Source organism: Ceratotherium simum, chromosome 9, assembly GCF_057802395.1.
Source record: "Ceratotherium simum simum isolate JZ-2026a chromosome 9, ASM5780239v1, whole genome shotgun sequence".
Classification (NCBI taxonomy): Eukaryota; Metazoa; Chordata; class Mammalia; order Perissodactyla; family Rhinocerotidae; genus Ceratotherium; species Ceratotherium simum.
Window position 1 is genome coordinate 71,994,122 of NC_141908.1, and position 243,793 is coordinate 72,237,914.

General features: G+C 37.7%; 2 long non-coding RNA genes across 2 annotated transcripts; both read right to left on the minus strand.

The window, feature by feature from the left end:
• Positions 1 to 110,222: 110,222 nt before the first annotated feature.
• LOC147916337 (uncharacterized) lies at positions 110,223 to 118,571 on the minus strand. Its single transcript, XR_015553245.1, has 2 exons — positions 112,215 to 118,571; positions 110,223 to 112,037 (listed from the first exon to the last, which is right to left on the minus strand). It is a non-coding gene; the product is annotated as an uncharacterized LOC147916337 (long non-coding RNA).
• An 11,141-nt stretch (positions 118,572 to 129,712) lies between these two features.
• LOC147916338 (uncharacterized) lies at positions 129,713 to 240,544 on the minus strand. The gene is made up of 2 exons (XR_015553124.1): positions 240,343 to 240,544; positions 129,713 to 130,414 (listed from the first exon to the last, which is right to left on the minus strand). It is a non-coding gene; the product is annotated as an uncharacterized LOC147916338 (long non-coding RNA).
• Between the last annotated feature and the right edge of the window lie 3,249 nt (positions 240,545 to 243,793).

Genomic DNA, 243,793 nt, shown 5'->3' on the forward strand with positions numbered 1-243,793 from the left:
ATGTGGGTTATTATGGTTCACTGCTAAAGAAGGGCTTGCCAATTTCTAATCACCTTTAAAGGAAAAATAAATGGTTTACTTTGAAGCATTCAGTTTGTAGAAATTTTGAGCCCCATAGGACAAAATGCTAGAGGATTGTAAACACACTTATTTACAATAAATAGCATAGTATACACTAATACAGTCAATATATATCCACCATGCTGTGGATAACGTGTACTCTCACATAATAGGGTATCTGACCTAGGTTAATGATATAGAGGGCTAAAATCCTCAGCACATGAACCACAAATCAAAATAATTCAGTTTATAAGACATAGAAATTGGCAAAGGTCACAATAACCTCGTGGTGTCAATTCAATTCTGCCAGAAAAGCACAAAGCCAAATAATCAGGAGACGTGATCCTAATGTCAGTAAGTCCTTTTTTCTGTCAAATTGAATCACCTCTCAATCTTAAATCCTAGCCAGGTTAGAAGGCATTGTCCAAAATTTATTTCTAAGAAGCTACAAATCCTTATGATAGATAATCATGCAAAGGAAACAGAGTTTTACCTGAATTATGCAGCTCCACATCCACAGGAAACCCTTTTCTGATTAAACTTCTGTTACCCTCGGACTCTTCCAACAGAAACAACAACAATTTATATATAAAAATTACTGCTCCTGACCCTTTCAATTATTTTTTTCTTCTTTCATGAATTTTAGTCACTTAGCTCAAATCTTTTGAGAAATAATGAAACATGAAGAGATGAGTGGATGAACAGATGCTGAAAATAGATGGATAAGATAGATAGGTAGATACATACATACACACACAGATACATACATATGTACATAGACAAGTGACTCAGCACTATTTATCGAAAAATCTGTCTTTCCTCACTTATCTCCCAAGCTACTTCCGTCATATATCAAGGGTCCATACTTGCGAGGTTTATTCTGGGGTCTCTATGGTGCTCCTTTGGTCTGCTTATCTATCTCTGCCTTAATTACTGCAATTTATTATAAATATTGACATCTGATGGAGCAAGTGTTTTCACTATTTACATCTTCTCCATTCTTGGCCTTGTGTAGTTATATATAAACTTTAGAATCATCTTCCAAGTTCTACTGAAAACAAAAGAAAACCCTATTGAGATTTTCATTGGAATTAAATTATTATTGTTTTCTGATCCATGTTCGTGGTATATCTCTCTATATATGTCTTTCTAATTTCTCTCAGTAATGTTTTATAGTTTCTACATTGCTGGCCCTGCATATCTTTCAATAAATTGGTTCTTATATGATAGTTTTCATACTACTTGAATGATATCTTTTTAAATTTCATTTTCTATTACTTGCTAGTGTATAGAAAGCAAATTGATTTTTTAATAGTTCATTTTAAATCCAAAAATTTGCTAAATTCTTATTAATTATAATAATTTGTGGAGCCTAGGATTTTTTATTTAAATAATCTTATCAACTACAAATGTCAGTTTTGTTTCTTCTTTTCCAATCTTTTTTTTCTTGCTCTACTGAACTGGCTACCACTTCTAAAACAACGTTGTCTAAATGTAGTGAAAGATGAACCAACCTTAAAGGAAAGAGTTTAACATTTTCAACATTAAGTATATTATTTATTGTAAGTTCATTGCAGGTACCAAATATCTGCTCTAATTTGCTTACTACTTCTTTTAAAAAGGATATAAAATTTTATCAAATGCATTTTCTGTATCTATTGATAGGACTATAATCCAATAATGTTGGGAATTTCATTAATTGATTGTCTAAATTTAAACTAAGACTGAAATCCTGGAAGAGATCCAACTTTGTCTTGATATCCATTCTCCAAAGATTCTGTTTGCTAATAATTTCTAATATTTTCTTTAGAAATATTTCGTCTATCTTCGTGGATGAGATTGGCCTACAATTTACCTTTGTTGTACTGTTCTTCCAAGTTTTGGTATCATTATACTACTTTGTTATAAAAGTTAAGGAGTATTCCCAATTTTTCTATCATCTTGAATGGTAGAACTCACTAGTAGAGCCAATTAGGCCTAGAACTCACTAGTAAGGCCAATCTTCTGAGAAATTTTGATTATTGATTCTATTTCTTTAATGGCTTAGAACTGTCCAGATTTCTCTTTCTTCCTGAATAATTCTTGTTAAATTATATTTTTCTAAGAATTTTTTATTTCATATAGATTTTCAAATTTATTGATATAAATCACTAATAATATCTAGTCATTATCTGCTTGATTTCTGCAATACCTCTAATGTACTTTTCTCACAGCTGCTGTTGACAATTTGTTACTTGTCTTTTTCCTCTGCTTATTCTTACCGCAAGTTTGTCAATTTTATTGGTCTTAAAAAATAAAAAGACTTTCGGCATTGCTCATTCTCTCTGTAACTTCTGCCTTATATTAATATGTTCTCCCTTCCGCTATTTGAGAACCTGGATTGCCTACATCTAGAGTTATCATTATATCATTTTTTTTTTATCTAAATTAGTTTAAGGTAGGTTTCTCTACTTGTTACTAATAAGTCTTGATACAATAAGTAAATATGATGCCACTCATAATGGTAAATTTAAAAGTAGCATTAAAAAGTAGCATTGACATGGTGCTTTACAGTTTACAAAAATGCTTCAATATACACTTAATTTCAAGCAATCCTTACACAAACTTAGTAATTTTTATAACTCATTTTAGCACTGCAATAATCAAGGTCTGAGAATTTTCCAAGGCCTCATTACTACTAAATTATAGAGCAGAAACTTGAACTCCTCACCTCAAAAGACATGCTATTTCCAAAATAATATAGGCCTGTAGACTATTAAGCATATTTTAACTTTACATTTTATTGAATTACGTGTTGTTACTATTGTTTCTCATAATATGATTATTAACTCTCTTCCATTAACTATTGTGAGCTTGTTTTGGCAAAAATTCTTCAGCAATACAGAGCCTAGTACTTTGTAATTCTAACTGATCTGACTATTTCCATAACCCCTATTCACATAGTCTCCTTCCATGGCCTGTAACATTCATTTTATTGCAATCAAATTGCTATAATATTCCTTTAGGAACCTCACAAATATTAGTTCTGAATCCTAATATCTTTGCAAGCAGTGGAACCCTTTCAGTATGACTAGATTTTAGTCTCTGGGGCACACAGTTTTACTTGTTTGCTGTAGAGCTGTCATTAAAATATTTTTGAATATGTGGTTAATTTCTGAATCCACATTACCATTATTTCTAGCACCCTATCTTTCCTTGTCAATGCACGTAATGGTGTGTGTTGTCTGAGAAATTATCATCATCATCATCATTTATCTAAAAAGAAAAACTAAAGACCCTTCTTTTTAGATGTGCGCAATTTCAAAGCCTTAAATGGATGACGGATGTTGAATACTTCCCTGCAGAGCGAATGTAGCTTAATAACACCAAGGATCTCATGAGAAAGTCAACTCTTGCTTTTACCCAGCAGGTTGTTCTCACTTCCCTTTATGAAAACAGGGGTAACGTTACTTTCAAGTTTACCAACACATTAGAAATGCTTTTCTCAATTACCTCTTTTGTTTATTTCACTGGCTTTCTGCTTATCCTTGCTAAACAAAATTGTTTGGATCTCAGCAGAGAAGCCCTTTGAGACCCACTTAACCATGCCTCTGATGTTAAGGAAAGGACCCCAAAAGAGTAAACTGCTTGGCATCCACATGAGAGGCAAGCTGTCGATTGGCATCATTGAGAAGTTTTAGGGATTAATTGAGCAGAGGATCAGAATGCGAAACTAGTATTCCGGCCTGCCTTTGTCTGGTCTTCACAGTGTGGCTTCATTATTCCAAAAGGAAAGTATAAATGTTGTTCTTATTAAAAATAAATAAAGTAGATCACCGGAGTGTTCTATATAGGGAGAAAGAGATGGTGAAGTGTGACAAAGGAGTTGTGTTGAGAGTTCAGGCCTTCTGTGTCAGAAGAACATACCTTGGAGCATCGCTGGGATGTAGTCTACAACGGTAAGCACGAAACCAAGGAAACAACACCAGATGGGCAAATAAGAGGAGACCTAGGAGAGACAGTACAATGCTCAGGAGAGTTACAGATTGGCTGCAAGCAACCTGTGCCCTTGCTACCATCAAACCCTTGCCATCACCAAGACATGCACCCCCAAAACCTACACATGCACTTTCCAGATTTAGTTAACCAAGAATACTGAAATCTATGGGACTTGCAATAAACATATCTCAATGCTGTTTTCCTTACCCTCTTCAAGTGCACTGCTACCAAAATTGAGAAAACAGACACATTTTTGTCTATGTTACTTGTTTTTACACCCCCTTCCAGAAGGAAACTATATATGTAATCATTGTACTTCTGTTTAAAGGAATATTTTTCAACATCACGCTCTCCTGGATCTTCAAACAAATTCAGCATCAAGAAGGCTATATTATAATGGTGTGGAGAAAGTTGAGTCAGTGCTCGGTGGTACCTGATCATTATTTCTGTCTCCAACTCTGCAGGAATACAGAAAATACTTTCCTCCAGCAAATGGAGTCCTGTCAGTCAGAGGAGGGCAGTTTCAAAAGAGAGAGAAGACCAAACGGTATCAAATGGATCAGAGAGGATGAGTACTGAAAAGAGGTCACTGAGTTTGCAGCTAAGCAGATAAAGGTGACTACTGGTGCAATTAAATGATTGAAGGTGAGCATCAAGTATGTGAATGCAGCGGTAGAGGCATGGACCGTAACAAATTTCCTGCTTCTAGTCTTTGCCCAAATCCAATCCATTATCCAACCATCATAAGAATAATCTTTCTAAATCTGACCACTTTATTTTCCAACCAAAATTCTTTCAGTGGCTTCCTATTTACTACACAGCATAATGTACCTGTTCATAGTGTATCTATTCATCCTTCACTCCAACTGACCCGTAAAGTACCAATTTTTATTTAAAACTTTTCCTGAACTAGCAAGTAGAATTGAAAACCCTCTTCTCTGTGCTCCACTATACCCAGGACACACTTCTCTCATATCATTGACAACATTCAATCCCATTTACATGTTTTCGTGATTATCTTCCTTAATAGACTTTAAGCTCCTTGAGGGCAAACACAGGATCTAGCACATTGTAGAAACCTAATACTTAATTGTTGAATGAATTAAGAGAGAAAGAGAGTGAGGAATAGAGAATAATGATGAGTGGGTTAACTTTGGCAAAAAAAAATACTTTCACCTCCAAACAGGAGGGAAGAAGAGGAAGATACGTAATGATGTAATAGGAAACCAATGAAATGAAAAAAAGAATCAAATATCAACTCCATGGAAAACTAAAATTTGTACAGGAAAAAAATATTGTACACAGAAAGGATGAACTGGGAGCTCGTCTGAGCAACTTAGCTCTGTGCTTGTCTTGAGGGATGCTTAGAACAATAATATTGACTGTTGGCCCGGATTAGAATAAAATGTACGGCCCAGGGATTTCTAATGTGCACTTTTAATCCTGAAACCTGCCTAGTAGCATCCAATAGCAAGTTGTCTACATTGTTTATTGAAAATGTAGAGTGATGGTTTGCATCTGTTTTAACCAGTTACATAGCCTTATGTTAGCTATTGACTGCTAGTTTATAAAAGATTCCTCAGGAAACTTGTGCTTGGCTTCCCTGAGACAAAGGTATCTCACACACATCTTGGTGAGTCGTAATCCAAAGACAAAGCACATCCTGTAAAATTGAGAAAGGACCTTGGGGCTCATGCCCAGAAATCTCAGACCTATCTGATGTTTACTTGTGCTGTCTTTCTCCTGCTGTACTATAGCCTTTACTTTTATCAAAGCCACATATGAATATACCCCGTGGAGTCCTTTCAGTTCTCCAGCCTTGTGTAATTGATGCAAGCAGCACATTGAGTAGAGTATGGCTAAGACTTTGGGGAAACGAAAGATGAAGAAAGGGAGATGCGGACCTTTGATGATAGGCTGACTCCTGGGCCACTTCTGGTTTGAGATCATGCAAATGCTCTCTCAAAACCACTGATGGGAGGAAAAGCATAACAGTAGAATTGGAGGTGGTAAATACTGAACCATGGAAAATAGTTACATGGGTCAAAAAAGAAATTCAGGTAGAGGGGAAGTCAGCCAAGAATTTTGTAATTTTGGCTACTTGGAAAAAATGAAAGTAGCAGAAAGAATTGAGGCTGCCATGTCCACCAAATTATGATTGGTGATCCTAAAGAGAAGGGACAATATGCCAAGAAAGAATCGAGCAGATATTTCTTTTGATCAGAATGTGACCCAGTCTAAATCAGAATCACTAAAAAAGACTATACAGGTTGCAAGGGGAGGAAATCAAAGACAAAGAAAATAGAGCAAGTTGCTCGTGGAGCGATATAAACAGCTTCCCGGGAAGCCTCTGCTAAAATGGATTTTATGCATTCAGATCCAAGGAGCTATTTCCCTTGTAATAGGTACTGCTGAATGGAAGAGTGTGTTCGGTCTTGCTCAGGATCCTCAATTAGCTGCAACTTTTACAGAAATGTGGTTAGAAGGTCAAACTCCCAGTCTGTAAAGCTGGATAAATGCAAAGTACATAAAACATACCTGCAGAGGGGAAATTAGATACTAACTGAAATAATTCTTCTGAAACTTCCAAAATGTTGAATATACCAGCAACTTTGGATTGGCTATATGACGATACTAAAGTATCCCCTAATTTTACGCCTTTGACTCAAGTGATTACTGATGTTACGATTGAAGAGTTTCCATATACTTGGGCTCCTATGTTGCTCTACTGACAGATGAGCAGGGTTACGTAAGAGAAGCTGCCATTGACGTCTTGGCTCATTTCCCATAAGTAGGAATGATGGAAAAGATTAGGATTATTCAGAAGACAGGGAAAAAATAAGAATAAAATGGATGAAAAAAAACTCAAGACATTTAAGCTGAGTGAAAGTGTTCATATGGTTAATTTAAAAGGGTACGGAAAAGAAGGAGATAGATGCAGGAGCTACTAAAATTTTAATGGATCACTATCAGAGATTATGTGATCCGGCTACTTTACCAACTCCTCCATTTATCCTAGCCTTGAAGAATTTTAAAAATCTAATGATGACATAAAAGCAGAATCTATAAGCTCTTCCAAAGCACTGCTGTTTAAAACAGTGAGAGTTTACAAAGATTATTCTGAATAACAAGATGGTCAGAGACTGTTGATGCAATGTCCCAGCGAGAAAATTAAGGCCATTTGCATTGGTAACCAAGAAAACCATCCAGGGTGGTACAGAAATTTTGTTGACATTTCTAGACACTGATACACATACCCAAGTACACCTAAACCTGCTAATGGAAGGTTAAGGGCAATATAATTAAGTTAGTGGGACAAGGTAAAATATTCAAAAATAAAAATATAGTTCAAAGTGGGAATTTATGAACAAAAGTTACTTAAGACTGTTGCATCACTCCTACCAGAATGTAGTAAAGAATGGATATGATGTATAAATGAGGAATTCTTGCCTTATCCAAGCCATTGGGAACAAAGATGTTATACATATCTGCTCTTCGTTCTCTTTTAATTGGGCATGTTAGAGGGGGGATTTAGAACCACCTAAACCCACTCAAGTGCTTAATATAAAACAATATATGATACCTGGGAAGGGGTGGGAGAGAGAAAGGAGCATCAAAAAATTACAGTTTTGATTAAAGATATCGCAGATGCAGGTGAATTAGTACCACAAATTCCTTGCTTAATAGACCAGCATAGCACGTGAGAAAAGATGTAGGATCCTGGAGGATACCTCTAGAGGACTGAATACAGAGGATCCTTCAATAGCATCAACCATTCCTGATATGGTGTTAACAATTCAAGTTGTGCAACAAGCTAAGAGAGATTGGTATTCTGTGATCAATTTGGCTAATCCTTCCTTTTAGATTCCTATTTTAAAAGAAAGTCAAAATCAAATTTGCATTCATGAGAAACAGACTCCAATACACATTTACCACTTTTACTGTGCTCCTATGGGGATATTAAATTATCCTACTTATTACCACAACCTGGTGAGAAGAGATGGTGATTTAATTCAATCAAAAAGTATTGTTTCTCACTACATCGATAATATAATGTTGATATCTAAATCTAAAAATCAAGCAAGCTAAGCATGAATTCCAAATGTTGGTTAATTATATAACCACCAGGCAGTAGCCAATTAACCCAGCTAAAATATAGTGTCCAGCATAAATGATAAAATTCCGAGTAATTGCATGGGCCAGAACTACTGGCAGCTTTCCTCAACAAACCACAATGAGTTATTGTCTCTCTAGCTCTAAGATAGAAAAAAGAAGCATGAAGATTGCTTGGTTTCTGAAGAAATCACTTACCACATCTAAAAATTTTATTGGTTCCTATTTGTATAATAACAAGGGAAAAAGCTGAATTTGAATAATTCTTTGAACAGCACCAGGGTCTCTTTTTTTTTTTTTTTGAGGAAGATTGGCCCTGAGCTAACATCTGTTGCTAATCTTCCTCCTTTTTTTTCATTTTTTCTCCCCAAAGCCCCAGTAGATATTTGTATGTCACAGTTGTACACGCTTCTAGTTGCTCTATGTGGGACACCGCCTCAGCATGGCTTGATGAGCAGTGTGTAGATCTGTGCCCAGGGACTGTACTGGCAAACCCTGGGCTGCCAAAGTGGAGAGCACGATCTTACCTGCTATGCCACCGGGCCAGCCCCAGCACCAGGCTCTCTTGAAGCTTCAAATGGCCATTGACCCATACAACCCCACTCTAACTAGATGCTCAAATGATATGAGAAATACAAGCAGCTAGAAAACTCAAGCTGGCTAAAGCCTTTGGCAAAAGCCCATACTGCCACACAGCAGCCGTGGAATTTGGACTACAACATTACCTAAGGCTCCCTCATAAGCAGCATGGTTCACAAATTGTAGCTCAAGGGTAGAGAGCCCAAATACAATCTGGAATGCATTACAACTAGTTGATCATTTCATTTTGACTGAAAAAGAAAAATACAGCTTCACTCAATGGGCAGAATTAAAATGGGTATTCCTCGGAGAGCTAAGTAATAAAAGTAACACAGTATGGACTTATACTAATATTTAGGCAGTAGCCAATAAATTGGCAATACAGTCCAGGAAGTGGGCCTTAGATGACTAAAAGATAAGGGAAACTCCAGTGTGGGAGACCACATTATGAAAAACTTCATGGACTTCTCGAGAAGACAAATGAAAGTGGAGTAAGATGATACCCACTTGAAAAACAAACAAAAAACCTTCTGAATTCAGAAGGATAGTGGAACTAACAAGTAAATACCCTGTTTGCTCTTTGAAAGTAGTTTCTTGGATGATGATGGATGTTAAGTAGACTTTTATGGTGATCATTTCACAATATATACAGATACCAAATCATTATGTCCTATACCTGACTAATTTAATGCTATATGTCAATTATACCTCAATAAAAAAAAAGGAAAAGGAAATAGTTCCTTGGGTATACAAAACGAGTTGTCATGGAGACATTCAGTCAATCAACAAAAAAATAGATGTATCCCACTTTGTGCTCAGAAATTCAAAAAGTGATTAACAATTGTTCTGCTTTTTAACAATAACATCGGAGACTAAAAGCAACTATGGGCTGCCTGTTGAGAGGATCCAGGACAGCCACAGCTGGCAAATGGATTGCATTAACTCATTACTGGTGACTCCAAGTATATACTGATGGGTCTTGGCCAGGATAGATATTCATTCTAGATTTGGATATACACACCAGGTAACTGAAGCAAATGTCTCTACCACTACTAGAGGTCTAGAGAAAAAAAATATGATTTCAGCTTGGCCCCCTACTTATACATCACAGATGAAGAAACAAATTTACTGCAGGTGTAGTACAATAATGGGCTAAGATGCATCACATACAATGGACTTATCATATAGTTTACCATCTACAAATTAGTGAACTAAATAGAAATCAGAATGTACCATTAAAACATGTGCTTAATAGAGGGATAACATCATCAAGACAGCAGAATAGGAAGCCTTAGGCTCTCCTTCCCTCCAGGGACACACTGATTCAACAATACATGGACCAATGTTCTTTGTTAGAAATTCAAAGACCAGTTGAGAGATTCCTGCACCCCACGCAATCACAAAACCAATCACAATGAAGCCGACAGGTAAATTTGTGGAACCCTCTTGCCATAATCCCTCTCACCTGGAATAGCACCATATGATCAGGAGGAACCCCAGCTCCTAGTTTCTCCCTGGAGAAGGAAGAAAAAGACTGGACCATACATCCAACATTCTGATTTTTCTGGTGGCTTCCCAAGAGACTGGCTTCTGTCTTGCCTGAATGTGGGTGCTAACAGGAAAGGGCCCCAGGCTGGGAACCTCTGAGAATAAAGGTGATGGTGTGGACTAGTGCACATTCATTGGTCACAGCCCCTCCCACTGGCTCAATGCAGAATAAGCAAATAAAAATGCTTGAATCTCAATTTCTCTCTGGGGATGGAAAGAGCTGGAGTATCCATCCAACATTCCAGCTATTCAGGGGGCTGCCTGAGTGACTAGCCTCTTTATCAGCTGTCTTGGAACACTGGTTGGACCCAGTCTACTCTAGATGCCTGGGGGCCACTGAGAGCAAAAGTGACAATTTGGACTAGTATGCACTCACTGCCAGAACCTGTCCCCCTGGCTCAGCAAGACACAATTGGGAAAACTCACAAGACCTAGCTTCTCTTTGTGGAAGGAAAGAGAAGACTGAAACATACATACAACATTCAGACCTTTTGGGGGCTGCCCAAGGGACTGATTTTAGTCTCACCTGTCTCAGAGTATTGGTTGGCCCCTGTATATTCTAGATGTATGGGGGCTGCTGATAAGAATAACAACAAAAAAGGAGTTGAATGGTGTGCTGCTGCTCCAGCAGACCCATGGTACAACAGACAGACACCAGAGGTAGCAAGAGATTACAAACTCCAGAAAAAAGAAACTGGCAATCCCTCTGATTAGGGATTTATACACACAAGTCCAGAGAAGACACATATACAGAAAATGTTTGAGAAGCCCCCAGAGTCTCTAGCCAGGCTGATTGGCAAAGGTCTTCCCCTATACTATTCCAATCCATAAAGTTAGGAGAGTTGCCTTATATTTCAAATATGCAGATACCAACACAAAGTGTCAAGGAGCATGAAAAAACAAGAAAATATAGCCCAAAGAAACAAAACAAAGCTCCAAATACCAACCCCAAAGAAACAGAGGTATATGAATTATCTGACAAAGAATTAAAAATAACCATCATAAAAATGTCAACAAGCTCAGGAAAATGATACATGAACAAAATGAGTATTCCAACAATGAGAAAATATAAAAAATAAAATAAAACCCAGAAATGTTGCAGCTGAAGAATACAATAATTGAACCAAAAATTCAATAGAGGGATTCAACAGCAGACTTGACCAAACAGAAGAAAGACTCAGCAAAGTCAAAGACAGATCATTTGAAATTACTCAGACTAGCAAAAATAAAAAAGAATGAAGAAAACTTAAGGGTTTTCTTAACTACCAACAAATGGATAAATATACACATTAAAAGAGCCCCAGAAGGAGAAGAGAGGAAGGGGTGGAAAGCTTATTTAAAGGAAAAATGGCTGAAAACTTCCCAAATCTGGGGAGAAAATGGACATACAGATTCAAGAAAACCAAGAGTTTCCAAATATAACGAATCAAAGAAGTCCACACCAAAACATATTATAATCAAAGCGTCAAAATTCAAAGACAGAGAGAATTTTAAAAGCAGCAAGAGAAAAGAAACTTGTCACATACAATGGGACCCCCATTAGACCATCAGAAGATTTCTCAGCAGAAACCTTGCAGGCCAGAAGAGAGTGGGATGGTAATATTCAAAATGAAAGATAGGTAAGATTCAAAAGAAAAAACCCGCCAACCAAGAATACTGTATCGAGCAAAACCATCTTACAAAAATGAAGGAGAAACAATGACGTTCACAGATAAACAAAAGCTGAGGGAATACATCACCACTAGACCTACGTGACAAGAAATGTTAACGTGACCTTTCAAATTGAAATGAAAGGACACTAAGCAGCAAATGAAAGCATACAAAGGTAAAAAGCTCATTAGTAAAGGTAAATATATAGACAAATACAGGATACTGTAATAAAGTAACAGTAATGCATAAGTTACTTTTAATTCTGGTATAGAACTTAAATATCCATCAACAGATCAATGGATGGGATGGTTAACTATATGTGTCAACATGACCGGGCTAAGGGATGCCCAGACATCTGGTTAAATATTATATCTGGATGTGTCTGTGAGGTTTTTTCCTGGAGAGATTAGCATTTGAGTTAGTGGACTAAGTAAAGTAGATCGTCCTTGCCACTGTGAATGAGCATCATCCAACCCATTGAGAGACTAAATAGAACAAAAAGGCAGAGGGATGTTGAATTCTTTCTCTGCTTGACTGCTTGAGCTAAGACATCAGTCTTCTCCTGCCCTTGTACTGGAACTTACACTATCAGAGCTCCTGGTTCTCAGACTTTCAAACTCAAACTGGAATTATACCACCGGCTGTGCTGGGTCTCCAGCTTGCATACAGCAGATTGTGGGACTTCTCAGCCTCCATAATTGCATGAGTCAATTCCTTACAATAAGTTTCTTTATATCTATGCTATTGGATCTGTTTCTCTGGAGAACCGTGACTAACACAATGGATAAAGAAAATGTCATAGATACATAAAATGGAATATTATTTAGCCATGAAAAAGGAAATCTGATCATACGCAACATGGATGAACCTTAGGAACATTATGCTAAGTGAAATAAGCCAGTCACAGAAATAAATACTGCATGATTCTATTTATATGAGGTCTCTAGAGTAATCAAACTCATAGAAACAGAAAGTAGAATCGTGGTTGCCAGGGGCTGTGGGGAGGGGAAAATGAGAAGTTGCTGGTCAATGAGTATAAAGTTTCAGATATAGGATGAAAAGTTCTAGAAATCTCCTGTACAACATTGTGATTACAGTCGACAATGCTGTACTGTACACTTAAAAATTCGTTAAAAGAATAGAGCTCCTGCTACGTGTGTTGTGTTGTGTTTTTTTTACTACAATAAAAAAAGTATGTGCTTACTAAATTGGGGAACATAAGACACTAAAGAAATGACTTTCAAGATCAAATGAATGTTTGTTATATTTAATACAAATTAAAGTGGAATCACTATTGGATAGATTGTTGAAATAATATCACTAGGTGATAGAAAGGAAAGAGGAAATAGGGAAGACATTGGAACTTATTTAAACATCTTACCTGTTTCTAAATATTTTTCTTTTTCTTTGCTTGATCTTCTAGTGCCAGGACCTAAATTACATCTCTAAGTTCCAAAGCAAGGATTATTGCTAGTCACCACACAATTACAGTATCTCTAAAATATTACTGTCTGAATTTCTAAAGAAATGATGGTATAAGCTGTTCTTTCTCCTCTCATGTCTGAACTGGAATTAACAATTACTGTCTCTTTCCTACCTAATGGACAAGACAGTCCTATAAGTTTTTACTTATCCAACACTACACCACATGACTGGGAATGGGTAATGGGGAAAACATTGGCGAGACTCATATTACCGGCCAGCTATATAAGTCAGTCTTCTTGCTGAACCTGATAATCCTACCCCAGGAGGGAGATCTGGTTGAAAATTGGTGATAAATGGAAATAAGAAGAAATGATTGCTGAAGGAAAGTAAGCCTATAAATGGATAATAGAAAAAGGAAAAGCTAAATTTACTTTGGTACCTTGTGAGTGGGGGAAAATAAAAGAATAATATTATCTTTCAACTATATTAACAGATTCTTACAAGAGTGAAGCTATATTCCTGCAGAAACCTCCTCCTTTGTTTGAAGCTAAAGGTCCATGATGGGATTTAAGGTCCCAGTGGATTTAAGAAGCAAGCAATCTGAAATCGTCTATGTGGTGCATTTCCATAATGCACATGACACCTTGTAGATGAACACTTGAAATTATCATTTAACAGAACCCATCTATTAAAGAGAACAGACCCCTTTTGTGAGACAATATGCTAGAACTTTTGCCTCCTGAATGTCATCACTGCAGACTTTCAAACAAAAGCTACTGATATGCAAAATTTATTCTGGTGATGGGAGCAATAGAGACAGTAGCTAGATCCAGTTTTCAGAGACAATATTGCTATCTTGAGGGATATGTCAGTTGCAGTGTCTTCATGAGGTCAGTTCAGCAGACTGTGAATTACACTGTTCTGAGATTCTGTGAGCTACATGGTATTCTTTAGCAAACTCCCTATTTGCTTAAATTAGCAGAGTTGTTTTTATCACTTGCAATTAAAAACTTTGAGTATTACCAAAGTACATATTTAAAAGTAGGGGGCTGTTAAATAATAGGCTGTAAAATGTGGAATTGAATGAATACACCATATGGGGCAGATGGTAGCACCTTACCATCCAGTCAAGAACACTGGTACATCTTACTATGCAACAATGATACAGTTGATTCAATTATTTCCTGTACCTTAAGATACAGGACTAAGGTTCAAACAATCCCAATGGAGGCTATAAAATAGGGAAAGTGGTAGGAAAAACTCAGGACGTTAGGGTGCATTTGTTATTTCATACAGTTTTCAGTGAGGTCAGTATGGCACAAGAAAGGGACAGTCCGAAGGTTACTACTTTAGAATTAGAAAGACAAAGACATACAGGTTTTGTAAGAGAGAAAATGTCTGCCTGTGGTCTGCAAACTGAATTGAGCGAGAGACCCATCATTTAGAGAACGGCAGAGCTGAATAATTGGAGCAGAAGTAAAGAAGAAGATACTTAGCAGAAGAAAAAACTTAGAGGACTCTTAGACAGTGTCCTCTGGACAAGGAGACAGAGGAAAGCTGACATCAGATTCAGAGTGGGGCCTCTCCAACCAAAGAAAGTGACTCAATATCATAGGAAATGACTATTGTATATGCACCAATGAAGGCAAGATCTAGGCCATTTACTACTTAACATGCCATGAAAAAAATCCAAAGTAATGATGAAATTTCTTAACTCAAAAACACTTCCATTTTACTACTCGACTTCTTTAAGAATCCAACTTATTTGCTCTTTGCCCAGGGTTTCAAAAAGTCTAATGTTGGGTAAGTCTAAGAAGAAGGTCAGGTAACCACCGAAATTAAAAGCTGAAATAGGTACACAGCACAGTCATTAGGAGCTCAGTCTAGGAGCCAGACCCGGATTTCAAGCAACGTATGACCCAGGGCAGTTACTTCTCTCCTCTCTCTAAGCTTCAGTTTCCTATTCTTTACATTGGTGCCTACCTCTTGGAGTTTATATGAGAATTAAATAAAATAAAGCATATAAACTTCAAAGCATATTCCCAGGCATATAGCAAGTACCAGATAACTATTACTATGGGTTCTTATTACAAAACATTTATGTGGAACATGAATCCTAAATTAAGGCTAATGGATATGATCAAAACTGTCATTTGGAATTTTTAAAGATATTTTCTTAATTAAAAGACTATATAGTCATAACTCTTTTCAGCTATGGCTAATAACAGAAGGTTCACAGTAACACTATGATAATTTAATATTAATGTTTTCATTATACAAATTCCAAAAATATGGACTTTAGATATATAAGAAGCAACAAAGATAATCGGGAATTTGTCACATAATAGGAAATACTCAAGGGAAAAATATCCTACTAAACATGGCAAAATAAAACTGGATTGAGAATCTCCTTCTCTCAAAATTTAACAGTTTATTGTTTATTTTAAAAAGGAGAAACATAACAAATATAAGGCACCAGCAGCAACAAAAAACAGGGCAAACCTCATGACGTAGACTTGGATCCTGATATAACTTAGTCTACTCCTAGCGCTGTTCCCACCACATCAACCCAAAATTGGTACTAGGAAAAGAAAGAAGGTGAATGAACAAAATCCGAAGAATCCTCATTAACGCAATCTCCATGTCCCTTCGTTATCTCCACTGGAAAAAAGCAGATTAAAGAGGAGGTTTCACTCTGGAGAAAAGTTAAGAAAAGCCGTGAAATGTGGAAGTTCCTCCCTGTCACCACATGTTCACAGTGGAACAAGATAAACGGTTAGAGATCCTCACGTGGGTATCTCCAGGCTAGGAGAAAAGCAAATGAGGAGGAAAAATGCCCATAATCACACAGGCACCAATAAACTTTGATTTAGGAAAACTGAATGGAATAGAGAAAACAAACAGGAAGCTAACGGATAAATAGTGATTCAATGGAATTCTACAAAATAATGAAAAGAGAGATGCTCCAGCTGCATCCAACAACACAGGAATCTCATTAATATAATAACGAGCTAAAGAAGAAAATTTGTTAGGAATACGTACAGTTTAATTCCATATTTTTTAGGAGTGCAGAAATAGTTTATCATATACACACATCAACAATTTTTACTTGAGAGAATAAAAATGTACACTTGCCTATATTTTGATGTAGGGTCATGGATTTTTTTTCAGTACAGTCACGTGCTGCCTAACGAGAGACCACATATACAACGGTGGTCCCATAAGATTGTAGTAGAGCTGAAAAATTTCCAACACCTAGCGCTGTCATAGCCTTCATAACGTCACAGCGCAATGCGTTCTTCACGTGTTTGTGGTGGTGCTGGTGTAAACAAACTTACTGCACTGCCAGTTGTGTAAAGGTCTATCACATACAATTATGTACAGAACATAATACTTTATAATAAACGACTATGTTACTAGTTTATGTATTTACTCTACTATACTTTTTATCATTATTTTAGAATGTACTCTTTCTACGTATAAAAAAAAGTTTACTGTGAAACAATATGTCATGTTACTGGCAACAGTAACATACTGCTCATATGTCTCATGTTTAGCACATCTCTTGATTGCATCATTTTCCCTTGTGCTTGATTTAATCTTGTATTGTTTTGTTCATCTGGGCCCCTAAGCATGCAAAATCCACTGCTAATGTTGACATAAGAAGCTACGTGGAGTGATTGACCAGGAAATGAAATTATAAATAATTAAGGACTACAAAAATGGCAAATCAATGATGGTTATTGCTCGCCAGTCAAGCATGTCTCCTTCCACCGTAGCCACAATCTTGAAGAACAAGAACAAAGTGATGGAAGCTGTTAAGGGCTGTGCTTCACTGCAGGCAACATGCCTCATAAAAATTTGAGAAGGGCCTATATTAGACGTGGAGAAACTTCTAATGACCTGGATTGAAGACCAGACACAGAAGCGTACCCCTCTCAGCACCATGACAATCACCACCAAAGCAAAAAGTTTGTTCGTGATGTTGAAAGAAAAGCGTGGACCTGACTACAATGTTGAATTTACCACTAGCTCTGGGTGGTTTGAACCAGTAAAAGAATCATTATTCATTACATAATGTGAAAGTGAGTGGTGAGTCTCTGAGTGCTGATGTGAAGGCAGCTGAAGAATTTTTGAAAACTCTAGATAAAGCTGATTGTGAAGGAAAATTACTTGCCAGAGCAACTATTCGCTATGGATGAAACCTCCCTATTCTGGAAATGGATGCCTGCAAGGACTTGCATCCATAAGCAGGCCATGTCAATGCCAGGTTTCAAGCCTTTTAAGGACAGGACAACAGTCTTGCTCAGGGGCAATGTTGCAGGCTACAAGTTGAAACCCCTTGTGATCTGACACAGCCAGAACCCCACGCCTTCGGGAACGACAGTAAGCACCCACCAGAAGTCAGCTCAGTGAGGAAGTGAGTGGAGGTGGAACTAGACCTTGGAGAGGCTGAGAGGATTTCTGGAGGAAAAGGGCAAAGGAAGTGGGGACTAGAGGGCTGTGAACAGACGGTTGGGCAAAAGCCAAAAGCAGGGCATCTCAGGGGGTTGGGGGCAGCATCCCAAGGCAGGCTCTCTGGGAGCAGGGACCAGGCGGGTCAGGTCAGACTCAGTCCTGGGGTCAGGACGGTGCTGAGAACCTGACGGAAGCGCAGGTCCGGGCGGCGCTGGAAGGCCTCAGAGGACGTGGCAGCTGATGGGGGCCTGGAATTGGAGGTTGTTCAGGAAGACGGTGCAGCGCCAGGGGGAGGCCTGGATGTCCTGGGGCCGAGGCCTTCCTCTACCGGCTGCCACCGCAGCGGGACAACCAGAGCCTGCCATGGCCCGGGTCTCCTCTGTCCCAGGCCCGGCCACGCGGGGCTTGGTCAGGGGAGCAGCACCCGCGCGACGCTCGGCAGGTCACGTGACCCGAGGCGGCGCCTCGCCCGCAGCCGGGAGGGAGGACGCCCCACTCTCCTGCCGCCCGCCGCCCACGGTGCTGATCGTCGGCCCGGCTCTGCAGCCCGCGGCTCGGGCCGGGGGGCGGAGGCTAACGTCCCAGCGCAGGTGCCAGGCCTGCCCTCAGGGAACTGCCAGTGCCCCAGATGCAGAAGCGCCAGGAGCGGCGAGCAGGAAAGGGAAGTGGCCCAGACAGGGGACTTCTAGGCTGAATCTAGAGCGAGGACTACGAGTTCGCCAGGCCTGCTGGGAGGGAAAGGACGGCCCAGGCCCAGGGCACTTCAGAAGCAGAAAAATGGAGGACTAAAACCACAGGACATTGTGACGTGAAAGGCTGACGGAGGAAAGGGGCTGGCGTTAGGTAGTGGCTCTGTTAGAGAGGGGATGACAAGATCACATTTTCGTGATCTTGTGACTGGAAGAAAAATGTGTACTTTCAGAGCGAGCTTGAGGCGTCCATTTCCTGCCTATGGTGTGGGCTCTTCCCTTGATGGTTGATAATAAATCTCCTAGTAACTGCCCCCAAATACCCTCCCCTCACACGGAAGACAAACTGGAGTATGTACTTACTGCAAGCAGTAAGATATTGCTTGGACTTTGGAAGCAGATGGAGAAGGCCCAGGGATAAGACAGAGGCCTGGTCCTGCAGGGGCTTAGAAAAGAAGTCCACGAGTCAGGACTTTATCCTGTGGACAATTGAAAATCACCCCAAATATTTTCATTTTAGAAATCTCATGTTGAATAGTGGGATGGATAAGAAACCAGCTAGGAGGCCCTTTTTTATTGGAGGTGGAAGGTGATGAGACCTTGACCTACAGCAGTGGGGAAGGAAGAGAGCTGTAGAGGCAGGAAACAGTAGGTATCCAGAAGCAGGGGGCTTCATACAGGACAGGCTTGAGGGCTGATCCATGAGAACTCCACAGATGCTTATTGAATCAGGGAGCCTGTCTTCTTTCTTCACCCCTGTACCAGCAGAGCATCATTGAATCCCTGACTGCAAAAGGAGATAAGAATAATGCTCTTGTGTGGCATTATTTGGCTAGTAGGTAATCTTGTTTGTCATGTAATTGCATTTTAGTATTAGTATTGTAATTGCCTGTCCATTTGTCTGTCTTCTCCACTAAAGTAAAAGCTCCTTAAAGACAGATTCTTTGTCCACCGTGGTATTTGTAGCCCCTGGCTTAGTGTCTAGCACATAGTAGATGCTTAATAAAGACTTACTAAATGAATGAATAAATAAATAAATACATAAATAAAATAAATAAATAAGTACACACTGCCAGTGTACTTCAGGAGCAATGAGAAGTCATGGGTGACCCAGCTCCTCTTCCAAGACACCCTCCTGAATTGCTATGCCAGCAAAATGGAGAAGTGATGTTTGGAGATTAACATATCTTTCAAGATTTTGTTTATTTTTAATAATGCTCCCAGACATCCTCCTTTTATTGGTGATCTTCATCCCAATATCAAAGTAGGTTTCTCCCTCCAAATACCACCTCTTTGATACAACCAGTGGATGAAGGAGTTATAGCAGCTTTTAAGGCCTCCTACCTGAAGAGAACCTTTGCCCAGGCTATTGCTGCAACTGAGAAGACTTCACTATGCAATTCTAGAAGGATTACCACATCTATGACTGCATCAAGAACCTTGCTTGTGCTCAGGGTGATGTTACCAAGGAGTGTATGAATGGCATCTGGAAGACACTCAAGAGTTTCGTCCATGACTTCAAAGCATTTGTCAAGGATGAGAAGGTTGCAAAAATCAGCAAGGCTGTAGTTGAGATGGCAAACAACTTTAATCTGGGTGTGGATGAAGATGACATCAAGGAGCTGCTAGACCTGGTACCTGAAGTATTAACTAAAGAGGAGTTGTTAGAACTGGAACAGGAATGCATAGCTGAAGAAGAGGCAAGAGAAAAGGAAATTGTAGGAGGAAAAAAAAGAAGCACCCCTAAGAATATTTACATTATGGGGTTTAGCAGAAGCTTTTGCAAACCTCAACAAACTCCTTTAAAAGTTTGAAAATATGAACCCCAACACCAAAACGTTTTCATTAATAGAGAGGAATGTTCTTGGTGTATTATCTGCTTACAAGTAACTCTATGATGAAAAAAAGAAACAAATCAAGCAAACCACCATGGACATGTTTCTGAAAAGCGTGACACCTCCTCAAGAAGAGCCTCAGGCATGTCCTTCAGGAGGTATTCCAGAAGAAGACATAGTAATCATAGGAGGTGACAACTCCATGCGTGTTATTGCCCCTGAAGACCTTACAGTGGGACAAGATATGGAGGTGGAAAATAGTGATATTGATGATCCTGACCCTGTCTAGGCCTAGGCTAATGTGTGTGTTTGTGTCCTAGTTTTTAACAAAAAAAGTTTAAAAGTAAAAAAAAATTAAAAATTTTAAAAATAGTAAAAAGCTTGTAGAAAAAGGATACAAAGAAAAAAATATTTTTGTATGGCTATACAATGTGTTCCTGTTTAAAGCTATGTGTTATTATAGAGTTAAAAAGTTTTAAAAATTTTTAAAGTTTATAAAAAAGTAAAAAAGTTACAGTGTAAAAAAGTTACAGTAAGCTAATTTATTATTGAAAAAAATATTTTTTATAAATTTAATGTAGCCTAAAGGTACAGTGTTTATAAAGTCTACAGCAGTGTACAGGAATGTCCCAGGCCTCCACATTCACCCACCTGTCACTCACTGACTCAACCAGAGCAACTTCCAGCCCTACAAGCTCCATTCATGATAAGTGCCCTGTTCAGGTGGGCCATTTTTTATCTTTTATATGGGATTTTGATTGTACCTTTTCTATGTTTAGATATAAATACTTACTGTTGTGTTACAATTGCCTACAGTATTCAGCACAGTAACACGCGGTACAGGTTTGTAGCCTAGGAGCAATAGACTACACCATATAGCCTAGGTGTATAGTAGGCTGTACTATTTAGATTTGTGTAAGGACACTCTGTGACGTTCACACAACAACAAAATTGCCTAATGATGCATTTCTCAGAACATTCCGCATCATTAAGTGACACATGACTATATGGGTCTACAGATTAGTTCCTCTTCAATTTTTTCATCCTTGATAATTTCCAATGATGAACAAAAACTTCAAAACAACTGTGAAGCAAACTGAGTGCAGAATCCTTCAAGATATTTATCGATTTGTTTTCATTCTTGTACTACTGTCTCAGTCACACCAGATTTGATAGCATTTTTTTTTTCAGGAATTTTCCTGTATCAAATTTTGAAAAGGCATTCAAATTACTTTTTTCAAATTACTTAAAAGAAACAGCTCTTTTCCTTATCACATGATACAAAATGAAGTTTTTAAACGGTTAATCAAATAATGTAATTATGACTTCCACAACTGGCAAAAACATGTTTGGGAACAGCCACGACTTAATCTTGACAAGCACACAAGCCAGTGAGTGAGAGCAGAAATATATGGGTGTGCTAGAGAGAAGCTGACTAGCCACAGGTCATGGGCATCACTTAGTATGTTTTACAGGTGATATACGGAGTATCAGTTAATCAGGCAGGTTATTTGAGTGGGAGTCTACTAAGTAAGTGACATAGAGTAAAATTTAGATTATCGAATGACAGTACAAGCAGAGGAAAATGACAGAAAGATAAATGCAATTAGAAGAATGATCATGGAGGGAGGGTGAGGAACAGATGGTGATGATTCGATAAAAGATATTAAGCCTTTCTGAAGTATGGAACTCAAGTGAGGCAGGAAAAGTATTTAAATACATAATAAAAGAAAATTTTCATTAAGTAAAGGAAAACCTGAATCTGCAAATAGAAAGGCACAGCATATTCCAGGAAAAAATAATATAGAATAATCAGCAGTGATCTTTTTTAAAAAAAAATCCTAGGGGCCAGCCCAGTGGCATAGTGGTCAAGTTCGGCGTGCTCCACTTTGGAGGCCTTGGTTCATGGGTTCAGATCCCGGGTGTGGATATACACCACTGGTCAAGCCAAGCTGTGTTGGTGACCCACATATCAAATAGAGGAACACTGGCACAGATGTTAGCTCAGGGCCAATCTTCCTCACCAAAAAATAAAAATAAAAAATTCTAAATTATACTGAGTTTCCAAGACAAAAAATATTCCTTGAGACATTGAGGTAGGGGGAAAAAATGAGTCACCTAAAAGCGTAAAAAATTAAACTGGCCTCAGAATACTCCAAACAATGTGCAATGCCAAAAAATAGTATAGCAAGAGTGTTTACAAATTTCTGAGGTAAATAAAATGGAAACCAAGAATTTTAGACCTAGCTAAGTTGTCCTCCTAGAATACAGACATTTCCAAACATGAAAGAATTCAAGAAATATAGCACTAAATGTATATGACTATAGAACTGACACTAAACAAGTGATTGTATTACATTTCAAAAGTGTATAAATGATATAAAACTTGACAATACAATAATACAATTTTAATGTGTCTCATAATTTTTTTTAATTTAAAAGAGGTCTTTTAGGAATTAGTAATCCTTGTGAGGAAGAACAAGCTTAGCTATTCCTTTAGTTTACCAGTTTCATTTTCTTCTATCAATTCAAGTAAAATTAAAATTAATGCATTTTATTGTTAAACTGCATGTATCCCATTATTGATTTTTATAAAACTATGATTTCTAGCTAGCCCTCTTTCCTTACAATGCACAGAAAGAAATAAGAAATTATAGTTACTTAACGTTAACTCAATTGTTATTTCTGGGCGGTGAAATTGGGATTTGTTTTCTGTACAGTTTGAACTTATGGTAATGCATTTTAATACCTTCATAATGTATTTTATAAATACAGTTACATCCTTATTCTAAAAGAAATAAAAGTTAGAATACACAAGAAATTTTAGGTTCAATAAAGATAAAATTTGCCTAATCATCTTGACCTCTGCTCCTTCATTTTCATTATTACTCAACTGATGAAAATCCTACATCTGACTGCATAGCAAAACCACCATTAATTTTTTTTTAAATTAATGAAAAAGCAGAATGCCAAGCTAGCATCGAATCCTGCAGAAGAATTTTAGAGAGAAATTTCCCTCATTAATTCCTTGTCCGGCAAAAGTACTAATTGCCTCTGGAAGAAAAAATGGTGGAGGAAGAAAGGAAATGATTTAAAAGGACTCAAGGCTTTGCCCTCTCACAAATCATGTAAATGATTATTATTCTGTATGTTACAGACTGAATGACTATAATGTGCTCTGTTTAGGATGCTGTTGTATTTCTCAGGTGGGTGCAGGTTTTTCTAGCATATCCGAGGTTGTGAGGCACACTGGGCACCTTCTGGTTCCAAAACATTATGTGGATGTAATTTATTAACAACCGCTCTTGTATTTGAAATGTTAAAAATAAAATTTGTTCTAAAAAATTAAATGGTGCCTTTTATAAGTAAAAAGTAAAAGAAAACCATTTTGTTAGGAAAAAAACTTCAAAATGTCAACACTGTCAAAACAAAATTTACAGTAGTTTCAAGGTTGAGAAAAGAAGAGAGCTTTTTTATGAAGGCCAATTATTTCTTGCCTTCCCCAAATGCAGAAGAAAGCTTTCCTTTTAATGATCTGTTTATTCTAACATTGAGCTATATTTAAATTTAAATTGTTTTATTTGTGAATATAGGTGAACAATAGTAAATCCTTGAAATTAGTTTAGTGCAGTGGGTGACCTCCAAGAAAAAAAAAAAATCATTCAAAGGAAAAACACCTGTCCGGATCTGCGGTCTTTACAGGCACTTGTAAATCCAGTTAACACTCTCATTAACATTCTAACTATGACTTTAAATCCAGTCAAATATCCAAATCTATGATAATACATAATACTGTTTTCTAGAAGATCCATGTAAAGTTATTTAAATGCATGGAAAACAAAGACTTTAAATAATATGATTTAATAACAGTTTTCTTATTTTTAAATCCTCTCTTTTTTAAAATGAAATATGCAGCATAATATGCCTCTATTGTCCTTCTTTTCAAATGGGATCATCTCTTCTCTTTTTTGTGTCCATCAGCATATAAACTTGTTATTCCTCTTGAAAAGGTCAGATAAAATGGGAAGGGCAAATCATTGTTGTTGTTACTACAAAGTGTGTCAATATTGCTCTAATTCAAAGTTGCCAGGACTGTGTACCAACAAACAGCACCACTAAAATCCACTAGTTAGCATCCACCAACAACTGAAAGTGACTAACCTGAATACATTGGTATTTTGGATTCCCATATCTCCTTATTATCTTAATATTTGTTATCTATTTGGATAAGCAAGTTTAAAAAATGATTTTGACTTAGTTCTTTCACTTCAAAGAATCAGTTATTTGTATTTGTGAACATTTAAAGATTTATTTATTTATTTTTTTCCCCCCAAAGCCCCAGTAGATAGTTGTATGTCACAGCTGCACATCCTTCTAGTTGCTGTATGTGGGACGCGGCCTCAGCATAGCCGGAGAAGTGGTGTGTCGGTGTGCGCCCGGGATCCGAACCCGGGCCGCCAGCAGCGGAGCGCGAGCACTTAACCGCTAAGCCACGGGGCCGGCCCTTTGTGAACATTTAGATTGTTTTAATTTTTACTAATGTAAGCAACAATTATTTCCTTAAAATACATTACTAAGATTTAAAATGCTCATTGCTAAGTGTGCACATTTTTCAGACTTATGATATAGATAACCAAACTGTCCTGCAAAAAATAATACAGAGGGGGAGAAGTCAAGATGGCGGCAAAAGCAGACTCTGAACTCACCTCCTCCCACGGACACAGCCAACTTACAACTACTCGTGGAAAAATTGCCCATGAGACAGAACTGAAAACTGGATAAGAGGAACTCCTGCAACAACGGACAATCCTAATTGAGGTGGAAGAGGCAGAAACTCCCTTCTGGAGAGAAAAAACGCTGCCTTCACAAGCCGCCAGCTTCTTGGCTACCTGGGAGCAGCGCACAGATACGCAGCCTCCCTGGACGCGCGGGGCCCTGAGCCAGGGAGCGCCCCCGCTGTGGGCATTTTGTGGACCCAGCACAGTCGAGACGAGCGGGATAATATCTGACTTTGCCTGCTACTAAAACACTGGGAAGTACCCCCAGAAAACCTGGTTCACAAAGAAATTAAAACCAGCTCTTAAAAGGCCCACGCGCAAACTCACCCGTTTCAGAAAGTATCCTAAAATCACCAGAAAGAAAGGTGCACCGTGCTTTGGTGAAAAGAGACTCACCTGATAGGCCCTGAGTGCATCTCGGTGAGAGGTGAGACCTCTCCAGGGACTGGGACATTGGCGGCGGCCATTGTTGTGGCCCGGTGGGGGTTGTGCTGACACAGACGCCATTGGAGTTCTCCCTGAGGTCTGCTAGCCAGGGTCTGCCCCACCTTCCAGGTCAAAGACCTTCCAGGTCTGCAGCCAGTTGCTCTCCTCTCTTCTGTCCTTCATGACCCAGGTTACTTTCATCTTGTCTCTCTGACATCCCCTGGGGTGTCGTCCTCATCCGCATTGTCAAAGCTGGGCTTCAGGTACGTTCATGTTCAGCTCACAAGAAGGCAAATGTGGTTGTGTACCTCCAATGCTTTAAGGCCTAGGCCCAGGAGTAACACAGGTTACTTCCGGCCTTCCTTCAGTAACACAGGTTACTTCTGGTCCCATTCCATTGGCAAGAACATGGTCACATAAGCACATTTATGTAGGAAGGGGAGCTGACAAGTATAGTCCTCAGCTGGTGGGCACACCTAGCTGTAACTTTATTTCCTACAAAAGAAAGGAGAGCAGATTTTTGGTGCACATTTAGCAGTTTCCCCCATAAAGCTGCCTTGTAGTGAATTTAATTATGCCTAAAATATTTCCATATCACCAGATTTTTTACTTTTAAAAAAAAAATTGCCACTCACTGGCAATTTGTCACTTGTTTTTGTCACTTAAAATATTCATTCTTTCTATCAACATTTTTTGAGCAACTACTATATATTTGTACAGTAATAGGAACGTAGGATATAGACAATTATACGTCAGCATCCTAGACTTCCAGAAGTTTGCCATCCAGTTGAAATTAATATATACCAACTGCTGTGGCAGATGATTTAAACAAGTTCGTCATTAACAGTAGCAAAAACTCTCATGACAAGTCTATGCCCTCTTTATAAACGCCAGGAAAACTTGAGGTTGTAAAAGTTAAGCAACATAAATCTAAATGCCAGAATCCATGGACCTATCTTTTCCAAAGCCAGTATTATTTGCTATTTATAGTGGAGCTGATCTAACAAAAAAAATCAAACAGACACAAATTAGAACCCTTCCACGGTATCAAATCTTACTGAATTTCAAAAATCCAAGCAGTAAAGAAACTCGTACACAACAGATTATAACACATAGTTACATGGTTTACATGAAAATTTTCAGGGAGCCATCCGTAAATTAGTAGGTTTGTTTACTATAAACAATCTTAGACAATTAGGTATATCCTGGTAAAACATTCCACAGATAAGGACTTCTAGCTGGCAAATACCATGAGTTCCTTTGCCAGAAGATCTCTCATTAGCATGTTTACAAGATGATTAGTCCAGATCACCTGCCTTGTTTGTTGTAAGAGTGACACAGACACACATCCCAACCCAACCCAGCAAGAGAATGGATTACAGATTTGCTGTGTTAACAATTCAATTCCCAAGATTTCTAGTTTCTTCCCTCCAAATTTCCTGTCTCTCTGGTTGTATTCATGGTTAAATAAACTTGGCCAGAGAGCTATAAATTTCTACACAAATATGAATGTTTCCACAAATTGTTTTACTAAACAAAAATTATAAGCTTGCACAGGCATGTTATAAGCTAATTATCCACCTCACCATTTTTTAAATTATTTCTCAATTTAGGGACATATCGAAAGGAAGGAGAGAAAGCCATTACGTGATATTCTTCTCAGAGCAGAGCCAGAAGCTTGAAAACAAAACTCAAGGTCTCTCAAAATTCCACTATAGCAATGAGTCCAAGCAAAGCTATTCACAGCTGGGATTTGAAGAGACCCAGGATAAGAAGGTAAAGAAAAGATTCATGAGAGAATGAAAATGGAAAAAGAGAAAGATATAGAAAATTTTAAACCACTTTCTTTTAGTACATCTAGATTCAATCAGATGGGGTCTCCAGAGTCTCATACAAATCACTTTTCCTCATTGGCCTTCATGGAGAGTTTAAGAACCTACAAGGAATTAAGGTGCTCTGAACTGAGACTGCATGAAGTCTACAGCTTCATTACATCCAACCTTGAGAGTCACTGCTGCTATATTCCAGAAAATTAATTTTCCACCTAGTGATTTTCTTTGATTTTCCCATAATGGAACACTTAAAAATCTACAGAACCAAGAATTTAAAGAGCTGTAGGCAGTGTTCAGTCAACTAGTTCTAACACAGCCCAAGATACCCTGAAATTAAGGGCAGAGGAATGGAGGTTACTTGAAGCTGTGAGGATGACGGAACCCTTTTAAGAAGAATGTATAGAGAAGATCAGTGGGCTGAGAACTAATTCTTGATTAATGCTCACATTTAACAGATGAGAAGAGTAAGGAAGTCTAATATATATTCACCTTTTTGAATATATGTGTGTGTATGTGTGTGTGTGTGTGTGTTCAGAAGGGTGAGTGTAGAGCTGGGATAGTGGAGCTAAGGAAGATTAGCATGTTCAGTAGTGTCATGTTTCAGACAAGTCAAGACAGATGCGAACTGAAGGGAAAAATTAAATGTGATGATTAGCTCATTGGTGACAACAGAAAGACTTCATTAGAGTAACTGGAGAGGAAAACAAAACTTCCAGAAGATAAGGAGCAAATGGATGGTCAGCAATTATGGCAAAACATGTCAATTGATCTTTTGAAGAATATTGCAATGAAATGGCAGAACTATTTTGAATTTAGCCTACTAATATTTTCATTTCCTTTAACATCTACCAAACGCTGTATCTAACTTGCTAAATCATATTTTCCCCTTTTTAACTATTTATTGAAAAACTAATTCTTCTAAAACATCTGTGGAATTAAGAATGGCAATTTTCCAACAATCGAGAACTGGTCCCTTTACTCTTGTTCTATTAAACTATGCTGGGCGTATTTTTAGTCTAATGAAGTAATTTATTTATTTAGAGCACAGAGGGATTTCACAGATCCTTTAACTTAACCTCACTGTAGTCAAGCTTTGATTAAGAGATTCAAGATCCTTTTCCCCTTGAGAATTATTTTTTTTTTAATTGCAATTGATACTGAATCTCTTAATCTCAATTTCATGTGCCCAATGAACAATGAACCAATCACTGAGGCACTGTGCTGGGAGATGGAGAAAGGTTTATTTGAATTGGCCAAAATGAGAAAGTGGGAGGATAGATTCTCTAAAATTTGCTTTAATGAAGGAAGAAAGCAGGGGGTCTTTATAGAGCTAGGGAGCTTAGGAGGAAGAGTTTCAGAGAAACAAAGAGGAAAGCCATGTTTCTTTCATTGCAGATAAGCCCTTGGGCAATCAGACTTCTGGGTGTCAACGGGGGCAGCTGGGGGCTGGTTATCTGGTGATCATAACTTCCTTAAAGCCATTCTTTTTCTTCTGAAAAACAAGCTCATAAATCCTTGTAACCCTTGAGTCACCCCTCAGGTTAAACAAGAAAATAGCAAATTAAGAAGATTAACTTCTTTTCATCTGTGTCTGTGTTTGGAACAAGGTCAAAGGTAATCATGTTCTTATTGAGTGTTTACAGTGACCCTCAGGTACCCGGCTTCACAAGGGAAAGGAATGTATTTACTTTAGCTAATAATTTAAAACTCAAATTAACTTGCGCCTAATTCTTATTTTAATCTTATTCAGAAACCATTTATTTTATCCTGAATGACACAAAATCTAGACAAGGGAAGTGACAGATATTAGGGTGTCTTGATTTAAACATGAGAACTGTGAAAATCAAAGCAATGGACTGAGAAGATAGTTTGGAGGCAGTGGAAAGGAGAATTGGAAAGCTATGGATTGCTGGAGGAGATTGTCATTGCCCAAGCCGGAGAGGAGCGTAGTCTCAGTTAACATTATAACAGTAGGAAAAAGAAATAATGAGGCAGTGCTGATAGTCATTATGAAAGAAAAGCAGCAGGGTTCAGCAATAGATTGGATACAGAGGCAAAAGAACAGAGATAGGATTGTAGGATATACCTTAGGGTATTTTCACATAATTTGGGTACCTATGTGAAGAACCAGCTTTACAACCAATCATAGTACTTCAATCTGGTGCTTTAAATAAATGTCATTTGAAAATCAATAATCAGTGAAGGAAATGAAACATTCTAGTTCTACACCAATTCTACTCTTAGAGCATTTTTATGCTCCCACATTTGATGTCCCAGAATGTTGGGTCTCTTGTACATTACTGTATGTATATGTATATACATATATATAATATAAACACAAAAATAAATATATATTTTCATATATATACACATATATATTTTATGTATACATACATACATACATATGTACAAAATATATACATATATATTTTTAGAACTGCAAGCATACTATATATGTTTAATAGTAGTTTATAATACATCTCTTTCACTAATGACACTTCTTGTGCCATGTGAGCATAAAAATCTTAATGTTTTTCTTGAGTTTCGAACTCCATTAACTGATCACAAATAAAGAATTACACTAGTTGAAGAAGTCTACATGATGTCTATACAAGCAATATGATAGACCAAATATCTTCCCAGATACATACCTTTAGAAGCCATGTATTGAGATGATGGTGTGATATGACAGAAGGAACCTGGATCCCTAAGTCATCAAGTAAAGAAGAACGCCCACGCCAAGCCACATTGGACTTGGCATGAGCAATAAATAAATATTTGTTGTACTAAGTCACTGAGATTTCAGGGTTTGTTACCACAATAAAGTCTAGTTTAATCTAACTAAATAAAAGTGGACAGGGCTCTGGATAAGCAAAAAGGAAACATCTACTCTGAAAATTCTCAACCATAGGACTGTCCTCATAAGGGCTTGGGGCTCAAATTTATGTTGCCAGCATTGTTCAGAAAACTGCTAGCTGAGAAATTAACTTAAAGTTGTTCCTAGCTGATAGCACTCCATGGGTACATCATCAAAATAGGACTAACAAGGTAAGGACTGATAAAATACCCCAAATATGTGCCCCCAAGTCAAAATTATACCACTACAATGTATGAGGAAATCAGCCACTATGAACAAAAGCCATGAGATAATAAATTTAGCCCAATGACTTCAGACACTGGAATTAGAAGACCTAGAATAAAAAATAAACATGTTTTGAATTTTTGAAAGATTGAATCCCAAAATTCAGAAAATAATATACTGTCTGAAATAAGCAGACAGATTTTAAAATGAAACAAATAATATAAAAATTGAAATAAAATATACCATGAATATGTAGAAATAGCAAGTTAAAGACATCTGAAAAGATTATTCATAAGCAAGCAAAGAGACGTAAGTAAATTACTCAGGAAGACAGATGAAGAAAAAGAAAGAAGAGAGAGATTAAGAGACATGAAGGATAGATTAAGGTGAACATATTTTAATTGGAGTTGCAAAGGATAATGAACAAATGGGAAAAAAGCAAATTTGAAATAAATGATGGCTTAAAATTCTCTTGAATTGATGAAAAGCATAAATCCTCAAATTCAAGAAACTTGATATCTCCCAAACGGGATAAATAAAAGAAAACCACACTTGAACAAATCGTAGTGAAAATACACAGTATAAAAAACAAAAAGAAGGGGCTGACCTGGTGGCATAGTGGTTAACTTCGCATGCTCCACTTAGGTGGCCCAGGGTTCGCAGGTTCAAATCCCGGGTATGGACTGACACACCACTCATCAAGCCATGCTGTGGTGGCAACCCACATACAAAATAGAGGAAGATGGGCACAGATGTTAGCTCAGAGCCAATCTTCCTCAGCAAAAAGAGGAAGATTGGCAACAGATGTTAGCTCAGGGCCAGTCTTCCTCACCAAGAAAAAAAAGAAGAAGAAGATTTTAAAGCAACCAGAGAGAAGAGTTAGGTTTTCTGCAAAGGAGTGACAATTAGGCTGACTTTATTCAGTTAAGTATAGATGATAATATTTTGTGCATAACCACTGATAAACGTAGATGAAATGCAAGAATGGTTTGACACTCGAAAATTTATTAACTCAATTCACTACATGAACAGATTGAAAAAAATTAGTGAGTCATTTTATAAGAGCATGTTAAAATGGAATACTTTTCTATTTTGCTGAAACCACAAAGGACAGGAATAAACAGTAAGTCCCATATAACTGCACATTCTAAAGCAAGTATCTAGTCCAACCATGCAGAATTTGCAGAAGAAATGGTAGAAAACTAGTTTAGTGACGCTTGGCTCATCACCTAATATGAAGATATATAAGGGGTAGTGAAAGCGTTGATCAACTGGTTGAACAGATTGGTCGAGAATATTCCTTTGCAGAGAGTTGTTGGAGTGCTGTGCAATTCTTCCTGACAATTGCCAAGTGGGGAGAGAGAGATTATCTACCTGGAAAAAATGAAATGAAATAAAATGAAACAAAATAAAATAAAATTGAATGTCTATGCAAAATTTCAGGAAGATTAAAGGCTGAAAGATGAAAAGCAAATATTTTAAATGTTTAGAAGAAAGTGTAGGTGAATAACTTTATGATCTCGAGGGATTTTTAACAAGACACCAAAAAGCATAAATAATAAATATTGATTCATAAATTTGAGTACTTTCAAAATTAAAATGTTTGTTCATCAAAAGATACCATCAGAAATGAAAAGAGACACCATAGACTGAGAGAAAATACTTGAAAAGCATTTAAAAATGGCATAAGATTAGAGTCTATAATATATAAAGAATATTACCAAATCAATAAAAGATCAACATCCCATGAGAAGAATGGACAAAATATGTAAACAAATAATTCAAGAAAGAAATCCAAATGGCCAATAAACGTAGGGAAAAAGTGCTCAACTATAGGGAAATACAAGTTAAAGTCACAATAAAATACCATTTCATATTAAGAATTAAGAAACCTTACAACGTCTAGTGGAACCATGAAACTTTTACGCACTACTTTTTGGGAGTGTAAACTGATGCAAGTACATTGGAAAGGAATTTAGAAATATTTTGTAAAGTTAAAAATGCACAAATTCTATGGATCAACAAATCCACTGCTTGGTAACTTCTCTGAGAATCTCTAGCATATACATAAAATATCCAGACTAGTATTTGCACTCAATCATCACAAAAACATTTAGAGCAGCATCTTTTTAAACAACCCATTCCAAGAGGAATAAATAAATAAATCATGACATGTCTACATGAAGGAATACTCTACGACAGTGAAAACTATTTCACTAGACCTAAACATACACCATAGATGAAACTCAGACACAAAATTCTAACGGAAAACTGCACCTTTAAGAATATTACCTACATAATGATTCCACTTGAATTAGTCAAAATTAGGAGACAGAATTTAACAAAATGATTTATTCACAGCAACAACCTTATATCTAGTTAACTAAGTAATTAGAAACAAAGTGACTCTTGGAATCACAGAGTAGCAAATGCAGGAGGCAGCTACATCCCCTAGGGCCATGGGAACAAAACGGAAACTTACACCTCAGAGAAGGGGGCCTAATTAACTGGTGGTGGTGTTTGCAAACCAGGAAGGACCTAGTCACGTGGTGATCCAGACCCCTAAAGAGAGGGGCATCCGTGGCTGCTGCCTAGTCTCTGAGGAGGCAGCCATACGCTGGTTCTGGGAGTGTAAGAACTGTAAACTGGATTCAGCTGGTACCAATGGAATGAATTTCTGCTGCTGGATGAAGACTTGCCAAGCTAAGGGCCACAGGAACAGGGAGCAACCAAGAAGTAAATCCCTTCTTTCTCTCACCTTCCACTCTCCATCTAGTGCCTCTATTGGCAGAGCCCAACAGGGCACCAGCTGGCAAAGCAGAAATGTGGTCTGCAGAGTCCCTGCCACAGCATCATACAGCTGTGTAGAAGATGGGCATGAGGCTGAGAGACAATTGTTGAATAACCAGTACATTATTTATTTAAAGTTTGAAACCTGCCAAACAATACTTTATATTTAATACATATGTAGTTCAAGAATAAAGAAATGCAAGGGAACAGAAAACACAAAATTCAAAATAGAGACTACCTGTGACGGATAGAGACAAACGTGATTGGAAAGGGGCACGCAGAGCTTTTCGTTCCTTTTCAAGTTTTATTTGCAAACTGGATGGTGCATTCCTCAGTATTGGTTAGATTATTCTCTAGACTTTTTGGATGTCTGAAATATTTCATTAAAAAACCAGCCAAGGGATGCAGTCCTTTTATGGAAGGGAAGAAAACAGAAGTATACAGATTTAAATCCAAAATAGTATGAGACCACTATCTGGTCTCAGAGTGGGGCTTTTGTTTACATGGTTAGTTGAAGATAAAAGTTCCTGCATTGTGATAATCACTGGAATGTAGATCCAGATCAAGTGAGTGTTTTGGCCTGGTACCAAATGGCAGGTTTTCAAATCTCCTCCAGATTGACACTTGCTCCTGGGAAGAAGGGCAAATCGTCCATGAAGTCCCCATCTGCCTGTCTGAGGAACAGCTGCAGTGATGGGGACTCTCCTAATTTAGGTGGCTGTATTGCACCTACGAGTGAAATCGTCCCTCCTTAGTAATAATATCTACTGGCAAGAGAAAGCTGTGAAAAGACATTTATTTCAAACTGGAACCTTAAAACATACATTGAAATTTTCTATTCAATGTCTGTAACTTTTATCCGACATTATACAAATTTATTTTGACAACCTATTTAGTTGTTGACAAGCCAGTTTTGCTTTCTTTTAAATGTATTTTCAAGGTTTATGTTGAAGATATTTTGTATAAATTTCATAATGATTCAAAAACAAACATCAGGAAAACTGAATGCATCTTTGAAATGTGTTTACCTTTGAAAGGCTGCTTGGAACATGTGCACTAATAAAATTTTTTAGAGTGCTTTTATTAGAAATCGATTCATACTTGTGGAACAAAAATTGCTTGAGCAACTATATTCAAAATATTCAATTCACTAACCAAACTTTGGCAGAGACATACCTCCTGACATCCACCAATTACCCAGAAAGGGTAATTATATCTCTCAGATATCTCAACTCCACCCACTTCTCTCCATTCTCACTGCCAATAACTTAATAAAATCTCACCATCTTCTCCATCTTCAGCTGCGGCCTCAGCCTCACCACTGACCATGTCTGCTACACAATCGATTCTTTACAATGTTAGCTCGAATAAATGAATGAAGGAATTTTGAATGTCTCAAAGTTGTTAATGCCAAAAGTGTTGAGGTACAGGATCAAGACTAAGTGGGTAGAGGCGGACTGGAGGAGCAGGAAAGGGAGCAGGAGGCACACGAAGCGGTGGTGGAAATGTTCTCATGATACATTGCTTTCTGCAGGTCTTTAGTATGTTCATACTATAGAATCAGGAATAGGTTTTTAAAAATATACCCCAGGGCCGGCCCCGTGGCTTAGCGGTTAAGTGCGCGCGCTCCGCTGCTGGCAGCCTGGGTCCGGATCCCTGGCGCGCACCGAGGCACCACTTCTCCAGCCATGCTGAGGGCGCGTCCCACATACAGCAACTAGAAGGATGTGCAGCTATGACATACAACTATCTACTGGGGCTTTGGGGAAAAAAATAAATAAGTAAAATTATAAAAAAACACTTTATAAAAATATACCCCAAAGATAAGCTTCTACAACTATTTTCAAATTATAAAAGTGACTGAGATGTCTTAAATCATAAGTGGAATTTTGTAGGAAATTTGTAAAAAAATATAAATAAGCCCTTCATGATTCATGAAATCAAGTTACCAAAGTTCTTAAAGGAAACTGACATTTTATTCTGGTTTATTTTATTCATTTATTTTTAGCTTTCCATTTATATAATATCATGTCAGTCACATAGCAGATATTTAATAAATTTTGCTGATTCAAATGTCATTTGCTAACATTTACACAGACACTGACTCAGATGTTTTTATTCAAAAAATTATTTTGTTACCTTTATCCATAATAACGACTTAAATATTTTGATGGAAAAATTAACTTTTTATATTTATGGTTGTACTCTTCCTTCGACTAAACAGTATTTGATTCAGCAATCATGCTTTTGTTCTAAGTATTTAGTGGAATCCAATGACTTGAGAACCTGGTAATTGGTACAAGTAATGATTGTTCATCACTAGCAAATTTGCATGTAAAAAATCTTTTCTGGTGCCATTGGATCGTGGCTTTATATCTATTACTTCATCTCTAAATAAGACTAGAGATTATCGAATCATCATAAAATTTAGAGTGAGATTAACACTTATTCAATTATTTTCTTAAAATTATTTAGCTAAGGGAAACCTAGTGGATTTTTGTTAGCTTAAGACAGTATTTTGGTACACAACCAAATTAGCAACTATACATTATCAATTTTCTAAATAGTTCCAGGACATATTTTTAGACTTGTAGATGTAGAATACACTTAGCAAAAATGTATTGTCGTCCTTCGTTTGACTCTCCCATATCTTGAAAGTACTGATGTTAGTGGATCTTTCAGCAGTGGAGGAGAGAACAGTAAAATCACAATCTCCAATATGAAATTACTACTGGGTCCACTATCAGACACTTGAATCCTAGATCTGCCACTTAGTAACTATGAAAACCTGAGTAAAGCACTTAACTTCCCAGGGCTTCAGTTTCCTTTTTCCCATGAGAATAACCATATCTGGTCTACTTATCTCAGGGGAATAGGTAAGATGATATACATGAAGTCTAGGTAAAATGCAAAGCACTGTTTGAGTTTAATTAACATTTAATATCTTATGGAAAGATCAAAAAAAGAAGGGATTAAACCAACAAAGGAGAAAGATACTTTGTACTGGACATCATTAGTAGGTCCAAAATGGACCTCCCCTGCTCCTAGCCCAATACTCAGCATATGTTCAATGAACATGTTTGTAATTAATTAGTTAATTAACTAAACATAAGAAACAAAAGTGATTACATACTAGGAACAAGGAAAAACCTAAGACTGGAGCAACATTGAGAGAGAAGAAGGCACCCTTTGTGGAGTATGCTTAGATTCCAGGATTCCCTACTCTAACTCTTAATTCCCTTCCCTACTCTAACCACATCATTGATCATATAAGATAGCAAAGCATGGGAAATGGGAAAACATCTATTGTGAGGTGTGTGCTGCTACTCTGGGTGAGGATTTCAGGGTTGATGCATTTCAGGCTCTTTAACAAGGGCAGAGGGACCTGAGAGAGTGTAGCAGGCACTCCTAGGCTGCCTGCCTGACTCACTATTATTTCCCCCTTCTCAGGAAAGTACACCTGACTGATAGGGGTGGGTCTCTAACACATCTACTAAGAGACCCCATGTGTAGCCACAGAAAATTGACCAGGGGTGACTACCAGACCCCAAGCTAACCAGTCAGGAATTCGTAGTTTTTACCAACAGTCACAGAAACTAGGTGTCAATGGAGCAAGACCATATTAATACCAGTGTATATAGGGAAGATCCACAAATTCTGCTTCAGAGAACCTCAGTTTCTCCCTGGTTGTTCAAATCTTCTTAGGATTCTGTGAGATCTGTCAGTGCCCTCCTAATAAATTTCCCTTATGCCTAAGCTAAGGGACTTTCCAAGAAAAGAAAAAAGATTTTTAAAATACAATAGTAGGTACAATATTGTCTGACTGAGTTGTGTCATGCAATCTGCTGCCTACACTGAGCCAAGTTCAGTTGAGAGGTACAATTGCTGCCAAAATGGTGTCCTGGGAAGAACCACAACTCCACGGACACAGAGTCCGGGAAGGGAGAGAGGAAGACTTTTGTTTGGACCACGGATAACTTTGAAGACAAAGAGGAATTAAAACCTAGGATAGAGGACAAGAGAAATAACAGGCTTCAATGTCATTACACGGAATAGAAAAGGAACTTTTGTACTTTTAGTGGAAATTTCTCATCTTTAATGAAGAAAGTAAGCTTACATTTAAAGAGGGGAAAAATGTAAATAAGGATTTAACGATGTGTTTCCTTAGCCTGGAGACATCCAGTCCATAAATATTCCTCGGATATCCTGAGGTGTGGGCAAGGAAGTAGACTACTGAAACTTCAAATTTCTTCACAATTTATGCTTATAAAATTATATAAATTTTTTCTCTCATGAGACTTTTAAACATGGAGGATAGTCTACACCCAGAAGTGTTCTAATAGTAGTTCAGAACAATGCCAACCCCTTGCTATAATTATTTACAGGCCTTATAATCACGAGATTATACACTAAAGACCACAGAGAGACACACGTGGCACACACACATTTATTTATCACCAAATAATTTATATGGATTAAATCCATAAGTCAGGAAATTGAAAATGTTAGCTAAACTTAAACACAATCCTCCAGAGGCATGCATTGTTACAGGGAGAAATAACATTTTTAAACAGTTTCTGAAAACAGAGTTAGTAGCTAATATCATTAATATTCTAAAGCAATCCTCTGAGACTCAGCATTGATTTTTTCATTTATCTTTCTTGGGACTTCTGTAGTCACTTCAAGGTGTCTTCATGTAATCCACTCATACTAGAGAATGTTTTCAAGGAGATTTTAAATAATTAACCTTCTCACATTGGAGTTCAAGTGTCTCTCTGTGATAAAGCACTTGAACACCTCAAAAGCGTAATTATGAGCATACCCTTGAGAGCTGGGCTATATCAAGTTCTCAAAATGAGGGTAGATACTAAAACTGATATAGCAGCAATTAGTTATTATGAATTTTCTCCATTCCTCAGCCTATTTGATTGTGTTGGTGAGTATAATTCTGCTAAAAGAAGTCCATATAATTTCTGATTGCCACTCTCAATCCTCAGTCTTGAATTTATTGTAGTATTTCAAAGGCAAAGCCATCAAAACTGATTTGACTTCTCTTTTTCTTTTCTCCCACTGTTCAATCAGTTATGTGTTAACATAAGGTCACATCTAAAGTGGACTTCTTTCTTATGGATAAATAGGAAATGATTTTTGGAGAGAAAATAATGCATTAATTAAAAATAATAAAAAGGAATCCTTGCAGAATAAGGAATCATTTGACTAGGCAACTTATAAATGTATATAGGTTTAATAAGTCTTAAAAAATGTGGTTTTAAATGAAATAAGCAATTTTAAGTATTTGACATTACACCAAATAGCAAACAGGTCTATAAAGACGCCCTTCATAAAAAGCCCCCTGACTTCCGTCTAACATGTACTTTCATCACTGATATCTTAATATGTAGCTTCTAAAATGCAAAAGGAAATTTTCGTATTCTTCTTATCAATAAACAAATTCATTTAGTAATTGGAATATTTTTCTAAAATCTCATCCCACTACAGTCATTAAAAAGATCATTCCTGGGGCCAGCCCCGTGGCATAGTGGTTAACTCCAGTGTGCTCCACTTTCACAGCCCAGGTTCACAGGTTCAGATCCCGGGTGTGGACCTACACCACACATCAAGCCATTCTGTCGTGGCTACCCTTCATACGAAATAGAGGAAGATGGGAACAGATGTTAACTCAGGGCCACTCTTCCTTGAGCAAAAAGAGGAAGATTGGCAACAGGTGTTAGCTCAGGGCCAATCTTCCTCACCAAAAATAAAAAAAAAAATCATTCCAATAAAGTCAAGACTATCCTACGAGAATGATAATTTTAATATCCTCTACCTCTAGCACCAGCATATGATACACTGTGACAGATCAGTTTTTTAAATGATATATTTAGTCCAAAGATTTTAGGAAGAGAGATCCTTAATAAATAATACACTCTATTTGGAGTTTTTTTAACTTATATTTAAAATTTTTGATTCTAGCAAATTGATTGTCATACTCCCACTTATGATGAAAATGTGTGTGTGTGTGTGTGTGTGTGTGTGTGTGTGTGTGGTTCTTAGATATAGATCATTTAGTATTATAGAATGTGAACATTGTCCTCAAAACCTTTCAATGGCTTCTCATACACTGCTAAATTATACCCAAAGGCTTTACCATGCCTACAAAATCCTACATGGTCTAGGCCTCCACCATTACTGTGACCTCATCTCCTACCTCATGGCACCAATTATCCTGGTGCTGCTCCTCTCCTCGAGTTCTGGCTTCCTTACTGTACTCCAGAGACTTTGCTCACTCTTGCCCCTCTCTTCTTGGCATTTTTTGACCAAGATAGTCATATGGCTTACTCTCTTACTTCCTTCAAATCCCTGTTCCAATGTCATCATTTTCTCTAAAAAATACCATTAAACACACATACATGTGCACTCCTCTGGTCTATTTTCCTTATCCTACCTTTGTTTGTTGTTTATTTGTTTGTTTTTATAGCACTTATCACCCCTGACATGTTTGTATGCCTATTTTATGTCTTGTATCCATAGACCGTATATTTTATTAGGGAGAAATTTTATTTTATTTTATCAATTGTTGTTTACCCAATGTCTAATACAGTGCCTGGCACTAAGCAGTTGTTAAATAATTATTTTTTGGATGAATAAATGAATGAAATCAATTTTTTAAAATCAAATAAAAATACTGTTTTTCATACTTGATATTATGGCATTAAAATTTTGCTTTATTTTGTCTTAAAACACTTCAACTCATCTCTTATTATTTCTTTTTTTACCATACTTTTTTTTCTTATAACTCTAATAAGGTAATAAATAAAAACCAAAGTCTAGAAAACACCATGACCATGGCCATCCATAGTAAACTAATTTAAATATCAACACATAGATCAAAACAACAAGAAAAAAGAACATTGGAAAACATTTCATAGACTATGGTTTTTCTGCCTAGTGACTCCTCCCCTCCAAAATCATAACAGAGAAGGAGGAAGGAAGGAAAGAAGGAACCAAAGGAAGGAAGGAAGGAAATTACGTGAACTTTTAAACTAGGCAGGTAGTTTTAAGGTTAACATTTTTCTAATCCCTAGCTGTGTCTATTGTCTCTAGTTTGCATCACTCAGTGTTAGATTCTTTGTGCAGAAGCATTCAAAAGGCAATTCAATGAATATGCAGTCCTTCAGCATGTGATCATTATAAATGAAGGCAGTAATGACTAGTTATGGAAATCCACCCACTCTGCAATGACTGAACACAATAATTGATTCCTTTCCACGAATGTAGTCTAATAGATGAAACATTACTCTTCAACATGCACAAAATATAGTTTAATTTCTAATAGTTTTCTTAGTCATTCAATCCTTACTCATTTGTTCCACTACCTCCAAAGGAGACCATATGTCACTCACATGTGTGATAAGACAAAATCTAATTGAGACTCATTCTCTAATCACATCCCTTGCAAACTGTACTTTACTTATGGTCTATTAAATAACAAAACTTTAGCACCTTATGGTATATTATATAGTAAAACTTCAGCCCCTTAGTTTAAGTTTGTATTCTAATGGACATCTGGGAGTCTGTATTGGTTAATGGAAAAGGGAGGGATTGGTGTAAGATGGTATCACCAAAACTGATGATCAAAAAATAGACCTACTTGTGTGCTATTTAGACAGCTGATGAGGCAAGACTGTGCATTAAGAGGACAACTTTGCCTGTAGTTAGATCTAAGTTACCAAATATCCCAATATGGTTTATTATTTCCAGAAAATAAGGCCCATGATTTAATAGAGTAGTAAGTAAATAATTATTAGTTGTGACAAGGGCTATGAAAAGGGGGGAAAAACAAGTTGCTGAGAAAATAAGCAGAGTGAGAATGGAAACAGGACCAGTTTCAGATACAGTGGTCAGGGATGGCCTCTCCGAAAAGGTAACATGTAGACTGACTCCAGAAAGATTCAATAGTCAGTCATGACAGATGCAGGAGGAAGAGTGATCTGGGCAGAGAAAAATATGACAAAGACCCAGAGCCTGGGAAGAACTTGGCATACATGAAGAAGGAAACGCAGCCCAGAACGTCAGGAGTGCAGTGAGCAAGAGGCAGAGGGGGCCAGGCAGGCAGGGATTTGTTATGCAGTTCTCTTTCGTCTATGGCAAGCCATTTGGGCATGATTCTGAGTCCAGCAGAACACCACAAATGTTGGAAGCAGCACTCTGGCTGCTGTGTGGAGAGTGGGTTGGAGGGGACCACGAGTAGATGCAGGGAACCTGCTGCACTAGTCCCAGGGAGAGAGGGTTTTGGCCTGGAGGAAGGGATGTTACTACAGTTTAGAAAGATGGCCAGGTTGCAGACATATCTGGGAGGAAGAATTAATAGGCTGAATTGATAGACTGGATGTGAGGTACGAGGGAAAGGGAGAAATCAAGGATAGCACTTATATCTCTGGCTTGCTCAAATGAGAGGATGATGAGAGTACATTACTAAAAGAAAGAAAACCATTGGGGCAGGGGGTGCAAGAAGGGTGAGAATATAGTTAGTGGAAAAAATCAAGAGTCTTCAATCATGTTATATTTGAGAATTGGTGAAACCTTCAAACATGGCTGCTGGTAGACAGGTTGGTATGCCAATCTGTAGTTCAGAGGAGAGGCTGGGCTGGTAGTGAAAATCTGTTTGGTTCTATCTCCAGACACACATTGGACACATTTGTGAGAGAGTAGGGAGGCTGTGTATGAAAAGTGTAACATTTGTGGGTGACACTTTCTGCAACTGAAGTGATATGCTGGCTATTCTAGACACTTCCTTCTGCCTCTCTCTATTCAACAGAACGAAGCAGTAAGGTGAAGCCCCCTTGCATCGGCAGAGACCTGAAACCATTCCAACCTCTCTCTCTTTCTCTCTCCCTCCCCATTTCTCTCACCCTCCTCTCCATCCATTTGATTTCTCTCTATATATAGTTCAGTAGTACAGTCTGAAAATTGGTTGTGGGGAATTTGTAAGTGAGTAGACTTTACCCACCTACAGCCTTTTTCAATATGAATCTATGAAACCTAACGTTGAGACAAAAACATGGCCACAGATCAGCTTACTAGAGTTCTCTATACTGTGGTTGAGGACCCAAGCCCAGCCAACAATAATGTGACACTTTCCTCCTATATGTCGTTTTTCCTTGTGAATATACCCCCAAGGGAAGGATGAGTGCAGTCTAGGGTAAATTTTAGATATCCTGGATGCCCCATTGTCATCATTATTTCTGATAAAGCTCGGTTTCTTCATTTAGTCTCACACTGTACCTGTCATATGGTTGCCTACTTTGCTAACTGACTTGCAGAATTTAATAAATAAGAGACTCACTATATATCATTTACTGTCCTTTTAGACTGTACCCTTAGTGAATATGAATACTCCGCTGATTCCATTTAACTTGGAACAGATCCGGGCACTTGCTGCTGGGCTGCAGTACATCTCAGCTGTGGAGTTTTTTAAATGCTTTAGCAATTGAAGTGCATCTTTACTATTGAATGGCATCCCTCATCTGTAAAGCCATTTACAAACTTTACTGATCAAGCTGTACATTTCTGAGTTGGAATTTAATCTACAGAGCCTTCTGCAAAATGAGCTGAGTCCTTTACTAATCATGGGCAATGGTAGAATTTATTTGGTTTGCAGTGATTTGCATTATTTGCTTATTATACCCCTTGGTTCCTGCTGCAGACTGCTGTGCGGCGTTGCTGGAGCTGGGAAATCACTCTGCACATCCTCCTCCTCCCGAGGGGAGAGCATTTTGGTTGCAGATGCAATGCCTCCTTAATGTAAGAATCTCACCATTCACGCATGCATGTCTCCTCCCTCTATGTCCACATGACGCCGCACAGTGAGTGCTGCCTGGACATCTCCTCACAAACCTCTGTGAAGTTAGGGTGTTCCAAAACATTACACCAAAAGCAAAGTTACTCCATTTGGCCACAGACTCTGCGTGACTCCCCTCAACCTAACGTAGCAAACATTGTTTGTGTTCCAAGTAAACTCCTAATGCTATTAAAATTGTTCCTGTGCTATATCCCACCAGGCTTACTCCAGAAACAGTGGGGTAGGTTAAACAATATAATAATGTAGAATTCATTTAATCAATCCTAGATGCCATTTTATGATTCATACTCCAATAAAAAGATTTTATTCCAACTAAAGTATAGAGAATCAATGACTCAAAATTCCATAAATTAAAGATATTCAAGCACAAACTTTTATTCCTGGTGAGCAAACCTAGATAAACTGCAACAGATAACTACAATAAAATTGGAGCACTGTTTTAGGAAATAAACTGCATCTCCATAATACTCTGGCAAATTCCTTGTTTCATAGGGAGAAAGAATAAAGCCTTCTAGAAAAGGATTGTATTCCTATCCATTAGTATCTGAACCAAAATCTAGACTTGTCAGGTAAGATCAATATATTGGCTTCATGTTTCCATCACAGAATCGCAAGAGGGCTATTTGACTGGATAAGATAATATCTCCTAGTGTATCAGAAGATAAAGCACTCAATTGTCCAAGAGATTATAAATTTATGCTTTCAGACCTTGTAGACATTAACCACGTAGACATTAGGCCAGATAAGAGAATATGTACAATCTTGAAAACAAAAATATAAAACTGAGTCGCTCATTTATGCTTGTTGAAGATTTTTCTCAAGAAAGCACATAAAAATGATGAAGGTTGTCTACAGTACGCAGACAAGAAAATATATAGCCCAGTAATAAAGTCAGGAAATATGTTCTATATTAACAGCTTCACTCTTCAAACCATAAATTGTATGCAAGAAAGATTAAATAATTCCAACATGACAGAATTTGTTAAAAATAAAGTATAGAAATCCTCACCTTTTTTTCAACTAATCTCCACATTTGCTCACGGAAGATCGGAACCACCAATAGTTGTCCCATTGATGGCTCTTTTGTATTCAGGTTCTCAATTTGTCTACTGAGAAATAAATGTTCTAGAAATCAAGTGAAATTATAAAAACTATAGAATATCACGCTTGCACCCTTTAATAGTTTGAGGTCTGTAGCATCTAACAGACTACAGGCAAATCTACTTCAAAAAATAGCTATTGAAGGTTTTGCTAAATATATAGTTTTTTTGCCTTAACGCCATTTCAGTTCTGGGCAGATTTCTCGTGTTCAGGACACCCCACTGATTTCGAAAGCTGCTTCTCAGGGATCTTTGTTAGGAGTATTCCAAGAATCTACTAGATGTCAAGAAGAAAGGTTTAACTTCAAGAATGTGACTCAAACTATTTATTTTTAATCCCTTTTATAAAATAATTCATATATTGTGGGGAATGAGATATTTCAGAGAAATTCAAACAATATTACAAAAGCTGTAGCAGTGTCTTTTATTGTTTAGTTATTTTCTAGATAATTTGTACAGTGTACACCCCAGTGGAGACACGCTCCCAAAATCTCCTGTCCTACTATTAGATTTTTGCCAAGTACAGTAGAGCAGGAAGACAGCTCAAATGGAACTGGGCAGGCGGAGCAGTGAAAGCTGCAGCAAAGCTATTCCAAGTTGAAAGATGTATGAACTTACAACTGAACTCTTGCTGGGGAGTAACTGGCTTGTTTACCCTGAAGTAACTACAGCTCTTCTTGAAACATGAATAAGGTGCCTGTCTCTGGTCAATTTGAGGGTCTTACGTGGAACAAGCTGTGAGTGTTACTCTCATTTTTGCCTAGAATGATCCCTAGATTTTTTTTTCCTGAGGAAAACTGGCCCTGAGCTAACATCTGTGCCAGTCTTCCTCTATTTTGTACATGAGTCACCGCCACAGCATGGCTGACAAATGGTGTAGGTCCGTGCCCAGGATCTGAACCTGAGAACCTGGGCCACCGAAGCAGAGCATGCCAAACTTAACCACTATGCCACAAGGCCAGCCTCCCTGGATTTTTTAATGTAAGCACTTACCCATAATTCCTTGGGGACCACCCAAGATGGTAGATAGCATTGAACTCAGGGCCTCCTCCTTGATTTCTATCCTATCCACAAACAAGAAAGAAGAAAATGAGGGTAGCCTGTGACAGTGCATGAGTTATACAGACAAACTTACATTGCTAAGGTTGTAATAGGTAATTCTTTATTAATTCAAATTGGGGGAGGGTTGTAAAATGGAGTCCTGTGTGGGAAAAATAGAGTGCTTGTTTAGGATGCTTTTGTGTAAGAAGGTTATCCCATTACCAAAAAAAAGCTGATCTGCAGCTTTGTGTGAAGACAATGTCCCCAGGAGACCAGGCAATAGCCAATGGAATCAGCAAAGAAACTTGCACATCCATGCCGGAAAATAACCCAGCAGATGAGAAACAACCAAAACTCTCGTGTGACGACGTACTAACAGTCACGTCAGCATTAGGTGAAGTCCTAATCTTAATGTCAACTGAGCCCCACAGCATGGCTCAGAAAAAGTGTTGAGAATGCAATAGCCCTTCTGTTGGAAAATACCTGACAAAGGTGAGGAAAGCAAGGACAGACACTGTTTAAGTATTTCACAGGGTAGAGAAAATGATAAAAATATTCAAGATATGTATGTGATAGATGATCAAGCCAAAGTTAAACTCTCAACTCTAAACTCTTATCCCTAGCCTTGACATATTTCATGGGAGATTGGAAGGGGGCTTGTAAGAAAGGAAGGCAGGGAGGCTGCCCCTCAAACAAAATACTGTCTATATAATTTGAATTTGAGATGCATGCGTATCAAATAGGGCCTCCAAATGCCAACTTGTCCACAAGTTCCAAGTAGTGTAAAGCCAACTATCTATTGTCTTTTGGATCCTATTCCTTGACTTGAAACCAATAATCTCAAAAGTTCTGTCCTGTGATGCAATGGGCAGTGGTTAGGTCTGCCCCAGGCATTCCCTCTGAGCCTGCTTCCCGACAAAAAGAGTCATGCCACAGGTCTCTATTAAGGAGGTTCAGGGCCTCTGAAAACAGGTTACTAAAGTTAGTGAACTGTAGTTATCCAGGTAGAATGAGCCATCTCAACTTTTTTGACACTCTCCCTCTAGCAAAAGTGGACAAAAGCCCAGCGCAACCAAAGTGTGTTCTAGAAAGTACCACTTCAACCATCCCAAGAGGAAGATGCCTGGTCCATAAGATTACCTTTCCCTGGACTAGAGGTGAGAGAAAGAAGGTAAGAGAGAGTTGATGCCATACCCTTTGTCATCCACTGCACTTTTCCCTTCTTTAAAGCATCTAGTGTTAAGAGTGCTTGATTTGATCAAATCATCTGGCACAGTTAAGGAGTTTGTTTAAAGGCTGTGTCTAATCCTTTGGCTGTCTCAGAGTTCATTTACAACATGAATATGAAGGAAAGAGCAGGTTTTGAAGGATGAAGTGAAAAGAGAGCGTACCAGACCCAGTTTATGTACCTCCCCAGATTTCCTCAGCCCTGGTTCCTGCCTGATGCCACTAAGACCCTCCAGGAGAACCACTGGACCCAACCACATTTAGGTAAGCCCAGAAGGGAGCTTCCAATTTTCATAGGATAAAGGCTCATTGGACACCATCTCTGCCATTATGACCATGGCAAGATAGATCGTTGTGTGTTCCACCTGCTTGGCCACTTGATTCACTATAGCAACTGCTTCCTGGTCTCCCAAATTCCCTGTGGCACAACCTGAGGGCACCCCACCTCATGCCTCATAATACGTGTCCCCTGCCTCCTGTCCTGGGGATTCCTTTCCACCACTGGGCTCAAATGGGAACCAAACTACTGCCCACACATGTGCACAGGTCCATCCACCTGAGCCCGTGAGGCTACAAGCTGCAGGAAGATGGGAGCACCCTGGGTGTGTCCTGCATGCCGTGGTTCGTGCCATGAGGGCTGCTGCTGCTGTCAAGGAGTCTGGCTTCTCCACTGGCTGCTTGGAGAGGGTGGGTAACACAACCTAGAGAGGCTGGTGAGTTAAGAGCCCATTGTGTAAACTGACCAATGAGAGACAGGAGATGAGAAGATCTAGAGGATAAAAGGATAAATTCTTCTTTTCTCCTCCCCCCAGTAGACAATTCTAAGATGCAATGGTTTCATACTGCCTCCTGGAAGATGTCTTGTGAAACCGAGCAACCAAAACTCGTTGTGAACCTGAGATCAGCGTGGTAACATCTCCACTTGCATATGCTCTCTCTCTTTCCCTGACTTGCTTTCCCGTTCTTCTGACTCTGGCTTCCCTGGGATTCCACCCCACAGAAGAATGCTACATGTAACTTGCACCTTGGGCTCTCTTTTCTAGGGAACATGAGTGAGTATTGGAAAGTAAAATACGAGATTAGTACAGGTGGACTGAGGCTCCTCTAGGACATCCAAGTGAAAACGTCCAGCAAGTAAATAGATATAGGAATCAAAGGGGATATCTAGACTGGAGAGAATGCATTTTACAGTGGGAAGTATTGTAGTATGCATGACTTGATTCCTTTGACCCATTATTTTAAACTTGAAACTGATAAATGTGTTATCCTTTCATCAAGTATCTACTATTTGCTAGCCATGGATCCTGCAATTAATGGAGCTATAATATGGAGCCATTTAAAAAATCATATTGTATGGAGATTATTCCTCTGGGTCCATGTACTTGCATGAAAAGAGAAAAACTGACATCATTATTTTCACTAACCCCTAACTGATATTTCAATTATGAATGGAGAAAACAAACCACAGTAATATTAGCAGTACTTGTTATATCGTCAGCAATAGAAATCACAGATATTTTCATATCACATTATTGTTGTCACAGATAACTCATACAATTCTCACTACTTTTAAAGTATGGCAATTATTAGACCTACTGGGAGATCATGGTTAATATATATGTTAACTGTTATAATATCACAAAATGTTTCTAATATTTTAATAACTATTTTTCAACATAGTTTCTTTGTTACTTTTTATAAGTTTATAAGTTTAAAAACATTATTCTGAAAAGGGGTTATAAGCATATTAGATTGCCAGGGCTGCCAGAAAAAGTGCTGGTTTAAGCAACAGAAATTTATTGCCTCACAGTTCTGGAGGCTAGAAATCCAAGACCAAGGTGGCAGCCAATTGGTTTCATCTGAGAGCTGTGAAGAAAAATTTGTGCCGTGCCTCTCCCTAGCTTCCTGTGACTGCGGGAATCTTTGGCATGCCTCCGCTTGTAGGAGCATCACTCCATTCTCTGCCTTCATCTTCACGTGGCATTCTCCCTGTGTGTATCTGTTCCCAAATTTCCCCTTTTTATAAGGACATCAGTCATATTGGATTATGGTCCACCCTAATGACATCATTTTAACTTGATTATCTCTGGAAAAAACCCATCTCCAAAAGAGGTCACATTCTGAGGTACAGGGGGTTAGGACTTCCATATATCTTTTTGTGGAGGACACAGATCAGTCCATAATAATAGGCTTCAATAGACTGCCAGAGCAGCCCCAGTTATAAGAGAGGTTAAGAATGCTATTATGGAAGAATATTCAACAAGAGAAAATATTTTAATATATTCAAATGAGAAAAAATAAGATTAAAACACTACAGTTATTTTATAATATTCTTTTTCTTATGCATATATTTTGTTCATATATATACATTTATATGCATAAGAAAAAGGCTGGAAGTCCATACATAAACAATATATCAACGCTTTTCTTTCCGTGTTGAATTTGAGGGCATATAGGTAAGGTTTACTTTCTCCTTTGTGCTCTTCTGAAACTCCCAAATGTTCTTTATCTTGGCATTTCAAGTGGTCTGTATCTCTAAAAAAAAGTGTGACATGATAAAAATATCTTTAAAGGTTATAAAGGTAAAAGTATCTCGACTCTTTCGAGCCTTAATTATACCCTAAAATTCTACATTTAATAATCCCAACTCTAAAGGCACTCTACCCTAAGTATTAGGTAAATCTATAACTTTTCTCCTGATAGTATCCAAGATGTAGTTTTCATTAAATATTTAGAGAAATTACTACCATTGTGGCTATAGTTACCAATGAGCCCTCTAATAAATAAAAGAAGACTTATATATGATTTTCAGTAAGATTGACTATGTAAGTATTTATTTTATATACTTGTATTCAGAAATAAATCTCAAATAAAGTCAGTGAAGGAATCACATGCAGCAAAAACAGTGTGAAAGAGATGAGAGAACAGTGGTGGATGAGGCGAGTGCCTTCTGGACCCTTGAAGAACAGCACAAGGAGAGCAACAGGCTGGGTTGTGTGAACAGGTAACCAAGTCACCAATTCATTTTTTTTTCCTTCAGAAACCTAACGACTGCATAAAAGGGGTAAAAGTCAAAAACCAGTTCGGTTCAACCAGAAATAAGCAAAACATAAAATTTTAACAATTTACTTGAATAATAGATCTAATCCTCCTTGAAATTTTCCCCTTGAAAAACTTCAGAGGGTTGCCACAATTCCCTACTTCTCTTTGGCTATGGTTATCCAATATCAATGCATAAAGAAGCATAGAAAATGTTATACCATGATAGAAAATGTTTTATTTATTTTTTTGCCTTTTGATACCCAAAACTTTATTTTGCCCAAGTAATCAGAATAACAAATACAAATAGAAAATAATTGTTTCAGATGGAAGGATATCAGAACTTAAAACAGAAAAGAATGAAAATGTGGAGATTATACAGAGCAGTATGACAGAATCTAAAGAGTAACACCAACATGGGCTGTTTCCCTGATACAGTCATTTGGCAAAGTCCTGGTCTTGGCACCTGGGCTGGAATTAACCTTTAAGATGTTTGAAATGGTCAGACATTCTGCTCTGCTCCCAGTCCTTCAGGCACAGAGGCAGTCAAGTGCAAAGCTGATCTCTCCAGCTTTGTAATCAGACTTTCTGGGATTAAAACCAAGCTCTGATCTGAAGTACTTGCTTGACATTGGTTAAGTTTTTAATCCTCCCTGTGCCTCAGTTTCCTCCTCTGTAAAACTGGCACAATACTAGCTACCACTTGGAATTGTTATGCAGGTTAAATTAGGAAACACATGCAAAACAGTTTTTTAAATCTCAGGAAAACAATAAACCCCTAAACAATATTAACTATGAATGTTATTACCATTGATTCTTTAACTCCCATCACTTCTATGTAGAAATTATTTTCACAATGGTTTTCAGAATGGTTCAGGGAGCTTACACCCATCAAGAAACCACTGGGAAATCAAAATGATAATGTCATATGCCTACCACCACTCATGGATTTAAAATCAATTCTTTGGCCCCTCTACACTTGTCAGTATGAAGGTGCTTATTAACCTTCCGCAGCACGTTGGTACTGTGTACTGACCCCTGTCTGTCTTTTGCTGACTCAGACTCCTCTCTTGTCTTTTCTTGCCCTTTGCTCTCTCTCTCTCTCAAAAATATCAAGAAAAAAAGAAATCTAGTTTCTGGTTCAAGCTTCGGCTTCTGAAGTCTTGATTTGTGGTAGGAACAGAAGCAGCGTGTTTTAACCTCCAATGACACTTCATTTCAGACAGCTGCTTGAAAGGATCTCCAGGGATCAATATCAGAAGTGGGTGCAGCTATTGTTATGTTACTGGTCAGACAATAGGAGTTACCTACTTGAAGCAAGAAAGCTGAAACAACAATAAGCTGGTTAAAATCATAGATCACAAGAGTGAACTCTATGAAATGGAATTTAAACAGGAATATTCTATAGTTTATCAAATCTGTATTTTGGCTTATCGATTTTTAAGGCATTATAATACAGAAAGAAAATGTGAAATACCATCTGCACAGCCACGATTTTGGGAAACTCAATAATGCACTGTAAAAAAAATTGACACAGTGTCACATAAGCAAAAGTAAATCAATCCAGATTTAAATAAGCAAAATAATGAGCCAAATTCGAGATTCAAATCCATTTAAAATATATATTTTTTTATTTTCCAAAAAGAGAAAAAAACAAACATGAAATATACACTTCTAGTGTCACTGGAATAAGATTACTTATAAGACATAGAATATCCTAAGTTTTGCTCTTGTCATTCCACTGTTTTTCCTGTCTACTCAGTCCCAGGCACAATGGTGCCTTTAAGACCTTGGCATGAGATCACAACTCTCATTGACTTTAATGGAACTTCTAAGGCGACAATAAAAAGTCAGCAAGATCACTGTGTGTGAAACCACTTTATGAAGATGAAATTAATAAAATCACAATATCGACATATGTTCAATGTACAGGTGGAGTTTGTTAATTGCGTTGTGTATGCATTCTGACTGGGATAGGCTTATTCTAAAAATCCTGGGGAAAATTACATCTACAAATGCAGAAGATAATAAAGTTACCCTATGAGCTGTCGACAATAAGGGCTCTCATGACTCTTTGAGCTTAAACATCCTCTGGCCTTGCCTGCTACAGATATTATTCGGTCTCTTGCTGTTCTTTTTGTCTCGCAAGCTAAGGGGTAAAATTCTCCATTTTTGTACACTTATGAGCTGCTTTTTTTAGGACCTCATAAAAGTTCAACTTGAACAGTAGCTATCTAATTTTGTATCTTCCTGTGTACCGATTATTACTAGAACTGGCAATGAAATTTTGCTGAGAGCAGTGTTATGCATCATGTTCTAAGCTGGCTTGCTGGCAGAGTATCACATGTAATATTGTAAAACAGTTTGTTCTAGTCAACCTCAACCAGAGCCACTGTGACAACATTTCACAGATGATGAGACTTAATTGCACAGAAATGTCATTTTTCAAATACTCCAGAAACAAAGGACAAAATCTGGACTCAAAAAGAAATCTCATGTTAACAAGGGCACCAGGAATCAGCCTTGGATCAGGAGATCAGATGAACTCTGAAACATCCTGTATTTGATCTGAAGAAATTACAGTAGAACTTTAAATTCTTAAATGAAAAAAAAAAAAGATGAAGCAGACAATTCTCGTAACTGGTTACTCAAATTTTCTAAATAAGCTATTTTATTTTAAAAACGCAGATGAAATGTTTACTAAAACAATAAAAATCTGACTGTAGATATGCAGAAATTACATAAGGTTTTAATAAAGTACACAGGAATTTTTGCAGCATGTTGACTCACAAAAAGAAATGACTGCATAAGCCTGCAAGAGTGAAATATATTTTTAGTGGTCCAGCTTCCAATACGTAAGATGTAACCTATTATACAGTGACATGCTGGTTATGCTTCATCAAACTGATTATAGACCATTTCATGAGGATGTAATCCGCTGGGACTTAAGCAGTCCAGTGTAATCAGTTATAATAAGATGGATCATTACAGGTTGTAAAAATATCAAATCGTCCAAGCAATAGATCAAGATAAAGTTCTGTGTGTTGAAGATCCCTGGGTCTTGGCAGGTAGCCTGTTATTACAGGGATTTTATGGTTTGGCTGCAGCCAATTTTTCTATAAAGAAATCAGCACAATAAATATTTTCTTTAAACCCAATCCATGAAACAGTCATTATCTTGAATAAAAAAGCAATCAAATGTTTTCATTTTACAGAACTCTTCTCACTTGCTAAATCACTAGTCGATGATTTCTCTATTTTTCTGGCCCAGTATAAGTCTCCCAATTTTTCTGAAAACCAAATAGCATACACCCTGCTCTACACACACACACACACAAAACACACACACAAAAACAAAAATTAGAATGGAAAAGTGATGGGATGGGACTAGGACTAGAGAGGGAAAATGTTGTATACATGAAACTTCTCCCCACAGTCTTTAACCCATCTTTGACCAGCAGAGACGGGAAATGAAAGAACATCGTGCCTTCCTTCTTCATTCCCCTGCACTACAAAGCCAGTAGTTCAAGAGTGAAGAAGAGGAGCTAAGCTCAGGACTGGAGAGAGACAGCTACTGCCCACATTCTCACTCTTTTCCCCTCCCCTTTTCCATTGTAGCTGAACACAAACCACAAGAAAATGCCACCTTGGAAAAAAGATGTAGATAGAGAAAACTGTTTTAAAACAGTTCACAATAAACTAATTTTGAAAATAGAAAGTAATGAAAACTCATAGCCTCTCTCCCCATCTCATATTTGCCTGCAGCGTGCATCCCCCTCTCTCTGCACCCAAAGCACGAGCGCTCTCTCTCGCTCCCTCTTCCTTCCTCTCTCCTCCCCCTCTCCTCCTTCTTTTCTTCCCTACTTCTTCCTCCTAGCCCTCCTCTCCTCTCTTCTCTTTTCTTTTCCTCTCCTCCCCTCGTTTTCCCCATTTCTTCTCTCTCTTCCTCACACCTTTCCTCCCTCTGTCTCCTTTTCTCCTATCATCCTTTCTCTTCCTCTTTCTAGTATAGCCTTGACTTTCCGCCCCCTTTTTCTGTCGTTAACGTAATCTGTACCAATTAAAAGACGAAATAAGAGAATGTGGAGGAAATTCATGCTTCTAGAGACTAATAATAACTAGCATTTATTGAGTGTTTCATATGGCTAAGCGTTAGCGAGGCACCTTGCATTCTCTGCATTACTTATTTTAATCCTCAAAATAATCTACAATGGTAGATTCTATTATTTTCCCTACTTTTTAGATTAGGAAACCAAGGATAAGAAGAAATATGCGAGAAGTCACAATCTATGTAAATGAAAAGCAGTATTTCAGTATTTTTGCCCACCATGTGAAAATAGCTCAGAGAAATTTCACCAGATTTTGAGAAAATTATTAGGAGAGTCAGATTATAAACGTAGGCACTGGATCATATATAAAAGTCACTTTGGAGGATCTCAGGGAGACTCTTTGAAACAGCAGGCTGAAATCTTCCAGAGAAATTCTACCTGAGCCTTAAAATGCTGGCATAATTGCCATCCAGAAGGAATAGGTAAACGGTAATTGAAAATAGGACCTGCAAATCTGAAGACACACATACTGGCACGCACACAATATATGGACTTACAGGCATGGATTCATGATGAAGCTGCTTCTTATAGGGGCAACTCCATAAAATGTGCTCTGGTAGAAGGAAATTATGTATTTAATGATGGTCAATAAGTCTCCAGAGGGCAGCCTGGGATATATAATATAAAAAGAACCTGCCCAATTATTCTATCAATGATATGGGCTGCAGAATTTTGACTATAGGGTATTCCACAAACTCAAAGATTACCCTCTGGTCATCTCTTGCCATGACCAGAGGTTTGACAGCCCACTGAGCAATGCCAAAATTGTTCACTAGCAAGAACTTGTCATAATCAATCACCCCAACTAAATCATGGGAGGATAGAATGCTTTGTGGGTGACTAAGAGTTTACTCTATAGTTGGGAAGAAAATCCAAAAGTCATAGAGGTAATCAGATGTAGACTACAGCCTCCACAGTCTGTTCAATACCAACCACGGCAGAAATACGGTTGCTCAACTATTACATAGTGTGTTGGAAAGAATGTAGTCTTTCCAATTAGGCAGATGTCAGTTCAGATATCAGCCCTGCCCTGCTTAGCCTCCCCCCACCTCCTACCAGCCTTAGTTTTTACTTTATTTTAACTTTTTAACAATAATAGCATTTTATATGTTTTTGTAAGGATTGGATAATCATGTATATAAATGGTCTAGCTGAGATATTAGACTTTTGATAAGTAACAACTGCTATTATTATTATCTTTTTAAATTGACTAACACCTGCTTGCGTGTTGAAGGAAATGTTTTCATATCAACACAGCATCATTGATTTATACTCAAATTGGTGTTCCCTGAAACCCATCCCAACCCACCCCCGAAGTATCCATCCAGTTCATTCCCATATTGTGTCTACTGCACGTGTTTTTGGCATGAGATTGTACCACTTTACTGAAACAACTTCTTGAACTGGGACTAGAAGCAAAATGCAAAATCTATAAATTCATTATTCTTTGTAGTCAAATGACCCTCTTTTACCTTTGTTTTTATAGCTCCAATTCTACATTCCATCCAACAATTTCTTCATAGGTTATATCCTTGAGGAAAGGTTCACAAGAGTGATTTATGAGTGGAAGAAGTTATGTAAAAGAGTTGCATTCTATAGCATTGAAAGATATGACTGGTGTCTGAATTCATTAAAAAGAAATAAAATTATGTTCCCATTATGTGGGAAAACATTGCCTTTTTTATTTTTCTGTAGTATGTCAGTGTACAGATTAATTCATTCACATAATTATCTTTGCAGCTCTTTTACTTTTACTCACAGCTGTAACTTTCTTTATAGGAAAGAATACTTTGGAAGTCAGTGTGAAACATCTTTTGAGCTGTATGGTGGAAGGTCAGAGATAATATGTGGGCCTATGGACATTGGGAACAATTTGAATTTAACCAGGATGAAAAAGTGGATGCCTGAACAATTTTACATTATAAACACCAGGAAGATTTCTAGACAATAGATCCTTGATTGCCAAGCTGCTGAAAATGGTTATTTCATCTCTAGAACATAATTGGTCTGCTGGCATTACACCCACATTACTTGAAGGAAGGAAAATAAAATTATAAACTGCTGTGTAAAGCCTGAAATGGCCACCTTTAAGTTTAATCTTCCCCTTAATGTTGTTGAATTCATAAAATATGCATTAATTCCAGTTTTTAATAGCTTTTATCAACCCATCTTTCTTCTTCAAATGGTAGACAATGCCTAATAGAAGAGATTTCTCACACTGCACTTCCATACCATGATATATCTTGTAATTTTGCTGTTCTTTATTTCCAGTTTCTTAAGCAACATTTATTATATAAAGCACACAAAGCAATAAACAGCTTCTCCACTGTTGAAACTATCAGAAAAACTAGGATCGTTTTGAGAAGCCAGTTCATTCATTATAAGCAGATTAGACTTTCACTGACAAAATATTACTATTGTAATATTTTTGAAAGGTTATACTTATGAAAATTTTAGTTTTTGAAACAATTGCTTCTAATTTTCCTGTGCCTTCACATCATATTTCTTTGATTCAAGGAAAAACAATCTTATTTTTAAAGTCTACATTTAAAAATAAACACACCCAGAAACATTGATGAGGATAGTTACTGCATTTGTCAAACTTCCCATTTACCACCACCTGTCAAGATCCTGAATTTTTAGCAGCAATTAAAGAATAACAAAAAATAAATAAATAGGGAGCTGGCCTGGTGGTGTAGTGGTTAAATTCGCTCTCTCCACTTCAGCGGCCTACAGTTCACAGGTTCAGATCCCGGGCATGGACCTACACACGGCTCATCAAGCCATGCTGTGGCAGCGTCCCACATACAAAATGGAGGAAGATTGGCACAGATGTTAGCTCAGCGACAATCTTCCTCAAGCAAAAGGAGGAAGATTGGCACCAGATGCTAGCTCAGGGCCAATCTTCCTCACCAAAAATAAATAAATAAATAAACAAACTCAATAGACCCAGCTATAACCTCCTAAAAGTTGGAAACAGCCTAAATGTCCCCAAAATAGATGATAGGTTAAATAAACTATGGTGTATTCAGAAAAGAAACAAAATTCAATAATTAAAATCATAGCCCAGTAGAATAATTAATAACAGAGCTAATGTTTTCAGTATATTATTAAGTGAAATAGTAGAGTACAAAGAGTATAATAGTAAGATTTTAATTTTATTAAAAGTATACATAAGTTTATGCATAAAATGTCTAGAAAGAAATAGAACAAAATGATTACATTCTTTTCTCTCTATGATGGAATTCTGAGTGACTTGTATTTTCTTCTAAATAATTTTCAATATTTTTCAAAATTTTCCATTGAATTTATAATACACATATGAATCAGAAAAAAGTTAAAAATTTTTTAGTTAATGAAGAAAACTTTATTAGGCACTTAGAAGTTGGTAATAGTGTCATTGTGCAATCTGTATTCACTACTAATGATGATAACAAATTATTGATTAATTAATTAGTTCTAAACCAAATATCAAAGTGAAATCTTTTTTCTATTTAACAAAAAGAAATAAAATTGTCTGATAAGTATATATTGAACAACTATATTGAACACAGCTGTTACGTAACGTGCCATCACACGTGAGAGAAGTAGAACTGATGATGAGGTAAGTCAGTAGGTAGGCCATCTAGAATACAGGGGCCAGATTTCAGTACCGTCAAGGAAAACATTAGATAAATGTACCAAGGAAGGAAAAGTGATGGAGGAACTATCGTGGTAGATTTGGGAGCACAAACTTGATGTTAGACATCAATGCAGGGCTGCTTTATCCATTAGGCACAGTCAGCCTCATTTCTTTTGAAATTCAAAGAAGAAACTAACTTTGAGGTCAAGGAACTAGCTTTATGCCAACGCAAACGTAACATACAATTTTATTTTATTTTATTTTATTTTGGTGAGGAAGATTAGCCCTGAGCTAACATCTATTGCCAATCCTTCTCTTTTTGCTGAGGAATATTGGCCTTGGGCTAACATCCATGCCCATCTTCCTCTACTTTATATGTGGGATGCCTGCCACAGCATGGCTTGATGAGCAGTGCGTAGGTCTGCGCCCGGGATCCAAACCTGCGAACCCTGGGCCACCATAGTGGAGCACACGAACTTAACCACTACTCCACCGGGCTGGCCCCTTAAATATTTTTTCTATGGAGGAAGGAGCCCCCAAAAGCAAAAATGCCTAAGTTCCATAGACATCATACTGTGGCCTTGGTTCAATGACTTGCTAAAGAGTAGTATTTTTAAGAAAACAATTCCAACAATTCTAGAGAACATAGGTGAGAAAGTGCCTAAGCCCAGCAAGACCGTATATGAATATCTTACAGCAAACTATGAATAAATGAGGAACCAGAGACAGAGAACCGCTCCAAATGATGAGAACGGTAAAAGGAGCAGAGTGTCTTGGCATAGACAAGGGATTTGACAAGTCTTGTAATGGTAGATGTGGGTCTGATGACAACGCGGTTATGTGGGTTCGTGGTTGATCAAGCTACAGCGTGAGTTCTCTGCGGCTGTGCCACAGGCGCTGTCTTTCAAGCTCCTGTGTTCCACCTGGATGAAGAGACACTTCTTGAATTGCCACATTGCACAAAGCTGGGACAAATTACTATGCTGATTGATAGAATTAAGTTAAAATTTTTTCAAAGAGTAAAAGGCTGAAAACAGTGAAATTAAACAATTATGAATGTGACATTCAATACATTAACTGCGAAACTACACAATGTGGAAATGTGGATTCAAAAGTTTATATGAAGGAGAGGAAGAGTGGGTGGTTGACTCTAAGATCAAAATGAGTGTGTCACTGCTACCAAAAAAAGCAAACAAAACAGTACAATCTCAGACTGAGACTTGGAAATAAGGTCTCCAGATCAAGGAAAATCACTGTGTTCAATTCACATATATTATGAGAGAGGGGCTGATATACTACGATAAAGGCACAAGACATAGCCAGGTTGACAAATGGTCTGTAAACCACTAAGTCACATGAAGAATTTGGGGATGTTTGGCCTAAAGAAGGGAAATGTGTGTATCTATGTGTGTGTTGGGGGAAAGGGGGGCAAATGTAAATGCTTGACGATGAATTACATGTAAAACAAGGATTTTACTTATTTTGAATAATTTATAAAAATAATTAAGACCATGGGGCCGGCCTGTTAAGTTTGGCGCGCTCCACTTTGGCAGCATTGGTGTAGGCTCCCAGGCACGGACCTATACCACTTGTTGGCAGCCATGTCATCCTCTGGATGACAATCCAGAGGAAGATTGTCACAAATGTTAGCTCAGGGCGAATCTTCCTCAGCAAAAATTAAATTAAATTAAATTAAGACAAAAGGTGAAACATTAGAGAGGAAAAGATTTTCACCATAAATATGAGTGAAAGAATTTCTAACAATTAGAGTTGTCCAATAATAAAATAAAATTCCTGGCAAAGTAGTAAGTTATTTGGTACTAGAAATAATCAAGTACAAATTGGAAGATCATCTATCAACAATGCTGTAAAAGTGATTCTTGTAATGGATATGTGGTTGAACGAGATGAGCTCTAATATTCTTTCAGAGTAAAATATTTTATTGACGAGAGACAAATGTAAAAGACCCAGCGAAGAAAAAAATGGCAAGGCCGCGTGAGTGACTAGATGTGGGAAGGCAACGGAGAGAAACGAGGATCATAGCATGTATGCTGTGTGCCACATATCACAGACTAAACAGAAGGAATTCCAACTTTCCCCAAAACACATCGCGTCTGTGCTTATCCTTTGCAATCCACCCAGCTCAGCCCTTCTCAGAGCTAAGCCCAATGCAGCCACTCCAAGGAGTCAACACAGGCCTCTGTTAGTGAGTTCACGCCTCTGCCTTTACCTCACTTCACCCATTTCTTTCAGAGACTGTCAGAAGTACCAAAGCACAGCCAGAGTACCATCAACAGATACACTTAAACAATCAACTCTTCAAAGTCAAATTCTCTCAGTTCAAGACAAGGAGAAATAGAATATACTAAAAGAAATCTGTGAGAAGTATTACTGTGTACTATGGTGAATATTATTAAGCAATTCCCCTTATGATCGTCAGAGTAAATGTATATTGTCCAGAAAAAAATTATTTCCTGATATAGAAACAACTGGAGAAAACTAGGGTTTTTATTGATATCTCATTTAGAGAAATGTCAGTTAAGTATAAATGATTATAGAAAGTAGTCAAAAGACAAGAAAACAAAATGAAAAGCAGCTTGAGACTTTTCAACCGTGAGGTGTAAGCCTGAATGATCAAGTTTTATTCATTCCTGTGCTGTTCATATTAGCATTTTATTATGCAAAGCTGTAAATTTGATTTTACAGTGAAAATAAAATTGGTTTCTTTAAACTTGTTTCCTTTTCTGTAAAATAAGGGGTTTGAGCAACGCGATCTCTATAGCCCATTTCAGTTCTAAAATTCAACAATTAATAGATGATATTTACTATTTATTATAGCCTCAAAAGTGGCTATATTTTTGAGAGATCTTGTTCACATTACTCTCAAATCACTTTTAGACACTCATTAGCAAGCAAGAGCTGAAATAACGGAAGCTATTTCCCTCCTACCATGAGTATGCAAGCCTTAAAGAAAAATGATGGAAGCAAATAGTCTCAATTATTAGAAGCATGGTTTTCATATCAATAAGTTGTGGGTACAGAATAGAGTGTTGTTGAATCTAGAAATGCTCTCTCATCCTCTCGCATCACACAGTGGTCCTCACGGAATTAATTTCTGGTAGGAATCAAAAGGGAGCTTTTAAGTCTGACTTGCATGATTTCCTGGCTGCCTTTCTGGGGAACCAGGAGCATTATTATGGACCCTAATGGTGATTAAGAAGTTGAAGTGATAATTTTTCTTCTTAAATTTCATATTGTAGTAGCATATCCTCCCAGAAATATAGGATTAAGAAATAAGACTTAAAACTGGATTCTGTTATTCACAATTATGTGTCCCTTTTGACTATTTTGGCATATTTAGCACGAAAAGCATGCCTCTTCAGTTACATAAACTTTCTATACCAGCTGACGAAATGTTATGATGGAAATCCTAAAGGCGACGTACATGATTGAACTTTTTGGTTCAGGGCCATATTTTGTTGTTGTGAGCTCGCAGAATGAAATATAAGAGCAGAGCCTGTGAGAGCATCTGAAAATACCCCACACGACAGAAGATCTTCAACATAGAACAAGACACAGTTAAAGAAGCTGCAGAGACTCCCAACAGTCTTCCCAGGGCACCTTAATAATGATAATTCACATGTCCCCACGAGAACCTCACCAACAGTGAGCAAATCACCCCGTCTCTACCCTTCCCAGGCTTAGATGACGACGCACGCACACCATTTCAGGTAACAAATGAATAGGAGGCTGACGAGGACAACTTTGGCTTAATTGGAATATTACAGCATAAAGAGTTGTGTTGCAGAGTAGCTGGTTGACAAATGTTAGTTCCCCAGGAAAGTACCATATCTAAGCATTATCCTTGGGTATTTATTTAGAAGACAAGTAATATTTGTGAAAATAGTATACTTCTGATAAACCAAAAATTCAAGCGGAATACCCCTCTATAGTTTTAAGTTCCAAGAGGGTCTGGCTCTGTGATATACTCTAAGTTTCTAAAGCTCAATGCTGGCTTCCAAAGAACCATAGAGAGTGATTGAAAGTAAAAACCCTCTGACTGCTAAGATGAACAGTAGCAAAAGCATATACTGCAGAAAACAGAAATTATATTTGATGTTTAAATCATCACGGGACTTGTCCCTCACCAAACAGTGGTGCTCAAACTTTAGTAAACATGAGAACCGCTAAGAAAGCTTGTTAAAAATAGTGAGCCCATGCTAATCCCAATTCCTTCTGTAGGGCCTGGAAATGTGAATTTTAGCCATCATCTGGGATGTGGAAGCACATTCATTCTCAGGCTGTCCTTGGAGAAACAACGTCCCAAAATACGTGGCTGCTTTTCAGCGAGCTTCATCTACTAAAATGGGGAATGTGGTATCTTAGTGCCAATGAGCTTGACTAAAAGGATTTTGAATGCAATGGCATACGAGTTCTGCATTGGATAAATTTGCATAACTGAGTGGCTTAGGTGGGGACCTGATATAACTATTCTGAATGTGATGGATACCACAGGTGATAAAGCTGAACTGTACTCACTAATGCGCTACGCTCTGGGAGGTTCTTTATCCTGGAGGCTGGGACTGTTGCCCAGACTGTGATTGTAATGAAGATAGGCATGGGTCTCAAATGTTTTCCATTCCCTACCCCAAACGCTGAAAAATGGTTAGCATTGAGTGTTTTTATACATAGCAAGAACAAGACAGAGTCAGAAATTTCCATTCCCATGTATCCTAATGACAATATTCTAACGTAATTTCTTTTCTATTGTTCTATTAAAATGATTGATGTCAAATTAAACCTTTGGAATGGTGGCTAATCACGTGAAAGAATGACAGTTGACCAGATGCCATTATTAACAGTCTGCATTCTGACTGACTTAACAACACCCCCTTCCATTCAGTGTTATGTGTGTACATTTACCCCAATTTGCATACCTAACAAAATGCTCTTTAATGAATAAACTGGCTCATGACAGCTGTTGCTTGATTACCTTTTACTAAATCTTATTCGTAAATAAGTCTCAGCTATCCAGTAACCAAAAGGTTGTCATACGTTACTTTGACATACTTGCTGAATTTTTACTGATCCAAGTTACTTCTTCCTAAAAGGAGAAACTTCCTTTGGAAAGTTATTCATTGTGTTTATTTACTGTCCATGTACCGGTCAAGCTTTTAAAATCATGTCCTCCAGAATGGAGATAAAGGAAAATCAAAGAGGTAAATCAAATATGCTAAATTTTGCAGAATAAAAACATCATTATATGCAAACCTGATGCATTTCATACCCTGAGTGGCGTTCCTTAGACCTACCAGTACACTGGCAAGCTCGGAAACCAACCGATCCAGGCTATCAGAATACCAAAACACCTGAATGCTGTGTCTAAAATTAGACTATTGAAATTCTCCCTGGATGTCACTTTCCTTTATTACAAACACATTTTTTTCTCGTCATCAAAGCTGCTTTAAATGAGTAAAGAGAGCCACCAAGTGGCAGCATATCATATTCCTAAATCACTTCTGTTTTCCTTTTTTTAAAAAAATTATGTACTTTACCTTTGTTAATTGTGCTCACACCCTTAAGAGAGACAGGCTTATTTGCATGATTTAAAACATGTGCTTCAAGTGTCCAAGTCATATTTCAATAGAAAAGCATATTTTTCTGGGTTGATAGCAAATCTGCTATGATAAATTTCTTAAATGTGAAAATTCTATCTGTAGTTATTGGTATTTGTAATAAGAAGTATTAATAAGAATCTAATTTCCAAGTCTTATTGGCTATATAGTGACTATTAGTATGGAGATATGCATCTTTTACAGAGTAAAATTTTCTTATTATACAAAATGTTATCATTTCTGTCCAGAAACTTCAAGTATATCAGATCGAGAACAAAGGGGCAAGATATTTTTTCAGTAGCGTGTATCCTAGCAATGTTGACCTTCAACCTTAGAACCACATTGAGGGGAAGTGAGCTACTCCCATTTCTTCATCTTCCTTTTCAAAGGATTATGCAATTTTAGAAGAATAAAATCTATGGATCGTCCCCTAATTCTACTTTAGTTACTTATTCTGCCTAAGTTCATTTAGTCCCTCATTAAACAAACATGGCCTGAACATCTACTGCGCCAAGAACAGGGCCAAGAAGAAAATGAGTGGGACAGCCTGTCCTGATGATGTTCGTAACAAGCTGGGTCTCCTGGTTCTGACTGGCTCTGTTGGAAACTTCAAGCTCTCTAAGTTGAGACAATTGTATTTACAATAATGCATTATACAATACTGTGTTGCATATTTGAAAGTAGCTAGGAGAGTGGATCTTGAAAGTTCTCATCACAAGAAAGAAAAATTTTTTTGTAGCTGTGTATGATGGAGAGATGTTAACTGGACTTATTGTGGTGATCATTTTGCAAGACATGCAAATATCAAATCATTACATTGTACCACTGAAACTAATATAATGTTATGTCAATTATACCTCAATAAAAAAAATTTTTAATGCATTATATTTGTAAGCATTTTCTAAAGCTTTTAGAGTGATTTTGCATTTATAATTTCACTTAGAGTCACAATGACTTTGACCATGTACAACAGCTGTGATAACTGTTAATTATTATTCTTATGTATGGCTCAGGACGAGGTTTAGTGATTTACCCAAGATGTCATAGGAAGGTTGTGGCAGGATTAAAATTAAAATCTCCTGACTTCCTAACCTGTGCCCTTTAGAGGAGGCCACCACTCTTTATGATGAATACATTAAAATTAGCATGATATTTCAAGGAGGTCATCATCATAGGAGGTTCTACAATAATTATAGTGATACTGACACTGCTTAAAATGTTTCTGGAACTCTGGTTTCAAATTTCCCTTACAGGCAACAGAAAAAAATCAGTCTCATTACACATTCGATTCAACATAGATTTATTCAGTATGTATTGCTTGCATGGCACTCCACTGGATGATATAGAGGTATAAATATGGTACAGTTGGCAAGAAGTTTACAGTTTAGCAGGCTCAATGAGAAATGTGGAGAATTTTCTCATTGTTCTCTAACAATGAGAAATTAAGAAAAACTGCTTTTTTTTCTTAATACTAATAGGCTTTGTGGCCATTGTATAGACATAACACATACTGTACTTTATTGAATCTAAGATGTTGTTAAACACACTATTCTACATCCAATAATAAAGAAAAACACCGCACTGACAATTAAAGTGTAACAAGTTACTCTCCCATCATTCAAAATTTTTATTTTACATTTAGAGAAAGAGCTCTTTTAGTCTTATTTTGACATTGACTTTCTTTACCGTATCACTCTATTGCATGCATAAAAAGGAAAATAGAAGCAAAATAAATTGGTTAAGGCAATGACAACTATGTCACAACTGCTACCTGGTGGTTAGTAATTGTAAAACCTAGTGATTATTATACACCCCATTTAAGAGATGTTAAAATGTGTGTGGGGGGCGTGCATTTCAGAGTCCCTGAAATCACTGAAGTGCACATTTCCTGCTCAAATTCTAAACAGTCATTCATAAAGAAGCTAGGACGAATCGTGGGGAAAAGATGGAACAATGGTTTAACTCATTTTCTTTTGTCTGGGTGCTGTCAGTAATCACCACAGTTAAAAGAATGTGCTGTAGAGTCAGAGCCCTGAGATCAGTGATTGGCTCTGCTTCTTACAAGCTCTGTGACCTTTGAGCAAGTTAGTAAATCTTTCTGTGTTTCAGAACCCCCATCCATAAAGATGGTAACAATAATAACTACTGCTTAGGTATTAAATGAAATAATGTACACTTAGCACATAGTCAACAGTACTGTTATATTTGAATGTGGCTAAGCTCTGGGAAGTCTTCTAAACAAAATAATGATACTATACAATTAAGCCCAGGAATAGCTAAAACCCTGTTTCCTCCCCTCTCCAGTGATGGAACATGCAGCATCACCCTTTTAGCTGACCCTATTAAAGGCCTCAGATCCCAACTTGACCAAGGTAAGAAAAGAGTTCAGGCTCTGGCTTAAAGGCATTCTAGAGTAGCTACCAGTTTGTCAAGAAGAAAAAATAAAACTGAAAGAGAAATTCAGTTTCTGAATTCATCTCTTATCTTCACATATTCAAACATTAAGAAGACTATACAAAAGGAAGTTTATTCCTAATATAGTCATACAACCATAAACACTATTTCAAAATAGGCTGAACTTAAACACTGTCAAATATACCAACTACCCCAGCCAGGAGGGGTACAAGCTGGAAAAAAAATAAAACAAAAAGATTTGAAAGCCTGCCTTTTCAGACACTGTGGTCACCAGAATCATGTTTCTTTATAATAGTGAACACAGCTCTGAAACACCATTAAGGAAAAGGATTCCAGACCGGCTGGTTGCAGTGAGCCTTTGGGTGACTGATGGCTTAGCTGCAGCCTTGGCTTCCCCAGGACACCTCTGTGACAGGTGGAACCAAGCCAAGCCCATAAATCAGATGCAGCCTCCAGGCTGGGCCTTGTTCATAGAACATAAAGACAAACCTCAGAGACAACTTGTATCTCTTGACCCTCCCTGAGGCTGATGAGTCCAGATAGCCTAGTTTCTGGGTCACTTTCTGACTACGAAAGGAAGCTGTAATTTGGGACTATCCCCCTTCTTCAGTTGCCTGACCATCATCATTAACCCTTACTATATATTATTCATTTTTTATTAAAATATACACATAATTGCAAACAGCCAATAATGTTTACTAATGGAATAAAAATCTTAGCATTTCTGAAAATATATTTCTCAACTGGAACCACTTTCTAGTCATTTCCATTTAAAAAGAGAGGAGGGGAAAAAAGTTAATCCTGTGTGCAAGAGTGAATAAAATGGACAAATAAACAAATATTTGGAAAGGTGTACGATACTTATTTCCATTTCACCAGAGGGAGCAGATTTGTCTGTTTCATTATTCATAAGTCACAATTTTAGTTTAGTTTTCTTGCTTGTTGAATATCAAGAATGATCTAAGCCCCTAGGCAACAGACTTCGGTAAATGATGGCTGAATTTCATTCACTGCATTATGGAAAAATAAAAATTTTAAATCATAAAACGTGAATAACAGTTTCCTTTTTTTGTGGAGCATTATAAATACAATTCCTTTGACGTCAGGAACTCATCAGCCTATGTGTATTACGAATGCCTATGGGGCAAACTAATACAAAATGAATTTTATGTTAATAAAAGCTGTTTCATTTATGCCTATGTTCCCAAAGGTGAGAATCTTTTAATCGTTGCTCTAGTGTGAACCTAGATTTTGTAATTAAGGTTAAAAATGATAATAAAGCAATTTTCAAGTTACTAGTGCTTGCAACATTAAAATCACAGTTTTTTATAATTTTATTTATTTATTTTTTCCCCCAGAGCCCCAGTGGATAGTTGTATGTCATAGCTGCACATCTTCTAGTTGCTGCATGTGGGACGCGGCCTCGGCATGGCGGGAGAAGCGGTGCGTCCGTGCGCGCCCAGGAACGAACCCCGGCCGCCAGCATAGGGGCGCGCGCGCTTAACCGCTCGCTAAGCCACGGGGCCGGCGGAAATCATAGTTGTTTAAAACATAAAATTCAAAATCAGGTAATAATTGTTTCTTAGTCTCTTCCTCAAGTAGTATATTTTAAACGCCCTCTTAAACTCAGCCATAATAAGGAACGCTATATGGAAACGTTAAGCAGATTAAGTTCCTGACCTATTCACGTTCTTAAATAGAAAACTTCCATCTAAAATTACAAGTGAAGAACTAAAAGGTGTTTTATTAAGACTACCATCAATCTATGGCATACTGATCTGGTCTAATGGCAAACAAAACCTCCGTACGTGGAACAGCACATTTCGCATTCTAGCCCTGAAGAGGCTGCGGCCGCTGTGGCTGTCACAGCGCAAGCAGATTCACGACAGGAGAGAAACGCCCCCGGCAACGCCGCCGGAACGTCCCGATCATGTCATACAGAAAGGTTTGAAGCCTCCCAGGCGATGAGAGGGGAAAAGCAGTGATACTAAACATATGGAGGTCCATGAGGGTCAAGCCCTTCAGGGACATCTTGGGCTGTTCCCAGGGCGTTTTTCCATCTCCGTTGTTCACTTGAAGATGGATATGATCTAATTAGCTCTAATAGGAGGAGTCTTATCCAAAGATATCTGTCTCGCTGGCTGTGACAGAGGACTGGAATTCACAACACCTAACCCCTTTAGGTCAAAACATAAATATAAACGATTTTACATCAGCCTTTAGTATTTAGTTTAAATTTGTAGATAGATTTACCAGTAACTTGATAAGACTATAAGATATTAGGATAGAGGTGAGGAAAACTTTGATGACAAAAGGAAAAGAAAGTCTGGAAAGATATGAAGAACTTTCAGAAATATTGTTGAAGAAGAACACCACTGTCTGTGGAAGGGTGGGAGCTGGGCGTGGCCTTTGAGAAGACTGAAGACTGTGCTGAGTACATAAAAGAAAGACTAAGAGAAGAAGGGCTAGTCAAAATCAAAACTGGGTGGAGAGGCACCAAAGACCAATTATACCTACTTCCCAAAGTTTCCTAAGGTTGGCCTTAACCATTAGCAGAATAGATGCCAACCAATTTTGATGACTCTATCTCTTGAAAACAAAAATCACTGTATATTAGGGGTATCGGTAGATAGTATGTATTAGAATACTAGTTAAGGGAGTATATTTAGTTCCTCCCTAAGTTTTTACACTTAAAATTTGTTTATTGTTTGTTTTAGTATTAAAAGCTGGTTAAAGAATCAAGAAGGATAAGATTCCAAACCACAAAATAACCACCAGTGGAACTCTGATTGATTCAAGTAGACAAGGTAACCGCACAAATAACTGACCACTGTCAATCATCTAGTGAAGACCAGAAAATGAGTTATTTGTGACCATTTCTTCAGTTTCCCCTCTCAGCCCGCCTTCAGGAGGCAGCAGAACTGCCACCGAAAGGAATTTCCAAGCCAATATGGAGGACTGAATAAAAAACTCTTTACACTCAGAATTTGGAAAAGGTTGGGTTAAGATGTGGACAACAGGGAGGAAAAACGTGAGTTCTTGGTGATTTACGTGGGGAAACAAGGACAAAAACTCCTGTGTGAGGAAATGGTTTTTAATTGCTTCCTAATGGCTGGACATTCATCTTCTGTGATCTGTGCTAAAGCCAGGTGGAGAATAAAACCCACCTACGTTAATTCTATCACCTTCTTTAATCCCTAATTGCCATCTAACCATAGGAAGACATAACAACCAAAAGAAGGGAACAGAGAAAGCAGAAGATATGTGGTTTTATTGTTTTACATTTTATGTAATGTGTGCTAAAATACACAGCTAGGCCAGAAATGGAAAAAAAAGGAAAGCTAAATCTAGCATGTGCAATATTAGACTGAGCAAAGATTGACTATAAGTAATTTTAATTTTTTTATTCAAATACAGGTTCTTAGGACCAAAATTGAGCTCCTTTCTAGTATGAAGCACTCTCCTTGGTTTCCGAGGGGTGCTGTGTTCCATGGAGGAGCTGGGACTTCCACACAACTCTACGTATAGTCTTTTGGCATGAGGCTAGTTTTCAGAAGAGAATACTGTAGTAAAATGGATCTATTAGAGTTTCTTAAGTTCTACCCCCACTAAACAATTTTTTTAGTATAGAGCTGCAAGACTTCATTTGACTTATATAAATAATTTATCAATTCCAATTTACTCCTCAGTGAATTTGTAGCACTTGACCACTCTTCATCCACAATCTGAAATTTCAGGGAATGGAGTAAAAATAACTCAACTGATAGCCCTAGATGGGGCTCATACAATGACCTTCCGCACAGTTCTCACTGCCCTGAGCAGTCCACAAAACAAATTTGTGTGGAGGAGAAGCGGTGTAATTGTTAGTGTTCAATACTGGGATCACGATGTGAGGAAATCATTATGATATGTGGGTAACACAGTAAGGTATGACCTTTTCTCTAAAAACATCATCCTAATTCTTCATTAGAGATTTTTTAAAAAGACTTTTTTCTCTCTCTCTTTCTGTGAATAAATAACTTCTAAGCAGAAAAATAGCAATCTATTTTTGTGCTGGTCATTTTTATCTTCTTTGAATCCTGGAAATAAAATGAGAGATCGATTAAGCCAAGAAACATATAAAGTTGTAGAAAGTTATGACATTCATCCAATTTTTTATTTAAAAAAAAAAGCTATATCAAAACTCCTAATCTTCCTTCTACTTTTTTTCTAAGAAAGTCATAAGCAAATTGTGGAAGAATATTCACTGGTCCTTCACATCCTTATTCCTTCAAAGGCAACCTCGTAAAAAATAATTCGCTGTAGTTATCTCCATCTTGAGTGCACAGAGCTGTCAGGCCCATTTTTTTCTCCCCTCCTCAGCCCAGCTACTCTCACCACTGCCCTCCATTTCTCTCTTCAACTTTATGAATGTTTTGGGAAAAATTTTTTCAGATTTTCCCGGATCTTTCCTGAGAAAACCACTCCAGAAAAAATGTTGAACCTTTCACCTTATTTCCAATTACATTTACTCTGGTGTTTATGAATTTGTTTTCTTTCATTCACTTGTAATAATCCCACCCTGTCCCTCCTCAGGCAGCTCAAGGTTAGCAGCTTTATTCTATTAATCTCTGGAAAATTGGCTCACAGATGTACAGTCTTCACGTAGAGTAAAAATAGAAGTTTGTACACCATTCAATCTTTATGTCTTTCATTTCACTTCTGGGTTGACTATTTTATGCTCTACAACTTGTCCTCTAGAAATGTGCTGGAAATATGCCCACAAGTGTGATATTCTCTCATATAGCTGAAACATTAAGCCACCTTGTTTATTTCAAATTGCAGGAAAGTTTGAAATACTTCTTTTCAGACACTTTGAATAGAAAATACAATTTTATAATAGTTTACCTCTCTTTTGTATCCACTTTGAAATAATTAGTAAGGTCAACATTCCTAAACCTGTGCTTAAGAATTTTAAGCCATCAACAGTTTTTGGGGTGATGGAGCACCCTATAACAAAAGTTACTGCTGTTTGAAAACTCCCCAAAGAAAAAAGTCAAGTTTGTTGTTGGCAAACAGCTCTTGTCTTAAGTAAAGAATAGGACCTGTAGCTCCTTGTTTCTGAGATTTTTTGTATATTATAAAATGAGAAAAAACTAATGGGACAATTTTTTAAGGAAATAGAATTAACCAAGTTACCTAATTGCTTCATTTCACAGCATTCAACACTGGGAAGAGAGGTCCCTTAAAAATTCCGCTTGTTCCCTTCTTCAATAGCTATTATAGAAGAGGAGACTTGAAGCTTTAACTTTAATTTGCCCTACTCTCCCCTTACTCTATGCATATGAAAGTGGAATTACTTCTAGTATTTTGTCGAAAGAGATGAAAAAGATGGATTTTTAACCCCCTTCAGAGTGAGATTGGTCCAATGAAACCCTTTCAAGTCTCGAGACTCTACATCCTGCTTCACCATGGCATCATTTTGCATTCAGTGGAATTTGGTGTGAGGATCATCTCGCATCCTTTCCTTTGTCAAATAACAAAGGAACATGAGAAGACAATTCTTCCACAAGGCCTTTCTACATCTCTGTTCTCAGGAGTAGATTTCTAGAAAGCTCCGATGCAATATCAATTTTTAAAATTTTTACCCTATGGAAAATGTTATTAATTTTCATCTTCAAATTTTTAAAAAGCATGAGTGCTTAAGGCAGAAGGGAACAAGGAAAATCTCTCTAAATAGCAGACCTTGTGCAGTAGACTTTGTGTCCCATCAAACACCTGCCCCTTCTTGTGGTAACAGTCACTTATTCTTGCTTTGAGGGAATCATCCCTGTACCCACTATTAATCCATGTGGTGTGTTTGTGTTTGTGTGTACGTATATGTGTGCATATATATATGTATATTATATTTATGAATATATATATAATAATTTTAATTTTGCTATGGTAGCTTTGAGTTGAGGTTCCTGGTAGATTCATAGCTGAGGAAAAAAAGTCATTAGAAGTGGGGACTTTTCAACAATTTTATAACATTACAGCTGTTTAGACAATAACAAAGATGTATTAGAAAGAATGAAACCTGTGACATTACCTTGGAAAGTAGTCTAACTGGAAATATTTTTACAAGCTCTCAATCCAACCAATAAATGGCATATGCCTATTCCCAGTCTCAATCTATAGATATAAAACCTAACTATAACCTCACATCCATTAGGATGGCTACTATCAAAAAGACAGAAAATAACAAATGTTGGCGAGGATGTGGAGAAATTGAAACCCTTGTGCACTGTTGATGGGAATGTAAAACAGGTCAGCCACTATGGAAAACAGTATGGTAGTTCCTCAAAAAATTAAGAATAGAATTATCGTATGATCTAGCAATCCCACTTCTAGATATTTATCCAAAAGAATTGAAAGGGGTCACAAAAAGATATTTATACACTCATGTTCACAGCAGTATTATTCACAATAGCCAAAAGGTGGAAGCAACCCAAGTGTCCATTGATGGATGAATGTATGAACTAAAGGTAGTATATACACACAATGGAATATTACTCAGCCTTAAAATGGAAGGAAATTCTGGCACATACTACAACATGGATAAGTGTTGAGAGCATTATGTTAAGCAAAATAAGCCAGTCACAAAAAAACAAATATTGTATGATTTCACTTATATGAGGTACAAGAGTAATCAAATTTATAGAGCCAAAAAGTAGAATGGTGGTTGCCAGGGGCTGGGGAGTAGTTGGGAATGGGGAGTCATTTAATGGGTATTTAGTTTTACAAGACAAAAAGAGTTCTGGAGATTGGTTGCACAACAATGTGAATGTACTTAACACTACTGAGCTGTATACTTTTGAAAGATTAAGATAATAAATTTCATGTTATGTATATATTACCACAATTAAAAAAAATTTAAGGAGAAAAAAAAAAAAAAACCAGGGAGTTATATAAACACTAAAAAATTGACTCAATGTGCATGAGGATGAATCAGAAATCACAGATGTATGTGTAGAAAAAGAGTTTTTCACTCTTTTTGAGGAAAAAGGCATATATATATATACATATATACACACATATACACATATATATACATACATATATACACACATATACACATATATACATACATATACATACATATATAGGCATATATACATATATAAAGATATATATAAAGACATATGTAGGCATCTATATATATATTCAATGTATAGCTATTGTTTTCATTGTACAAAAATATACACAGTACAACAACACACACATACATACGTGATTCTCTAACTCAACTACGAAAGTGGTAATTCTCCACAACACCTAAAGGAGTTGTGATTCGTATGAAGACAATATTAAAATAGGCAGAAAAATTAATTTTAAAATTTTTTTTGAGAAATAAAAACTTGACTATATGTCTCTTCTTTTGTCATTTGCAGCCAAAATATTTTTACATTAGTTTTATTAATCTTTTTAAAGAATCAACTTATGTTTGGTCCCTGTTTTATTAATTTCTGCTTTTATCTTTATTATTTTCTTTCTTCTACTTTTTTTATTTTTTGTTTTTTGTTTTTTTGTGTGAGGAAGATCAGCCCTGAGTTAACATCCAATGCCAATCCTCCTCTTTTTTTGCTAAGGAAGATTGTCCTTGGGCTAACATTTGTGCCCATCTTCCTGTACTTTATATGGGACGCCGCCACAGCATGGCTTGACAAGCAGTGCGTCGGGGTGCTCCCGGAATCCAAACCTGTGAACCCCGGGCCACCAAAGCGGAGCATGTGCACTTAACCGCTGCGCCACTGGGCCGGCCCCTTTATTTTTTCTGTTCTTTTTTGAATTTCTTGAGATGTGTGCTTGGCTCATAGATTTTCAGACTATATTCTTTTTATCACATTTATTCATGGCTATAAATTTCCCTCTAACACTACTTTACCAGAATCCTACATATTTGGTAAGTACTATGCATAAATTGTTTGATTCAAAATACTTTCTAATTTCTTTATGAAAGCTTCTTTAATCTGTGGGTGATATATAAATATATTTGTTAACTTCCAAACACTTGTGGATTCTCTAGTTGTCTTTTTGATATAAATTTCTATCCTAATTGCATCATTGTCCAAAAACACAAACTGCATGATCCTTGTCGTTTGAAATGTGTTGAAATTTGTCCTGAGGGTGTCATTCTTTAGGTCCCAGTTAGGGTATGTGCATGTAGAGGGAGAAACAATCAGAAACTCTAATTGGGAATGGTCCTCAAATTTGATTTTTTTCCCCCTCAACTCATGAGGCTGAAACTTAAGCTAACCCTTAATTAAGCCCAGTTTCAAAAATGCTTCTAAAACTACAGCAAATATCCTTTGAGCAAAGGCAATTTCGAGTGCTGCTCTTGTATCTCTGAATCCTCACTTTTTCTGAGATTTTGTTTCAGAAATCTCTCCCTAATTTATTAGCTCTTTGATGTTCTTAAGGATAATTTTTAAATATTTTATTCAGCATTTTCATTTTCTTGAGAGGCAAGGTTGGTCAAAATTACCAATCCTACCATTACTGGAAATAGGTGTCCAAGAACATCAACTTTTCCACCAAACATTTGAAAAACATTCGACCTCATTTCTTGAGTGATTATAAAAGAGATGTTGGACATTAAGATACCTACTCTTCCTCAATTTCATAATTCTAGAGGGCTGTCAATTGTGATACTTGATTCTTCTTAGCCACAGGGCTGGTAACATGAACCAGGCTAGTTATTAAAAGTATTACATCCGCCATAAACACAGTTGAGAACTGGGAATTCGAGCCAGCTGGAGCCAATCACAGTCCCTCCATGAGATCTGATGCATCAGCTCTGAAAGAGAAAGGGGCCCTATTCCCGTGGAATCACATGCCATAAATATGCATATTTTGTCAAGACTGTCAGCAGCCACATTTCCTCACATACAGAAAAAACCTGCCTCAGAATGAAGTCAATACACAGAACAAAGTAAAGAGAAGAAATCAGAAAGGAGCAATGTCTAGACCCATGATGCCTTGGACATTGATCCTTGGACCTCCCAGTGATGTAAGCAAAGAAATTACCTTTTAGTTAAACCTAAGTAACAATTTAATTGTCTAGTTGGATTTTTCTCATTTCAAAATGAAAGAATTTTGACTAATCCAATACCAATGGCTGATAGAACCTGCTGCTCAACTGTTTGTTGTTCCACAGCATGTGAGGACCAAGATATACAACCAGCTTCCTGAAGATACTATTTCTCCTGCCAGCCTCCATGAGCCATGAGGGGACATGGGCTACCTAGAATAGACTAATTTCAATGCTATTCTCTAGAAGTCTTTGTTTTTGTTTGTTTGGTTGGTTTTTCCCAAGCACTCTGTAATTTAAGTAAGCTTCTTCTATGGTAATAAGGAAACAAGACCCTAAGTCAGGTTTTCATTATAAAATAATTGTGGTTACATAAGTTTAGCTATCTAGAACATAAATTGCATGCTTTCCTTTCAATTTCCATTCAATAATAATAATGTCTTAATAAAAATAAAGCAGTTTCAGGCTGATCATAAATAACTTCCTAGCATTCAGATAACATTATACTTAAAAGAAGCATGCACAAATGGTGTTTTAATTAGGTTACCAACAGGAAACAGGGGGAACACTCAAGTTAAGATAATTCAGGGCAAGTTTAATTACAAAGTGACTATTCATAAAGGTGTGTTGACAGGGTGAGGAGAACCACAAAGGATGGTTCTGTAACCCAGGTCTGTTAACTTCAGAGGGACAGGAGAGGAAGCAGTTACTGTAAAAGAGGAGAGAAGCTTGTTGGGGAGGCTGCCCTGAAAGAAGCAGTTACCTTCAGTTAGAGTAAAGAAAACAGCCCAAGGCACCCACACATGGAGAGAGCTGGGGAAGTAAACACCTTGACCTCATTCACCTACCTCTCATGGTTTGCCAAGACTCCCTATTGGTCAAACCCAACAAGAAACCAGAGGGCATGAAAGTCTGTTTCTATAATCCATACAGGCTGGTCTCCTGGGGGCAGTGAACATGGAGAAAGGGGTAAAGAGATAAAAACATAAACATGTGCATAACTTAAAGCCTTTCTTATTAATCCTCACCTTATTATCAAAACTATTTAACATCTCAGCTTAATATTTTTTCTTGGTTTGAAGTGTGTGTCCATAACGTTATCATAAGTTAAATAACAAATAAGCTTCTGTATTAAAGACACTCTGAAATACAAAGGGTTAAAAAAATAGGCATTTACTTCTTTCTCGTACACTTTCCAGTTGAGTGGCCAGCTTGGCAGGGCGGTTCCATTCCATTCAGTTATCGAGGGACCATGTTCCTTTTATCTTGTTGCTCTGCCATGTCCTAGGGCTTAGTCCTCATCCCGTGGTCAAGCTGGGTCTCAGGCACGTCCATGTTCCAGCTCACAGGACATGAAAAGGGGGTACGCCCAGAGAAAGTAAGTGAGGGCTAAGTTGCACACATCACTTCCCCTCACATTCCCTGGCAAGGAACTTTGTCATACGGCATTTGCAGCAAAGGAGATTGGGTAATATAATCTCTAGTTGTGTGACCATGTGCTCAGGAGGAAGAGAAAAACAGATTTTGTAAGATGGACAACTAGCAGTATGCCAGAAAGTATTAAAATCCTCACAGCTTTTCCTAGTTTTAAGAGTTTACATAACCACGGATCTTGTCACTAATAGATTCGTTCTCAAAACTCTTCCTTACCTCATCTTTTTTAAGCTAAAATCTCCCTTTGTTAGCATATTTAAATATGACCTAATAAGACTATTTTTCGATGATAGAGTATGGTTTCTCAGTGTGAATCTCTCATCCAAATCATTTATTTTTCAAACACATGAGGTAGAACCCCCTACAATTTTATCTCTAAAATTTTCTAATCTCATACAAATCCAGAGCTTCCCATTCCAAAGTACGTGCCAGATCCTCTCAGTCTGCTACTTGTACTGGAAGAAAAATGACAAGAGTTATGGTGAGAATATGTAATCTACCCAAGATATTGAAGAAAGCTGTATCACACTGAGTAAAGTAAAACGTGGGCTAGATATAACCATATTGGGACCCGAGGAATGATAGAGAGGCACACTCAGTAAACACACAGAAGACAGTCAGAAAAGGAAAACAAAAGTAGTGTAATTCCCATAGCGACACGAACTTCCGTCACATATGAGTTGTGACATTTACCTGCACCGCACCAATGCTGCCTGGAATCGTGAAACACTTAAAGGTTTTTTTTTTTTTTTTTTTTACGTTTATATAGTACCTAAGAGAGGTCTCAAACTTTAATTTCTGTTGTTTAGGAAGATATTAGGGCCCGGCCCCGTCGCTTAGCGGTTAAGTGCGTGCACTCCACTACTGGCGACCCGGGTTCGGATCCTGGGCACGCACCGTCGTACTGCTTCTCCGGCCATGCTGAGGCCGCGTCCCACATAGAGCAACTAGAAGGATGTGCAACTATGACATACAACTATCTACTGGGGCTTTGGGGAAAAAAAAGGAGAAGGATTGGCAATAGATGTTAGCTCAGAGCCTGTCTCCCTCAGCAAAAAGAGGAGGATTAGCACAGATGTTAGCTCAGGGCTGATCTTCCTCACAAAAAAAAAAAAAAAAAAACACACACACACACTAGGAAGATATTAGTTTATTCTACATGCCCTGACTGACTGATTCCTGAATTGCTTTCCTTTTTACAACAAAGCTAGGAAGAAGAGGAAACATCAGCCCAGTAAAGTCCCTAACAATGTAACCTGTTCTAGATATGTCTAAAGAGTCTTTTGCATTGGTTTGTATATTTAAGAAAGAACAGTCTAGTCTGAAGATTAATTCACATTGTCTAAATTATTATAAAAATAACAGCATTTGATATAGTCTCTTTAGCATAATTTTAGTATTCTTTCAAAATTTGTTAATTAAATGATTAAAACGTTGTTGGTATAAATTAAATTATTCTTTTTCTGTTTGTACAAATCAGATTTCAAATAGAATAAAGACAGTCAATATAAGCAGTCATCTTCTAACCTGAAAGGCACACAGATTTCCCAGTGCAGGGTAGCGTGGTTCTCAGTGTGTCACCTGCTATCATAAAGTCTTTTCTTTAGTTATTGGTCTTTCACATTTAACATTTTCTATCAAGATTCAAAAGTTCACATTTTTAACATTTTGCACCTATTTTTGAGAGAGTAGTTTTCACGCAGGTGCCGTATGTGAGTATGGCAGAATTTCGATACTTTGATATTCATGTAGATGTCCAAAGTAACACTGAGGGCAGTTTGAATATCATCTTCCTTCCGTATCTATTGTGCTTTATCTCTACGTCAGTTATTCTCTACCTATATCATGTATTTCAGGTAACCCATATTATATAATTCACTCACTGGGTTGTTTGTATTTCTGTTACCATTACCCGTCATTGAACTAGTTGAGCAACTCTAATGACTTGCTAGGTCTCTAAAGCTTTTCTTTCCACTCATGGGCAAAGATGATAGGCGTTAAGTTTGCTTCTATTAATATTGTCTAATCCAAATGCTTTCACATGAAAAAACATTCAGTCCAAATTCAAACTCAATTTTAGGAATATAAAACATAACTGAATAAATAACAACTTCATCTAGGACAAACCCAGAAATATATTTTAGGAAATCATGTTCAATCTTTTCAAAACTCAAAGATCTGCCCTCCTACACTCTAGAAGTGGCTGAACATTCATTTTTGAAGTTATTTTTAAATGTACTCCCCCAATAAATTAAAAATTCATATTATCCTAAGTTAAAAAATATTAAGAAAGCATGAAGTCATTGTAGTCCTTTTTTTTTTTTTTTCAGAAAGTTAATCATCGATTCTTAGGAATAAGACTCTTTGAGAGGTCATTTAACCTGCATATACACCCACCTCTGCCACCTTCGGAGACAACTGCATCAAACATACCCCAACCAGATGGAAATCTAAATCTCCTAAGAAACAAATTCCATAATCCACTACTCACTGTCAGGAAATTCTCCTTCATGGTTAAACCACACAGCTCAGACTACAGATTAAGCCTATTTCCTCTAGTTCTATTCCTGGTGGAGGAGAAAAACAGATGGACACAATTCATCATGTAGTTGAAAACAATAATTAGGTCACTTCTCTTTCTCCAGCCTAAAAAAAGAAAAAAAATGTTTTGGTGTTTTGCATGTATTTTATTTCTTAATCATATCTGAAGGCGTACATATACAAACTATTTCAGTAATAATATAAGTAGGGGCCTTCTGTGCAAAACCAAGTTGGGGGCACAGTTGGCTTTTAGGTGTCTTATCTTCCAGCTATCAGTGACCTCATGTTCCCTCCCCCTCTGTCCCTTTCTGTAATACCTTGGGATCATTGTAAAAGAATAAGAGATAGGGCAGACAACGAGAGGAATGAGGCCTTGGTCAGACGCAACAGAGCCCAGAGCTGAAGGCATCTTCATTTTGGCCTGGGACTTTACAGCATCTACAGTGAAGCTACAGACAAGCAGCACACTGAGACACCAAGTGAAGAAAATGTGTGTCCCTATTAAGGAATCGAAGCAACAAAGTATGTAAATGAGGAATAATGGAAACTGAAGGCAGGCTTTCAGCATCTGGGACTCCTGCCTCAGGCTAGGTGTTTTTCATTTCAGAAAAGCTATCAGGCTAGACTGGTCGTTGGAAGACAAACCTGCACTGGGACTAGAATGAAGAGCCAGCCTTAGACCTGGGGCCCATGGAGAAAGTGTTAGGAAACTTGGAGAACATAAGAGAAGAACCTGTCCCCTACATCCTGGGTCAGAGTAGTAGGAAGGGTGACAGAGGACACAAGAGGTGAGGGCAGAGGGCAGAAGCAGAGAGCTCACATTTATTTCGTGCACAGACATTCACTGCCTTGACGGGGCTGAACTGATCAAAATTTGCTCTGCAGGACCTCAGCCACATTTATGCAAAACTCGACAGACCTATAAGCCTTAAAGATTTTATTCGTTTATTTATAATTTTTTGAGACTCTACTATAAGCATCTACTAGTGTTCTAAGTGCTAGGAAATAGAAAAAAAAAAAATCCTGCCCTATCGAGCTTACATTCTAGTGGAATAGAAAACAAAGAAGATAATAAGTAAAGCATATAGTATGATGATAAGTGCTACGGTGAAAAACACAAAAGGTTAGCATTTTTAACAGTATACAAACTCCTATGTGACTTTGAATTGATCGTGGCAGTGGATTGAATGAGGAGGCATTTGAGGAGGAGAAGCAGTCTTTCCAAAGCTCCTAAAATCCCAGCACAAAGCAGCCACTTCCTGCTCCCCTTTGCCTGTTGCCCTTGAATCTAGTTTCTCTGTCTACCTGGCTAGGTAGTCACGACGACTGCAGTAGATCACAATAATGCGTTATATGATAAATATAGGGTTTGAAACTATGAAACATTATACAAACCAAGCCTGCATTATTTTTTATTGCTTGACCATTATTCATTTAGATGGAGCATCATTAACTAAAATGTCTCTGGTAGCATGCTACAAAATTATAATCTTTGCCCCTTTCCTATTTGATGTTTTTATCAACAGCCTGGATGAAGACATGGAAAGGATGGTTATCAAATTTCCAAATAACACTAAGTTGAGAGGCAGAGCTAATGGGTTGGATGACAGAATTAAGATTCAAAACGGTTTTGACAAGGCAGAACACTGAGATGAAACATAAAATGAAATTGACAGACATGGTATGAATGAAAAAACAAACTAATGAACACACAAACACTCTGCATGTGTACAAGACGACGAGAGAGACTAAGCTTGATAGCATTTTTATTAAGGAGGAAAAAAAACCCAGAAGCCTTAGTCGATCTCTAGTTGAACATTAGCCAACATTTTGATATAGCTGCAAAAAATATCTTAGGCTGTGTAATAGAGTAATATCTAAGCCAGGATAGGCAATATCTACCTGGAGAAGAGTACTATCACCTGGGTGTCACACTTTAGAGCAGTGTTAAAAGTTTTTCTAGTATTCATGGAAAGATGACAAACAGGAAATGCACTCCTCATATTATATAAGCTATAACTGAGGAATTCCTTGCTGTAGGAAAGAGAGAGCTTACAGAAAACCAATACATATTTTCAAATATTGTAAAGGGCTATTACTGATAAGAACACTTCATCATTTTTAAACATCTTAACTGTATGACCTCAGACCAGATCTTTGGCCTTCTGTGTCTCTTTTTTAATCTCTAAAATAGAGTTCAGCATATCAATTCTGTAGGGTTATTATAAAGATTAACAATGATACATGTAAGGTGTGACATTACCTGCAGCACTGTCTGCTCTCCATAAAGGGTGGGAATTTTTATTCTCTAGTGCTCTAAAAGGTAGACTAGCGTGAATGGATGGAGTCGGCAGAGCCATGACACAAAAGAAAGACTCCTAAAAGAGTTAGCTCCTTTCCATGAATTTTCTAGGCAGATGTTAAATGATTATCAGGGAATTTGAGAAGGGATTCCTCTATTGGGTGAAAGTTGGATTAGACAGTTTCTACATTCCCTTTACCGGATAATTTTTAAGTTCCCCTCCAATGCTAAGACTTTGTAGTTCTCTCTGATTTCTCTCTATGCGTCTAATGGATGCATTTCTGACACTGATAAAACTAAAAATACATAGAAATAGTTATAACAACTAAAATTTGTTATGTTTTACTCTGTGTCCTGCACTAAGAGGTGCTACATTTATTACCCCTTTTCACAAATGAGCAATTGAGGCAGAGTACAATTATGTAGCTTGACCAAGTTCACACAGATCATCAGGAGCAGAATAATGATTTGAACCCAAGCTATCTGAATTCAGAGTCAATTAGGCTAATTTTAATTCATCAGCCAGACTTTCTTTCTATAGCCATTGCATCACGTGGACCCCAATAGTTTTCGTGATGCCCTAGGATTTCTTTAGTTATCTCCAAACTGTTGTATAAACAATTTTTTATTAAACATTGTTTATTAAACAATTAAAAATTAATTAAAAATTGTTTATTAAAACAATTTTAACAGTAAAGTAAATTTAAAATCACAAAGTAATGCTGATGGGTCAACTGAAAACTGTTCTGCATTATTAGGAAATGACGTGCTCCACAAAAATATATTTTGTAAACTAATGAAGCCCGTTTCTTAAGTGTTCAAACTTTTTCTATTTCATCTATTTTGGAGGGAACTCTTCCAGCGATAAACTGCCCACTCTCTGTTCTAGTTTATTCTGATTTGCAGAACACACATTAACTTGTACTTAACACTCAAGATCCTCGCCTCATGAATATTAGTTATTGTTTTATGACATCAGTCATTAATGTTCTCAGGATATATTGATAAATGGACTATGTCTAAGTAAGTAGACTTTGAGCGAGGGCCTGAGGCACTCTCCAAAGAGTAAATTCTTTGAGTTGTAGAGTCCGGTATTTGTGACAGCATTTCTGGCTGCTCAGAAACATCATTTGTTTTCTTCCTTGTTCTAGGTTGTTTCAAATGCAGTTGCAAGATGAAAGGCTTCTAATTATGTAAGATGGCGCTACTTACTCAAAGCAAATTTCAGTGCCTATCAGATAATAAAAAGACAGTGTGGGACTTGGTGCATGGTGAGAGGACAGGAAAAACTAACTAAACTATGTGGTTTCTGAAGCCACAGGATATTTTGTCTACTGAAGGGGCGGACTGCCGAGAGGAAGTATAGGAGATTGGTAGGAAAAGGTGAGAACGTTTAAAAGTAAATTAAGTCAAGGAAGTAAAATTCTATAATGCCTTAAAACTTAAATCATATTTTCTGTTTATTTGGGTAAATTTTGCTTCCTGATTATTGTAATTGGTTTAAGTTTCTAGTTTCTACATCTGTGTGCATTTAGGCTTTCAATATAGGTGTGTTTAAGCTTTCGAATGTTTATAGCATTTCCTAGCGTCCTCTTTCCTGAAATTTAAGTAGCTTCATATTCAGTTTTATAAATACTTTTTTTTTTAATTTAAAAGAAATCCATAACTTAGGACTTACTTGGAAATTTACTTTTGAAACATGGGATAATGATCTACAAATATTTCCCTGGGAAAGACTTTTCACCCAAGTAAATAGATTTCATGTGCTGAAGCTCAAATTTGATTGAAATTTGATGAGTATTTGTTCTGTTGGTTAACCTTTCTGCTTACATTACCAAATATTTGGATAGAAGCCTAACTACTGAACCATACCTAAAAAATACAAATAATAACTTCATAGACTAATAGGGTAGACTTTATAACCGCCTAATTTATCAATGTGCAAGAGCCCCCCAAATAGTTATTAATTCAGTAAGCACTTATGGACATCGATTACAGCTAAGCCTCTGCTCAGTGCTGAGCATACAAAGGAATTTGGTGGGGAGCGAGCTTATATCATACAATGTAGTAAGTGTCCAGGTGATAGGAACCCAAAGGAGAAAGAGCTAATCCAGACGGAGAGTAAAGGAAGGCTTAGCAATAGAAATGAACCACAAAAATGGGGTGGAATTAGGATAGGAAGAAAGACAAGGCAGACAAGGAAGATAGTGAGCTAAGGTGGAAGTAAGAAAGTGTGGAGTATGTGGAAAAACCCAAGTGCGGTCTAAATGCACTCTCTCTGATTGTTCTCTCTTTCTCTTTCGAATCCTTTCTAAACAGACTCCCATTCCCATTTCCCTGAAACAGCTTTTATCAATAGCACCAATGACCTCCATATTGCTAAATCCAATTGTAATAGTTTTCTATTGCTGCAGTAATAAATTAGTACAAACTTAGTGGCTTAAAATGACACAAATTTGTTATCTCATAGACCTGTAGGTTAGAAGTCTGACACGGGTCTCACTGGGCTAAAATCATAATGCTGTTAGGTTCTTGAGAATTTTATACCAGCAGAAATACTGCAAGTCTGGACTAAAAGAGATAGGGAATACACAATGCAAGAAGGCTGTCAGAGTCCCAGAATTCTCCAAGCAAGAAACAGACCCATACACTCAGCAGCAGACATGCACCGCCTTTTATGAAAAAGGAAGCATGACTCCAAGGGTGAAGTGTTAAACCCGGAGGGTAGGACAGAGGGCCACAAGGGATTTTGAAATTGCTTGGGACTTGTGTGTTTTGTATTCTTTTATAAGATGGCCAGTTAGGGGTGTCCACAAGAGGAGACAGAGGAGAGGCTCAGGAAAAAACAGTCTATTATACTCTCAGGTCCCAGAGAGGGAGTCACTGCACTCCAAGAGGGGGTGACATGGGAGGGAACACCAGGGGAGCGAGCTCATCCACGCAGTTGGGGAGCCGAGAAAGAGCAAGGGTGTGTGGGCAAGCGCCTTTATTAGGGGTCAGGGTGGGGTATGCAAGAAAAGGCTGACAGGATTTCATGGGTGCATTTGAATGTCACTAGGTCACCGTCAGAAGACGACAGGAAGGGAAACTTGAGGCAGAGGGCAGCCTTAACATGCTGGTGGCCTGGGCACCCAGACAGGTGCTCACAGCCTGTTTGTGGGCATGTCGAAGAGCAGGAAAATATGAATTTTTAAAGGTTACAATACACAATGACTCCTTCCTTTTCTCCTATTTTCTCCTCTTTCGAACCAAACATCTATAACTGGTATCTTACGCCTGTCTCACCATTGTATTTTGGAAACGAATAACTTGTTTCTTGAGTTTCATATTTACAGATAGAAATTGCACCCCAGATGGCTTATGTACCGAGCTTATCACACCTGATTTAGAAAATGAGACTTGGGACTTTTGAGCTGATGAGATTGAGTGAGACTTTGGACTTGATGCTTTGAGGACCCTGGAATCGGGGGAATATATTTCGCATGTGGAACAGACATGAATCTTTGAGAGCCAGAGGGTAGGCTCTAGTAGGCAGAATAATGTCCATCAAATATGTCCACATCCTAATCTCCAGAACCTGTAAATAAATTATGTTACAAAGAAATGAGCAACTAAGTTTACAGATAAAATTAAGATTGCCAGTGAGCTGATTTTAAAATAAAGAGATTATCCTGGATTATCATGGTGATCCCAAGATAATCACAAGGACCTTTAAATGAGAAAAAGAGAGGCAGAACCAGAGAGATGGCATTGTGAGAAAGACTTGACCAGACGTTGCTGGCTTTGAAGATGAAAGGGAACCACAAACCAAGCAATGAGAGCAGCTTCTGGAAGCTGGAAAGGACAAGAAAGTGAATTCTTCCCTAGACCCTCTAGAAATGAATGCAGCCCTGTGGACACCTTGATTTTAGCCCAGTGAATCTAATTTTCTGACTTCTGACCTCCAGAACTATAAGATAAATTTGCATTGTTTTAAGCCACTAAGTGGTTATTTGTTGCAGCAGCAATAGGAAACTAATACACAAGGAAAGACTGAGAATCTGTCACAGACCAGAGGAGACTAAACACAATCTGATGTCCAGGACTGAATCGTGGAATCAAAAAAGAACACTAGTGGAAAATCTGTTGAAATAGAGTTTAGTTAACAGCGTCATACAATTGTTGATTGGTTTTGACAAATGTATCACGGTTATGTAAGATGTTGACATTAGGAGAGGTTGAGTGAAGAGCATTTGGAACTCTCTCTACAATCTTTACAACTTTTCTCTAAATCTAAATTTATTCTAAAATAATGTATTAGAAAAAGTTTAGCTAAGAAGGAAATGAGTGAGTTTGGGTAGTTAACTCAAGCAGATGCTAGACAAGAATGATTTTTGTATAATTGCATGTTAATTTCAAAATGCTTAATTTTAAAAAGTTTTCCCAAGCAATTTATTTGACATTTTTCTTGAGAATTTTTAAAGAAATCATAGATGGATATCAAGCAAAATGTTTATTCTGCACACTGCTGTCAGTAAAATTATGAATTAGGAAGCTTGTGTGACAGGTCTCGCTTCTTGCCTTTCTACCTTCTTTTCCCACTCCCTCCTTACCTTTATTTTATTCATGTCTTTCCCCAAGTGGTTTCGTGCAATCCTTTCCAGTTGAAGAAAGAAATAGGACTGATAAAAATAATTTGCGCCAAGATGCCAGTGAATTAAAGTATTCAACACTCTTCTTTGAAAATTTGCACTTCAAAAGAAGCAGGCACTAAGGAATATTGAAACTCCTAATAGCATAATTCTATAAATATATGAATAAATTTCTCCCAGAATTTGTTTCTTCCATCTCTGTTTTCATCGGTAATAGCTAAATTCTGTACTGTAATTTATCCTTTCTTGTAACTTGGATAGGATGGATAGTTTGGGACAAACTTTCTAAGAACCAAGTCATCAGTTATTTCTTCAAATTTATTAGTCTATCAAACTACTGACAACTCTTAGTCTCAATCAAATTATTTTCTGGTAAAATCTGAGATGCTAAAATTTATTAATAATAACAATAACTTTCCAGTACAAGAACCTTTACTGTGTGGCACCTCACCAAAGTAATCTCATCTTCACAGCAACGGCATATAGCGGGTATGTTCATTATCCCATTTCATAGGTAAGATACTGAGGGGTTTTTTTTTTAATTTTTTTTGTGTGTGTGAGGAGATCAGCCCTGTGCTAACATCTGCCAATCCTCCTCTTTTTTTGCCGAGGAAGACTGGCCCTGGGCTAACATCTGTGCCCATCTTCCTCTACTTTATGTGGGACGCCACTACAGCATGGCTTGCCAAGCAGTGCATCGGTGTGCCGGGGATCCGAACCAGCAAACCCCGGGCCGCCACAGCAGAGCGCGCGCACTTAACCGCTTGCACCACCAGGCCGGCCCCCGAGACTGAGGTTTAGACAGTTTAAGTAGTTTGTCCAAGGTCAAGCCAGTAGTTCAGGACAGAGATGGTTTTGAAGTGAAAGAGTCCAACTCTGGAGCGCAATCCAGGCTCTGCTCCCTCACTATAGCTCTGTTCTTCCCCTCCCCACCCACCCTACACATGTTTGATCTGGGTTATTCAGTAGAATTCATTATCTTCCCTCTTCATCCACTATCATACTAACACACTAAGACAAATAAATACAAACTGCACATAGTATACAATAGTTATATTGAAACATGCTTTTCTTTTTTAAAAAATAAATTTCATGGTATCTCTACTTTTCTAAAACAGCCTGGGAGAAATGGCTTTTCTTTTTGAATATATATGCATAATGTCCTTTCATTCTGCTCACGGGCAAACTATTGACATTATCATATGGTTTATGCCCAGTAAAGTACATGCTATATAGTAAAGGACACATTTACTACAGGCAAAAGAAAAGTTCTGTCTCTCTTTAACTTTGGGTCCTAAAACAGATAGCAGCTTTTCCAGAACAAGGATTTCCCATCTTAGTTCAGTGATGCCTGTAAGCATTCAATAAGGAAAGATATATAAGGTATCATTTCTCTCATGAGAATGAAAGGCATTGTGCGCAGGTACTCGTTTAGAATCTCATTTACCCTCCTAAAATGTAACTTCCACTATATTACTACAGAATTTGGATAGAGAATCTTGAGTAATTCTGTTCCAGTTGTGTCAAAAATCTTATTTACTTGATAAACAAAAGATGTGAAGGACAAGTTTCAAGGATATGATTAGGCAGAACAGAGTTGCTTAGAAATACAGAGGAGGAGCAGGAGCCTGGCATCCTGGAAAAGCAGCAGAGTCCTGAGCTGTGGCTCAGAATCCCGACTCCGCCTGAGATACTCTGGCAATGTCACAGTCAGCCTAAGACAGGATAGAGAAGATTTCTTTAAACTGAAATTATTCACACATTGCCTTAGAGTAAACTGATGGAAATCGGTAACTCCTGTATTTTTAGGGGCTTCGAGAAAACTTAAGGTACTGCCATGATGAAGAGCCTATTCCTATAAGAATCTGAAAAAGAGAATAAAAAAATCCCACCCCTCAAGCCAACTCAAGCTCCAGTTTTCCTCCCAAAGAGCCAGAATGAAAGAGAGGGGTGAGGGAGGGAGGAATCTAACATTAACTTGAACCAATTTGGAGCACATTGTAGTAGGCACCTTATGCTATTTTATTTAATCCTCATAACCATATTGTGTGATGCAGGCTTTAGAAGCCATACATTCTAGATGAAAAAACAGAGACTCTAAAAGGATAATTTAGCCAAGACGACACAGTGAAGTATGAGCCAGCTCTTCTCTTACTGGGTCTAGTACTTTCTCCAATGCAACAAAGTAGCAACCAATGTGGTGTGCTCTGGGGTACACAAGGAAACCACCCCCAAAATCATCACCTGCAAAAAGTGGTATGGTTTCCCAAAAATCACTTTATTAGTCCTTAAGTCTTTCTAATTAGCTTTCTCTAAATAAGTTCATATTTAAAATGCAAATAGTTGAGTATTATGCCCACCATACACTATTGAGTGAAAAAAAATTAAGTTCCCCAGAAATAAATATAGAACAGACCTAAGGAAGTTATACTGAAAAAAATGAAACAATCTAAACGTCACCAAATATAAGGATGATTAAATAAATTGTAGAGAAATCCAGTCATTAGAATAAAAACTTCTGCTAACAAAAGACTGGGTTAAGCTATAAGGTGAAACAAAGACAGTAAGATAGAAAGTACTATGTAGAGTGATTACAACTATGTCAAAATGCAAAAAAAAAAAGGCTACCCAAGAAGTATAAAAGTGATTCATCAGGATGATAGACTTATGAGTAATTATTCTCTTGTTTTGCTGTTGTTCATATTTTCTCTAACATACTTCAATTCATTTTTACAATTTCTTAATGAGAAATCAGTGAGCTTTTTGAAGCAATAAGTTCAAGAATTTTAAACTCAGGCCACACAATAGCCACCTCCTTGAGGGCCAGAAATATTTTTTTTCCATTTTATTTCCCACAGCGCACAGTTCCTCATACAAGTAGATGCTCAATATTTTTTTATTAAATGCATTTTTTTAAAAGAGTAGACAAGAGCAAAGAACATCCCCTTCTGCTTAGAAAGTATTTCCTACATAGGTTCACTAATTTGAGATTTACTAGTGTTAATGAGTTCCTCTTTTAAAATGCAAATGCATCAAGTAGCTAAATGAGCAAAAAACAGGAACAGAGAACACACAAGAGGAAACACAAATGGATAATAGACATTAAATGAAAAGTTCAACCTCATTCATAATCAAAGAAATGGAAATTAAATGATATCAGTTTTTCTTATGAAACTTACAAAAATTTTCATGGTAATTCTCAATGCCAAGCGGAGTATAAATAAGAATATATATATATGCCCCTCATAAATTGCTTCTAGGACTGAAAAACTGGTACCATCTTTCTTGAAAACAGCTTAGCAAAATACTCCTAACTTTTGATGCAAGAATTCCATTTCTAGAATCAAGTTTAAAGAAAAAATTGTAGATATATGGTAAAAAGTTTTATTCGTGGATGTTCAATGCAGTTATCATAAGCCCAAAACAATTGAAACAATCTAAGTATCCATGATAAGGGAAAAGAAAACCAAATTGTTGTAAACCAATTCAGTAAAATACTAGTGTTTATAATCAAATTTTCAAAAAATATTTGAATATAGAAAAACTCTCATGATATAATATTAATTGGGGAGAAGTAGTACACAAATATTATACATCATGATCTCACTTTTAAAATATTTAAGCACAGGCGAAATATTGGAAGAAGGTAGTAATGCCTTTCTCTGGCTGATGCTATTTAACATGATTTTAGTTGTCTTCTTAATTTTCTTTCACACTCATATTTCCTAAGAGGACATTTGTTATATATATTCAGCATTTTAAAAATGTATTCTAGGGGCTGGCCTGGTGGCGTGGTGGTTAAGCTCCCACGCTCTGCTTCTGCAACCCAGGATCCCAGGCCCAGTCCCGGGCATGGACCTACACTGCTTATCAAGCCAAGCTATGGCAGGCATCCCACATATAAAATGGAGGAAGATGGGCACAGATGTTAGCTCAGGGCCAATCTTCCTCAGCATAAATAGGAAGATTGGCAACAAATGTTAGCTCCGGGCTAACTTTCCTCACCAAAAAAAAAAAAGGTATTCTATCTATTCTGGTTGAAATTTCTAGAAATCCATCCTGAGAAATAATGCCAAATAAAGTAAAAGTTTCTAGGCAAAGATGTTCATACACAGCTTTATTTAAAACAGTAAATTTGGGGGAATAGAGAACTAGTAAAGATAGTATGGTCTATAAAATAGAACACATTGTCTTTTACTATCATATTTAATTCCTTTTACTTTATGCAAAACATCTTTTTAGTGCACTGGCATGGAAGATACTAGAACAGATAGGAAAGGACACACACACACCCTCTCCATCTTCTCCCTGAAGAGCTGACTTCAGGATTGGAGTGGGGGATCAAGGTTCCTGTTCTTTGAGTACTGGCAGCAAATGGAACAAGATTACCCTTCTCTTCTGTGAGTTGAGGCTTTATTTCCTAACCTCCTCAAAACATAAACACACATAACTAATAGAGAGAGATTTTTTTAATAATATAGGAAAATATTGTTGACACTATAGTTAAATTTTAAACTACAGTTAAGCAAAGCAAAATCGTGAAATCGACAGCATAACCTCGGCTTTCTATGTGCAAGTAAGACTGGCCTATTGAACAGCCCTTGCGCCCAGTAGGATACAAAGATGACGTGGTTTTATATTTTTAGGTTCAAGGCCTTCAAATATGCTCTGTTGGATTTCCTTTTCCTATCCTTGAACGACATCTTGGACGGATCCTATAGTTTCCCAGTCTCTTTCAAATGTTGAGAATTCTAGTCTAGTCTAGTGGAGGTTTACAATCCCAATCTTGTACTCAGTTCTGTGTTCACTTGGCCTTTCCCCAGCGGGAGGGAACTCTTCTTCACTCTTCCCGCTCCTTTGCTCTTTTGCTTCCAGAACTTCCGGGAACAGGTAGGAAAAGAGGTTACAGAAATAGACCGAAAGTGTCCTATGAACTGCCACCGCTGTAGCCCCTCACAGCTGTAAACGCTCCCAAGGGCTTCTGGTACAGGTTCTCAGCAGGCCCTGAGGGAGACCCCTCACGAAATAGTCTGCTGACTTGGGGAGTTCACTCCCATTTAGCTGCTTCCTAACCCCACTGCCACCCCACTTCTAGCCCTAGCATTCACCCACAACCCTTCCTACTGGTGCCCACTTCCCAAAGCCCAATTCTCTCCAGTAGGGCATGGACCAGCCTACTGAAGCTCAGAGGCCTTCCTTCATGTTCCCTTGACCCTCTAGAAAAGGACATGTCTTTGTCTCAGAAAAAATGAGAGTGAAAGACAGCTTTATTTCTCTCTCTCTCTCCCCCAATCACCCTCAATTTTTCTTCCCCACCCCCTCTCCAGAAAGGCAGAGAAGACAGGTCATTAAGTCTGATGGATAAGCATCCAACTGAGGAATAAGATATCTATCTCCCCTTTCCTGGTTGCACCCTCCCCCCGCACTGTTTACAAGGCATTCTATTGGAACTCTGCTACACATGTCATTCTCCTGCTGAGACCAACAGCTCACATCTCTAAACGTTCACAAGATCCCTTGAATAAAGTACCCATATAGACTAGGGAGGGGGAAGACAGGAGGGCCAGTTCTGACGCCTTAGTAATCTTATGGAAATATGACTGACACTTCCTTAGAAACGGTCTGCAGGTGTGGATGTACCCGCTACCTTTTGGTGTCGTCATCTGTTTGTTGTTAATTTGGATGTTTGGTTGGTTGGTTTTGGGACTTTAGAAACAATTCCAAGATAACAATGATAAAAATATTCCTTCAATATTGTTACACATAGAAAAACGGCTAGAAGGAAAGACAGATACTAATATACGATAGTGTTACAGTGCTTGTTACTAGATGGCAATACTATAGGTATACTATATGGGTGTAATACACTTATTATTACTATAGGTATATTACTTCCTTTTTACCTTCTGAACTTTTCTAAGTTTTAAAGAGAAAACACTTTTAAAATTAAGGGGAATATTTTAAATGATATTCAAATGTAATGCATACATTTTCATATTAAAGTGATGCGGGAGTTATTTCCTATTTTTATTTTTTTAGCTCTATTGAGGTATAATTGACAAATAAGGCTGTACATATTTTAAGTGTGCAATGTGATGATTTGACTTACATATACTTTGTGAAATAATTACCACAATCAGGTTAATTAACACATCTATCACCTCACATACTTACCTTATTTTTGTGTGTAAGGAGAACATTTAATATCTACTCTCTCAGCAAATTTCAAGTCCACAACACAATATTATTAACTATGCTCACCACACTGTACTGTTGATCCCCAGAGCTTATTCATCTTATAACTGAAGGCTTGTACCCTTGACCAACATCTCCCTATCTCTCCCATCCCCAGCCCCTGCTAACCACTGTTCTACTCTCTGTTTCTACGAATTTGCCTTTTTCAGATTCCACATATAAGTGGTATGATACAGTATTTGCCTTTGTCTGGGTACTTTCACTTCTTAGCATAATATCATCTAGATTCATCCATGTTGTTGCAAATGGTAAGATTTCCTTCTTTCTTATGGCTGAATAACATTCCACTGTATGTATCTACTACATTTTCTTTATCTGTTCATCTGTCGATGGACACTTAGGTTGTTTATACCTTGGCTGTTGTAAATAATGAAGCAATGAACATTGGAGTGCAGATATCTCTTCAAGATACTGATTTCAATTCTTTTAGATAAATACCCAGAAGTGGTATTGCTGGATCATAAGGTAGTTCTATTTTTAATTTTTTGAGAAACCTCCATACTGTTTTCCATAGTGGCTGCACCAATTTACATCCCCAGCAGCAATTCACAAGGGTTCTCTTTTCTCCACATTCTTGCCAGCACTTGTCATCTGTTGTCTTTCTGATAAAAGCCATCCTAACAGGTGTGAGGTGATACATCATAGTGGTTTGATTTGCATTTACCTGATGATTCATGATGTTGAGCATCTTTTCCTGTGCCTGTTGGCCATCTGTGTGTCTTCTTTGGAAAAATGTCTATTCTCGTCCTTTGCCCATTTTTTAATCAGAGTATTTGTTTTTTTGCTATTGAGTTATATGAGTTTCTTATCATATGAAAGTGATTGAACAGGCATGCCCATCTACTGTCGTAAAAGAGATTATTTAATTGTTGATATACAGAAAGTGTCCAGGCACTGGCAGATTCTTCACTGTTCAGACAAATCAAGAAATTATTTTTTGGTGGGGAGGAAAATGGGTTTAACTTACATAGCTAACAAACACATGCACGCACACACACACACAATGACTCACATATATAGAGTCCTCATTATTCAATTTTCACTAGGTCAAGGGAAAAAACATTTAAGTAAGCCTCCTTAAAACCAGGGCAAAATTTTATATATGCAGTAAAAAATGTATGAATGAGACTTTACTTTGAAATATAAAATTTAAAAATATAAAAATAAGTTTATTTTCTTTTAATGAAATAGAGGATATAGTTACAACCATATGCTAATTCTTAGAATTTACCAAAAAATGAATCCATTGTAACTGTTTTTTAAAATTTTTTAAATTATTCACATAAAATTGTATAATATGTTTTCACCTCAAGCTTGACAGCAGGATCATACAAGAGGGTTGTTTCCTTGCGATATTACTCAAGAATTCATCTGTTTTCCCAAAGGAACTTTCTTAATCCTTTGAAATTCAAATCATTCTCTTTTGAAGAACTTATCCAGTCATCATGCTTGTCACTTCTGGCTTCAACTGTGAACTTGTCTAACTCGGCCAGATCCCCACTTATTAATGGCTTTGCATGTGATTACAGAGGTTCTCAAACATCACTTTCCACAGGCTTCAGAGTTGCTTGTAAAATTTGCAATTTTAGAATTCATTAGAATTTTATGTGCAAAATTCAAATGTTTGTTTACACCTTTCTAAAATCACCTCTAAAGACAAAGACTAAAATACAGTACCTTTGGTGGAAAGGGATAAATATATTCATGTTATAAACACATTTCTCTGATAACATCAAACAAAGGAGATTGGATAGTGGTTATTAGGACAGTGAGGAGCCCTGTGCTTGTATATATGGGTATGTATTAAATTGCTGGGCCACAACAGCCCAGTCTAATTACTGGTAAAACTTCTGGTGCCAAAATAGAGTAAAACAAGGTAAGCATCCTCTCCCATTTTCAGTTGCAAAATATGTAAATAGCTTGGGAGACATAAACCAGCCCAGGAATTCAACTATACTGATGAGTTTTTTAACTAGACTGGCAAAATGGAATCGAAATTTAAGTTGAAAATATTGTAAATTTTAGAAGGGGAAAAAAATAAACTTTTAGAGGTGCTTAAGTATATATGTTTGGATGATTTGTGTTTTGAACAGCTAAAAGGCAGCACAAATACCCTGATTAGGGGAGAGGAGAAAGAAATAGTGAGTGAGGTACAAAGTACAGAAAACAAAATTGGATCACTTTGAAGACCAAATGGACCCTAACAGACATATACAGAACAGTCCATCCAACAGCAGAAGAATATACCTTCTTCTCAAGTGCACACGGAACATTCTTCAGGATAGATCACATGTTAGGTCACAAAACAGGTCTTGACAAATTTAAGAAGGCTGAAATCATACCAGTATCTCTTCCAACCACAAAGGAATAAAGCTAGAAATTAATAGCACAAGGAAAAATGGAAATTTTGAAAATTAAACAGCACAATCCTGAACAACTAATGTATCAAAGAAGAAATTAGAAAATACCTTCAGACAGATAAAAAGGAAAACACAACATACCAACATCTATAAGATAAAGGAAAAGCAGTAAGAAGAGGGAAGTTTATATCAATAAATACCTACATTAAAAAGAATAAAACATCTCAATAAACAATAAACCTCAATAAACAACCTAAATTTATACCTCAAGGAACTAGAAAAGCAGAACAAACTAAGCCCAAAGTTAGTAGAAGGAAGGAAATAACAAATTAGAGCAGAACTTTTAGCAAAATGACACTAAAGACTACTATGAAAAATTATATGCCACCAAATTGGATAATCTAGAATAAGTGGATGTTAGGATGGCCATTATCAAAACACAAAAGATAACAAGTGTGGAGGATGTGGAAAAATTAAAACCCTTGTACCCAGTTAGTGGGAATGTACAATGGTTCAGCTGCTATGGAAAACAATATGGAGGTTCTTCAAAATATTAAAAATAGAATTAGCTTATGATCCAGCAATCCCACTTCTGGGTATTTATCCAAAAAAAAATTGAAATCAGGATCTCGAAGAGATATTTGCACTCCCATGTTCATTGCTCCATTATTCACAATAGTCAAGATGTAGAAAAAACCTAAATGTCCATATATGGATGAATAGATTTTTTTTAATGTAGTATATACATACAATGCATGCAATATACACATAATACAAGAGGAAATTTGGAGTTGCTATTCAATGGACATAAAGTTTCGGTTATACAAGATAAATAAGTTCTAGAGATCTGCTGTACAACATCATGCCTATAGTTAATAATATTGTATTGTACATTTAAAATTTTCTTAAAGGGTAGATCTCATATTAAATGTTCTTATTATAATTTTTTAAAAATTGACCACCTTGAAATATTGCCTATAGCCCTCCGAGTTAACATGTACACACACATCACCTTTATTTTCATACAGTGCCTAATTTTAATATTAATTCATGCAATAATTATTAAATTCTATGTTGTGCTAGACTATTTTAGACAATAAGATACAACCTAATAAGACAGATTTAATTTAAATTCCTCCTGTATAGAAATGGAGTTTCACTATTTCTAGCATTATTTTATGTCTCAGTAATCTTCTAACCATTTTCAGACTCCTTATTAAGTTACTTTTGACTTATATAATTTACCAGAAAATTCATTAAAGCATTCATTAGTTTTTCACCAAGCTATAAACCTTATCACTACAGTTTTTATTAGCTAAGATATAATTAGCTAGGTTTGACTTTTTAATTTTAGAGACAAGTCATTTACCTACACTATCAACAGTTTTATAATAATTACTTTTTTACTCCATCAGATTTCTTTCCCCATCAGGTCCAGTAATTAGAATTCCACACTTAATATCTCATAGTCATAGTGACATCTATATCTGTGTTTTTTACTCTCAGTTTTTAAATACTGAATAGTTTGTGATTTTTAACTGTCTATTTTAATGAAATCAATCACAATAATATGCACAATATTGCGTTATTAAATATATTACAAACACGTCCATTAATGGAAAATTTTGATCCTTGTTTCCTGACATTGATATCATATATATCAATTGGCTATCAACTTCCTTCATGTAGTGAAATATACATTAAATGTTAGTGATTCTTGGCAGTTAGAAACAATGGTTAAACAATGTCATCTCTCTTGAAACAAATATGAATTCATTGAATAGTTAGCTAGTGTTAGTCCTGCCAGCAGCTTCATGCATTCCTTCTGAGATTTGGTTTCTTTAAAAAGTTAGAAGGGCCAGTCCTGTGGCCTAGTGGTTAAGTTCAATGTTCTCTGCTTCAGTGGCCCAGGTTCAGTTCCTGGGTGCAGACCTACACCACTCGTCAGTGGCCATGCTGTGGCAGCAACCCACATATAAAATAGAAGAAGACTGACACAGGTGTTAGCTCAGGCAAATCTTCCTCAAGCAAAAAAAAAAAAAAGTTAGAGACCAAAACTTATAACAATAACCGATATGGTTTCTTAAATAAAATTCTAGAATCTCTATAAATTGTTTTCCTATAAAGATGCAACACAAATTCTAAAAAGAAATAAATAAAGTGGAGTCATGGGAGCTTTGCTAAAGTTAAGAATTCAGTTAGCTAAATAGTTCCATCAATTTAGGTTTGGCCTAATGGCAATTATCCATATTGTTTTTATTTTTTTCTTCTCTTGCTTACAGCATTATAATTAGTATTTGCAGCTAGTGTCTTTATGTGTAGCATGCAGTGTAATTTCAATGATGATTAGTCTTTTCAAAATAAAAATCTTTAAATAAAATGTACTTAATTAAATTGAGAAAAATTCATATGAAGTCAAGATAAATTGCTTTCTGAAGAGCTAGGTGCTACCTGAAAATTAGGAGGTAAAATTTGTGTTATATTGAAACAGAAACGGGAAGCATTTGAAAAATAGTTCAGAAGAGTCTTCTTTTTACAATGCCCGATAGCACGAATTGAATGTGCTATGTGTCCACTTAGTGCCAATATAAACACTATGTATTATGTGTTTCATTCAATATTTTTCAGTCTTCTAATTTAGAATACACCTATGGTATTACTACATTCAAAGATTACAAAATATAGCAGAAAATCAAAGCTAAGCATGTCTTCTACCATATAACAACAATACAGATAAGTATTTTTCTGCCAAAGGCACTGAAACCCACAATTATAAAGAAAAAAATAAAAAGTTAACAGAAATTATCTGATCTAAGAAATTTTTAAAATATCTCATATAATGAATGTGAACAAAAATAGAGCTTTGAAAAAGAGAAAATTCTTGACGTTTTCAAGCCATCAAGTTTAGATAAGCCTGAGATTTTCCAACAACAGTTTTTTTTTTTATATTTGCTAAAGAATTTTCTAGAATTTTAAAGCAGGCTTGGAAGTGGGGATTTTTTTAATTAAATAATGTATGCTAGAGAGAGAACGTGGCAATTAGCGTGTGAATGGTTCATATCTGAATATATTTTGTCAGTGAGAAAACATGCATTCAGTACCAACAAAAGGTAAAGTATAAAAATGTGTAAGATACATTTATAAGACCTTACAACTCTTTGATTAAAAAATATATATATACACATATATACACACATTTCTGTACGTACATATGTGTTAACCATGAACAGAAAGCATATGGACTGAATATTTGTGCCCCTGTCAAAATTCATGTGTTAAAGCCCTAACCCCCAGGGTGGCTGTATTTAGTGACAGGGCCTTCAAGGCAGTAATTATGTTTAAATGAAGTCATAAGGGTGGGGCCCTGATCCCATAGCACTAGTGTTCTTATGAGACACCAGAGAGCTCCCTCTCTCTCACTTCGTGTGAGCACAGAGGAAAGACCACGTGAGGACCCAGTGAGAAGGCGGCCTGCAAGCCAGGAAGAGAGTTCTCAGCAAGAACCAAACCCTGCCGAACCTTGATCTGGGACTTTAAGCCTCCAGAACGGTGAGAAAATAAATTTCTGTTGTTTAAGCCATGCAGTCTGCAGTATTTTTTATGGCAGTTCAAGTAGACTAGTACAAAATGAATGCCCAAAGAGTAGCAGAGACAATTTGTGCTGAGCAAGGACATGTGGGGTGAATGAGCTCATCACAGGCTGGAGGAGGAAAGGAAGATCTTCTGAGAAGGAGGGAATCTATCTGTGGAATGACTTGGAGGTGGACGACAGTGTTGGTGGTAAAACGAGGGCAAATTATAAAGGTGAAAACGGCGTATGTTCAGGAAACGACGAGTACCCATCCATTTTGAGTAGAGGTTCATAGTTCAAGTGCAGTGAGAGAGAAATGCAGCAGATGAAATAAGCAAATGCTTCCTTTTCTGTCTGGTCCGATCCTCCACCAAAAGAATTCAATCAGCTCAGGAGATGTTCCCTAGGGAACAAAAAGAATATCCATTTAAAAAGTGTGTGCTCTTGGGATGTCACTGCATCCTGGAGTTGGAAAGATCCCAAGGCTTCTTAGCCCAATCAAGTGTCCCCATTGTCCCTAAAGCACAAGGGCAAGGCAGCTCCTGCAAATAGAGAAGAAGAAATCTCTCCTCACTATGGACAAGCTACATTGTTCAAAAATAAACACACAAACAAATGTTTAGGTTTCTCTTTGAAGAGATGTGCTTATTTAACGAGGTCGCCAAGCAAGGACACTAGTAGGGCCACAGGAAGAATGGACAGGGATTGGAGAGTTCCCTTCGAGCCTTCCTCATAAACTAGAGCCCATCATATGCCTGGAGCCTGTGAGACAGCAGAGAGGTGAACATCAGCTTTCATCCAGCTGTAGTCCAGGGTCTTACTTAAAATTAAGAGCTCAGAAAGTAATAAAGAATCACATCTACTCTTGCGGAAAGGCAGGAGGGTTCCCAAAAGAAATATTTGTGCAAAGTCACTGGAAGCTCTAGTGTAAAAGTAGTATCCTAGTGAGGGAGAACTCCAACTCCATTTTCACTTCCTTCTGAGAATGCTCTAACACTGCACATAAAACCTTCACCTAGAATAATAGTCTGGTGAAGGGGCAGGATGGCGGGGTAAATGGAGAGATGGTTATTCCACTGCATTTATTTTGGGTTCCAACAGAGAAGAAGGGCTCTGGCACCTCCAGTCACTACTGGCTGTAACCATAGAGTCAGTGAAAGAGAAACTTACAAGAAGCAGGAGGCAGAAAGAGCAAACTTTTCATTGCTACCAAAGTTTATTAAAGCCTGCCCTTTGAGGGAAAGCTGGGAAGGTGAGGGGGGCACAGAGGTGCAACAACACCTCTGTTACAGTAAGTTAAACAGGCAGTTTGGAAACCAACATTACAGCTTTTAAGCAATTAATAAGTAAACATTGCATCGAACTAAAATGCTCCATTAATAAATGCTCACAATTCCACAAAGGCATGATTAATCTTTGTTCATTTCTCCAGTCGAAGCAACATGTCTTTTTCTTAAATTCCCCTTTGTACTTGTTCTTCTTCCAAATACAGTAGCTAACTAGAAGAATGTCAGCTCTAATTGGATGATGGTTTGGAAGCTTCAAATCACCCGGAGGTTAAGTAATGTAGCATAGAGTCTGTGTTATTCAAAGGGAATGTTTTAATACACTAGGAGAAATGCAGCGACACAGCAGCTGTGTGAACTCTGGCAGACGTGCTGCCCTGAAGAAGCCCTGTATTGTCTCTAATACTTGAAGTTCAGCAGTTTTAATTCCCACCTCTGTGCGATGTTTGACAGTTCATTCATTTAGAGAGCTTCAGGGATGCACAGGTGACTCGAGTTCAGATAGCTATTTTAAGGATATGTCGCTTCTGTTTATTTTTTAATGCTAAGGAGAACAGACTGAGTGAGTCAGAGGAAGACCTTTTGCACACAAAAGAAACCGTTCTTTCAAAAAGGAGAATGTTTTGACATTTAGAGACTCAGCACTTCTTTGGGGGATAGACTTCCTTAAGGCTGAAACACTGATCAGTAGCAAAGTTCAACAGAGCCCAACCGCATAGCACGCTCTCTGAAAGCTGGGTTTTCAAGACTCAAGGCTGTAGAGCATAGACCAAGGCTAACTCTGTCAACCTTTCTATACTGTTCATTGCATACTGCCTTCAGTACGCCTCTTCATCCAGGCTGCGAAGGGAGTTTATGAACTTCATCTTGATTTGAATTGGAAACATTACCAAAAATTGAAGTTAACAGAGTTACAGAGGAGACTATGCTCTTCACACCAGATGAAAATATGGAGGAAGCAGGTCTTCGCCATGCTACCCCCTGCTATTTTCCTAAGTAACCATAGTGGGGGTTATTGGTCAGCTGTCAGGGATTATGGGAGTGTAGGAAGTGATTAAGGAGGTAAACAGACGATGAGGGAATGAGCCAGACCATTTGTGGATGGAGGGGTAGGAACTTGGAAGATCTGATGTCAAAGGAAGCAAGGGTAGCAAACGAGGTCTTAGAGGAAATCACATGTGGGAGATCAAGATTTGGCCACCCTGAAATCTATCTCTTTACCTTGGTTGTTTTCTCTAGGGACATTTGACCTCCCCCACTAACTGCCTAAAAAATTTGACATGGTGGCTCCTTCCTGGAATAGATCTATCATGATGGCTATAAAGATAACGTAGGGTAAATGTTACAATAGAAAAGGCACCAACAAGCCCCTCTTATCAGAAGTTCTGTCTCTCTGGCCACATTCTCTAGATGACCCTGCGAAGAGTTGCCAGACAATCATTTACATTTATAAGGGAAATCTCCATTTGTAAAGGTATCTCCCTCTCTGTTTGGAGAAGAGAGGGGGATGAGCTCATTTCTAGTGACTTATCAATGTAAAAGGTGAGGCCTTGAGCTACATAATAAACCTTACTCTTGTTTACTGTGCTTTAGTGGTAATCTCCTATAACTGACTCCCCCCACCCCCAAAATCCTCCTTTGTCATTGGCTAAAAATGATATTTAAGATGAGAATTTCTGCTATTGTGTTAAAAAACGCAGTGTCCCTGCTTTCTCCCATGTATACATGTTATTAAACTTGGTATTATTTTCTCCTGCTAACCTGTCTCATTAATTATTTGGCCAGCCAGAAGAACCTTAAGAGAAAGGACAGAGAGAGATTCTCCCTCTTCCCCTGACACACAATATATCCAATAGCTACATTCTTAAGAAAAATACATGTATCAAAAGTAGTTCACAGAATTTTTTAGAAGTTAATACTATAACATTTCTATTTAAAAAAAAAAACTGATGTACTTACTAACATGAAAAGAACATTACCAAGAATAAATTAGCAACCCTTAAAATATTATTTCTTATGCTCCAAACTAACATTTTTATATTTCAATGGAAAATGACTCATTTTTTCACATTAAATAGCATAATTCAAAGAAAAAAATCTGTATAGAAATTATATTGAGCTTCCCAGTGTCTGAAGATGAACCAGGTTTCATTGAAATACAAAAATATCAATTGCTTCACAGAATCAATTCCTGGAGTCTAAATAATTCATTGCTGAGATAGAAAAGGCTATTTTTTTAGTAAGTAGCTCAAGATAATTTTTCTTCCTCTCTCATTTTTCCATCCCGTTTTCTCTGTACCACTATTTCCCTCGAGCTCTTCACTTAAATCCTCATTACAGTTACCAGTTACCACATTCAAATAAAAAGTCCATTCTGCCAAGTCTTTGTTCATAATCCATATTTCTTTGTTCCATCCTTTAGTTTCTCTTCCCACAGCCTGGCCCAAGCCCTCTCAGAGTTCCCAGCATTCCTCATTATTCCATTGGTTTGCCCTTGGAAGTTATCAAGGGAGGCTGTGGGAGAGGTGTTTCCGATTCTCCCGGAGCAGCAAGTTTGACCATGTCCGTACCCAACCCCTCCAAGCTCACTCTCTTGAGAATCTCAGCTCATACGTTTCACACATGCAGCACTATTAATCATCTTTCTTAAGTGTCATTTTGATTATATCATGCTCCTTTTTAGAAGCTTGCAGTCATTTTCAGTTGTCATTTTAGTCAAATTGAAATGAATAATCTTTTAGATTGTTAAAGAATAATTTCTCAAATGCACAATACCTAGTTATTTCAGAAATATTTTAAGCAGACCTTATTAGCACTTTTTTCATCTGAAGATATTTTTATTTTCCCTTGCAAGTCACATGCAATATCACCGAAGTCTTAGGCATTTAACTCAATTAAAACATAAATGTTAGATGCTTCCTTTTTTTAAAATCCAAAATGTGATAATGAAAAGGTTCACTTTTCTTGATAGGGAAGACATTCAGAAGAAACCAGAGATTTCCTTTGAATGAGTAATTAAGTTTTTCAAATACTCAAATTAGTGCTGCATTGAATTATAGGGTGTCATCTCCAATAGTCACTTTGTTCTGACATTTATACATTAGCAAACTGTATTTCTGGAAAAAAACTAGCTTGTAGGAAGAGCATTTTGTTACTGTCCTTATAAAGTATTGGGAAAAAATTCTGCCTAAGCTTGTGTGTTTTTGTTTTATTAGCAATGCAATATGTTCCACGACATTCAGAGGCAAAAAAATACTTTTTAATATTCAGTCATCATTTTTAGAAGTAGATTTTACACTGTAAGCATAAATTACTGATAATATTTTTTCCTTATTTTGCAACTAATATTCACCAAATATGAAAAATATTACATTCCTATGATGAATTTGCTCCTTTCATAAGAGCGTAGAAAAAATGAAACCAGGTTCATGAGAATAGCCTTCAACCGTCTTCATCAAAGTGGTATTCCTATAGGGCAAACCATGCTTGTTTCTATTTGTGACTTGTTCCAGTCATCTATTGCTGAGTAACAAACCACTCTAAATTTAGTAGCTTAAAACAACAAACATCATTTGTTTTGCTCACAATGTGAAATGTGAGCAGGAGTCAGCGGCAGCAGCTTGTCTGTGCCTCACGCTCCATCAGCTGGGGGAGAAGGGGCAAGAAGCCAAGGATGTCTTGGCTGGGGATGGAACCATCTGAATGCTCACTCAGTCATACGTCCAGTGGTTATGATGGTTATGATGTGGGATGGATGGTACTTTAGCTGCAGCTATTGGCCAGAACACCTATTTCTGGTCCTCCTATGGGTGCTTGGCTTCCCCACAGCATAACGGCTGACATCTAAGAGTGAATGTCCCAAGAGGACCATGTGAACATGTGTGGCATTTTTGTGACCTCCCCTCTGAAGTCACATAGCATCACTGAGCTGCACTCTATTAGTTAAAGCTATTGCAAAGGTCTTCCCAGTTCAAAGGGAGGGGACACGGGGCCCTACCAATTGATGGAAGACTTATCAATCTCACAGTGTGGAAACTGCCTGTGATATGGAATATATTGTGGAGACCATCTTTGGAAAATACAATCTACCATATGACTGCACAGATATGGGTAATTTCAGAAGACGTAGCTCTCCTACAATATATGTTTCATAAAATAGTCCTGCTAAAGTTGCCCTTGCCAAATACCTTCCCTCCAGCAGCAGGAATTTTTATTAATTTTATTTTGGGTACGATATGAATAGTTTCTAGGCCAAATGTTATCCAAAAAGCCCTCCTTCTGATGAGAAGCACACTTATCAAACTATCATAGTTTCACACTGTCAAGAGCCTAGGGTTGGTGTTAGGCCACCTTATTATCACTCTTAGTGAAACATACGATTAACTACTTGGATTCATCCAAAAGAAATTCATTATATACCAACAATAAGTAACAAACTATCCTTGACTGGCCTAACCCTGTACCTTTAAATCAGTCAGCTGGCTCCTCTGTCTCAACGTCCAATAATTTTGAGCCCTGGAATCTTTGCTTTGCTCTCAATCTTAATCACTAACGTCGTTCCATTCCTTATCCTATTTTACGACCATATCCTCAACCCCAGACGTCTTGCTTCAGCCTCTTGACTGGAGTCTCACACTCATTGCCTTTAAACCTCATGTTACATAGGACAAGTTTAGGGGTCCTTTTCTTGCATATGATTCTCATTTTTCCTCAGGCTACATCTTCTTCCACTACTTCAGACACAAGGCTTCTGCGGCTGCTGGAACCCAGCAGCCCAGCCTCTACAACCCTACCTGAGCAGCAGCCCATGAAGCCACCATTTCTGGGGACTGAGAAAGCTGAAAGAATGATGCCCCAACTGTGGAGAACACAAGTGTGAATTATGCAGATGCTCACCTCCAATTAGTTTAGCACCTAGTTGAAGAAACAGAGACGTAAACAACTAAATATAATACAGAGCAGAATAAAATGAATGTAAGAGAAATACAAAACTACCTAGCAGAATTATTTGGAAGTTCGGATAAACACACCTAATTTTTCTAGGAAATCATTTGATGCTGACAAATAATTATGTATTATAGACGTAGCTTGATCAATGTTTTTCCAGTTCAGTCGGGTTAGTTGGCTATTCCAAAGGAAAATAGAGGCACCTGTTGCTGAGCACCATAGAAAAATGGTGTCCTAGGACTGGGCATGTCTTAACAATGAATGACAGCTTCCGCTATCCCCAACCTAGATTTCCCTGTGTCAGTGGTGGCATGATACAGCGTCACTTAAAATTCTAGCCAAGAGGAGAGATCCCAAATAGTTCTCCACAAGAAAGTTCGTCACTGACAGCTCTGCTGGAGCAGAAGAAACAAGTGTTGCAGATGCTTGGAGACATGCTACATACCCATGGGGAAGTTTCTGATCTCATTTATACTTGAATATTTGGTGACACACAGTTCTGGCAGTGTTTGGTAGTTCTGCCTATGATGTTGTGCTCTATATAAAAATTCCCACTCATTTATTTTGGATATTATTTAAATTGCCTCTATGTGTTTCTTACCAAAATTCTAAACATTGTCTTTGATCTTTTCTTCTTATTCAACTAGTTTGACTCCTTGAAATTCCAAGATATATTTTGGCACAAGACAAAAAGAACTGAATAGATTAAATATTTTTCTGATTTTTCTTTTAAACTTTGAAGTAAACACGAGTTAAAAGTTATTGTCAATACCATGTGACTTAATGAAAGGTGCTGACTGTGTTTTTATGTGTACTTCAGAAGAATATTTGCTACTAATATCCTTTGGATAACATAGTTGAACCTCTTAGCTAATTTTTTCTTTATCAAAATTATTAGGCTACGAACATTTTTATGCTTTATTTTTAATTGCTGGAGAAAGCCTTGAGCATTCCAAGAAGTAAGATTTTAAAAAAGATAAGAAAAACAGAATGAAGTGTCTTTGTAGAAGCTAACCCTTTGAATGTGGATGACTAATCTTTGGGGAATGAATAATCTTTGCATACAATTGTGGGTGGGAGTTTCTTCACAGTCTGTGGACTATTTTGTAATCAAAGTACAATTTCTTTGTCTTATATAATCCAATATAAATTATTTGGAATATTGGAAACGTAGAGAAAATTTTAATAAACCAAAAACTGTTACAGGAAAGAATTCTAAATAATGAAGTCATCCCCGGGTCCTTACAGGCCCTGTATTAACACTGTATTAACACTATATTATAACACCATAGTAACAGTGTTTTGTTAATCTAACAGCTGACATCAGAATTATTTACTCTGGCCTCTGTCCCTGTAACAGTCCATCCCTCATGAGAAAATATCTGAGCGTGGACTCTGAACTCTGGTCTAAGAATGGGAAGTAGATCACCTTTTCTGTCAACCTTTTCCCCTGACTGTCTCAAGGCATAGTGGATGCCTTCTCTCAGCAGACTGGGCTCCAGCCTGAGGTGGACCAGAATTCTGGAGTCCTGGTCCCACTCCATAGTGGAAGCAATTAGCTGAGGCTGTAAGGATCCAATCCTGATATGAAAGCTACTATTGTCCCTTCCTAGCATTCCAGTTGCCTTCTGGGACTTCAATAATCACTTATTAAATCTTATCTTGATTCGAGGGTCCTTGAAATGCCCCCCTTCTAGGGATCTAAGAGACACCAAAGTAAATAGTCTTTTAAAATAAGACATTCTTCAGTCATATACTCTCCCATGAAGTGGTTGCTAACTACTAGATATATTTCATATCTATATGGATATAAAATTGGCTGCTGCAACTTGATTATATACAGCAGAGTACATCAGATGTAAAAGCTATAAATCCAAGTGTGTGTTTAGTTGTGAATCTGGTATTTTTAAAAATTGGCGGTTTTCTTTTACTGAGCAGCCTAGCCTCTGAAAGACCTTCACTGCGATTATACAGCTTAAATCCCCAGCTGTGGTTACCCAGATGGCCTGGCACCTAAATGCCCAGCCACTCACAGCAAGAGTCAGGGTTACATCCAGCCAGGCCCATGAAACAACCACGTACTCACCTGGTTATTTTTCCTCTAACCAAACAAGATTAGACCAGTGTTTCTGAGGCTCTGTATGTTCTCAGGACATTCTTCTCTTGCCCTGTCCATCATTAGCATGTACCAAACAACGCCTGGAGGGTCAAGCGTAACCATCAACTAACTCCCTTTTTGGCCCAGGCTGATCCCCTTTCTTATATGTTATTTTTATGCTACAAGCCTGTGTATCAATGTAAAGAAGCATTCAGTTGGAGGAAAAAGAGCCTGCTTCAAGCTACACATCTAGAACCAGAACTTACCCCTATTGTGAATATTGTACATCAAGTCCTATGCTGTTAAGCAGACTGGCAAACCATCAATGGCAACACAATGTGATAAGGCTTATAATTGAAATATGCAAATGATGCTACCAGAATGTGAAGGAAGAAGCAGACAACTTCATGACGACAGGCATAGATTTGTTGTTGTTGTTGTTGTTTATTTTTCTCTGTGTGGGTACGTATGTGTTTAATCTCATATTGAACTCTGATTGCATTCTAGGCACTGTCGTAAGTACTTTTCGGGAATCTAATTTGATACTCATAACCCTAGAAGTGAACAATTATTTTCCCTATTTCAACCTTGTATGTATGAAGGAAAGATGGACCGGATGGTGGGAGAATGGTGGGATATTAAATCTGGCCAGGTGAGAAGGACAAGACAATAAATGTCCTTATAGCACCTGAAGGCAACAAAGAATTACTGAAAAATTTTTACGTGGAGTAGTAACACAGTCTCCTTTTCTGTTACAAAGAGCACTCTACCTTTGCATAGGCTTGGTGGGGATATGTCCTCAGGAACTTTCTGCAGAGCAGAAAGTTGGTTCACAAACTTTAAGCAGGGATAGAGAGCATCATCCACAGCCACTCTAGAATAAGTCACATGAGGAAGCAGTGGGAGCCATGATTAGGATAGCTACTAAGGCAAGGTAGCATGCCCAGCCACCATGTCAACACTTCTAGAAACACTGTTTCAAGTATTGGCTCATTTGTTTGATGGCATTGTTTTTCTGCTAGTGGTATGTTATAGGGATGTGAGAAGCACTGATTATCTGTAAAATACGTTGCCAGTTTCTCCCTGATAAATGTGATAAAGCTCTTACCCAGAGAATAAAGCTGAGTTATATCCAAGGTGGGCATTAAGTCAAAGAACAACAAACAAACATGCAACTCCCCCAAACACACACCAGGCTCTGCTTGACCTAATGCATGTGGATTCTGTGTAATATATTGTTAGGATCAGAACGTACTGCTAGCATCTTCCCTGCAAGCACTGAGTGATGTGCTCACGGTGATAGTGTAATAGTTCTTCAACCCAGCCGCAGATTAGCAGTCTGAGCAACTTGTAAAAAATAGTCACTTTGAGGCCTCACCTTAGACCAGTGCACTCAGAATTGCTCTGGGCAGGGCCCAGTTATTAGTATTTTTCAAAAGGTCCCCAGGTGGTTGTGATACATAGCCAGAGTTGAGGACTACAGACTCAGGGGAGGCGTAACACCTCAGAAGCTGCTGACTACAGCGTGGTGAATTTCAGTTCTTGACGGGGGGAAGTCCTCTTCAGGCCTCCGGGGTTTTGAATACAATCCATTGCTCTATACCCTAAACAAATTACACGTTTGCTTGTCTCAGCATATCTGTCAGGACATCTACAAAGGTGAAGACCGAGTGAATGCAGAAACTGTCAAGATATGCTATTGAATCCCGGGTACTACTGTTGGCCCCTTTTATCCATTTTAAAGAGTTGGATTTTAAAGTTGGTCCTCGTAGGATCGTGTATTTGCTCATATATTATACCTACAATTAGCATATGTTACCTCCAAAACAGCAGTGATGACTGAATTATTTATAAAATGGCATGCTTCTCCAGGAAACTATTAAGAGAGAAAGCAGAGCCTTTTCCCTACACAGTGATTCCTTCATAAATTAAAGCAGACACTTTATTAATGCAGCTAAATATAATAATAATATTGATAGCCCTAAAAGGCAAGTTATTATAGAAAACAAATCTAGGCATTATCTAATGCCTTTCTTATGGATCTGAGCTGTTCCAGTCAACACCTCCTACAGCTCTATTTTTATTACAGGATTTGAGTGTTATATTTTTGTGGTTTTCAACTCATCCCAAGTCTTTTAAAGTGAAGCTAAACCTCCCTAAGGAATGCTTGTGGCTGTGAAGCTTTCAAGACAACCCGGGTTAACAGCCTAAGCTTATCTGCATCTGACAAATGAAAATCTTCCCTAAGACCACTTTCTGGAGATGGGAGCAGTCTGCAGGGGCACTTCCATCCTCTATCAGGTGGATAAACTCTAGGAATACATACATCCCTTCTCCGTAACAAAAGAAAACAGATGTTATAGTAGACGAGACATAACACTGTGTACCTGTGAGAAATCACGTGATAAAGCTCTTACCCGAACAATGAATGGTAAGGAAGCAATTTTCCAATGTCAGTCTTATAAGGAGTGGAAGTTCTCCACTTTCAAAGGCTGCCAGCAGCTAAGTGGACATTTTAGAAACCGTGTCGAAGATAAGTAAATCTTTTCCAGATAGAGTTCAGTCATAAAATACTACATTAAACCTCAAATTGGAAAAAAGAGACCGTGTACTCTAGGACATGCAATTATGAAACATGTAAGAAGAATTTTTTAAGAATTTTTAAATAAAAATTCCAAGTACATTTATTATTTCACGCTCTTCTGTGTGGATCAGCTGAATCATGATATAAAGCCTAGGAACTCAAAGTTTTCTAAAAGAGTTGATTCCTTCCCCAGACAGGATCCAATACAAAGAAAAGAACATCTAGCATTCATATTGAACACATACTAACAGATCATTATTTCACCCAGATTAAATAGCTAGAAAAAAATTTAGCACCATCTCTTTAGGATATTTTGATTAGATGCTAATCTAAAAGGTATTAAAGAGTACTGAAAATACTTGTAAGAAGTATGAAGCATCTTTTCCACTCATCCCACCCCATCAAACAACCAAGTTGTAGGTTCCCACCTAATTCATGAGGCTTTGTATAGTGAATTGAATGACACAAGTCTCCCAGTTTCTAGTGGTGACATTATAAAGCATGAAAAACTGACACAACACCAGAATTTTTCCAATTTTTATTCTCAGAATACAAGAGTGCACCATTCAGGATCATTGAAGATCTAATGCAGGCTTTCTTTAAGTTGTTATTTTAGTATTGTTAAGTCAGTGGGAGTTCTGTTTCCAGAAGAATATATATATATTAATCATAGGAAGGGATTTCCATAAATATTAAGGAAATGCAGCAGACTCTCAATAAGGGAAAATTTTGTTTCTTTTTCTTAAGAATATTGATCAGATCAGCAAGGCAAACATCTCTGCCTTCCAGGAGCTTAGTTATCTGGGGGATAAGACACACACACATAACAGAAATTACAGCAACATGCTGTATATGCTGTTATGCAAAGAGGATTGCAATAGACAGAGAAAGTGGTAAAAGTTATTTTTAAGTAAAGGAAGTAAATTATATGTTGATATTTAAGCATATAAGTTCAGTGTTTGCAAATGAATTTGGATTGGGTGAAGTTGAAAGAGAGTAAGCAATAATTATTTCATGTCAGTAAATACTCAAGGGATAGGAATAAAGAACAAAAAGTAATGCCACGTTACTGTCTTTATATAATGGCATCCACTAGAGGACATAAAGCATTTGATATTTTTTAGTAATGGATTTAATGTTGGATGTTTTCCCAACCGAAAATACTAAAAACTGAGGTTCTTGAGTTTATTCACTATCAAATGCCATGGACTCTTTGCCAAAAGCAAAAAGCAGAAAGGCATCTACCACTTCTCTGGCAGTATAGAAAGTTCCTTGGTTAACCCATCTGGAAGCACTGATTCTGTTCCCTGGGAGAATCTTCCTTCTCCCTTATCTACTGTCCCATAGTCTCCGACTTTAACTGCTAGGAGGTTCTTCTTTGCTCATTTTCCTCCAAGACCGCCTCTAAGATGTCCATCGAGAACATTCCCTCCTTGGGGAGCTGCACAGTCTGTAGCCCTGTTTCCTGCTGGTTTAGATGGTGAAGGAAGAAGTGGGGAGGTTGCACAGGCTCCTTACAAAGAGTTTCATAAGACAGATGCCTTGTTTCTTTGGAAAAAAAATTCTTTCAAAATTTTAGTAGAATTCTGATCTGTTTGCTTCACATCAATTTCCTATGCATATAACCCAAGCCAAAAATCTCATCTAGAAATAATAATTTTAAGCCTGGAACTCTAATCGTACATTTACTGGCTTCATACAATAACTATTTCCCTCTCTCTCCTTTAAAGGTAGATCCCTTAACGCTGATGGAAACAATAGACTCGAGTGGGAAGGCAATATCTAAATCTAATCTTTGCTGCTAGACTGTGTCGGGGGAAGAGGGAGAATCTCCCTCTGCCCTTTCCCTTAAGCTTCTTCTGGCTGGCCAAATAATCAACAAGACAGGTTAGCAGGAGAAAATAATACCAAGTTTAATAACATGTATACATGGGAGAAAGCAGGGACACTGCGTTTCTCAACACAATAGCAGAAATTCTCGTCTTAAATATCATTTTCAGCCAATGACAAAGGAGGATTTTGGCGGTGGGGGGAGTCAGTTACAGGAGATTACCACTAAAGCACAGTAAACAAGAGTAAGGTTTATTATACAGCCCCAAGGCCTCATCTTCCACATTGATAAGTTACTAGAAATGAGCTCACCCCCCCCCCTTTTTCTCAATACAGAGAGGGAGATACCTTTACAAATGGAGACTTCCCTTGTAAATGATTGTCTGACAACTCCTCGCAGGGCCATATAAAGAATGTGGCCAGAGAGACAGAACTCCCGATAAGATGGGCTTGTTGGTGCCTTTTCTATTGTAACCTCTATCCTAAATTATCTTTTATAACAGTCATGATAATAACCCCTTCCTAAAACAGATTTTTTGGTTTTAAATTCTTTAGGCAGTTTGGGAGGGGAAACTCAAATATTTTTCCTGAGCTCTCTGAGTCCTTATTGTCTTCAGCTCGAAATAATCCGCATACCAGAGTGGTGCTTCCTGGGGCAGCTTGCCCTGAGCACCATCAGTTCCCTCCTCTGAAACTTCCCTAGAAGTTTCACATATTAAAAGCTGAGCTGGTGACTGTGGAGAGAGAAATCGTGTTAGTACCCGGGTGATAAGAAGTCTGCAAAGAGAGAGAAAAGAACATAGATTAGAATGAGGATGAACAAGCAGAAAAGAACAAATCGGAGCACATTTCCCCACACTCCATTAAACCAGTCCCCCAATCCTGGAAATAAGTCAGTCTAATAAAATGTGTGAGCTTCGTTTAGCTGATGAAAAATGTCAATCTTCTCTTTTAATAGATTTAAGTTAGATATTACTTGACCTGTTTGATTCACATAAAAGCAACATTTTTTTCCAATGATTGCGCATGCTCTTCTTTGCTGGGCAGTGAGTACGTCCAGAGCACGTCGATTTTGGAGCACCACAGATGCTAGGCTGTTAATCTCTGACTGGAGTATGTTTAAGGTTTGCATGGTGGTGTTGAACTCTTGTTCCATTACCATAGAGAGATTTAATATTGCTTTCTCCAACTCATAATCTCCAAAGCTGGGGAATAGGACTCTCAAGGCTGAAAAGAACTTGGAGTTGTGATACACAAGTGGATTTTCCACGATTTTTCGACTGGCACGTTTATGTGGCACAATCTTATGAACAAACGAACCCAAGTTTGTAATTTTGGCTAGCATTTAAGGTGGAGTGTTTGGTGACAGAAGGAGCCAGGTATCTAAGTCCGCATCGTCTTGACCAATTAGGTGGGAATCTTTTATACACTTTGTTGCCGCATAAAAGGAAAAGACCAGTGTAGTTTAAAGACAAGGTTAGAATTGAGTCTGTAGTTTTCAGGATCTGGACTATTTCATGATCTGTGCCACTTGCACTGTTACTACCTAAACATCTCTATTTCCCATGAGCTCCTGTCAGTCTGTGAGAACAGAATAGATTGCGGAATAGCTGGTACAGGAGGCCTGCAGTCTGATTTTGGCAGCTATAAAGCCTGGTCTTGTCACCTGACCAGGTGAGTCCAGATTTTTGATCTACCCATATATAGTCTGTGGCATTGGGCAGCCTAACTATGCGGATAGCTGCGATACCCCAAGTTGTACACGGGTGGCTCGTAGGCCATCCAGAGCACTTGGTGATTTGGCAAATGTTTGTGCCAGAGGGAGTAGTGATAGAGTCACTTACAATTCCCTTGAGAGTTCTGAAGATGCCACCTGCGGAATCAAACCACAGAGTTTGACGGCAATATTGTCTCGGTATATCACCCAGGAAAGGTCCAGTGCCATGTTTACTTTCAATGCAGAGGGAAAAACTTTCACTTATTGTTTGTGCTTGGGCAAGGGACAGTCCTTGACCTTCTAAGTAATCTTTCTGGGGCCCAAGTGACTCACCAGGAGAAGAAGCAGAGTGAAGTTTCCCTTGTTGCGGATACCATACTCTGTTACTCGTCCATTTTCCGTACTTAGTCCACCAGGTGTTCACATCAGCAGGAACAAAGACGAGTTCAGGTTCTTTTGCACTATTTAGCTGTTGACATAACCAACAGTCAGATTGATTAGTTAGCGTGGCTAGGGCTTGGTAAACTGGCACGAGGGGGTGTTTGGTCTGTGCCCGACCTGTTGAAAAGGAGAGGGTTAGTAAAAGCCAGACACAGATCGGAAAAGAGCCCATAGCGAAGACTTAGAGAGGGAAGAGGGACAGATAGAGACCAGCACTCTCTAGTCAGCTTTCTAATAAATGATTAAAATATATATATATATATATCCACTAATAGATTGTGTGTGCGAGTGTGTATATATATATATATAGGGAATTTTAAAGCAACGGGGGAGAAAATGGGTCAAAGTAGGTTTTCTTGATCCGTGATCTTGGGAAAAGCTGTCTACTTCGTGATGTCGGCTGCTTCTGGGGCCTGTGTTTTGGCCCTCGAAATCCTTAATTTAAGGTCACCTGTGGGGATTATCTCCCAGTTGTCTTGAGAGCGATGTTCTGGGTCTATTTTGGCGTGGCTCGCATGGATCCAGGAAGATTTTTCTTTTATTTTGATGGCAGTGCAGGTCGTCAGTAAGACTTCATAAGGTCCTTCCCAGCGAGGTGACAGTGCGTGTTTTTTTCTAAAGACCTTGATGTACACCCGGTCTCCTGGTCGAAAGGGATGGCAAGGCTTGTCAGAAGGTGGTGGCCATGCCTCTTTTACCTGTTGACGATATGTTTCAAGTATACTAGTTAATTTTTGTATATAACAAGTCATAGCATCAAATTGTTCACTTAAGTTCCCATAATATTCATTTAATCCAGGAATTGAAGGTTTAGAGACACCAGTAGGCATTGGACGTCCAAAAACTATTTCAAAAGGAGTCAATCCATGCCTTCTATTTGGAGTATTTTGAATCTTCATAAGGGCCAAGGGCAGAGCTTCTGGCCATTTAAGTCCAGTTTTTTGACAGATTTTTCCTAGAGTTCTTTTTATATCTAGATTTTTACGTTCCACTTGCCCTGATGACTGAGGGTGATATGGGGTATGAAATTTTAATGAATACCCCAGAGTTTTTGCAAGCAAGTGGTTTATCTCTGCTGTAAAATGAGTTCCTTGGTCTGATTCAATCCATAAAGGAATGCCAAAATGAGGAATAACTTCAGTTATTAATTTTTTTTACCACTGTTGTGGCATCTGCATGTCTGGTCGGATAGCATTCAGTCCATCCACTAAACATGCAGACAATAACCAAACAGTGAGAGTAACCTAAAGCTGAAGGCAAGTCTATAAAATCCATTTGGAGTGCCGCAAAAGGCAGCGTGGGCCTGGGAGGACTTCCTGGATCACACTGATTTCTCCCAGAGACTTGGTAAGATTTGCAAGTTGTGCACTGGGAGGTGATTTGGTCAGAAATTTTATGGATGCCAGGGCAAAACCAATTGTCTTTCAGTTCCTTACCTATCCCCCGTTTGCACATCTGTCCCATTTGGTGGGAGATAAGTGCAAGCCAAAAAAGTCAAAAGAAAAGGAGCTACTGGAAGTCCATTTGGTCCAATGTATAATCCATCTGATAATTGTTTGGTGCCCTTTTGTATCCAATTGTCTTTTTCAGATTGTGGGGCATTTGCCTGATAGTTAATAACATCAGTCAGGGATAAAGGCAGGTTTAAGAATTGGGTGGAAAACGGATAAGGGGGTCCATAGTGAGCTGCATGTTTAGCAGCTCTGTCAGCCCTGTCATTCTCTAAAGATATGACATCAATCTCTTTAGTATGGGCTGAACAATGAACAATGGCAATTTTTGAAGGAAGGTGAATAGCTTGTAATAAGGCTGCAATTAAGTGTCCATTAGCAATAGGAGTTCCTGCAGAAGTTAAGAATCTACGGGATTTCTAAATTGTGCCAACAGCATGGCAGACTCTAAAAGCATATTTGTGTAAACGAAAGAAAAACAAGGTTAATGGTTAGAGCAAATTGTAAACCAGTTTTTGAGTTCAGAGGACAGCCAGTGAAGAAGAATTTTAGATGTCAGCGTCAAAGTATCTTTTGCAGTTTAAAATGTCTCTGATGGAACTGATAGTATCGTCAGGTCATCTCTTAAGTTTATATCAAGTTCATCAGCTTCAGTTTGTAAGGCTTCAGGAAAAAGGGCAGGTTCAGTTCTCAGTGATTTCAAATGAAAATGATGGAAAAAATCAAAAACATTAGTTTGGACATCTGTAGCCAGATATTTCAGGAGACTAGAAGAAATCGGGATCCAGTCCAGTCAACAGATATAAAACAAAAACCTCAAAAGACAACAAAACTAGGAGCTAATATCCGCAAACTTATACTGAAATAGTTTTTACTGAAATATAATTTTTCTCTCTAAAATCACCCTCATTTTTATTGATAGCAAAATTAAAACTAGTTTGCAAAATAAGTCTAGTTCCAATAGAGTTGGCTCAATTATTTACATAAGTACAGCAAGAATAGCAGTTGATCACATAGGCTCTTTTAAATCTGCTTTGCTGGAACTTTTTATAAGGAATCTCAGATTTAACTTTAAAGGCCTCTCCAGGCCAGGAAAGCCAAGCCAAGGATTTTGTCATCAGACTTCGCCTGTAATATCTACAGATTTGGGTGAATTCCTCTCTTTCGAGGTTCTCCAAAATATTTTGAGGTTCCTTGTACCTGCCAGATAAGTGACATTTTTTACTTATCCTGGTAAGTGCTGCTTGGAACATAAGGTACCAGGCCAATATTTCCACGTGGCTTTATTCCATAAAGTCCAATCTTTATTCCTCAAAAGCTGTATGGTTATATCGCAAATATGATGTTCCAGTCACAACCTTGGTAATATAACCAGTGTTTCCAATTGTGTCCTGTTATAAGGAGAACAGATTCTTACTGAACTTATGCAAACAACTATATTGCCATGAAAACAACAATATTCACTTACTAAGAGTTTCCAAATCTTAGAGGGATCAGGTAGAGAGAAAAAGATAAATATTTTTATTTTACTTACAAAAATATCATTTACCAAATTGTTATAAGTCATAGCTAGCTCAGGAGAAAAGAGAAAAAGTTTTCTTTAAATCTGAAAAAACAAAACAGTAAAAATTCAGCAATACTTCAAACGAAAAATCATAAAAATTATAATCATCCTTATCAGTTCATTCACTCCTGTGTAATCCATTCTTGATCCCAGTCTTTTTGTTAGCAGCTTCATGAAGTCAGTTTCTCTATCAGATTTCTGTAATTTCTTACCAAGTTCAGTTTTATGATCAGAAAGTTTGTCAGAAACCTGTACTCCAGTGTAAATGTCAGAGTCCTTTCCATGAATTTTTCTGAAGTTGAAACATATTTTGCAAAAGCATTAGAGCAAAGAAATGTCTGTAAACAAAAAGACCTCAAAATGGCAATTGCCAAAGAAATTTGGTTAATTTTGTGACATACAACACTTTAAAATAATAATAACCAGAATTATGACTGATAATCAGGACAGATCAGAATTTCAGTAATGTTATACAATTTTAAAACACCTATGTCAATAACATTTGCCCACATAATAGCACCTAAGCAGGCTTATCATCACTGGTCTGACAATGCTTGCCATGTAATTTAACATACTGAATCAGCCTAATAAGTTTAGTATCTTTTCCCTTATAGGAAGAGAGCAAATTTCTTTGAGAAGTTCCAGGGCCCTTTGAAAATTCTCAAAGAAATAAAAGTTAAAAAAAGACTTTAAGATATGAATTTTGGGGGAGCTTGTCAAAAATATAAACAATCAAAGCAAACAGAGCATTAACAGTCTAAAAGCCTTAATAGAGAGACCTCAGTCTTTTGAACGTAGGAAATTATTTTAACAGTTTTTTTCTTTTCTGTCTTTTAGGTAGACTTACTCAAAGGTAAAGAAAAATCTTTTATAACCTCTTTATCAAGTTTAAGCAAATTATCTTTTTAAGAGACAGAAGACCAAATTTTAATTTTGCACCAGCTTATTTCTGCTATTAAAACTCATTTACTTAATTAAATTTATTTCAATCTTAGCCAACTTGACCATGCATAAAACTCTTTTTCCAGAATTCCTCTTCCACGAACCTTCTATAACTTTCTTTTTACATTCAGAATTTGTCCCATGTTTTTTTTTTCCCTCCTAGTACTTGAGGGCAAATTTATCTTTCTTAACCAAACAAAATATTTCCATTCTTTGTACCTTTATACATCTTACTTTTCTTGTACACAGACATATTTTTCTTAATTTTTTTAGTAGCTTCAATCACATATATTAATTAGAAATTTTAACCCTTAGAAACCTTAATTTGTAAGTAAAAACTAAGTAAACAATTATAAACTTTTTTTTACATTAGTATCTTGTGGCTTGGAAAATTTATAAACACTTTATAACTTCTAGAAACACATTATTTTATAGTACAATCTTTTAATAAAACACATGTTTACCAATAGACCCAAAATATCTTTTAGTTTTCCTGTAATGAAAAGCCAAAAGTAGACAAATGTACATTTAGCAATCAATGTCTAATATCTTATCTTATTTGGAAATGATGATACTCAGAGGATTTTTATCATAAAACTTAGCAAAACTCTCAAGTTTTAAGTCACCAAAAAGAGTTTGGAAGCTGTAACCACCATAACACATAATTATTGTTTAAAGTTCATCCAACATTCATCTTTTTCACAACTATTTAGTTACTTATTTCCAATAATTATTTAGATTGTCTATAAGACTTCATAAGACCTCAGATAAAATTAGCCATCATTTAAATTACTATTTTTGTTAACCAGTTCTGTAATAGAAATAACATCAGTTTTTTTCTTATAAAATTTCATGTAAATTTCGTCACCTCTTATACCTTTAAACATAATTATCATTAAGATTTTTATCAATAGGTCTTGGTCTTCTAATTTTGGACAAGAGAAGCATTCCCAGTCAGACATTTTAAAACATACTCAGGCAAAGTTGATGTAACCTCTTTATATAAAATTAGCTCAAACATTCCAACCTTTATAATCTTATCAACACTTACACTTTTACATGTTCTCAATTCAATTGTAACCTGAGTCAAGGTCTTAAGACTAGTCAAATTTTTCCCTTCCTTTTTCTGGCCTTAATTTTTAGGTACCAATTAAGCAATTATGTGAGAGCTCTCAAAACATTTTTTTTCCCCAATTTAGAAGTTTTTCCAATTCAAAGGATCCGTCGTCTGGCCACTGACGAGTAGGATCTTTACTTGTATATTTATTCCAATAGTGACTCGAACCAATAAGCCTTTTTAAGGAAAGACCCGGAGGTAACTTTCCACGCTTAGAATAAATCTTTTCCATGGACGCAAGAGGCGTCCCTGGAGAGGGCGCAGATGATGTAGCCCCCATGATCCACAGAATTCACTCCCAAAGATATTCAGACTCCCCTGAGAGCTTGGCACAGCCGGACAGAAACAGTTCGGAACCCCAGTCTACTCGACTGGCCACCAAGGTGCACCCCGGTAAATGCACCTTCCGTATGGTGGAGACCAAGGAGAATATTCTCACTGGTCACAAAGCCAAGTTTTCTCAGGACACAGAACAAGACAGAAGGAAAAACCTCATCCGGTTTTTTTTTTTTTTCTTATGTGCACAATGACAGCTTTAGCCAAGCCTTAGGTCTCTTGGAGCCAGAATAATACCTAGAGGGGGAGGTGCCGCGGGGTTGGGGACTGTGTGCTTTACAGAGTACCTCGTCGTTGCACGGACATTTTCTTGCAGTTGGTGGGGGACCTGTGTCATCTACCCCGTTCCGTGACCCAACTTATCCTGACACGGGAGTCTTTTGAAAGTGGCGAGCGCCCTAATGGCTCTTAACTGCTCGACCCGCGCCCACTTAAATTTGCAGCATTTTTGGCTTCCAAGATGCCCTCGGCAATGGCCTTCACTTCATGTGCATAATAACCCACAGCAAAGTTTGTAGACGCCAGTCTGGTGAGACCCGCAAACTCACCAGTCTGTGGGGCCGGCCCGGACAGCAGGCTTATAGGGCCTATGCCTGCGTCCTACCCTATGGTAGTTCCTTCTTATGACAAAAGACACAGACAAAAGAGAAAAATAGAGACTACCTCTGGGAGGAAAAGGGATCAAGATCAAAAACCAAGAGTACTCTACCAAATTTAAACCAAGAGTCACTAAAAGCCCAAGAAACTAGTTTCCCAAATATTTTCTCCTGCCAATCTAAATTTAGAAAGAGAAAAAAATTCTCACCACTTCCTTCCGCCGGACTCCACAGATAGAGATTCCAGGAGGCTGACGTGGTAAGAAGTCTTACCTTTTTGCCGGCTTTCGTCAGGCGCTCCCGTATCTCATCATCTGCAGTAGTCCAGGGAGAAGGCAGGTCTTCCAGCCAGAGAAGGCAACTTACCAGCCAGTGCTTCTCCTGGCTGGCTCGCCAAAACTGTCGGGGGAAGAGGGAGAATCTCCTTCTGCCCTTTCCCTTAAGGTTCTTCTGGCTGGCCAAATAATCAACAAGACAGGTTAGCAGGAGAAAATAATACCAAGTTTAATAACATGTATACATGGGAGAAAGCAGGGACACTGCGTTTCTCAACACAATAGCAGAAATTCTCGTCTTAAATATCATTTTCAGCCAATGACAAAGGAGGATTTTGGCGGTGGGGGGAGTCAGTTACAGGAGATTACCACTAAAGCACAGTAAACAAGAGTAAGGTTTATTATACAGCCCCAAGGCCTCATCTTCCACATTGATAAGTTACTAGAAATGAGCTCACCCCCCCCTTTTTCTCAATACAGAGAGGGAGATACCTTTACAAATGGAGACTTCCCTTGTAAATGATTGTCTGACAACTCCTCGCAGGGCCATACAAAGAATGTGGCCAGAGAGACAGAACTCCCGATAAGATGGGCTTGTTGGTGCCTTTTCTATTGTAACCTCTATCCTAAATTATCTTTTATAACAGTCATGATAATAACCCCTTCCTAAAACAGATTTTTTGGTTTTAAATTCTTTAGGCAGTTTGGGAGGGGAAACTCAAATATTTTTCCTGAGCTCTCTGAGTCCTTATTGTCTTCAGCTCGAAATAATCCGCATACCAGAGTGGTGTTTCCTGGGGCAGCTTGCCCTGAGCACCATCAACTGGATGTCATTTTCTGGCACAGAACTCCTATTGGAAAGTGTTTGAAAAGGGCTTGGAAACACATAATACCCACAAGTTACCCATTTCATCTCAGCTAAGAGAAATGTTAAACTTAGATTCATAGTCCAAGTGCTATAGTCTATCTGACAGGTGCCAGAGAGAATCTGCTTCTATTAAATGGGCTCTTCCTTTGTATCTTTAAATGTTTTATTTTAAAATTAGGCCTTAGCCCACCTCAGGTCCCTCTAAAGTAGAAAGTGTATTATGTCATAATATGAATAGATACTCTGATATATGATTAAGTAGAAAGAGCAGAATATAAAATTGTATATACAGTCTCATCACATCTACGTTGGGGGGAATCTGTTGCGCAGAAAAGAAAGCTAAGATGAAATACACCAAAATTTTAACATAATTGTGATCAGAGGATGAGATTACAGATAATGTTTTTCTACTTTATTTTCTAAATTTTCTTTCATTTCCATTAATTATTAACTAACAATAAAAATAAATGTCATGAATGAATTCTACTATGTATTGGTAACTATTAGCAATAATCATAATAAATTACAGTGCAATCAGGATCTTCTTGCTTGACTTTTATTATTTTTCTTATAACATTTTGCTCAGGGAAGCATGTGTATAGGGTGTAGTCATTATTGAAAATACAAAGACTAAATCTTAGATTAAAATTTATCATAGTCACTGCTGTGAAGGTAGTATTGCACCATCTATTGAACAGTTAGAATCATTGAAACATGGAAATATTCATGCATAACAACTTATAATTTTAAAAGATGAACAGAAAGAGCATCACTTTTGGGGAAAAAAAGAGTACAGGTTATACAGTCTGAGATTAACAGCACATTTTGATAATTAATACCAGGCCAAAATGGTTTTTCTTTTTACAAAGATCAGAAGTACTTTTTAAGTGTTTAAAGATGAAGAGTTTAAGACATCTTAAGAAGAAAAGAATGAAAGAAACTCGACAAATATAGCATTAAATCGAAGTCTACTTATTCTACGCAAAGCGGAAAGATAAGCCACAAGTTGGGAAAAAATATTGGTGACAAAAATAAACCACAAAGGAGTAGCATGAGAATATATATTTTAAAAATCCACAAATTAATGAAAAATGGACAAAAATTCAATATGAAGGGGGCAAGAATCAACAGAGAATATAAAAAACAATTCATTGAAGACGAAAATGTCTAATATCTATTTATAGAAGGATAGTCAATATCATGAGCAATCAGGGAAATGCACAGTAACAAACAGTGAGATACCACGTTGTACTAACTTGACAAAAATTTTTAACCTCTGACAATACTTTATTATTGAGTCTTTTATTTTAATCCCACTCTTTGATTACCAAGTGTTGGTGAGGACAGGAAGCAACAGATACTGCTGTGGGAGTGCAAATTGGTACTAATATATGGAGGACAATTTTGGCAATATGTAGTAAAATGGAAGATGTGCAAACACAATAACCAGAAGTTTGGCCCCCAAACAACTAGAAATGTTGTGTAAGATATAATAAATATGTTTTGAAAACCACAGATGCATTCACAAGAAAATAAAGTAAATCCCCAGGGGCCAAAAATGAAATGGAACTGAAGACTAGAATCGTGTTGTGTGAGTTGTCAGTGTGGTGTCCAGGGAGTCCTTCCAATCCCTAGAAACGCGGGCACTGGACCTTCATGACCACAGGAGAAAAGATAAAGAGGTCTTTGGCTTGAGGGAAGCTGGAAGTTAGAACTAAGACCCCTCCATCTCCCCACCCCACTAGACACCACAAACACACATAAACACACACACACATTCACACATACACATATGCACACAGGCTCATACAGTGCTTGTATTCAAGAAGCTTTCACCTTTAGTGAAAGAGTGGAATAAAATAGACCCATCCATCAGCACTGGGAAACATATAGTTTATTTTGTATGGGCTCTGGGTAGAAAATTATTTCCTCCAAGAATTGTAACACCAGGTCTGTGCTACACAAAAGTTTAGAATTTGAATGTACACTACCACATGACCTGAGAGTTCCTGATTTAAGAAATTAACACTAAAGTGGTTTAGGTTGGATGCATGGCGCAAACAAAAGCAAACCTTCCTAGAAGGAATACCTTGGATCTGTCACTATCCTTTTTGCAAAGGAACTGTTTACAGAGTAACGGACGCAAGGGAACTCTAAGGGATAAAAAGTAACCCAGGGCCAGTAGTAGCAGAGCTGCTATCACTCATCGCAAGAAGGGATTAAGGAATAGAGTAGATGCAGGAATCCAGAAGAGAACGGGGTAGAGAAGGTCATCTTGAGTGGAGCAATGACCTGCACTTGAGAATCCAGAGAATATGTGCGTAATAGAGACCTGTACAAAAATGTTCTTTGTATCACTGTTTTTTAAATTTAAAAAAGAGACATATTTTAAATGCCCATCAACAGGACAATAAGTTAGTAACTTGTGGTATAGCTATCTATTCATTAGAATATTGTATAGCAGTTATAATAAATGAAAAAACACTACACATCAATATGGATACATTTCAAAAATATAACAAGTAGGGCCAGCCCCATGGCTTAGCGGTTAAGTGAGCGCACTCTGCTGCTGGCAGCCCGGGTTCGGATCCCGGGCGCGCACCGACGCACCGCTTCTCCGGCCATGCTGGGGCCGCGTCCCACATACAGCAACTGGAAGGATGTGCAGCTATGACATACAACTATCTACTGGGGCTTTGGGGGAAAAAATAAATAAATAAAATCTTAAAAAAAAAAAAAAGTATAACTAGTAAAGAAAGAGCAGCTTGCAAAAGCTTCCTGGAGTATAACATTTATATAAATCTTTAATTTGCTAAACAATATTTGTGCTGTTTATATTTACGTGCAGATGTAATAAAAGCAAAAAACATTCACAGGAATAGTAAACATTAACTTTGAGATAGTGAATAACTTTTAGAAAGGATTCAGAAGAAGGGGAATGAATTTGAGGATGAACACAAATATTTGTGTATGTCTATAATGTTTTATTTTTTAAAAATCTGATGTAAATGTGGTGAATGTTTAAGATTTCACAAAGCTAGGTGGTAGATACATAGACATTCTTCATATTATTTTCCATACTATTCTGTATTCTTGAAATATCTTATAATAAAAAACCAAGTCTCCAAATTGTTAATTTAGGTGATCAGCCTTCAAAAGTGATGCCTCACTAAGCTAAATTAAAAATAAGGTCATGTGCAGCTAATTTGTGACAAGGGAACCAAGAGCATACTATGGAAAAAGGAAAGTCTCTTCAATAAATAGTGTTGGGAAAACTGGACAGCCACATGCAAAAGAATGAAAGTAGACCATTATCTTACACCATACACAAAAATTAACTCAAAATGGAGTAAAGACTTGAATGTAAGACCTGAAACCATAAAACTTCTAGAAGAAAACATAGCCAGTATGCTCTTCAACATCAGTCTTAGCAGCATATTTTCAAGTACCATGTCTCACCAGGCAAGGGAAACAAAACAAAAAACAAACAAGTGGGACTACATCAGACTAAAAATCTTCTGCACAGCAAATGAAACCATCAACAAAAAGAAAAGACAACATAACATTTGGGAGAAGGTATTTGCAAACCATATATCTGATAAGGGGTTAATATCCAAAATATATAAAGAACTCATACAACTCAACAACAAAAAAACAAACCCAATTAAAAAATGGTTAAAAGATCTGAACAGACATTTTTCCAAAGAAGATATACAGATGGCCAATAGGCACATGAAAAGATGTTCAACATCACTAATTATCAGGGAAATTCAAATCAAAACTACAATGAGATATCACCTCAAGCCCATCAGAATGGCTGTAATTAACAAGACAAGAAATAACAAGTGTTGGAGAGGATGTGGAGAAAAGGGAACCCTCACACACTGCTGGTGGGAATGCAAACTGGGTGCAGACACTATGGAAGACAGTATGGAGATTCCTCAAAAAATTAATAAATAGAACTACCATATGATCCAGCTGTTCCACTGCTAGGTATTTATCCAAAGAACATGAAAACATGAATATATAAAGATATATGCACTCCTATGTTCATTGCAGCATTATTCACAATAGCCAAGACTTGGAAACAACCTAAGTGCCCATCAAGGGATGAATGGATAAAGAAGATGTGGTATAAATACATAATGGAATACTACTCAGCTATAAAAAAGATGAAATCTTGCCATTTGGAACAACACGGATGGACCTTGAGGGTATTATGCTAAATGTCAGAGAGAGAAAGTCAAATACCATACAATCTCACTCATAAATAGAAGATATAGACAATAACAACAACAACAAATGAACACATACATACAAAGATTAGATGGGTGGTTATCAGAGGGGAAGGGGGGAGGGAGGAAGGCAAAAGGGGTGACTGGGCACATGTGTATGAGGATAGATAGTAATTAGTCCCTGGGTAGTGAACATGAGTAATCTACACAGAAATCGAAATATAATGATTCACATGTGAAATTTATATGTTATAAACCAATGTTACCTGAATAAAAAAATTAAGGTCATGCGAAGTTATAGTAAATACAACTCTGATGAAAGTGTTCTGCATATTTTATTAAGGTGAAGTTTTCTAATAAACACTTTAAAGTACAGGGTCCAATTTATAGGCAAAATTATACATGTTCCCATTTAAAGAATTCTAACAATTTATAGCACTAGACATTCAGGGAAATATAAGAAGAAGTGTCCACATTACTCTTTAGGAAAAAAGAGGCTCTAAAGAAAAACAATACAGTTATAGGCAAAGAGAGAAATCTTTGCGTTGGATGGATTTACTTTCAACAGAATTAGAATATCTCTCATATAATTAATATTATTAGACTTTTAATTTGGTTTTCTTATTGATTTATATAGCTGACTTCCAAATTTGTTGAGGAATTTAACTGAATATTTACTTACATATATATGTGCATATATTTCATATGTACATACATATTAACACAAACACAGAGATACATAAATATATGAGGACAGGAGAAAACGGTTGACTAAACTGAGATTAGAAAAAGATCCATTTTGAAATGATAAAAGTAAGTGTATTAATATGTGACAGGGACAAAATATTAAAATAACTAATCACACGCCTGTCTTCGCCCTTCTTGGCTTCCAAGCAGAAAGGATCATATGCTCCTTGAGCAGATCCCCGGCCTGAGCCTTTCCATACTGGCGAGCCGGGCTGCAGAACTGCTGATTTATGTGGTTACAAGGCATTATGCGAGTTCACTAAATTGAGGAAGTCAAAGAAATCCCCATGTGACATTCCTGGTTGGCGAGTCAGTCTGCACAGATATCCAATTTCTTATTTAGAATCCTTTCTGAAAGAAAAGAGGAAGACAGTGACAGAGAAGATTGGAGCAGTCCAGAGCTCTTGCTCCATTCTTCTGGCAAAGAATGGGTCCCCTGGAGGCGGAGTTGCTGCCAGGGGACACCTGGAACCTTGGAGAAGGCTGCCTGCTTCCAGGTACAACCCTGCCAAGAGTTAGAAACACAGGTGTAACACACATTCTAATCTTGGACCCTGGAAGTATATCTACTTATCTTTCTTATTTACTGCCTGTCTCTCACCCCTAAAGGATGAGCTCCCTGAGAGCAGGGATGTTTTTCTGATGTCTTGTTGGAGTTCAGTAAATATTCGTTGAATGAATAAATGTGGCTGAATAGTTTTTCCATGCACCAAACCACTACAAAGATGACAGACCCTTATCACCAAAAAAATTCCTGAGTCTAAGTGAAAGCTGAAAGTTCTAAAATTCTGAATTATGTGTGGATCCACAGGCACAAATACTCCTGTTTTTGTATCAACTGTCTAGCTGCCCAGAAAGAATATACTCCAAGGTGGAGAATTGTTAGAATTCATGTGCAGGAGGAATGAAAATGCATACATAACCACTTACACATGCAAAGGAAATAGAAATCTGTTATTTCCAGCACTGACGTCACCGTTTTTATAAATTTCCATTGAATAGTGGAGAAGTTGGCAAGGTACGAGTTGCAAGAATATCATGTCAATATTTCAGGCTCACATAGATTTTAAATTCTTTGGTATAATTCATATTTTAGGTAAATCCTTTGTCTTTCAGAGAGTCTCTCCTGTTCTCTACTTCTATCAACATGGGATCTGACTTTGTGGTAGGACTTACTTGACTTCACGGTGGTGCAGGAGGGGTCCTCAAGATGTCAAAAGCCGGTCTAATCCATCCTCTGGTCCACAATCTGCTGCAGGGTTGCTGGCCAACGCCTGCTTTTCATGAAGTGTGGCTCATCCATCTGTTCCAGACTGAGGTTTATGGACCCAGCCATCTACCTCCATTCATGAAATTACCAAACCTTTACGTCCTCTCCTTACTTCCCCAGTCCCACAAATTCTTTCAGCACCTCCACATTTCACTCCCCACTCTATCATCCACCAGGATACAGAGATTCAAGATCCCTAGACCACCACATATAGGCTATGAGAGACAGGACCCCTGACTTAGGCTCAACTAACTATCCACCTCTCCCCACCAATGCTGCACTAGATCTCCCGCACCCATGGACATAGCTCCAAGTCTGCTGTGGAGCTTGTCCCAGATGCTCATTAGCCACACTCCACCACCATCCAAAGCTAACTTCTTGGCTCATCTCTCACTCATCTTCATTCCCTTCATTCCATCAAGTTCATAAGGGGAAGACTATCTTTCTTTCCTGCATAGCAGAAAATTGCCTTTGTTCCTGGTTTACAGAACCCATGACATTCAAACTCACAAGACCTAGCTCTTAATATATTAATAAAAGCTTAAAGAAGTTACAAAACTCATTCTCTCTCTACAAAGCCTAACTTTGAGGGACTATGGTTTTAGTGTGGGTTTAAAAATCCAAGTAGACATGTTAAAAATCAACTCTATTTTGTTTATGTGCTCTATTAATGCTAATCTTCTCAGAGGGAAACAAATTGTGCTTCTTCCTAGCAAGGAGGTCAGATAATAAAGCCACAAGCACAATTGTGGTGCAGCACAATTTGGAGAACCAGAAACAGCTAAATTAGACCAGTGCCAAAGGACTGGACATTCGAGATTTGCCATAGACTTGAATTATCATGGTTAATAAGGCTAATTAGAAAGGAAAGAAAGAGAAAGTAGCCACCATGGCAATCCTCAGGAAGCATGATCAAATTTTGATTTTGTAATAAAGTTGTCAACGTGACCCTGGGGAGCCAAAGTCGCATAGATTGATTCAGTCTCTTGATATCAGAATCCCAACCACCACAATTCCAGTGAATAGGAATAAGTGACTCCTTCGACCCTCTTGAAGCCAGCCCAGGACTTCGGTCCTAGTAAGATGTGTTTCTCCTAATCTGCTTCTAGTGTGGCAAGATTTACAAAGAGGATTAATCCATCAGCTAGGCACTAATTTTCTGGCTCTTTAGGATGCTTTACATTGTGGGATAAAATCTGTAACGGCCCAGGACCGCGCAGAACTTGGGAAGGGTAGAAACAGATGCATGTGTCTTGGTTGTAGCATGGAGGACTATCTGGTGGCCCACTGCAGCCAGGAGTTTTCAATGAACACTCTCATTTCCTTCTCCGCATAAACATACCCTCATGGACGAGGAGGGAATGAAATTTTGATTCACTGCTGGGACTTCTTCCTTAAAAATAGTTCCAAGTTCTCCGGAACCCAGATTTAGTACAAGAAAATTTGACAGACAAAGCCTTACTGAGCCAATCTTAGAAGAAAAGTTCCTGATAGCTGAAGAGGAGTTCTAAGAGCAGGTTGGTGTTTGGGGTAAAGACCTAGAAAAGGAAATGGGAACGGCTAGTTTCCATTAGTGGAAATAGCTATTTTGTAATATGGAGAAGAAATGGTTAAAGAATATTCTTAGGACATTTTTATGTGTAGTGAGAAAGACAATTCCATCATTAGTCTTCTCTCAGTCTTCAAGAGTTCTGGAGTTGGAGTTCTCTCTCAGTGTGTGTGTGTGTGTGTGTGTGTGTGTTTTAAATACAACTCCATGCTGCTACCAGTGCCAAGATGGCTCAGCTTATTCAGGTTACATATATTAAAGGTATATGTTTAATAAAATTTACTATTTTATGTTTTTTCCACTTTTTATCTTATTCATTTAATAGTTCATTATTATTTGTGTTACTTTATAAAATTACAGAAATTTAGAGCTAAGAAATATTATAAAATGTATGTAGTCCTGTACCATCATTTACTGATAAGTAACCTGAGGGCTAGCGAAGTTAACAAGTTCCATATGTAACGCAGCTAGTGTGGGAGGCAGTGAGAGCCAGAGACAGGTCAAGAATCGAGTTTCTTGATTCCTAGTGTCTCAAACGTGGAGTAGAAGCCAACCTTTTCTTCCTTCAGGGAAGAAATTAACATTTCTGGCAGAATGCTTAAGCAAATTTCTGATGAAGTTTAATTTAAAGTCTTGTTATGGGACGCTATTTCCTTGCCATGCAGCTGCCAGTCAAGAGTGACCTTTAATCAGGCTTTTTTTTTTTTCGTTTATATCTAATCCAGTTCTCAAGTTTTGTTGCACATTAGAATCACCTGGGATAGTTTTTAAATTTCCAAACCCAGATCAAACCCCATACCAATTAAATCAGAATGTCTGGGGGTGGAAGCCAAGCATCAATATCCAATATCTTTTAAAGATCCTTCCCTAGGGGTGAGCCCAATGTGCAGCAAACCACTGACGTAGCCTAACAACAATTAACTAACTGTTTCTCTCTCTCTCTCTCAAATGGCCCTACTAAGAGTGCATCTTGGAATTGATCCAGTAGGTGAATTTTCCTTTGTATGGATTAACTATTTTTCTAAAGTTTACCCCTCTTTGCATTATCTTCCAAAGTTAAATGATATGCTCAGATACTTTTAAAGTAATAACTTTTAAAATAATAACTTTTAAACCCATTCCTTAAAGTCTTTACACTTACATTAGGAAAATCTAAGAGAATCTAGTTACACTGGATGAATAAAATCACAACTAACAATTTACTGTCAGAAAAATAGTCTTTGATTAATACCAAGTAAGTATTTAACTAAGCACATTACATTTCTTCCACGATTGTGGAAGCACTTGCTTGCTCTTTCTTATACAATTATTGGACTGCTAATGCTCTAATCACTTTTTTTGGCTTTTTCCCATCTATGGCTGTAGCTCTAATTGAGTTTACTATGAAAGTAAATTATGCAATTGTCCATAATAAGATTGGCAGGCCAATTTCCCTACTTCCTGAACAGCCAATCACAGAACCACAAAATCTGGCAGAAAATACTAGAAATCAGGAAAATCCTACTTTTCTGTCAGACTACTTGTCTAAACTTTGTTCCCTATGCATTTATTACCTTGTAAGATTAAATTATATGCTTAAAGTATATGAAAGCAGCCAAAACTAATATATTGATACGGCAGAAAGAGCTATTTATTGAACTTCCAATATGCGCCAGGCTCTAACTGAATACTTATACGCAATACCTTATTTAATCTTCACAAAAATTCTAAGACACATCTTTGTTTTACAGTAAGGTAAACCGAGACTCTGTAAAGTGAAGTAACATGTCCAGGACAGCCTGGTTGGGCTGTTAAATCCAAATCTATTGACTTGCCAGGCAAGGGAATGTAGGCCAGTGAAGATATTCACTGAATAGTTGACTGAAGGGAAAAAGTCAGAGATTTATTTGCTAAAAAAGAGGAATTCATGATGTTTATTCTAGCACAGTATTGAAAATTTAGCCCTCTGGATAAAAACAAATAAATATATATTGTCTGTGTATAGTTTGTTGGGACAAATTCCAATTCTCCCAAAGGCCTTGTATCCAGAATTTATTTATTTTTTAAAATTCTCAAAACTCAATCATGACAATCCAATTTTTAAAAATAAGGCAAAATGTTTGAACCAAAATTTCACCAAAGAAGATATACAGATGGCAAATAAGTACATGATGACACGCTCAATGTCATTAGTCTTTGGGGAAATGCAAATTAAAACCATAATGAGTTTAGATCTATTAAAGTGACTGAAATTCAAAAAATTAAAAATACCAAATGCTGGCAGGGATGCAGAGAAACTGGAACTCTTTTACATTGTTGGTGGGAATGCAAAATGTACAGACGTTTTGGAAAACAGTTTGGCAGTTTCTTAAAAAGTTAAACTTATGTCTGTCATGTGACCTAACAATCTCAATCCTAGGTATTTATCCTAGAGAAATGAAAATTCATTCATACAAAAATCTGTACATAAATATTTATAGCAGCTTTACTCATAATCTCCAAAAACTGGAGGGAAAAAACAAATATCCTTCAAGAGGTGAGTGAATAACAAACTGTAATATACTCATACAATGGACCACGGTTCATCAGTTAAAGAAATGAATTATGACAAGTGCAACAACATGAATGAATCTCAAGGATTATGCTGAGTGAAAGAAGCTAGCTTCAAGGCTCCATATTCTATGATTCCATACATATAATACCCTAGAAAAAGCAAAAATATAGAAACAGAGAACAGATCAGTGGTCACCAAGAGTTGGGTGGGGGGTAGTATTTGACTACAAAAGGGCAGCAGGAGGAAATTTGGGGATGTGATGGAGTTATTCTATGTCCTGATTATGGTGATGACTACACAAATCTATACAAGAGTTAAAACTCACAGGACTAGATACATAAACACACACAGAGAGAGAGAATTTTATGACATATTAATATTTTTTAAATAAAATGAAATCTTTAGTCAGAGGAGAAAAAAGTCGTATTGTTCATTCACCAGGAAAGAATCTTCATTTGGGTCTAATAAGGGTCTGGTGTAGCGGGGACACTCAAAGTTCAGGATCATTTATCAGCTTTAGTCGATTGGAATCAACTGTGATGACGCCCAACATTCAGCCTTCAAATCTCCTAGAAAGAGCTGCTGTACTTCTTCCAGTCCCTCTTCAGCCTGAGGAAAACAAAACGAGCACAGAAAGCATAAGCAAATCATCAGATTTTAGAGTCTATGCCACCGTATTGCTTCAAATGTCATTCTCACAAGATTCCATTTTATTTGTTCAAGTGATTCAAGTTCTTTTGATGTAGAATTATCTGATACATGAAACTGCAGGATGATGGCTGTTCAAAAGCAGTTAAGGCCCTATTAACTATACACTTGAAAGTAGCAACAATTAGAAAGAACATAACAAATGTTTGTAAAGCATCCCTTAAACAAATGTCTGTTTGGACAAGCCCGAAAAAAGTGCAATATCCAATGGGTTGGTTTTTCCCATCCTGGACATCCAACTGGCTTATTACTGAAGTTTACAGAAGGATCCCAATGCAATAGGAGTTATTAGCTAGTACACAAATGTTACGTTCTTCAATGAGTAAAATATCTAAAATGATTCTATTATCTAACATCTTTAGACAAGCAAGTCTAAACTTTTTTATTGAATTTGTATAGCACACACAGTCTACACAGTGTTGTTTGCTATTATTGCAATTATAAGGAGTTTCAAATGCAGCATTCAAGGACCTCAAGCCAAAGGAGAAAGCTGTGCTCAAAGCAGTGGAAACCAGGATCTCCAACCTCTCCTGGTGGGTTTGCATATCAACAGACAGCTAGATGAGAGAAGAATAATCCATCTTAGATACTAGCAATATAGAAATATCACAACCCAAAGTGGTATATAATCCTTTCCCAAATGGCATCCTCCTTCCTTTCTCCAAGGCCCACAGTGTGAGGTGATATTACCATGGTATAAATATACCAAATCACATGTACACAGCCTGAAATTTTGGTAAGTTATGTCAGTATAATTCTTGGGTATCTTAGGTTACCACAGAAAATGTATAATTGACCCAAGTAGTGCAAAATTTTTCCTTGACCTCTGGGCCTCATAGCCAGTCATACTGGGGGCCTGCCCTGCCCACCAGCATGCCTGCACCAGTCATGCACTGCCAGGCCTCACAGCCAGCCATGCAAGGGGTTTGCCCTGCCCACCAGCATGCCCACAATGGTTGCATGGCACCAAACCTCACAGCCAGCTGGCCCAGGGGCCATCCCCACCTACTAATGTGCCTGCAGCAATCACAGCCCCACCACAACAGAAGGGCACACTCAGCCCACACAGGGGACCACCATGGGGCATCTGGCTCTGGCGACCAGAGGAGAGGGCACTGCTGGGCCCCACAGCACATCTCCTACATAAGGTCATTTTTCCAAGGTCAGGAGACATCCCTGACCTACCTAATACATAGAAATAAACATAGAGAATTAAACAAAATTAGGCAATAAAAGAACAAGACAAATCTTCAGAAAACGAACTAAACAAAACAAAGATAAGAAATCTACCTGATAAAGAGCACAAAGTAATGGTCATAAGAATGCTCCCTGAACTCAGGGGAAGAACAGATGAACACAATGAGAACTTCAACAAAGAGTCAGAAGATATAAAAAGGAACCAATGAGAGCTGAAGAGTCCAATAACTGAAATTTTAAAATCCACTGGAAAGAATAACAGCAGATCAGATGATACAGAATAGATCAGTGATCTGGATGACAGAGTAGAGAAAATTACCCAAGCTGAACAGAAAAAAGAATTTTAAAAAGTAAGGACAGTTTAAAGGACTTCTGGGACACCATCAAGCATACTAACATTTGCAGTATGGGATCCCAGAAGGAGAAGAGAGAGAAAGAGGTAGAGAATTTATATGGAGAATAATAGCTGAAAGCTCCCCTCACCTGGGGAAGGAAACAGACATCCATGTCCAGGAAGCACAGAAAGCCCCAAACAAGATGAACCCAAAGAGGCCCATGCTGAGACACGTTATAATTAAAATGTCAAGAATTAAAGATCAAGAGAGAATCTTAAAAGCAGCAAGAGAAAAGCAGCAAGTTATATAAAAGGGAACTCCCAAAAGACTATCAGCTGACTTGTCAGCAGAAACTCTATAAGCTAGAAGGGAGTGGCATGATATATTCAAAGTGCTGAAAGAAAAAAACCTACAACCAAGAATACGCTACCCAGCAAGGTTATCATTCAGAATGGAAGAAGAAATAAAGAGTTTTGCAGACAAGCAAAAACTAAAGGAGTTCATCACCACTAAATCAGCCTTACAAGGAATGTTAAAGGGACTTCTTTAAGAGGAAAAGAAAAGGTCACAAATGGAAATAAGAAAATTATCAAGAAAAAAATGACTGGTAAAGGCAAATATATAGTAAAGGTAGTGGATCAACCACTTATAAAACTAGTATGAAGGTTAAAAGACAAAAGTACTAAAATCATCTATAACTACAATAAGAGGTTAAGGGATACACAAAATTAAAAGAGGTAAAATATGAGATCAAAAACATAAAACATTGGGGGAAGTAAAAATATACTTGCTTTTAGAATGCATTTGAACTTAATAAACCATCAACTTAATATAGACTAGTACTATATATATATAGTTGTTATATGAACCTCATGGTAATCAAAAACCAAAAACCTATGATAAATACACAAAAAATAAAGAGAAAGGAACCCAAACATGCCACTAAAGAAAGTCATCAAACCACAAGGGAAGAGAACAAGAGAAGAAGAAAGGAACAGGCGAAATACAAAAACATCCAGAAACGAATAACAAAATGGGAATGAGTACATATCTATCAATAATTACTTTAAATGTAAATGATTAAATGCTCCAATCAAAAGACTTAGGGTGGCTGAACAGATAAAAAGACAAGACGTATATATATATTCTGCCTACAAGAGACACACTTCAGATGTAAAGACACTCACAAAATGAAAGTGAAGAGGTAGGAAAAGATATTTCATGCAAATGGAAACAAAAGAAAGCTGGGATAGAAATACTTAGACAAAATAGTCTTTAAAACAAAAACTGTAACAAGAGACAAAAAAGGGCATTACACAATGATAAAGCGGACAATCCAACAAGAGGCTATAACACTTGCAAATATCTGTGCATCCAACATAGAAGCAACTAAATACATAAAGCAAATATTAATAGACATAAAAGGAGAAATTGACATAACACAATAATAGGAGGGGACTTTAACACCCCACTTAAATCAATGGATAGATCATACAGACAGAAAATCAATAAGGAAACTTAGGCCTTAAATGACACACTAGACCAGATGGACTTAATAGATACATACGGAACATTCCAAAAACAACAGAATACACATTCTTTTTGAAAGCACAGGGAACATTCTCCAGGATAGATCACATGTTAGACCACAAAACAAGTCTCAATAAATTTAAGAAGATTGAAATCATATCAAGCATCTTTTCCGACCACAACAGTATAAAACTAGAAATTGATTACAAGAAGAAAACTGGAGTGGCTGGCCTGGTGGAGCAGTGTTTAGTTTGGCATTCTCTGTTTTGGCCACCTGGGTTCACGGGTTTGGATCCTGGGCATGGACCTACACCATTCATCAAGCCATGCTGTGGCAGCATCCCATATATAAAATAGAGGAAGATTGGCACAGATGTTAGCTCAGGGCCAGTCTTCTTCATCAAAAAAAAAAAACTAGAAAAAACACAAACTCATGGAGGCTAAATAACATGCTACTAAACAACCAATAGATCAACGGAAAAATCAAAGAGGAAATCAAAAAATACCTTAAGACAATTGAAAACAAAAACATAACAGTACATAATCTATGTGAAGCAGCAAAAGCAGTTCTAAGAGGGAAGTTTGTAGTGATACAGGCCTATCTCAAGAAGCAAGGAAAATCGCAAATAAATAATATAACTTTACACCTATAGGAACTAGAAAAAGAAGAACAAACAAAGCCCAATGTTAGTAGAAGGAAGAAAATAATAAAAATCAGAACCAAAATCAATGATATTGAGACTAAAAGAACAATAGAAAAGATCAATGAAACTAAAAGCTGATTCTTTGAAAACATAAACAAAATTGATAAAACTTTAGCCAGACTCATCAAGAAAAAAAGAAAGAGGGCTCAGATGAATAAAATCAGAAATGAAAAAGAAATTATAACTGACACCATAGAAATACAAAAGATCATAAGAGATTATTATGAACAATTATACGCCAAAAAATTGGACAACATAGAAGAAATGGATAAATTCCTAGAATCATATAATCTTCCCAGACTGAATCAGGAAGAAATAGAAAATCTGAACAGACCGATTACTAGTAGTAAAATTGAATCAGTACTCAAAAAACTCCCAACAAACAAAAGTCCAGGACTAGATACCTTCACAGGTCAATTCTACCAAACATTTAAATTCTCAAACTATTCCAAAAAATTAAAAAGGAAAGATCACTCCCAAACTCATTCTAGGAGGCCAGCATTACCCTGATACCAAAACCAGACAAAGACATCACAAAAAAAAGAAAATTATAATCCAATATCCCTGAGGATCATAGATGCAAAAATCCTCAACAAAGTATTAGCAAACCAATTCGACAACACATCAAAAGGATTATACACCATGATCAAGTGAGATTTATTCCAGGGATGCAAGGATGGTTCAATATTCACAAATCAATCAACACAGTACACCACGTTAACAAAACAAAGGATAAAAATCATATGATCATCTCAGTAGATGCATAAAAATCATTTGACAAAATTCAACATCCATTTATGATAAAAAGCCTCAGCAAAGTGGGTATAGAAGGAACATACCTCAACATAATAAAAGCCATATATGACAAACCCACAGCTAACATCCTACTCAATGGTGAAAAGCTAAAAGCTTTTCCACTAAGATCAGGAACAAGACAAGGATGCCCACTCTTGCCACTCTTACTCAATATAGTGTTGGAACTTCTAGCTACAGCAATCAGACAAGAAAAAGAAATAAAAGGCATACAAATTGGAAAAGAGGAAGTAACACTGCCACTATTTGCAGATGACGTGATACTATGTATAGAAAACCCTAAAAACTCCACTATTAGAACGAATAAATGAATTCAGTAAAGTTGCAGGATATAAAATAAACATACAGAAATCCATTGTGTTTCTATACACTAACAACGAACTATCAGAAAGAGAAATAAGGAAAACATTTATAATTTACAATTTACACTTATAATTGTATTTACAATTATATCTAAAAGAATAAAATACCTAAGAATAAATTTAACCAAGGAGGTGAAAGACCTGTATACTGAAAACTATAAGACATTGAGGAAAGAAATTGAAGACAGTACAAATAAATAGAAAGATATACTATGCTAATGGATTGAAATAATTAATATTGTTAAAATGTCCATACTACACAAAGCAACCTACCAATTCAAGGCAATCTCTATTAAAATACCAATGGCATTTTTCACAGAACTAGAACAAATAATGCTAAAATTTGTATGGACCCACAAGAGACCTCAAATAGACAAAGCAATCTTTTTTATTATTATTATTAATGTCTTAATAGTTTATAACATTGTGAAATTTTAGTTGTACATTATTGTTTGTCAGTCACCATATAAATGCCTCCTTTCACCCCTTGTGCACCGCCCCAGCCCCCTTTCCCCTGGTAACCACCCAACAGTTTTCTCTGTCTGTGTGTTAGTTTATCTTCCATGTGAAGTCATGGGTGTTTGTCTATCTCTGTCTGGCTCATTTCTCTTAACATAATATGCTCCAGGTCCATTCATGTTGTTGCAAATGAGACAATTTTGTCCTTTTTTATGTCTGAGTAGTATTCCATTGTATATATATACCACATCCTCTTTATCCAATCATCAGTCGAGGGACATTTGGGTTGCTTCCACTTCTTGGCTATAGTGAATAATGCTGCAATGAACATAGGGGTGCATAAGCCTCTTTGGATTGTTGATTTCAGGTTTGTTGGATAGATTCCCAGTAATGGGATAGCTGGATCATGGGGTATTTCTATTTTTAATTCTTTGAGGAATCTCCATACCGTTTTCCACAGAGGCTGCACCAGTTTGCATTCCCACCAGCTGTGTGTGAGGGTTCCTGTTTCTCCACATCCTCTCCAACATTTGTTGTGCTTTGTCTTCATGAGTATAGCAATTCTAACAGGTGTAAGGTGATATCTTACTGTAGTTTTGATTTGCATTTCCCTGATAATTAGTGATGTTGAACATCTTTTCAAGTTCCTATTGGCCATCTGTATATCTCCCTTGGGAAAGTATCTGTTCATATCCTCTGCCCATTTTTTGATTGAGTTGTTTGTTTGTTTGTTGTTCAGTTGTGTGAGTTCTTTATATATTACGGAGATTAACTCCTTGTCAGATATACAGTTTGCAAATATTTTCTCCCAGTTGATGGGATATCTATTCATTTTGATCCTGGTTTCAATTGCCTTGTAGAAGCTCTTTAATCTGATGAAGTCCCACTTGTTTATTTTTTCTTTTATTTCCCTTGTCCGAGTAGACATGGAATTTGAAAAGATCCCTTTATGACCTATGTCAAATAGTGTACTGCCTATACTTTCTTCCAGGAGTTTTATAGTTTCAGGTCTCACCTTCAGGTCTTTGATCCATTTTGAGTTAATTTTTGTGTATGGCAAAAGAAGATGGTCTACTTTCATCCTTTTGCATGTGGCTGTCCAGTTTTCCCAGCACCATTTATTGAAGAGACTTTCCTTTCTCCATTGTATGCTCTTAGCTCCTTTGTCGAAGATTAGCTGTCCCTAGATGTGTGGTTTTATTTCTGGGCTTTCAATTCTGTTCCATTGATCTGTGTGTCTGTTTTTGTACCAGTACCATGCTGTTTTGATTACTATAGCTTTGTAACATATTTTGAAGTCAGGGATTGTGATGCCTCCAGCTTTGTTCTTTTTTCTCAGGATTGCCCCAAATAGACAAAACAATCTTGAGAAAAAATAACAAAGCTGGAGGTATCATGCTTCCTGATTTCAAACTGTACTACAAAGCTATAGTAATCAAAACAGTATGGTACTGGCACAAAAACAGACACATAAATCAATGGAACAGAATAGAGAGCCCAGAAATAAACCCACATCAATATGGTCAATTAATCTATGACAAAAAAGGAAAGAATATACAATGGGGAAAGGACAGTCTCCTCAATAAATAGTGTTGGGAAAACTGGCCAGATATATGCAAAAGAATGAAATTGGACCACTTTTTTATACCACGTACAAAAATAAACTCAAAATGGATTGAAGATTTAAATCTAAGACCCGAAAACATAAAACTCCTACAAGAAAACATAGGCAGTAAACTCTTTGACATTGGTCTTAGCAATATTTATTTGGATATGTCTCACCAGGCAAGGGTAACAAAAGCAAAATTAAACAAACAGGACGTCATCAAACTAAAAAGCTTTTGCACAGTGAAGGAAACCATCAACAAAATGAAAAGGCAACCTACCAAATGGGAGAATATATCTGCAAATGATATATCCAATAAAGAGTTAACATCCAAACTACATAAAGAACTTAACTCCATAGCAAAAAAAATAAATAATCTAAAGAAAAATGGGCAGAAGACCTGAATAGACATTTTTCCAAAGAAAACATACAAATGGCTAACAGGTATGTGAAAGGTGCTCAACATTACTAATCATCATGAAAATACAAATCAAAACCGCAATAAGATATCACCTCACTCCTATCATAATGGCTATTATCAAAAAGACAACAAATAACAAATGTTGGCGAGGTTGTGGAGAAAAGGGAACCCTCATGGACCATTGGTAGGAATGTAAATTGGTGCAACCACAATGGAAAACAGTATGAGGGTTCCTCAAAAAATTAAAATTAGAACTACCATATGATCCAGGAATTCCACTTCTGGGTATTTATCCAAAAAAAATGAAAACACTAACTCGAAAAGATATATGCACCCCTATGTTCATTGCAGCATTATTTACAATAGCCAAAATATGGAAACAACCTAAACGTCCATTGATGGATGAATGGATAAAGAAGATGTGGTATATATATACAATGGAACATTATTCAGCCGTAGAAAAGAACGAAATCTTGGGGCCAGCCTGGTGGCATAGGGGTTAAGTTCGTATGCTCCGCTTCAGCGGCCCAGGGTTCACGGGTTTGGATCCCTGGTGTGGACTTACACACCACTTATCAAGCCATTCTGTGGTGGCATGCCATATACAAAATACAGGCAGAGGAAGATTGGCACAGATGTTAGTTCAGCGACAATCTTCCTCAAGCAAAAGGAGGGAGATTGGCAACAGATATTGGCTCAGGAACAATCTTGCTCACCAAAAAAAAAAAGAATGAAGTCTTGCCATTTGTGATGAGGTGAATGGATCTAAAGGGTATTATGCTAAGTAAAATAAGCCAGACAGAGAAAAAAGAATACCTTATGATTTCACTTATATGTGGAATCTAATAAAACATAACAAATGAACAAACAAAACAAAACAGAAACAGACACATAGATACAGAGAACAAATGAGTGGTTGCCAGAAGGGAGATACTGGGGGGAAGAGTGAAATAGGTGAAGGGGATAAAAGGTATCCCCTTCCTGTCATATAATAATTAAGTCACGGGGATGTAATGTACAGCATAAGGAATATAGTCAACAATATTATAATAACTTTGTATGATGACAGATAGTTACTAGTCTTATTAGAGTGCTCATTTGTAATGTAAAGAAATGTCAAATCACTATATGGTACACTTGAAACTAATACAATATTGTATGTCAACTATACTTCAATTAAAAACAATAAATTTTCCTTGATCACTTTGTTGAGTGAAAAAGTATTAGTTATTTCCTGTGATGCAGTGTCATCAGCAGTATTTTACATTATATGGATTACAGAACAGCTATTAGCCTTTATAGGAGGTATTCGTGTCATATTTATAAGGATTAAAGTAATACTAAGAACATACTGTAAATTTTTTGATCATTATAACTATTTTTTGTTTTTTCACAAAACTAGTGGCTGAATATTATCAGCCTGCATAGTATAATTGTTACAGATAAGGTTTTTAATTGTGAGATAATCAAAAATTAATTTCTATGGGTGAATCTTATCATAATTGCAGCTGGTAATATTTTTAGTAGAATATTCTAACAGAAACCTCCCTGGCATAACAGAAGGATGACAAACTCAAGTTAATTAAATTTCCTGATACAGTTATGGCCTTGCTGAATCCAACAAATAGTTGCCTATATAAAGAGTTTGTCCTAGAATTTGGATGGTCAAAAAAATAATAGATAGAAGTTTCGTGATTTAAAACAGTTAACAAATTAAAATGTAAATAAGTAGGCCTATTAGTAGGCACTGATCTGAATGTCAGGTTACCTGTTTTAGATAATTCAGGGTAAAATATAAGTGAATTAAATCTTGCCACCAAGGGAGGAGTCTTTGAAATATTGGAGGGAAAAATAAAACATAAACAAATTTAAAAAGTGACGATGATAAAAACTAAAGATTGGCAATCAACATCACTGCCCAATACAGAACTCAAAAGGGCTGGAACAGAAGAACAGGCAGAAAAGATTCTTAAACGTTCTTAAATGGGATTTCTGAGGGAAGAATTGTCAAGAAAAGTGTCCAAGATCAAAACAAAGAAGTCATATAACTATTTCTGCCTAGACACTGAGTCAAGAGATATAGCAGTAATTAGAACTACTGAGACTCGAAAGTCAAAGGTGGAGATAGGGCAGAAAAAATGAAAACTAAGCAAAACGCAGAAGCCACTTGGGTGCTGAGTACAGGTGGTCCAAGATGAAACCGAAGATGTGGTTCTTGCTATCATCTCCATTATATGCAGGGTGGCCATATAATTAATCATCCCAGCTGGAACTCTTTTGAGAGAAATAGGGCATTAAAAATAATTAAAATTACATGACTTTTTGAAATATTATTAACCAACAAATTCTTTGAAATATATCGTTGGACTATTTAATACTTTAAATAGCACTACCCAAGTACTATCTTTGAAAACAAAACGTTTCTAAAAAACCAAAAATAACACACCTCCAGTACATCAAACAAAATTTTAAAAACCCATATTGAATATCTGAACATTAACAAATAACAAAAGTAGAAAAACTATTCTCATCTTAATCATTTTTTTAAATAATATTTTTCTCTAATACTATGTCCAAGTATTTTTCTGAAGAATTTATTTTTCTATATAATCTTATTCCTTTTTCATGGTTTTCATAAAACTGCCTGCAATTTTCTTTTTGAAATTATTGACATCTTCAATTGGTACTTCTTGTAGACCATATTAAAATAAGAACTCTCTCTATAGGTGCTGAGATACTTGGTAAACTCAGCAATTTCTGCTAAATAGGGAGTATTATCAATGATAATTTTGTACTCAAGTGTGTCAGTATTTCAACCCAAATATTTTCACAGGTACTGCCTTTTTTGCTCCCATTCAAAGTGCTTTTCTTTAACAAATATTTTTACAAGAAAAATCTTTTCAAATAAATCATCTCTTTTAAGATTATTTTTAATGCTTTGCCAGACTTGGATGCTGCAAAATCATAGTTCTTTTCAGTTTCATTCCATTCTGGCATAGACTATAAATTTATCTAATTAAAAATAGAAGCTCCATCAAAAGATTCTCCTCACAAGTCAAGATATTTCAATACGCAATTACAGAATTTCAAATTTAAATCTTATACTCCAATTGAAATCACAAGATAATTTGTTCGGTTCCGTCACTGGAAAAAGTTCTATGTCACAAAGTTTTGCAATAATTGTAATTTGCTTAAAGTTTCAAATGCTCACATTTTGGGAACTATGTTCATTAACTACAGTGATTAAAATTTTCAACTTATTTTAACAAAAGTACAATAAAACTTTAGGACTCGTTTAGATAAAATTTCTATATCATTACAGTTAAACTTAAGTTGAGTTACAAAGAACTTATCCAAAGGTTTAAACATTCCTCAAATTCATTTGATAATGGAAGCTAAAAGAAAAAATACATACCACCATGTTACAGTACTTTCTTAAAATTCAAATTTAGCTACATCACAAAAAATTTGTAGTTCCCTGTATATATATTAAGACATTTGTAAATTTGTGTAACTACAAATTACACAATTTGTAGAATTTCAGCTTCTATTGTATAGACTATTGCACCACAAGCAATCCTAGAGTCAATTTTAATTCAATGAGAACGTTGTTTTTGCCATGCCCTTGTGTTCCACCAAAATACATAAGCATATTACATGAAAAACAAACGATTTTACCAACGGTGAATTTTTAAACTGAATTTATAACAGTTGTCATAATAATGTCAGTTGTTTCAGCTTTAACAGAGTAAACTCCCAACGTTTTACTTTAACTTCTATTAATTGGACGAAAATACCAAACCATTATGGAAATCAACAAATAATTTTCTATTTGAAGTATCTGATGGCAGGATATACAACTGACATTATTTAACTGATTGCAAAGTTCTACTAGTGTAACTGACACATAAATAGTATTGTTTCTTAGGTGTACAATAAACCAAATCAAAAAGGAGCAGAGCTAATTTAGAAGAGTAATCATTTGACACAAATGATTACATTGATTATAAATCATTTCCCAGAGCGAAATACAAAAACTCACATTCTGCAGACTCACATGTTAAATTGTGGTCTTCAGGTGTAACGTTCTTAAAGGAACTATTAGTATTTGAAGTAGATGCTTTAGTCTTATGCCTTCAGGTTTTCATGTTGTCAGTTATGTTGCTCTGCATGTGCCCGCCCAACGTTGTGGGTTAGTAAATGTCCATAAACATTCTGATGAGTTACCCCTGAGAATCTGAAATTCACTAATTTGTCATTTGTAATGCACTTTTGATTTTTGAGAGCTATTAAAAATTAAAAAGCATTACCAGTTACTAAAACGTATAAATAGGTTTAGAGTTACAATTTAACAATAAATGGCAATACCACTGTAGGGAGGGTAATCAGTTCTCTCTCAATACCCTCTAGAGCAGGACAGCTCAGCCTCTGTTCTCCACACATTTTTTTCATACCCACCTAATGTAAAATCCCCATTTCCCTCTGACTCCAATGACTGGCAATGACTTCATGAATTTCACAAGCCATAGCATGGGCCGTAGCACAATTGGCTGGGACCTCAAGAAGCTACCTCGCATCCCTACCTGAAACCAGAAGGAATGATCTGTTCCCATGTCATGTCCTCATGCAATCTGTTTTATCAACATGGGCTCTGCTTGCGGTCCTCAAATGGGAGGTGTCAGATATATTGCATCCAAAAAAGGGTCAGGTTATTGCTGGTTATCTTTCCGATTTAACCATAATACATATTAGTGAGTACTCGGGTCACTGCTCAAGTATTGCATAAGACCTTGGTAGAAGCTGCAAGTACAAAGTGGGGTATGCAAACCCATCCTAACTTATTTTAATGCAAATATTAATAATATAATACCTTATTAAAAAATAAAAACTCCAGGACAAGCAATCAATCAGACAGGATATGAGTACTACAGATGGAGACTCGTACTGGCATTCTGACATGGGCTCTGTCCTGCCTGCTTGGTAGTCTGCAAATGGTAATCCTGCCACAACATCCACTATCGACCCATAGAAAAAAGTGTCCCTGTGCATCCTACAGATGTTACTAACCTCCACTTTATGAGGAAAAGCTTTCTTGCATACAGAGGTAAACATCTGGACAAGGCCATCCAGCATGACAGTCCAAGGTTTACTCTGCCGTGAAATTTAAGAAACAGCCCCTCAAACTCAATATTACAGAGGTAGAAGTGAAGATAGTAGCAGATACTCAGGAACCACTATCTAGATGTGCCGACGAACTGGCACATCAGATTATCATTTGGCAAGGCTTCTAAGTTCATAACCTAGAAGAGATTTCCTGAAACATTTAAAATGAGCAAGTATACTCATGCTACAACAATTACCATCTATCAAGTAAAAAAACCGACAACAGTGTATATTCTATTAAAACAAAGACACTTGTCACAAAATCCCCAATGCTAATACATAACGTAATTTTGTAAAACTTCAGTTCTCACCAGTAATAAAACCCCTAACTCCCAACCTGTTAAGAGCCTATGGTGGGCCGGCCCCGTGGCTTAGCGGTTAAGTGCGTGCGCTCCGCTGCTGGTGGCCCGGGTTCGGAGCCCGGGCTCGGAGCCCGGGCGCGCACCGACGCACTGCTTCTCCAGCCATGCTGAGGCCGAGTCCCACATACAGCAACTAGAAGGATGTGCAACTATGACATACAACTATCTACTGGGGCTTTGGGGGAAATAAATAAATAAAATTAAAAAAAAAAAAAAAGAGCCTATGGTAAGTTTTTAAATCACATTACTTATATAGATAAAGAGTCCCTCAAGGTAACTGACTAATGTAACCAAGTTGTTTTAAACTGAAAAAATAATGTTCCAAAACGTATCCAATAACAATATGATAAGCTCCCATCATGTGCAAGACCTACGCTAAGGGTTCCAGGTATGGTCTGATGAATAAGACATGAGTTTATCCACAAGAGGTTTATAATCACCTTAAGAATTTAAAGCATCACTTTAAGTGAGCCAGGACTCGGCCATCACATATATATTTTTGGTAGGCAACAAAATAGATGAGATCTATTGAGATCTATATATGAGCAGCGAACAATCTAACAGTAAAATTAAGACTACAATCCATTCACAATAGCATCAAAAAGAATAAAATGTTTAGGAATAAATTTAACAAAATAAGTACTATACTTGTACACAGAAAGTTACAGAACTTTGCTGAGGGAAAATAAAGATCTAAACAAATGAGAGACTCCACATTTGGGAATTGAAAGACTCATTATCATTAAGATTGCAATTCTCCCCACGTTGATCTATAGATTCAATGTAATCCTATGAAAATTCCAGCAGCCCCCCTTTTTTTGTAGCATTTGGCAAGCAGATCCTTAATTTATACGGGAATAGAAATCTAGAATAGCCAAGACAATTTTGAAAAAGAAGAACAAAGTTGGAGGTCTTTCACTTTTATTTCATTTATTTATTTATTTATTTATTTATTTATTTATATATTTCATTTTAGTTCTTTCTAAGTATGCACAACAGAAGCTTTCTTGACACATCCATTGATGTGTCTCACACACACAAAAACAAAAACCATCCGGTCCCTCCCTAAAGCACACTGATCTGCCCATAGTGTGCTGAATTCTCAGAGTCCGTAGTTCTCTCACAATAAACCTGGGGATGTCTGTTCCCATCGGTAGTATCACATGTTTACCTAAAGTCTGCTGTTTACTCCCAAATCATTATTGTAATTATGTTATTTAATTAAATATTATCAGTGAGTAATTGAAAATGGTGGAGTACTTCCCCAAATCATCTGCTCCATCAAAGCGATGAAAACACGGAAAAAATTTGTCAGAATCAACTTTTTCAGAACTCTGAAAGTTGACTAAATATTTGCAGCAATCCAAGGAATGTTTATTCAAAGAAAATTTGTTGACCATCAGTAAGAACAAGTTTTGTGGCATTTTAACTTGTCATATTCTCTTCTCCCTCTCCCCAGCTATGCAGTAGCCTTAAAAACCAATAGCACACAATCATGTTAAAAAAAAAAGGACAGCAGTCTAGAAACCAGTGGAAGGGGCAAAATGAGTTGGAGTTCTTTCAGAGCCCCATTCCCAAAGAATGGGCATTATCTGACCCATCTAGTGGTTCCCCGGATGATCCCACTCACAAGCTTTCTTGACCTGACTCAGAGTCTGCCCTGTGCGAACAGCCCTTTCCCCAGGAGTATTAGTCAAAATCATCAGAGGAAATTGTTTAACATCACAGTTGCCTGGGGTGGTGGATTACAGTTGGGGCAAACGAGAGACTGATCAAAAAGCTTAAAAGGAAAAGCTGGAGAAAGGAGACAACTCTGTAGACGGCTTTGAAAAGCTCTGACATATTTGGGAATCTAGAAGGTCATGTGCATGTGCAGGTCATACCTATTCTCTGAACTTCTGCTGTAATTATTGTCAAAACCATATCATTTAACACTTAATTATAGGGTAGTACATGTGATTTAATTATAGGTTACTTTCATCTCCCCAACACTATATTAACAGCTAACTTTTATATAGCACTGACTGCGTGCCAGGCACTGTTCTAATTGCTTTAGAAGTGTTGGCTCATTCAATCCTCATATTAAGTTAAATACTATTATTACCCCCATTTCACAGATGAGAAAACTGAGGCTTTGAGTGCTTAAAATCCCAAGGTCAAATAATTACTAAGTGGGGGAACTGGGATTCAAATGCTAATCTTTCAGTCGAGAGGTCATGCTCCTAAACACCAAGTAATATCACTTCCAGCTTGGCCTCTAGCTTGTAGGAAGAGCAAAGGCTTTGGAACCAAAGACTTGTGGGCATGCCACTTTCAAATTTGGGGAAATCATTTAAACTCTATGAGTCTCAGTTTTCTTCTCTTTAAAATCAAATACTACTACTGTTTCACGAGTATTATTATGAAAATTAAACAATTGTGTATGGAAATACACTTTGTATATTAAAAAGTTCTAATAATAATGTTCGCTCATTAGATAGCCAGGTGGGGGAGAAGGCAAGAAGAGCAGCATGGAGGAGCGGAGTCAACAAGATCTGGGTTTGCTTCTGGCTTGAACAGTTACTATCTCTGAGGCCTTGAACAAATCATTTAAGATTCATGGGTCTTAGTGTTGGTATTTATAAAATAAGGATAATATACACTTTCTGGGTTCTGAGGATTCACAAGAAAATATAAACAAAACCCCTGACAAATATAGTGTACTCAACAAACATCACCTCCCTTCCAACTCCCCTCCATCATTATAGAGTAGTGCCCCATCTCCACTTGCTTTACTCTGCTTTATTTTGCTTCGGAATACTTGTCAGCCTCTGACGTATTATATATTGATTTGTTTCTTTATTTTCTGTCCCTCCCATCCTGGATGTAAATTTCTTGAGGTCAAGGACTTGTCATTTTCTTCACTGCTGTATTCCCAACATCTAGAACAGTCCCTGGGAAATAGTAGGTGCTCAATAAACATTTGTTGAAGAACTCATTATTACCATCTGTCATGATCATTGTAATAATTGAGGTCAGGGTCTGTATCGCTGTAATCACTTAACACAAAATGAGGCAAATATTCATTGAGTAGCTTTAAAATGTATAACATGCTCTCAATTTATTTATTTATTTATTTTAAAGATTTTATTTATTTATTTTTCCCCCCAAAGCCCCAGTAGATAGTTGCATGTCACAGCTGCACATCCTTCCAGCCGCTGCACATGGGACGCGGCCTCAGCATGGCCGGAGAAGCGGCGCGTCGGTGCACGCGCGGGGATCTGAACCCCGGCCGCCAGCAGAGGAGCGCGCGCACTCAACCGCTAAGCCACGGGGCCGGCCCAACTTGCTCTCAATTTAGTTTTCTCAAAGATTAATTGCCAGGCCAGACTACCTGTATCAGAGTCACCTTGAGTACTCATTACACCAGAACTGCTGAATCAAAATGGTAATGTCCCAGAAATTTATCTTTTAAGCAAAATCCACCTTTGTCTTTCTTTCTTTTTTTAAATCCAGATTCCCATTTACCAGCCATTTAAAAATTCTGTTATTTAATACAAAATTTTTTTATAATTTGGCTGAAGGGAAAACATGGCTATTAAATTTTAAATTCAAAGGCTCTGAAACTAATTTTATTTTCTTAACTATGTGCTTAAGGATTAAAGCCAGGAAAAAGATTTATGTCCTAGTTACCATATAATTAAAGTCAAAATATTTTCTCTGGACCAGAACATTTGTCATAATTTTTATGAAATGATTTTTCTAATTTTTTTCCTTCTCACTTGAATGTTTACAATACATTGTTGGATAATTTTGAATTCATTAGAGTTTAAAATTTTTGTTCCGGTAAGAGGGTATCATTGAAAAGTCATCTAGGAAACCATCTATATGTTACAAAGATAAACTTTCACAATGGGAAAATAAAAATATAGCATTCAAGTGACTGCCTTCTTGTCATTCCAAATGGTTTCACTGTGCTGTGGACCTACCCTGGGTTAAATGCAGTAATAATTCCAAAGATGCAGCAGCAATCAAGACCATCCAACTACTCGAGAGCTCAGTGTACATACTGAAGCTTCTGTCGCAGCTTGAAAGGTGTTCAGAGTTGCCTGCACACACACTAGGTCTCTGGCACTAAGCACAGTGGCAGTGGTGCCTCCAGTCTTCGTATGTTCTGGAGTTCAAAATTTGGACATACTGACCTCTAAGTAGATTATATATTTACTCAACTAACTCTTAAGTATAAATAGTTTCATACTCTGGTCTACCTTCTGTCTACCTGCTATTACAAGCTGGATAGAGAAATGAGTGAAGAGACCATGGAATAAGCTCCTCCAAGTTGCTCCAAGTAACACCCGGAAGAGGAGCCATGACGAGAGGAGGTCAAGGGAAGCCCCAGGCACATTGCTGAGCCGGTTTTTTCCCCTTTTCCTCATTGACTGTAATCTCCAGGGAACACAGAGGTGGAAATCTGTGAAGGATGCTGTGACATTGTGAAGTGACTTCTCTGGAATCAATACTTTAGGTACACTGAAAGGAATTAGCAAATGCCGATTTTAAGCTGAGCGCTACTACAGGCATTCAATGAAAGACAGAATAGAGGGCCGGCCCGTGGCGTAGGGATTGAGTGCGCGCGCTCCACTGCTGGCGGCCCGGGGTTCGGATCCCGGGTGCGCACGGATGCACTGCTTCTCTGGCCATGCTGAGGCCGAGTCCCACATACAGCAACTAGAAGGATGTGCAGCTATGACATACAACTATCTACTGGGACTTGGGGGAGAAAATAAATAAATAAATAAAATTCTTAAAAAAAAAAAGAAAGAATAGAAGATGTGGATCACTTACATCTTAGTTGGGAGAGTGTCAGAAATGGTGCTAATAAATGTTAAAATATAGTACACAGTTAAGGAATATTTGTAAACAGACCCTAGGCAACAGAGCACAGTGGTTAAGAGAGCAGATTTCAGAGTCAGACCAGCATGTGAATTCTGGCTCCACCTATACTAGCTATGTCTGTGCATCTGGGTCTTAATGTTGCTAACCCAGAATTTCCATATCTATTTAACTATGATGAAACTACTTCCCAGAGAGTTCTTATATGGATTAAAAGCCTGGTGCCATGTGTACCCAATGGCAATAAGAATATTAAAAGCAGAAATTACTGAGTGTTTGCTATCTGTTAGGCAATTTTCTGAATATTAACTCATTTATTTCTCTTAGGAACCCTATGAAGGATTATAGAGCAGAAAGCTGAGGTACAGAGATGTTACATAGCAGGCTCAAGACCACACCTAGTAAGTGGCGGAGCCGAGAGCTGGGTCTACACCCTTAATCATGGTGCCCTTCTGCCTTTCATAAATGGTAGCCTGAGTGGCAAGGTGGCCAGAAGCAGGTGATGGAGTACATGTTTAGTCACACCTCTGGGACACCTGGCTGCACAAAAAGAAGTCACTAGCAGATAGTAGACACTTTATTAGGACACACAAACGAGAAGCCAGACTTTCTTAAAGGAAACGGGATATAGAGTAATTAATGTTCTGCTTAGCCACCTATGAGAAAAAAGGGGGAAAAACTTCCTTGTTTCTATGAAAGACCCATTGACTGTAACAGAACAACAATGCTGTGATAAAGATCAAGATTTTACACCCACAATAATGCGTGCTCCCTGCAGCCTACATAGTCTTTGTTTCTGTTACTATTACTTAAATCAAGCAGTTGTATCCTATCCGCTCTTGGAAGCCCTTAGAAGCCTGCAGCACCATTGTGCTCAGCAGCTTGTCTCAGTATGCCCGGAGGCAGCTGGAAGCTAAACCAGGAGGGAGCCTCAGCAAGGCTATAGCAGCCTTTAATCGCTATAATGACAGCACTTAGACTCTAATTATCCAGGCAAATAATTCATGCTACAACAGGGAGCAAAGGCCCCTTTTGGTCTCTTTTCTCCCGGTGTTTTCCTCCGACCAAACTCAAAGAGAATATCATGGCAGTTACCCAAGGTGGACTTGCGATGAAACAGAATAATGCCTCTCTGGGGAGGTCATGACTACCTGAAGGATACTTGATCACAGAATAGGAACAATCCCCTAAATCCTGCAATTTAATCAGTCCTAACTAACTACTAAACAACAGTCACCTGGTTGCTGCTAATTCCAACTGTTAAAATTTAGTCTTCTAAAAATGCAGAACATTTGTACCTTAATTTGTTCTCTAAAAATATAGAGCCATAATTTTCATAAGAGACAGGGCCAGCCTAAAGACAAGAAAAGAAAAACACAAAGGTATCATACCATTACATGTACAGACTAAGGGGGAAATATCAGAAAGGGAAATATCCCTGTGGACTAGGATACATGTAAAAGATCTTATAATAACACTTTTCCCATCCTCATTTCACAGATGAGTAAGGTGAGATTATAGAACTTGTTCAAGGTCACATAACCCGTCAGTAAGAATTCAAACCCCACTGTTCTGACATCAGAATCTAGACTCACTCCACTGTACTGGACCATCTCTCCTGAAAATGGTAGGATTTGAACTGGCCCTTGAACAACGTAGAATTTATCAAAGTTAAAAGAAGAATGCAGTGCATTCCAACAGGGAAGAAAATAAACAGCAAAGGCACAGAAGTGAACAGGAATGTCTTGAAAAGACATAATAAAGAGGATGGTACAACTTAAGTGGAGAATTTAGCAAGAGATCAGTTAGAAAATAAGAACAGGAAGAGGGCTTCAAGAGAGCAAAATGAAGAAAGTGGTAGTTTAGGGAAACTGATCTGACAACTATGTGTTTGAAAATAATGCCATTTATTGAAAAACTTCTATGTTTTAAGCAAACATCATTCAACCTTCATGCCTTTGGAAATATAAGTATCATTATTATTATTGCTCTTGCTCTGATAGCAAAGCCTCTCTGGGTGTGGGAATCCCATAGTACTTCTCTAAATCTAGGTACAAAGTAATAAAGTAAACAACACCCAGATAATGGAAACCAGTAGAAAGATCTTCTTTTGTGTTCAGATTTTCCAACCTAACAGCGATCTTCAGAAAGAAATTCTAGACAAAAAATATCACATTTTTAAAATCTAGAGCTTAAAATATCGAATTATGCACCAGTTTAAAGAACTATCATTCACAAATCTAGATGTATTTAGCATGCAATCACAAAACTGTGTATGAACAAATTGATTTTATAAATAGAAAATGATTAAATAGTGCAATTAACTTTGAATGGATAAGTACTTAATGAAATATCTTATTCTAAGCATACTCTTTGAGGAGAAAAAATAATTATTGTGGTAAGATTTTGTTCACATTAGGTTTTAGATCAATTCAGTGACTATTTGTAGAAGACCTACTGTGTAAGCATTTTCCAGAGTCTTTGGAAGAATCAGCGCCTCCAATAGGCCCTATGACACTAATGGTCATGTTTTGTATCTTATGTGCTCCCGCCCCCTTTCTCTCTTCGCACAGTTGTTTAAAACAGGGAACAAACCTGGCTCAAAAGTAGCCAGTCCTTACTCAGCCCAGTAACCCACAATAAATTATGGCCTGGACCAAAAATAGGAACTACAAGAATCCCCGCTTGGAAATTTGAACTAAGAGACTACAGAGAAAATTGCTAGATAGTGATGAAAGCTGAAAAATACAAGTCATGTACAGTCCACGCCAGAACAGTGTGGGCATTGTGCCATCAGATTTAGAGAGAACATGAGACAGAAATGAGAGTGGCCATGCATTCCCTGAGGGGGAGAGAGAGAGAGAGAGGAAAACAAAATTCTTAGTTTCTAATGTTTTCCCAGTTCCATTTCCCAAGAGTCTTGTATGTACTCTGGTGCCTGTACTTAGATTTCTCTGTGATTTCACCAGTTGTCTTCACAATAACCTTCTTGTTGAGTGCTTCTCAGTGATTTTCTGTTCTCTGCCGGAAAGATATCCTAGCCTAAGACACTTGCAGTGATTCCAGCTCTGAACTATCATCCCAAGGGTTCAAAGATGACTTAGGGAGAGTCCCTCCTCCTAAAAATCTTGCAACCAGGTGGAAAACAAATACAGGCACATATCAAATATAATACAAGACAGACTGTGTAAAAGAGCACAGAGTACCATCGAAGTACCATGGAAAGAATGTGTGGTTCAAATTAGTTATATCTAAGAAGGCTTCTTGAAGAAGGTGCGATTTGCACTGAATCTCACGTTAGGATTTCGAAAGTAAGGAAAGGTGGAATATTATATTCTAGTGCAGGGAAGCAGTGTTAGCACACACACAGTAGCAGAAAAGGGCAGCTTCTTTGAAGAGCAATTGTTCTGAAATGAGTTTACTATATGGTGCATGTAGGATGGGAGAATTTAAGAGGAGATAAATAAGCATGGTACACATCATAGAAAGTGGAAATTATTGTGTAGCCCATGGAGACTTTTAATTAGAGAAATTAGTTTATTAATAAGGCTGTAAAAAGCTTAAAATTCAGTATTTAGTATTCACTAGGAGCAGAAGTCAAGGTAAGACTCCATTTATTAGGCTGATTCTTGTGGGCTTGATTCTAGAAGGATCTAGAAATGATTTTGTGAGTTAAATGTAGAAGCAAGATTCAAGGAAATGTGTTTACTAGGAAACAGAGTTCCACAGGTCACAGTGGAAAGAGTTGGGAGAGAAATCAGTAGTGAGAGGATAGGCGAGGAGGAGAGAAATGACAAGGCAGTGCAAAGCTACAAGTATGTGGGAAAATAGATACTTCGTGAATGGCATCCAAGGATGACAGACTTCAGAAGCATGGTGAAATTAATTAGCCTCAATGTTCCAAAGGAATTCAGTTGTAAAGTAATCATAGTGGTTTGCATTTATAGTAAAGAAATAATTTTTCAAATCACAGAAATTATCAGGGTATCACGGTGACTTGGTAGGTTAGTGGGTAATCAGGCCCATGAAAACCAAAACACTGCAATGGTTATTTAGAACTCACCTTAGCTATATTTCTAGATCCTAGGAAAATTCCTTTATAACCTAACTCCTATGAAGGGTATTAAAACAAATCTAAAATAAATATCAAACATTTATATTTCTGAAAAGACATTAATCCCTTCAAAGTAAAAAGTGTTATTCTTTTTTCCCTTAATAGACCATTAAAAATTTTATAAATTAATTGCAAATACTCAAGCAGTCTAAAACTTAAAATATCAATCTTGGTACTGTATTATTTATGAAGCAGTCACTAGAAATCACTTGATCTCTTTCTGCCTTTTCCCAGTGGCTTGAACAAACACTTGGTGTATGGTAGTGCTTAACTCTCGCAGAAATTATTCAATGAACTGGTTAATATGCTGTGGACTGTCGGGGGTTCAAGTTTGACAAGGAAGATAGTCGTTGCAAGAGACATTCCCTTATTGCCGCCTGGTTCATTATTTTGTTCTTATTAGAAAATAGTAGTTATCACCTACAACATCATCCTAAATATGAGCTGAAGCATTGTGTTCTTTCTGGGATGGAGGATGAAAGAAAGATGGTCAATATGTTACTCCTGATATTTTATATTATTTGGAAAACTACGTTAAGGACTTGAAAAAAAATTAAACTAGTATATGATATAACTTAAGAACTTGATGAACCAGGAGAATGACAAACCAGCACTTGAATAAGTCTAGGTGTTTAAAATCAAAATAATGAATCAAAATAGAGAAAATCCCTCCAGAATAAAATTGGAGAATGGTGAAAACTCATACCATCATCTACAGAAAATATCTGCCAACCAGATCTAACATCCTTAACTGAGTACAGATTTCACAAAATATCTTATATAAGAGGTTTCTGAAGGATCCACCTAACAGTATTTCATTTAGAAAATGGAAATGAGCAAGAGGGACTGGGAATATTGGCCATGGGAAAAGTAGAAAACAGTGCCAGTGGTCATGCAAGTAACTTGATGGAGTTGAGGAGATGCCGGTTCTGGAATCAAAGTTAAGTTTAAACTCCCCTTCTTGTTAGCTGTATAAACTTTAAGTTACTTTGTCTCTCAAGTACCCACTTCTGCTTATGTAAAGTAGCAAGTAGGATACTAATATCCTTCTCACAGGGTTATTATAAAGATTATATGAGATTGATAATGTTTGAAACTCCTGGCACAGAATGGGTACTCAAAAATATTGGTTCTCATCTTCTTTCACCTTCTATATCATCACTTGGTCTTCTGGGATTAGGCCTACAATAATCACACTATTGAAACAGGTAATTTTAGCTATGAGGAGTCAATTCATGAATTATATATTTCTACAAGCTCTCCTTGAATCTCTGATGTGTAAAATATAGCTTTAGTCACAAAGATAAAGCACAATATAAAGATATTATCCATTGGGGCTAATTTAGACAATCAACAACGAGTTGACATTTGCAGGAGTTCAAAAGTAAAGAAAAAAGTGGTAAAGAATTGTTTTCTACTGTTTTTAATTATTTAAAATCCAAGAAGTAGCTATAATTTAGAAATGATTGAAATTGAATTGCTTTTCTATGTTCTGTAGATAATAAGAAATATGCAGATTATACCCCAACTACTTTGAGAAATTCTGTTCATGCTTATCCAAAATAAGAGAGATGGTCAGAAAATGATTCATATGTCCTTTTATTTTTAGACATTGCACTGAAAATAAACATTATTTAAAAGAGTGAAACCACAACCTAACAAAGTTAAATGGGCTATGAGAGGGGCACATACCTAAAACACCTCCAGGTCACACTTAATCCATCATTTCTTTTTGATGTGAATAATTTTAGGGATATATAATGTTCACCACACCCTCAAAAAGTGAAAGTACTTGAAACCACTTTCTTATGCATGAAACACCCTAGAGACAATTACAAGTTATATAATTGGTCATCACTTTTTGTTAACAATCAAAACATCCTAAATTGCAACCCAACCAAGTATTTATAAAACACATGCACAACAGAGTCAGAATTAGAAGTAAAATGGTCTTGACTCTAAATTCTGTCTTAATTCACCTATTATCAGGCTTCATTCCTCAAAAATGGATGCATTTTGTGTCAATCAAACTGATTACATAGGATGGCAACTAGGCTTTTGGTGGTGAACACAGTGCAATCTATACAGAAATCGAAACATAATGATGTACACCTGAAATTTATATAATGTTGTAAACCAATGTTACCTCAATTAAAAAAATAAATTTCTACGTCTTAAAAAAAATTGATTATATTTTTTAAATTGGAGTCATCATCCCTCCCCAACAACCTGTGAATTGTTTCTTAAGGCTTTAGCATTTGGGGAGAATTGAAATATCTTTCAACAAAATTGTCCCTTCCTCAATATAATCTCTAGTGGTTTTTTAAAGTTTTATTCATCCTTTGAGAGTTCTTAAGCTCTATAATTGTATTATGGTAGTTACATAATTTGGTGATTCCAAAGGATCAATTCACAGGTACATATGGACATTTGGTTTAGATTAGATTTAGGCTAAATCATAGTAAATCCAAACAGCCTCTTTGAGTCCTGTTATTTCCAATTAGTTTCATTCTTCCTCCATGGCAATAAGCTATATGCATGGTTCTCATTAACATTTCACATATGTGAAAAAAAAACTGAGATGAGGGGGCAGTTCAAGTCACTACCAGAAAAAAATTACCTCAAATGTGTAGTGGTTAATGGAGAAGTAATTTACCCAAAATTACAAACAAGCTAGCATTAAAGATGGCATTACATATTTTTTGTATCTAAAACCTCATTCATCTTTGCAATTCCAGCCTCCTGATCTATGGTCACAGATCGTATGGTTTACAGTGTTGAAGGTACCTGGGAGCAGAGAAAAATCTCCAGGAAAAGGCAAACCAGGAAAGGTAAAAACGCACTACCTGTGCTACCACCGTCCTACAACCATAGCAAACATCATGAATCATGCCACTCTTTTTTACTGAACTCGTCCAGAGATCTTACATATAACTCCATTAAATGATAAGAGCTATGGTTAAATTTATGTTTTAAAAAATGTTCAATTCAACTCTTTTTTTTTTTAATTACGTGATTTTTTTTTTATGTTTTATTTTATTTTACTTTTTTGTGAGGAAGATCAGCCTGAGCTAACAACCATGCCAATCCTCCTCTTTTTGTTGAGGAAGACTGGCCCTGGGCTAACATCTGTGCCTATCTTCCTCCACTTTATATGAGACATGGCCACAGCATGGCCTGACAAGCGGTACATCGGGGCGTGCCCAGGATCTGAACCCAGGCCACCAGCAGCGGAGCGCGTGCACTTAACCGCTACGCCACAGGGCAAGCCCAACACTTTTCCTTCTCATTGTTAATTAACAAAATAACTGTATGATAGTAATCCTCAATTAAAATATTTTAGTATTTTAGAAACTTAAAAAAAAGTCTTTGCAGTGAAGAAGGGTCAAAATAGACAATAAGAGATGTTATACTGCTAATGGCCTATTGCTTTCTGTCTAAAGTAGATTACTGATTTTTTGATAAAATAAACAAATAGGACTACATCAGGCTAAAAGGCTTCTGCAAGGCAAAGGAAACCATGAACAAAATGAAAAGACAACCCACCAACTGGGAGAAAATATTTGCAAATTATATATCTGACAAGGGGTTAATTTCCAAAATATATAAAGAACTCATACAACTCAACAACAAAAAGGAAACAACGTGATCAAAAAATTAGCAGAGGATATGAACGACATTTTTCCAAAGAAGATATACAGATGGCCAACAGGCACATGAAAAGATGTTCAACATCACTAATTATTACGGAAATGCAGATCAAAACTACAATGAGATATCACCTTACACTGGTGAGAATGTCTATAATAAACAAGACAAAAAATAACAAATGTTGGAGAGGATGTGGAGAAAAGGGAACCCTCATACACTGCTGGTGGGAATGCAAACTGGTGCAGCCATCATGGAAAACAGTATGGAGATTTCTCAAAAAATTAAAAATAGAAATACCATATGACCCAGCTATCCCACTGTTGGGTATTTATCCAAAGAACTTGAAATCAGCAATTCAAAGAGATCTATGCACCCTTATGTTCATCGCAGTATTATTCACAATAGCCAAGACATGGAAGCAACCCACGTGCCCTTCAACTGATGATTGGATAAAGATGTGGTATACATATACAATGGAATACTGCTCAGCCACAAAAAAAGACAAAATCGTCCCTTTTGCAACAACATGGATGGACCTTGAGGGTATTAAGCAAAATAAGCCACACAGAGAAAGAAAAACACCACATGATTTCACTCATATGTGAAAGATAAACAAACACATGGATAGGGCCGGCCCCGTGGCTTAGCGGTTAAGTGCGCGTGCTCCACTGCTGGCGGCCCGGGTTCGGATCCCGGGCGCGGATCCCGGGCGCGCACCGACGCACGGCTTCTCTGGCCATGCTGAGGCCACGTCCCACATACAGCAACTGGAAGGATGTGCAGCTATGACATACAACTATCTACTGGGGCTTTGGGGGAAAAAATAAATAAATAAAATTAAAAAAAAAAAAAAACATGGATAAAGAGAATAGATTAGTGGTTACCAATGGGGGAGGGGGTTGGAGAGTGGGTGAAAGGGGTAAAGAGGCACATACATATGGTGATGGATAAAAATTAGACTATTGGTGGTGAGCACGAAGCAGTCTATACAGAAACTGGTAAATAATAATGTGCACCTGAAATTACATGATGTTATAAACCATCATGACTTCAATAAAATAATTGAAAAAAAGAAAACTTGTAACTATATATGGTGATGCATGCTAACTGGACTTATTGTGGTGATCATTTTGCAATATATAAACAAATATCAAATCACTATGTTGTACATCTGAAAGTAACACAATGTTATATGTCAACTATATCTCAATTAAAAAAAAACACTAAATTCCAAACACACACACACACAAATAATGATAAATAAATAAACAAAATAGATTATTGATCTTTTCAAACAGGATGCAAATTCATCATGCTGAGTGTTATATATTTTAACTTTTTATTATGGAAAATTTTAAGCACTAAAAAAAATAGAGAGTGTTGTCTAATGAACTCCTATGTACATACCAGGCAACCATCTCTAACAATTATACACTTTCTGCTGTTCTAATTTTGCCTATCCCTTTGCCTTTTTTTTCCTAAAATATTTTAAAGCAAATTCTAGAAAGCATGTCATTTTACCCATAAAAACCTCCATATGTATCTCTATCAGAAAAGAACTTTCTAAAACATATCACAATATCATTACCACACTCAATAACATTTTCAATAATTCCTTAATATTGACTAATAACCAGCCTATGTTCAATTGTTCCCAACTGTCAGAAAATGCTTTTTCAATTTTTTGGTACAAATCAGAAATCAAGATCCAATTAGTTGATAAATCTCATAAGATACTTTTTAATCTATAACATTCTTCCTTTCTCATTTTTTTTTTTATGCTCTTTGTTGAAGAACCTGGATCATTGTCTATAGAATTTTTCCATTCTATATGTTGCTAATTGGATCCTTAAAATGGTGTTTAACATGTTCCTCTATCTGTATGTCCTAAAAGTTGGAATTAGAAATAGAGGCCTATTGATTCAGGTTTATTTTATTAATTAGCTTTTTTTCTTTTGGCAAGAATACTTTGAGATGGTCATTATTGCTTTACCTCAGGAAGCACGTGTCTCAATTTGTCCACTTATTGTGATATTAAGACCCATTATCAAGTTCCCTATCAACCTTCCACTAATGATTCTAGTATCCATTTGTGATTGTTGCCTCAATCCAATATTTCATTAGGGCTTACAAAATGGTAATATTGAGCATTCTCCCTGCATTTAATAGCAACAACTTTTCTATACATAAGAAATTCTCTCTTATAAACTATTGGGTATTCTGAAATACAGCTCATACAGAAAAGCCAGAAAAGATAATTAAATTCTTTCCTTTGTCAATTTCAAAAAAAAAAAATGAGTTGATGTCTAAGCTACCTCCAAAGGTGTTCAAAAGGTTTTGTGTTCTGCTTTTCTGCTTGTTTGATTTTATTTTGGGTACTGTTAACGTGTTTCACTACATTGTGGTCATTATTCTTTTGCCCCATCTTTGGCCAGTGGGAGACTTTCAGCTTGGTTTCTGTGTAATTTTGACATGATTGTAATATGCTTAGGATAGTTCTTTTATCTGCTCTGACAAGATGTCCCAGCTCATCTTGTACAACTCCTGCCCCAACCTGCAGTCAGTTATTTTTCTAAAGAACTTTGGTTTCTTTTAGTAGGAAATGGCATTTAGAAGCCTCTGTCTGAGTACTCATTGTGACCGTGTGGTCATTGCTCTCAGGGCTTTTCAGTGGACAAACCTAGAAAACATATATTTTCAGATAGAGAGAAATAAGTAAGTACATACATCTCCAGTTCAAGTTAACAATTACAGGATTTTTACTTAACTTTTCTGATTTTATATTTTCTTTTTTCTCTTACTCTGAATATCCTGGTTTCCAAAGTTAACATGATTACTTATTTGCTTTATCCTATTTATCTATGTATCTATTAATAATAGTTTAAAAATAACAATGCCAACATTACCAGCTGCAGTACCGTTGAATGCAGCTTAAAATTTCTTTGTGGTTCTTTTGTCTTCACCGTATATCTCACTAGTGATGTAGAGTCAAAATACTGTGTTTTAAAGTCACTGAAAATCTATTCTTCTTTGCATAGTTCTCTGTGATATAGAGTCAGGTTCATTAGTTTCTATTTGTTTTCTATTTTACAGATTGATTTGTTGTTTTCTTAAATTAATTTTGTTTTAAATTACATAAAACACCTACACGGTTCCCAAGACAAAAATTATAACTGAAAGCACTTCGATACAGGTCTAGCCTTCATTGCTATTTCTTCCCTACTGTTTTCTCCACCTCCCTATTGACAATCATTTTGATATGTTTTTGGCTTATCCTTGTATTGTTTCTTTTTGAAAATATTAGTAATACACACACAGAGACACGTACATACTCACCCACACAAGCCAATACTTCTTGTCCAAGAAGAAACTTACAGTACATACTCTTCTGCCTCTTGCTTCTTCTTTTTTTTTTTTTTTTTGGTGAAGAAGATTGGCCCTGAGCTAATGGGCCATGTATGTGGGTTGCCACCACAGCATGGCTTGACAAGTGGCACAGGTCCGCACCCGGGATCTGAATCTGAGAACCCGGGCCACCAAAGCAGAGCACACCGAACCCAACCACTATGCCACTGGGCGGCCCCTGCATCTCGCATTTTTAATTAATAGTATATCTTTGAGATAACTCCAAACATTTTTAGAAATCTACTCTATTTTATGGATGTACCATCATTGGCTGTTTTTTAATAATTTTAAAAATAATTTTATAATAATTTGGTAAGTAGTTTATTTTTTTAAGGGATTTTTTTCCTTTTTTTAGTCCATGACAGCTTATTTCCCATTGAAATAAAAAGTTAACTCTGTACTTTTCTGGAAACATCTCCCTATCAAGAGCAAAATGGCTGTCACATAAAAATGTGTATGTCCACAATGAAAAAAAATGAAATACTCTTTTGAAACCAAAGCAGAAATTTGCGGCTAACGTTTCCCCTTTGACATGGATTGAAACGGAGCATTTACTCTACGGGTTATAGAATTCAAGAAAATAAGCAGCAAATTATTGGTTTAAGGTCATAAACACTAAACATTCCTTATAAGTTTTGATGTTGCTAAGAACATGCTAAAATATATCATAAGTTTTAAAAATGAAAGTTTTGAGGCAAACAAGTTCACATTTTTCGTAACACATCTCCATTATCTCTGCCAATACAGAAATGGCATAATTTTTGAATTCAGGCGTGCAAAATTACTGAATATATATACACATCACAAGAATCTATCAAACAAAATTGTTGCTGAGGCAGGAGTCATCGAGGATACTCCATCCAACAATTCGACAAATGTATACCGGGTACCTATCGTGGGTCAAGCAAGCCACTAGCCACCGGGAATACAAAGCTGACATGGCTCCCTGAATTTAACTTTTCTACTAATTTGTGAGGTTTTAAAGGGTTGACAAAAGACAGGCATAATTTAAAAATTCTGAAAGAGTGTGCTAAGGACAATAATAAATATTTACAAACGACAGTGGAGGCGGCACAGAGGAGAAGTTCAAGTGATTAACTCTTGGGAAAGCTCCCAGCTAAGTGGCAGCTGGGCTGGGCTGGGCTCTGAAGGATAAATAACTCCGAGGCGGAAGATGGGCAAAGGAATCTGACAAAGGGAAGAGCACAGAATATTATATTGTCCATTAGAAAACTCAGCAAATGGCCTTTGCCAAGACTCACTATCTCTAGGGGCTTTTAAAAATGCCCAGGCCTGAGCGTCCCCCCACCCCTACAAATGCACATTCAGATTAATTAGCCTAGGGTGAGCCTGAGCATAGGATTTTCTAAGCTCCCCAGGTAATTCAGTGTGAAACCACGGCTGAGAATCCTTGCGATAACTGATGTCTGGAACTACTCCAAAAGATGTGAACCATATATCAATAGGTCTTTTGAGCTCTAAGATAGAGGGATGTCCCCTTTGCTTACAGGAATCCTATAATTGCTGTCCGATGCTATATCCTGGGGGTAATGTTCTCAATATTTCCCTTTATCACGTTCAAATCACGAAATCATCACCTTTTTCAATGCATATGAAAATCAGCATTCTAAAACCATGTCACTTTTTTTGCTTGTTTTTCTAAACATATAGGAGCAGTGAGGCTCTTAGTACTAGGAACAAATTAGGCTTCACCTTAAGCCAAAATCTAATGCAATTGAAAGAAGATTGCCCATCTTTTTGGCCATTAATGCTTAATTATGCATTTCATTAAGTAAAGTTTTTACTTTAAAAGGTTCATTAGTAACAATTAGTCTTCTCTCTGTTCTAATTTATATGCACCTGTTTCTAATTACAGTGGCACTATGTCAACCCCAGAAAATGCATCTTAAACTCTTTAAAACAACTTGGATATTTCTGCTTATCCAAGTATATTCATCTTCCTGTTTAAAAAAATAACACTACCTTGTTTTATCTCAAATGCATTTCCTGTACTTTTCCGGTGTAATGATTTTTGAACTTCTCCAATATTTAAAAGATAAATATGAGCATTTATATTTTGTTCTTGTTCTGAAGGCTTACATCTCATTGAAGGTGGTGAGCATGTCTGAATACAAAAGGAGACAGGAAACCCTGAAAAATAATTTGTAATCATTAGATGTTTTTTCTAATTCTGTGACCAGCTATGACTGAATATTTGTGTTCTCCCCCACCAAAAAATGGTATGTTGAAGCCCTAATCCCCAATGCGATAGTCTTAGGAGGGGGTCCTTTGGGAGGTAATCAGGTTTAGATGAGGTCCTGAGGGTAGAGCCCTTATGATGGGATTAGTGCCTTTAAAAGAAAAGGAAGATGCCAGAGCCCTCTCTTTCTCCACCCGGTGAGAACTCAGCAAGAGGACAGCCATCTGCAAACCACAAAGAGGGCCCTCACCGGAACTGCATCTGTCGGAACCTTGATCTTGGACTTCCCAACCTCCAGAAATGTGAGAAATAAATATTTGTTGTTTAAGTCACCCAGTTTATGGTATTCTGTTACAGCAGCCTGAACTGACTGAGGCAGACGCTCAGAATCTAAACCAAAGCCACATTAATTAGTATTGGAAAGTCTTCTGCCAGAAAATCTGACTACTCCCTTGGCAAAGGAACGGCCATAAACAAATTCTCTCCTCTTAATAGCACCTTGAGCTGAAAGCACAGAATCCGGGATTATCTGCAGGGGCAAGTGGAGAGAAAGGCTTACTAATAACAATCTATTTTTATAATATTAGTATGGAATTTTACATATATATTATGAATTATGACTGACTAATTTACAAATAAATTCCTATTTCAGAAAGTTTCACAATTTCAATATAAATTAATCCTAAGGAGAATAAAAGAAAGAATGATGTTTAAACAAGATCATCTAATTGTTTTTAGGTCATAATTATATAACATGTGGCATTATAAGTTGTAGACATGAATGCTACTTTTGGAAAAATAACTAAAATTAATTCCCTGTAAGAACAGCAAAGAAAATTCTCTTACTGAGGTAAGGCATGGGGAAAATCTGTTCTCAACATTCTCACTCTTCACCTGGTGCATCTTCTTTCACTGTGCAGCACTCTTCGTTATCCCTCCCTGCCCAACTCTCGAATTCCACATACTCTCTATGACATCCCACCCCAAGCCTGGCTGGCCCTAAAGAACTCCTGGACCACCTCTCTCACATCAAAACTTAGCCACCCTTTTTACCATCCCCTCTGATCTCAATTTTCTGGCTATGACTCAATGAACAAATTCTTATACATACATTCATGGCTGATAATAAGCTCATTCCAAGTACATTTATGAATTTTCATAATTATCATCTAGATCTTCTGTTTTAAAATGAGTGAGTTATCCTAATGCTGAGAACAGAAGTGATGTAGCAAAAAGAAAAAAAAGTACTAAACAAGGTACCAAAACACCTGGTTTCACAACTCTGTGTAACTCATTTAAACTTTGTGATCCTCAAGTTTAGCAATTGCAAAATTTATATAATACCCACCCCACTTGTTGTGAGGATTTTACGAAAGGAGATAAGTAAAAGTACTTTGAAGCTTCAATATGTATAGGAATATTATATTCATATGTATATATGTGAATACATATGCACACACACACATACATATAATAAGATAGTATTATTTACTCAATATTGTGGAGCACATGGACCTTTCAGTCCTACCTTATACAATTGTCAAACAAATGAATGACCAGTTAAATTATTAGATGAAAAAGGGAAGAGAAATGACCTTTCAAAAGAAAAAGATTGCTATATACCTTGGAGACTACCACTGAGATGCCCAGAGAAATGGCTTTTAGAAAAATGGTCACCATTTCATACTTTTAGCCTTCTAAGTCCAAAAGAGCTGAATTTGACACAGCGGGAGAATACAGAATAAAAGCGGTCCTGCAGATAATGTCATCCTATTATGTTTGTATGAAAGGAAGACTGTGAACTCTATGCATTTTTTTTCAGTGTTCTTTCTTACAGTTTTAGTGCACTGATCAGAACCAACCTAAAGCTATGTGCTGAGGGCTATAATTTCATAGGAAGTGTCACAGTAAAAAGTTTGATGGATGTGTATCCGTAAGGAGATAACCTAGGGAAGTCATCAGAAGCAAAATAAGATTGTCTTAAGTAAACCCATTTAGGACTAGCCTATCACAGAGACTCCAACACTATAAAATTATGGATTGGTTAAGAGCAGCGAAAAGCTTGTAAGATCTGCTGAGGAAACAAGTTCAGGCTAGTGTGTCATCTTAAAGCTGCTGAGGCAGGAAAATCACTAATTGCATTTTCTGAGTGACGTTTTTGATCATTCTACCTTCTCATGAAAGAAGATTTTCTGAAAATTGAAAGGGTGTTAGGATGTTGAGAAATCAGCCAAGTGGTGATGTGTTTTGCCGAGAATATCATTTTCTGTTTTTGTGGGGAAGAGTTGTTTTTGTTGTTCTTTTTCCCAGAAATCATACTGTGTCTGAGCAGTAATTTAGGATGGATCTTATACACAGGATTTCCTGACACGACTACTGAAGTGGATAGAAATTCATGCCAACAAGACATAAATGTCATTGGCTCCCTTTTCTTGTAATTTTTCAGAAGAATCTTATATAAATGTACTGATGGGAACAACCAGTAATGGGATTCCTCAGTGAGGAACGGACAGAACAATGTAACAAATGGTGAGCTGCAGGGCAGGAACAACATTGGCAGGAGAAAAAGAGACATGGAGCTGTGTTCAGACTGAAAAATTATTAGACAACCAACAGACTAATCTCGGCTGATATGTTAGTGGCTGTGTGAATATAGCAGCTATATCACTCTCGTTGGGATAACTGCTCTTTTCTGTGTGAAGAAAGATCTAAATACTCAGGCTCTGGTGCCGCTGAATAAATGGAATTATAGCCCTTAAATAGAATCATTTAAGGAAAGGCGCTGGCCTTTGGAAAGAGAGCTACCTCTCATATTCTAAAAGCCATGAGATCAGCTGATAACTGCCAATTAAGTAACTGGATAAACACAGGAGAAGGCAAAAGGGGAGGGCTAACCTACTTGTGGAAGAAAAGTTTACCTCCCTCGCACCTCCTTCAAGGTCATGTTTTCTGCTCTCTGCCCCAGAAATGCTTGACTTGACTATTTAAAAATTGTTATAGGGGCTGGCCCAGTGGAGTAGTGGTTAAGTTCATGTGCTCCACTGCAGTGGCCTGGGATTCGCTGGTTCCGGGTTGGGATCCCAGGTGTGGACCTACACACCACTCATCAAGCCATGCTGTGGTGGCATCCCACATACAAAATAGAGGAAGATGGGCACATATGTTAGCTCAGGGACAATCTTCCTCTCCAAAAAAATATATATATATATAACAGGTTTTTTTCACACTACAGTCACGAGCTGCATTACAAAGTTTTCATCAACAATGGACCCCACATACGATGGTGGTCCCATAAGATTAGTACCACAGAGCCTGGGTGTGTAGTAGGCTATACCATCTAGGTTTGTGTAAGTACACTCTATGATGTCCACACAACAATGAAGTCGCCTGACGATGCATTTCTCAGAACATACCCCTGTAGGTGAGTGACACGTGACTGTTTCTACAGTTACTTAATATGCATCTCAATAGCCCAATGCTATTCAACATTAGAGAAATGTTAGATTAGCTTCAAAAATTTATTCGATTCAGCACTCTGTTTTATTTATATACTTGCAAGCTTCATAGTTTGTTGATCACACGACAAGGTCTTAATCTACAACATTTAAACATGAAATGGGAGTTTGCCACCTACCTATTTAAAATCTAAATCACACTAACTTCTATAAACCAGATTGCACACTTTTTTCTCCTATATCTATATTGCCTACCAGTTAGTTAATCTGGATGAGATGAACACTGGGGAGAGGATTCAGTGGAGAAAAAAGAAAGATGTAGAATATTTTCTCACAATGCTAAGTAACGTACTTTGTTTCTAGACAATTTTTTTTTTAAAAAAAGATTTATTGAGCGCTTACTACCTGCCCACTTGTGCTCAGAACTGTGGGAGATGCAAAGAAGAATAAGAACAGAATCCTCAGGCTTATTTGGCTGAAGAAGAAACTCAGCAAAAAAATAGATTAGATAGAGAGAGAAAGAGAGAGATTTGGAGGAGGGAGAGATTATACCCAAACTGTAAAAATTGCATTAAAAAATATAAATTAATAAGTTGTTTTCGAAAATGATGATTAGACAGACATGAGTATCTCAGTATATGCACCACAAATTAGAATGAACAGAAACATGAAATTTGGCAACAATTATTTTAATTTTCAGATTGTTTTCCTTTTTGCATTATTAAAGTAAGAAAGTAAATGGAAAAAAGTGAAAGATGCTTTGGTTTTATTTTACGGTTAATAATGGGTCCTAAAAGAATTATCATTCTGATTCAAAATGGATGTGCACTATCACAATCTGAGACTCCCCAAGTCTGTCAAATGTCTGTATATTTAGGACTCAGTCCATAAAAGATCAGCAGAGAGAAGCCTAAAGCCAAAGTAAAGGAGTCATCCTGGTACATCTAGGAAAGAAACTTTTTCTCCTATCGAACAGCAAAGCAAGATGAACCCCAGGACGGAAGAGTGGTGGCCTCAGAGCAAACTGCAGGTAAACTGGAACCAACATGGAAAAATCGAGGATCCAGATTAGGACAAGCCTGTGCGTGGTGAAACAGAAGCCACGGGGGAATTGAATTAGAGTTGAGGATCTAGAAGGAGATACACTTGAGGCCCACCTCTACTGAAGAGGTGGTGCTAAAAACCACACATAGTTTCACATATTTTTATGATGGGGCCAGAAAACATGCTTTTGTAAATTGCTTCTTCCTCTGAACTACTGTTTATGCTATTTGTCCCCGAGCTTATACTTCTTTATATTGCTATTTATCTTCTTGCAATATTTCCCCAACTGTTCTTTAAAACTCTCTTTGAATGTTCCAAAGCCCAGTGCATGATTGTTATGTAACAGGGAAAGTGTATTTTAAACAGATTAGAGTGCTTTTCTTTTGCTAGCATCATTGTGTGAGATCTTTCTCTCTCTTAATCCATTGCTCAAGGGAGAACTGGAACTTTTATAGCAGAAATAAGGAGTCTATACATTCTCTCTTTGACACTCAAAATAAAAATGTGAAGCCCAATTTTCTCTTAGCCTAATTTTATTAAGAAAGTAAGGGGTTTTCTACATTTCAAAACTATTCCTTTATACATAAAAAGACAAGCCTGGCTGACTTAGATCAAAGAGTTATGGTGTGGAGGTAATGGAAAACACGGTGTGTAAAGGAATTTTCTACCAGGAAGAGAAAATAAATAGGAAGTCTTCTGAAATAGTAAGAATAAGGGACATTCAGAGAGGATGAGATGATGTGACCATTATCTGGGTCCTCGAGAGGGATCTATTCCCTCTAATTCCCAGAGTCTCAACCAAAAGGAACAAGTGGACAGAATAAAAATGCCAACATAACCCCAGATAGGTTAAAGAGAGAGTATGACAACATTCACTTTGTGTTATCCTCACGCACCTTGTCCAGCATGGCAAAGCAGAGGGAGGGCAGCAATGACTGATGGAAGTCTCTAGTCTAGATCAATGTGATGGGTAATGTTTGTGTCAACTTGGATAGGCTATGGTGCCCAGTTCTTTGCTCAAACACCAGTTAGATGTTCCTCAAAGGTATTTTTCAGACGTGATTAACATTTAAATGAGTAGACTTGAAGTAAAGCAGATTACCTCCCATAATATGGGTGAGCGTCCTCCAGTCAGTAGAAAGACTTGAGAGAAAAGACCGAGATCCCCTGAAGAGAAAGTAATTCTGCCTCCAGACTGTCTTCGGACTCAAAACTACAATCTCAACTCTTCCCTGGCTCCCCAGCCTGCTGACATGTCTTGCAGATTTTGGACTTGCCAGCCCCCACAGCTGTGTGAGTCAATTCCTTAAAACAAGTGTCTATCTCTTGATAGATAGATAGATAGATAGATAGATAGATAGATAGATAGATAGATAGATAGACAGATAGATAGATAGATAGATAGAGATAGAGATATATATACACATACACGCACACACAAACGTACATCCTATTGAATGGACATATACATAGAATACATATGTGTATGCGTGTGTGTGTGTATGCAATATACATCCTATTGGTTCTATTTCACTGAAGTATCCTGATTAATATAGTAGATAAATTTAAAAGAGCACTGAGCCCACATTGTATGAAAACGTCGTACAAAGGCCCAGTAGTTCCCGGGTGGAAGACTAGGAGATGTAGAGAGAACAGTGGAATATCTGAGAGTGGGGGTCAGGAGAAGGGGGCTGTAGAATACAGAAACTTCATGACCAAAGTAAATAGCAGCAACCACGGATTTCAGCAGCAGCTACCCAAGTGACTCCAAAAATAGCAAGTCACACCCCAGAAGATGCCAGCTCACGGAATCCAAGGGCCAGCAAAAACTAACCATACCACAAAAGTTTAGAGAGGATATTAAGAAGAGTATATGAGCCAGTCCACACCCCCAGCCCTCCATAGTAAGATCACATCAGTTTCTTACCGGCAACCTTCATGAGAAGAGGCACCTCAAGAGAGTAGAATAATAGCCCTAATAGAAAATTTGTACTTTGAATTGACTATTACATGAAATACACCAGGCTAATCCTAAATGGACCATATTAAACCCAAACCTACCTTTATTGTCAAGATTAAGCTCATTCCGAGAGAGGTGAGGTCAGCAAGATGGCAAAATAGGAGGTTCCCTGTTCATAACCCCCCTAGCAGCAATAATTTGGCAGCCATCCACAGACAAAAGTGCCTTTGTGGGAGCTTTGGGAACCAAATAAGAGATGGCAAAACCCCAGTGGAATTCAAGACCAAAGAGGGCCATTTTGAGAAGGCAGGCCCATGCCCAGGGGCAGGCTCGCTGACCAAGGTCCTAGCTGCAGACACAGAAACAACACTTTCCCTTTATGGACTTGGCTACATCCCTGTTTGGTCTTGGTCCAACCACCAGCACCATCTGCTGAGAGACCTGGGAAGAGTCACACCCACCCTTGCCTCAGGTAACAGGCCCGCAGAACTGGCTCCCAGCTGTGGACCCTGAAATGTCCCATAACCTGGCTCCAAGCCCTCTCAGCTGTGGTCCGGGAGTGATCCTGCCCACCCAGGGACCCAACAGAAAACATACGTCAGTGTCCTTGGAGGCAAGCCTGCTGCCTTTGATCTGACCATGGATTCTAAAATGATGCTGTGACTTACCTCCAGACCTGTTTGGAAAGCAGTCCTGACCACCCAGGGACCTGGTAAGATTCCCCCATCCGTGATCCCGAAGGAAGCCCTGGGGACCTCCAACCCAGCTGTGGACTCTGAAGCAGTCCTGTGACTCGGTTGCAGCCCCGCTTAGCTGCAGTCCCAAGTGAGACCTGCCCATCCAGTGACCTGCCCTGTGATCCAGCCGGAGCCCTACCAAAGACCCAGCTGGAGAGACACCCATCTGTGTACCTAGTAACAGGTCTGCCATCCATGGACCCAACTGAAGACTGTGAAGTGGACTCTTGTTCCAGCACCGACCCTACTAGCCAAGGTCATGGAGGCAGTCCTGTCCACCCAGGGACCAGACAATTCATGCCTGTGTTCCTGGTAACATGAGCACAACTTTTGGATCCTATGGTAAAAGCATGTATAATTTAGTAAGAACCTGCCAAACTGTCTTCCAAAGTGGCTGTACCATTTTGCATTCTCACCAGGAATGAATGAGAGTTCCTGTTGCTCCACATCCTCACCAGCATTCAGCCTGTCAGTGATCCAGATTTTGGCCATTCTAATAGGTATGTAGTGATATCTCATTGTTGTTTTAATTTTCAATTGCCTAATAGCTTATGATGTTGAACATCTTTTCATATGTTTACTTGCCATCTGTTTATCTTGTTGGGTAAGGTGTCTATTCAGTCTTTGTGTTTTAAGAATGTGCCTTTCTGCTCATTTTTCAAACAAAATATGCAAAGGACAAATTCATTTACCTCTACAATAGCGTCAAAATTGATTTTCTTCCTAGATTTATCCTATTTCCATTCTGAGATGGGAATGAAAAATCAGAGCCATTTAATTAGGGAAAAAAAATCAAGTCACTCATAATCCTCTCTAGAAACATGAAGGAAAAAACAAAACTGATGTTTTTCTCAGGGAGGAGCCTGGACAACAACGTACCTGGAAATAATAATAATGCACGTTGTCCAGCTAGCCTGAAACATTTGTGACTTGACTTCCATTGTTCTGATTTCACCTCTAAAATATTGACAGGACACAATGGTTATCACCATCCCACGCTGCGTGACTAATCTGAAGGTCTGTGCTATTTTTGAATTGTCACTTTAATTTTATGAGAGGAACCCTCACTTGTTTTGAATGCCCTTGTATTTAATTTTTATCAATTTTATGGCCAAGTAAAAACAGGGATCAAATTTACTAAACAAGCTCTGATTCATGAAATTATTTGAACAACTATTAGCATTGGACCGAAAGACTGTTACTTTCTAACAAGGAATAAATTTCCAAATAGCTAGCAAGTCAGGGATATTTATTTTCTGAAAATATGTTATATCAAAAGACTATAATGCACTATTGGGAAAAGTTATAAGTATCTTATTAATCCATGTTTTGGCACAAGTATGGTTTAGAATATGAAAGCAGTTGTTAATGGGTCTCAAGCAGTTTATAATAGATTTATAAGCATGGCTACTAATGGCACAAAAAATATCATAACCTAAAAAAGAGAAAGTAAAGATATGTAAATGTAGAACACGGTCAAAATATCTTTAAACATCAATAATTTAGATAAAAATTAGACTTTACTTTCTAATACATTTTCTTTTATTGGACTAAATATTACATATAATGATTCAGATAAAAATCCTATATTCTTTTAACTTTCTACTTTTACCATTAATGATCAATATATATGTACTTTATGCTCTAATAGAATCTCTATGTTTTAAAACTCTTGTTTGAAAGTGTATATCCATATAATGATTTTTTTATCAAATTATATCATCAAAGATAAAATGAATATATTCAAGGGCAGATAAAATTCTGAAACAACAACAAAATCAACCATTATGGCAATCACTGGGAATAATTAAAAAGCAGAATTATCTAGGGCCAGCCTGGTGGCGTAGTGGTTAAGTTCATGCACTCCACTTAGGCGGCCCGGGGTTAGAGGGTTCAGATCCTGGGCATGGACTTACACACTGCTCATCAAGCCATGCTGTGGCAGTATCCCACATCAAAAAAACAAAATGGCGAGGATGTTAGCTCAGTGACAATCTTCCTCAAGCAAAAAGAGGAAGACTGGCAACAGATGTTAGTGCAGGGCCAATTTTCCTCACCAAAAAAAAAAAGCAGAATTATCAATGCATCATGAATCACTAAATAAATGAAAGTTATAGAATATTTTTGGAAGTGCAAGCAAGTCAGAAGGTCATTTGATCCGTCTACCATATTTGAATGTCTATAATTAAAAGTTATCTTACACAAATAGTTGTCAGTTGCTCTTCTAAAGATGCTTGGAACATTCCCTGACCATCAGTTCCAGGACCCAACATTTATTAGTTACATTCTAGAATGTCTTTCTTCTCTGCCTGAATTCTCTCCTGCTGCTATTTCCTCTGGTTTACCTTAGGAAAGAATTGCAAATAATCTTTCAAAAACTAAAGCAGTGTTGATCAAACTTCAGTCTAACTAACATTTTTACTTAAATGAAATAGAAAATATCAGAGTGCACTGGGTAAAGTATGAAAAATAATTGATTCATGAAACTTGTTTCACTGATCCATATGTATGTATATGTGAAATGGATATTCATTTACATATAAGTATATGCCTGTCAGGATAAAAATATTGTCTTATTAAGTACAATAGCAAAAAAAAATTTTTGAAAACCATAAATGTCTACTATGACATCAAGAATTATTCCTTGGCCATTTTTTATTCCTTCTATAGTTGAAGAGTATTTTCTGACTATATGTTTCCCCTCTTTTGGACTCACAAAATTTTTATTGTTGTTCACACAATTATACTCATTGTTGATTGTCCAATTTTGCTTTGGGAAAACTCATAAAATGTTTTCTTACAGACTAGTTTTTTTACTAAATTATATAAATGTAGAATTGTGACTCCTGGAAAATGAGACTAATTTAAAAGCTTTGATGTTTGATTTGCAGCATGGCTGCTCTTTAGCCTTCACGTCAATGAGAATAGCTCATAACGTATGTATCAGCAAACTTAAACTGTTGTTAGAATTGATGATATAGCTAGGAAGTGTTTTCTGTGCGTGGTGCAATTGAAGCATGAATTATGTTACGATAAATATCATTCCTTTGACATGCAATACAAAAAGGCATTTAAGAAAGAATTTTTCTACACTAATTTGGCACAATTTCTCATTATTAGCAGCAGTAACAAAACTTTGGATTAATTTCATGCATTGATAATATGAATCTTTCCAAAAATAACCACTAAAGAGATGAAATGGAATGTGATATTATAATATCCAAAAATTTTTCTTGAGATTTTTTTTTTCTTTTTCTTTTTAAATCAACTTTCTTCAGGTATAATATACATAAAATAAAATGCTGTACACTTTTAAGTATACAGGTGCAGTCTGATGAGTTTTGACAATGTATATACCCACGTAAACACCACCCTTTCCAAGAGGTCCTTCCTCAGCCATACTGTACGAATCAATAACGTTGTTGAAATTCATTTATATTGTTCTACACAGTTTGTTTATTTTCATTGCTGCATAGTATTCCATTATATTGATATATCACAATTTGTTTATCTACTCACCTATTGATAGAGATTTGAGTTGTTTCTAATTTGGGGTTATTATGAATAAAGCTGGTATGAGTATTTGTGTACAAGTCTTTTTGTGGACATATATTTTCATTTCTCTTGGGTAAATACCAAAGATTAGAATTGCTGAGTTCTATGTTAAGTGTATGTTTAACTTCATAAAGAACTATCAAATTTTATTCCAAAGTGGTGGTGCCATTTTATACTCCCACTCAATGTATAAAAATTTATTTACTATACATCCTTGCCAAAACTTAGTGTTTTATCTTTTTGATTTTAGCTATTGTATTATTCAGGATTCTCCAGAGAAACCGAACCAACAGGAGATAGATAGATTAGATAGATAGATAGATAGATAGATAGATAGATAGATAGATAGATAGATAGGTAGATAGATAGACAGACAGATAGATAGATAAATGATAGATAGATAAATGATAGATGATAGATAGATAGATAGATAGATAGATAGATAGATAGATAGATAGATAGATAGAGTATAAGGAATCGTCTCACGTGATTATGAGGGCTGAGAAATCCAAGATCTGTAGTCAGCAAGGTGGAGACCCAGGAGAGCTGATGATGTAAGTTCCAGTCCAAAAGCCAGCAGGCTTGAGATCCAAGAAGAGCAGATGCTTCAATTAAAGTCCAAAGCCCAAAAAAGACCAATGTCCCAGATCAAATAGTCAGGCAGAAGGAGTTCCCTCTTCCTGAGACTATTTGATCTATTCAGGTCTTCAAGTGATCGGATGAGACCCACTCACATTAGGGAGGGCAATCGGCTTTACTTAGTCAATAGATTCAATGTTAAGTTCATCCAGAAACACCCTCACATACACACCCAGAATAATGTTTGGCCAAATGTCCAGGAACCCTGTGGCCCAGCCAAGTTGACAAATAAAATTAACCATCACAGCTATTCTGTGGGTAATCTCATATCTCATAACACATTCTAAACACTGAGAGGAATTTCTGTAATACAATACCACTAAGACTGTGACAAGAAAGTAAGATAAACCAAGGAAAAAAAGAGGGAGAAGAGAGAAAGCATGAGCCAGAAAGCAAGGAAGCACATAAGCAAGGAGAGAGTTTATCAATTTATGTGTCTGAGTAGAGTTACATAAAGTGCCACTGGAGGGGCTACAGAAGGTGTTTCTTTACTGTGCAAGTGCACTGCTTGATAACAGAAAATTCAAAATGCCGTTTGGAGACCTTCCTTGTAGCTTAGGGTTCTAAAATCACCAAGTCCACTCGCTCAATTATTTGCTCAACATTCACCTTCCTCATCCCAAGCAAGTGAACATCCTCCACATAACCAGCTCCATTCTTACAAACTAAGCAGTAAACGGAAAAATGCTCCTGAAAACTTATACTCACAAAATCCTGAAAAGATGGTTTGCTTAAATCTCCTTTTCTGTGGGACTAGTCCCACTCCCGCCCCCTATTTCCCACTGTTTACAGACAATAAAGGTGGGATCTAGACGGATGGCTTTTGGAGGGATGACCTCCGACAATTGCACACTTGGCCATCAGCCATGAAAGTGTCCTCTGAACCAATTCTGGTTCTTGCAGGAGTAAGAACCTCTCAAAGACTATCTCGTTGGTTTCTTGGGCACTTACGTTGTAACCCAACATTCTTCCCCATTTTCCTTTGTTTGTTTGGTCCAAAGTCTTCACGTGTATTTCCTTCAGGGTGGATGCAGGGACCTAAGGGATAGTCCTGTTGTAAAGAGGGTGTGAGTCACACTCTAGGCTCCAGGTTCCCACGCTGGGGTTGTAGTTGCCATTCCTTGGGCATGAGCTCAAAGGCAAGTTTTCTAATCTGTACATTTTATGTTTTTAGTGTTAAATGAAAATTGGCAAGTTTCAAACGTCTGCCATGATTTTCTTCATATTTGAAAGAATTTACAACTTTCAGGTGTGTGCACTGACACATTTCAAAAGAGTTTCATTCTTTTAGGCACTTAGGATTATAAATCCGAGTATTTAATTTTGGGAATGAGGTTTTCCACATACTGAGGTTTTTCTATAAATGGGCACCTATATGCCAAGAACAGCTCAAAGTGCTTGATGATTTTTAAATCATTTAATCCTCCTAATAACAACCGTAGGAGTTGGTTACCATTATTACCCTTATTTTACACCTGTCCATGGCACAGAGACGGATGAAGTACTTCCACAAGGTTGCACAGCTACCAAGTGAAAGAGCTGGGAATCAAACACAGACAGACTGGCTGGCTGCAGTATCCATGTTCTTAACCACTGTACTATACTTCCTCTCCGTAGAGTCTCTCCTCTTGAGGTAGTTTAATTCCTGAGGTTAAAAATGAGGCTAGGGGCCAGCCCGGTGGTGCAAGCAGTTAAGTGTGTGCGCTCCGTTGCAGTGGCCTGGGGTTCGCCGGTTCAGATCCCGGGCGCGCACCGACGCAACGCTTGGCAAGCCATGCTGTGGTGGCGTCCCACGTAAAGTGGAGGAGGATGGGCATGGATGTTAGCCCACAGCCAGCCTTCCTCAGCAAAAAAGAGGAGGATTGGCAGATGTTAGCTCAGGGCCAATTTCCTCACCAAAAAAAAAAAAAAAAATGATGCTAATATAAAATATTGCACCTAGTTGATTAATATATCATGGGTCTTAGGAAGAGCATTACATTGAGACCTTCACGTGTTTCTTATTATACCACTCTTAGACAATCTTATCTGTTTTTTCAAAGTAAAGTAGATACACTACCATTTAGACGCTATAATTTTTTAGGTATATTAATCAAAGATCTTTTTTGAAAGTCTAGAAATCACATCAAGCAAACAATAATTTTAAAATTTTATGCCATCAATGACCTGATTTCAGTGATTTCCAGGTTTTTTCCTCTTCAAAATTTGTCACAAAAATTTATATCCCCAAAACAACTAATTCTCACATGATTAGACAGGAAACCACCCTATACTTAACTAGTAAGTGTCCTCAATTTTGTACCCTCTTCTGCCTTTGGTGAAGAGAAAACATCTGGTTTCCATTCTTCATATAATAACATCACATACCTGAAGTTGATAATTAAGCTCCCCCTGAAGACTTAATAACTATGATTCTTGAAACTCCCTTTATAAACTCTCAAACCTTTAATCAGTTACTTCATTATGGATTCTTGCCAAGTTCTCTTCATTTTTTTCATGTCTCTTAAAATTGGTGAGATCCAAATTGGGCACATACCATAATTAATTATTAAGATATCTCTATCATCATATCACTCTATCTTGTGAGCATTGGTCTGAGAGTCAGGAGATCTGGTATCTACTCCCCCTTTCCAGTTTATTAGCTATTTTAAGTTGGATACGTCATCTCACTTTTCCGAATCCTGGTTTGCTTGTACAGAGGTAATAGGAACTAAACTAGAAGATTGTTATTGCCTCAGGGTGGTATAATTTTATGGCTTCCTCCAGTGAAACAATAATTTTTAATGGATATCCTTGTATAGCTAACTTTTTTTGCATTCTCTTTTGCAGATTTTTTTCTTCATAAAGCAAACTATCCATCCTTTATCCCCAAGGAGCTTCATTATATTTATTTTCTCAGCTTGTCAAAGTCATTCAGAATTCTAATTTTCTACAAGGTAAGGAATTCACTTAAAATATCAGTCCTTCAATGCCAACATGCAGTACCTGGGGGAATAAACCCAGAATATGCTTGTGTATATTGAATCAGTTTCAGGAATTTATATAAGATAAACCTTTTCTTTTTCATAAAAGAAAAGTTTAACAGGATAAAGACTAGGTCAAAAGGTGAGATTAACCAATCTTTACTGTTCCTCTCCCATTTCTTTCTCTTCCAACAATATTTATTTAACATCCTCATTTACTGTGCTAGGTGCTATGCCAAGAAAGCATAACAGATGTATTTCTTGTCCTTGAAGAACTCAGATCCTAAAGTAGGTATCATTGACGTGAGAAAAAGGGTAATAAATAGACTTAAAATATGCAAAGAATAAGTGACTCTTTCAAAGTATATGTACTTTTACCATACGTGCTGGTTGGAATCTGGTAGTAAAAGGTTCTTCATCATCAGGTCTGATCTCACTACTTGGGCAACAGCTTCTACCTTGCTCACCTCCATAGGACTTAGGAAGGATCTTGTCTGGAAACAGACGTTGTCCGTATTCTTTTACCACTACTGTGTTTTCACTCTTACCTCCTCCCCATTCCTTGCCTTACCCTCCCCCAACCCCCTCCCACTCTCCCCACACACTTGCTACCCTCCTTTGCTTATAAAGAATCCACTTGTGGTACTTCATGTAGAGTCAACCCCACACTCTCCCTGGAACCTGAGTTCCCAAAATTAGTCTCAATTTTTTTCTTAAAATTACTTAAATTTGGGGCTGGCTGGGTGGTGTAGTGGTTAAGTTCATGCACTCCACTTCTGTGGCCTGGGGTTCACGGGTTCAGATTCCAGGCGCAGACCTACGCACCACTCATCAAGCCTTGCTGTGGCAGTGTCCCACATACAAAATAGAGGAAGATGGGCACAGATGTTAGCTCAGGGCTAATCTTCCTCAGAAAAAAAAAAAATTACTCAAATTCTTTCTTCCTGAGAAAGAATTTAAAGGGTTCCTGAGAAATAACAATGATAAATCAAGTGAGGCTTCTTTCCATAAAGAGGTTTTGACTCTCTGGTATAGGGACTATAAATAATTCTTGCTGGGGTGAGGTGTAGATATTCCTAATTGTGGCCACATAGTTGGAGAAGGTCATGAGAAAGGAAGAGCTGGAAATTTTCTGGTAGAACTGAAATGGGGAGAGAGAAATCTTAGAAATAGTCCTGCAATGTTTGAGAACATGCAGAATGTTCTAAGGAGAAAATGTAATAGAGGAAATGAACAATACAATAAGTAGTCTGAGGGTATTCTTATAATCTAATTTATAACTACAGATAAGGAATTGGACAGTCGAGAAGAGAGACAGCAACAGAGTGGTTTGATGATGAAAGTGATGGGTCACTAACTCATTCTTGATAAACATATAAACACCCCTAGCCTTCATTCTTTTGTAAAATGTGACTAATGGCGCTCCCCTACTAAGGGAATGTCAAAAATAATAATAAAAATCATTGAAAAGTTACCAATAAAAAATCTCTTAAGTAATAACAACTTTCCTTTCCTGAATTTTTCAAAGCTTTATTCAACTTTTGTATAGATTTATTTTAACACGCCATTTTTTATTCTATACAACTATCCTGTTTGGAAATCTAAGAGAATTTTTCCCTTTGTCAACTGAAACATGTCCTTCATGTCTATCAAGTTCTAATAGTGATTATTATAATATAAAATATGTGCGTTTTTTCTTTTTCAAAAAAATATGATATACCAGAGCAAGACTGGTAACGAGAGCGACAATAAACAGAAACATGATAATGGGGAGATTCTGAATCAGGTAAGCCACAATATTTACTATAAACCAAATCATTTAAAGTTTATGTTACAGAAACAGATGTATTTAAATTACAATTTAGGTGGTCTTACACATTACTGTTTAGAGGGTATGGTTTAAATTCACTGCTCATTTAGTTACAGCACAGTTGGTAAGCATGTTAATGAACAAAGTAGAGTTTGAGCCATTTATTTAAGACGCGCAAATACTTTCAGGCAAGGAAAAAGGGTCTTCCCCTCTGCAGGGGCTCATATGTAGAAAAACACTGATTTTGTTGATTCTGGTGACAGTGTTAGAGTTAATAACAGTTTAAAGCCAAATGCTTGATGGGACTTGTACATTCAGTGGAAATAAAATTCAGTGCACTTGTCTTCACAGCCTTTTTATTTTTTGCTTGGAGTTTAAAAAATGCTTCTATAAGAGGTGAATGTTTTATTGATTAGCCAACACAACAATTTTTTACCACATATAAATAATTGCTAGGTGTTTCAGCAAATTCTGGTTGTAGAAGTGACTGGAGTCAACGCTATTTGGTAAATTACTTTAATTCCTTACTGAACATTTTTCATATTTCAATTAACTTTGTTCCTCCACTAAGTACTAAACAATAAAGTAACTATGCAGTTAGAAATTGTTTTGTCATGCCTGAACATTACTATTTCACAGAGCAATCATTTTTGGATACATAAGCTGTCAGTAAAACAATTTCATTCACCCTTTAATTGATGTGTAAGCCTTTTTAAGACCATCATTAACAAACCTCTTTTAATGATTAGCCAGGAAATGTCTTCATATAATTAGCACTTTTCTGATACCAAGCAGAACACCTTTGTCCTAGAGAAGTAGAGAGTGGAACAACTTTTGAGGGGACCCACCAAAAGAAAATTCTAGGCCAGATATTCCCAATGGTCACAGAGGACGACTATCTGGAACCATTTAATAAAACTTCCATGGGGAGGAGAAGGGAATGCTCTTTAGTATCATCATCATTTTGTAAATGGTTGTGATGGATTTCAAACATTCTTCCCGTGTATAAATGTGGAACATCTGTGGGAGCAAATGCCTGTGCAGTCTGTGGAAACAAAAATAGAAAGATTTCCATTTTGAAATCTCTTTCCTGGGTATGGTTAGGGAAGAGAAATAAAAAACTAGATCCTTTCTATGGTATTTTAAGTTAGTATTTGCTACAGAGGATAACCAGGTTTGCCCCTCGTTTCAAGACAATGATCTTAATTGATAACTTTCTTAATGTCCCCAAGCATAAGATTCACCTATGTAGACAGAGGCAGGTTGATGTAATGCTTTTAGCAAAGAGATAGATTGTGTTACTGTCTGCTCCATTCAAAGTCTCCATGATGACTACAGATCAGAAAGTAATTTGAAAAGGACATATTAATTAGAATATTATAGTAATAATTAGAATATTTCAGTTAGATTTGGCTCATAACAATCCTTTTTTGTTATCACAATCTGAGACTAATTCCCTAATCATACCGAGTTAATTTAGACCAAATGATTGAAAACAATGGAGAAAAGCAGTAACTATAACATTTGAAATAATTTTTTTCCTCCTCTCAGGTGTTTATAATACCCTCCCAAGAACCAATGAACCCACCACTCTTTGAGATTAGAAATTTTGTACATTACACAAGTCCACGTAAGAATCAAAACTCAGCAAATGGTATTTTGGTTTTTCTGGTTGAAGACAATGTATTTTTAAATTACTCTTCAATTGCCAGTTTTGACTGTCTCATAGGTCATTCTACCCCGATTCCATTCATCATATTGTGTAAGACAAATTTCCCAATTTGAGGAATTTAGCAGATAATTATTAGGGGCTTCTTTTATCTCTGTCAAAGAAGTTATTTTAAAAACATTTTAGGAGAAACATGCCATATATTGAAAATTGCATTCTGTGAACCTTATTTAGCATGTTCTATTTGGAAAATGTCATGCTAATTATATATTTTTAAACTTTTGTGTCTCAAGGAGAGAGGCTATACTTCATTTCAATTTAATTTAAATGTTACTTATTAATAAGCAGTAGTATTTTAATATATTGAAGAAAACCCTTATGGTTGTTGGAAAGAAACTAGAACTGGTTTATAAAGAGTAGGCCAAAATTTTTTGAGACTGGATGCCAATATTTTAAGCTGTGATGAAAGAATGACATACCACTACTGATATATTAAAGTGGTAAGGTGACACTATACAAAATGAAAGCCTGAGATTGTTTTTGAAAATTTTACTGGGTCTGTTAGACTGGAAAGCTGCTGATAATCGATTATATGAATTATTCTAGAAATTCCCAGCAAATGAGATTAGTATTGTCTCACCCCAAACTGTCCCGTCAATTCCACATTAAAAAAGTAATTTTCCATATGACATTGAAAATTCAAAATGGTATTCACTACATTAGTCGAAACGCATTGAATGTTTTTGCTGAATAGAGAAAGGCTTGTAAAAACTTGGGTGATTTTTTCTGCATGTTCTTATTGTCTTTAAATTTATAACATTTTCCTTCATCTCTGCTCTCTGTAATTTGAGAATGTGGGGGAAATTGTTGCTATAAAGTTTACTACGTTTCATTGTGGTTTATGCGTGCAGAGTCTAACTCATCAAAAGTGTGTTATGTAGGTCTGATAAGCTCCCTTGCAAACATCTTTTGGAATGCATGTCACGTACTCTGCATGCAATTATAAGTAAAATATGGGTGGATATAGGAAAACTGAGGTGGGATCCTTGACTATGCTTACAGAATTCCAGAATTGAAATCAAAACATGTTTTCATAATTACCATTTATTTTTGCTACATGTCAGTCTCTAAGTTGATTACTTTTTAATAAATAACAATCATATGGACAAAAACTTTAAAAATAAAATTAGATGCCATGGAGGATACAAAACAAAGTAAGCTATGAATTCTGACCTTGAGAAGCTAACGGTTTATTATAGGAGATAAGATATGTAAATAACCATAAAACAGAGAGATGATAGGGGATATGAAAGGAATCGCTGGAATCATTTAGCGAAGAGGAAAATAACTTCAGAGCAGGCCTAGTGGGGAATATGGCAGATGAGTTCTGGGAATGAGTGTGGTGTAAATAATCAGATGAGAAAAGCGGGGACGTTCATAGTGCATACAATTACTAATAATGAGGGAGTGATCGTAATTGAGATTGAGGAGTTGCAGTGAGATTGGGGAGTTGCAGCTGCTGCTGGAACAGGACAGGCGAGACCTGGAGGCTGTAGTTCTGCGCTTGCCCGTGTCTCAGGCCCGTTCATTTGCAGTTCTTGCACATTCGCCTTTTCACATTTCAACAGCCAACCCCATGAATGTTGTGAATATTGAAGGCGGCTAAGGGACTCCCTGCAATTTATTTTCTCCTTTTGCTATTCCATTTTTAATGAACAGAATAACACGTAGGGGAGGTTCATTTTCTAACAATGTTCATTTCACACTTAGAACCAAATTCCCAGGCAGCATCTGAGAATGAGTCCTCGCTTCGAGCATCGGAGGGCTGTGCAGACGATCACAGAGGAAGTGGTTTTCAGATGAGGCACAGCGGAGCCATGCCGACACCCGGAGAACTTCAGGTCATTAGGGATTCCCAGGCCACGCGCTGCCGAAGGATTAATGTCAACCCCAGGTCCTGGGCAGATGCCAACAAGGATAATTGCTCGTGGAAAAATTAACTTGGATAAATTGAAAACTTCTCTTTGCCCATTTATTAAACAATCTGGAAGCTCTCATTTTTCCATATGATTTTTTGTTTCTGGCAGCCTGATTACAGCTAGAGGCTGTGTTTTTTATATTATTCACTTGCTGAACATTGGGTAAGGAGGAAAAGTTTAGACATTGAGTTAAACTTGAGGTGGGCTGCTTCAAATATGTGGGAGATGGGGTGAACTGCATTCCAGAGCCTTTTAAGGTGGTCATTATCGAGCGTGTTGTGGCCTCCACAGGTGAAATTTATCTCATTAATTTTAATAGGGGAAAATCACCTTTACTTCCTTTTCCTAAAGCTCACACTTCATTCCATGGTTTAATTATGTTATTAGGGCACCTCACCAAAAAAGCAGTTCATCTCTTCTTGATCTCCTAATAAGCGTCTTACAACGGTTCATCCAAAACTCCCCCACTGTTTTCAAGTATTGCTTGAAACATTGCTCCACACGCCCTCCTTCTCAACAAATGAGCTCACGCCTATTTTATGAAGGAACTGAAAGTCATTTAGCATAAATTCCCTCCTCTGTTCTCTTCTTGGGCTTGATTTCTACACATATCATGTCTCTTTCCCTAATTCAGTCTCAGAGAAAGAGGTGTTTCCTTTCCCTTTCAAGGCTTAGCACTGTGTCTGGGTTCCCGGCTTCTCTAAGTATGGCTGGAAAAGCAGAAACATCAGCATCACCTGGGAGTTTGTTCAAAATGCAGACTCTCCAGGCCCATGCTGGACCTAAGAATCAAAATCTGGCTATTAGAAAGATTCCCCAGGTGATTTGTACACACATTCACATTTCATTTTAGATCCTAGTCAATCCTACATCCCCCAGGACTATTTTCCTTTAGTTACTTACTCCCATTGTAATATATCATTGTAATAGATCTTCCTCTCTCTTGGCTTTTTAAAGGCTCATAGCTTCTTTTTGTCTCTTCCCACCACTTCTCACTTAAATTGCACTTTCCAAGATTCTTGGCACATTCTTACCCCATTGTCCTGGTTCTTACACGGTTGTCTCAGCATCCTTTCATAACGACTTCTGATATTTTACCTCTACATGTGCCCTTGAGAGCAACTGATGATCTCCAGTTCCCTAATCCAACAATCTAGACTTAGTCTTCATGCCTTTACATTTTTGTAGAATTTGGCATTGCTCAGCAGTTTCTTGAAACTCTCCTCTGGCTCACTTGACACTAAGGCTCACAGCACATGGTGCTGGCTTTTTTTACTTTCCTGTTCTCAACTGGGATTGAAGAATGGGCAGGGGAGAATGCTTAGGTATAAATGTGAGATAACTTAATCATAAGAAAGGCCCCCTTACTTTAGAATTAAGGTGGCATCATTGCAGCATTCAAGGATAAATCAAAGTGAAATCCAGAACTTGAATACATATTTGTTCAAAACAAAAGGGAAGGAGGAGACTTATGGGAAAGTCATGGGGACTGAAAATACTACAGTTCCCCATTAGATTTTTTCAGATGCCATCTTCTAAGCGAGGCAATAAATGAGATGAACAGCTTTTAGACTCTTTTCTCATGATGTGGGGATTTTGATATCACAATTATTCCTTTGAAGGGAAGTTTCTCTCAGCTGAGATCTCCTTCCTCCCCCAAGTTGGTGGAAATAACTTTAGGAATCAGAAAAAAATTCGTCAATATAGGAAGTTAGAAAAAAAGTGACCCAGAATTCTACTTTCTCAGAGATAACCACAGTTAACACTTTGGGGTTCATCTTTCTAATTTTTTTTTTTTTTTGGTGAGGAAGATTAGCCCTGAGCTAACATCCATTGCCAATCCTCCTCTTTTTGCTGAGGAAGATTGGCCCTGGGCTAACATCCATGCCCATCTTCCTCTACTTTATATGTGGGACGCCTGCCATAGCATGGTTTGATAAGCGGCGTGTAGGTCCACGGCCGAGATCTGAACTTGCAAACCTCAGGCTGCCAAAGCAGAGTGCGCGAACTTAACCACTACACCACCAGGCTGGCCCCCACATCTTTCTAAATTTTCATTCATGAATAGATATAGATAGAGAGAGAGAGAGAGAGGTATGTGTGTACATGTATACATATTTGTATATTTAAACTTTTTTCTTTTTTACTATTTTGTCTACAAAGAATGAAAGCTGCTTTTTTTGGTTACTTACATAGTATGGCTCAAGTTTCTATGTAAAAGCATATATAGCTACATCATTTTTAATTGATCAATATTATTCTGGTGAATGGCTATGGCATTATTTATTTGAATAAGTTTTTATCATACTTTTCAATGTTTTGCTTCTTTAAACCATGTTTAAATGAGCATTAATGTGTAGATACCTTTATCCATTTATCGTATTGTTTTTTTATGGTAAGTTCCCCAAAGTGAAATTTTGTGTCAAGCACCATGTAAAGTTTAATTGTGGATGTACATTGCCAAATTGCTCACTAATTTATAGGCCATTCCCAGTGTATATGAGTGTTATTTCTCCTGATATTTACTAATATATGCAGGGCCAGGATTAAGATCATATAAGTGCAGGGCTAGATCCTGCTTTTAATTAAAATTTTGATATTTTGTTTATCATAGATTTTTTGGATTTTCATCCAAATATCATTTATTCTGGTTATTGAGCTTTCTGTGTCTGAGTTAAGTAACTTGTCTCACCATAGTCTCAACCCTGAATATTGGGTCAGACATTAGAAGAAAAAATGCCAATATGATTGGTATAAAATGATCCTTAATTGTCATTTTAGTTTACATTTTTAAAATTTCTAACGAGGGTAAGCAATTTTTCACATTTAATGATAATTTGTGTTTCTTCCTCTAGATTGCTTGTGTTCTTTGCCAATTTTTCTATGGGTTAGTGTTGTTTGCATTTTGATTTGTAAAAACTCTTCCTCTGTTTATCACATACATTGTAATAATCTCCCTAGATATTTTTTATTTTTCAAGATTCTTTTGGCATGATTTTTTTCTACATAGAAGTTTGAAAATATTTTGTAGTTATGACATGCATTCAAAGACTTTAAAATGAAAAAACTAACCTTTTCGTTTTCCTCCCCTTCTTCAAATATTTTTTCCTAAGAGAATTTGAAGACCAAATCCTCCTTGTGCGTGAGGAAATGTTAACTGTTTTGCAGTCGTTCATAATTTGAGTAATTAGAAATTCACCATCAAAGTCCGTTATAGCAGACAAAGAGGGAGGACAGGAGGGAGAGGAAAAGCAGAGTGGGGACACAGGAGTTAGGGTCGGGTGTTCCCCTCCACTGTAAAGAGCTTTCAGAAGAGACAGGACTTCCCATTTCAGAGACAGTGCACTGGGGAGTGAAAGGATCCCAGAGAAGAAGGCTGCATCGTACATCCAGGCAGAGGAGGCTGGTTCCCTAAGTCCCCATGTAACACAGAAGCCATAGATAGCTATCTGACTTCAAGGACCCACCATGGACTTAGATATTGAGAATGGAAGCGTGAGAAATCCCCTGGAAATTAAAAGCAGTGACATTTGCATCCCCTCATCCCTCCCCACTCTACCCTGCAACCCGCCTAATTGTCTAGCTACCACATAAGCCTCTCTGATTTCCCTGTAGCCTTGAGGAAGATAAGAGGGCATCAGCTATAACAAGGCTGGAATTTCCTGACCATCTGTTAGAAGGTTGAAATTAATTTAAAGGAAACAAAGTCTTATGGACTATATACTCAAGTTCAGAGTCTGAGATTCATACTTGCAAAATGATTAGATTTAAAAATCTTTTCTTATATATATTTTCGGTTTTGATATCCTGCTAAGAATAGGCTTTCCTATCCCAAGAATTTTTTTAACTGTCCTATAATTTTTCTAGTACGTTAATGATTTCATTTTTATTTTTAATTCATCTCCAGTTTATTTTGGAGTGTTTTATGTGTAGTGAGAATGTAATTTTAAAATTGTTTCCAAAATGGTTAGCCAGTTTGATTACCATCTCAACCCTATATAAAACTCCCAATGGTATAAGCTGGACACCCTAGGAATGTGAAGCAGAAGTTGTTCCTTTCTTCCCTTTCTTATAATTTGTCAGTCTAGTCTGGTTCCTAATTTGCTTCAGCTTTATTCCTTTTGAGTTTACTCTACCCTGCAGCCAAAGTGATCTTTCTGAAAGACAAATCTGCTCCTACCATACTAGTTGCTGACAAATATTAGAAGGGCTGTGTTGTATACGAGGAATCTGCTCTGTCAGGCAGAACCAGGACTCCTGGTAGGAAAATTTGGTGCAAATTTAAATTGTCAAACAGTGAAGTATCCTGTAATATAAGGAAGTGATTCCTTATTTGGTTTCTCTGTCTGTGAAAATATTTCAGACTGGAAGAGTACTCATTAGGAATGCTGTGAAGGAGATTCTTTCATAGGCAGAAGTCAGAATAGATGATTTTAAGATTCCACAATTGTGCTGTGAGTGGAGTTCCATAGAACCAGAGCTCAAAATGCAACAAATTAGGGAAAAAATTACAATTGTTAAGTTATCTCCTGTTCAAACATATCCACTCTTCTATTAAGTGCTATGTTTATTTCATAGTTTTATAATAATGAAATTGAGTTTTCTGAATATCTAATATATGTATTTATAAGTGTTTCCTTTGCTATTGGTATAATATTTTTTTGCAAAACAATATTCTTATGAAATGGTAATGTATATTCTCTATCTCTGTTTTAGATGCTAATTATGATGGTATAAATATATTAGCCAGAATTTGATCTTAACATAACTCATTAAAGTGATTTCTTTCTTTTAGTATAGAGTAATGTTATTAGACCATAACTTTAGTTAAAAATTTGAAAAAAGAGTTTATTATACTTTTTAGCAATATCCATCAGCTCAACCCTAATTATCATATGAAATGGGGGCAAGGAGAGTATCAGAACTTCATGGTTGAGCAATTTAGTCTCTGAACCACCATCGAGTTAAGAGGACAGCCGCAGGGTTACTAATACATTAGGACTAAGGTCACAGAGGGGAATCAAGTGCCTTATGCCTTGACTTGATTATTATTAAATGTTTCCCTTCAGGAACATTACATTAATTTTCCATTTCAGAAAGAAAATTGCTTTTGCAATAGTTAGAACAGGGCGCTAACTAGGTTCCTGAAAAATCTGGACATTTGCCAACTGCCTTGAGCTATTCTTGATAGATAATTTCCTCCCACCTCCTACACACATGCACTATGTTCTAATTGTCTAGTAGGTGGGAAATATAATTTGGTACTAAATGAATTTCCACAGATACTATTTGGAATACCTATACAATCTAACCGCTAATCCACAGGGGGCCATTTGCCTAGAAAAAGCCTTTAAATATATGGTGGTTTTGTAGTTCTGCATATTTTCCAAAAAAATATCTTTAGTAACATTTCCCTATTTTTTAAATATATGAGATTTAAAATGTGATAATGCTTAGCAAATAGAGGAAGAGCACATATAAAAATAACAGCTTGTTCAATCAGCAAATGTTTGAGGGTCTACTCTATATATACATAACCCTCTCAAAACTTTTTATCTCCCAAGGATAGCATACTTCTTTGTATTGTGTGAAAACCTACTTAATAAATTTTCTAGACTGCACAAAGGAGAATTAACATTTGTCAGAACATTCCAGGCTTAAAAATTTTACTTTATTTGGCATCTATATGAGCACTTTTTGTGTCTTTATAATATTTAGGACTGTTTCCAAGAATACTATATTCTTTGTACCACTATATATGTGGTATAAGTTGTTAATTCCTTCACTCTGTTTTTCACCAGAGAACTTCCCAAATGCCACCTTATTATGAAGTTAAAATACAGCTCCTTAGAATTATCTGTTTACTACCTAAAAATCATAAAATTGTATATTTTTTTCCTCCAGGTATGCTCTGTGTCGTAGATAATTCAAACAACACTGGTCATAAGATTAGGTTTTGTTCCATGCAGTCTCTGTTTTTTGAAAGTAGCAAATGTTTTAGCATTAGTTTTGTCCAACCCTAATCCAACAAATGAAACACTTCTTGAGTGTCTTTCAATCTATTGCTTTGTAACAAATCACCTAAAAACTCAGTGGCTTTAAATAACCACCAGTTATTACTTATCAAAATTCTGTGGGATGACTGGGAGGGTCTTCTGGGGGTCTCAGCTAGGATGGCTGAACCTCTCTCTCCAACCTCTGGGAAGCAGAACTGGGCTTCTTCACGGGTTTGGCTTCTTCACATGGCAACTGGGTTCAAAAGGGTGAAATTGGTAGAAGCGAGCCGTCTTTTGTGTGTGTGTGTGTGAGGAAGATCAGCCCTGAGCTAACATCCATGCTAATCCTCCTCTTTTTGCTGAAGAAGACCAGATCTGAGCTAACATCCATTGCGAATCCTCCTCCTTTTTTTCCCCAAAGCCCCAGTAGATAGTTGTATGTCATAGTTGCACATCCTTCTAGTTGCTGTATGTGGGACGCGGCCTCAGCATGGCCAGAGAAGGGATGCGTCGGTGCGTGCCTGGGATCCGAACCCGGGCTGCCAGTAGCCGAGCGCGAGCACTTAACCGCTAAGCCACGGGGCCTGCCCCCAAAGCGAGCCATCATGATGCCTTGGCTTGGCAGTGACTCACTGTCACTTTTGCTACATTCTATTGGCCAAAGAGAGTCATAAGGCCAGCTCAGATTCAAGAAGATAGAGAAATAGACTCTACTTCTTTCTTGATTGAATAAGTGGCAATGTCACTTCCTAAGATAGGAGAAATTTTAGGCCATATTTTGCAATCTACCACGTCTGGAAAGTAAGGAAGTGACCATGGGCAAAATCTAATCAATCACCAGAACCAAGTCAAGATTTCAGGAAACCAGAAAATATAGGAAATTCATACAACCCAATTAAACAAAAAATTTTAAGTGGGCAAAATTCGAACAGACACTTCACAAAAAAAGATATATAAACGGTCAATAGGCGCATGCAAAGACGCTCAACATCATTCGGCATCAGGGAAATGCAAATTAACACCACAATGAGATAACACACTTTGCTCCTTCTCTCATTCATTTATTCAACTATTTTTTCTCAGTGCCAAGCACTGTGATAAGCAATAGTTATATAAAGATAACTTGTGTTTCTTGAAACTCCCAGTAGAGATGAACAAACTGATGGCAAAACAGAGTAATAACTATTATAGTAGAGAGTGCACAAAATTTATACAGGCACAGAGGCAGCAGTGACCAAACTTTGGGAGACTGGAGAAGGAGGAGGCAGACTGATTTCCAGATGGTCTTGGAGGAAGGGTGAGAGTTTACAAGAAATAAGAGGGATAAAGGGTAGTCCAAGAAAAGAGGCAAGCCTGTGCCAAAACATAGAGCCATGGCAGGGCTTTGCAGATTTGGGGAAATATAAGGAAGCTTAGTGTTCAAGGGACAGGGGTGAGGTTACTGTGATTGATGGATAGGCGAGCTGCATATTGAGCGATGAGAGGCTCACAATACCCTTTCCTGCTCTACTGTTTCATTTTTGGTGGGCCAGCACAAAAGACAACCTGCTACCAAGTTCTTTAATCTCCTCCTTCTCCTCTTCCCCACTGTAAGAAAAAAAAAAATCCCACCTTCCCTTGAGCTTCAGTAACACTTTATTTGTATACTTATCACATTTTGCCTCATATTTACATTCTTTTTCTTCATATCTAATCTTCCCTATTAGACTGACAGCCCCTGTTAAGGCAGGACCTATGTCATTGCTTTTTTCATCAATATTTTTCAAGATTCTTTACTTTTACAGGTTACCAATAAGTGATTGTTAAATACATTTTTACTGTATCTATCAATTTTTTTTGGTATATGATGTTGACATGTTAAAAAGAGAAGACCAAATACAGCATAGTTTCCTGCAATTGTCTCATAAGTTTTGGATGAAAATGAAATTCAAATTGTCAAACTTAATCTTATACACTGTAGGCTTTCTTTAAAATCAAGTAACTTTATGCATGTTTTAAATGATTATCGCTTCTGGTATATATTTTTAAATTATGGAATATTTATCATTTAAAATATGGATTTCTTTATGCTATATTTTAAGTTGAACTAACTTTCTTGGCCTTACATACTAGAATTTACTCTCAAACTCTTTGTCATGGAATCACTTTCTAACAGTAATTCATAAAAGGTATATTAAATACATTGGCAATGTGAGATATCAGGTGCATTCATGTATGGGCTAATGATAAACTCAAAATATACTCTAGCAATTCTTGGACGTGGGTTTGGGGATAATGAGAAATAGTTTGTCTTTAGCTTTTTAAGGAGTGGAATGTGGATAGTTTGAAAATGTAAATTAGGTCTAAATAGTATATATAAATTATTTTTAAAATAAAAACTACACAAAACAAGGCTTGGCTGATATATGTGAAGATAGAGTGAGAAAAGACACAGAGAGATAATAAAATAAAGTTTTAATACTTAGTGTGTACTGGACCTATATGTATTAATTGAGAACTATATGGATAATTCAAGAAAAAGAATTTTTTTAATTCACAAAATTAACACAGTTCATTGAGCATCTATTATGTGTGGCACACATGAGGGCTTTCATTATCCAGCTGTATTCAGAGGAAAGCTTTTACTTTCTATTTTATGACACGTCTAGACAGAGACTTAGTTTCCACCCAGAACTGAAGGACAGTTAAATAATTTACTCCTAGATGCAAGGATTTATTCCCTAGCTCCCGTCAACCCATCTCCATCAATCAGGCCAGTCCCTAACTAAACAGATGGCATTTTCACCAAGCTCTGACGGCCAGCAGGCGTTGTTGAGCCAAGAATGAAAATTAATTCCATAGACAATGACCTTCTTCTGAAAATGCTAAAATAGTCAAGGTTTGCACTCAATCACTCAAGGAAGATGTATTCTACTTGATTTAAGAGAGGCCTCTCCTTCTATTACTATATTGCTTGCTATTGAACAGGAACTTATAGGGAAGGGATTTGTCAGAAGACAGTTCTCTGCCTCTTTCCAAATGATGAGGTTCGGGTCATTTAAAATACGGTTTCCTCATTTGTGAAGGAGGATAATAACACTCATCTCCTCTCCAACTGCAATAATAGTGTTCAGTGCGTCAGGAACCACAATAATTTGTAATGTATTTTGAGTGTCACAGACTCAAATATCCGTAGCATTTTTTAAGTGCTTACCCCATAACAGACAATTTATTAACTTTATTCCAGTAGATCCCAGAGCAACAAGGAGGAAGTATCATTATTCCCATTCTACAAGGAAAGAGAATGAGATTTGGCGATGTTAAGAGGTTTGGCCAGGGTAACATTTCAAGTTAGTGGTGGAACCAAGATTTAGAATTGTGCATTCTGACTTCAAGTTCAGAGCCCTCTTAATTCTTCCACGTCTCCCTCTCAGAGAAACGCTGTCGGCACAATTTTGCACCATTTCATCCAGATTGTTCAGTGTGTTGAAGTAACCCTCCATGTAAGTTCTATAAACTTCAAGCTGGACTCTACCTCCAATCATGCAGCCCTCATAGCCATACCACCTCCAAGGAAATGTGTCATTGGCTCAGAGACTGGTTTACAAACAAAAGTAGCTCTTCATTGTTTTACCTGTGGTTAAAACAACCCTTATCCCAAAACATTTAGAATCAGCCATTAAACCAAACTACTCTGCCTTTTAAACGTATTTTTAATGAAATAAAAGCCTAAATGGTATGAATACAGCTTTCAAAAAAAGTTTCTAACGTCAGCGGAATTTAAGAACAAAGTTGGGATCTTTTCTCAAACTACAAAAGTAATTAATTCACCACCTGGCTCAGTGCCTCAAAAGGATTAAATATAAAACATGAAAATAGCTTTCAGGGAAGGGGCAGTGAGATGAGATCGCATGAGAACTTAGTAAAAGACTCAGAAGATCAAAGACTCCGCGTTGGCAGCAGGTCAGGAGTATCGCTGAAGCACAGCTACTCTGACGGTTCAAACAATTGGCATTTATGTGGAGCTAGGAATAAGCAAGATCTGTCAAGAAAGTGTGCCCAGTTTCTGCTTTTTAGAAAGCTCTGAGGAGAGGTGTATTTATCCCAGATGGTTGTGCTTATTGGTTACAAATAGGTTTTTGGAACCAAGTATCATTGGCATAAAGGGAAAGACATCAATGGATTTTCCAAAAAAGAAAAAAGAACTCCAGAAAATAGGTATAAGATTCATGCTGTGTACTCCATAAGTCTAAAGTTCATTTTTCAGCTCTTAGAGTAAGGATTCAGATCATATTCGTATTTGTTTCTCTCCTTCCTAGCACATGTCTTGGCACATAATAGGTTTTCTAAAAAATATTCGATGTCAGAATGATTAGGGTGATAAGTCAGGAACATCCACAAACACAATAAAGCTGTCAGGACCCAGTGTAATAGAGTCAGTGATTAGATGCTGGAGTCAGACTGTCTGGGATCAAATATTCATTCCATCACTTATTAGCTTTATGATTGCATGCATTATAAAAAAAGGAAAAAGGAAAAGAAGTATTATAAATCCATTAAATGAAATATGGTATGTAATAATCTTAGCACAGTTCCCAGCAGATAGGAAGTGCTCAATAAACATTAGCATTTGTTGTTATTGTTATTGGTCCAGAATCCAGTAGAGTATTTACCAACTTGAATCAGCATATCTTTGTGGCTCACAGAGAGAAATACAGGATGAATGATAGTTCCATCAGGTGAATACCAACTGGTAAGTGACTGTACAAAAGAGCAATGATAAATGACTAGATGGGGATTGCAGGGGCTGCAGTTCAGGGATCTATCTTTGGCTTCTTCTAATTAACATTTTTGTCGGTGACTTGGTTGGAGATTTATTACATTTGAAGATTATCTGACATACCTGGTATAAAATGGCATCTAACATTCCCTGATTTAACCTTTCTCAGCTTCTCACTAAAATATCTGTGAGAAACAAGCAAAGTATCAAAATACCAAAAACCAAAACTGATGATCTGTGGATTGAGGAATCCACAAGGTATTTGCACTATCAATATGATGTAAGAAGCTTCTACATTAATTTATTACAAACAATACCCTCCTGAAATATATTCATTTTATCCAACTAATATTTATGGATTGCCTACAACGTGTTCAGCACTGTTCTAGGAACTTGGGATCTATCAGTGAACAAAACAAAGATCCCTGTCCTCATGGAGCATGGGGATAGGCAGACAGTAATCATAATTAATAAATAAAATTAATATATTGTGTGTTAGATGGTTTTAAGTGCTGTGAAATAAAATGAGGGCGAATGGGGAATATCAGCAGAGGAGGGGGTTGCAGTATTATACGGGGTGGTCAGGGTGGGCCCCGTTGAGAAGGTGAAATTGGAGCTCAGACTCAAGGAAGGCTTGAAGGAAGTAAGGGAGTTGGCTATGCAGACATCCCAAGTAGGAACATTCCAGGTAGAGAGAAGAGCTGAAGGAAAGGCTCAGAGGTGGAAAGAAAGAAGAAAACAAGTTAAATCATCTCCTTCTATGCTTTTCCCTAATTGAACAAAACATAAAGTGAGCCAGAGGAGTTTGTTTTAGAAAAGAGGAATAATGTATGTATTGAATAACAAAGTCAGAATCAGAATTCAAGAAAAGCCAAGCTGAATAAAATGAAGTTTAATGGGGATAAAGGTAATGTATTGCAACTGAGTTTAAAAAGAAGCACCTAACTATAGTATAGCAAAGACATAGCTTAATAGCAGGAGCTATCAAAGACACTTGGGGATTTCAGCTGATTTTTTTAAAACCAATCTGAGTCAACACTGGGAGTGGCTGCCAAAGTAGCCCTGATATTAAAATGCATTACTCCTATGTAGTATCCAAAACCAGGAAATTGATATTTTGGCCCATTCGACATGGTTGGTCAAATCCCGGAGTATATTGATCAATCCTGTGTTCCACACTTAAAAGTGTACTCAGAGGAGTGCAAACATTATGTTAAGATGACTAACAGTATGACATCTGAGAAACAGTCTATGGTACTGAAACTGGAAAGCTAGAAAAGGAAAGGCACGGGATAGAGATGAGAACATATTTAAATGGTCACAGATAAAGCACAGACATGGAACACTTTCACGTAGTTATTCCTGTTAGATCTTGACAATATCCAGAGGTGATTATTATTATTACCTTTATGCCACCTCCTTTTGTAAGCCAAAGATTGAGATTCAGAAAGGTCGAGAGACCAGGTTTGACGGGGGCCCCCAGGAGTCAACACACACGCTCCCCTGAGAGTGGCTCCAATCTAAGTGTGCGCACCACACTCTCAGGACCAGCTCTGCCGCCTCCCAGTCTCCATTCCAGACTCCTCCACCTGCTCCCTGACAGACTCAGGCCCAGGGTTCCCAGGGGCCAAATGACTGTCAACTAACCAAAGCCAGGCTTATTTCTTCCTCTTTTCTCGTTTGTTGTCTTCCTTTAGCTCTCATTACCCTCAGCAACCAGCAAATTTCAGTCTTCCGTCCACCTTGAAAATTTACGAATAGCCATTAAGTACTTACCATATGAGTGGCAGGAGAAGAGATGGGGGGATGGGGCATAAAGAGATAAAGATGAATAAAAGACTATATCTAGTAAGTTGGAAATATATATACATCATGACTCAGTCATTCCCCTTCTAGGTATATTCTCTAGAAAAACTTGCATGGGTGTCTAAGACAAGTAGAAGGATAATTCTGCAATGCAAGTTGCACTGTTTGTAATACTTAAAAATTAAATAGAACTTAAAGGTGCATCAATAGAAACATGGGTAAGCAGAAAGATAAAGTGAATGAACCAGAGCTGTGTAGAGGTAGAGAGGTCACAAAAAGAAAAGTGAACAAAAAAAGTGGCAGAATGATAAGTACAACATGACGTCACCTATAAACATTTTTAAAACAGACAAAGTAATGTCATATATGCATATGTATTTCTCTGCTGGCCTCCATTCTTTCAAGACTTGTCTTCCTCCTTGTCACTTCACTTTCCCCTCTGTTCAGATGTATCTATTTGCCCTTTTCTGGGGACTTGATGAAATTTCCAACAGAGATGAGTCTTTGTCCCAGGAAGGAGGTAAATAGAAAGGCCCAGATGGGAATACTTTCATCTGGATCTTAAACATCATTTTTCTCATGCTCCTTACCTGTGTCTCTTTGCTTAGAATGTCCATCCCCATTGCCTGATATAAAATTCTTACCCATTCTTCAAGATTCAATTTAAACCAATCTCCTCTAAAACACTTTCCTAACTACCCCAAATTACAATTTAATTTTCCTTTCTCTTATTCTGGTAGCTCCTTTCTCAACCACTCTTTCAGCATGCCTTGCAAAATTATTTATGTCTGTCTGTCTCCCCACTAACCTGATTGCCTCTAGAGACTGTGGGTTTTTTCTTACATGTGTCTGAATTCCTCCTCAGCACCTAACACAGGTGGCAGACCGCAGGAGGTGCTCCACAAATGTTTGGTTAATCTTGACACTTGGTTGTCAGAAGGATGTTTGATCTCTTGACACCACATTACCTGGAGCTAATGCCTTTTTTCTATCCTCCTAAAACTAGTTTTGTGACTGTAACTAGACCTAACTAGACTCTGGATCAATTGCTTGTCCCCTTCTCTACCTTGGCAGACTTCTCCCGACTTGAAATACCCATCCACTCATTCCTCTCACAGCACTCGGCTCCACTGTTCTATCCTTTGTGTACAGTGTGTGTGTGTGTCTGTGTGTGTGTGTGTTTCTACTTTCACACTACTTTTACTTATTTTTAATTTTGAGAGCTATAAACTAATGGTCAACATGATTGAATTGTGCCTAATTCTTTCAGAGTTGTTTCCACGCTAATCTTTAAACATGCACCACACACAATCTTGGCAGATAATATCAGCAAGAACTGATGAAGGAGCTACTTTCAAATGGATCTTCCCAATCATTGCAGGATTAGAAAGTTAATAGAGTTAGAAGAGGAATTACTGGGGGCTCTGGGAGTTTTCTAAAAGTCATTCTAAATTAGCAGATAATGGGGAGCTTTCTTTGATAGCTAATTTGTAATTGAATGAAGGTGAATAATAACCAACCCCAAAGGAAACTCACTTGTGTAGCATAATTCAGATTTTTTTTAACAGATAATTCGTTAGGACCAGAACAGCCAATTCACGTTGTATTTTTTTCCCTTTCTCTCTGCATCCTTCTAGGTTTACTTTTGTTCGTACTGAAGCAAATCCTCTAGTAGTTCTTTCAGAAAAATCTGTGGGTGGCAAACTAATGTCGTCTTTTTCTAAAAAATGACTTATTTTCCCTTCAATTTTGAATGATGCTTTAGCCCTAGTACTTTAAAAATGTTACTCTCATTTGTCTTGTGGCATCTATTACTGAAAGACGTCTAATGTCAGTTTAATTATCATTCCTTTGGCAGTAGTCTGTCTTTTCTCTCCCTTTAGGTTTCATCGTTTTCTATTTTTAAATTATCGTTTTCCCTTTTACTATACTATTTCTAAGGATAATTATATTCTTATTTATCCTACTCATTAAGGAAGTATGCATTTAACCTAAGAACTCAGCTGTTTCCTGTCTAGCTAAATTTACAACCTTCGGCTCCACTGGTTAGAACACTTAAGCCCAGATAGTTTTCTCCAATTCTAGAAAATTCTCAACAATTATCTTTTCAAATCTTTTCACTTCGATTCTTCTAGGTAACTATTAGACATAAATTAGAGCTTATCAGTGGTCTCTCTGTCTCTTTATACTTTCACACCTTTAAGTCTTTGTTTCTCATTGTGTTCTGGGTAAATTCATCAGTACAATATTCCAATTTATTAATTCTCTCTTCAAGTTGTGTTCAGCTTAGAGGCTTGATGTGTTTTGTAGTTTTGGTTTGCTGACTCATTTTTAGAAGTAAGTATTATTTCTCCCTCCAATTCACTTACCCCTTGCAATCTAGCAGTTTTGGGGTCCACCTGCACAATTTTCTGGGGAAATCAGCTCAGAAACTTCTATTGAGGCTTAGAGCTCTGGACTGTGATGATAATAAATGCACAGCTTTGCTCAGATCCTTCCTTAAAGCTAATCTGGATCCTTCTGCCTCCCCAAACATCCAATTTATCCTAGCCCTGTAGCAACTGTCTACAGCAACTCTTTACAGCCTCCTTCATAAGAGAGAACCATAAGGCCTCTGGTTTCAACTGATACCCCTGGCTCTAGTCCTCTACCTTATGCGCATTTTCATTCTTCCTGTACCCAAAAGACACAAACTCCTGGCAGCCTCGCACCCTTAGCACCTCTCAGTAGTTTAATTCTGTCCTATTTCTGGTCCATGGACATGTGTGTCTTATCTTGGCCGTGGTCATGTCCTTTCAGTTTTCTCTTTTTACATGTTATCTGCCATCTCTGTGTGTGTGCGGCTGGAGTCGGGGGAAAGAGTGCCTGATGTCTATCCTGCCCCACTGTCATCTCCGTTCTAGCTCTTCTGGAGGAAATTCTGCTTATCTCACCAGAAACCTTGCTTCCTCTACCAGTCTAAGTTGTGGATGTCAGTTTATGAGATTCAAGTTCCTTCAAATGACCCCAAGATCACGAGACTGTTCCTCAGTGTGTCCATAGACTCTTTAATCACAGTTAAATGCTTGGTAAGTGTGTGTACACGGTTCTCAACTGATAATAGGGCAGTAGCATCATTTCGCACAACCAATTGGCGCTTCACATCTATTTAAATCTGATGAGCTAGCAAGAGAGGGGTACATGAGCTCTATGTTGAGAGAATTTCACACTGCACAAGATCTGGGAAACTCCGATTATGTGGACCCTGGCACTGAGTGGATCAGAGTGGACACCTAGAAGAGTTGAGTTCTCCTTTATGTTTTCACCTGGTGAATTGACCACTATCCCCTTAGGGAAAACTGCAGAATTTCAATAGATACATAGATATAGATAGATAGACAAATACACAAGGCTCCCTGAAAGGCGAGAGTGGGGACTTGCCTCCACGTTGTATTTGTGTTGTGAAAGTGCTGTTTTTACTTAAATTATATGTTTAAGTTGGTAGAGTTTTAAGAAACCTGGTGAAATATGGCTGCAAGATCCAGCATGTATTATGAAAAGAGTCAGTAAGTGGCTGATAACAGAGTAAGCTGGTAACCTGTAGCAACAATCACCATTCACAAACAGCACTTTCAAAAATAATTAAGAATTTAATCACCACTTTTTAAATATTATTTCTTCAAATACTTACATGGATTTATTTGTATGGGAGAGATAAAAAAGAGAAAAAAGTGTTAATGGAGAATGGAATTAACAAAAGCTCTGATCTAGAATCTCCCACTTTTGACTTTGGCTATCACTTCAAGTGCATCATATAATTTCTCTGTCCACAAAGTCAAATGCTAATATTTGCCATATCTTCAACTGATAAACACTCTTTGAACAACTAAGATTAAGACTCCAGGTAAATACAGCAGAGTGCTATTTTTACTAACATTTTTCGAAGCCTTCTAAAATTTTTAATGCACTTGAAAATAATTGCTTAATTACATGAAAAGATACGAACACCTGACTGAATTAAGATTTCACGCCCTGTGGGAGAATTCACATAGAGTTGTCCTGTGAATTTACAGAGGGAGTAAATTGGGCCTATAAACTTGGAGCCTTAGGTTGGGTTTACTCCAGTCTAAAGCTTTTTCCAACAGTAAGGAAAAATTTAGCTTTGTTTTATGAGATGAAAAAGTCATAAAACATACTGCTCTCACACAACTGAGCAATTCAAAGTGCTATTTCTCTCAGCAATTATCATACGAGCTACAGGAATCGAACGAATTCAGGGGACGCTATGGGCCGCTGCAGAATGCCAATGCCGGAGTTGAAATGAAATGGTTGAACATTGTCAAAAGAAGAACCGCGTTACGAACAGTGCTAGCTTTTGAAAAGGAACCGTGTCTCTGTGTTGGGAGGGGAGAAGGGTGAGTTTAGAGTGGTCCACGTTTGCTTTCTTCACATTTTACTACATGTTTAATTTGAAAACAGCTCTTCAAATGTCGCTAACGATTGATGACTGCCAATTTGCCAAATTCAGTGGTCTTCCTTGAAACTCCTCTACTTTGACGTGTCTGCATCATTATTGATTCCCTTTTCTAAAACATCTCATATGTGTGGTCAGGCAGAACACAGCACTTCTCAGATTCCTCTGATAAACTTGGATGGATCTTTTTCACTCTTATCTACTCACACTTTGTTTCTACAATCACCTCTATGTTGAAACTCCTCAAACTCAATATCTATCCCCAACTTCTGTCCCAATCTTTAAATTCACATCTCTAAAAGCCTTCACTGACTTGGCCCAGAGACCCATTAACTCAACGTGTCTCTGAGCACCCTACTATGGAAGTCACCCAGGAACTCTCTGTCTAATACCTCTCTGTGTTAAGCCTTTGTCTAGTGCTTATTGCAACCAAGTCTTTCCTTCAGGTTATTTTGTTATTGTTCTTGCTCTTATTCACTGTCTGTCTCTACCAACATGAGAGCAGGGACATTGTCCATTGTACTCACCACTCAATTCTGAGTACTTAGAACAGTGCCTGGCACATAGTAGGAGGAATATAAATATTTGATTAATAAACAAACATTTGATTTAAATATTTGATATTTAAAAATAAATATTTGATTAACAGTTGAATAAATGAATAACCTTCTGTTAAAATGATTAATTTTTCCCTTTCTCCTAATGACACTGTCATTATTCTAGTCACTCGGGTGTGAAATATACTTTGTCTCATCTCTCTCATTCTCCTAGTCACTGTATCAGTTAGGATTGCATTCAAGAATCAGAAACAACAAAAACCAACCCCTCTCCACCCACCAAAAAAACCACTAATTTTAACCAGTAAGTAATTTTTTTAAATGTTTACCTAAGTAGATACCTGAAAGTGAGTGGGCCTGGACTGGTATGGCGTCAGGGAACTAGGATCCTCCAACCTTTCTGCTAAGTCATCCTTGCGTATGGCTTTTGTCCTCACGTTATATTCCAAAATGGCTATTCCACCTCCAGGCACAGAGTCCGTGTCCCGGGCAGGAAAGAGGGGGAGAAATAGTAAGTGGCAGCTGTGAATGTCCACTGAGTTAACCCCTTTTTGAAAGATCTTTGCTGGAAAACCACTCAACTTGTCCTGGACACCACCATCTGCAAGGGAGTCTAGGAAATGTCAGTTGTTAAATAGGAATACTAAACCTCCCCCTGCAAATTGGAGCCTGCTATAAGGGAGATAATGGAAATGGGTATTGGGTAGGCAACTAGTCATTGTCTGGAGTTGTATCAATTCTATATCTGCAATCTCCCTCTCAACCATCCCTTTCTAATCTCACTTCAACAACCTTAATTCAAGTACCTGATATTTCCCACCTACATTACCACAATAGTCCCCTAACTGGTTCCAACAGCTTCTCTTTGCCAGCCTGAGGAATGCAAAACCTTATCTTACCATATTAGACTTGTCTACCACAGCTCCTCTACACACACTTAACACTCCTGTCAAACCAGGTGTGATGGTTAATTTTATGTGTCAGCTTCACAGGGCTAAGGGATGCCCAGATAGCTGGTAAATCATTATTTCTGGGTGTGTCTGTGAGAGTGTTTCTGGAAGACATTAGCATTTGAATCAGTAGACTGAGTAAAGCAGATCACCCTCACCAAGCAGGTGGGCATCCTCCAATCCACTGAGGGCCTGAGCAGAACAAAAAGACAGAGGAAGGGTGAATGTGCTCTCTCTGCTTCAGCTGGGACATCCGTCTTCTCCTGCCCTCAACATTGGCCCTCCTGGTTCTCAGCCCTCTGGACTTAGCCTGGGACTTGCACCTTCAAGACCCCCAGTTCTCAGGCCTTCAGATTCAGACAAGGACTTACACCATTAGCTCCTCTGGTTCTCAGGCCTTCTGGTTTGGACTGGAACTGCACCAACAACCTTTCTGGTCCTCCAGCTTGCAGATAGCAGACTGTAGGACTTCTCAGCCCCCATAAATATGTGAGCTGATCTTTCATAATAAATCTTTTTCCATATATCTATACATATCCTATTGGCTTTGTTTCTCTGGGGAACCTTGACTAATTCACCAGGCCACTTGTTATTCCCTGAATCACTGCCACACTCTTTCCCCTGACACTGCTAATGTCTATCCTTTAAGACCCTTCATAATTGTCACCTGTAATGGACTAAATTATGTCCCCCAAAAATTCATCTATTGAAGCCCTAACCCCCAATGTGACTGTATTTGAAGATAGGGCCTTTAAAGAGGTAATTAAGGTTTAAATGAGGTCATGAGGTGTTGCCCTTAAAGAAGAGGAAAAGACATCAGGGTGTAGGTGCACAAAGAAAAGACCACATGAGGACACGGTGAGAAGGCTGTCATCTGCAAACCAAGGAAAGAGACCTCAAGAGAAACCAACCCTGCCAACACTTTGATCTTGGACTTCCAGCCTCCAGAACTGTGAGAAATAAGCTTCTGTTGTCTAGCCACTCGGTCTGTGGTGTTTTATGGCAGTTCTAGCACACTAATACACCACCCCTGACATGAAGTCTTTCCAAATGCACTCACCCCTCCACGGAACCCTTTAAAGCACTTTCTTCCGCACTGCCTTTATGGTACTTTTTTTTTAGCTTTTTGCCTTGAAATAATTTTAGACTTACAGAAAAGTTGCAGAAATAGTACAGAGTTCTCATATATCCTTCACTCAGCTTTCTCTGCTGTTAACATCTTATGTAACCAGGAAAGTAACATTGGTACAATACTATTAATTAAACTATAGACTTCACTCAGATTTCACCAGTTTTTCTCAAATGTCCTTTTCCTGATCCAGGGCGATACAGAATCCCACATGGCATTCAGTTGCCAAGCTTCCTTAGATTCCTCCAATCTATGACATGTTCTAATCTTTCCTTGTTTTTCATGACCTTTACACTTTTGAAAAGTACTGGATAGTTATTTTGAATGTGCCTCAGTTTGGATTTGTCTGATGTTTTCTCATGATTCAATTGAGGTTATGCATTTGTGACTAGGACACCATAGAGATGAAGTTGCACTCTTCCTCGTGCATCATATCCGGGGGCACGTGGTGCCAATATGTCTTATTTTGGGTGATGTTAACCTAGATATTTGGTTAAGGTGTTGTCTGCCAGGTTTCTTCACAGTACAGTTATTATTTTCCCCTTTATAATTAATAAGTATCCTGAGAAAGATAGTTAAAGATTATGCAAATATTCTATTTCTCATCATACTTTTGCTCATGAACCTTAGCATCCCTCAATGGAGCTTGCCTGCAACAGTTATTACTGCAATATTTATACAATGGTGACTATTCTGTTTCTCTAATTTGTTCTACATTTATTCATTGGATTTCTTCTATAAGGAAGAGTTGTCCCTTCTCTCTCATTTATTTATTTATTCAATTATTTAAATCAGTATGGACTCATGGATATTTATCTTATTCTATGTGTTATAATTTATCACTACCATTATGTATTCACTTTGTTGCTCAAATTATTTCAGCTCTGGCCCTTGATTCTGGAACTCCTGAAGTTTGGGTCAGAGTCCCCTTCTATCTTCAAAGCTAGCAATGGCTGGTTAAGTCTCTCTCACATTATATCACTCTGTCTCTGACTGCTACTTTCCTCTTTCACTAATAACAACCCTTGTGATTACAACAGACCCACACACATAATCCAGGATAATCTCTCTATCTTAAAGTCAGCTGATTAGCAACTTTAATTCCCTCTGTAACTTTAATTTTCCCAGCCATGTAACCTCACATATTCCAGGTTTGGTAGATTAGGACATGGATATCTTTGGGAGGCCATTATTCTGCCAATCACAATACTTTGACCTCCAATTCTTTTTTTTTTTTTCCTGTGAGGAAGATCAGCCCTGAGCTAACATCTGTGCTAATCCTCCTGTTTTTTTTTTTTGCTGAGGAAAACCGGCTCTGAGCTAACATCTATTGCCAATTCTCCTCCTTTTTTTTTTTTCCCCAAACCCCCAGTAGATAGTTGTATGTCATAGTTGCACATCCTTCTAGTTGTTGTATGTGGGACATGGCCTCAGCATGGCCGGAGAGGCGGTGCGTCGGTGCGCGCCCAGGATCCAAACCCGGACTGCCAGTAGCGGAGTGCGCACACTTAACAGCTAAGCCACGGGGCCAGCCCTTGACTTCCAATTCTAATTCATCTTCTCACAGTTCATTCCAGTCTCCCCCTTTTTCCTTATTTGAAACTTCTTTCTCTGGCAATGAAAACCTGACTTTCATTATCTATATATATTTAACTATTTGTTGAATCCTAATATATATATAATTTCAGAGTTGCTGACCCACACCCTGTGAAAAACAAACTTAGTAACTATAGCACAGTATTTATGCACAGTTCATTTTGTCTAATCTTACAGTATACAGCCAAAATACTGTTTTCTCAAGTTATTTAGGTTAGTTTTTATCTTCCTCACCTCCTTCATTGTGGGTGTTATTCATTTGTAACACAGTTCAGTTCACTTGTTACTGTTTGCATTCCATTTGGGATTCCTCCCACATTATGGTGAATTTTAATTAATTATTGGAGGGAACAATATGAGAAACATTACTAGGATTCTAAGAGTTAGAACTCTACAAAAAATTTACTCAGAGAAGTGTCACTTTCCCCTTAATCCTCACTACTCAATTCCCATTCTTCCTCCTTTCCACCTCTTTCCCTCTCACTCCCTATAGAAAGCCAATCGTATTAGTTTTTGCTTTATCCTTTCTCTATTTCATTTGTACAAATGAGCAGATACACGTATGTTCTCATATCCCTCTTTGTACTTACATGAAGGATAGCATATTGTAGATACTCTTTTGCACTTTGCTTTTTGCACTTGATAGTATATACTGGAAATTACTCCACATCTGTTCATAGAGATCTTTCTTATTCTTTTTTACAGTTGCATAGTACAGACAGTTCCCAACTTTTGATGGTTCAACTTACTATTTTTCAACTCTACAATGGTGCAAAAGCGATACGCGTTCAGTACAAATCGTATTTTGAATTTTGATCTTCTCCTGGGCTAGCAATATGCAGTACCATACTGTCTCATGATGCTGGGAAGGGCAGCAAGCCACAGCTCCCAGTCAGCCATGCGATCACGAGGGTAAACTACCCCTACACTTACAACCATTCTGCACTCATACAACCATTCTGTCTTTCACTTTCAGTACAGTATTCAATAAATTACATGAGATACTCAATACTTTATTATAAAATAGGCCTTGTGTTAGATGATTTTGCCCAACTGTAGGCTAATGTAAGTGTCCTGAGCATGTTTAAGGTAGGCTAGGCTAAGCTATGATGTTCAGTAGTTTCGGTGTATTAAATGCATTTTTGACTTATAATATTTTCAACTTATGATGGGTTTATTTGGATGTAATTCCATCATAAGTCAAAGAAGATCTTTACTCCATAATGTAAATATACCATAGTTTATTCAACACCTTTCTGATATGTGGGCATGTGTGTTGTTCCCAACATTCTGCAATTATAAACAATGCTGCAATGAATAACCTTGCACATATGTATTTTCTTATTTTTGGAGGTATATCTTTAGAGTAGATTCCTAGAAGTAGGATTGTTGGTCAAAAGGTAAACACATATGTATTGCCAAATTTCCCTTCAGAAGGATTGTACCAGTTCACATTCCCAGTAGCAATGTATGAGAATACTTGTTTCCCCACTCTTGCCAACATCATATATTCTCATCTTTTTAAATTTTGCCAGTCTTCTGGGTTGAACATGGTATCTCCATGTTGTTTTGATTACCATTTCTCTAATTATGAATGAGTTCAAACTTTTTTTTCCATGCGAGGACCATTTTTTGATATTTTTATTTTTTTAATTCATTTTTATTGAGATATAATTGATATATAACATTGTGTAAGTCTAAGGTGTACAATGTGTTGATTTGATACATTTATACGTTGCAATATGATAACCACAGTAGCGTTAGCTAACATCTGTATCACATCACATATTTATCATTTCATTTTTGTGGTGGGAACAATTACGATGTAGTCTCTTAGCAACTTTGAAGTTTATAATACAGTATCGTTGTCTAGAATCACTATTCTGTGCATTCAATCTCCAGGACTTATTTATTTACTGGTTTCAATTTTATACCCTTAAACAACATATTCTCAATTCTTCCACCCCCAGCCTCTGGTTACCACCATTCTACTCTCCGTTTTTACAAGTTAGGCTTTTTCACATTCCACATATAAGTGATATCATACAGTATTTGTCTTTCTCTGTCTGACTTATCTCATTTAACATAATGCCTTAGGAGAACCATTTTTGTATCTGGTTTTTTGTAAGTGAATCGTGTGTTCATGACTCTTTCTGTTTTTTCTATCACATATTTGGTCCTTTGTCCCTCAATTCTCTCTATATTAGGAATATTAGCCCTTTATCTCTGGCATATGTTGTAAACATTTTCTCCAGTTTGTCATCTGTCTTTGGCTTTTGTTTATGGTATGTTTCGCTGTGCCAAGAAATTTTTCTGTAGTCAGATTTACCACTCTTTTCTTTTATTGCTTCTAATTTTGAAGTTAGAAAGCCTTTCCCTACTTTGAAGTAAAAGAGGAATTCATCCATCTCGTCATTCTTCTAACACTGTGTTCTGTCTTATAGTCATTTGTGTTGGTCTCCACTGCCGCCACCACTAACTTCTCCCTTCCTTGCTAAACTTAAGCTTCCTGAGGGAAACCTCCTCCTTATTTTACGATCCCTTGAGTAATTAGCCCATCCATTCTTTATATTAGGTCTTCAATAAAAAATTAAGACAGTGAATGAAATTGAATTGAATTTACATGAAGACATTAGCTGTACTCTAATAAATACCATATTTCTAAAGTTAGGGGAGATTTAAACAAATCAGTTCTCAGTTTCTCCAAAATTAAGTAGATTAGTTTACAAAATAATGACATTGGAAGGAAATGTAAAGATAATCTTACTCAGTCCCCTTTATTTTGCAAATAGGAAAACTACCACTCATGTAAATAAAGTGACTTGCCTGATATCTTATGTCCACAAGATAGAAGTATTAACTCATGGGTCTATGAAATTCAGTCAAATTCTTGGTCTACTAAACTTTCCATCCTACTATCCCAAACTTTCTCAGCTTTTCTTTCTAATTAAGTAAAGATGGTTTTCAAAACTATCTACACTCATTCATATAATCCAAACAGATTAGTTGATAAAGAATGAAAAATTTTTCTAAAAGGTTAACAAAGCAGCCAGCCTTCGAAATGTCTGGCTGTGGTTAAGTTACATTTTGAGTAAAGGAAACACCATGGATTCCAAAAACGATTTTCTTCCAAATACACTCTTACTAGAAAGTCAGCTACATCGTATGTGAAAGACAGGATTTCCTGTTAATAAATAAGGATCCAACTGCTCAAATACAGCTCAATGAATACATCCTGCAGAACTTTCAAACTCGTGGACAGCAGGCCAAACACAGCTAACAGACCTGTTTTCTTTGAAGTGCTATTTTCTAATACTGAGCAACATTATTTTTACAACGATTACTTATAAAAATATCCATTTTCACTGTTTCCTGAAAAATTAAAAGAACTGGCAGCTCTGAGCTCACATTTCCACATGATATTAGTTGGCCACAGTTGAGAAGTGCCTGGTTCTTTTGGACAGGTTATAAGCTCTTCAATTTATCACCATCTCTGCCACTTCCCAACCTAACCCACTTCGTTCATTTGTGTTCTGCCAGGGCCTTGTAGACATGTGAGTTTGTAACCACTGATATGGAGTTTAGTGTGGATGCTAATAGGTAATAAAGTCAGTTTGGATTAACATTATTAAAACAGTAGGTACCACTTACTGATCATTTTGGGTGCTAGGAATTTTTAAGTACTTTATATACATTACATCATTTAAATCTTACATGGTGAGGGAGGTAGAATCCTCCCATTTTACAGAAGAGAAAACTGAGGCTCCAAGAAGATAGCTTGATTAAGAGTGCACTGCTACAAAGTGACAGTTTGAGCAGGGATTCAAAGTATTTAAAGACAGCAGATGGTGAAAACAGACGGAGTGATAGTATAGAGGAGATTCAAGAAGTTTTTGCATGGAAAGGGTCATAGAAAAACCAGTAGAAACTGTTCAGAAGAGTAAACTAGTATAGCAAAGAAAGAGAACAGAATAGGAAAGTAAAGCTCTAAGAACACTCAGCAACAAGAGCAAAGCCCCAGCAGTAAAATATTCAGATACAGAGCAGGAAGGTGAGACTAGAGAGGACGCTGAGGAGGCAGCAAGATCCAAGACAGGGATGGTGGAGTGGTATGTCTTAAGAGGATGGGACCGGAGGCACCCTCAGCCCACACATTCATTGGATATAGAGCAAAGTGATCTCTGGGGTCCTTCACATTGTATTAATTATTCATGACCTGCTTAGTAAATCTTTTTCTAACTCCATCCACAGCAACTGTAGATTGTCTGAAGTACTTTAGAATGCAGGAAAATGTCCATTGGTCCCTTTGAGCTGCCCTATCTGCCTTAGCAAAATTGACTCAGTACCAGCTAGAGGAGATATTCACAACTCAGTGCTAAACCATAATCCTCAATCATTTCCTTGAACCCTTCCCTTCTGTTCCTGACCCTCTCAATTCCAGTTTGCAGTTTCCTTTCTCTTGTCATTCTTGTACTCATTGGCTGCTGCTAAATGTTTACAGATATAAAGAAAAGGGAAGTCAGGGAAGGAGAGAAGGAAAGAAAAGAGGGATAAAAAGAAATAAAATTCCTGATTGGTAGCATTTGCCAATTCCCACGGCGTAAATATTCCAGCTAAGGCCAATCTCAAGCTATCTATGTGATGTCGATGAAAACCTCTTGGGAAGAGATGTGAAGTAAAACACCATTTTATAGAATTTCCAGCATACCATACACATGCAATAGATATATCTAGAGTTTAGGTAAAGTAAAATGTAGTGAAATAAATATGAAGAAATTAATTTGAAGTAATTTATTACTTTGTTTTTAATATAATATATTTAATTATAAGTTGATATAATTTAATATTTCATAATGGCTCTGTTTAACAACCAGCTAACAAAATACCTGAAAATTTAACAACTAGCTCTCATGAGCCAGTATGAGCCAGCTCGAGCACACACCACTGCTTGTATTTCAAACTTCTAGAGAACATGACACATTTAGGTGGGCTAGAGCTCTTCTTTTTCTGTTTTTTATAATTAAATTTAATTTTTGACTCTGAGATCCTCTAAAGGAAAAACACCTTCTTCCTGTGTGTCTCCGCTACTTTCAATTGTCTACTACAACACTCTAGTACTTCACTTCTGACACCAGACTTAGGGGTTTTCACACATCGAGCAATTCTGTAACACCGATTGGGTGTCCTATAATTTAACTCAATTTTGACACTTTCCACCTGGAGATAGTGTCGGATCCCACAAGCTAAGGGTTCAGTCCCAGAAGACTGCCCCCCCTCCCTTCAGATGACAATCTCAAGACTAGGTTGATACCTGTGCTTCTGACGGATTGGTTATAAATTGGAGATTCCTATGACCCCCTCCTTGGATTCAATTAATTTCCTAGAACAGCTCTCAAATCTCAGGAAAACAGTTTACTTATTAGAATACTGGTTTATTATAAAAGGATATAACTCAGGAGCAGCCCAATGGAAGACACGCAAAGGGCAAGGTATAGCACAAGGGGTGCAGAGCTTCAGTGCATGCCACCCTCCCAGCACCTCCTCATATTCACCAACCCAGAAGCTCTTTGAATCCCATCCTTTAGGGTTTTTATGGAGGCTTCATTATGCAGGCATGATTGATTAAATCATTGGCTATTGGTGATTGATTCAACCTCCAGCTCCTCTCCCCTCTCCAGAGGTGGTTGAAAGGGACCGAAAGCTCCAAGCTTCTAATTACATGGTTGGTTCCCTTGGCAACTAGCTCTCATCCTTAGGGACTTTACAAAAGTCATTTGATTAACATAAAGTCAGGTGTGGCTGAAAGGGGCTTGTTATGAATCACAAGATACTTTCACCTTTATGGCTTTGGAGCTATTTCAGGAGGAGGACAAAAGACTAAATATTATAACAAAGGTGTTCTCATTGCTCTTATTGCTAGGCAATTCAAAGCGTTTTAGGAGTTCTGTGCCAGAAACGGAGATAAAGATCAAATATATATTTCTTATTATAAATCACAACGTCACAGACCCCCATCCTGTCAGACTGCCATAAGAAAGAAGAAATTTAATCTCAGTCTTTTCTGTGTACCATCTCTCCCATAAGTTGTGCCACTCATTTCTAAAGTCTTTCCAAGTATCAAGAGGAGCCACTAGGTTCACAGTTGTCAGTGCAAACAGATGCCACTGAGAAGTCCATTGTCCCAGCCCACATGATGCTCGGATCCAGCATCTCTCTGCTCCTCTGAGGCATGTTTGACAGCTAAGGGCCAGATGTTTTTCAGTGACTTACTCAAGGTCACACCACAACTCAGGAACAGTCTAGGCAATGACCCAGGGGTTCTATCCCTAAATCTACAATGCACAGAGGGGTTCTTCATGATCTGATCCCTGCCCACCTACCACTTTCTATGTGTTCTCCAGCTCCAGCCTGCTATCCTTTTTCTCCTCCAGCACACCCATCTTCATGTTTCTGAGCTTTTGCCTACATTGTTCCCACCACTTGAAAGCCTTTCCCTCATTAACTCCCTTCCATTCCAAAGAAGAGCTTGTAAATTTCAACTTATCATTCAAGACTTTAGTGGGGAGCCTGCTCCTTTGGACTTCAGTGCATTCTTGTCTTTTAGTTCTTAAATTTTCTAACATTGTCTGTGTTCGAATTTGTCTCACCTATTGAACTGTGGGGTTCTTGAGAGGCAGATTCAGTGTTCTGCTCATCGTTAGCACAATGCCTATCATGCAGTAAATAGTAAATAATTGTTTATATTAAAATGACCTTAAAAACAGGTGAGTCTCATTTAGTAACTTTTAAAAAGGATCATTCATTGTACAAATAACCTATTGACTACAGATTAAACCAATGATCTAATCAAGAAAGATGCTGGCTGGAGTTGCAGCAGGTCACATGTATCACTGAAATAAAACCCAAAGAGCACCCCGGAGCAGATCATCTGGGAAGTAACAGCCACACAGCAAGTGAGTGAGATAGTCTCTGTAGCCTCCTTTCCAGCAGCTGTCACCGTGAATTCACCTTTCCCTGAGTTTTAATCGAGCTTCTCTTCACTATTTACCTCATCAACAAAAACATACAAGCAGCAGCTACAAACAGAAGGTTTTCTACTTTCATCACTAAGGAAACCACATTTTGATAATTCTCAAGACAGTTACAAGGAAAAACAAACCCAAGCAAGAACATTTGACTAAATCAAGTCAAAAGAGAGTAATTGTGGAATGAGATGGACAAAAAAGACAAAGGTCAATGGAAGAACATTCTCTGTAGGTGCAGACTATTTAAATGTACAGTAATTTGCATGACTGCCAGTATGATAATTGCTTCTTCCTGAAGACTTGAGTTAATACAAATGAAATTAACATGATCTATTTCCATTCTAGGATCATTGCCGAGTTAGTACAAAAATAGTGACAAACTTTCATAGTGTATAAATCGAGAGAGGAAAAGCATTTCTAATTTTTAATACCAGCAAAGTCAAAAGGCCACAAGAAAAAAATTCAGCAGCAAGCTCCTTATTGCCTAGATTCACAAAAAAAATTGCATGTGGAAAAGAACCTTTCTTCTTTCCCGCCCCGTGCAAAAGCTTATTTGTATTCTTCCCTTTAAGCACCCCTTTGCCTATTGTTATGGTTGAATTGTGATCCCCAAAAATTCATATATTGAAGTCCTAACCTCTAGTACTTCAGAATGTGACCTTATTTGAAGATAGGGTCGTTACACAGGTAATCAGGTTAAAACGGGTCATTAGGGTGGACCCTTATCCAATATGATTTGTCCTTATGAAAAGGGGACATTTGGAGACAGACACACACTGAGAGAGTGCAGTGTGAAGATGCAGGAGGAAGATGATCATCTACAAGCCAAGGACAGAGGCCTGGAACAGATGCTTCCATCATAGCCCTCAGAAGGAACCAACCTTCCTAATACCTTGATTTTAGAGTTGTAGCCTCCAGAACTATAAGACAACAATTCTGTTGTTTAAGCCATTCAGTTTGTAGTACTTTGCTATGGCAGCCCCAGGAAACTAATATACTCCTCCTAGAATATACTCCTCCTAGACACTTTTCTCTGGATATCCTTCATCTCTGTTCTTCCAACACTTCCCAAGATCAGAAAAAAAAATCACTTCACATACGTATAAGTCTTATAGTTTCATTTGCCTTCTTTTAACATCAGTGTGTAATCTTACCTCACAAAGTTAGCTGTAATGTGGGAAAAACCTCTACAGTTTTCAAACCCATAATAATCAAGTTCTATAATTACCAAAAAGGAAGAGTACAGAAGAAAACCAGTGCTGAGAACTCTCGTAAAGCAAGTACAAAGGCGGAAGACAAAATCCACTGTGCACTCTCATTAACTAAAGCTCTCACAGTCCCTTTGTCATCTTGAGCAGCTGTTCCATGATCTCTTCACTTGCAGTAATGAACTGAGCTTTTGATAAAAGAAAATATTTGATCTCCTTTTAGCCAAAAAATCTCCCTTCCTAAGTCCATTTAATATTCTAAAAGGGCTTTCTTTCCTTTGGCGAAATATGTTTGACATTCTAAAGGCATTTGTATTTTAAAACCTACAAAAAGATTTTTGGAGAGTACCTGGTGAAGTATTGACTTGCCTCTGTGGTTCAAAAGTGCAATTATTAGAGACATTTCACTCAGAATAACATTTCTACCTTTTAACCTTCATCTAAATAATGTTCATTTCTCTTTCACTGTGATAGAGTTCAAGCCCTTGCAATACACTGTGAAAGTTGTAGGAGGTATACAATTGTACTTCTTTTTCTTTGTTCCTGGATTTTAAACATCTGTCTATACCCCAGAATAAAATAAAACTCCATGTTTTCTGCAGATACAAGTTTCCCAGGAAGAAATCAGTAAGGATAGATTGCAATTCTCTCAGAGAATGAGAACGTATCAGGCAAATATATCTCTTTCATTGTGTTTTTCTTCTGAAACACAAGAAATAGATTTCCTAATTTTGGAAAGCTGATTCCTGTGAAAGCATTTCTAAACTGTGAGAAAATTATCTCAGCAATGAGGAATGAAACTCTCTTTCCAAAAATATTTACATGATTTGCAAAGAGAGGGCTAAAACACATCTTAACAGGCAGCTTATATTTGTTGTAGGTGGAAAGGGCTACAGAAAAGTGATTGAGCATGACAAGACTTAGCTTTTAAAAACTGACTTCATTTGGCAAGTAATACAAAGAATTGTGCTTACTTGATTCATGGCACTTTTCCCATATGGGAAGCAGTAAAACCCAAATAAAGTAAAAAGAGTACAGTTGACAAAGATGTAAAAAATCACGGGTGGAATGACCTTGACTGCTATATCAGTCAGGGTTCTTGGTTGGTAAGCAACAGAAACTGACTCTGCCCAACTTCAACAGAAAGGGAACTTACAGGAAGAACATGGGGGTGTCAAAGAATAAACCAGCCTGAGAGGACAGGACCCAGAACATCTCCAGGATATAGCAAGAACTAATGAGCAGTTTCGCCTGGCCACTACCACTGGGATGAATCCGCTCCAACTGCTTTTCCATCTAGATTAAATCTGGGGAGATTCTGATTAGCCAGGCTTGGTTACCCATCCAGAAGAGTCAAGACTCCTTTGAGCAAAGTTGCTCACAATCTGGGAGAGGTAATTTCTCCAAAGGAAATGGGGAGGTGTTTAAGAAAAGAAGGAAAAATCGATACTAGGGTTCCATAAATAAGTAAATAAACAAACAAACAAATAAACATGTTCTACAAGTAAGCTTCTATAAAAGCAAAATACATACTTTACCTATTTTAGAAAGAAAAGGTGTTTAAAACTCACTTTTCACCTAATAATGACTTTATATGAAAGCCCTAGTGAACTTTCAAAAATGTTTATTAAATCTGCAATTCACCTAAATAATTTTAAGCCTTTGACACACTAAAAACCAATCACTTGCAGGTTCTTCTATGTTTATAAGTTAGCATACATACATTAAGTAGCTCTTGAATGCACTTTTGAAGGTTGGTTATATAAAGAAACAAATATTTGTGTACTTTAAGAATAATACTTCAAATATGCAGACATCCCTCATAAAAATGTGTTCTCAATCCTGCATATTTTTATCTAAACTTTTGCAAATAGTACCTGATCAGAAAGCCTACATCTAATTTTATGATTTTGAACTTTGAAATTAGGCAGCATGAATCATAAAAATTAATTTATTTTACGGCTTACATTCTGAGATTGACTCAGGAACTACTATTCAAGCCATCAAATAAAGATCTTGAAATTAACTACTAAAACATCTAACATTTCTGAGCACACACAAAAAGTATGGAAATGTAATATTGATCTTAAATTTTCAAAAACATACTAAATGAACAATTCAATTGAACAGACATTTGACATCAATCCTCTACCAAATTCTGTGACTGTGAAGATGGCATAGACCCTCACCTCAAACCACTCAAAACTGAGAAGCCTATTAATAAATAATTACAATGTTGTGTGGATAAGCAATAAAAGAATTATGTGCAAGATGCCGGAACAGCATAAAGAAGGGAAGACTTCAGAAGAGATAGTGTTTGATCTGGAATTTGAAGGATGAGAAGGCGATCAGAGTGGAAAAAACTTCCTAACCAAGAAGATAAAAAGTCTTAAAATGTTAAGCAACATGGAGAGATGTAGGAAAAGCAATAAATTTATTATTTCTAGAGCATAACTGTGACATGACTACAGAACCTGTAGCTGGAAGTCAGGGGCCATATCATAAAAGCTTATCATGCTATAATAAAGAATCTGAACTTAATCTTATAGAGCAGAATTTCCTAAACTATCTACTCTACGAACAAAGACCTCCTAGTCAAATAAGCTTGAGAAACGCTTCATGCTAAAAACCTGTGCCGTGGCCATTCCAGGTGGCTGACCGTCGTCTATTTCACCACTCTCCCCATAAAGTTTCAGTACAGTTTGAGGAACTGACTCCATCTCCATAGGCGGGCCCTAATTAGTCCAAGCAATTATAATATCCTGTCTCTCTCACCCAAGATAGGTTAAGGAACTCTGGCCTAAGCCAATCAGCATATGGCATTCCCCTGGAGGTTACTGGTCCGGAGTTGGACCTAAACAATTGCATCAGACTGAAAAGGAATACGACATATTGTTCTTGATTGGGGAATAGCACTCTCTTTCTCTCTCTCCCACTCTCTCTTTTTCTCTCTCTCTCTCCCAGAGGACTTAAGTGAGAATAAATGCAGCCTTAACGCTGCAGGCAATGGGCAATGATCCTATGACTACAAGCAGAAACAACCTTAGGATCATCAAGGTGGATGGCAGAACAAAAGGTAGAAAGAACCAGTTCTTGATTATATCATTGAATTGCTGGATCATCCAGTGCTGAAGACAGAAGTAAGACCTGGTTCATGATGTCAACGGGCTTATTACCTTCGGGGAAGAAGACACATATACTGTAATTTCAATACACTTTAAAAGTACTATAGTAGAGGGGCTGGCCCCGTGGCATAGTGGTGGCATAGTGGTTAAGCGAGTGCGCTCCGCTGCTGGGGACCGGGGCTAGGATCCCGGGCGTGCACCGATGCACCGCTTGTCAGGCCACACTGTGGCGGCAGCCCATATAAAGTGGAGGAAGATGGGCACGGATGTTAGTCCAGGGCCAGTCTTCCTCAGCAAAAAGAGGAGGATTGGCATGGATGTTAGTTCAGGGCTGATCTTCCTCATGGGAAAAAAAAAAAATTACTATAGTAGAGATTAGTACAGGCATGAAGCAATAAAGAAGAGATTGGCTCTGCTATGTAAGGCCGGAGAATGTTCTCATGCTCTTCACGTGAGTCTCCAGCAATACGCAGAAGCCCATAGTCAGTCTACATATCCATTTCATTTTAATACATTGATATACTCAGCGTTTTATATTATACCCAAAAAAGCCATAAAATTTACAAAAAGTAAAATCATATTCAAAATGAAGGTGCTGACAAGTGTTGACAAATAGCACATGAATTAAAAATGAATTAAACATAGTTTATGATTCTCATTATACATAGTAGGATTGAAAAGGAGTTTATTTCTTTTAGATTTCAATAGTTAAATAAAAATAATGACTCCTAGAATAAAACAAATGATTTTGAACTACCTATGTACATATTTTTCTGCTTTTTAAACAACATACTGTTATTGTAAAGTCATAAATGACTTTATCCACTATTTTCTCAGTTTTGCATTCATATTATATTTTAAATATATCATTCTATTCAGTGGGATTTCACTATTGGCATGAGTTTAATGCCACTTCTCAAATACAATTAGCCAATCCATGACACAATTTGTTTGAAAGGGTAGCCAAAATTTTAACTTCTCATAAATACAATGTCTTACAATTACTGTTCAACAGACTATATTTTTAATGTTGAAGTATCTTCCCGCCTGCTTCACTTGTGCCATAAATGCCGTTGGGTTTGGGTTTTGCTTTGCTTAAAAGAGATGTATAAAAATTATCATTGATGATACAGTTAATTTCCTGAAAACACCACACCCAACAAGCTTTGTTTCTCTACCTAATAACTTGCTAAATGTGCTCTCACCTAGAAACATTCTGACGAGTTTCTCACCACATCATAAAACAAAGTGTTAAATTATCCTCATGGCTTGTCAAGACCAAGGAATTGGAAAGAGACAGCTTGAAAAAGGAAACCACATCAAAACCACTTTCAAAAAACACTTTTCAAATTTAATTTTAATTGGACTTTTTTAAACCTAAGTGGATGGAGATGGAAACATTCTTGCTCATTTTATCTTAGCAAAATGGAGATAAATGCAAAAATGTCATGTGCATTCTTTATTTAAAATGAAGAATCTTCTCTATAGAGTCAAGGCTTTAGGCATAAAGTTCTTCATCTAATAGCAATATTTTGACTATCTTTATGCTGGAATCTTCATTTTGACAATCTTGCAGCTGTGAAAGTTTTCGGCTTCCCGAGCTAAACTCAAGAGGCTCTGAGTCTGCGCCAGCTGTCTTTCAATTTCACATCAACTCTCTTGATATTTTGTCAGTTTAAAGCTTTTGCAAAGTTTGCAAGGCCTGAATTCATTAGATAAGGGAAATGGGTCATCTAAATCTTAGCCAACCTCAACTGCCATAGAGATTCACTATTGTAAATTTCCTTCAAGACTGAATTAGAAAATAGACCCCATGGGTCTTTGTCAGTTTTGGTATTTGATGATACCATTGTAACAGCAGCTGCTGAAGCTGTGTGTGCCTCGATAAAAATTTCTGGTTCAAATTCTCTTTCCTTTAGACTTTCTATATAAAATTGGATGCTGACAGCTGCAATAATAAGGGCAAAAAGGTTGTTTAAAGTTCAGTTTGCTAGGCACGTGGTAGGCAACAAATTCATCACAAAGGCACTTTTTAAAAATTATGGTAGCTATCAAAAGAAGAAAAATCCATCTTGTTTTTAAAGAATTCTGCAGCATCCTAAAAGAGCTAAAAAACAGATTGTCAGGGATAGTTTAGGAAGTTGGAACACAAAGCTTCAACCAACAAAAGGGTTTGATGATTCCTCTGAGAGTGAAGAACAGCCTTATTATCACAGGCAATCATATGTTATCTATATTTTGATACAGTATGCATCTTGGATCTGCAGACACCCAGCCCTTGCCACATCTCATTATTAGATAGAAATATTTAAGTGCATGTCCATATTTTAAACTGAAGGGGAAAAAGCTAAATGGTACGTGGAATAGGAAAAAGTATTGCTAATATTCTGTAACACTGTAAATGAATGAGTGCTTCATCTCATGAAGACTAAAATCTATCAAAATTTTACATTCTGGAAGTAATTCCTAAGACAGTGGGGAAAAAAACAAAGTATCAAGGCAGGAGACTTTATAGAGAGGTGGAAATGGCCTTCAATAGAATTTCAGATGATGTGAACCAACTTACATTTCTTGCCAACTACTTTCCTTTTTTTCTTTTTTTTGTGAGGAAGATCGGCCCTGAGCTAACATCTGCCAATCCTCCTCTTTTCTTTGCTGAGAAAGACTGGCCCTGGGCTAACATCCATGTCCACCTCCCTCTACTTTATATGGGACACTGTCACAGCATGGCTTGCCAAGTGGTGCGTCGGTGTGCGCCCGGGATCCGAACCGGTGAACCCCGGGCCACCACAGCGGAGCGCACACACTTAACCACTTGTGCCACCCAGCCAGCTCCACTGACTGCTTTTCTATAACTCAGTTGTTCTAGCACAGTATGACCCAAAGCATGGTCTTCAGAATTCGAAAGATTCACATTCAGATATGGCTTGGCCACTTATTATTTGATCTTAGACATGTGCTTCACACTTTCTGAGCCTCAGTTGTCTTGTTTGGATAATAACTTGTGGTGCCACTGAGAGGGTTAAATGAGATATAATGCATGTCAAGTACCTGGCATATAGTACACGAACAATAAAATCTAACTATTGTTTTTAATGGATGCCATGGTACAAAGAATATAAGTGTATTGTGCTCTCTGGATTTGAAATGCAGAGTAACTATTAAGCCTATTCTTGGGAAATTTGTGAAAGTTTGAGTGCCTACTGAAGCTCTATTTGTATAGATTGCTCTTTGCCCTCTTGGGAGGAAGAAGGAAAACATAGTTTAAGGCACTTGACAAGTCAACTAGACACCTGCTAGAGAGGTCACAGCTCTATTACCATGCCGTCCCATAGAACTTTATGTGATGATGGAAATGTTCTACATCTGCACTATCAAATATGGTAACCACTATCTACACATGGCTATTGAACATGTGAAATGTGGCTAGTGCAACTAACTGAAGCTTTAATTTAATTTAATTTTAATTAATTCAAATTTAGATAGCCATATGTGGCTAATGCTACCATATTGGATAGCACAGCTCTGTACGATTGACACTTTCATTAGACCTCCTTAGGGAGCATAAGAGAAAAATAGTTCTGAGTGAATAAAAGTTTAACATAGATATCAAAAAGACCTGCTCCCTTAACACAATCTCTGGATCTTTAGAATAATTTTATTTACTAAAATGTGATGCATCAAAACTTCTAAGGAAATCAGTAGGAGCTTTGCTAGGTGGTATTGAGCTACCATGATACCAAATAGTGAGCTACCCAGATACCAAAGTATGGTAGAGCACATTATCAGCTGCTTGATAAGATGAAAAACACCAGGACCCTATAAGAACTGCCACTGTCATGAGCTCCCCAAGGAGGTATCCCTGATGGAAGCCAATGACAATAGGAGCCACTACCAGCAGAATCGGTGCTCGAGAACCAACAGGGAGTAATTGTTAGGGTTGGCTTATAAGGACATGACTTTTTGGAAATCCTCATCATCTCTACTTTCAGTTGGATGCTACTCTTGCAGAAGAATAAACTTTATTTCCCCTTTGCCATGTAACCTAACATGTTCACAGTTTCTGGAGATGAGGACATTTTTGAGGGGCCATTATTCTCTCTACCATACACACATATACTCCAAATAGAGTAGCCTTGATGATGCTTTGGGTCCTCAGGTAGCAACGTCAACTTGGACCCTATGTCCAACAATTAGCCATATGTTTGGGTACTCCTCTTTCCAAAGTATATGATTAGCCAAGTAAATGGTCACAGGCCCCTTTGGGTAAGGACTGGAGAAATCATTACTCTTTATACATGCCATCAGTGTTGGAGGATTCTTCGTCATAGGAATTTGGCCTTCCCTTTAGTCAATGAGTTCTAGATCTGAGAATTGGTTCAGGTCTGTGAACTGAACAAGGGATTATGACATTTTGTTTGTGTGGCTGCTTTAGGTTCCTGATCATGAATACTTGATTTCTTTGGTTGTATAGATTGTGAAATATCATTCTCGGCTGCCCATCTATTTTGCCCCTGGGAATGCCATGCTCTATCTCCATAGCTCTCTGTGGGTCAGATATGCCTAGCTTCCACTCTGGCCTTTGGTCATTACAATAACTGCATCTACCTTGCTTCTGACAGTTAAGTATATCACCTCACCTCTATTATTTCAAGATTCTTTTATCCTCTTTGCTATCAGTGATCCTAGTTCTGTGACAGCATCTTCTTCTGCCAGTCCTGGCCTATAGAGAGTCATTGAGCTCAACAATGTTGGCGCCACTCTCATCAGTGCAATCCATATCACTATGGTTAACAGTTTTTTCTTCCAGCATGTTAAAGATGTCACTCCATTGTATTCTGGCATGCATAGTTTCTAGACAAGAAGTATGGTTTATTATACTTGTTCTTCTCTATGGAATGTATCTTTTTCCTGAATGTATGTATGTTTGGTTTTTATCATGCTGGCTTTCTTTGGTTTGATGTCTAATTAAATCTTTGGTTTAGTGTCTGTCATTAATTTTGGAAAAGTATCAGCCATCCTTTCTTCAAATGCTTTTTTTGTTTCATGCCCGCCCTCCCCATTCTGGTATTCCAATTGCACATATATTTGACCATTTGACATTGTCCCATACTTCTTGCTCTGTCCTGAGATAGTTTTTTTTTCCATTCTCTTTATCTTTGTGTTTCAGTTTTTGTAATTTCTATTGAGCTATCATCATGATCACTGATTCTTTCCTCAACTGTGTCAAGTCAATTGATGAACCAAGCAAATGCATTCATCATCTCTATTACTGTGTTTTTCACTTCTACCATTTGCATTTGATTTTTCTTATAATTTCCATCTCTCTGCTAGAATTGCCCACCTTATCATGCATGCTGTTCATCTTTTATACTTGAGCCCTTAACATAGTAACCATAATTATTTTAATTTCCTGTTTAATCTTTCCAACATCTGTGTCATATCTTAGTAAGGTTGTGTTGGTTGCTTTGTCTCTTGACAGTTGATTGATTTTTATTACTTCTTTGTGCCCCTTGTAATTTTTTGTTGAAAGATGGAGAAGGAATTTTTATGCTAGGAAATGGGCATGCCTTTCTTTCTGCTAGGCCTTTATTATGAGAGATTGAATAAATTTAGCTAGAAGTTGAGCTGGGTTTTGGATTGTTGTTACTATGGTTACCCTTAGTACATCACAGGCATAGAATTCCTCTAGTATTACCCTATGTTTAGAGTGGAGGCTGGTTTAGGGTAGAAACTGGTTTATCTCAATTTCTGCTCCACTATCAGCTTTAGGACTTCCCTTTGTGCTATGCCTCAGAGAGGCTCTCTCTCCATGCTCTTTCCCCTCTGCCATCAGTAAAATGCTATTACTTGCTGCTCAGTTTTTGTTAGCTGGTGTCTGTCCCAGGTAAGCAAGTGCTTAATTCCTATCTCTCCTTGAAGATGCCTGTCTATCCTGATTTGGGGTTAGTTTCTTGCCTTGTAACCTCAGCTCCCCCATGGGTTCAAGAAAAGTCATGAATTTAAAGATTGCCTATTGTGTTGTTGTTGTTGTTATAATGATAGAAGTATGCTCTTTCCAGCCTCCTATAGCCCACAAAGAAGCCAAAATGCACTTAGCACTTTGGTAAAGAGAGTGTTCTCTAGTCCTTCTCACAGAACACAGTCAGCTGGTGGGTGTTCTGGTCTTCTTTAGTATATCCATTCTCATGTGCCCAAATTCTCTGAGCATTTTGATTGCTTTCTCCATTATTTGTCATGGAAGTTCTAGTATTTTTACTTCTTATAGTATGGGCTATCATTTTTTCCAATCTCCCAAAATCCAACCCAGAAGGCTCTTATTGCTCTCTCTTGAGGTCTTGCCAGAATGTTAAATCTTGTGTCATGATAAAGTGATCTCATATCAATAATCTCTCCTATATTCATCTTTATTTTCTTTCATACTTGAATCAGCACCCTTAGAATCTAGTCCCATATACACTCTTCCAGTTTCTACTAGTATATATTGACTAGGTCCTGCAACTTTCTTAGAACTCTTCTTTGCTTAGCAGACTCAGCACTTCCCCAGTCATTTTATGTTGTATTTTGACCCTTGCTATTGGTCAGGAGAGACAGGAAGAAAGGTAAGTGTAGATGCTGGAGGGTGGGAGGGGGAGAAGAGGGAAGAGCATATGCAGATTCCTTTTTGTAAGGGAAAAGGAGAGTCTCTCTACATTGTCTATAAGCAAGTGCCTCTCTACATTGTCTAAAGCAAGACTTTAAAAAGAAGGTAAAAGCCCAGGGTTCAGAGGAATATGAAGATTGGAGATTTTCATGTGTTTCAACTAAGATGTCCCTATCCCAAATCCCACTCCTTCCCAAATAAGGTGCTGGATTCTGTAAAGCAGACCTGCCAGGGTTGAGAACTTAACCTTCTTTGGTGCTCTGACACTCCTACAATTAAGTCCTGGATTTGATCCTCAACCTTTTCTACACACTGGCAGAAAATTAAAGTTTATGCTTCTAAGGAGGCCCTCTGGCTTTCGCCCTTCACTTTATAATGGCAATTCATCACCCTTAGCTTTTACTGTTCTTCTTTAATGCATCAGTCCACCCTAGCAACAGACATCCAGTTCAATAGTCCTTAAATCACTATTTCACCTGAACCTCTCAAATGCTTGACCTGTCATACCTGCCAGTGTATTTCCTTTCACCAGTACTCTATCACTGTTTATCACCAGTGAAAAAAACTTTTTTTTTTGCTGAGGAAGATTTGCCCTGAGCTAACATCTGTGCCAATCTCCCTCTATTTTTTATGTGGGTTGCCGCCACAGCATGGCCACCGACAAGTGGTGTAGGTCCGTGCCTGGGAGCCAAACCTGGGCTTCCAAAGTGAAGCACGCTGAACTTAACCACTAGGCCATGGGGCAAGCCCTCACCAGTGAAAATTTTAACAATTACAGTGCAAACTCATGCCTGGCTCTATCAGCATTCCATGTACCAACAGTTATGGTAAACCAACTCTAAAGTCCCATCTTAGAATCTGTTTCGTGGACCCCTCCACTTCTCATATCAACTGGAATAGTGTTTTTCCTTGGAAAATAGTCTCTGAGACACTGATATTTGCATACAGAAGGTATATTGCTGATGCTCTTGGGAACAACTGTGGATGGTGAGAGAAGCAGGATCGGGCAGAGGAAGAAGTTGAACAGTGATGAATTTACAGCAGGGGCCTTAGACAACATCTCAGAGACCTCTGGAACAAAGATGGTCCTTCAGAATTATCTCAATTAAGGCAAGAGGGTTGAGCATTTGTACCCCACATCATTAGATACAGATCATGAGATACAAATTGCTACCATTGTACGAATGAAACCAAGATAAATAAGCTTCCTGCACCTGAAGACAATTCCTAGAAAGGGACTCAGTTGTGAGCCCATCAGCAGCAAACTCTCAGCAGCTGCAGGCATGAGTGCCTTGATCCTGAAGAGAGATCTGAGCAACACACCACAGAACCCACCTCAAAGGGGTTCCTACTGGTGAAATTCGCAACATTGGAGATAGGACCTTTCCCCAACATCTCATGCGAGCTAAAGGGCTCTAAAGCTCACGTAATTTGTAAGCCTGATCAGCAAGATTCATGACACTCTGTTTCTTTCCCATTTTTGATATCCCAAGCTTAAGTATGATGATGCTTCTGGGAATTTTCTATGACTGTCTCAACCTTATCTCAACCATAAAATGAAGAAAGGAAGGCCATTATATACAGCTGGAGTTTTGAAGACAGAACCGCAAACTTCCAATACCCTGGTCAGGACGGTGGTAGCAGTAGACAGTCAAGAGAAGTCACAAAAGAAGATGAGCCTGTGATCTGAGTCAGGTTCACCAGGAGACACTTCTTCCAACAACAATGGTGGAGGCTCTGGGTTTTATTTTTATCAAACAACTAGGACTTCTTTACAGTGCACAATACTAAAACTCTGCTCTCTTAAGCATGTTCTTTCTTTGTGCATGATACTTCAAGAGGCTTGGATAAAAATATCCTAGGAAATCCAACCATTATTACAGTTTACTCATTTTGGTACAACAGAATATAAAAAATAAAATTAGTAGAGATAGTGACTTGTATGTAATATAGTTCTATATTTAAGCTTCTCCTAAATACAGTAGCTAATAATTAGGACAAAGACTATAACAAATCATCTGAAATTTAATGTGAAAAATGTAAATATTGTTGGTATTCACACTGACAACATAAAACAAGTAAAAAGTTGTTACTTATTTTCACAAGTGAACAAAATCTGAATGCAATATTATTTTACTCCTTATTACTATACTGAGAGCAGAATTTGCTGAAGGTTGGACATTATCGGGTTATTCCAAATTGCTTCATTGATAAAAATATGTAATTTATTGAATACTTACTATGTGCCAGAAATAATGGTAAATGTTTTACACACACCAACTCTTTAATTCTTATAAGAATACTATGTGGTCATTGTTATAATTTTAGCTAAGATTTAGAGACTTCGAGTAATTTGTCCAAGTTTACACTGTTGGTAAGTAACAGATCAAGGATTCTAGGATGATCTGTCCTCAAAATTCATGCCCCTAAATACTATGCCAGAGGGCCTCTGGGGAGTAAAAGGAACTCTATGATTCTAAGCTCAAAACTTTCTCTGAAACGATTAGGTTTATGTAACCTAAAATCTTTCTATCCTGAAGATACAGTACTACTTTTACCGAAGCCTCAGCCTTGACTTCTTCCTGCGCATGCACGTCCCCGGGATGGATTCCAAGATGTACTAAAGTATCACCCCGATACAGGATGAGTTCCATTTTTTAAAAAACAAAATGTATTTAATAGTGCTAGGAAAAGAGGCTGGCCAGTTGAGGGCCCCAAAAAAAAGGCCCAGCGTCAGCTCCTTAAACCCACAATGGACGGCGGAGAAGGACCACACAGACACCCAGCCCCGGCGGTTACCTTTATCTCCGTCTAAGCATCTCAGGAAGAAGTGGCCAAACCAAGTCTCGCTGAAAACAACAATGCCTTTCTCATGACAGAATAAGGTGGAAGAGTCTGGAATATTTGGCTCTATTTCTCAAGAGGGCTACCAATTTTAGTCAAATACTACAAGAGTAAAAATAAGCACAAGAGGAAACAAGTGTACGCTGCAAAACTTCCAGAATAATAAACCAACTGGAAAAGTCAAGTAAAAGTGATCTTTGTTCAAATTCAGTCTAACCTTGGAATGAGACAGTTCTCTCTCTCCCATGGCTGAGGGCATACACGTGGAGCCAACGATTTTAATTAGGTTGGTGTGGCGCACAGGATGACTTCCATATCTGATCAATCTGCTGATACCTGCTGCAGCCCAGTTCTTACCAGAAAAGTAAAGCAGCAGAAATGATAGATTTCCTGAACAGATTAAACAACTCTTCTGCCCCTATAAACGTTCTTCTGGGAAATTAAGAAAAGCAGTTACTTGTACGTGGGGACAATATTTCTGTCCTCTCAGTGTCAGAGGCTTTTAGACTTGAAATCAGTATCTCTCCTCTAACTTGAGGCTACTTCAGCCCACCCTCGTCGGATTTTTTTTTTTTTTAATCAATGAAATTCTACAGTCAAGAGCCACTGTTTCCTGATAGAAAAAGGGAGATGGAGGGGAAAGGGTGATTGGGGTCCTTGCAGACAGACAGTCAACCTCCTGGCTGAAAAGTGAGAAATCTGTTCATTTCTTTTCCCTTCACCAGTCATTTCTCCTTTCAAATAATCAAGTGAATAAACATTTCATTCAGTTCCAGTTTAACTCAAATTTTTTATGTATTAAAAAAGATGGATCTAGATTTTGAAGTCCCCCTCACTGGTTTTGAAAAAGCAAAGCAGACAGGATATCCCCAGGAAATTCAGCAGTCACCTCTACTTTTTATAGCTGAGGAGGTGCTGATAGAATCAGTCTGGTATTATCCAGATCAGAACCACAGGGCTAAGTAAACTACGAGATTTAATTAAAAGCATATTGTATCCCACTGGGATTTTTTCCACATCACGGTGATAACCTTATGGAATGCAGAGAATTTGGTAAGGTTTTTACTCAATTTTACATCATAGTCTCATGAACTATTTTGAAAGATTTGGTCTGGACAACAATGATAAAAAGGAAGACAATCCATTTGTAATTTAACAAGAGTAGAAGAAATAATTATCACTGAATTGCTCCCCAAAACAAAGCACATATAACTACAACTCATAATCTTAATTATCACATGTATAGTACTGCAAGAACATAATTGACATCTTAACATCTGAGAGACTAAATAGAATCACTAGAATCGGAGGACCTAAGCCCACCCTCATACACACTCCCCACAGAATGACGTTCAAGCCTGAACAAGTGTAACATCATGCAATATTCACCTACCCATACTATTTGAGGGCAGCAGATATAGCACGAAAGAGATTAACCAAAGCCTTTATACCTAATTATAAGGTTAGTATAAGAATTTTGCCACTTAGATCTACTTAACTTGAAATATTTTACTTGGTTCAGGAGAGGGAAATTTTTCAGACATCATTTCATTTCACTTGAGTTTTGAGTCGCTCTTATAGCTTTCTATCTAAAAACAAACAAAAAAATCCTAATTAATTTCTTTTTAATATCCATATTGTTCACTAGGTCTTATTTATCCCTAATGTATTATTGTAACATTTCTGAGGAAAATGTTCCCAACTCTGGGTCAGGGGAAAAGAGCCATCTCCAACTTAGAAATTAACTCGCAGTATACAAAGCATTCTTAAGTCAGTTGATGCAAACTTAAAACTGTCCCCAGAGGAACAATCGTGTAAGTGGTGGTTTCGTCCCAGGTCAGCTTGTACAACTCACCATGTGATGAAATTTACCACAGCATCCTTTCACCACACACGGTGCTGTTTTAACAGCGTTAAATGAATTAAACAAGGAGGTCGTTAGACTGAGGTGGCGTTAACGCCTTAGCAGCCTAGGTTAAGCAGACCAAAACCTAAGCCTGAAATGCCTCAAGGTTAGGAAATCAAAACCTGAGAAAAACCAATCGCAGACAGCCAACTGGGCTTTCCAAATAAGGCAACTGCTTAGGCTACAGCCAATCAAATAATTTCCTTGCTTTGCTTCCGCCTCTTCTCTATAAACGTCTTTCCCCAGCTCCTGGTGGTGGAGCCTTCTCTCCACTTCCGGTTTCTCGCTGTCAGATTGGAATTGATTTTCCCTTAACTCAACTCATAAAATGTAATATGCCTCAGTTTATCTTTTAACAATAGCAAAGCACATCCACCCCTCCAGGTAGAGGATAGAAACAGTTGTCTCAGCCCCACTGTAAGAGCAGAGAATCTTCCGGCTTTGGTCAGAGGAGCTCGGTGTGGGATCCAAGCATATTCGGGAGCAGGAAGTGCTGGCTGCTCTCCCGGGAGCTGCCCCCGCAGGGACAGACAGCCTCATAAGAAGGGCTTCAGCAGCGCCTTCCCCTCTGCCGACCTTAAGGCAGGCTCTCCAAGCAGCAGCCCAGGATTCCCTTTACAAGGCAAACTAGACCTCGTTTCCATCTCAAAGCTCTCCAAGGTTTCCCAGCATACTTGGAAAAAACTCAGTCCTTACTCTGACCTGCATGATCTCTGGCTTCTGGCTGCTTCTCTGATCTCATTTCCTGCCACTCTTCCCCCCACTCTCTCTGCTCCAGCCCCTTTAGCCTCCTCTCAGTTCTTCAGACAGGTCAGCACGTTCCCAGTTCAAGGCCTCTGACTTGTGGATCTCTCTACCTGGAATGCCTTCCCCCAGATGACACAGGACTTGCTTTCTCATTTAATTTCTGCTCTAATGTCACCTTCCTAGAAAGGTTTTCTCCGATGACCATAAAATAGCACTCCACTCACTCTCAAACAATGGCCTTGCTTCTTTTTTTATCACAGCACTTAATACTCTCTGACTTATTACATATTTGTTTATCTTCCTTAGTACAATGTAAGCTTCATTAGGGTAGAGAATTAGCTTTCTTCGCCACTGTGTTCTCTAAAACAGTGCATGGCACATGGTACACGTCATACATATTTGTTAAATGAATGAATGAGAGGTATGGCTCTCTAAGAAAATTTTTCACAAATCACAGCCTGCCTGCATTTAAAGTTGGCTTCTGTCATCTCAGCATATATCAGCCAATGCCAGGGACAGATATGTTAAATAGGAAGAAGAAGGAATAGTCAGCCATACAATAACTAAAACATTCCTCTTGACAAGAGATTTTCACATATTGGGGTATATGGGGTAACTTCTGGTTCAAAATTGATTTGGCTTGAACTAAAGATGCCTGACTTATGGCCTCTCAAACATATATTATACATCTGCTTTAACCATTAAAGTAAAGAGTGCACTTTCTTTTTTTTTTTTTTGTGAGGAAGATTAGCCCTGAGCTAACATCCGATGCCAATCCTGCTCTTTTTTTTGCTGAGGGAAACTGGCCCTGGACTGAGGGCTAACTCATGCCCATCTTCCTCTACTTTATATGGGACGCTGCCACAGCATGGCTTGACAAGCGGTGCGTCTATGTGCACCCAAGATCCGAACCTGAGAATCCTGGGCCGCCACAGCAGGGTGCGTGCACTTAACTGCTGCGCCACCGGGCCGGCTCCCAAGAGTGCACTCTCTTAAGATAAGAATGCATACTTCCCCTCCTATGCCAGTATTGGTAATGCCCATATTAGTCCCTTTCCCTGTTAGTCCCTTTCCCAGCTTCAGGGTCATGTTGACCTGCTGATTTGCAGTTGAATACCTCTTTGAAACTTTGATGAATATGTATCCTGGGTGTGTTTAATGTATGTTCTTTGTTCTAAAAAGGTATAAGACTGGACTGAAAACTGTGCTTCTCTGAAACGCTTTCTTCCTTTGTGAAAACTACCTTCCTGGATTATAATCCTCACCCTGGCTCAAGTAAAATCACTTTGTCTCTCTTATCTATGGAATGGTTATTGGTTATTTTGCATCAACACCCGGAAGAAAGTCCATTCTGGAAAATTAACAACCAGAAATTTTTAAAAATCAATGTATGGAACCTTTCATCTTATCACTTGTGCCCTGACTATAGCCAGAAGCTCTGAAGCTATCCGCAACTGCACTCTCCCTACTCCTGTGTATTTTCCAAATTGTGCATCTCTGTGTGGTCCTCTAAAGCACTTAACTCAAAGGGATAATACTTAAGGCTATTGGCTTTCACAGGTGTAACAGCTTCACTTTCAACATACCTCAGCCTTGAAGGCTTAGGGAGACAACACACTCAGCAGGAATGATGATTGCTGACCAAGGAATGAAAGAGTGTTAGAGCTGAGACATCTAAGAAATTATTTAATCAACCCCCTAAATTTATGTTTGAGCAAATCAAGGCCCAGAGAGGAGAAGTTGCTGAAGGGCACCAGACTATGCCACCCGAAAAAAGTCTCTTTGACAGATATATTATTTTGAACTAAAGGCCATAGAGAACCAGCAGACACAGAAAAAGCACCAAAAATGTGGCACAGGTTTTCCTTTTTTAAAGGAAATTTACATTCATAAAGAAAATTTCTTTTAAAAAATGTCTCCCCTTCCCATACCGGGAAGAGAAGGACTCTTAGCTTATCAATGGAGAAGGCACCAACTTAAACCTGCATAACAAACCCTACTAAACAATCCTTGTTTATCACCTTCCCATAACTTACCTCCCTCGCCCAAAGCCCAAAACCTCTTTTTATTTATTTGGCGTAAGATGATATATAAACCCAAATTCTACCCACTCTTTTGGGTTATTCACTGGGTTCTCCATTTGTATGCATGATGTACATGTTAATAAACTTCTGTTTGCTTTTCTCTTGTTAGTCTGTCTTTTGCAGTGTAATTTACAGGGCTCCAGCTGGAGAACCTAAGATGAGTAGAGGAAAAAGGTTTTTTTCCCTCCCCTACATTGCTGATGAATCTTTATAATTTCACTAAATATCTTAATAAACAGGTGTTGTTTACAAGACATTATTTATCATTTCCCCCACTTTTGTTAATTTAGGAGCATAAATTTGTGTTGCGTGATTCAGTTATTTCTTTAATGAACAAGTCTTTAAAACTTGGTGTCATGGACAACTGTTGACTTTTGCCTGCCTCGTAACCCTCCATTCCTCCCCTAGACACATACACCTCTGAATCACTTACTCTTTCCTCATCCTGAGCCCAGGTCCTTGGGTGGAATGAAAACCATCCTTGGCTACAGAAGTCAGCCTCTGACCCAAGCCTAGTTAATAGGAGCATAGACTAGCCCTGTTCACAGTAACTGGTTCATGAATGGACACATGACCCAATTAGATCTATTACAGGATTCCGAAGTCCTAGTTACAGGAGTAAACAGGAGAGGAAAATTCAAGAAGATAAGTCTTGATCCACAGTCGGCCACAGAGAGAAAGCCTGCCTGAAAAGTGAGCCAACACAACTGAAAGCAGAGACAACAGATGGAAAGAAACTGAGACCTGATGACATCGTCAGGTCCCTTAGATCCAGTTATGTCTACATGTTGATTTCTCAGTTAGGTCAATACACTGAGTTGAGTTTTCTGTCACATGCCGCCAAAAGTATACTAACAATAACTACAGAGAGTGTTGTATGAATTTACAGAGGAAAAGCAAATATAGGGATATTATATAGAGAGTGAACACACAAGAATAAAGCTTTTCACATTCATTCACCTCAATAAAGAGGCTAAAACTAGAAGCAATATAAATATATAGTTAGCAAGATTCTTGGCTCTAGTTTAAATCAAGGAACCTACTGCCTGAGTTTTAATCATCTGCACACTTTCTTCTATCCCAATCTCTAGCAGAAATAAGTGCCAATAAATTGTTCTAGAAAGAAAAAACCTTATGAATCAAATTTCTATTTCTACTGGCTGATGAAAAAGTTTTTAGTATAAAAAGATACTGTAATAAAAACACTGCAGCTGCAAAAAATTAAGATAAATTTAAAGATTTGTTTTTACTCTTAAGGCAGAAAAATTGATGACTGTAACTACAACTGCATACATAACTATCCACTATCCCTGTGACCCATAAATGTAGCTACAAAAAAATGCTGTCATGCATACCAGCTTTTAGCTGGAGGGAATAATAGCCCCAGCCAGAAGGGTTCAATTTTCCCTTTTCTCTGTGTGGGGTCACTCACCTAATAGAATTGGCTGTAATAATAATCAGCAAAACAAAATGGAAAAGCTACATTGAGGTAAGCACTTTTCAATTGCAACTCTATTTTTAAAAATTATAGTAAAAGTCCTTTTTTTGCAACACATTTTCCCATCTTGAGGAGCTTTGGAAGGTTTAACGTACTCACAGTCCTCTCTGGAGGGCTACAATCCATGAGTTATTGGCTAAATAATCTGCTCTCACCCAACAACTCAAACATGTATTTGTAGTTTGACTGGAGGTAGAGCCATAGTTTCTGTGATTATCCATAGCTGTGTCTGTACAGAAACAAAAGTTGTGCTTATAAACATTAATGTAGAAAATTAGGTCAATCCAACGAGTTCAAGAGAAAAAGAAGACAATCTCACCTAATGGTGAGTAAATTGATACCAATGTGTTTTTATTATGAATTAGACGAAAAGCTTCCTCAATTCTTTACTTATATGTGTAAAAACAACAAAAATGAATTGAATCTTCTATTAATTTAAAAGTGGATTGACATAATAAAGACACCCATTCTCCCCAAATTGATCTATAGTTTCGTTGTAATTCCTAACAAATTCCCAATAAGTTTTCTTGTAGATATGGATAAGCTAATTCTAAAATTTATACTGGGAGGGAAGTCAAGATGGCGGTGTAGGCAGACTCTGAACTCACCTCCTCCCGTGGACACAGCCAATTTACAACTACTCGTGGAAAAATTACCCCTGAGACAGAACTGAAAACTGGATGAGAGGAACTCCTGCAACAACGGACAATCCTAACTGAGGTGGAAGAGGCAGAGACTCCCTTCTGGAGAGGAAAAACGCCGCCTTCACAAGCCGCCAGCTTCACAGCCGCCAGGAGCAGCACACAGGTACACAGCCTCCCTGGAGGCGCGGGGCCCTGAGCCGGGGGCGCCCCCGCTGTGGGCATTTTGTGGACACAGCACAATCGAGACCAGCGGCATAATATCTGACTTTGCCTGCTACTAAAACATTGGGGAGCACCCCCAGAAAAGCTGGTTCACAAAGAAACTAAAACCGGCTCTTAAAGGGCCCATGTGCAAACTCACCCGTTTCAGAAAGCAACCTAAAATCACCAGAAAGAAAGGTGCACACTGCTTTGGTGAAAAGAGACTCACCTAATAGGCCCTGTGTGCATCTCGGTGAGAGGTGAGACCTCTCTAGGGACTGGGACATTGGCGGCGGCCATTGTTGTGGCCTGGTGTGGGCGTGCTGACACAGACGCCATGGGAGTGCTCCCTGAGGCCTGCTAGCCCAGGGTCTGCCCCACCCGCTAGAGCACCGATTTAATCCAGCTCAGCCAGGGCAGGCAGCCCACTCTGGAGACTGGCCCCACCCAACAACAAGCCTTCAAGCAACTTGTGGGCCTGTGTAGATTGGTGACTGGATTCTCTGCAGCCTGGCAACTGAGCCGACTTCAGTGGGGCAGGGCGTGTACGAGGAGTGGGTGGAGAGTGTGGAGCCGTGGTGGAATGTGTGGGGCTCCCGCCTTGTAGAGACTGGTTCTGCCTCGGGAGGTCGGGGCGCGCACACAGGGCAGGACTGTGTTGACTGTGTGTGTGGACCTGTGGGTGGTGGGGCTTGTCAGCTGCAGAAGACTTGTGCTTCTCAAAGATCCACATAGCGGGTTTGCCCCACCTTCCAAAGCCTGAAACAATTGGGTGCCCCTGTGCCTGAGGCCAGCCCCACCCAGTTGCAATCCTCAGAGAGCTGACAAGAGACCTAGAGGCTGGAGGCTTGTAGCAATTGTAAGCCCCTGAGCCTAACAACCTGCCACGCTGGGGGCCTACTCACTTAAAAGAAATACTGCAACACAAATGTGGTATTAGAATTTGCAGCCAACTGTGCTGGGGCTCCCCACACCTGATAAAGAGACTGAAGGGCCCACAACAACTACAAGCAGCTGAGCATTACAACAGCTGGCCAGGAGCATAACTCGGCCTCCCTGGGCGCCTACAGGGAGAGCAAACAGGCCACAACAGAAGGACACACGTAGCCCACATAGGGGTCACCCCAGGAACATTGAGAACTGAGGGAAGCACACTGCAGGCCTCCTAAGGCATCACTTACATAAGGTCACCTATCCAAGAGCAGGAGACGTAGCTGACCTACCTAAAACGTAGACACAAGCACAGGGAAAGAGGCAAAATGAGGAGGCAAAAGAATACATTCCAAGTAAGGGAACAGGACAAAACCCCAGAAAAGGAACTAAGTGAAACAGAAATGAGCAACCTACCCGACAGAGAGTTCAAACTAAGAGTGTTAAGGATGCTCACTGATGTGGGGAGAAGAATAGATGAACTCAGTGAGAATGTCAACAAAGAAATGGAATATATAAAAAAGAACCAATCAGAAATGAAGAATACAATACTGGAAATGAAAAATTCACTAGAGGGACTCAAAAGCAGAGTAGAGGATACAGAAGAACGGATCTGTGAGCTGGACGAAAGACTAGAAAAAATTACCCAAGCTGAACAGGTAAAAGAGAAAAGAATTAAAAAGAGTGAGGACAGTCTAAGGGACCTCTGGGAAAACACCAAGCGCACTAACATCCGTGTTATAGGTGTCCTGGAAGGAGAAGAGCGAGACAAAGGGGCAGAGAATCTATTTCAAGAAATAATAGACGAAAACTTCCCTAACCTAAGGAAGGAAACAGACATCCAGGTAGAGGAATCCCAGAGAGCCCCAAACAAGATAAACCCAAAGAGGCCCACACCAAGACACATCATAATCAAAATGTCCAGAATTAAAGATAAAGAGAGAATCCTAAAAGCCGCAAGAGAAAGTCAAGTTACATACAAAGGAAACCCCATAAGGCTATCAGCTGACTTATCAGCAGAAACCTTACAGGCTAGAAGAGAATGGCATGATATATTTAAAGTGCTAAAAGGAAAAAACTTACAGCCAAGAATACTCTATCCAGCAAGGTTATCATTCAAAATGGAAGGAAAGATCAAAAATTTCCCAGACAAGCAAAAATTAAAGGAGTTTGTCACCAAGAAACCAGTGCTATGAGAAATGTTAAAGGGACTGATTTAAGGGGAAAAGAGAAGACCACAAATAGGAAAAAATATCTATTTCCATGATAAGAGGGTAATGGATACAAATGCACAAAAAAGAGGTTAGATATGATAACAAAAACATAAAAGGAGGGAGGAGGGGAGTTAAAGAGTAGAGCTTTCAGACAGGGGTCAAACTAAAGAGACCATCAATTCTGTACAGAAGGAGAAAGGAACAGAGAAGGACTACTAAAACACTGAGGAAAAAAAAGTTAAAAAATGGCAGTAAGTACATACTTATCAATAGCTACTTTAAACTTCAATGGACTAAATGCTCCAAGTAAAAGGCATAGGGTGGCTGATTGGATAAAAAAACAAGACCCATATATATGTTGCATACAAGAGACACACTTCAGACCTAAAGACATTCACAAACTGAAAGTGAAGGGATGGAAAAAGATACTCCATGCAAATGGCAATGAAAAGAAAGCTGGGGTAGCAGTACTCATATCAGACAAAATAGACTTTAAAACAAAAACTGTAAAAAGAGACAAAGAAGGGCATTACATCATGATCAAGGGAACAATCCAACAAGAGGATATAACACTTGTAAATATCTATGCACCCAATGTAGGTGCACCTAAATATATAAAGCAATTATTAACAGACATAAAAAGAGAAATAGACAGTAACACAATAATAGTAGGGGACTTGAACATTCCACTTACACCGATGGATAGATCATCCAAACAGAAGATCAATAAGGAAACATTGGCCTTAAATGATACACTAGAACAGATGGACCTAGTAGATATATACAGAGCATTCCATCCAAAAACCAAAGAATACACATTCTTTTCAAATGCACATGGAACATTCTCCAGGACTGACCACATATTACGCCACAAAACAAGTCTCCATAAATTTAAGAAGATTGAAATAATACCAAGCATCTTTTCTGACCACAATGGTATGAAACTAGAAATCAACTATAGGAAGAAAATCAGAAAAGCCACAAATACGTGGAGATTAAACAAAATGCTACTGAACCATGACTGGGTCAACGAAGAAATCAACAAAGAAATCAAAAAATACCTGGAGACAAATGAAAATGAAAATACGACATACCAGAATTTATGGGATACAGCAAAAGCAGTTCTAAGAGGGAAGTTTATAGCAATACAGGCCTATCTCAACAAACAAGAAAAATCTCAAATAAACAATCTAACAATGCACCTAAAGGAACTGGAAAAAGAAGAACAAACAAAGCCCAAAATCAGTAGAAGAAGGGAAATAATAAAAATCAGAGCAGAAATAAATGAAATAGAGACCAAAAAAACAATAGAAAAAATTAATAAAATCAAGAGCTGGTTCTTTGAAAAGATCAACAAAATTGACAAACCTTTAGCTAGACTCACCAAGAAAAAAAGAGAGAAGGCACAAATAAGTAAAATCAGAAATGAAAGAGGAGAAATTACAACAGACACCTCAGAAATACAAACGATTATAAGAGAATACTATGAAAAGCTTTATGCCAACCAGTTCGACAATCTGGAAGAAATGGATATATTCTTAGAATCATACAACCTTCCAAAACTGGATCAATAAGAAGTAGAGAATTTGAACAGACCAATCACCAGTAAGGAGATCGAAACAGTAATCAAAAACCTCCCCAAAAATAAAAGTCCAGGACCAGACAGCTTCCCTGGTGAATTCTACCAAACATTCAAAGAAGACTTAATACCTATCCTTCTCAAACTCTTCCAAAAAATTGAGGAGAGGGGGAAGCTCCCTAACTCATTCTACGAAGCCAACATTATGCTGATACCAAAACCAGACAAGGACAGCACAAAAAAAGAAAATTACAGGCCAGTATCACTGATGAACATCGATGCAAAAATCCTCAACAAAATACTAGCAAATTGCATACAACAATACGTTAAAAAGATTGTACACCATGATCAAGTGGGATTTAGTCCAGGTATGCAGGGATGGTTTAACATTCGCAAATCAATCAACATGATACACCACATTAATAAAATGAAGAATAAAAATCACATGATCATCTCAATAGATGCAGAGAAAGCATTTGACAAGATACAGCATCCATTTATGATAAAAACTCTGAATAAAATGGGTATAGAAGGAAAATACCTCAACATAATAAAGACCATATATGAGAAACCCACAGCTAATATCATCCTCAATGGTGAAAAACTGAAAGCTATCCCTCTAAGAACAGGAACCAGACAAGGATGCCCACTGTCACCACTCCTATTTAACATAGTACTGGAAGTCCTAGCCAGAGCAATCAGACAAGAGAAAGAAATAAAAGGGATCCAAATTGGAAAAGAAGAAGTGAAACTGCCGCTATTTGCAGATGATGTAATTTTACATATAGAAAACCCTAAAGAATCCACCAGAAAACTTTTAGAAGTAATAAACGAATATGGTAAAGTTGCAGGATACAAAATCAACATACAAAAATCAGTTGCATTTCTATACACTAACAACGAAGTAGCAGAAAGAGAAATTAAGAAGGCAATCCCATTTACAATTGCAACAAAAAGAATAAAATACCTAGGAATAAACTTAACCAAAGAGGTGAAAGAGCTGTACACGGAAAACTGTAAAACATTTCTGAAAGAAATTGAAGAAGACACAAAGAAATGGAAAGATATTCCGTGCTCTTGGATTGGAAGAATTAAGATAGTTAAGATGTCCATACTTCCTAAAGCAATCTATAGATCCAATGCAATCCCTATCAAAGTTCCAACAACATTTTTCACAGAAATAGAACAAAATTTATATGGAACAACAAAAGACCCCGAATAGCTAAAGGACTCCTGAGAAAAAAGAACAAAGCTGGAGGTATCACACTCCCTGATTTCAAAATATACTACAAAGCTATAGTAACCAAAACAGCATGGTACTGGCACAAAAACAGACACACAGATCAATGGAACAGAATCAAAAGCCCAGAAATAAACCCACACATCTATGGACAGCTAATCTTTGACAAAGGAGCCAAGAACATACAACGGAGAAATGAAAGTCTCTTCAACAAATGGTGTTGGGAAAACTGGATAGCCACATGCAAAAAAATGAAAGTAGACCCTTACCTTACACCATACACGAAAATTAACTCCAAATGGATTAAAGACTTGAATGTAAGACCTGAAACTATGAAACTTCTAGAAGAAAACATAGGCAGTATGCTCTTCGACATCGGTCTTAGCAACATATTTTCAAGCACCATGTCTGACCGGGCAAGAGAAATAATAGAAAAAATAAACAAATGGGACTACATCAAACTAAAAAGCTTCTGCACAGCAAAGGAAACCATCAACAAAACGAAAAGACAACCTAACAATTGGGAGAAGATATTTGCAAACCATACATCTGATAAGGGCTTAATCTCCAAAATATATAAAGAACTCATGCATCTCAACAACAAAAAAACTAACAACCCAATTAAAAAATGGGTGAAAGACCTCAACAGACATTTCTCCAAAGAAGATAGACAGATGGCCAACAGACACATGAAAAGATGTTTAAAATCATTAACTATCAGGGAAATGCAAATCAAAACTACAAGGAGATATCACCTCCCGCCCGTCAGAATGGCTGTAATTAACAAGACAGGAAACAACATGTGTTGGAGAGGATGTGGAGAGAAGGGAACTCTCATACACTGCTGGTGGGAGTGCAAACTGGTGCAGCCACTATGGAAAACAGTATGGAGATTCCTCAAAAAATCAAGGATAGAACTACCATATGATCCAGCTATTCCACTGCTGCGTATTTATCCAAAGAACTTGAAAACACCAATGCATAAAGATACATGCACCCCTGTGTTCAATGCAACGTTATTCACAATAGCCAAGACTTGGATGCAACCTAAGTGCCCATCAAGGGACGAATGGATAAAGAAGATGTGGTATATATACACAACGGAATACTACTCAGCCATAAGAAACGATGAAATCCAGCCATTTGTGACAACATGGATGGACATTGTGGGTATTATGCAAAGTGAAATAAGTCAGAGGGAGAAGGTCAAATACCGTATGATTTCCTTCATTAAGTAGTAGATAATAACAACAATAAACAAACACATAGAGACAGAGATTGGATTGGTGGTTACCAGAGGGGAATTGGGGAGGGAGGAGGGCGAAAGGGATAATTCAGCACATGTGTGTGGTGATGGGTTGTAGTTAGTATTTGGGTGGTGAACATGATGTAATCTATGCAGAAATAGAAGTATAATGATGTACACCTGAAACTTATACAATGTTATAAACCAATGTTACTGCAATAAACAAAAAATTTAAAAAAAAAAGTCCACAAAAAAAATGGAAGGGTCAACAGAAACGAAAAAATAAAATAAAATAAAAGGCAATTTGTCTCTGTTCTCCCAGCAAAAAATAAAATAAAATAAAATTTATACTGAAAGACACAAGAATTAGAATAGCTAAGACAGTTTTGCAAAAGAAGAATAATGGAAGGAATCACTCCACCCAATGCTAAGGCTTGCTACATAGTTACAGTAATTAAGACAATGTGGGAACCTTCAAACACCGCTGGTGGGAGTGCAAGCTGGTGCAGCCACTATGGAAAACAGGATGGAGATTCCTCAGAAAATTAGAAATAGAAATACTATATGACCCAGCTATCCCACTGCTGGGTACTTATCCAAAGAACATGAAATCAATAGTGTAAAGAGATTTATGTACCCGTATGTTCATTGCAGCATTATCCACGATAGCCAAGATGTGGAAGCAACCCAAATGCCCATCAACTGATGACTGGATAAAGAAGATGTGGTATATATACATACAATGGAATACTACTCAGCCATAAAAAGGAGACAAAATCGTACCATTTGCAACAACATGGATGGACCTTGAGGGTATTATGTTAAGCTAAATAAGCCAGACAAAGACAAACATTGTATGATTTCACTCATATGTGGAAGATAAACAACCACATGGATAAGGAGAACAGATTAGTGGTTACCAGAGGGGAAGGGGGTTGGGGGGTGGGCGAAAGGGGTAAAGGGGCACATATGCATGGTGGTGGATAAAAACTAGACTATTGATGGTGAGCACGCTGCAGTCTATACAGAAACTGATATATAATAATGTATACCTGAAATGACACAATTTCAGGTTGTAAACCAATATGACCTCAATATAATAACTTTTTAAAAAAGACAATGTGGTGTTAGTGGAGGGATAGACGCACAGATCAAGGGAAGAGAACAGAGAATACAGAAATAGACCCACACAAACATGCCTGACTGATTTCTGTCAAAGGTACAAAAGCAATTCAATAGAGGAAGGATATCCCTTTCAACAAACAATGCTGGAGAAATTAGGCATCCACAGGCAAAAATAAATAAATAATAACCTTGCCCTAAACCTTAAACCTTATACAAAAATCAACTCAAAAGGATGATAGCCTTAAATGTAAAACTATAAAACTTTTGAACAAAAACATAGGAGAAAATTTTCAGGACCAAGAGCTAGATTTGACACTAGAAGCACAATCCATAAAAGAAAAAAAAACAATAAATTGGACCCCATCAAAATTAAAAATATTTGCTTGGCAAAAGACCCTGTGCAGAATAGGAAAAGAGAAGCACCAGATTGGGAGAAAGTATTTGCAAACCATGTATCTGACAGAGGACTTGGATATAGAATATATAAAGAACCTCAAACTCAGTAGTACTAGATTCCATTGCCACAGTCATAGCTTGATAGGTTCTGCAGACCTACTCCCCAGAGAAACAATCATAACTGGTAAAATTACAAAAACAAAGTTTCTGGAAGAAATATTTATTCAAGAAAATCTACTAAAATTTGGTAAGAACTGGACTGGGGGTGGTGAAAAAAATTAATAAGTAAATAAAATTTGGTAAGAACAGCAAGAGTCTGTGGCAATTAACTACATCCCACTCCCCCACCCCCATCTCAGCTCAGCATGACAGTATTTCCACTCTAGGTGGATGCAGCCAAGAACACAGTAATTCCTCTCCCTCCAGCTCACAGTCGAGAGCTGTGCTATCTCCCTGGGAGGGGCAGGCCGCCAGCATTTCTCTTCCTTACCCCCAGATCCATGTTGTGGAGGCTAAATTCAGTCATGTGCAGCCTGGATGTCAGGATACCCTTTCTCTACCAGCCCCATCATAGAGTAGAGGCTCTACCGCAGGCGGGGCACTCAGTGCTATGAAGATGCTGAGAAAGTGGATTGCTCATACACTGCTGGTGGGAATGTAAAATAGTACAGTCACTTTGGAAAAGAGTATGGCAGTTCCTCACAAAGCTAACTATGTGCTTACCATGCAACCCAGCAATTGCACTCCTGGGCATTTTCACAGAGAAATGAAAATTTATGTTCAGGGGCTGGCCCCACGGCATAGTGGTTAAGTTTGTGCATTCCACTTCGGCGGCCCGAGGTTCCCAGGTTTGGATTGCAGGTGCAGACATATGCACTGCTCATCAAGCCATGCTGTGGCAGCATCCCATATACAAAATGGAGGAAGATGGGCACAGATGTTAGCTCAGGGCTAATCTTCCTCAGCAAAAAGAGGAAAGATTGGCAACGGATGTTAGCTCAGAGTCAATCTTCCTCATCAAAAAAAAAAAATTTTTTTGAAAAAATAAATTTATGTTCACCCAAAAGTTTGTACATGAATATTCATAGTAGCTTTATTCATAATAGACAAAAAAGCTGGAAACAACCCAAACGTCTTTCCATAGGTGATTGGTTAAACAAACTGTGTTACATCATAATACAGAATACTACTCAGCAGTGAAAAGGACCTGATACACTAAACTTAGACGGATCTCAAGAAAATTATATTGAGTAAAAATAAGCCCATCTCAAAAGGTTACATACTCTATGATTCCATTTATATAACATTCTTGACATGACAAAATGATAGAGATGGAGAACAGATTAGTGGTTGCCAGGGATTGGAGGTGAGTGGCTGTGGCTAAGAAAAAGTAGCAGAAGGATCCTTGTGATGGAACTGTTCTGTGTATTGACTGTGGTTGTGGTCACATGAATGTACTCATGTGATAAAACTGCATAGGACAAAATACATACACACACACAAATGAGTGCATGTAAAACTGGTGAAATCTGAAGAAAATCGATGGATTGCATCCATGTGTTATGAGAGGTTTGGGGATTCGATCGTAAAAGAAACTTTCCACTCCAAACAAATGGACGGAAGGTATATTTTATTATATAGAGGATAGTAAAGGCGATAGTCCGCAAACAGGTCCGAATAGGTCAAATAATAAGAGAGAAAAAACACCAGCTCGACTGGAAAGGGAAAACATCCACATTGGCTGAGATAGCAGCAGATTCCAATAGGTCATATAATAAGAGGGAAAAACATCAGATAGATCGAAAAGGGAAACACCAGATGGACTGAAGGGAAATGACACAAATCAACCGGAAAGAGAAACACCAGGTTGACCTAAAAGAGAACACATCAGATCAATTACTTCACAATAAATCAATTACTCACAACATCCACGCCCCACTGCTGGGAGAGTCCTGTCAATCGACTCGGCTGGGCAAGGATCACACGTCCTGGGCAAGGCGTCCCTTCCACAGGTGGAACTCTCACTGGATCTCAGTCTCCAGCAGTTTTTTATAGCATCAATCATTTCCAGAGTAAGCAGTTACAGAGCTTTTTTCAGAGCAAGCATCTAGTGTTCCCATGCACACAAATGGTTATCAGTGGCGTACGTGCTGAGCACCCCCCCGCCCGGCTGTCGTCCCAGTCCAGTAGTTGTGTACGTGCATTGTTTACCTTGCTTATCGTCCCAGCCCGGCACAGATGGCCAGTCTGCCCCAGGCTGCGCCGCCCGAAAGGCCTTGAAATTTTCACACATTGCGACTATCTCCATGGGAGAAGGGCCAGTTCCCACCACGCAGAAAGCAGCTTTTAGGGCCGGCCCCGTGGCTTAGCAGTTAAGTGCACGCGCTCTGCTGCTGGCGGCCTGTGTTCGGATCCTGGGCACGCACCAACGCACCGCTTCTCTGGCCATGCTGAGGCCACGTCCCACATACAGCAACTAGAAGGATGTGCAGCTATGACATACAACTATCTACTGGGGCTTTGGGGGGGAAAAATAAATAAATAAAAATCTTTAAAAAAAAGAAAGCAGCTTTTATATTTCTTTTTTTGCTGGTGGCTGTAGGTCAATGGAGCGGCCAAACATGGCTGTACTCTTGTCAAGACACCACGTCATATTTCCTGTTTGTAATATTGCACCATAGTAATGCAGGAGTTACTATGGGGGAAACTGGGTGAAGGGTACATGGGATTTCTCTCTATACATCTACAATTATCTCAAAGTAAAATGTTTTTTAATGAGAGTGCAGAGAACGTCATGCAAAGTTGAATGCTCAGATGGTTTTTAGGCTCTTTACTTTGGCTCTTTATGACACCAAAGACAAAAAAAAATAGTGTTTGAGGGCTACTACATCCAGCTATGGTCTCCTGGTAGCTAACAGGTTGAGAAATTTGCTTTTGTTAGTCACAGGTTTTACAGCGGAAGTGATCGGGCTCTGAGCAAAGCACGCGGTCCACGGTGTCGTGGGCATGGAGTCGGGTCCTGGCTTTGTCTCCTGCAAGATCTGTGGCATTGAATATGTTACTTACTCTCTCCCAAAGTCAGGCCTGTAAAATGGTATAAAAATAATAACTTCTTACAGAATTCTGTGAAAATTAAATGTGATAAAATACATAAACAAATGGCCGTATTAAAGGGTTAAACGATTATTGCTGCTAAATAGAAATAAAGCCATAATGGTACTTCACAGCTCACCTAATCAAGTCCCTGGATTATACAGATGAGAAATCTGAGGCCGGGAAAAGTAACTGAGAGTAGACAAAGAGTGGCCTATCAGGTGAGGAGCAAGGACAATTGTCTCTCTAAGGCCCTGCCCTTTGGAAGACCTGTCCCATTTTTATAAGAGAGAGATTTTAAGCATTTGAAGGGCATCACTTCTTATTCAACTTTTTATCTCCCACGGCACCCAGGTGCTACTGCACATAATATAGTCGTTTCATGAATGAGGACAGATTCAATTACCAAGGAAAATTGCATAGGCAAATTCTAACAATATATATTTATTTCATATACAATTTTTTGTCATATTGTTAGTCTCAATGCTTTCTCCCTCTATCTCAACAGAAAGAGAGCAAAGTTCAATATTTGCAGACATTTGTTTCTAAATTTTCTTATGTGGTGATACAATCAAGCACCTCAGCCACTTTTTATTTCATTAAAATCCAAATTGTGTCAACATAGGCATTGTCTTTGCCTGTGGAAAATGAGCTTTTTTTGGTCTTTTCCCTTTATGGAAACTGAGCAGATGTCAAAACTGACAGGCTTTTCTTGGGGAATATCTGGACATTTTACATTTTCGTTCTATTTCTGTAAAGTTATTCTGAATAAAACCTTTAGTACACCTAAAACTAATACAATGTTATATGTCAATTCTATCTCAACTAAAAAAAAATCACCGTAGATATAAGCTGTGTTTGATGACTGAGTGGTGGACATTCTTCAGTCTTAGAAACCAAAAGAAGTGTCTAAGCAATGCTTCATGTCAAGATCCACTGTTCTTTAGAAAAATGATAGAGGTGAAGCAAAATGGCCAAGGAAAGGTAGATCAGAGAGGGACAGACACTCAGTGGAGAGGGTGAGTCCTCAGCCTGTAGCTAGAAGACCCTTGGCAGAAGAGAAGGTACACAGTTCTCACAAGAAATCTGTGAAACCGTAAATGCACCTCACATCACGTGTGTGTCTCACACATACATAATACTTCCAAGGGCACAATAATTCTGTTGAAATTAATAAAGAAAATTAAGTTTTAAAAATCAACATGGGGGGCCCAGCCCAGTAGCGCAGCAGTTAAATGCACGTGCTCCGCTTCGGTGGCCCAGGGTTGGCAGATTCGGATCCTGAGCGCGCACCGACGCACCTCTTGTCAAGCCACGCTGTGGCGCCGTCCCATGTAAAGTAGAGGAAGATGGGCACAGACGTCAGCCCAGGGCCAATCTTCCTCAGCAAATAGGAGGAAGATTGGCATTGGATGTTAGCTCAAGGCTGATCTTCCTTGCAAAAAAAAAAATCCCCATAGGGATTGAGGATTCATCTATTTAAAAAAACTTCAGGATTTTGTTTTACAGCGATGTTTTAGTTCTCAGTCTTCAGGCTTTTTGTGCTGCTTTATAGACCTGAGTTTTCAAGTTCTTACCTGAGCCAATAATAAGAAATACGTTTAAGAGAATGTTTTTGCTGAGCTCCTGGACCAGGAATAGACTCATCTTTATCAATGCATGTTCTGGTAACCTTCTATAACTTTCTATGTCTTATTCTTTACCTCATTTCTTTTGTAAGCTGGTCCTGCTGAAACAGTAACTTGAAGCTCTCTGAGGGGTCCCCCACCATAACATCAGCTCTCTGGACTTGACTGTGTCACCTCAATTCCTCAGGGCTTAGTAATAATAAAAACTTCTACATGTAGAGCACTTTAAATTTTTCAAAACACATTAACCATATAATTTTATCCTGTGACTCATTTATTGATGGTATTTTTTTTTATGTTTAAGGGTGAGGATGAGAACGGGAAAAGAGACCGCCCTAGTTCGCAGAGAGGGAGCTCAGACCGACAGGCAGGAGTCCTTCTGCCTTTGGCTCAGCTCACTCCCTGACAGTAATCAGCACTCACTGCCACTTGCCCTGAGCCTTCCGGAAGCTGTATTAGTGGTATCAGAAGAGACCCCCACCTGGACGGTCTACCAAGGGGAAATGTTACCTCTCAGCAGACCATGTGCTTGAAGCTCCTGGGGGTGTTCACATGGAAACTGAACAGCCAATTAAAGCGGATTCAGTCACATGCAGGGTTAGACAGGAAGACTTTGAGGGTCATTTCTAACTGAAATTCTGTGATTATAACAA